The sequence below is a fragment of the Mobula birostris genome, chromosome 2, assembly GCF_030028105.1.
Source record: "Mobula birostris isolate sMobBir1 chromosome 2, sMobBir1.hap1, whole genome shotgun sequence".
Lineage (NCBI taxonomy): Eukaryota > Metazoa > Chordata > Chondrichthyes > Myliobatiformes > Myliobatidae > Mobula > Mobula birostris.
The window spans coordinates 78403616-78646592 of record NC_092371.1 but is presented as its reverse complement, the minus strand read 5'-3'; the positions used below and the strand labels follow the sequence as shown (position 1 = coordinate 78646592).

The 242977-nt window shown below is 45.4% G+C and overlaps 2 protein-coding genes across 3 annotated transcripts; both read left to right on the top strand.

Moving 5' to 3' along the window:
- Positions 1–15642: 15642 nt before the first annotated feature.
- Positions 15643–143469, top strand: LOC140187890 (E3 ubiquitin-protein ligase Itchy-like). Its single transcript, XM_072243720.1, has 25 exons — positions 15643–15792; positions 62700–62776; positions 64265–64351; positions 65748–65889; positions 68537–68661; positions 73193–73327; positions 75861–75921; positions 78444–78616; positions 81937–82132; positions 86355–86450; positions 88347–88521; positions 91383–91443; positions 91579–91663; positions 94765–94893; positions 98668–98740; positions 98975–99046; positions 100833–100921; positions 108998–109157; positions 113491–113624; positions 114466–114606; positions 115443–115563; positions 121148–121252; positions 121794–121890; positions 135222–135294; positions 136774–143469. The coding sequence occupies exons 3-25, from the start codon at positions 64285–64287 to the stop codon at positions 136871–136873; spliced, it is 2610 nt and encodes an 869-aa protein (XP_072099821.1). The 5' UTR covers positions 15643–15792; positions 62700–62776; positions 64265–64284; the 3' UTR covers positions 136874–143469.
- On the top strand, positions 104106–240486 carry LOC140187897 (dynein light chain roadblock-type 2-like). Of its 2 annotated transcripts, none has more exons than XM_072243742.1 (4): positions 104106–104110; positions 232101–232176; positions 234739–234906; positions 239733–240486. In XM_072243742.1, exons 1-4 carry the CDS (start codon positions 104108–104110, stop codon positions 239774–239776), a joined length of 291 nt encoding a protein of 96 aa, XP_072099843.1. In that variant the 5' UTR covers positions 104106–104107; the 3' UTR covers positions 239777–240486. The 2 variants fall into 2 exon arrangements, with proteins under 2 accessions (XP_072099843.1, XP_072099834.1); XM_072243733.1 differs by lacking the exon at positions 104106–104110 and adding an exon at positions 147991–148075.
- Positions 240487–242977: the final 2491 nt, after the last annotated feature.

Sequence of the window (242977 nt, the reverse complement as noted above, 5' to 3'; positions counted from 1 at the left end):
CATACCCCTACCATCTACTTACCTGTGCAAACCTCTCTTAAATGTTGAAAACGAGCTGGTATGCACCACTTGCACTGGCAGCTCGTTCCACACTCTCATGACCCTCTGAATAAAGAAGTTTCCCTTCATGTTCCCCTTAAAATGTTTACCTTTCACCCTTAACCTATGACTCCAGTTTTAGTCCCACTGAACCTCAGTGGAAAAAGCCTGTTTACGTTTACCTTACTTATGCCCCATACACGCGTGCACACTTTTTTAAACACACGCAGAGGCATGCGCACTCACACCAACACAGAATACGATCAAAGTGTGATGCAAGGGTATTCACCCACTTCCACATTCCTTCAGAGTGAATGTATTTCTGAGATGATGTGACTAAGTTTCGGAGAGCATTTTAATCTCACCTCAGAGCTAATGATGGCAGCCTGACCTTGCCTCAGAGTTGGCCTACAGCGGTGTTCTGGATTTGCAGCATTGCCTGTGAAAAGCTGGAAAAGGAAAGCTATTCAACGACTTTCAGCCTTGCAGAGGAGATCAGTGTTGCATCAGATGATCTGAGTGAAAGGACTCCTATCTGTGACCGTGCATTGTCCACACTGCTGAAAGCTGTCCAGTGGGCCACCGAACACTTTGCAATGCCTTCAACAACAATTCAGTGGTTTCCAGATAGCATCCAATAAATTGTAGGTATCTATTTCCTATGGAACCAAACTTCTGAATCACAATCAGTTTTTTATCACTGATATACTACATGTTGTTAAATTTTGTGGCAATATGTAAGAAGATATACATATTTAACAATTAAATAAGTAGTGCAGAAAGAGTGAAGTAGCGTTCATGGGTTTATTCAGGAATCTGATGGTGGAGGGTAAGAAACAATTCCTGAAACTGAATGCGTGTCTTCAACCTCCTGTGCCTCCTACCTGCTGGAAGCAATGAGAAGAGAGCATGCCCTGGGCAGTGAGGTTCCTTAATGATGGATGCTGCCTTTTTGAGGCATTGTCTCCTGAAGATGTCCTCGATGGTAGGGAGGCTTGAGCCCATGATGGAGCTGGCTGAGTTTACAATCTTCTGCATCTTTTTCCGATCTGTTCTTTGGCACCTCCATACCAGAGGGTGATGCACCCAGCTGGAAATCTCTCCACGGTACATCTGCAGAAATTTGAATGTCTTTGATGATGTACCAAATCTCCTTAAACTCTTAGTGAAATATGACTATTAGCATGCCCTCTTTGTAATTGCATCAATATATTGGGCCCAGACTAGATCCTATGAGATGTTCACAGCCAGAAACTCAAAACTGCTCACCCTTTCCAAACTCATGGAAGGATTTAATGTCTGCTGCAGAGTAGAAGATTGGTCTGTGTGGCACCAAAGGTGGTTGAAATATCATCTACTTAAGAGTTATAAATTTAAGTTGTCCTACTGAAGGTAGTACTGCACTGTCAGGGCCGCTGCCTTCTAGGTGTAGCCTTCAGCTCAAACATTGCTTTTTTGTAGAAATTCATGTTCCCATTAATTAGATGGAGCTTGAACGGCAGCCAATCAGAGGTGAAAAGTAAAGATGTCATCACCCAGTTCCAGGAAAGAGCTTTAAAAATCAGTGCTTCATAGCCGGGTTTTTTTCAGAGCTTGAACAGCAGCCAGTTGGTGTTTGAGATTTATTGGTAAAGTAAAATAATAATAAGATGGGAGCAAGCAGAATGGCCATCGTTGAAGCAGGACAGTTTTAGAGTGGGGAAACTTTTGGCTTTGTCTCTATAGGCGTAGGTATATTAAGTTTCTGGTAAGCATTTTGTCACTCTTTCTTCATCTGTCAGTGTATAGTTAGAGCAGTAAGAATGGCTCCAAGGGCTGTGTTTTGTTCTTTGTGTGAGATGTGAGAATTCTGGAAGACCTACTGCCTCCCTGATAACAATATCTGCACTAGGTGCTTCGAGCTGCAGCTCCTCAGAAAGTGTTAAGGAGCTGGAGCTGCCACTCGATGACCTTCAGATAAGGGAAAATGAGGAGATGATGGATAAGAGCTGCAGAGAGATAGTCACCCCTATGTTGCAGAAGGCAGGTGAATCGGTGATTGTCAGGAGAGGGAAGGGAAATAGGTAGCCAGTACAGAGTACCCCTGTGCCAGTTTCCCTCAATAACAAGTACACAGTTTTGGGTACCATACTGTTGAGGGTAAAGACCTACTGGGGATGGGGGGGGCAGGGGGGGAGGTGGTGCCATAGCAACAAAGCTCTGTCGCTATGGCTCAGAAGGCAAGGGGGCAGAGGAGGAATGCAGTGATGATAGGAGATTCCATGGTTCGAAAAGTAGACAGGTGAGTCTGTGGATGTGATAGAGAGACCCAGCTGGTATGTTGCCCCCCAGGGATGTCTTAGATCATATCCACATTATTTTAAAGGTTGGGGGTGTGGGGATGAACAGCCAGATGTCATGGTACATATTGGTACCAATGACATGGGAAGGAAAAGAGCGGAGGTCCTAAAGAAAGAATTTAGAGAGCCAGGTAGAAAGCTGAAAAGCACAACCATCAGGCTAACAATCTCTGGATTGCTGCCAATAAGGGTAACAATAAGATGACTTAGTAGATGAATGTGTAGCTGAGGAACTAGTGCAGGGAGCAGGGTTTTGGATTTATGGATCATTGGGATCTCTTCTGGGGAAGGTATGACCTGTACAAAAGAACCAAGCTACACTTGAATCCAAGGGGACCAATATCCTTGTGGGCAGGATTGCTGGAGTTGTTGGGGAGGGTTTAAACTAATTTGGCAGGGGAATAGGAACCAGAGTGATAGGGCTGAAGTTAAGGATATTGGTTTACTAGCAGAGTACAAGGTACGAAGTAAAATTTATCATCAGAGTATCTATATGTCACCACATTCAACCCGGAGATTCTTTTTCCTGCGGGCATACTTAGCAAACCTATAGAACAATAACTGTAACCAGGATCAATGAACAACAAACTGTGCAAATACAAATATAAACAAATAGCAATTAATAACCAGTATGAAACAACATGGAATGAAAGAGCATGAAATAACAAAATAAAGAGTATTTAAAGTGAATACCAGAAAAAGAATGTGTAGTTATCCCCTTTTGTTCAAGAGCCTGATGGTTGAGGGGTAGTAACTATTCTTGAACCTGGTGGTGTGAGTCCTAAGGCACCTCTACCTTCTACCTGATGGCAGCAGTGAGAAAAGAGCATGCCTGGGAGGTGAGGATCTCTGATGATGGATGCTGCTTTTTGGCAGCAATGTTTCACGTAGGTGTGCTGAATGGTTGAGAGGTAATGTGTAGTGAGACTGTCAGGAAGGACAGGTGGGTGCCAGGACAAGATTGTAGAAAGTGGGATAGATTGCAGTGTAACAAGTGGACAAAATTGAAAAGGGCAACAAGTATAGGACTGAAAGGATTATATTTGAATGCACACAGTACACAAAATAAAGTTGATGAAATTGTAAAGCAATTAGAGATTGGCAGGTATGATATTGTGGGTATCATGGAGCCATGGTTGAAAGACAGTTGTAGCTGGGAGCTTAATATCCAAGGATACATAATTTATTGAAATAATAGGCAGGTAGGCAGAGGAGGAGGAGTGGTTCTGTTGATTAACAAAAAATGAAATCAAATCCTTAGAAAGAGATGATGTAGGATTGCAAGATGTAGAATCCTTGTGGGTAGAGTTAAGAAACTTCAAGGGTAAGAAGACCCTGATGGGAGTTACATACAGGCCTCAGAAAAATAGCCAGGATATTGTCTACAAATTACAGTGGGAGATAGAAAACACATGTTAAAAAGGCAATGTTACATTTGACATGGGGAATTTCAATATGCAGATTGACTGGGAAAATCAAGTTGATGCTGGATTCCAAAGAGAAAATTTGTGGAATGCCTCTGAGATGGCTTTTTGGAGCTGCTTGTGCTTGAGCTCACTAGGGGATCAGCAATTCTGGATAGGCTATTGTGTAGATCTGATTAGGGAGCTTAAGATAGGGAACCCTCAGGTAACGATGGTCAGGATATGATAGAATTCACCCTGCAATTTGAGAGGGAGAATCTAAAGTCAGATGTATCAGTATTACAGTGGAGTAAAGGAAATTACAGAGGCACGAGAGAGGAGCTGGCCAATGGTGATAGGAAGTGGAGACTAGCTGGGCTGAGAGCAGAACAGCAACGGCTGGAGTTTCTGGGAGCAATTTGGAAGGCGCAGGATAGATGCATCCCAAAGAAGAGGAAGTATTCTAAAGGCAGGATAATGCAACTGGCTGTGAAGCCAATGTAAAAGCAAAAGAGAGGACATATGATAGAGCAAATAATATTAGAAACGATACCAAAAGTTTTTGTTCCAGATATAGAAGAGTAAAAGGGAGGCGAGAGTAGATATTGGACAAGGAAATGGGAGATGAACATCTTGCATCAGTCTTCACTATGGAAAAGACTGGTGGTATTCCAAAAGTTCAAGAGTTTCAAGGGGTAGAAGTGAGAGCAGTTGCTATCACTAGGGAGATAGTGCTTGGCAAACTGAAAGGTCTGAAGGTAGATGAGTCACCTGGAACTGATGGACTACACCCCAAGGTTTCAAAAGAGGTAGTTGAAGAGATTCTGGAAGCATTAATAATGATCTTTCAATAATCAAGAGTCTGGCATGGTTCCAGAGGACTGGATAATTGCAAATGTCATTCTACTCTTCAAAAAGGGAGGGAGGCAGAAGAAAGGAAGTTATAGGCCAGTTAACTTGAGCTCAGTGGTTGGGAGTTTATAGTTAAGAATGTGGTTTTGGGGTATTTAGAGGTACATGACAAAATGGGGCAAAGTCAGCATGGTTTCCTTGAGGGAAATTCTTGCCTGACAAATCTGTTGGAATTTTCAAAAGAAATAACAGGCAGGATCAACAAAGGAGAATCAGTGGATGTTATGTACTTGGATTTTCAGAAGGCCTTTGACAAGGTGCTGCTCATGAAGCTGCTAAACAAGATAAGAGTCCATGGTATTACAACAAAGATACTAATACAGATAGAGCATTGGCTGATTGGCAGGAGGCAAAGAGTGGGAATAAAGGGAGCCTTTCCTGATTGGCTGCCAGTGACTAGTGGTGTTCCACAGGGTTTGATGTCAGTTTTTACCTTGTATGTCAACGATTTGAATGATGGAGTTGATGTCTTTGTGGATAGGTTTGCAGATGATACAAAGGGAGGTGGAGGGGCAGGTAGTGTTGAGGAAGCAGAAAAGTTACGGAAGGATTTACACAGATTAGGAGAATGGGCAAAAGGTGTCACTTTGGCAGAAGGAATAAAAGCATAGACTGTTTTCTAATTGAAGAGAAAATTCAAAAAACTGAGGTGCAAAGGGACTTGGGGGTCCACATGGAGGATTCCCTAAAGGTTAATTTCCAGGTTGAATTGCCAGGAAGGCAAATGCAATGTTACATTCATTTCAAGAGGATTAGAATACAAAAGCAAGGATATAATGTTGAGGCTGTATAAGGTGGTCATGAGGCCTCACTCGGAGTATTGTGAGCAGCTTTGGGCCCCTTATTTGAAAAAGGATGTGCTGACGTTGAAGAGGGTTCATAGAAGGTTGAGAAGAATGATTCTGGGAATAAAAGTGTTGTCACATGAGCTGCGATTGAAGGCTCTGGGCCTGTATTCATTGGGTTTTTTGCAGAATGAGGGTGTATCTCATTGAAACCTGATGAATGTTGAAAGGCCTGGTTAGAGTGAAAATGGAGAGGATGTCCCCTATAGTGAGTGAGTCTAGGACCAGAGGACACAGCCTCAGAATAGAGGGGCATCCATTTAGAATTGAGATGAGGAAGGATTTCTTTAACCAGAGGGTGGTAAATTTGTGGAATTTGTTGCCACAGGCAGCTTTGGAAACTAGGTCACTGGGTGCATTGAAGGTGGAGGTTTGATAGATTCTTGATTGGTCAGGGCATGAAATGTTATGGGGAGAAGGCAGAACAATGGGGTTGAGAGGGAAATTCAGCCATAATGAAGTGGCAGAGCAAACTCAATGGGCTTAATTCTGCTCCGCATGTGGCCAAGTGGTTAAGGCATTGGACTAGCGACCTGAAGATTGTGAGTTCGAGCCCCAGCCAAGGCAACGTGTTGTGTCCTTGAGCAAGGCATTTAATTACACATTGCTTTGCAATGACACTGGTGCCAAGCTGTATGGGTCCTAATGCCCTTCCCTTGGACAACATTGGTGTCGTGGAGAGGAGAGACTTGCAGTATGGGCAACTGCTGGTCTTCCATACAACCTTGCCCAGGCCTGCGCCCTGGAGAGTGAAGACTTTCCAGGCGCAAATCCATGGTCTTGCAAGACTAATGGATGCCTTAATAATAATAATAATAATGTTTTATTGGTCTTGTGGTCCAATTTTGCCCTATCGTCAGCCTATCCTTGCTAGTACTCTCGCTATACAATGCCTGTTTAAATCAAGAGCCCTATTCTCAGCTCTATCACTCTGGTTCCTGTGCACTTGCCAAATTAGTTTAAACCTTCCCAAACAGCTCCAGCAAACCTGTCCACAAATATACTGGTCCCCCTCAGGTTCAAGTATAACCCGTCCCTTTTGTACAGGTACCAAAGACCCCATCATGGCAGTTCCCTCTAGTAGGTCATCCCCCTCAACAGCATCCAAAACTGTATTTTTACTATTGGGAAGAACGGCCACAGGGGTACTCTGCACTAGCTGCCTAATTCCCTTCCTTCTCCTGGTAGTCACCCAGTTGCCTGCCTCCTGCAACCTAGGAGTGATGACCTCCCTGAAGCTCCTCTCACTTCCTCAGTCTCCTGTATGAGCCAAATGTCATCGAGCTGCAGCTCCAGTTCCTTAACACATTCTCTGAGGAGCTGCAGCTCGGTGTAACTGGTGCAGATGTGGTTATCTGGCAAACAGTAGGTCTCCTGGAATTCCTACATCTTACACAAAGAACATAACACTGCCCCTGGAGCCATTCTCTAACTATGCCCTAACAAATGGGGAATGAAGACTACATTAAAATCTAATTATCAAATGGTACGATGTATAAATGAGTCCTGATGAAGCAGCCTGGCTGAATCGTTGACTCTTTATTGCCTTCCATGGATGCAACCTCACCTGCTGAGTTCCTCCAGCTTTTTGTGTGCATTACTCTGGAGTTCCAACATCTGCAGAATCTTGTGTTAGAAAATGGTATTTTGTATTTAATTATTTAATAGCCACTACACTTCATACAGAGAACTTGTGAAGTTGCCTTCGATATGTCTGAAACGTATGAGGTTAGAAAACCTCCATCAGTTGTACAGCAGTTGTGTTCTCCCCATGGAGTAATTTTGGGTTAATATTGTGATTGTCATAGTCATAGTAGTCATAGTCATACTTTATTGATCCCAGGGGAAATTGGTTTTCATTACAGTTGCACCATAAATTATAAATAATAATAGAACCATAAATAGTAAAATTATGCCAGTAAATTATGAAATAAGTCCAGGACCAGCCTATTGGCTCAGGGTGTCTGACCCTCCAAGGGAGGAGTTGTAAAGTTTGATGGCCACAGGCAGGAATGACTTCCTGTGACGCTCTGTGCTGCATCTCGGTGGAATGAGTCTCTGGCTGAATGTACTCCTGTGCCCACCCAGTACATTATGTAGTGGATGGGAGCCATTGACCAAGATGGCATGCAACTTGGACAGCATCCTCTTTTCAGACACCACCGTGAGAGAGTCCAGTTCTATCCCCACAACATCACTGGCCTTACGAATGAGTTTGTTGATTCTGTTGGTGTCTGCCACCCTCAGCCTGCTGCCCCAGCACACAACAGCAAACATGATAGCACTGGCCACCACAGACTCGGAGAACATCCTCAGCATCGTCCGGCAGATGTTAAAGGACCTCAGTCTCCTCAGGAAATAGAGACAGCTCTGACCTTTCCTGTAGACAGTCTCAGTGTTCTTTGACCAGTCCAGTTTATTGTCAATTCGTATCCCCAGGTATTTGGCGGTCATTCGTGAATGAAATGTGAAAGAGAACTTTTATTTCTTCGATAAAAGTATACCTCCATTTAGTTCTGGTGAAGAATTTCTGTTTTAAAGTAATTTGGTTTACTATATCCTGCATTTCAATTGAAGCTACACCTTATAAAGTATTTAACTAGCTGGAAAACACTTTTGGATGTTTGGGGATAGCGGAATAAAGTCAATTCTTGTTCCTACATAGTGCACATGAGGTAAGTTCTGTCTACTCCTGATAAGTAGAGCTATGTATTCACTGTGTATTTTTGTAATAAGATTAGAAATAATTGAATTTGCCATTGGGATGTTCTGCCTGCAGTGGATGCAAGAAATGAATTCAAATGGCACTCTTCCTTTTATGTCCCTATCCATGATCCTGTAGGGTTGAGCTCTTGCCTCTCCTTCAAAATAAATTTGTTAGATGACTAGAAGACACTGGAACAGAATTAAGCCATTCAACCCATCAAGTCTGCTCTGCCTTTCCAACATGGTTGATTTATTATCCCTCTCATCCCAATTCTGCTACTTTCTTCTCATAAACTTTGACACCCTTACTAAACATGAACCTATCAACCTCTGCTTTAAGTATACCCAATGACTTGGTCTCCACAGTCATCTGTGCCAATGATTCCACAGATTCACCACCCTTTGTCTACAGAAATGCTTCCTCATCTCTGTTCTAAATTATGAGATTGTGCCCTCTGGACCTGGACTCCTCCACTATAGGAAACATCCTCTCCATGTCCACTTTATCAAGGCCTTTCAATATTCAGTGGGTTTCATTGAAATCCAGCCCCCCCCCCCCAATTCTTCTGGACTCCAAAAAGTACAGACCTGGAGCCATTGAAAGTTACTTATACATTAACCCTTTTATTTCTGGGATCATTCTCATGAATCTCCTCTGGACCCTCTCCAATACCAGCACATCCTTTCTTAGATAGGAAGCCCAAAACTGTTCACAATACCCCAAGTGTGGTCCAACCAATCCCTTATAAAGCCTCAGCATGAAGATGACATCTTAAAGTCTGCTCTCTCTCTGTCTCAGCACAGTGTGATAAAGCCCCAACTCAGCATCCCACTCAAGATTACACTAGAAATCTATGCAACGGTGGGAAAAGGATATGCAGGGAGGCTCAACCATTTCAAACTGACTCAATCAAAAGTGTTATACATTATATATTATTTTTTTTAAATTGTCCAATGCTTAACTAAATTTCATTTATTACATTCTTTTCTGTTGGGCTTGTGCTTTGCAAAGTTGCAGGTGATTTGTAACGAGAATGAAGTCAGTTTAAATATTATTGTTACTTGTTCCTGATCCAATTCATTATGCATTTCTTTCCTTCAATTCTGGTGACGCAACTTCAGACTTTGAAAGTACAGGAGACTGCAGATGCTGCAATCCGGAACAAACAAAACGCTGAAAGAACTCAGCAGGTCAGACATCTGTGGTGGGAAATGGATTGGTAACATTACAGGTTCATACCCTTAATCTGGATGTTCGTGAGACCGGATAAGGGGTTTCAACCTGAAACACTGACTATTTCATAGACGCTCCCTTGACTTGCTGAGTTCCTGCAGCAATTGTAGATGCAAGAAATCTGAAATAAAACAAGATGCTGAAAATGACTGTGTTCCTCAAGAGAGGAAGTAACAGCTAAACACAAGATTCTACGGATGCTGGAAATCTTCCAATTTTTTAGTAATTTCTCTATCATTGACAGACTGACCTGTAATTATCTGGCTACGATATTTACTCTCTTCCAATCATCTGGCACCTTGTTTGTGGCTAGTGCAGATTTCAAGATCTCTTTCAGGGCCCCAGTAATCTCTTACTTTGTCCCCCAGAGCAGCTTCTTATGTATTTCCCGGGGTTATTTCCAGGGCCCCAGGGACCTGTCCACCTTTAGGCCTACTAAGAGTGATCACTCGAGTCGAGTATGATGTTCCCCTAAGGTAGGGCTCCCAACTTTTTTTTATGCCATGGACCAATACCATTAAGCAAGGGGTCCATGGACTCCAGGTTGGGAATTCCTGTCCTTCATGAATGCCTGTGCAAGACATTCTTTAACATGGGGAGGCTGATGTATGGGCGCCAGCCACATAGTTCTTGACAGATCGGAGATGGCGTCCATTGGCATGGAATGCAAGATGATTGGGGACCCTTTGCTGCTGCAGTTTTCCTCCACCTTCACTGTCATTGTGATGTGTCATCATCTTCTGCCAGCTCCACCGTTGAGGTCTTGGTTGGATCGGTCTTTGTCTGGAACCTCCCCTTGATTTTATTGCCATTGGTGACCATACTAAGAGCTAAGCTTAAGGCAGCATCGCTATTGGGATCTCAGGAGCCTTTCCACCATTACAAGGTGACAGTCTTCTGAGGAGACATCTAATGCTATTCTCTTCCACACATACATTCGAGTTCCACTGTCCCAACTGGAATCTTCAGCAACAAATCCTTCTCATTCTTCCCAATGCTTAACTAACCAGCATTTGGAAGACCAGTGAGATGGATTTGCCAGTTGCTGAAGGAGCCTAGGCATTTTCTCTCAGTTTAAAGTTGCATTTCCCATGTGTGAAGTGTTTGGGTCATTCTCTTACCCAGTCAGCACTGGAGTCACTGAATGTGTTCAAGGCTGATACAGATTTCTGGAGAGCTATAAGCAAAATGACACAGGGAACAGACACTTGAAAGCAAAATCAGATCAAGCACAATTTTGTTGAGAAGAGCAGACTCGAGGGCTGCATAGCCAGCTACACATTTCATATGAGGAATCACATTGTTTACAGGACTGTTGTGACTGATTAAGACACATGGAGACAGAAGCTGGTAGATATAAAAGGTCTTCTTTCATCATGACAAGCAGGTACTCTCTTGGAGATAATTTCAGTTGAATCTTCCTGAACTCCATGTGCAATGAGTTCTTAAGTAATCTACACAAAGTGAGTGTGTGGAATGAGCTGCCAGCAGAGTTGGTGGATGCTGGGTTGATTTCAACATTCAAGATAAATTTGTATAGGTATGTGGGTGGGATGGGTATGGAGGGCTATGGTCCATGTGTAGGTTGATGGGACTAGGCAGCGTAATAGTTCAGCACTGACTAGGTGGGCCAAAGGGCCTGATTATGTGATTTTTTTCTATGATATTGTGACTCTAAGTGTTGGAGGAACTCAGCAGGTCTGGAGCAGCTAGGGAGAGGAATAAACATTTGACATTTCTGGCTGAGCCCCTTTATCAGGACTCATTGCCACCAAAGGTCTCAGAGTGTGTCACCAAAGACTTGCAAATTTCCATAGATGTACAGTGGAGCCTTTCTGACTGGTTGCATCAATGCCTGGTATGGAGGCTCCAATGCACAGGATTGCAAGAGACTGGAGAGAGATTCAACCAGCTCCATCACGGGCTCAAGCCTCCCCATCATCAAGGACAATGCAGTGGCTTGAGAAGGTGACAGCGATCATTAAGGACTCTCTTCATCGAGGACATGTCTGCTTTCTCAAGTCAAGTCACTTTTTATTGTCATTTCGACCATAACTGCTGGTACAGTACACAGTAAAAACGAGACAACGTTTTTCAGGACCATGGTGCTACATGAACAATACAAAAACTACAGTGAACTACGTAAAACAACACAAGAACTACACCAGACTACAGACCTGCCCAGGACTGCATAAAGTACACAGAACAGTGCAGGCATTACAATAAATAATAAACAAGACAATAGGCACAGCGGAGGGCAGTAGGTCGGTAGTCCAATGGCTTGAGGGGAAAACTGTTACATAAATAAACCGCTGTACTCCTGCCGAGAATTTCGTTGGGGTTGGATGTAGTCCAATTTAATGTCCATTGGAGAGCAGAATAGATGGGAGAGCCGGCCGGCTAGGGCTTGCTTTTTTTCCTGGCATGGACTCCTGCCCACTTGCCTCGTTTCCTCGCACACCATTTCCTCCGCTTCCTCATTACTACCATTGGGGAGGAGGTACAGGAGCCTGAAGACCCTGACTCAAAAAGATTTAGAAGCAGCTCCTTCCTCTCCACCATTAAATTACTGAATGGTCCGTGAGCCCATGGACCCTGCTGTGCCTCCTTTTACACTATTTATGTATTGTAACGTATCATAATTTTATCTGTTGTGCTGCTGCACCACAACATATTCAGTGTTAATAAATCTGTAGCTATTGAGATTGTATTTAATCAGAATCAATGACCTCATTTACTGCAATACTTTGGATCTGACAAATACTTAATCACAATGGGAAGGGAGCACGATGTAACTGATAAGACACCTCCAGAAGATTCAAACATCTTTACTGAGACAAAGTAATTCACATGGATGGACTAAAAGCTTCTAAGGATAGAGAACCCAAAATCTGTGGTGTTAAGAACTAACAAAGAACAAAGGGTTCTTGGAATACAGGTCCGTAATTCATTGTAAAATTAGTCAGCTCCATCATGGACACTAGCCTCCATTATATTCAGGACATCTTCAAGGAACCTCTGAAAGGTAGTGTTCATCATTAAGGACCACCGCCACCCAGGCCATGCTCTCTTCTCCTTGCTATCATCAAGAAAGAGGTACAGGAACCAGAAGGCACACACCCAACAATTCAGGAACAGCTTCTTTGCCTCTACCGTCCAATTTCTGAATGGCTATTGAACCCATGAACACTACCTCATTACTTTTTTATTTCCTATTTTTTACACTAGTTAATTTAACTAATATATATATTTATTGTAATTCAGTTTTTTTTGTATTATCATGTATTGCATTGTACAGCTGCCACTAAGTTATCAAATTTCATGACCTTTGCCAGTGATATTAAACCTGATTTTGATTCTGAAAGTGGTGTCACGGGTAGATAGGGTCATAAAGAAAGCTTTTGGTACCTTATCTTTCATAAATCAAAGTAATGAGTATAGGAGGTGGGATGTTGGGCTGAAGTTGTATAAGATTTTGGTGAGGTCTAATTTGGAGTATTGTGTGCAATTTTGGTCACCTACTGGAAAGATGTAAAAAAGGTTGAAAGAGTACAGAGAAAAATTCTAACTCTTTGGATATGCAAGTAACCCAGTTATTGACTACAGAGCAAATAAACCTATGACCATGTTTGATGTGATAAGTAACAAAGTAAGTCTGGTATGGAACCTTCCTTGATCTCTATCACAATTATCCTAAATAACTTTATATTTAATTATCCTAAATAGAGCTGAATGCTCAATGTCTGATGCCTGGTTTGACCTAGACCAATTAACCGAACCCCATTGTCTTGTGTTTGTCTATTGCATACAAGAACATCTCATGGTCTTGCTAGTTAGTATACAAAGCAGGTCTATTGAGCAGCCTATTTCTGTTGATATTCTGCATGTTCACAAAGTAATCCTTTTAATTTCAAGCAACAAACAAATTATTTGTTAATTGAGTGGAATAGGCCCTCACAGCCCTTCAAGCCGTGCTGCCCAGCAACCCCTGATTTAACCCTGGCCTAATCACAGGGCAATTTGCAATGACCAATTAACCTACCAGCTTGTATGTCTTTGGACTGTGGGAGGAAACCGGAGCACCTTGAGGAAACCCACACAATCACGGAGTACGTATAAACTCCTTACAGACAGCAACTGGTATTGAGCCGGGGTCATTGGTACTGTAAAGCATTGTGTTAACCACCACACTACCATGGCGTACTATGTGCTAGAGGAACTCAGCAGGTCAGGCAGCATCTATGGAAGAGAATAAATAGTCAATGTTTTGGGCTGAGATCGTTGATGCAGTATTTTGACCTGTAACATCAATAATTCCTTTTCTCCCACAGATACTCTCTAACCCATTGAGTTTCTCCAGCAGATTGTAATTCCTAAAAGAGTCATTACTGGCACGTGGCCAAGTGGTTGAGACGTCGGTCCAGTGATCTGAAGGTCGCTAGTTCGAGCCTCAGCTGAGGCAGCGTGTTGTTTCCTTGAGCAAGACACTTAACCACATATTGATCTGCAATGACACCAGTGCCAAGCTGTATGGGTCCTAGTGCCCTTCCCTTGGACAACATCGGTGGCATGGAGAGGGGAGACTTGCAGCATGGGTAACTGCCGGTCTTCCACACAACCTTGCCCAGGCCTCATTCAACATTGAAAATCGATGGATAGCCGAAGATTTCAGACAATAGATGAAAGTCGGTCACAAGGAGGGATCTGGAATAAACCGAGGAAATGTCCACATTGATCTTCACCCATTTTTGTATCATCATGGCAACTGCCCAAGACCACAAGAGTCTACAGGAAGTTGTGGACACCACTTATCACATCACTAAAACCAATCTCCCCTCCAGGGACTCTGTCTGCACTTATTGCTACCTTGTAAAAGCAGAGGATGAGAGGTGACCTGATAGAGGTATGTAAGACAATGAGAGGTATTGATCGAGTGGATAGCCAAAGGCTTTTTCCCCAAGGGCTGAAATGGCTAACATGAGGGGGCATAGATTTAAAGTGCTTGGAAGTAAGTACAAGGGGGATGTCAGAGGTAAATTTTTCACACAGAGAGTGGTGGGTGCGTGGAATGCACTGCCAGCGAAGGTGATAGAGGTGGGTGCAATAGAGTCTTTTGAGAGACTCTTAGATAGGTACATGGAGCTTAGAAAAATAGAGGGCTATGCGCTAGGGAAAATCTAGTCGGCTTCTAGAGTAGGTTACATGGTTGGCACAACATTGTAGGCCAAAGGACCTGTAATGTGCTGTAGATTTTTATGTTTCCCCTCCTTCCCATCTTGCAGAAGATGCTAAAGTCTGAAAGCATATACCAACAGGTTCAAGAACAGTTCCTATTCCACAGTAAAATGGACCTCTTCTATACGATAGACTCTTCTCTGTAATTGCATTTTATTCTTGTTTTTCCTTTATACTACCTCAATGTATTGATTGATGTGATGAACTGATCTGTAGGGGTGGCACTTAAAACAATCTTTTCCTTTACATTGGTACATGTGACGATAATCAATTTACCAAATCCTGAAAGTATTCAAGTCGGGCAGTATCTGTAGAGGGAAGTACATGTCAACGCTGTGGATCAAAGTCCTTTGATCAGAACTGGAAAGGTTAGAAATAAAACAAATTTTTTTAGGGTAAAGAGGTAAAGGATGACAAGAGCAAAAGGCAAGATATGGGGCTAAGAGACCACGAGTGTTTGAATGAAAATATTGGTAATGGAGATAGCTAATATAGTGTGAGTGAAAAATACTAATTATCTCAAGGGTTGTTATGAACCCTCCCCAAATAAACAGACGAGAAGAAAGAAAGGCGATGCTGTAGATATTGGATAAAAGGCAGGATGGCCAATTTGCCGAAATAGTGAATTCCTAAAGCTTTGTAGATGGTGGGAAACTTATAGGCTGCGCCTGGTCTGGATACTTCCCACTCTAATACAGTATTAACAAACATCCCGCTGCATTCAAAGCCATGATTATTCTTGTACATCCTTATTATTATTAAAGAGGGAATCAAACTGACTTGACCCCATACCGAAGAGCAGGTGGCAACAGTCTTTGAGTGACGGGGGCGGGGGGCCAATGAGTGCAGCTGGAAGTTCGGGTCGGTTTCCGTGACGTACAGTGACCAATGGGGCGGAGGTGGGACCGGGTGAGGCGCCCGCCCATGCGGTCACGTGAGCAGGCGCTGCAAGATGGCGACGGTGGAGGGGTAAAGTTGGTGTCCGTGAGCGGTTTGTGTGACTGGGCGAGCGGCGGGAGGCGAGGAGCTATCTCCCGGGAAACCTCGCAAGGCCGATTGAAGTCTCGCAGTTGGCTCGGGTAACTACAGCTTTGTGTTTGTGACTCGGTGTACAGGGGAGGGGTACCTGTTGGTGGGTTCCTTCGTGTAATGGCGGGGTGGGCCAACCCCCCGCACTCCGTGTTCCCGGCATCGGCCAGCCCTCTTCACCCTTCGGTTTCCTCCACTCCTGCCCCCTCTAGAAAACGTCCAGAAGGCCCGGACAACTTGCCGTGACGTCTGTCGCTGGGCTGGGCATTTCCCTGTCTGTTTGTTTATTACCCACAGAGCGATGTGGGTAAGTTTCGGATCAACTTTTGGCATCCGTTTCCCAACCTTTAAACCTCGTCTGTGGGTCAGTTTTCAAGGGAAGAATCTCCTAAGTCTCTCTCTTAATCTCTCCACCTACCCCTGTTTCCCTGGAGACATTTCTTGACAGTTTTGAGTCCAAAGCTCATTGATGAAAGCAGTGTTAAATGTCTTTTTGAAATTTCATGAACTTAACAGAATCGTTAGGGCACAGTGGAGCAAGTTTAGCCTGTCATGTTTGTGTCTCCTGTAGAATTGCAAATGATTTCTCTAATTCTCCCTGACCTTTCTTTGAGAGCTCTCTCTCATCCAGCATCTACAAACAGTGAGTTCAAGCAACACGGGCAAAATGCTGGAGAAATTCAGTAAGTCAGACAGGATGTATGGAAAGAATGGAGGTTTTGGACAGAAGACCCTTCAGTGTTTATTCCCCCGGCAGCCTTGAGCTCCTCCAGCATTTTGTGTGTGTTGCTCTCAATTTCCAGAATCAGCAGAATCTCTTGGGTTTATGAGTTCCATATCTTAACCATTCTGTTTTTAAAGAGAAGGTTTCCTATAAAAGTTCCAATGTGTCCTTTGAGGACATATGCTGGTCTTTGAGGAGCAACCCCCCCCCCCCCCCAACGTTCAGCCAACCTGTCATGATCTTATGTACTTCCACCAAATCTTGATCTACTATTCTTGAGGAATCTCAGGGTTGTGCACTGCATAATAAATGTACTTTGAATCTTGAATCTTCAAGGAGAACACTTCTGAGTTCTTCAGTCTAATCTTGTAATTAAAACCCTTGTTTTCTTGATTGAGGAAATGCTCTAATTTTGGAGAAATTTTCTGGAGTTGTGTCTAATAAGAATTTTTGTGATGTAAGTTGAGGATTCTACCACATACTCCATTAATGCCAATTTTTATCTGATTATGCTCCTCTGATAGTGTTGGAAAATTATGCTATTGTATCCATAATGCCACTGCACATTGATTATGTATGGTGGATTTATCTTTTAATGTTTCACTAATAAAAGAACTGGCATGGGAACGTGCTGGTTTTGCATAAAATGTTCTGGGTTGTATGAAGTTATCTAATTTGGGGATAACATAGATATATTTTTTCACAGTATTATTGTTAGGGTTTATTTTTGTTTTTATGGTGCTTGGAAATGCTTTTTATCCTTTTGATTAGTGGCCAAAGGCAAGAATGATTTTACAAGAATCCACAATAGCAAATAAGGCATTTTAAGAGAAAACCAAAAATATTTGGTGACCCCAATGCTTTAGAATAGTGCATTGGTCTTTATATCTGACTGGAAATATAAACAGAGCTACTAATTAGTACTTTATCTGCAAGACAATGCTTCATTGTATAAGTAACACACATCAAAGTTGCTGGTGAACGCAGCAGGCCAGGCAGCATCTCTAGGAAGAGGTTGCAGTCTGCACCTCTTCCTAGAGATGCTGCCTGGCCTGCTGCGTTCACCAGCAACTTCGATGTGTGTTGCTTGAATTTCCAGCATCTGCAGAATTCCTGTTTGCTTCATTGTGTAGTCCAGTTTCTCCAAAGTGCTGCATAAATTAAATTTGATTTTTTTCATGTTCTGACTTACTTTTTAATGATGGTTGTTACTGACTAAGGAGCAACTCTGTTTTTAAATTCATTTTTTTCATTTGTTAGGCTTTTCAATTTTTATTTCCAGGTAAGAACTGTAATCCACAGTTTAAATTGCCATGAAACACGTGATTCCATTTGAGCCAAATGTCTTGAATTTTAAAAATACTCTATGAAGCATCAACTGTCCACAGTTCATAAACACAAGATTCTGCAAATGCTGGAAATCCAGAGTAACATATACAAAATGCTAGAAGAACTCATCAGGTCAGGCAGCATCTATAGAGAGGAATAAACAGTAAACGTTTCAGGCTGAGACTCCTCATTTGTAAACGTTACTTTGCTGGTTCAAATAACGACAGCGCAGAAAGATTGTTACTTTTCACCCGTTTATTTCTTCGAGCTCAGCCGACGAGTGAACTTGGACCTGACATCAGGGAGAGACCCTTTCTCATCTCCCTGGCAGTTCTACAAGTTCACCACCCGATGTCAGAATTGTCAGAAGTCATAAGGCCACTGATACAAAAGAACAATCAGTTTGATAACCATTCCGGTCAAGTCATTGGATTATTGATACAGAGAACAATCAGTTTGGTAACTATTCCGGTCAAGTCAATGGACTATTGATACAAAAGTACAATCAATTTGTGAGACACTCCAGCCACCTTAATTAAAGAAAAGAAAGTCCTACCTGGTTTGCTGGAGCCACAACTAAATTACAAAGATAAGAACAAATGTCAAATTTGTGCTTTAATTAAGAAAGGAATGTTCTGTCTAATTTCCATCAGGTACTGCTTTTTGTCAAAATCAAAAGGTGTGAAAAGCCCAGAGACATCTTATGTGGATCTGGGCAAACTTTAACCCTTATCTTGCTCCAAAGAAAGCAGCTGTGAGACATTACTCAAACACACTGCAGTCACAGACATAGTCAGTACTGAATCCATTGTTTACAGGAATCTGAGAATCCCCCATTCCCTTCAATTTTATCACATTGGGACTGGAAACGAAGGGGGAATAAGCCACAATAAAAAGATGGGGTGAGGGGAATGAGGACGAGCTGGAAGGTGATGGGTGAAGCCAGCCATATGGTAAAGGTAAAGGGCTGGAGAAGAAGGAATCTGATAGGAGAAGAGGGTGGACCATGGGAGAAAAGAAGAAGGAGGGGCACCAGAGGTAGGTAAGGAAAAGAGGTATGGGGCCAGAGTGAGGAATAGAAGAAGGGGGAGGGGGTAAAATTACCAGAAGGAGAAATCAATGTTCTTGCCATCAGGTTGGAGACTACCCAGATGGAATATAGGGTGTTGCTCCTCCACTCTGAGTGGCATCATCATGGCAAAAGAGGAATCCATGGACCAAATGTTGGAACCGAAATAAAATGGAGGATTGGAATTAAAATGCCTGGCTGCAGGAAAATTCTGCTTTTGGTGGCTGGAGTGGTGGTGCTCAACAAATTGGATCCCCAACTTGATGTATAGGAGGTTGGATTAACATATTTCAGTTGCAACAATTACCTTTAGTATTAATGTTCAGTTGATAGGTTAGTTTAAATTTGAAACTCTTTTACTGATTTGTGTTTATGTTTGGCTTAAACATTTGTCTGCCAACAATGTTATCTGTGTACATCTGAAAATTTTTTTAAAATGTGCAGATGCTGGTCAGAAACAAAACCAGAAAATGCTGGAAGGACTCAGCAGGTCTGACAACACTTGTGGATAGAGAAATGCCTAACATTGCAGGTTAAAGACATTATCAGAACTGGGAAAGAGAGAGATGTTGGTTTAAAGTTGCAGAAATGGTGTTGGGGATAGAACAAAGGATGTGTCTGTTATGGATTGAGGCCAAGCTGTTGTGAGGATGAGTTATTAATGAAGTCGATTAAAGAGTAATAAATAAGTGTGTGCTGCAAGTAGTAGGTCAGGGTGTGTTAATGAGAGAGGAAGAAACTGAGCCAATATATATGGACAAAGAAAGTTACTTATTGGAAGATCCAGTCGAAAAGAATGCAATGTGCGCAGATCCAAAGTGCTTTTATTATCAAATTACATATGCAGTACACAACCCTAAGATTTGTCTTCCCACAGACAGCCACAAAACAAAAAATAGCATAGAACTTGTCAAAGGTAAACATCAAACACCCAATGTGTGGAAAAAAGAGCAAATCAGCCAAACCACACAAAAAAATAAACATCGAACCGTAGGGTCCTAGAAACATTTTAGGAATGCTCTATTTAATTCAATTCAGTTGAGTCCAATTCATTGAACTGTGTTGTTGACTGCAGGCCATAGAGCCAATCCCTATCGAAGTGCTTTGATCAAAATCGCGCAAAATAAGAGTGAGGTACTATTTCTCCAGTCTGTATTAGGTCTCCCTATTTGTATTTTGTTTGGAACTCAATTTGAAAATTGAATAATTACCAAAGTTTGCATAACTAACATCTACATTTCTGATAAGTCCCAAGTAATACAGTAAATATCAGTGTTAGTCTCCTGATATTTCTTGTGCTCGGGAAAGGGACTTGACAATAACTGGGGTGTTGCCTGACTTGCAACCAGCAGATTGTTACTATCCTTCGTTAATGTTTATATTTTTATTACGTTAACATGCTTGTTTTCCCCTGAATTTTATTTGTCAGTAGTTGCCGGGAATACAGATGATTCTGATCTATCTTTTCGTCCGGAGTTTGTAGTCCCACCCTGCACTGCATTTCCTCGGCTAGACAAACCATTCCACCAATATGGAGTGCTCCGCCTGCCAAAGCAAGCAGGATCTCCCGGTGGCTACCCATTTTAATTCCACTTCCCATTCCAATATGTCCATCCATGGCCTCCACTGTCAGGATAAGGCCACACTTAGGTTGGAGGAACAACACCTTGTATTCCATTTGGGTAGCCTCCAACCTGATGGCATGAACATCGATTTCTCAAACTTCCAGTAGTGCCTCCCACTGCGGCCCCTTCACCATTTCCCATCCCTTTGTCCCTCTGTCATGTTATCTGCTTGCTTACCCATCGCCTCCCTCTGATGCTCCAACCCCCCCCCCCCCTTTTTTCTTTCTTCCATGGCCTTCTGTCTCTTTCACCAATCAACTTACTAGCTCTTTGCTTCATCCCTCCCCTTCCCGGTTTCACCTATCACCTGGTGGTTCTCTCTCCCCTCCCCCCACCTTTCAAATCTACTCCTCAGCCTTTTTTTTCTCCAGACCTGCCAAAGTGTTTCAGCTCGAATCGTCGACTGTACTTTTTTCCATAGATGCTGCCTGGCCTGCTAGTTCCTCCAGCATTTGTGTGTGTTGCTTAGATTTCCAGCATCTGCAGGTTTTTTTTGTTTGTGATTTAAACCATTCCATCATGTCACTGTGTCAGAGAAAAGAAATTAGAGATTTTGCTCAGATAAGCGTGTCTTGTACTTCAAAATACAGTACTGTGCAAAAGTCTTAACAGATATATAACTAGGGTGCATAAGAATTTGGCACAATACTGTATTTGTCAAAGTGGAGCTGAGAGCAGGTTTGTAAGTCTTTCAGAAGCAAAGGATGTTAGGAATGGTGAGAGTGGAGCGCTGTGGGAAGGTTGGGGGACAGATGGCAGAGGAGTGCCAGGGGTGAGGGTGGTGCAGATGCAGACACACCCAGCCTGGAGAAACCAGGCAAGGTCATTTGATTCCAAACAATTTGTTTATTGATCTTTACAAAAAGCCTTTCTGGTGCTTCCTGCTCCCTTCCCCTTTACTCCAACCATGATTCCCCTCTCCCTGCCCCCTTCCCACTCTCAGTCCACAATAGAGACCTATTATCAGAATTAGGTGTATCATCACTCACATGTCATGAAATTTGATTTTTTTTTGCAGCTGCAGTGCAGAGCATAAAATTACTCCAGTACTGTGCAAAAGTCTTAGGCGCCCTAGTTTTATATATGTCTGGTCATATTGGAGGTATGTTTTTTTTTACACAGTTGTAGGTGCATGGAATGCTTTGCCGGGGTGGTGGTGGAGGCAGATACATTAGGGACATTTTAGAAACTCTTAGGTAGATACATGGATGATAGAAAAATGGAGGGCGAAGTAGGAGGAAAGGGTTAGATTGATCTTAGAATAGGCTAAATGTTTGGTGCAACATGGTGGAACAAAGGACCTGTACTGTGCTGTTCTATATTCTGAGGTACAAAGCTCCAAAATGTGAATTTTGAGAGATGTGACTACTGTGTAAAGCCTTATTTATACGTGCGTACGGGCTACGCTGTAGGCCTGATTTATACTTCCACGTAGCCCTACGCCATAGCGAGCATGCATTGTTGTGTCTGCGTCGCTCTGCAATTCACCGCCAAAATGCTAGTTGGCGGTGGGGTTTCTATGCCACTGTTGAGTTCTTCGTGAGAGACATGGACAAGGAAATGTATTTCAAATATTTTCGGATGTCAGCAGGTAGATTTGACAATTTGGTTCGTCGTCTCCCACCATTTATTTCGCATCAGTGTACGGACATGGAGACAAGCAACTGGAAATGCATAGGAGGAAATGCGATGCTACCAAACGGAACAATCACACTTGTTGCGGTCTGCGTCGCGGCAACGCATCAGTTACTTTTTTGGGGAGGTGCATGTCGCCCTGTGGCGTAGGGTATGCTGTACCTACGGCGTACATTTGACGCAGAAGTATAAATCAGGCTTAAGGGATATGCTGGGGCAGTAGGTGATTAACATGCGTTTAATGTGGATAAATGTGAGGTTATCCACTTTGGTGGCAAGAACAGGAAAACAGATTATTACCTAAATGGTGGCTGATTAGGAAAAGGGAAGGTGCAATGAGACCTGGGTGTCATTGTACATCAGTCATTGAAAGTGGGCATGCAGGTGCAGCAGGCGGTGAAAAAGGCGAATGGTATGCTGGCATTCATAGCACGAGGATTCGAGTACAGGAGCAGGGAGGTTCTACTGCAGTTGTACAAGGCCTTGGTGAGACCACACCTGGAGTATTGTGTGCAGTTTTGGTCCCCTAATCTGAGGAAAGACAATCTTGCCATAGAGGGAGTACAAAGAAGGTTCACCAGATTGATTCCTGGGATGGCAAGACTTTCATATGATGAAAGACTGGATCGACTAGGCTTATACTCTCTGGAATTTAGAAGATTGAGGGGGGGATCTGATTGAAACGTATAAAATTCTAAAGGGATTGGACAGGCTAGATGCAGGAAGATTGTTCCCGATGTTGGGGAAGTCCAGAACGAGGGGTCACAGTTTAAGGATAAAGGGGAAGCCTTTTAGGACTGAGATGAGGAAAAACTTCTTCACACAGAGAGTGGTGAATCTATGGAATTCTCTGCTACAGGAAACAGTTGAGGCCAGTTCATTGGCTATATTTAAGAGGGAGTTTGATATGGCCCTTGTGGCTAAAGGGATCGGGGGTATGGAGAGAAGGCAGGTACAGGGTTCTGAGTTGGATGATCAGCCATGATCATACTGAATGGCGGTGCAGGCTCATAGGGCCAAATGGCCTATTCCTGCACCTATCTTCTATGTTTCTAACAGGTCTGCAGTATTGAGTTCAAATCCAACTCTTAACAGCTGATCAATTTAAAGGAATTAAATGAATCCTGAATTGAAATAATAGTTTCAGTAATGGTAAGATAGTAAAACTAACAAAAGAACATCAAGTTGAACATCTTGTAAGGAATAAAATTATTTGCCACCCTTACCTGATCTGGCATGTATGTGACTCCCAATCTGTCTCGCATCCTGTGAACTGAAGGAAAAATAGCAAAACCTGTGAAATCAGAATCTTTAGAGGTTGGAGTTATACAGCATAGGCCTTTCTGTCAACCATCAGGTCCATCACACTTGCAATTGCAATTACAAAGAGCGTGGCAGTGTTTCTACGTCCTTGGAGTTTGAGAAGATTTGGCAGGACATCTAAAACTTTGACAAACTTCTATGGATGTGTGGTGAAGAGAGTATTAACTGGCTGCACTACAGCTTTGTATGGAAACACCAGTACCTTTGAATGGAAAATCCTACTATTGATCGTAGGTAAAGCCCTCCCAACCATTGAGTTCATCTATATGACACACTGTCACAGGAAAGCAGCAACCATCATCCGAAATCCTCACCACCCAGGCCACGCTTTTTTCTCGCTGCTGCCATCAGGTGTAAGGTACAAGAGCCTCAGGACTTGCACCACCAGTTTCAAGAACAGTTTGCTACACCTCAGCCATCAGGCTCTTGATCAAGAGGGGATAACTGCACTCATTTGCCCATCCATTGAGATGATCTCTCTTTATGGACTCTTTATCTTGTTATCTCATGTTATTGATATTTATTAATATTTATATTTGCACTTGTTGTCTTCTGCACTCTGGTTGATCTTTCATTGATCCTGTTATAGTTACCATTCTATTGACTCACTGAGTATGCCCGCAGGAACATGAATCTCAGGGTTGTACATGGTGACATTTATGTTCTTTGATCATAAAAATTTTCTTTGAACCATGCACTAATTCCATATTCCACTATTTCTTGCACATTCAAGTACTCATCCGGCTATCTTTTTAAGTTTTACTGTTTCTGCCTCCACCACTTGCTCTGGCAGCTCACTGCAGATACCAACTACCATCTGTTGTTCCTCTCCATGCCTTGTGGCGTATCAGGCAGCAACCTTCTGTTTCTTTAGCATTTGTCTGTTTTTTACAAGGCTAAGTTGTTAGCTTGATGCACAACCCAGCACAGGTGGACAGGGTGCAAGGAGCTGGATGGATTCGAACCCGGGACCACTCACCTCCAAGTCTGGTGCAGATACCACTACACCGGCAGGATAAAACTAACCTCGGTGAAAAATTTACCACTCAGATTTCCTTTCCTTCCCTCCACCCCATTCTTGAATAGATATTCTTTGGCTTTAGACACCCAACCATTGGAAATCTATCTACCTCATCTATGCCTTTCATATGCATCTGTCTTGTCTTCTCAGCTGGCTTCTTTTTCTCCAGGGGAAACATACCCAGCCTATGCAATCCTTCCTCATAAATTTATTAATTTTTTGTGGTTCCAAAAAGACTACATCCTTGGGATGTGCTTCAAGTATCTTGTTCTTTGTATTATATTGGTGTTTTGAGGGTAACTGGGTGGACAAAGAGAAGTCAGGTTCCTGATGAAGGGTCTCAGCCCAAAGCATCGACTGTTTACTTCCCTTCCTAGATTCTGCTCGACTTGCTGAGTCCCTTCAGCATTTTGTGTGTTGCTCAAGGTTTCCAGCATGTGCAGAATCTGTTGTGAATATGTAAGTGATCTGGGTTTGCATCAGGCAGTGATACTATAATGCAGTATACAGTGTTTAATGTATTATCATGGTATAAGAGTCTACTTGGGTTGTCAGCTCCTTCTAGAGCAGTTCCATTCCCCCACTCTATTTCCTGAGGAGACTGAGGTCCTTTGCCATCTGCCGGATGATGCTGAGGATGTTCTACGAGTCTGTGGTGGCCAGTACGATCATGTTTGCTGTTGCGTGCTGGGGCAGCAGGCTGAGGGTAGCAGACACTAACAGAATCAACAAACCCATTCGTAAGGCCAGTGATGTTATGGGGATGGAACTGGACTCTCTGACGGTGGTGTCAGAAAAGAGGATGCTGTCCCAGTTGCATGCCATCTTGGACAATGTCTCCCATCCACTACATAATGTACTAGCTGGGCACAGGAGTACATTCAGCCAGAGACTCATTCCACCGAGATGCAACACAGAGTGTCATAGGAGGTCATTCCTGCCTGTGACCATCAAACTTTACAACTCCTCCCTTGGAGAGTCAGGCACCCTGAGCCAATAGGCTGGTCCTGGACTTATTTCATGGCATAATTTACATATTACTATTTAACTATTTATGGTTTTATTACTATTTAATTATTTATGGTGCAACTGTAACAAAAACCAATTTCCCCCGGATCAATGAAGTATGACTATGACTATACTCTTAGTTTTTTTTTTCTCCATTTTCTTTTCTTTTTTTGTTTCTGAAAGCCTTGTTTGGCTCTTTCGACTATTTTGAAAAGCAGTGAGGTCCAGATTATAATCAATCTGTGGATAATCTGTTTCATGTTTTTCCTCTTGGTTCCATGCAAATCATGTTGAAAACAGATTAAATTGAGTGGCTCTGCTGTTCAAAATTCAAAATAAATTTATTATCAAAGTACATGTATGTCACCATATACGACCCTGAGATTAATTTTCTTGTAGGTATTCATCGTAAATCCAATAACCATTACTGAATCATTTAAAGACCACACTAATTGGGTGTACAAAAGACAAACTGTGCAAATATAAAACGAAAGAAGAAATAATAAATAAGCAATAAATATTGAGAATATGAGATGAAGAGTCCTTGAAAGTGGGTCCATGGGAACATTTCGGTGATGGGGCAATTGAAGTTATCCCCTTTGGTTCAAGAGCCTGATGGCTGAGGGGTAATAACTGTTCTTGAACCTGGTGATGAGGGACTTGAGGCTCCTGTACCACCTTTGTGATGGCAGCAGCGAGAAGGGAGCATGGCCTGGGTGGTGGGAGTCCCTGCTGCTTTCCTGCGGCAATGCTCAGTGTAGATGTGCTCAATGATGGACTGGGCTACATCAAGTGCTTTTTGTAGGATTTTCCATTCAAGGGCATTGGTGTTTCCAAAGAGGTCACAGTAGGTGCAGGACATAAACATTGAAAGTTTACAAAGCAGAAACAAGCCACTAGGATTCACTGTGTTCATACTGATTGGGGGAGATTGGTTGCCCTTGTATTTGACATCCCTTCGAGTACACAACAGTCATGTGTTAATTGTGCTGATAGTTTCAAGCAGAGAGTTCTAGATTTCTATGAGAAGAAATATTCTCATGTCTTTATCTGATCGTTCTGTTAATAACTTTCTCTGCTTCAAAGTGTGGAGGGATTGGGAAGAGGGGTACCTTATCCAATCTCACAGCTGCAATTTTCCACTTTTGTCAATCTCCTTTGCTCCCTTTCTAGTATAATCACATCTCTCCTGGTGACTAGATGTATACGAAATACTTAAGTTGTCTTCCAACAAAACATGTTCAATTTTGGGGCGAAAACTTCCAGCTCTTTTTACTGAGATACAGCACAGAATAGAATAGGCCCTTCAGGCCCTGCCACCCAGCAACCTCCTGATTTCATCCTAATCTAACAAAGAGACTGCCCCCCCTCCCCCTCCCCCCTTGAAAACAGAAAAAAAGAGACATTATAGGTAGAAATTACCCTGTTTCTGCAGATAAGCTTGAAAAAGCTGCTCTCTAGTGCCCCAAATTCTTTAAATTCCACAACCACTTTTCTACCCAACTGACGAAGCTGTCTAGTTCCTCAGAAGTCAAAATCTTTCCTAATACCAGGCAACCATGGTAATATTTGTATCATCAGCAAATATCTTTATGACTCGCCTTCTATACATATGTGATATATATAACAAAAGCCAGATATCAGTTACTGAGCTTTATGGAGCCCCAGTGGTATAACTGAGCCATATTAGACCCTGCAACATTTTTCACCCAAATTAGTGTCTTATCGACTTCTGAAAATGCTGAACCTCTTAATGCTTTCTCCTTTACCTTGTTTATTTCATCCAATATTTTGCGCACTTCCTCCCTAACTATGGTGTTGGCTTCATCCCTCTGTGTTGTAAATCCAGTTACAGTGTATTCACTAGGGACAACAACTACCTTCATAGTGTAGATGACCTTTCAGGTGCCAAGTATACTCTATTGTTTGTTATTCTCCAATCCTTTTATATTCTTGAAACAACTGGGTTTTTTATTTTGTGAAAATTATATGGTTAATTTTACCAAGTTGGCCCTCATGGACCTCAGCTCTAATCCTTGTATCTATTTCCAAGAAAGACAAGTCAACAATAATTCCCCCCTTCCCCCTCCACCCCCACCATGTCTTTGCTTGTTAATAGGCATTCAGTACTCGTTATCAAGTTCGAGTTTGTTGTCATACAACCGCATTCATGTATATAGCCAAATGAAACAGTGTTCCTCTCAGCAGTCCTCACAATTGTTTGTAGGGTCTTGTGGTCAGATGCCTTACAATTCCCATACCTGATGGTAATACAGCTGGTCAGAACTCTCAATGGTGCTCCTATTAAAAATTGGTTTGAATGCAGGGGTTGTGTCTTGCTCACCTCAATCTTCTCAGGAAGTGGAGATGCTGCTGTGCTTAACTAAAGAGTTAGTGTTGAGAGACGAGATGGGCTCGTCTGCTATGTGTACTCCCAGAAATTTGGTGCTCCTAGCTCTGTCCATGAAGAAACCATTTACGTATAGTGAGGAGTGGTCAACCTCCATCTTTATAAAGTCCATAGTCATCACTTTGGTTTTGTCTACGATGAGACTCAAGTTATTGTGCTTGCGCCATTCTGCTAACTGCTCTACCTCCTCTATGTATACTGTCAGCCTCTCAGTGAATAACTAATACAGTATCTAACAACACGCTGGAGGAACTCAGCAGGTCGGGCAGCATCCGTGGAAATGATCAGTCGACGTTTCGGGCCAGAACCCTTCGTCAGGACTGTAGGGGGAAGGGGCAGAGGCCCTATAAAGAAGGTGGGGGGAGGGTGGGAAGGAGAAGGCTGGTAGGTTCCAGGAGAAAAACCAGTAAGGGGAAAGATAAAGGGGTGGGGGTAGGGAGGAAGGAAAGGGGAAGAAAGAATAGGGGAAAACACAATGGGTAGTAGAAGGAGGTGGAACCAAGAGGGAGGTGATAGGTAGCTGGGGGAGGGGGCAGAGTGACATAGGGATAGGGGAAGGGAGGGGGAGGGAATTACCGGAAGTTGGAGAATTCTATGTTCATACCAAGGGGCTGGAGACTACCTAGACGGTATATGAGGTGTTGTTCCGCCTCCTTCTACTACCCATTGTGTTTTCCCCTATTCTTTCTTCACCTTTCCTGCCTATCACCTCCCTTCCCCCACCCCTTTATCTTTCCCCTTACTGGTTTTTCTCCTGGAACCTACCAGCCTTATCCTTCCCACCCTCCCCCCGCCTTCTTTATAGGGCCTCTGCCCCTTCCCCCTACAGTCCTGACGAAGGGTTCCGGCCCAAAACGTCGACTGATCTTTTCCACTGATGCTGCCCGACCTGCTGAGTTCCTCCAGCGTGTTGTGAGTGTTGCTTTGACCCCAGCATCTGCAGATTATTTTGTCTTTACAGTATCCAATATGTACTTCGTACAAAGGTTTTTGGGTGCCCAATTTCAAATGAGTTAGTAATTATAATCCATAGTCACTTAACCAAAATCATATGAATTCATGAATACTGCATAGAAGTAACTGGTATTTACCCACCTACCACCCCACCAACCTCCGTGTCCAACATATAATTCTCCGTAACTTCCGCCATCTCCAATGGGATCCCACCACCAAGCACATCTTTCCCTCCCCCCCCCCCCCCCCCCCGGCTGTCTGCAGGGAATGCTCCTACGCGACTCCCTTGTCCATTCATCCCCGCCCCCATCCCTTCCCACTGATCTCCCTCCCGGCACTTATCCTTGTAAGCGGAATAAGTACTACACCTACCCTTATACTTCCACCCTCACCACCATTCAGGGCCCCAGACTGTCCTTCCAGGTGAGGCAACACTTCACCTGTGAGTCTGCTGGTGTGATATACTGTGTCCAGTGCTCCCGGTGCGACCTTCTATATATTGGTGAGACCCGACGCAGATTAGGAGACCACTTGGCTGAACACCTACACTCTGTCCGCCAGAGGAAGCAGGATCTCCCAGTGGTCACACATTTTAATTCCACCTCCCATTCCCATTCCGATATGTCAATCCATAGCCTCCTCTACTGTCGAGACGAAGCCACTCTCAGGTTGGAAGAACAACACCTTATATTCCGTCTGGGTAGCCTCCAACCTGATGGCATGATAATTGATTTCTCTAACTTCTGTTAATGCCCCTCCTCCCCTTACCCCACCCCTAATTTTATTTATTTATTTGTTTATTCTCTCCTTCCCTCTCACAATAACTGCTTGCCTGTTCTCCATCTTCCTCTAGTATTCCCCTCCCCCTTTCATTCTTCCAAGGCCTTCTGTCCCGTGATACTCACCCTTCTCCAGCCTTGTATCCCTTTTGCCAATCAGCTTCCCAGCTCTTGGCTTCATCCCTCCCCCTCCTGTCTTCTCCTATCATCTCGGGTCTCCCCCTCCCCCTCCCACTTCCAAATCTCTTACTGTCTCTTTTTTCAGTTAGTCCCGACTAAGGGCCTTGACCTGAAACATCGACTGTACTTCTTCCTATAGATGCTGCCTGGCCTACTGCGTTCCACCAGCATTTTGTGTGTGTTGCTTGAATTTCCAGCATTTGGAGATCATCTTGTGTTTGCGTTTACCCATGATGGACTGGGCCGTATCCATTACTTTTTGTCAAATTTTTCCATTCAAGGGCTTTGGGGTTTTCATATCAGGCTGTGATGTAACCAGTCTCTGCCTCACATCTGTAGAAGTTTGTCAAAGTTTTAAATGTGTCATGCTGAATCTTCACAAGTTTCTAAAAAGTAGAAACATTGTTGTGCTTTCTTCGTAATGGCTCTTGGGTGCTGGACACAGGACAGATCTTTTGAAGTGATAATACTGAGGAATTTAAAGTTGCTGACCCTCTCCACCTCTGATCCCTCAATGAGGATTGGCTCATGGACTTCTAGTTTCCCTCTCCTGAAGTCAATAATCAGCTCCTTGGTCTTGCTGACATTGGGTGAGAGATTGTTGTTGTTTTCAATTCCCACTACTGTCTATAAGGAACTTGTACATGCAGCCATTGATCGCGTGCATTTCCTCCTGGTGCTCTGGTTTCCTGCATGTTCCATACATGTATGGAATAGTAAGTTGTGAGTATGCTACGTTGGTGACAGAAACACGGTGACGCTTTCAGGCTGCCGGCAGCACATCTCAGACTGTGTTGGTCATTGATGCAAACAATGCATTTAACTGTGTGTTTCAATGCACATGAGACAAAAAAAGCTAATCTTTGTTATTTCAGATTCGGGTTTAATGCCACCGGCGTATGTTGTGGAATTTGTTGTCTTTGCAGTAGCAGTACAATGCAATACATAACAATGGGCAAAAACTGAGTTACAGTAAATCTGTAGATATTAAATAAATAAGTGGTGCAAAAATAAATAAGTAGTGAGGTAGTGCCTATGGGTACAGTATCCATTCAGGGATCGGATGCCAAAGAGGCTGTTTCTGATCATTGGGTGTGTGCCTTCAGGCTTCTGTACCTCCTACCTGATGGTGGCAATGAGAATAGGGCATTTCCAGCGTGATGCCATCTTTACTAATAACTTCATCTTTATTCAGAACTGGTGGTGATCTGCAGCTCTCTATTTGAAAGGGAGGCTGAATGAGAAATCCTCCAACATGTTCTTGAAAAAACTTGTGAAAAGTTGTGACTTGCAGGGCTAAGGACCAAGAACTCGGAAATGGCATTAACCTGAGGTAAAATTCCAGTCACAAGCTAATCGCTGTCTTTGCTGACATAAAATATTACTAAAATCCGAGGCCTGAGACTGATCTTTAAGAATTTCTACTAGTTGCATCTTATCATTCTGAAAAAATCCATTTATTCATGCTCTCTGTTCTACTATTTAAGAGTCCTACATCATACTAGGATACAGTTCTAATTCCCTTGAGCCCTCATCTTATGAGATGTATTGGACAACTGAATCTCTTGCAGTGCACTATTTTTATATTTTTTTACTTCTGGACAGTCAAAGATATCAAACAAGTTAGGAAAATATAAAATTCTACATAAGTTGATGGAATATTTTAATGAAGTATAGAAAAGGTTTGACCATAAATGGTTTAGACAGAGTAAATAGTCTATTTGCAAATATGTCAAGGATGGAGGGTGCAAATATTGGGCAGAAGATAGTTGCGGATGGGGAGGATCCATGGGTGGCTTGTCTGACTTTAATAGAAACTGCTCAGTGGCGCCCCCTTCAAGTGGTGCCCAGGGCACATGCCATACCTTAGATATGCCACTGGTGTTACGTATGGTCAGTACTGAGGTATGGATCAGAGTGTATTCTGTGTCTTGTGCTCTACAGGTTCCACGACGCTTGCAGAGACTGCCTTCTTGACCGTTGGACCTTCCATTGGTCTCGTCCGCTCAATCCGCCGGAGTCTGTCTTCGCATTCTGGGATAGACAACTCCCTATCTCACCGAGGGTTTGAGACCCATTGGCTACCCTCACCTGGTTTAGCCGGCTTGTCGAAGCTGTTGCCTGGGGTGTGGCCGCTGTCACATGCAAGCAGCTACGAGGAGCCACTGGTGAGAGTTGAGTGCCAGGTGGGGACCAAAGGTGGACTAACAGCCTTGAAAAGGACGCGACGTGTTCCCCCACCAGAGATGCTACCCCTCCCTGACACCCCATACACCCCTGTCCGTTCATCTGCACTGAAGATACTAGGGCTCTCAACCCGCAAGCAGCATGACTGGTTTGATGAAAATGATGAGGAGATATTGGCTCTACTTGTTGAAAAGCACCGCCTTCATCGTGCCCATCAGAACAACCCATCATCAGCTGCCAAGAAAAAGGCCTTTACCAGTGCTCGCAGGATAGTCCAGAATAAACTGCGTAAAATGCAAGATGCCTGGCTGAGCACCAAGGCAGATGAAATACAGGGATACGCTGACAGAAACGACTTGAAACGATTCTATGAAGCCCTCAACACTCTCTGTGGACCTCAGTCTCTCAGGAGTTTCCCCCCTCCTGAGTATAGATGGTACAACTCTCAATACAGAGAAGGCGCAGATCCTGCAGAGATGGGCTGAACACTTTGAAGCAGTCCTGAACAGATCGTCATCTATTAACGATGAGGCGATAGACAGGATTCCCCATGTCAACATCAGCGCAATGGATGACCCACCGGTAGTAGCCAAAGTCACGGAAGCTGTCAGCCAGCTATCCAGTGGCAAAGCCCCAGGGCAGGCGCCATACCTGCAGAGATCTACAAAGCTGGTGGTCCTGTACTTATAGAGAAGCCCACCAAGTTGTTCCAGTCTTTCTGGAAGCAAGGATCCATTCCTCAGGAACTTAAAGATGCATCCATCGTATACCTCTACAAGAGGAAGGACAATCGACAAGTATGCAAGAACCACCAAGGAATCTCCCTGCTCTCCATCGCAGGAAAGACCCTTGCAAGAGTCCTGCTAAATCATCTGGTCACTCCTGTGGAGCTGAGCCTACTGCCAGAGTCACAATGTGGTTTTCGCAAAGGTCGTGGGACTATTGACATGATTTTTGCCGCACACCAACTCCAGGAGAAGTGTCAGACCAGAATCGCGAACTCTACACAACTTTTGTTGACCTCATGAAAGCCTTTGACACTGTCTGCCGACAAGGCCTGAGGAGGATCATGTCAAAGTTCGGCTGCCCTGCCAAATTCATTCAGATGGTATGCCATTTCCGTGATGGCACGATAGCCAGAGTGCTGGGTGGCGGAGAATCCTCTGAGGCATTCCCAGTCACCAATGGCGTCAAACACGGCTGTGTGCTCGCACCCACACTGTTCAGCATGATGTTTTCTGCCATGCTGAATGTTGTCTTCTAGGACAGTGATGCTGGAATCAGCCTCAAGTACAGAGTGGATGGGAAGCTCTTCAACCTGAGGAGACTTCAAGCTATTACCAAAGTGAAGGAGACTGTTCTGAGAGACTTCCTCTTTGCCGATGACTGCGCCCTGTGTGCTGGCTCGGAGCCAGAGATGCAAGTCAATATGGACAAATTCTCCACGGCTTGTGACAACTTTAGACCCATCATCAACACCAAAACAACCGAAGTCATGCACCAGCCTGCCCCTCATGCACTGTACACAGAACCGGAAATCACAATCAAAGGACAGAAACTACAGGCAGTTGACCTTGGCAGCACCCTCTCCCGAGCAGTGACTATCTTTACAGAAGTTAACTGGAGAATAGCAAAGGCAAGTTCTGCTTTCGGTAGACTGCTCCCCACTGTATGGGAACACCGAGGAATCAGCCCAGCAACAAAACTGAAGGTCTACAGAGCCGTGGTACTCAGTACCTTCCTATATGCCTGTGAAACGTGGACTGTGTATCGAAGGCATGCAAGACAGCTCAACCATTTCCACATGACTTGTCTTCGCAGAATATTAGGCATCAGATGGCAAGACGAGGTACCAGGCACTGAAGTTCTGTCTAGAGCAAGACTACTATCAGTCCACACACTCCTGATGAGAGCACAGACCCAGTGGGCAGGTCATGTCATCCGCATGCCGGACGAGGGTCTACCCAAGCAGCTCCTTTTTGGGGAACTCTGCTGGAAGACATTTGCATGGAGGGCAGAAGAAACATTACAAAGACACATTAAAGGCCTCCCTGAAGTCGCTTGACATAGACACGACCACCTGGGAAACACTGGCACAAAACCACCCTACCTGGCGCGGCCTTAGCCACAAAGGCTGTCAAGCTTACGAGGCAAGGCGCATTGCTGAAGCACAACATAAGCGCGAGTTGCCCAAGTCCAGAGCCACCAGTGCAACAACTGCAGTGCCTACACATGTCTGTCCAACATGTGTCAGGACATTTTGTGCCCGAATTGGCCTGACCAGTCATCTTTGGACACACCACATCCAGTCTCAAAGTGACTAATAGTGTCGAGGTCTTCATCGACAACGACGATGGACGAACAACGAGAAGGATCAGAAACATGGACCCTGAAGAAGGATGACATGAAATGAATTAATGCTTTTGAAATGTGGTGCTATCGACAAATGTTGAAGATCAGCTGGGTAGAGAAAGTTTCAAATGAGAGGGTTTTGTCCGAAGTTGATAGACCACGGATACTGCTGGAGAAGATCATAAAATTAAAGGTTGCTTACTGTGGACATGTTACGCGGAGACATAACATCTTGTCGGACTTGCTATTTGGAAAAGTGGAAGGAAAGAAAGGAAGAGGAAGGTAAAGAACAATGTGGCTGGATAACATCAAGGATTGGACCAAGCTGGACAAGACTAGGGATGTTGTGGACAAGTGTCAGGACAGAGCGACATGGAGGGAAATCGTCCACCAATTGGAAATTGATTATGAAGCCATTTTACCAGAGAACATGCTTGTTGGACTTGCAGCATGTTGGGAGTGTTAACTTAAGTAAAAGGGCTGATATAAATAAACTGTAAAATTGTTTTTATTAATGATTTATTGTCACCTTAGGTTTAAGGAGCTCCAAGAGGACCACAGCCTTGTTATTGGGTTTGGAGGCTTGTGTGCCTCAATGACTTTGAGAGCAATGCTGGCTGGAGTCACGGCTTTATGCTTTGGCTCTTGGTAGGATCACCCATGCCAAAGAAATCAAAGAGTAGATGCTAGACTAAGAGTGGTCCACCGGTCCCCCAGGTTCAGGGGTTCAGCTGAGGGCTAACAGCCCTGACTGGTCAAAAAGAAGTCGTTACAGAAACAGCAATGAAGAATCCTTCTATATCTGTGTGCGATGTTATATGGCCTAGGACAGACAAAGGTGGAGGACCTTCATTGCTGCCCGAAACACCAGTAGTGTAACGGGCAGTAACTAACTTGGTTTTAAGGAGCCATTTGCATGCACCTGTAGTTTGGAATACGTAATTTGTGGATAACTACTTTTTTGGTTAACTTTTAATTCAGTTCATCGTTGACAATGTTAGCTGCAGATTCAGAGTTGGAGCACCACCACTTGTTCCCTGTATTGAGAGCTGGTTCAGAACCCATTGACCTGATACGAATGTTGTATCTCTCTCTCTCCAGATTCCATTTTCAGGAATGGAATGATAGGGTAGATAGTCAGAATCTTCATTCCTCAGTCCAATTCAAAGTGAAGTGCATGTATGTCACTATATACAACCCGGAGATTCATTTTCTTGTGGGCATTCATAGTAAATAGAAGGAATTGTAATAGAATCAATGAAAAACTGCACCTAATAGACAAACAACTATAAATCTAAAAAAAATCTAATCTAAACAACTAATTTGCAAAAGACAAATTGTGCAAAAACAAAAAGAAAGAAAATTAATAATGAATAAATAAACAATAATAATCAAGAACAGGAGTTGTAGAATCCTTGAAAGTGAGTTCCTAATGTTGGGGTAAGTGAAGTTATCCCCTCTGGTTCAGGAGCCTGATGGTTGAGGATTAATAAATATTCCTGAACCTGGTGGAGTAGGACTTGAGGCTCCTAAATCTCCTTCCTGATGGTTGAGGGGTAAAAACTGTTCCTGAACCTAGTGGTATAAGACTTGAAGCTCCTGTACCTCCTTCCACCTCCTTTTTCAAGAGGCCACAGCTTTAAGATGAGCAGAAGGAGATTTTTATAACAGAGCAGTTGACATCTGCAGCTTGCTGCCTTAGGAGTTAGTGGAGTCAGATGCATTTGCTCTGTTCAAGAGATGTTAGACAAGTACTTAGATGTGCAAGGAATAGAAAAATAGAGACTGAACGTGGGCCATTTGGATCAGTGCAGGTGGGCTGAAGGGTCTGTTTCTGTACTGTACCACTGAATCTGACTATAACTCGAACCATTGGTTTGGTGCAATGATTTTCTGCACAGTTCTACCTTTCTTCTCCACACCCACATCAGTGCTCTCTTTCACACTTGTCTGACTTTCAAATAGATCATACTAAGATTAATAATTTGGTATATTCAGATCGCTCTTTTTTTCCTCTAGCTTGCACCTTTTGCCCTTTCTGAAGGAAATGAAATTAGTGATGGCAAACTAAGAGCCAACTGTTATACCAAATCTGCAACTACTTTTAGTGCTGCATTTAACTTCCTCTCTCCTATCATTTAATATATAGAGACTGGAAATAAATACGTAGTTCAGGGACACATCATTGAGCGGTAGGATGTAACAAAGACTGCAGTGGAATGACATGACCTGAGTGCAAAGCAAATTTATTATCACAGTACATATGTCACCGTATGGAACCCTGAGATTCGTATTCCTGTGGGCATACTCAGCAAATCAATAGAATCATAACTATAACAGGGTTAATCAAAAGATCAACTGGAGTGCAGAAGACAACAAACTGCAAATACAAATGTAAATAAATAGCAATAAATAACTAGAATATGAGATAGAGAGTCTTTAAAGTGGGACCATTGCTTGTGAGAATATTTCAAAGATGAGGCAAGTGAGTGTAATTACCCCTTTTCAAGAGCCGGATAGTTGAGGGGTAGTAAATCATTTTTAAGTTCATCTAAATTATTTAGGAAGTCTAGAGAATATAAAATTTTGAATTGCTCCAGAACATATCTAAATTTATTTTATTTTTGACTGTAACTATTTTTTTAATTGGGCTGCTGGGCTTCTGAGCTCTTATTTTCCCCTTCAGAATATCAGTGCATCATGTGTGTCTGTGTTTTTGTTTAATGTCAAGGCTGTTCATTTCCCTAGCTTTATTAAATATTGATGCATTTTTCCATGTAAATTATTTCTGCTGAGTAGTCTACATGATCTTGCTCTTTGTTCCTTTGAGAGAATACAGTAGCTTGCTCTAGCCGGGGTCCACACACCCCTTGCTTAATGGCAGAAAAAAGATTGAGAAGCCCTGCTGTAGGGAGTACTCAAACAGTTAAGTACAATTTCTGCCTGTTTTGTAGTCAGTGTGTAGCAAAGTACAGCAGCTCCTCAGAACCTCACTGCTGAAACTTTGTATAGGCACTGAAACTTACATACAAAGGCGAAGTCTCTAGTTCGAGCTGAGCAGCATTCAGATGTGCGCAATCCAAATAGAATGCTATCTTAAGATCAGGTGGTGAATTTGGCAAGATCATCCCTTGCCCTTTGATTTCAAAGATACCATTGGGGTGAATAATTAAAGTAAACACCTTAAGAATGTAATTATGTTCAGTTGACAAGGAAGTGTTTATGGAACACAATAAGTAAGACAATAAGAGATAGGAGCAGCATTAGGCCATTTGGTCCCTCGAGTCTGCTCCACAGGTTGATTTATTATCCCCCTCAACCCAATTCTCCTGCCTTCTCCACAAAACTTTTGGTGCCCTTACTAATCAACCTCTGCTTTTAAATATATCCAATGACTTGGCCTCCACAGCCATCTATGGCAAGGAATTCCACAGATTTGGCACCCCCTGGCTAAAGAAATTCCTCCTCACCTTTGTTTTAAGAGAATAAACATTCGGGGTAAATTTGATTAAAACTGCATGGCCAGAAATCCCTGAATACTTTTGGAAGTATTGCATGCAGCAAAAACTTGTAGTTAAAAAGAACAACAAACAATCAAAGTAGGTAGATACTGAGTAATACACATGCAATGCTGGAGGAACTTAGCAAATCAGGCAGCATCTATGGAGGAGAATAAGTAGTTAATGTTTTGGGCCAAAATACTTTGTCAGGACTGAAAAAGAAAGGGGAGGAAGCCAGAATAAGAAGGTGGGGAGAGGAGAAGGAGTATAAGGTAACAGGTGAAGGAGAAGGTGGGTAGATGGGGAGGTGGGGGGATGAGTGAGAGGTGATAGGTGGAAGAGGTAAAGGGATGAAGGAGGAAGAATCTGATAGGAGAGTGGACCATGGAAGGCACAGGGAATCAGAGGGGTTGATGTGTAAGGGGAGAAGAGGAAGTGTGAAGGGGAGCCAGAATGGGGAATGGAAAAAGAGAGAAGGGGAGGGATGAGAAAGTACTGGAAGTTAGAGAATTTGATTGTCCTGCCATCAGACTGGTGGCTATGCAGATGGAATATGAGGTATCGCTATTCCAACCTGAGTGTGGCCTCATCGTGACAATAGAGGAGGCCATGGACAGACGTGTTGGAATGGGATAGAGAAGTAGAACTGAACTATGTGGCCGCTGGGAAATCCCACCTTTTGTGGTGGATAAAGTGAAGATGCTCGACGAAGCAGTCCCTCAGTCTATGTTGGGTCTCACCAATGTAGAGGAGATAAAGACGGTGCATGACCAAGTGGTTTTCAGTTGGATATTAGGTGTTTTCGTTGGATGTTACATACCAATCAAGTCTGTTTTACCATTACATTGGAAAGGTAAATATTTGGAGCCAAAAAATAAATTACCAGAATAATTCAGCAGGTCATGCAGCATCTGTGGACTCAAAGGGATGGTCACCGTTTTGGTTTGAGGTTCTGCATCAGGATTGAGAGTGTAGATGAAAAATAGCCAATATAGAAGTGGTGGACAGGCTGCTAGATGATAAGAGAACCAGATAAGAGAGGGATGATGGGGAAGGGCAAGTGCAACCAGGAAGGAAAACGTGATCAACGGGACTGGTGGGAGTCGGAAAGAAACATGAGAAGTGAGTAATCTGGTACTCACAAGTAATTAGTCAAATGCCTTGACTGTATCTCATTCAACATCGGATCTCATTGAAACCTTTTGAATGTTGAAAGACCTAGAACGGAGTAGATGTGGAAAGGATGTTTCCAATGGTGGGAGAGCCTAGGACAAGAGGGCACAGCCTCAGGAAACAAGGGCGTCCATTCAAAACAGACATGCAGAGAAATTTCTTTAACCAAAGGGTAGTGAATTTGTGGAATTTGTTGCAATATGCAGCTGTGGAGGCCAGGTTGTTGGGTGTAGTTAAGGCAGAGATTGATAGGTTTTTGATTGGATATGGCATCAAAGGTTATGGGGAGAAGGCCTGGAAATGGGGTTGAGGAGGAGGGTTAAAAAAGGATCAGCCATGATTGACTGGTGGAGAAGACTTGATAGGCCAAATGGCCTAATTCTGCTCCTATGTCTTATGGCCTGTGGACTTATCAGTAAGGAGATAATAAGAACTAGAGATTCTGCAGATGCTGGAAATCCGGAGGAACTCAGCAGATCAGTTTGCATCTATGAAGGGGATAAAAACAGCCAACGTACTTTTTGTGCTGAGACCTTTCATTAAGGCCAGAAAGGAAAGAAACAAAAGCCAGAATAAGAAGGTGGGGGCACCTATCTTCTCCCTGAGTTGCTGTTACCAATCGCCTACCAGTTTTACTCCTCTCCTCCCCCACCTTCTTCTTCCAGCATTTGCCCATTTCCAGTCCTGATGAAAGGTCTCAGCCTGAAACACCCATTGTTTATTTTTCCCCACTGACCTGCTGAGTTCTTCCAGTATTGTGTGTCGATGAGTAATGCATTGAATGAGTGTTACCATATTTATGCCTAAAAGGTATTTTTGCATTCAAATTTACATTGGATATTTTGGAATTGATCATGGTTGCAGAAATGATTGTTACATATTTGATAAGTTTATGCTGTTGTATTTAAAGAATTGGAAAATTTCAGAACTGAATGAATAGATTTTGTTCTGGAACTTCTTACTTTATTTTGCATTCGTGTACCATGAAAATTAATGTCAGCATATTACGAGGGAGAGGGATGACTGTGAACAGAAGACACATGGGAATGGTACAATAATGGGGGGAATGGTAATTTTAGGACAAAGTAGAACTAGTTCTGGAGAAATTACAAGAGTGAAAATATAATTGCTGGAAGTTGTTCCTCTAGACCAGGGGTTCGCAACCTGGGGTCCACGGACCCCTTGCTTAATGATATTGGTCCATGGCATAAAAAGGCTTAGAAACCCTGCTTCAACTTCAAACCTTTTTTTAATGCCGTGGACCTTGGGACCTTGGACTCCTGTTCTAGAACTAGGAAGAGAATGTGTCTCTTGAATCATGAGTGTGAGATTGTGGAGAGGGTTTCATATCATGCCCTTAAAATTGAAAGGCTGGAAAATGAAACAAGAAGGAAGTCAGTTCATTGTGAGATAAAATGTCTGTACCAGTTTTCTGGTTTAACTGTCATTTGCAAGGTAAGCAAGTTGGTTTGAGAATTTTTAAGTTTTTGTTTGGTCAGTGGAATCGGCAAAATCTGGTTCAACTGATCAGAAACTCATTGACCTGCAGATGCTATTCTAAAGCAAGGAGGATTGGCCTGTGGTGCAAAAAATACATTTTGTAAATCTATGTCTTAATATGAAACAATCAGAATAGGAGGCAAAGACTATGTTGGCACTGGAATGTGTTGCAAAACTTGCAGGCTGCCCCCAGAAGCTCCACTCAGGTGTGTTGGTTGTTAACACAGTTGATTCATTTCACTGTATGTTTCAATGTAAATGTAATGAATAAATTTGAATCTAGAATTGACACGGATTTAAAATTTGTTGCAAATGCCAACTCTGAAGAGGAACTGACAACCCATCAGTGCTACATTGACCGTCAGCCACCAATTTACATTAAATCCATTTATATTCCCAGCAACTCTTACTAGACACCCAGATTCTACTAATTGCCTACACACGAGAGACATTATACAGTCAGTGACCACTTTATTATATACACCTGTGTACTTTGTTAATGTAAATATCTAATCAGCTAATCATATAGCAGCCACTCAGTACGTAAAAACATGCAGATATGGTCAGAGTTCAGTTGTTGTTCAGATCAAACATCAAATTGGGGAAGAAATGTGACCTAAAAGTGACTTTGATCGTGGAATGATTGTTGGTGCCAGGCATGGTGGTTTGAGCATCTCAGAAATTGTTGATCTCCTGGGATTTTCACACAGAACATTCTCTAGAGTTTACAGAGAAAAACAAAAAAACATCATCTTCAGTTGACAGTTCTGTGGGCGAAAACTCATTGTTACGTGGAAGGTCAGAGGGGAATGGCTAGACTGGTTCAAACTGACAGTAACTTAAGTAATCACATGTAACAACAGAGGTGTGCAGAAGAGTATTTCTGAATGCACATAATGTCATACCTTGAAGTAAATGAGATACAGCAGCAGAAGACCATGAAAGTACACTATGGCCATTTTAATTTGGTACAGAAGGTATCTAATAATGTGACCATAGGGTATAATAGCTAATTAACCTATCAACTCGTATTATAATAATAACCCTATGGAACACTTTTCATACAGATGATGTAGTTCAGTGTTTTACAATGGGATAAAGTACAAATATGAAAATAAAATAAAAGCATGAAAATAAAGATAAAAAGATGTTAATTAAAAGCAAGATTAAACAAATTTTGAGCTGGCGTTTAAAAGTGTAAACTGATCCTGCATTCCATACAGTCGGACCTCCTTATCCGCGAGGGATTGGTTCCGGGACCCCTCGCTGATACCAAAAAAATGCGGATGCTCAAGTCCCTTATTCAACCTGTCTAAATGCGGTTGACCTTAGGACCCAGTGGAACCCTGGACCTTATTTAACCTGTCTCAGTGCGGTGGACTTTAGGACCTGGCAGCGGAGCTCTGAATCCGCAGTGTTTCTGTTCACAAAAATAATCACGATCACAATTGAAAATAAAGTGGAAATAATAAAGCGATGGGAAAGAGGTGAAATGCCATCGGTCATTGGAAAAGCGTTAGGCTTCAGTCGGTCAATGATTGGAACAGTTTTAAAGGATAATTTGAGAAAGACCCTGCCCTGCTGAAAGCTACAATTATTGCTAAGCAACGCAGTGGTTTAATTATTGTGTTTTGGTGTTTTGGGTTTTTGATCCACCATATCAACCCAGCACGGATGGAGAGCGCACTCGGGAGCGGTACGTCACTGGATCGAGCCTGGTGCTGAAACATACATTTCTTAAGTGTTTTATATGCATAGAAAGGTAAAATATATGCTATATACTGAGACAAACGTTTGACTAACTGACGCTAAATAATACCGGATGTACCTGTTCCGACTTACTTAGTCAGAGATCTTCCGTTTTTTTTCCGATCCCGATCCACAATAACCTATGCACATCCTCCTGTATACTTTAAATCATCTCTAGATTACTTATAATATCTAATACAATGTAAATTATATGTAAAATGGTTGGTATACTGCATTGTTTAGGGAATATTGACAAGAAAAAAATGTCTGTACATGCTCGAATAAGAAGTGCTGGAAGAGCACTTCCGGGTTTTCTCGATTCGTGGTTGGTTGAATTCGCGCATGCGGAACTCGCGGATAAGGAGGGCCGGCTGTTTAGTTTTTGTTACTGAGTTCCACAGTTCAGGAGTATAGTTCAAAACAGCTGACCTGCCAATTATCTTTTGAGGGACACTGTTTAAATGTAAGAGACCATCTGAAGAAGCCTGGGAGCTCGAGCAGGATGATAAAACAAAATAATGTACTCCAGTCCCAGACCATTAAGAGCTTTAGAATCAATTCTAAAAGATACAGGAAGCCTATGCAGAGTAGCTAGTATGGGAGTGATATGTTCCCCCATCCTGCTTTTGGTTAAAGGTCAAGCATTGGCGTTTGTGAGTGAGTTGAAGTTTTTCAATAGATCGCTTTAGAAGGCCAGTTAAAAAGTTCATTGCCATATTCTAGTCTTTTCGATATAAAGGCGTGAATTAGTTTTCAGCATCATTACATGACAGAAATGAACATACCTTTGCAATATTTCTTAAGTGTAGAAATGCTGCTCCGGTCACTTTCTTTCTATGGGATTTAAAATTCGAATCTAGGATATCAAGGATATGAGCGCCAGGATCTCAAGTTTGTCAAGTTTATCTCTTTTGGCTTCAGAGTCAACCAAAGGTATCTTCATATAGTTTTTGGAAATTATTGCTCTTCCATTAGTTTTTTTGCAGCCATAATAGAAGGTAGAGAAGATAATGGTATCATCATCAGGCTCAACCAAAATATGCAATTGTGTGTCATCTGCATAACTGGAAATCAAGTTTATGCTCTGTAATGATCTCTCATAAGAGGAGCATGTATAAAGAAGAGTAGCGTCTCTGAGCAAGACAAAACGTTTTCTCTCTAAAATATTTGAATGAAACCAATAAAAGGCACTACCAAAGAGGCCAACCCAGTTCTAAAGGCGATCTAGGACAGAGATTCCCAACCTTCTTTATGGCATAGACTAATACCATTAAGCAAGGGGTCTGTGGACCCCAGTTTGGAAACCACTGATCTAGAAGAATGCTGTGGTCAATTGTGTCAAAGGCAGTACTTAGAGGAATTAGAACTAACACTTTGGCATCAGTGCTGATCCTAAGTCAGCGTTTTCATCACGTTTCTGAGATGTGGCAGGACACTAGAGCACTTGGAGAAAGCACAGAGAAAAGATAACTCCTATGGCGTTGACATTCGTAACAGTGAAATACAACAACCAACAAGCCATATTGAGCTTGTAACCGACAAGGTTGCAGGGACAGCTGTGACAAGAATACACATAGATTACGATGTAGCTGTCCTGTGCTGGCACCAGTGGAATCAGCAGTTGGTCTGCCATCTGTCTTCAGGAGAGAGAGAGATAAGGAAAACAATGGAGCAGCATTTGGAGATGTTAATGAAGGAAGGAGAGCTGTCAAGATCGGCTCCCTCTTTGAACCCTGAACTGTTTGAAGTGATGGACAGGCGATACCCCAGCAGGGGGATAAAAAGGGACAGGTTCGCTAAGGCAGGACACACACACGACACCCGAGGTAACAAGACCCTGGAAGCGGTGTGTCTCTCACAAGTCGGTGGGAAGTACCGGGCCATAGACGCACAGGGTGGAAAGGCACGATCGGCGGGAACCTGGTGTGTGTCCACCCTTGCCTGGGTGCCAGGTTCACCGCAGGGAAACGATCGTATCTGGAAACGGAGGGGTCACGGTCGGTGACCTCAGATGACATCACAAAGGACTCGCCCGAAAGCTGACTGCGAAGGTCTGTGTGGAAGCCTTGAATATTCATTCGTTTTGCTCTCTCTCTCCTTCCCCCCACTATCCATCGCCACGGCAGCGATTACTGTGAACTGAACTGAACTAAATTGAACTGAACTTTGCGTCACTTTGAAACTGGTCATTTACCCCTAGACAACCATAGAGCTTGATTGATCCTGTTATCTTAATTCTGTGCACATGTATGTTTATCATTGCTGAACTGTTGCATTCATTATCCTTTTGATTAGAGTACTGTGTTGTTTGTTTCTTTAATAAAACTATCTTAGTTCTAGTAATACAGACTCCAACTGAGTGATCCATTTCTGCTGGTTTGGCAACCCAGTTACGGGGTACGTAACACAGCATGCAAATTTTACCTCATGATTGAATTGTTAAAGGTAAACAGTTGTAGGATGAGTGACTAAGCAGTGAGACAGCAAGTTCGTGCAGGCTATGCAGAATAATGCTAGAGTAGGAAATAATTGTGAAAATGTTAGAACAAAAAGGAAAAAATGAGTGAAGGCCATGAAGGGGAGAGTTAACGAGAGGACAGCTTGCTGTTATTACAGTCATAAGAGGAGTCGTAGCTGATTTTGACAAGGGTAGTCTTGGTATTACTTGATTTGAAGAGACCTGTAGATAAGTGAGTGCAGAGTCCTTTCATATATGTGCAATATTTTGTAAGACAGAATGACAGTGTCACAGAATAAGAATGCAAGTGAGTTTTTGTGATGAAAGTTTTGACAGCTGTGTGATGTATGAGGTTCAGAATAATTTCTAGCTGTCATGGGACTAAGGAAGTGATGAATAATGATAGAGATTTGTGAAATTGATGAAAGATTTTGGTAAAGTTGTGGGGAATGAGTGATTAGGGAGGAAAATAAAGTAGTGGTAGATTGGAACAAGTCTGTCAGAATTAATGTCTGTAATGATAGCGAGACTTCAGAAGAGAAAGCCTGAGGCTGATGACTCTGTAAATAGATTTTTGGTGTCAGAATAGCAGTCCAAAATGGATGATCTGCAGAAGTGATGCCTTCGGAATTGGCAAGTTCCCAATGTCATTTGTTAAGAGTTATCTGAGGAAAAAATGGGATGTTGTAGCTAGCGGTCAATTTATATCAACAACTAATCTCAGGTATAATGCAAGTCTTACCTAATTTTAACTGCATCTCCTAAAAACCATTTCTGCTTAAGAGAAATAATGCAGTGGCAGCCAAGGGTCTTGGGTTACAGGATTGACATTAATGTTATCGAGACAAGGTTTGTGAAAGTGCTTAAGTGACTATGGTGACTCATTTTAATGGCTATGTGACAGTTTGTCAATGCAGATTTGTCATTGCATTGTGGTTTGAAAACTCATTTTTTTTAAATACGTGGCTGCTAACAATCACCTGTGTGTAATTTGACCTTTTTGTTGTGACAGACTTTTCCCCTTCTCCAGGAATGATGCATTAGACAGTAGGATCCTTATTATTACCCTTCAGTTCATTCAAGTGTACCATTCACAAACTGACAGGATGCCATCACTTCATTGGCAGTATGTTGATTTTTGCATGAGAACAAGACAGCATAGCTTCCTGAATTGTTCCTGATCTTAATTCTTCCTTGAGAACTGAGAACTTGGTGAATGGTGGAAGCAGAGTTTTGTTCTGCTCCCTGTCACAGCAGTTTGGAGGAAGATGAATACTGCTATTTTAATCAGGATTGGGGATTTCATTCACTCTGATGTGCAGTAGTTCTTCCAAGTAATTAAAAATGCTCATTTTAGTGTAATTTCTCTGGATTTATATGATTGTAACCTAATAGTTTAGCATCAATGCAATTGATCTTGTTCGCCGTATTTTGATCAGACATTTTGGTTAATCATTTCTGCTCGAGTCACCTTATGGATATACATACACTGTAGCGTAGTGGCTAGCACAATGCTGCACAATACCAATGACCTGGGTTCAACTCCCACCACTGTCTGTAATGAGTTTGTACACTCTTCCCATGACTGTGTGGGTCTTCTCCCTGAGTTCCATTTTCCTCTCGCATTCCAAAGATGTACCTGTTGGTAGATTAATTTGTCATTGTAAATTATCCTGTGATTTGATTAGGATTAAATTTGGGGTTGCTGAGCGGCACGGCTCGAAGGGCTGGAAGGGCCTATTCTGTGCTCTATCTTCACAAATAAATAATCCATCAATGTATATAAGCTAGTTTGTATATTTATATTGTGTTTTTATTATTGTGTTCTTTATCTTACTGTTTTTTTGCTGCATTGAATCTAAAGTAACAATTATTTTGATCTCCTTTACACTTGGGTACTGGAAATGATATTAAACAATCTTGAATCTTGGTTAACCAGATTTCCTGAGAAATGTCATTTGGAAAACCTGTCTTGCTCAGATGAAGAGGCAAACCATAAACAAAAAGATTCTGCAGATTTTGGAAATCCAGGGTTACACATACAAAATTCTGGTGAAACTCAGCAGGTCAGGTAGCATCAATGGAGAGGGATTAAAGAAGTGAATCAGGTGAAGAGGCTCTGGTTTTAGTAGGATAAATAAAAACTGTTTTCATTAGCTAATTGTTACAGGGGTTGGGGGAACTGTTGTGGCGTGGATTATTTAAACCAGAGGTTCCAAACGTTTTTATGCCATGAGCCCCTACCTTTAACCAATGTGTCTGTGGGCCCCAGGCTGGGAATGCTTGATTTAAAGTGGTGGTGAAAAGGAGTGTAATATGGTGAGGTGTGAAGATTTTTTTAAATCTTTGTAATGGCCTGGAACTTGATGCTTGTAAAGGTAGGGTGGAAGTAGGGTTAATTGCGTCTACAAAGGACATATTTGAGGGGAAGTTATAACAGGTTGCAGGGAAAGATGGATATATGGGACCAAGTGGATTCTTCCACAGAGAGCTGGCATGGATTCAGTGGGTGAAATGTGCCTCAATTCTGACCTTCTACACAGCCTACCTACAGTCAGATTCTTCACATCTAACAGGAGCTGTTTAGGCTTGATATTGTCAATTGCAGTAATTACAGTCCAGCTCCTTCCTCAGAATGATCAATGATGTATGACTGCAGTCATGAACAAGCCACTTCAAAGGCTCATGATTTTACCAGTTGTCAAAGCACCAGCAAGAATCTTTTGTGGAAAAGCTTCCTTATTTTCTTAGTGATCTTAAATAAAAATCATCTGTGACTAGGTATGATGAGAATTGCTGTATTGCACATGTAGCATAAGACTCATATTCTAATTTTGACTGAAATTATGTTGGATATAAAGGGTCCTTGTATTTTGTCTATATTTAGATTGCTACTAATTTGAAAAATGAAAGGTTCATCTTGAAAAAGAATTTGAAAATGCATAGGGACAATCATTTTGCAGAGGTTCACACATTGAAATTCTTAGCAATGCAGTTGTTATTTTTGTGATCAAATAAAGGCATTAAGTGAGTGCACAGAAAGTTCCTTTAGGTGTTAACCCTGATGATCAGATTTTATTTTCCTTGTAGTATTGGTGTTATTAATGTTGATTAATGTCGCCATTTAATTGTATACAAAGTCCGTAGATAAAAATTATGTGATGGCAAATTTAGACCATTTGACGTAGGAGCATTGAGTTTGGCCCATCAAGTCTGCTCTGCCATTTCATCATGGCTGACTTATTATCCCTCTCAACCCCATTTTCTTGCCTTCTCCCTGTAACCTTTGGCACTCTTTCTGATCAAGAAGCTATTGATTTCAGCTTTAAATATAACCAAAGACTTGGCCTTCACAGTGGTCTGTGGCAACGAATTCCATATATTCACCACTCTCTGCTAAAGAAATTCCTCCTCTTCTCTGTTCTAAAAGGATGCCATTGTTGGTATTTAGTTGCTATGGGCAAAATGATTTGATAAATTTCAGACATTGGATGACTGTATTCCACTTTGGGTTTTAATTCAGAGTTACCAGTGCCTGTGGAACTGTGTAATCTTGGGGAGAGGAGAGGGATGGAATAGTGAGGCCATTATTGACCTTTCATTGCACATTCCACGGCGTAGGATTTTCAAGCAGCCAAGTTTTTGTTTTGAAATCAGGTAATCTTTGAAAGTTTGCTGCACTGGACTATTTTCTCATGTATGAAGTCAACAATGAAGTTTGACAACTATGGTGTGAATTGTAAACCCATCTCAATGCTTTGTCAGGGTGCAGTTTACAAATCTAATGGGTTAAATGAAGAAATATGGCACTTTTCTACTGATGTATCTTCCCAATATGTTGCTATTTCCCAGAAATTTGAAAACACAATTTAGTTTAGCATGAGATGCCATCTTTCATTTGAAATATTCAAGTGAGCCTTTGTGATGTTCTGATCAACATTTGTCCCTTAACCAAATTAGATGAAGAGCTGATTTCAAACTCCAGCATTTACTTGTTGGAGTTTAGAAGGATGGGGAAGGGGGAGCTCATTGAAACATACCAAATATTGAAAGGCCTAGATAAGAGTGGTTGTGAAGAGGATGTTTCCAGTAGTGGTGGAGTCTAGGACCAGAGAATTAAATTAAAAAGAACAGAGAAGAGGAATTTCTTTAGCCAGAATCTATGGTGAATCTTTGGAATTAATTGCCAGAGATGGCTGTAGAGGCCAAGTCATTGGGTATATCAAAAGTGGGAGTTGATTGGTTCTGAAATAATATCAAAGATTTTGGGGAGAAGGAAAGAGAATGGGGTGTAGGGGGGGAAAAAATAAATCAGCCATGATGGACTGACAGAACAGACTCAATGGGCTGAGTGACCTAATTCTGCTCCAAAGTCTTACGGTCTTATTTTGGAAGCCATGTGGCTGCAGAGGATTAATGCAGCCACAGGCATCCTACAAGAGATGAAAGCAAGGTACCATCAGGAAAAAGGTGTGGGAACCTTGGGACTCTCACCAAAAGTTTCTGGAACAGTTGTCTTGAACCAGTGGGGATAACTACACTCAACCTCATTTGCCCCGTCACTGAACTGTTCTAACTTTTGCACATTGGTTAGCTGTCCGTCCTGTTGGGAGCGGTCTTTCATTGTTTCCATTATGGCTCTTGGACTTGCTGAGCATGGCCACAAAGTTACGACTCATAGGGTTGTACGTAGCGACATAAATGTACCTTAATAATAAGTTACTTAGATCCTTGAACTTTGAATGCAGTCCAACCTTTTATTTCATGAGATCTGCAGAATTACTGGCAGCTGCAGAGGCGTGCGTGATAGATTTTTTTTAAGTCTAAGGATATACCCATGTTGTTTCTACCAGGCTGAATTGAATAGCTAGCCTAGAGAGTGGACTCTGAGGAAGTTTTATTCAATCTAGACCTTTTAGAAACATAGAAAACCTACAGCGCAATACAGGCCCTTCGGCCCACAAAGCTGTGCCGAACATATCCTTACCTTAGAAATTACCTAGGGTTACCCATAGCACTGTTTTTCTAAGGTCAGCATTGTTTCCTCAAGGGAAAATCTTGCCTGACAAATCTGTTGGCATTCTTTAAAGAAGGATAGACAAAGGAGAATTGGTTTCCTCAAGTGAAACTCCTGCTGAAAAAGCAACCTGAATGATAGAAAAAGATGTTGTGTACAGTCGGCCCTCCTTATCTGCGAGATTCACATGCGCAAATTCAACCAACCGCGAATCTAGAAAACCCAGAAGTGCTCTTCCAGCACTTGTTGTTCAAGCATGTACAGAATTTTTTTTTCTTGTCATTATTCCCTAAACAATGCAGTATAACAACTATTTTACATAGTATTTAAATTGTATTGTGTATTATAAGTAATCTAGAGATGATTTAAAGTATATGGGAGGATGTGCGTAGGTTATCCTGGATTGGGATTGGAAAAAAAACGGAAGTTCTCGAAGTAAGTCAGAACAGGTACATCTGGTATTATTTAGCGTCAGTTAGTCAAACATTTGTCTTAGTATATATTTTACCTTTCTATGCATATAAAACACTTAAGAAACGTATGTTTCAGCGCCGGGCTCAGGAACAGAAGTTCCCAAGTTCGATCCAGTGACAGACTGCTCCCAAGCACGCTCTCCATCCGTGCCGGGTTGATGTGGAGGGTCAAAAACACAAAACCCAATAATTAAACCACTGTGTTGCTTAGTAATAATTGTAGCTTTCATCAGGGCAGGGCCTTTCTCACTTTATCCTTTAAAATTGTTCCAATCGTTGACCGACTGCAGCCTAACGCTTTTCCAATGACCGATGGCGTTTCACCTTTTTCCGATCGCTTTATTATTTCCACTTTATTTTCAATCGTGATTGTGACTATTTTTGTGAACAGAAACACTGCAGATTCAGAGCTCCGCCATCGGGTCCTAATGTCCATCGCATTTAGGCAGGTTGAATAAGGGACTTGAGCATCCACATTTTTTGGTAAACATACATTGAACCTTCTCCAGTTTCAGCACAATTGTTCTGGAACCAATCCCTCGCGGATAAGGAGGGCCGACTGTACTTGGATTTTCAGAAGGCCTTTGACAAGGTGCAACATACTAGGCTGCTTAATAAGCCCATGGTATTACAGGGGAGACTCTAGCATGGATTAAACAGTGGCTGAATGGTAGGAGGCAAAGAGTGAGAATAAAGGGAGCCATCTCTGATTGGTGGCCAGTTACTAGTGGTGTTCCTCAGGGGCCTGTGTTCGGACTGGTGATTCTTATGTTATATTCCAATATTTTGGATGATGGAATTGATGGCTTTGTTACAAAGTTTGCAGATGATATGAAGACATGAGGAGGGGCAGGTAGTTTTAAGTAGAGAGGGTACAGAAGGACTGAGATAGATTTAGAGAATGGGAAATAAAAAACAGCAGATGGAATACAGTGCTGGGAAGTGTATGTTCATGCATTTTGGTAGAAGAAATGAAAGTGTTAACTTCTAAATGGACAGAAAATACCAAACAACTGAGGTGCAAAAGGACATGGGAACTCCCATGTTCAGGATTCCTTAAAGGTTAATTTGCAGGTTGAATCTGTGGTGAGGAAGGCAAATGCAATGTTAGCATTCATTTCAAGAGGTCTACAATATATAAGCAAGGATGTAATTTGGAGAGTTTATAAACACTGGTGAGGCCTCACTTGAAGTACAGGTTTGGGCCCCTTATCTTAGAAAAATTGTGCTGAAACTGGAGAAGGTTTGGGTTGTCATATGAAAAGTGTTTAATGGACCTGGGCCTGTATCACCAGAGGAATTAGGGCTGATCTCATTGAAACATCAAATTTTGAAAGGGCTTGATAGATTAGATGCTTCCTGTGGTGGAAGAGCCTATGACCAGTGAACAGGGCATCAGAATAGAGGGGTATCATTTTAGAATGGAAATGAAGAGGTCTTGTATGCAACACACATCAAAGTTGCTGGTGAACGCAGCAGGCCAGGCAGCATCTCTAGGAAGAGGTGCAATCGACGTTTCAGGCCGAGACCCTTCGTCAGGACTTGCAGAATCTGCAGAATTCCTGTCGTTTGAGGTCTTGTATGCCTTCCTTGTGTGCCTAGTTCAGTGGGTTCAGGGAACAAGCAAGCATAATTGCATCCTTGTGTTTTGTAGTGACTGGAAAAAAAACTAATTATTTTCTTTTATGTTGGAGAAATCTATATGTAGAAAAGGTAAATAAAATTAAATGAGAGGAAGAGGAAACATAGGTGCAGGCTTGTCATTTTAAGACTAATTTCTAAAATCACATTGCAAGCAAAGTATTGAGGGACTACAAGAATGTAACTGGTGGAGCACCCCAAGGCTTTCAGATATGTGCCATCTATATCAATGATCTGGAGGCGAAGACAAAGTGTAAATTATTAAGGTTTTGCTAATGATGTAGAAGTAGCCAAGCATGCATGTTGTAATGAGGATATTTAGATTCAGCAACAGGATATAGATAGACTGAGTGGCAAGATGTGGCAAATGGACTTTACTGTAGGAAAGTATGAAGTCATCTACTTCATTAGGAGTGGTCTAAAGCCAGACCATCAGTTAAGTGGAGAAAGACTGCAGGTGAGTGATCCAGGTGTTCCTGTATGCAAACTATGTATAGTGCAGCAAGTGGTTAGGTAGACAAAACGCATATTGGCATTCATTGCAAAAATATATGTTAATACCCAATCTGTATACATTGTTTAGAAATAAGGGAATATTGTTACAATTGTACTGCCAAGACCACTCTTATAAATTACTGCACAGTTTTATACAAGAGAGTTAGGAAGTAGTCCAAAATAATTTCACTAGGATTTCTGCATGGTAGTGTAGCAGTTAGCACAGTCACTTTAAAACGCCTGCAATTACTGATCAGGGTTTTACTTCCTCTGCGTTGTACATTTTCCCTGTGACTGCAAGGTTTCCTTCAAGTGCTTCTGTTTCCTCCCACTTCTGAAAGATGTACGGGTTTGGATTAGGGTTAGTGAGTTGTGGACATGCTTTGTTGGTGCCAGAAGTGTGGTGACACTTGCGGGTTACCCCCAGCACGAATCGAACTATAACATATTGTTTGAGGGGGCATGACAGGGCAAAGCAGGACCTCGAGGGTGGTAATCTCAGGATTGCTACCTATGCTACATGCCAGTGAGGGTAGGAATAGGATGCTCTGGAGGATGAACAAGTGGCTGAGGAACTGGTGTAGGGAGCAGAGTTTCAGATTTCAGGATAATTGGGACCTTTTCTGGGGCAGGTGGGACCTGTACAAGAGAGACGGGTTACACTTGAACTACAGGGGGACCAATATCCTTTCAGGGAGGTTTGTTAATGCTATTGGGGGGGCTTTAAACTAGATTTGCAGGAGGATGGGAACCACAGTACCAGAGCTGACAGTGTGGCTGGGGTGAAAATAAATGATGTTAAAAGTTCAAGCAAATCCACTAACAGAAAGGTGGTGAGTGGTGGTAAAAATCTTCTGAGGTGTATATATTTCAATGCTAGGAGTATTGCAGGGAAGGCGGATGAGTTGAGGGCGTAGATTGACACGTGGAATTATGATGTTGTAGCAATTAGTGAAACTTGGCTACAGGAGGGGCAGGACTGGCAGCTTAATATTCCAGGGTTCCGATGTTTCAGATGTGATCGAGGCAGAGGAATGAAAGGTGGGGGAGTGGCATTGCTTGTTAGGAAAAATATTACAGCAGTGCTCAGGCAGGACAGATTAGAGGGCTTGTCTACTGAGTCCTTGTGGGTGGAGCTGAGAAACAGGAAAGGTATGGCCACATTAGTGGGATTGTATTACAGACCACCCAATCGTCAGAGAATTGGAAGTGCAAATCTGCAGAGAGATAGCAGGCAACTGCAGGAAACATAAGTTGTGGTAGTAGGGGATTTTAATTTTCCATATATTGATTGGGTCTCCCATACTGTTAGGGGTCTAGATGGTTTAGAGTTTGTAAAATGTGTTCAGGAAAGTTTTCTAAATCAATATATAGAGGGACCAGCTAGAGGGGATGCAGTATTGGATCTCCTGTTAGGAAACGAGTTAGGACAAGTGACAGAAGTCTGTGTAGGGGAGCACTTTGGTTCCAGTGATCATAACACCATTAGTTTCAACTTGATCATGGACAAGGATAGATCTGGTCCTAGGGTTGAGGTTCTTAACTGGAAGAAGGCCAGATTTGAAGAAATGAGAAAGGATCTAAAAAGCGTGGATTGGGACAAGTTGTTCTCTGGCATGGATGTCATCAGTTGGTGGGAAGCCTTCAAAGCAGAAATTTTGAGAGTGCAGAATTTGTATGTTCCTGTCAGGATTAAAGGCAAGGTGAATAGGAATAAGGAACCTTGGTTCTCAAGGGATATTGCAACTCTGATAAAGAAGAAGAGGGAGTTGTATGACGTGTATAGGAAGCAGGGAGTAAATGAGGTGCTTGAGGAGTATAAGAAGTGCAAAAAGATACTTAAGAAAGAAATCAGGAGGGCTAAAAGAAGACATGAGGTTGCCTTGGCAGTCAAAGTGAAGGATAATCCAAAGAGCTTTTACAGGTATATTAAGAGCAAAAAGATTGTAAGGGATAAAATTGGTCCTCTTGAAGATCAGAGTGGTCGGCTATGTGCGGAACCAAAGGAAATGGGGGAGATCTTAAATAGGTTTTCTGCGTCTGTGTTTACTAAGGAAACTGGCATGAAGTCTATGGAATTAAGGGAAACAAGTAGTGAGATCATGGAAACTGTACAGATCGAAAAGGAGGAGGTCCTTGCTGTCTTGAGGAAAATTAAAGTGGATAAATCCCCGGGACCTGACAGGGTGTTCCCTCGGACCTTGAAGGAGACTAGTGTTGAAATTGCAGGGGCCCTGGCAGAAATATTTAAAATGTCGCTGTCTACAGGTGAGGTGCCGGAGGATTGGAGAGTGGCTCATGTTGTTCCATTGTTTAAAAAAGGATCGAAAAGTAATCCAGGAAATTATAGGCCAGTAAGTTTAACGTCGGTAGTGGGTAAGTTATTGGAGGGAGTACTAAGAGACAGAATATACAAGCATTTGGATAGACTGGGACTTATTAGGGAGACTCAACGTGGCTTTGTGCGTGGTAGGTCATGTTTGACCAATCTATTGGAGTTTTTCGAGGAGGTTACCAGGAAAGTGGATGAAGGGAAGGCAGTGGATATTGTCTACATGGACTTCAGTAAGGCCTTTGACAAGGTCCCGCATAGGAGGTTAGTTAGGAAAATTCAGTCGTAGGTATACATGGAGAGGTGGTAAATTGGATTAGACATTGGCTCAATGGAAGAAGCCAGAGAGTGGTGGTAGAGAATTGCTTCTCTGAGTGGAGGCCTGTGACTAGTGGTGTGCCACAGGGATCAGTGCTGGGTCCATTGTTATTTGTCATCTATATCAATGATCTGGATGATAATGTGGTAAATTGGATCAGCAAGTTTGCTGATGATACAAAGATTGGAGGTGTAGTAGACAGTGAGGAAGGTCTTCAGAGCCTGCAGAGGGACTTGGACCAGCTGGAAAAATGGGCTAAAAAATGGCAAATGGAGTTTAATACTGACAAGTGTGAGGTATTGCACGTTGGAAGGACAAACCAACGTAGAACATACAGGGTTAATGGTAAGGCACTGAGAGTGCAGTGGAACAGAGGGATCTGGGAATAGAGATACAGAATTCCCCAAAAGTGGCGTCACAGGTGGATAGGGTTGTAAAGAGAGCTTTTGGTACATTGGCCTTTATTAAAGTATTGAGTATAAGAGCTGGAATGTTATGATGAGGTTGTATAAGACATTGGTGAGGCCAAATCTGGAGTATTGTGTTCAGTTTTGGTCACCAAATTACAGGAAGGATATAAATAAGGTTGAAAGAGTGCAGAGAAGGTTTGAAAGATGTTGCCGGGACTTGAGAAACTCAGTTACAGAGAAAGGTTGAATAGGTTGGGACTTTATTCCCTGGAGCGTAGAAGAATGAAGGGAGATTTGATAGAGGTATATAAAATTATGATGGGTATAGATAGAGTGAATGCAAGCAGGCTTTTTCCACTGAGGCAAGGGGAGAAAAAAACCAGAGGACATGGGTTTAGGGTGAGGGGGGAAAAGTTTAAAGGGAACATTGGGGGGGGCTTCTTCACACAGAGAGTGGTGGGAGTATGGAATGAGCTGCCAGACGAGGTGGTAAATGCGGGTTCTTTTTTAACATTTAAGAATAAATTGGACAGATACATGGATGGGAGGTGTATGGAGGGATATGGTCCGTGTGTAGGTCAGTGGGACTAGGCAGAAAATGGTTCGCACAGCCAAGAAGGGCCAAAAGGCCTGCTTCTGTGCTGTGGTTTCTATGGTTTCTATGTGATCTCCAATGAGGGGGCATATAGCAAACTTTTTATTCCAGCTCATGATTTTAGTACCAGGTATTGGATGTCATATGAATGCACCATAGAATGATAAACTTTACAGGCAGCCTTAAGTTTAAAGGAAATACAGAAAATAAGATCTCAGAAGGAGCATGGGAAACTGAGCCAAGTCACTTCAAGGAAACATATCCAATAGAACTGGATACAGAAAGAGGGGCCCCTGGTATGTGGATAGGGAACAAAGTGATGAGGTCCAGCATGTGGACAAACCTACCTGAGGAATCATAGGCTGAAAGCAAGTACAATCAGGCTCAAGGAAAACTTCTATCCTACTGTTATCAAACTTTTGAACAGACCTCTTGTACAGTAATGTGGATTCTTGGCCTCACAGTTTGCTTTGTTGTGATCTTGCACTTAATTGTTTGCACTTTCTCTGTAGCTTTTACACTCTATTCTGCATTGTTGTTTTACCTTACTCTACCTCAATGCACTGTGGAATGATTTATTCTGCATGAACAGCATGCAAGACAAGCCTTTCACTGTATCTTGGTACATGTGACAATAATAAACCAATGCCAATAGGTATAATCCATGTGCCTTTTAAAAAGTGCAAGTTTGCATGTGTCCATCTGCCTTATCCTTCACCAGAGCTATATGGTGACCATCAAGGTTTTAGATGGTCAGCTAGATGCAAAATAATAGGCATTTTCAGATTGTTCGGTAATGGACTATCGGAGCTAGGGAGCATTCTTTTAAAGCTGAGGTCTGTCTGAACTTCGAGGCAAGACCTCTGGGGTAATTTGACAAAGTTTTAAATGATTAGGGAATTGAGGGCTGTGGGAGCTAGCACACAGAAGAGGATGGGGCATATTGGCCATGTACCAAGGCACGTACCTGTTTTGTAATGTGTGTTTTTATTTATTGATTGATTGGGATACAGCATGGATAGGCCCTACTGGCCCCTCGAGCCATGGTTTAATCCTAGCCTAATCACAGGATAATTTACAATGACCAATTAACCTATCAACTGGTATGTCTTTGGAATGTGGGAGGAAACCAGAGCACCCAGAGGAAACCCATGTAGTCATGGGGAGAATGTACAAACCCCTTACAGGCAGCGGAGGTGTTGTAAACTTCTTTCGATCCACCGGATGCAAAGACACCATGTATTACGGTGAATGTAACTTTAACTCTTTATTAGCAAGTTACCAGAGAGAACCCTCCATAAGCAATCTCTTAGACTGCTCTGGAGGTCTCCCGCTTCTGAAGCAAATACAGCTCTTTTTATACATATGCAGTCACGTACAGAGATACGTGTGGGTTCACTCCCTTAGTTTCTGTACAGATGAGTATTGTTAACTTTATCGGCCATAAATTGTTCGTGTCACAGTTTCAATTGCCACTGTGCCTGGATACAGACAGGCACAGGCTTATTCAAAGACTCCTATCCTTGAAACAGCCATTCCCTTTCATGCTTATCTTGCAGGTGCTATAGTGAGTATAAAGTAGAGTATGTCTCTTACAGCAATTAATTAAGCAATGATACAAGTTACTCTAAGCAAGAACTGAAATTAAGTACACGTCACATACCAAGGATGATGTCACCTGCTCAGCTTATCTTATGAAAAAACATCTGTGCTTCTATCAACACACATCAAAGTTGCTGGTGAATGCAGCAGGCCAGGCAGCATATGTAGGAAGAGGTGCAGTCGACGTTTCAGGCCGAGACCCTTCGTCAGGACTAACTGAAGGAAGAGTGAGTAAGGGATTTGAAAGATTTCAGCGTCTGCAGAATTCCTGTTGTTCTGTGCTTCTATGCTTTTTTTTCCAGAGTCTTAGCTGCTGTGACCCTTACAAAATAGCCAGGGTCGCAAGAGGCCTACGAGATGCTAACTTCTTAACATTACAGAGGGAACTGAACCTGGGTCACTGGTACTGTAAAATATTGTGCTGACCACTATGCTATCCTGCCACCTTTTGATAAACGCAAGAACCTGGAAGCAATTTATTAGATGTAGATAATTGTGATAATTTTATGAATAGTTTTAATAATACAGATTTGCTACGCTACGTTGAATTGTGGAGGATTTAAAGGATGCTAATTACTTTGCATTCAAAAGCCTTTGGAAAAATTAATGTATGTTTAGTAATAAAGGGCCTAACCTATACACAATGTTGTGCAATACACCTACATATTACATAATAGTATTTTCCAGTAAATTCAAATAAAATTTTGTTCTTATTCTAAGCCCTGAAGGGAAAACACCAAGTTGATACTTAAGCTGTAAGAAAATGATTGCTTTGAGCTGTCTAGATCATTAATTTTACTAAATAGACTCCATTCTGTTAGTTGTATCTAATGCAAGACACATTCTGCTGTAGTGAACCTTCAGTGCAAGATAAAGAGCTTATATCCAGTTGGAACTTTAGACTTTGGAAAATTGTCTTACTTTCCAAATTCAACAGATTACTCATTTTGATCAAGGTGATGATATTTGGTAAAATACCAGTGGTGATATGATGTGATTTTGAAGGAGCACCCACAAATGCTAGAGGAACTCAGCAGGTCAGGCAGCATTTATGGAAAAGAATAAACAGTTGACCATTTGGGCTGAGACACTTCTTCAGGACTGGGAAGGAAGGGAGAAGATGCCAGAACAAAAAGGTGGGGTTGGGTGGTGGGGGAAGCGGGGGGGCTGGAGAATGAGGCTATCTGGAAGGTGAAAGGCGAAGCCAGGTTAGTGGGATAGGTCAAGGGCTGGAGGAGAAGGAATTTGATAGGAGAGGAGAGTGGATCGTAGGAGAAAGGGAAGGAGGAGGGGTCCCAGGGGGAAGAAATAGGCAGGTGAAGGAGTAAAAGATCAGAGTGTGTGGTATGGGGGGGGGGGGGGCAGGATTTGTTTACTGGAAGGAGAAATTAATATTCATGCCATCAGTTTGGAGGGTACCTACCAGAGTGTAGTCTCATCTTGGCACAACACCATGGACCAACATCTTGGAACAGAAATCAGAGTTAAAACGTTTGGCCACTGGGAAGTCACACTTGTGGCAGATGGTGCGGAGGTGCTTGATGAAGCGAGTCCCCCAATTTATGACGAGGCTTATCAGTGTGATTTTGAAAGGTGGAATGGGTCAATGATTGAATCAAAAACAATCAGTGAATATGCCTTTGCTCTCAAGAGAAAAAATGTGGATTTTTATGGGTACAGTAACTCCTAACTGATTACAGGTGCAGCATTTTTCAATGATCTCTTCAAAATTCAAGACTGTTTAATGTCATTTCCAGTACACAGGAGTAAAGGAGAACAAAATCCAATGTATCACAAAAAAAGCAATAAGATAAAGAACACAATATATATAAATACATAGCATAGCTTGTATGCATTGATTGTTAGTGCACTTAAAGTGACACTAGGTACAGGAATGGCTGTACTTAAGGTGACTGACAGAAAATGATTTCATAGTGGTGATGCGGTGGGTACAGAAGCCACTGAAGATTTTTGTTGCACAGGTATTGTAAATCATCATGATAAATCCAAATTTCCACATTCCTGCATTTTTAATTCATCACTGTAGATACGTCAGTGCTTTAAAGCATAACGAAACATTCATGAATTATCATTTGGAGCTGTATTTAAGCATTAGATTCGGTATCTAAAACGGAGGAGGTATTATGATGTAAAATTAGTTTATAAAAGCACTTCAGAGGTCTGAATCTTGATCTTTCATATTTGATGCACATCTCCCAATAGCTGGGATTTGGGTTAAAATTGCAAACTATCTTCTGTATTTCATCTTCAGATATGCAATGTAGCTTATGCAGAATTCACACATAGACATGCCACTGACAACTTGAGAAAGGTATATAAACTTAGCTTTATTCAGACACATAATTGTAAAGACAAAGTATAAGCTCAAAGAGATTACACAATATACCACTCTGTGAAGACACAAGGTGATCAACCTCAGACTTGTATCCAGCTTTCTCTCAATCTGGCACTCAGACTCCTTTCTACAGTTGCTCCTAAGGTCTTTCGCTAGATGTGAAGCTGTTACATTGGGTATTGTTCCTTCTCTTGCTATGGTTCCAGTCTTTTCACAGAATCTTATTTGCCATTGATGGCTTTTCTAAACAATTTCTGGTTCAGAATAATCGGTGCTGGAGTTTCAAGACTTTGATTTAAGTTGTTACCAATCTCCTTGCTTGTATTTTCTCTACATCTCAACAGAAATCTTCACAGACCATAAACCATCCTTCTCTCTATTGATCTCCAAATGTTAGTTAAGCCTATATACTCTGTCCCTTCATCTAATTTCAATGGCTATTTAAACTCAACTTTCAGAGTGTCATTTATGTCAGAAGGTTTCGGATTGAAATGAAAGCAGATTTTGACATTGAGTAGAGAAATGTACTCAGTTCAAACCAATCAGTCGTGAATAATACACTTACTCACTTGATATCTCTTAACTTTTCAACCTTTCCCTGCCAGGTGTGCTTCATTTACATTTTAATTGGGCATCAGTCCTTGATTGGAGTCATAATGGCATAGAAAAATACAGCACAGAAATTGGCCCCTTTTCCCATCTAGTCCACTGTAACAAGACCATAATTAGACCATAAGACATAGAAGCAGAATTAAGCTATTTGGCCCATTGAGTCTGCTCGGCCATTCCATCATAACTGATTTATTATCCCTTTCAACCCCAGTCTCCTGCCTTCTCCCCATAACCTTTGACACCCTTATTAATCAGGAACCTATCATCCTCTGCTTTAAATATACCCAATGACTTGGCCTCCACAACCATCTGTGGCAAAGAATTCCACAGATTTCGCCATCCTCTGGCTGAATAATTTCCTCCTCATCTATTTTTTTGAAAACAAGGATCTGTGACTCCTCCACTATAGTTAACATCCTCTCACACTATCTAGGCCTTTCAGTATTCAATAGTTTCAATAAGAGTCCCTCCTTATTCTGTGAGAAGTAGAGTGAATGTGGGTGGAAATGGAAGAATGGACCGGGGAGAGCTGTTCCACCCCCGCCCCCCCCCCCCCAAATATAAAAGAGGAGAGAATGATGTGTGTGGTGATGATATTGTGTTAAAGAGATTCAGGTAGACATTATGGAGGATGACATGAATACAGGGATGGAAGGCAAGAGTAAGGAGATCTCTAGCCTTGTCTGGGGTGATAGAAAAGGGACTTAGGGCAAACATGCAGGAACTGAAATGGATGCGGCTGAGAACTTTGCTTACTTTGGGATTATGGAGCATTCTGATCAAAGTGGGCTACGGTCTGAAATTTGCTACCCTGGCCTGTCAGTCAGTTACATGCAGGCAGAAGCTACCACAGTATAAGATCAAAGACTGGGGCTACGTCCACACTATGCCGGATAATTTTGAAAACAAAGCTTTTTCTCTTCGTTTTGACCCTCCATCCACATTGAAATAACATTTTCATCCCCCAAAAACGGAGCTTTTCTAAAACACTCTCCAGAGTGTGTAAGTTTGAAAACGATTGTTGCACGTTGTAGTGTGGATGAGGTAAACAGAGATATTTAGAAACACTGTCATGACAACACCACAACAATGCTTTTTCTGCTTCTGCTTGGTACTGTGCAAGCACTGCCGGACGGCTGTTATAACACACAGTCAGTGTGAACGGCGTGAGAGTTAAATTGTAAAGTGAGCTTTTTTGACTAGATCCCCTAAATTGATTTCATTGAGTCTATCTTTAAAAATATTAATGTCAGAAATACTGCGCAGGTCTGGCGGCAGAGGATTCCACTCTCTTGTTGATCTTGGGCAGAGGACGGCTTCATGCGTGTGTTGTTTACTTTATTGTCTACGTTAATAGCTTGTTTGGAGTCAAACCTCTCCATGTTCTCCACTGCTTTGCTGACTTTGTAGTCGTTTGTAACTTGCAGAAACAGCTCGACTTCATTGTCTGTCTAAACGAAGAAGTCCAGTCTGCTTTTTCCAGTGGAGGTTTTCTTTATTCCTCGAAGACATTGTTGAAAACTTTCTTTCGCTGTTGTTGTTGGTACTCTAGTTTTTGGCCAATGGAAGTAGCACAACACCGCCGCAGAAACATAAATATTACATCGTTTCCTCTTCGCTTGTTTTCTGTAGATGTGTCTGCTCATGCCCAGTAGGAGTAGATTCGCCCAAATATCCGTTTTAATGAGGACAGAGATATTTTGAAAAACGCCTAGTGTGGACGTAGCCTCCGGCAGGGTAACAGCTTCTTCCCCCAGGCTGTGAGTCTTCTGAACACCTTGATACCACCCAATACACATTATTTTTGACAGTGCCAGTAGTGGTAATACAGTGTATACTTAACTATATATCATCTATACAGTTTGTCAACTTGTACATCCACATAATTTTTAATCTGTTAATGTTATTTATGTTAATATTTTATGTTCTGTATGTCATGTATGTACTGTGTTTTGCACCTTGGTCCTCGAGGAACATTGGTTAAGCGATATCCATTATCTATGTACGATTGATTGACTGACGAGCATAAAGAAGCTTTGATTTAGTTTCTTCATTTTATTTTTCCCTAGTTGAACCTTTTCATTAGAATATAACTTTGTTACCTTTGCTGATAACTCATGTCTTTATAGGGTGAATAAAGAAGACAGTGCTATTTCCTCTCAAGATCAGTTCTAAGAGAGAATGTCCTGGAGAGACTAAAGCATTGGTGAGTATAATGTAACTATTTGGATTCAATGTTTAAGAAGATTATTTCTGAAGACTAAAGATGACATATCTTTATTAGGATCGCACAGTAGCTTAGCAGTTAGCATAACACTATTACAGTGCCAGTAAAGAATTTATACATTCTCTCCACAATCACCTCGGTTTCCTCTGGGTGTTCCAGTTTCCTCCCACATAAGACATAGAAGCAGAATTAGACCACTGAACCAATCGAACCTGCTCCACCGTTCTATAATGGATTTATTACCCTCTCAGCCCTATTTCCCTGCCTTCCCCCAGTAACCTTCTATGCCCTGACTAACCAAAAACCTATCAACCTCTGCTTTTAATATACTCAATGAATTGGCCTTCACAGTTGTCCGCCTCCACATTCTAAAGACGTGGGTTAGTAGCTTAATTAGTGTAATTGGGTGGCATAGGCTTGTTAGGCTGGAAGGCCTGTTACCATGTTGTGTTTCTAAATAAAATATCCTGTTTTCTGTGGTAGCATAGTTCTAGTTTTTTTTTGTAATCTGGTATTGGCAGAAATGCAGGAAATTAGCTTATTAAACTTATGTCCTGAGATGTATTATTGAATTGTTTCACACTGCTGTTATATGTGGATGGCCAAATTAGCCCCACAGGAGATAGCAAAGGGTACCATAGCATTAGGCTAAGGGCTTCTTCCCCCAGGTCATGAGACTACTTAACTTCCTGCCACCACCTAGGTCTCATTACATATGAAGCGCCAGTGGCGTTATACTGTTTACTTTTTAACTTGTGTCATAAATGCACCTTATTATTTGTTCATGGTAATATTACTTTGTGTAGTGTGAGAGTTGTATGTACTGTTTTTCACTTTGGTCCAGAGGAACTCTGTTTCATTGGGCAGTATACTTGAATACAGTTAAATGACTGTAATCCTGAACTTGTAGATCTACTTGATCTAGCTGATGAGATTATGTTCAGTTTAAAGGAAATGTAAATTGGACTTGTGCATCGCTGCGTGTGAATTGCAGTGCTGGATGGACTCTTCATAGTAGATGAATAAAGAGCAGTGACTGCACGTGTTGAACTGGACTAGAAATGGAAAGCAGGAAAGCTGATTAATGATCATATCTGGCTACGTTTTAATTTAAAATTGCTGACCTGATTTCTGTCCTTACGAACTATATAGTTTACCACTTCCTGGGTTGCGATCAGTGATGCTGGCCAATGTAAATCTGCTGATAGTTTTAAATTCTAAGTTCTGTGATAGTCTAGTTGATTATTTTGTCCCTGCGTTCCTGCACCCTGTAGCTGAAGATAGCAATTTGCATCATTGCCCAGATACTTAGTTTGTTTTATGTTCTTGCGTCGCTCTGTGCAGTTCCCAAAGTGCCTTCAGCGCATAGTGATGTTAATTATATTAAATGGGCTTAATCTATGCTAATGAAATAATTGTACACTTTATTGAAATGGTGCTTTTAATTTAACTGATTTTCTTGTATAGGTTCACACATAGTCTGAACCATGGCCACAAATGGTACAAGTTCTTCAGCAAGCAACCACACAACAAAATCGCAACTTGGGATAAAAGGTGGGTCCGGAGGAGGAATAATTTATTCACTGTTATGGATCTGCCGGTTTTCATATTTGATTTATTTTTTCCTCCTTTTTCACAAGTTTGCATCAGCTGTGACCAGGTAACCTGTATCATTGTCACTGTAGTCCAGCTAGTAGTGATCTGTATGGGTCTGATTTTTCTCTCCTCTACCAATCCTGGTTGAAGTTTCTGAAAATTTTCAGTAGGTGCCTTTGCCATATGTTAGGTTGCATGTTTATACAGTGGACACAGTATCCCTTTTTTCACAGTTGTGTTACAACTTTCGAGCAATCTTAAAATATTGCATTGTTATTTATACTCAGTGACTATTTTATTAGGTACACATACTTGTTAATGTAAATGTGTAACTAGTCAATCATGTGGCAGCAACATGGTCAAGAGGTTCAGTTGTTTTTCAGAGCAAACACCTGAATGGGGGAAAAATTCTAAGTGACTTTGACAATGGAATCAATGTTGGTTCCAGGCGGGGTGTTTGAGTATCTTAGAAACTGATCTCCTGGGATCTTTGTGCACAACAGTCTCTAAGAGTTTATAGACAGTGGTGTGTAAAACAGGAAAAGAATCTAGTGACCGGCAGTTCGGTGGCCAAAAACACTTTGTTATTGAGGTGGTCAGAGGAAAATGGCCAGACCAGTTCAAGCTAACAGGAAGGTGATAGTAACTCAAATAACAACACATTGCAACAGTGGTGCGGAGAAGATGACCTCTGAATGTACAACACGTCAAACCTTGAAGTGGATGGGCTATAGCAGCAGAATACCAGAAGCATACACTCAGCAAGCAGATTGTTGCTCCAGATTCCAGCATCTGCAGTCTCTGAACACCATGCACAATTTATTCCTCTAGATAAATTATCTGAGAATTCTTCAATTGTTACTAACAGCTTTTTCAACAGGATTGTGACTTTGGAGAGACCCATGCATAACCATCTGATCATTCTGTTCGCTTCGGCAAAAACATCTACATCAAAAATTGGAGGGGAGAGAAAAGATAACAGAGCATGGTATAGGATACTTCTGTCATTAAAAGTGACATCTTCACCCTCAATGTGAATTCTGGTTGTCTGTGGTGTCCCCATCTTGACACCATCACCACCTTGTAATCACTTCCATATGCTTATTGTCTTAACGTGGTTTTCTTTTTGTTAGTGCTGACTATCATGAAAAATCTGGGCTGGGCCACTTCGTCTGCATTGTTCGGGTCATTGAATATTTGCTATGTGAAAGATTCTATGTGTGTTGGCAATACTGTGATCCACGATTTCATAAATTGCATCAAAACATGCAATTGTCACATTTGTGCTGGCTTTGCTTTATGGTTGAGTCATTCCACTTCTTGTTTAGGACAATTTCTCCATTTGTTGTTGTAGTCATTTGCGCAAAGCTCAAAGAAAATAAGAAGAACTGGTTTGGGCCCAGTCCCTACGTAGAAGTGGCTGTTGACGGCCAGTCAAAGAAAACTGAGAAGCTTACCAACACACACAACCCAAAATGGAAACAGCATGTCACAGTGTATGTTGGATTTTTTTATGCCGTTACTTTTAATGTTAGATGGTATTGTGATTAATGTAATGTTTTATCCCTGTGTTGAACAGAAGGGCAATATATTGAAGTATTTGTTCATTTATTTAGAACATGGACCTCTTAATGGTATTGGTCTGTGACATAAAAAAGGTTGCTGAGTGCCGTTGAGTCATCGTCAACTAATGGTGACCCGATGGATAGTGCAATTGTCCACGGGGTTTTCGTGGCAAGATACGGAAGTATTTTACCAGGTCTTTCTTCTGCTGTTGCCCAGGTTGGGACCTGGCCAGATTCAAACTCTGGACCATCTGCCTCAAAGTCCAGTTCTGATGCCACTATACCACCAGCCAACCCAGGTTGGGAACCCTCAATTTAGAGGTATAGCACAGTAACAGGCCCTTCTGGCCCAAGAGCCCACGTCACCCAAGTATACTCATGTGACCAATGAACCTACTAAGCTATATGTCTTTGGAAAATGGGAGGAAGCCTACATGTTCACTCAGAGAATGTATTAACTCCTTGCGGCAGCATTGGAATTGAGCCTGGGTCACAGGCACTGCATTAACGTTATGCCAACTGCTACACTGCTGTGCCATCCCAAAAAGTTTTACATGCTAGGATATAAAGCATACATTCTGAGTTTGGATAAGCTGTTTGACCATGCCTCCTTCCTCCTTCCATTACCAACCCAGCCTTACCCCATTGGCATGACGTGATTCATTTGTTAAGGTTGCTAAAACTTTTTGATATTGTATTCTAGAATTGGAAGAGAGTTGGTATTTATGGCCAGAATCCAGTTCTATAGAAACAGAAAAATTTACAGCACATTACACCCTTCAGCCCCCAGTATTGTACTGACCGTGTAACCTACTCTAGAAGCTGCCTATAATTTCCCTACTGCATAGCCCTCTATTCTTTAAGTTCCATGTCCCTATCTAAGAGTCTTATAAAAGACCCTATTGTATCCGCATCTACCACCATCACCAGCAGTGCATTCCACATACCCACCACTCTCTGTGGAAAAATCTGCCTCTGACATCCCCTTTGTACCTACTTCCAAGCACCTTAAAACTGTACCCTCTTGTGTTAGCCATTTCAGCCATGAGAAAAAGCCTCTGACTATCCACACAATCAATGCCCCACATCATCTTATATACCTCTATCAGGTCACCTCTCATCCTCCACTGCTCCAAGGAGAAAAGGCAGAGTTCACTCAACCTATTCTCTTAAGGCATGCTCCTCAATCCAGGCAACATCCTCGTAAATCTCCTCTGCACTCTCCCTATAGTATCCACATCTTTTCTGTAATGAGGTGACCAGAACTGAACATAGTATTCCAAGTGGGGTCCAACTAAGGTCTTACATCCCTAACAAAACAAAATCCTTCTAAATTGAAGAAACATCAATTTTCCGCATGATGTAAATTTGTGTTCCAAGTAACCCAGACAAGCAGTTATCTTCTTTGAAGGTTGCTAGAAAATGAACTCAGTTTCTAATACGGTGTATTCCAGTTAATTGGGCACATTGAGACCTGTACATTTTGGCCCAATTAAGCAGCTGCCCAATTAGTTGAAGTTTTATGCAAATAGTTAAAAAGGTATAAAAAGACAAACTACCTTTTAATTGGTAACAAATCATATATTTAAATGAAATGCAGAACAAATTAGAGCACTATCAATACTACTACAGTGCTGTAAAACTGTATTAGTTCCAAATAGTTATCGATGGAGAAATTCGTCGTAGCTGCTAACTTGAAGTAATGAAATTGTTTTATTTTCACTCCTGGCAGTTTCTGGCATCTTCACACCTGAATGTTTAAAACTGCAGTGAGTAAAGCATTTCAGAATTGGCTTTCTGCTTGTTTCTCACCATCTATCAGTGATAAAAGTCACTTCTTTTTGAACACAAATGCACGTGTCTGACCCTAGTTAGAAACTGAGCGGTAATGGTCTGCTTTCCCAATTAAGCATCACAGTGTCACAAATAAACAAAAGGGATCCCAGCTATTTTCTTACTTAGTTTTTGTTCCTTAAGAGTTGTCCCAAATAAGAGGCTGTTCTGATTAATTGATAGCCCAATTAAATGGAATCCACTGTCCAGCCCTTTTTCATTTCTGGTGCTAATTTGTCTGCAAATGGTCAACTAATGGAAACGTCATGCTGAGATATTGGGTCATTATTGCCGCATCGCCAATCCTTCCGCCTTTGGAAGAGTTTGACATTCCCATATTGACCTCGATCCCACAAAACTGACGTGGAGGCAGGTCATCTTTGATGCTGAGAGAGTACTAATCCAATGCAATGGCTATTGCATAGTTGAATTCAGGAATAAGGGTGTTCTAGCTGCTTCATATCATATACCTCCTGGATTTGCTCTCAAATGAGCTTTGTCACCATATGCTGAGATCAGCAGAGGGTGTACTTCAAATCAAGCATCTTTCCCATCAATATGGTTTGATACTCTGTCAAGTGCAAGTGAAGGCTACGTTATTTTTTTAAAGTGGGATTTCTTCTTACCGCCAATTGTTTTTGCTTTCGCCAGTTCCCATATCCTCTGGAATATTAGTTTCCTGCTGGAGTTCATTTCATGCGAGGGTTTTATTTTTAAACTTGTTCATTATTTTTCATTTACACAGGATTGTAACACCATTCAGCATGATCCATTTTCGAGTATGGAGCCATCAGACGCTGAAATCGGATGTCTTGCTGGGATGCGCCACTCTGGATGTCTGTGAGACATTAAAATCTAATAATATGAAATGTGAGTTTGTCCTGTTACTTGGCAGACCTGCCATCACCATCTGTCAAGAGTAACTCTTTGTTTCTCGTTGTCATTTCATGAGATAAGTGATAAACATGGCACAGGCGGCTGCTCCTTGTCCAGCCAAAAGCAATGCAAAAGCATACTGAAGGGTCAGTCCAGCTGTGATATGACGATGGGACACTGGATAAGGAAAGAAATGAAGGAATCAGTCCTTACTGTGGTACACATTTCACTATTTTATTCTCTGCAGTCAACTCCACAATGGAATCTAGGTGAATTTTAGTTCATCAGTTGAAACATTCATTTGTCAAAAGGAAAAACGGTGAGCTGAAAAGTTGGCATTTCTTGCATTGAAATCTATATTACCAGCAAATTATATTTGTATAACATCTTGGATGTAATCCAAGATGCTCAAAAGCTAGTAAAAAAGGATTATCATGAGCCTTTTGAGTGGATAATTATCTTTTTTGGATCTAGCCTTTTTTTGGAACTGGACACTTCATGCAACTAGTGTATCTTTCAAAGCTTGTCTTGTAAGAGCAAAGTTTTTCTTGTTCGTTCCAAAATGTATCTAATTATGATGCACAGTTTGTTCTTGCCCCACCTTTAGCTATTTTCGTGCTTTCTTTTACATGGTTCACTTTCATCCAACAGTTCCTGCGATTTTTGTACTTGGTAGTAAACCAACTCAAATTCTAAAGAAGGTTTAAATTTTTAAAGGTGTAAGACTGCTTGCATGACCGTAATCTACTCAAGTTCGGTTGTTAAACTTGAGTTTCTTTCTTGCTTCCTTCCTGGAGGCACAGGTAATAGCAAACTGATATGTATTTCCAGTATTTCTAGTAACTCTCTGAAGCTACCAGCCTGCCCATAGAAACAATGTAGCCAAACCAATCCCATATAGCTGCAGAACAGGATTTGTGTGAAGAGCATTAGTTGTCTTCCCCCACCCAGGGACTCTGAGCCCAGCTTTAGCATTTCCATCCAGTGCTGACAATTCAGCTGCCTAGGGCCCAAACTTTGGAATTCCTTCCCTAAACCGCTGCCTCTCTCCTTGTAGTCTCAAGCAAACTTTCAGTTACATGACCTAATTTTGCCTCATATAGCCTTATTAAATTTTGTGCAATAATTCTCATTTAAAGCTTTTTTAATGTGTATTTTTATGGTTCTTTCACATCCCTTTCAGGGTATCTCCAAGTACTTCTCAGCCTGTGAAATTATTTTGAAGTTGTCTTGAGGGAAACATGACAGCCATCACATAAACTTCTTCAAATAACAATCATGCCCAAATAATCTGTTTTTGTAATAGAACTTCAGAAGTAAATGTTTGTCAGTCCATCAAGGATAACCCTTCAATACAGTTTGGTTTCACTGTTTTAAAGATACTATAGAAATCCACCTTATTTTATCTGTGTTTTATCTGTTTGACTCAGTGTTGATCTTATCACAACTCAATGAGTAAATTTTAGGCTGCTTTTGAGTCTGGCTCAGTGCCAAACCACGCACCATTTATTTTGGATTTAATGGCCCTTCACCACTATCCTTTGAACCCTGAGATTAAAAGTGTTTATAGCTTTGAAATATTTCTGTATTTCTCTATAACTTTATTTTGTGTACATTTTTCTTTTAATTTTTGCTTGTTTTATTTTGACAGCAGCTGCAGATTTGCTGAATGTATTGTGGGACATTTAATCTGAGAATTAATGTTAATGGATCATATTAAAGAAGGACATTTTGTTCTAAGTACTCCATTTTAAAAAGAGAAATGAACTTTCAAATTATTACTGATTCAGTTTAAAAGTCAAACTGTATGTCAAATGTGACTCACACAGCCACACCACGGTATTGGTGATTGGGATTCTTCCGATATTTTTCAGCATCTATCCTTAATCTGTTTACTGAGCGAGGGATCTTTGCCTTGGGGAGGACTCCTTTCATGCTGTTGCTCTATCCATGACCATGATTGTTCTTGGCAAATTTTTTGACAGAAGTGTCTTACAATTGCCTTCTTCTGGGTAGTGTCTTTACAAGACAGCCATTATTAATACTGTTCAGAGATTATCTACCTGGGGTCAGTGGTGGCATAACCAGGACTTGTGATGTACAGCAGCTGCTCATAAGACCATCTGCCAGCTGCTCCCAACTACCTGGGGGAAGGGGTGCTAAGCAGTGCTACACCTTGCCCAAGGGTGACCTGCAGACTAATGGAGGGAAGGAGCACCTTGCACCTCCTTTGGTAGAGACATATCTTCACCCCAACACCCGAATATTAATGGTCTTAAACTATAGATCATTTTTATTGAAATCCAGACCATGCTGTTAGATTGGGAATATTCATTGTTGACCATGCAGCTGGCAAGTTGAGTTTGCCCATGATAACAAAAACAGGCGGAATCCCATTCACCTGTAATGTGGTATGGCTTTATGGGTCAAATCTGACATATGACTTTCAAGATAAATGAGTAATTGTTTGAAAGTTAATTTGAAGGAAATGGTATTGATTACATGTAGGATTTCTAACAGTATTTTCTTCTTTTTCAATAATTGTATTGTAGTGACTGCCTTAAAAAGAGACCATATTTTTGATAGAAATTTACTCATTTTTGTAGCTGCTGGTGAAGTACAGGGAGGGTATCTTTTTAGATTCTGTGTAAACACAGATGACCTGACTTGGTCCAACCAAGCAGAGTTCACTGCCAAGAAGGCCCACCAGCACCTTTACTTCCTGAGAAAACTAAAGAAATTTGGCCTGTCCCCTAAAACCCTCACTAATTTTTATAGATGCACCGTAGAAAGCATTCTTCTCGGGTGCATCACAACCTGGTATGGAAGTTGTCCTGTCCAAGACCGGAAGAAGCTGCAGAAGATCGTGAACACGGCGCAGCACATCACACAAACCAATCTTCCGTCCGTGGACTCACTTTACACCGCACACTGTTGGAGCAGTGCTGCCAGGATAATCAAGGACACGACCCACCCAGCCAACACACTTTTCGCCCTTCTTCCCTCCAGGAGAAGGTTCAGGAGCTTGAAGACTCGTACGGCCAGATTTGGGAACAGCTTCTTTCCAACTGTGATAAGACTGCTAAACAGATCCTGACCCGGATCTGGGCCGTACCCTCCAAATATCCGGACCTGCCTCTCGTGTTTTTTTTTGCACTACCTTACTTCCCACTTTTCTGTTTTCTATTTATGATTTATAATTTAAATTTTTAATATTTACTAATCTTAACTATTTTTAATATTTAATATTTGTAATTCAGGGAGTGTGAAGCGTAGAATCAAATATCACTGTGATGGTTGTACGTTCTAGTACCAATTGTTTGGCGACAGTAAAGTATAAAGTATGAAAGTGTAAAGTATAAACTTTTGATTGGGTTCAGAGTCAGAGAAAATTCACAGTACACTTGAAGGGTTTTACTAAGGCCAAAGAGTTGAGAGGGAGGGCGATTTCCTATTAGATATGAAGCTTTGAGGAGATTCTATAGTTGAAACAATGTGAGGATGTTATAGAGAAGTAGGAGAATTGTTTTCTCCAGCTGTCTTGGCGGGCATCCCAAATCCTCATGTGGTTTGAGGGCATGTGCTTGGCCCAATGAATGCTTCAGATTCTCAACATTTGTTTGGAAGCCAAGGCTTTCTTCCAAGTAGGGAATCTCATGGCAAGATTCACTGTGAAACTAAGGTTTGGGTCCAGAAATATTCTAGATTTGTTGTTTTAAAAACCACCGATGTGTCGTATCTCAATAAATGTATAAGCTATATTGAAACCTGAGTTTGTTTTATTATCTATTTATTATATAACTTGTTCATTTTGACATTCAATGATCTTGTACAGGTGATGTTTATTTAATTCATACTAGATGTGATAAATAACCCAATCAATGAATACTCTGGTAACATTATGGCTTAAGATCATAAGACACAGGAACTAAATAAGGCCATTCAGCCCATTGAGCCTGCTCTGCCATTCAATCATGGCTGATTTATTGTCCCTTTCGAACTCTTTTTTTCCTGCCTTCTCCCATAACATAGAAACATACAGTAACCTTTGCTCTTATTAATCAAGAACCGATCAATCTCTTCTTTAAATGTATCCAGTGACTTAGCCTTCACAGCTATCTGTGGCATTAAATTCCATAGATTCATCACCCTCTGGCTAAACTTATTTACTTAAGTTTGCATGGTAGATGGAGGGCTATGCAGTAGGAAAATTCTAGGCAGCTTCTAGAGTAAGTTACTTTGTCGACACAACATTGTGGGCTAAAGGGCCTGACCTGTTTGAGGCAAAGGTCCTACCTTTCTCAGAGATGAGGTCTGTTCACATTTTTGTAGCTCTAGGCTTAGGACTGACCGTGGCAGAGTTCCTTTGGCTAAAGAAATTCCAAAAATTTTAATTACTCAAGCTATTTTTTTAGCTTTTGTTTTCCAATACAACAGACCCTTGTGACATTTTGATTAATGTCAATAAAAATGCCCTTCAGTGTAGTATTGTTCTCTTGATATTTGTTTCTAACTTTTTTCGTAGTTGATAATGTGGTTATAAAGTTACCACTCAACAATGATCGTGATATCATGGACGGGGGTGAGCTGATTGTATCTCTGGATGGGTTAACTGTTGATCCAGAAGTCTTGACCAATGGACATTCAGCAAGTACAGCAAGTGAGTGAGCAAATTTAAACCCATTTTACCAACATAATGTGAAATAGATGCATTCCACTGAAATAATTCTTAATCCAGGGTTCAATCCTCCAAACTCGCTTGTCCAGAATATGCGAGACATTTAAGTTGATTCATAAATGCTTCCAGTTGTCTGTTTGCTGTAGGAGACATTTTGCAAATAGTCTATATAAAAAAAATCTGGCTATAAATTATTACTAGGGATTGACCAGACTCTTACTTTCATTAATTTCTATGAAGAATGCTAGTAAATATGTGGCACACTGATGAAACAAATCCTGAATTTTCAAGTATTGTAATAACACATTTAGCCACAAAAATAAAATTAGCACAAGTCCCTGAGTGCCATGTTTCTGTGCTTCAGAATATTGCACTAAACTCAGACCCCGCATAGTGCTGATTCGTTGCAATGTGGTCATTCAGTTCTTTATTGAATTTTTTTTAAATGACAAAAATTCATTCCAGACAACACTTAAAATTTCTGAAGATTGGCCACCATTACAGTAAACGGTCAGTCAGCCAATGAGAGCACTTTACATATGTTCTGAACCACTCATGGCCAATCATGCATTAGTTCACACTCTGCCTCCTCCGCATGCATAAGCATTCTTGCTCCCTCGCCAATTTATTCCATTTTTTTCACCATAATTTCTGGAAAATGGCCTGCAACTTCCAGTGAGGGTAGTACATCTAAGGTGTCTAAGAAAGGCATTAGCATGGATGTGAAACTGCAAGTGATACAGCGTGATGATGTTAATGATGGTGATGTTGAAGAGTTCCTGCATTTCCATGGTGACAGCCTTTATAACGAAGAGCTTTGAGAACTGGCAGAGCAACGCATCCTGGGTGAATCTGAGGATGTGAATGGAGAAGAAGAAATGCCGGCAAGAAACCTCACCACAAAATTCCTCAGCACTAGCATCACCACAATCGCACAAATCATCGGTCAGTTCATTGCTTTGTTCCCAGTCAGGTTCATTATCAATAAGACAAAAAGAGGTGTTTTCGACATGATTTCCTGGCATGTCTGTTGTAGCGTGGATGAAATTACCGGAGAGACGGAGTCACTGGTAGATACAAAGCAGCAGCTTTATTCGACACAACAAGGTACAGCAGGCATCTTAACAGACAAAGACGCTTTCTGCAGAAAGGTCTGCTAGCTAAAATGTGGGCTCGATATTTATATGCTAAACACAAAGGCAATCGCTACTTAAAAAGTTACTGACAATGCTTCCTTTTGAAGTTACATACAAACATCACACCTTTGGATTTCATCCTTTCCTTCTGACGCCAACATGTCTGTGTTGGTATCCACAGCCTTTAGTTCAATCCACAATACATTTATTTGGCATTTTACGTGCTAACATAGAAGATAATTAATATTTATAATGTATAGATAAGATTGTCTTCGAAGCTACAGCATCAGGCACCAGAAGCATCTGGTATTTACACCTTTTAGGAAGCCCATTGTGGTGGACTCAATCCACAGTCCTTTGTCAAACAGTTAAATAGAAGTCTGGTGGCCAAAGTCATTTAAGTGTTAACAAGTCATCTACCCAAAAAGAAATCCACTCTAACAATGTCGAAAACACATTTAAAAGGCAGTCAAATCTCAACACCTAATTGAAGAAGAAGCCATGGTAAAAGGAGGACCCACAGCCTGGTCTCTCCCCTAATATGTAACCACCACCCGCTTCCCTCCGCTGCTGCTGCGATGTGTTGTGGCTCCGCTGATGTACAGGTTAGGTCTATTTGCGTGATTCTTACTCCAAGACTTACTGTGTATACATAAAATAATATACACCTCAGGTTTGATTATTTTAAAATCAGGCATACATATCCATTTACGTAATGTTATAATGACCACACATAGTGCTAATGTATCCTCAGCATTAAGAGGGGTCTGAGTGTATACTGCTGCTACAAAGAGAAAACAATTTTATGATATGTGAGTGATGATACGTACCTGATTCTGATATTGGTCTCTATTGTGGACTGAGAGTGGGAATGGGACAGGGAGCAGAGAATCATGATTGGGGAAAGGAGCAGGAAGCACCAGAAAGACGTTCCGTAATGATCAATAAACTAATTGTTTGGAATCAAATGACCTTGTCTGTTGTCTTAGAGCTGGGTGTGTTTGCACCCATGCCACCACCGCCCTTGACACTCCTCCTCTGCCACCTGTCTAACACCTTTCCCCTGGTGTTCCATCCTCACCATTCCCAACATCCTTTGCTCCCACCAGCATTACAAACTGTCTGTCCACCCCACATTGATAAATGGAGTACTATGCAAAAGGCTTAGGAACTCTAGCTATATATATTTGCCTAAGACTTCTGCTCAGTACTATATATAGTCAATGTATTGTTTGATATATTACTGTATGTTGGTGGATTCAAGTGGCTTTGTGATAGTTGGCATGGGTAGTGGAAACAAACCTATATCCATCCCTGTATCCCACATCTATGAACAAGCTAATTCTAATAACTATAATGCATTGTTTGATATTTTGCAGGCAACTCAATGAGTGAAGGCTCCCGATGTGGTAGTGAGGCATATATACTAAATCCCTCAAGGTAAGATGTAGTTAAGAGTTGGGATTTTCTAGTTATCATCTTCAAGATAGATAGCTACTTTATTGATCCCAAAGGAAATTACATATCCCAATGATAATACAGCTACTGGAAAAACAAACTGGAGGATTCCCAGAAACACAAATGTCTGCAGATGATGTAATCTGGACCAATAAACAAATTACTGGAGGGACTCAGCAGGTAAGACAGCATCTTTGTAGGTTGACATTTCTGGTTGAGATTCTGCAAGAACACTTCCAGTTTTACGGATCATCATGATTATCCACAGTAGAGCAGTAATTCAAAATGGCAGAAAATAGAGATCTTCATTATAGCTGGCAAAGCTTTGGCATCAACCCCAACAAGGCAGTATTATTTCTCCTTGTTGCATTGTACCCAGTTTTACTGCAGTTGTATTGTGCACATCCAAGGCAAATTTAGCTTTATTTGCTATGCATAAATAGTGCTTTTTCCCAAGTCCACTTCAAATTACTCTTTGATATGTTTCCAAGAGTCAGCTCTGCATTATCCAAAACTAAGAAAAATAGGAGGATGACCACTGGTACCTTATGCTTGATTCTCCTGACCCTTTCAGAATGTATGATACTACACGTCCAAGCCACCAAATGATTAACCCATTGTTTTCAGTACGCTTCCAATCTTGCCCTGGACAGGAGAACTTTGTTTCGTTGTGTAAATTCACACTTAGAAGAAAGAAGAAGCCTTTCATCCACCTTGGCAATTTGATATTTTATGAAGTGTTTATCAGTGCCAGACATGTTCCATTTTATGATTCCTTTACCTTCTATGACTCCTTGATGTTCCTCGCAGCGCCGTATGTAGCTTAGTTTCAGATCTTACTTGATTATGCACCTAAAAGGTACCTTGGGACTTCTGAGTACATCAAGGCACTGTGCAGCACCAGCTTTATTGTTGATTGCTCATGGCTGTTTGCACTATTGTCTTGTAAATTGTTGGTTGCTATTGTGTTGTCTTAATATGATATTGTCCTGTGATTTATGCTTGGCACCGAACCACAATCAATTCTGGTACGTTTTCACATACCGGCAATAAAGTGATTGTGACTCTGATTTCCCCTTTTGCTCTACTAAAAAGAGTTTCACAGGTTAACTGATATTTAAGTTTTCACTAAAAATGCAAAAAGTTAATGGGAACAAATGCTGATTAGAGTTGGTTATAAATTTGGACTTCAAAGCCAATACAATTTTCCCAAACATTTCTCTAAATTTCTAAAAATTATCACTCGTTATACAAATTACAAATAACTTGTTCTCAGTTATTATGGAAGATAAATTAGTGCAGCTGCCAACAATATAGGGAAGGCTTATAAACATAGGTTGCTTTCAAGGTGTTAGAGAGCTAAAGAAGGTGATTACTTTAGATTTTAGCAAAAGAAGATGTGATAGAATTCAGATGAAAGATCTCAACCTGAAATGTCAACTCTCCATAGCCCTCCATAAATGCTGCCTGACCTGCTGAGCTGTTCCACTGTTTGCTTATGATTATTTTAATGTAATTCTATTTAATCAAATGCTGCAGCAGTCAATATAAGCTTACATTCAGGTTTAATTGTCATTCAACCATACACATAAATATAGCCAAATAAAGCAGCGTTCCTTTGGGCCAAGTTGAAAACACAAAACCAATGTTAGCAGAAAAACATACATTTGCAACAAGTCCCTATCATGGCCTGCAGATTGATGGTACATTTTTGGTGCCCTGGAGCCATGTTCTCTGCAAGAACAGCCCACAGCAGTTACTCATTGCATACAGCACAGCTACTGATGAGGACAATCCAGTTTGTCTTCCTGGGCATGAACACTGGAAAGCAGCAATGATGGGTAGCCAGTGCGGGTTCCAGCAATCCACAGCCATCTCTGGTGTCTCTTTCCTCGGCGGCCGCAACAGGCAACCTACCCCAAGGCATGAATGAGGGTCTGGTCCGTGCCACAACCAAGGTCATGCAGCTCTACCACCATCGGCCTCGCCAATGAACGAGCAAATCAGATTCGCAGTATTCTATGTTACCAATGTCCATCGTGGTCTTGCTATCTCAAGAAAAACATCCTATCCCTTCCATTGGATTGTGCACCATCATTGACGCCTTCTTCCCTGGGTGGCTGAAGCAGGACACAACACAGTGCGCGACAAGTCCAGCTCCAGGGCTATCCTGCAGCAAACTAGTGGGGTAGACCTGCAGTCCTTGATATTCTTAATATCCAGCACTCTCTTGTGATCATGAAACTGATGTAAAGCACAGACAATTACACCTTTGGTTGGACCTAGAGAGGCATCACCATCTTATCAGAAAATGGATGTGCATTCACATGTGTATAATGTGCATTCTCATTCTCTGCTTTTTTGTGTGTGTGAAGATCTCTCATATCTTACAATGCAGACATTTTAAATGTTTTATTGTTGATGGTTTGGCATTGGGGATGTCATTTGGATTCCATTTCCCTCCACTTGCGCCAAGAATTTCAAGTATCTATGATCTCTTCCAGTGCAAATGGTGATGCAATGTCACAAGAAGGCTCAATGGACACTGGGTCTGCCGATGAACGCAACATGAATGGCAGAAATACTCCATCACCATCTCCAAAATCAAAGCCAGTAAGGCCTCCGAGACCCTTGAGACCTCCGCCTCCGGTTCCATCCAGACCTGTGAGCATAGCAGGTAAAACTGCAGAACAGTATTGACTACTTTGGGACTGAGGGTTATTGCTAGAATGGGACAATCTACTTTGTCATTCCTGTCATGAGGTAAAGATTTTCCAATATATATTAAATACCTATTTGCCTATTTTAAGTGCCTGCTACAACTGTGAGAAGTCTCTAAGTACTTTGAGTACATTTAAGTTGAAATCACTCGGATCTCTTTTCTGCTGCTGTCTTCTGTTCTGAAGTTGCTTTAAAAACTAGCCTCTTGGAACGAGCCGTAGGGCACTTGATCTAATACTTCACTTGATTGCTGTCTCTTCTACCATTGTTCTTATAAACACAAGAGATTCTGCAGATGCTGGAAAACCAGAGTAACACACACAACATTCTGGAGGGACTCAAAGATTGAATAGTTGACGTATCGGGCCAAGATCCTTCATCAGGACTCTTGTTCTTGAGAAGGATTTGGGGAAATTTGATTACTGCAGTCAAGTTACGGTTTGCTGACTGTGCCCTGATGTACATTAAGGTGCATTTTCATTCACAACACATCTTTGATCATTATTCGGATTCTGGTTTGCTCATGGATCTTCCTCTGGGACAGACCACAATGGTCTTGGGCAAAAGCAACTGGGAGTCCAATGTTTAATATAAAGATTCTTTTTTTGTCATTCTGGCTGACAACTTGCACAGTGATTTATTTTTAGCCTATGGTTAGCTATCTTCTGCTATCATGTGAGTGGAGGAAGAGCTGAAAAGCATTCTAAGCCTGGACTTCTTAATGCTGCCTCCTTTACTGTAAATTCTGCTTATTTAAAAATAATAACTTATCAGAGTGTGAACACTGTTAATGGGAGCAAATTAAAAAATTTCTGTTCCAATATTGCTTTGGCAAGCAAGGAGGTGTTTCAGTGTGAAAAATATAACAGAAAATTACTTTGTCGATCTTGAAAATCTAAGCAGGTGATTCTCTGAATTGCTTTGGCAATGTAGAAAGTAACTTCATTCTTAGCGATTAAGTAAACCTACATTTAAACCAGTGTAATTTTAATCTGTTGCCTTGTTTTCAACAAGCATTATAATCTGACTTTCTGTGGATCAGTCTTTCCATTTTATGTTCCTGCCATTGTTCCTGATGCATTAGCATACAATTTTGGTTGAGCCAGGATGAACTGCTCTCAAATTATGTCAGTCTGCACAAGAGACTATGTAACTTGGGGTATTTCAGCTGATCAGTTGGTCCATTTTCCTGTCAGTTAAAGGAATATAATATTGTGAAAAAGAAAGGAAAGCTCTTTGTTGACTACCTTGTTTGACAAATAAGCAGTTTTTTCCTAACTAAATCTTAAGAAATGTTTGTCGTTAATTCATTATATAATCAGCTATCGATTTGTTCAGTCTTGTTGCAAATAACATTTTAAAGTCAACATACTAATTGTTTAATACTGTACTTTTTAATGGTTAGCGAAGTTAACACATAATTGTGAAGTTCAAACTTATCATTATCACAGTTCTAATACTAACATGTTTAAAGCAATGTATTCTATCGTGTACTGATTGTTAGTTATTGTGCTGCTTGGAATATATGTGGGTATACAGTGCTCTTAACTAAAAGCTCAACCCAACACATTTTACTAGAGGTGGTAAACATTAGCTATGTCCAAAGGGCTACTGGTTTGCAGTCCTACATAGAAAAGACCTTGAGTAGAAAGGTTGCAATTCAGAGAGCTATAAAATTTATATTGCTGAGGACTATTGACATGTAAGTTTAATAAAACCAGCCTTTTACAATGTAGTTTATCAGATTATCCAATTGGGGCCTTCTTGCCAGCAACTCCTGTTTCTGAGTGCTGAATTATGGCAGCCGAAAGCTTGCTTTCCTCTGTTCCAGTCACTCTTAATTCTTCAACCTGCTCTTGCGTTATCCAAAAGCACAAGTTTTTACCTTGTCTGAATCATGCTAAGCCAAATGATGCACATTAATTTGTGTACTGCAACAGTCCCTTCAATAATCTGTTAACTTGCTACATCGGAGACATCTATTCTTAGCTCTATTCCAGCATTTGTAGATTTTATCTCTTCTTTGGTCTTTATTAGACTAGAATTCAATCTATTTTTGAAAATTTATTTTTTGAAATTCAGACAGCTTGGATTGCAGAGAAGAGATAGATATGAAGCTATTCAGGAGAGTTGGATGTAGAATTTGAGGAGACTGTTGGGAAGGCTGCTGTAATGGGTTAACCACAAAGGAAAGCTGTGCTAGCTTTGAAACTGAGCAAAGTTGTCCAAGGGATTGTGTCGGTTATGGAGTTGCAGGAGGTTGGAAGAGAGTATGCCCTTTAGAATGATGGCCATGAAAAGTTGGTCATAGGGCATATCCAGAGTTTAAATGTGATAGGTTAGCTTTTTACAGCAGCAAATTATAATGCAACTCTGCCATGGATGGGCCAAAACCCAGCTGCAAAAGGAGGTGGGTTGGGCGTGGAGCTAGCAACCCCATCCTGTAAAATCCCAGTAGTATAGGAATGGCAACAGAAGCTCCAAAGACCTCATCCCTGGAAGAGGAAGGATACACCAAAAGGATAGAGTACACCTGTGAAAACTGCCTATGCCTCTGTAGGGGTGACGGGCTTAAGAAGAAGACAGTATAATAGAATCACAACAACCCTAAATTACATAAACTTAAGTTAACATGAATTGTATATACCTTGGACAACAAAATAAAAATAGGCATAATTCCATTAGTGTAAGGTAGACCGTAAGACATAGAAGCAGAATTAGGCCATTCAACCTATTGTGTCTGCTCAGCCATTTGATCATGGCTGATTTATTTTCCTTCTCAACTCCATTGTCCTGCCTTCTTCCCATAACCTTTGATGCCCTCACTAACCAAGAACCTATCAACCTCTGCTTTAAATACACCAAAGCTGCCTGTGGCAATGAATTCCACAGATTCACCACCTTCTGGCTAAAGTTGAGGGATATATATAGTCGAAGGTTGACATGAGGTTTTTTCCAGGTTAGTTCAAAAACCTGATGGTAGTGGGGAAGATGTTGTTATTGAACCTTGAGGTATGGGTCTTCAGGCTCCTGTACCACCTGCTGGATGGCAGCATTGAGAAGAGGGCTCAGCCCTGATGGTGGATGTCCTTAATGATGGATTCTGCGTTTCTAAGACATTGCCTCTTGTAGGTGTCCTTGATGATGGGGAGAGCTGTACCCCTTATGGAATTGTTCAGAACAAAAAAATTTGCCTACATAATAAAGCATTAATATTGAGTTATGCATGCTATTTGTTATTTGTATAATTCTTTCTGATTCTCTGTTTTTCAACAGTCTGTGAAAATGGGTACTCGGGTCCAGTGGAGAATGGACCTTCTACTGCTGCTGTTTCAACTGCAGCAAATACCATGCCTTCAGCTGCAATGACAAATTTACCAGAGCCATCAGCCAGTGTGGTTTCACCAGCTGCAACTGTTTCTCCTGGTGACCGCGCACTAAACACAGTGAACAAGGGCCCACTTCCACCTGGGTGAGATTCCTTTTTGTAAGATGTATTTCCTGTTAAATTTTTGTAAGGTTTTGTTAGACTTGAAGAGATTTTTCCTTATTTTTATTGTGGAAGACAATTATAGTTTGAAAGATTTTCCTTTTTGATTGGGGTAGTGACTTCCCTGATGTAATTCAAACATTAGAGCTCCCATAAATGTTAAGGGTAATGAACGAACCAAAGATTCCTTGGAACATTGCACACAGGAAATGTGACAAACCAAGATGGTTTGATCTTTTGATCCATATCTTTATGGAGATTCATGTGGCGCGTGGCCAAGTGGTTAAGGCATTGGACTAGCGATCTGAAGGTCGTGAGTTCGAGCCCAGACGAGGCAGCGTGTGCGTCCTTGAGCAAGGCACTTAACCACACAATGCTCCAGTCCACCCAGCTGAAAATGGGTACTGGCAAAATGCTGGGGGTTAACCTCGCGATAGACTGTCGTCTTATCTGGGGTGGGGGGGGGGTGGGGGAGTCTTGTACTCTCAGTCACTTCACGCCACGGAAACCGGCATTAGCACCGGCCTGATGAGCCTATAAGGCTCGGGACAGACTTTAACTTAACTTTTTATGGAGATTATACAATAAATATGTGTTAGAAAGAAACAATTTACAGTGCATTGTGATGTGGAATGTGCTACCTTAATAGAAGATGGAAACAGTAACATTTAAAGCGTGTGAGGTGTTGGGAAGAGGGGTGTTAGAATTCCCATAATAGAAGATGGAAACAGTAACATTTAAAGCGTGTGAGGTGTTGGGAAGAGGGGTGCTAGAATTCCCATACTGAGGGAGAGGCACAGAGGAGTGGAATTTGGTTAAGTACCTTTGCTACGGAGCTGATGCAGGCAAGATTGGCTGTACGGCCTCCTTGTATGCTATGGTCTATATAACATTTGCCACATGAAAATAATTTGTAGATGGCAGTATTTTATGTTGAGATAAGTGTCGTGATTTCTCATTACTGTAAATATTCAGAAATAGATGTCAGCATTAGCTTTGGAAGTTAATGTAGAACAGTTCAGTCCAGGAACAGGCCCTTCAGCCTAGCAAAGCTGAGGTGCCCAAGTTGCCAGTGAATCTTATCCCGTGTGTCTGAAAGTGATCCATATCCCTCTATTCTCTGCCTGTTTATGTGTCTGTCTAAATGGCTCTTAAACATCACTGGTGCATCTGCTTTTAGTACATCACGTAGCAGTGTGTTCCACTCTGTTTAAAGAATCTTGCCTTTATACTTTTCCCCTTTCACCTTAAACCCGTGGCCTCTTGTATCTGACATTTCTACCCTTGGGATGAGGCGCTGATTGTCTATCCTTTCTGTGCCTCTCATAATTATAGACTTCTATCAGATTGTCTGTCAGCCTCTAAGCTCCAAGGAAAACAACCCAAGTTTGTCCAAACTTTCTTTTAAGGCTAATACACTCTAATCCAAACAGCTCTTTTCCATCCTCCCCAAATCTTCCACATCCTCCCTATACAGTGGCGATCAGAACTGTGCACAATACTCCAAATGTAGCCTAACCAAAGTGTTATACAGCTGCAATGTAACTTGGTAATCTTGTACTAAGTACCCAAGGCAAGCAATACTGTGTGTCTTTATTATGACCCTATCTACTTGTGTTGCCACTAGCAGGGAGCTTTACACTTGCTTCCCAAGATCCCTCTGTACACCAATGCTCCTAAAAGTCCTGACATATACTGCATGCTTTCCTTGTGGTTTAGATCTTCCAAAATGCATCTCCTCACACTTCAGCTTATCCACATTTCCTCCAATTCTCATGTCACCTGCAGTCACATTCAGTCAGAGAAACACTCCTCCACCACTACCTTCTGTCTTTTATGACCAGGCTGGTTTTTTTTTAATCCAACTTGCCAACTCAACCTGAATTCCATATGACTTCATCACCTGGACCAGCCAACCACGAGAAGCTTGTCAAATGCTTTACCAAAGTCCATGTAGACAACATATGCTGCCCCACCCCAATCAATCATCATTCATCACTGCTCAGAAAAACTACTTTGTGAGACACGACCTCCCTGACAAAGCCATGCTGACTATCAGAAATAACTCCAGGTTTAAGTTAATCCTGTCCCTAAGAATCTTCTCCATTAGTTTCCCTACCGCTGATGTAAAGGTCACTGGGCTATGATTTTTTTTTTCCTCTGGATCATTGTGATTCTTTCCTAAATTCTTCTATATCTAAAGTGAAGGTTACTGGGAAAAGGCGGGAGAATGGGTTTGAGAGGGAAAATAAATCAGTCATCACTGAATGGCAGAGTAGACCCAGTGCTCCTATGTTTTATGGTCAATTGATGATTTATGTTGGGTGCATTCAACAAATACATATGAAGAAACTCAAAGTATTTTCCTTCTGAGCGTATTAGTCAGAGGCTATTACATTACATTTAAAGTTTTTTAAAAAAAAAGTCGGGCCTGTATTTATACAGGTTTAATTGGGCTGCACCTGTTTTTGCAGGCACACACTAATTATCTCTGGACAGTTATCTTAATTTGTTCTTTAAGAAACCTAACCCACTGCTCTGTGTTTTGCCAACGTTTTTCCAGGGTGGTATGGGGTTCCTTTTGATCATAGTATACACAAATTTAATATGCAAACCATCTTAAATCTGAAATTTACTTTCTGTTAATGTGCAACTTGAATGGAAGTATTGATGGCTGAGGTTTCATTCATGTCGCAAAGCTGCATGCGTGCTGTTGACTTTAAAGTAGCATGCTCTGTAAAAGAAGAGGTTCTTGTACTTTATATACAAATCTCATGAGAAAGGATTGGCAGTCAGAAAGCAACATTGCAGAATATCATGGGTGGTCTGGCTAGAGTCATTCGCTGAACACATTTAAGAACTTTAGGACTGCTTCAGTTTTCTGATTGTATTTGAACAAGTTATTAAATGCCAGATAATGATGGAGTTACAAAATCATAAAGTTTATGTGACCATTTGTCAAGTTTGTGGATTGTGTTTAATATTTTTGTTATTGAGTTAAGCTTATTAAAATTCTAGCCTACCAATCTCTTTGCCTTAGTGTGATGTCTACTGTCAACAGTTTCAGAGGAAAGACTTCATGTCATCAAATTATATTAGATAACATTCTGAAAGTTGAATATTTCAGCTTTTAAATACACTGACTGTTTAGATTGGGATTGTGAAATATTACAGCACAGAGCTTCCACCCCTCCCCCTGCAAGTAGTATCCAGCTCCACTTTGAGTTATTATGGAAATAAATACAAAAAAAAAAATCCTGGAAACAGTCAGCAAGTGTGGAGTGAGAAACAGATTTAGCATTTTGTGTCCAGGATCCTTTATCAGAACTGGGAAGGAGTAAAATTCTACGTTTAACATCTTATGTACATGCAGTCAGTCTGTATGTAACAGTTGCTTGTACATTGTCTTTAATAGGATTGTTTTTATATTTATTATATTTTGAATTTATTCTTTGTTTATTGTGTTCTTTAATACTACATTGGATCCGGAGTAACAATCATTTTGTTCCCCTTTACATTTTTGTACTGAAGAATGACAATAAACGATTTTGAATCTTTTTAAGGCAGCGCCTCAAAGGAAACTCAATAGCCTGTTTGTATGTTAAATATTTTCATCCCACCTATAGTTTGTTTGCTGATCACTGAAAATCTTTATCCCATTTTCCTTTTCTGACTGGAAAGCTTGTCTCTTTAATGCATCAAGATTGGTAAACACTTGCAAATGTACTGTACAGCCTCAAGCACCTCCTTTAAACTTGTGTCATTTCATTCATATTGTCTTCCTTCATCCAGTCTACCAAACTGGATCACTTTGCACCTCTCTGAATACCTTTGTGAAAGATTTAGCACACAAAGCGAGAATTTAGGTTACGTGAAGTTGCACAACTGGTGTGATGGTTAGTTCATTTAGGAGCTAAAAAAGTGCAGCAATGTTGATGCTGGTCAGTAATTAATCTAAACAAAACTGAGTAGTTAGGTGGTTGTAAAATCTTAAGTGTATTTTATTAAAGGGTGACAATTGTCTTCTGAAAAAGCTTGCCAGTTATAAATCCGATCAGGAATAGCTAGTAATTTGCTGTATTGCTGCGTTATACCACTTTGTTAATAACCAGAAAATGGGTGTGAAGGGAAGTGAGATTTAACATATATTTATATGTAGCTTTGCTCTGTTAGTATAACAGAAGGTTTTATTTTCTTTCTGTAGCTGGGAGCAGAGGGTGGATCAACATGGTAGATTGTATTTTGTAGATCACATTGAGAAGCGAACAACGTGGGAAAGACCACAGCCATTACCTCCAGGGTAAGTGCATGCTCATTAGTGAATGGATGTTCTGGCATAACCTATTCTTAGACCCATTTATTATCTTAACTGCTTAATGAACCAAATTATGGTAGCATTAATTAAAATCATAATGTACTTAGGACATCTGCAATACTGATGCTACAAAGGCAGTTTCATTGGGCAGTGCTTTCTGAGCAGTGCCTTCCACAGAAAACCCTTTTAAAGTTCAAAAGATAAATTTTATTTTTTGCACTTCTGGCCCGTAGCGTAAAGCACATGGTTGCAGCTGTAGCCAAGAGTTATGTTTAAGTGGTTGTAAAAGCACCCTCTGTCTGATGGTGAGATCAGTCACTGACCAACTATTCTGTAAAGGAGGTTGGTTACTTTTAGTAATCAGGCATGTATATCCTGGCAGGTTCAACTTGACCCTATTGTTAAAATCTGGCCTTGACATTTCCCCAGCTGATGGGATTTAGGACTTTTAACCTGAAGCATAGAAATACAAGCAGGAGTAGGCCATTTACTGTGGATTATATGTTACTTTCCTACACTGATCACTATAATGCTTAATTCCCTTAACATCTTAAAATCTATGTTTAGAAATAATGGCTTCTGAGATATTAGACCAGCTGAATTTATCATTTTTTTGGTGATGTTGGGTGGCACAGCCCACTTTAAAGTACCAGTGGCTTGGGTTCAATTCCCACCGCTGCCTGTAAGGAGTCTGTAGATTCTCCCTGTGACCGTGTGAGTTTCCTCCGGGTGCTCCAGTTCCCTCCCACAGTCCAAAGACATACAGATTGGTAGGTTAATTAGTCATTGTAAATTGTCCTGTGATTAGGCTAGAATTAAATCAGGGGATTGCTGGGTGGCGTGGTTCGAAGAGTCGGAAGGGCCTATTCCAAGCTGTATCTCAATAAAATAATTTTTTTTAAATAAAATGTTTAATTCTTAATTAATTATATTTGCTTTGTAACCGGTCTCAGTTACACTAACGAGTCGCTTTTCATAATTGCTGCCCAGAAGCTCAGTCATACCATTATATAATTTGATTAGTTTTACAAAATTGCACAACGTAGGTTCAAAAGAATGGGATTTATACTCCTGATATCTGTGCACTAGTACCTTCCCGAGCCACATCATTCCTATGATGTGCTTAGAATGTGTTTGAAAGTGATGCTGTTAAACCGCTGGACAACCGCTGCCATCAGTTCTCAGTCATTTCATCCAAACTTTCAAAATCACTCTGCTTGAACGCAACATCAAAGTAATAAAGACATGTTAAGCATGATTCCTTATTGCTTTGAGGTTTCTCTAGTTTTCATTAAACTTCAGGTGAAACCCATCTTTCCATACCTACGCTTCAGTTCGGTGACTGCAGCCCTGAACTAGGAAACTGATCATTTATAATTAACAACAGTTCAGCTATTCTCTTTGCTAGTTGTTTGAAATCGGGGCATGTATTACTACTCTGCTAACAACTATCTCATCTGATTTGCCACTACCACTGACCCCATTGACTCTTAAGCAACATGCAAAAAGTGGAGGAACTCAGCACCTAAGGAGGGGAATAAACAGGTGATGTTTGAAGCCAAGACCCTTTATCATCATGAGTCCTGGTGAAGGACCTCAACCTGAAACATCAACTGTTTAGTCCCCTCCATAAATACTGTCTCAACGCTAAGTTCCTGCAGGATTTTGTGCATGTTGCTCAAGATTTCCAGCACCTGCAGAATTTCTTGTGTTTATGATTTGCTGGGCCAGTTTAAGCTAATTTTACTTTGCCCATGAGCTCTGTGCTATCACAAGAACCTTCGAAATTGGGATCATAGAATTTGCTAATCAAAGCTTAACTCTGCAGTTGGAATGCATTAATGTCTTTAACTGTGTCTTCCCCCAATTCTTGCCTGATAGCTGGGAGCGAAGGGTTGACGAGAGGCACAGAATATATTACGTTGACCACATTACCAGGACCACCACGTGGCAGCGGCCTACAGTGGAATCTGTCAGGAACTTTGAGCAATGGCAGTCGCAGAGAAATCAGCTTCAGGGAGCCATGCAACAGTTCAACCAGAGATTTATTTATTCGGTAACCAGCTACTTTACTGAAACTTTCAGAAGAGCTGAATGATTGCTTGATCTGTAGAAAATCACCACTTTGATTTTAGCATCCATGAAAAAAAAATTATATTCACTATGATCTAATGTCCTCCTCAGCCATTTTGAATATTTTTCATCTTCATTTAATTTGAGTATATAAGTGTGTGCCAGAGAGATGGACTAGACTGCTCAGACAGTTCACCATTCTGTTAATAGAAATGTTTGTGTCAGCATGTTTTAGACTTCCAAGTCTGTGCACTCAAGTATGTCTGGCTTTCCACGTTCTGCTTGTCCTCACCATTCAGTAGTAGCCGTGTGGAGGCCCAGTTTGGTTTTATGACTCCAATATTTGATACATTTAGTCCCATTCATCAGTCTCCCTTGCAAAACCAGTATTTTTATTTGGTTTAATTAATGTTTTAGTTAATTTGCATTTGTTAATTGTGTTCCTGGTTTGTTAAGTCTTGTTTTAGCTGACGCCAGGCAGACAATCGTGGAAGAATATTAATAATGGCTGGGGTCACCTGTTTTGTAAAGACATTGCCCAGAAGAAGGCAATGGCAAACCACTTCTGTAGAAAAATGTGCCAAGAACAATCATGGTCATGCAATGGAGGACCATGATCGCCTATGTTATACAACACAACACATGATGATGATGAGTTGTGTTTACAAGGATGCATTATTTTCTTAATTTTTATGTTTTTTAACTGTTTCTAAGTATGTTGATCATTCATTTGGAAATAGTGAACAGTCCTTCTGAGTTCTGATGGAGGGTCTCAGCCTGAAATATCAACTGTTTAATCCTGTCCATAGATGCTGCCTGATATGCTAAAGTTCCTCCAGCATTTTGTATGTGTTATTCTGGATCTACAGCATCTGCAAAATCCCTTGTGTTTCTGAAAGTTAGTGTTGTCAAAACAACTTCAGAGCAAACCACTTGCCAAATTCCCATTCATGACCTGTTACTGCTGTACCAAACAGCTTCCTGTGTATGTGACTACACAATGTTGCTATGGCTGCAGTCCTTGGGTGGTGGTGACCATCAAGTACAGGCCAAATCTGGCACAATCCAGTGTCAGATTTATCTGTTGAACTGAGGCTATCCTGTGTTTTTTTTTATTATTTTAACTACAAATAAGTGTTAATTCTGTTAAGATTTGCTATTTTTGCAAGCTGTCTTATGACCCATTAAAATTCTTAATATATCTAATTTTAAGTGACTAGTTTGTCACTACAGATACATTAAATATAAGTACAACAGATATATTAAGTATTTTGATGACAAAGGAATTTTACTTAATGACAGTACTTACTGCCCATTGTGGCGCTGGTGTTTAGGGCAGCAATGAAGGTTTTCCATCTCTGTCTGTCCTTGTAGGATTCTTCATTGTTGTTTCTGTTTTACCAGTCAGGGTTTTTGCGCTGAGCTGATTTTCCAAACTTGGAGACCTGGTGAACCACTTGTAGTCTGGCCTCTACCCTTTGACCTGTTTGGTATGGGTGACCCTACCAAGAGCCAAAGCATGAAGCCCTGTCTCCAGCCAACATAGCTCTTCGGGTCATTGAAGCACACTAGCCTCCAAATCGTAACATGGGTATTCCTCTTGGAGAACGCCGCCCAGCAACCCCTGATTTAATCATAACCTAATTATGAGAAAATTTATTCATGACAGTAGTCACAGTCTTTTCTTTGACTTTGGAAGCTGACCCTCTGAGTGACTGTCATGCAGTCTCTTCTGCCGTGTCCTGTCAATGACGGAATCTCTCCCTCCCTGTGCTTGATCTCTCTGTTACGCCATTCTTTTATTTGTGTTTTTTTTAAGCGGTGAGTTGAACTTTATTTATTTATTGAGATACAGCACGGAATAAGCCTTTTCTGGCCCTTCGAGCAGCATCACCCAGCAATGCACCAATTTATTTCTAGCCTAATAATAGAACAGTTTACAATGACCAATTAACCTACCAGCTGGTGCTCTTTAGACTGTGGGAGGAAACCAGAGCAAACCCATGCGGTCATGGGGAAGTGTACCAATTCCTTACAGGCAGTGGCGGGAATTGAACCCGAATCGTTGGTACTGTAAAGCTTGTGCTAACTTCCCAGAGCTATCTTACCTCATGTCATTTCAAAAGTACATTTACTATTTTATTACTAGCCCTTTTATTTTTATAGTTTGAGCTATTCTTTATCTTGATTGAATTTGTAGAGATGAGCCCGATCAGCGATCCCTATACACATATTAACCTGTACCTTGTTGCAGTTTTTGTTTTTGACATAGTGCTCTGAATATTTCAACCTTTCCATCCCCTCCTCTACTCCATCTTTCACTGATTTGCTGTCTTTGTCCTGAAGTTCCTTGCTTAAAGTTCAGGTCCTCCCTGGCTTATGAACCCCTGACTTGCATGCAGCTGATACATAAAGCTGGTGGTGTGGTTTGCCAGCTACTGCCATATGGGAATTTAGTTTCCAGCCACATTTCCAACTTGAAAACTGTTTGGGATACGAACACTTCACTGGAATGGGACCCTGCTGTAACCTGTGCTCTCGTTCATTGTCATCTCTCTGGTAGATTCAATGTACTTGTTCAGCCCCTGGTTATCCATCTGCTTCAAGCTCAGCCCCATGGCTTAAATTCGTGCCTTGACTAAGTTTTTATTAAACAGCACAAATTTTATGTTGAATATGTGGTTCTGTAGCTGCTGGAAATCTTGAACATTCACAAATTGCTGGAGGGACTCAGCAAGTCAGGTAGAATCTATGGAGTGGGATAGGCAGTCGACATTTCAGGCTGAGACCCTTCATCAGGACATTTCATCATGTTTCATCAAAACAGTTTCTATTTGCTTTTAGTATCCTGAGCCGGTGGTGCCTGCTGAATTTGACCCTCTTGGCCCATTGCCAACTGGATGGGGTAAGTAGAACTTAAACATGAAAGAAAAATATGCACTTTAAGAATAATTTGAGACCGTGCACGTGATTTAGTTATATTTAAATCTTGCTGAAGATTATCACCGGTTACTAATTAAACTCTATGTCATTCATGTAGAAAAGAGAACAGACACCAATGGCAGGGTATACTTTGTAAATCATATAACGCGTACCACTCAGTGGGAGGATCCAAGGACAGAGGGGTAAGTAAACCTTTGAGTGCTACTAAGATAAATGCTGATGTTACCATGTAATGAAGTAAGCTAGGGTCATAGGTGTCAAAACTTTAAATGAAGATCATCTAATCATCGTGTTCACTATTTGCATGGGTGGATTTCTGTTGATTTTCAGTCATCTGCTTTCCATTTGGCCTGCTATGAAGGTTCCAATGCACAGGATCAGAAAAAGCTGTGGAAGTTTGTAGACTCAACCTGCTCAGTCATGGGTACTAATCTTCCCATTGTTGAGGATATCTTCTAAAGTTGGTGCCTCAAGAAAGTGGCACCTGTCATTCTAGACCTTCACCTCCTGACCCAACATATTGATGCAGCTATAAAGAATGCAAGTCAGCAGCTATATTTAATTAGGAATTGAGGAGATTTGGTATGTCACCAAAAACACTTGCAAGTTTCTACAAATGTACCATCAAGAGTATTCTAACTGACTGCATGTGGGGGGCTGCTGCAGAGTGTGTAAAATTAGCCAACTCCATGATGGGCTATAGCCTCCATAGTATTCCGGTCATCTTCAAGGAGCAGTGCCTCAGTAAGGCGGCGTCCATCAGTAAGGACCTCCACCACCCAGGATGTGCCCCCTTCTCATTGTTGCTATCAGGAAAGAGGTAGAGTAGCCTGAAGGCATACGTGCAGTGATTTCAGGAACAGCTTCTTCCCCTCTGTACTGCTGCCTCAAAACAAATACCACTTCATACATCATTGATAATAAACCTGATTCTGAAGTTAGTTTAAGATCTTTTGTCTTAACTCTTCAGATAAACAGTGGAAATTTGCCCTCGTTGCTTGGGCATAACCAGTTGCAATACACTGCAAAGGAAATTAGGTTCCATTAATGATATTTTTAAAAATTTATTCTCAATGTAGATTTTCAATGCAACCTGCAGCTGTTTTACATTCATTTGGTGCATGTATGTCGTGTCATAACTGGGCAACACTGGCAGATCTGCTTCCTAATTTGAAACAGAAAGAAAAAGGTTTTATGGCAATTCTGCATTACTGGTACTAGTTTTTAATTCCACCATATTAATTAATTGAATTAACATTTTCTGGCCGTCATGGTGGGGGTTTTATTATGTTACATCATTATGCTGTTTGTGAAATGCCACAGATAAAATGGTCTCATTACTAAGCTCATTAGTTAATTTATCAAGTGTTTCTTTTCTGGAAGTGTCCTAATGATCTACTGTCCATATAGTTACAACAATTACAACAACTTATCATTTTAAATGAATCTCTGATCTTATCTATGCACTGGTTGTGGACTTCAGAAAGGGTAAGATGAGGAAACACTGACCAGTTCTCACAGAGGAATCAGAAGTGGAAGGGGTGAGCAATTTCAAGTTCCTGGGTGTCAATATCTCTGAGGATCTAGCCTGGACCCAACATATTGATGCAGCTACAAAGAAGGCACAATAACAGCTATATTTCATTAGGAGGTTAACAACAGTTGGTATGTCACCAAACATCCTCTAATTTCTACAGATTTACCGTGGAGATCATTCTAACTGGCTGCATCACTGTCTGGTATGCGGGGGAGGGGGTGCTACTGCACAGGATTGAAGTAAGCTGCAGAGAGTTGTGCTCCATCATAAGCCCTAGCCTCCATAGTATCCAGGACATCTTTTAAGGAGCAATACCTCAAAAAGTCGGAGTCCATTGTTAAGGGCCCTTCATCACAGAAGTCATGCCTTGCTCTCATTGCTTCTATCAGGAAATAGGTACAGAAGCCTGAAGGTACACACTTAATGATTCAGAAACAGCATCTTCTCCTCTCTTCCAATTTTTGAATGGGCATTGAACCCATGAACATTACTTCACTATTTCTTTGTTTCTATTTTTTTGCACGGCATATTTCATCTAACTATATATATGTCAACAAGTTTCACTTCATATGCTGCTATTAAATCTGATTCTGCATTTACATGGTAGAAAAAATTTGAGAGAGCCCTTGTGCTAATAAGGTACATAAAGAAAAATAAATTTTGATCATTTTTGTAGACTTGAAAGCTTTGAGGTATCACAAGCTTGAGATGAGGACTTGGAACTCGTGAATATGCATTCCACTAAAAACAAGCCACCATTAGCAAAAACTGAAGATGCACTTGGGCTTCTGTGTGTACCTTCAAACTGTTTAGCTGAATCATTATCCTAGTAACCAAAGATACAAATATTAACAAAGTTTTGCATATGAACCATTTACGACGGGTGATTGATAAGTTTGTGGCCTAGGGTAGACGGAGTCAATTTTAGAAAACTTAGCTCATTTATTTTTCAACATTGTCTCCTCCTACATTCACACACTTAGTCCAGCGGCCGTGGAGCTTACGGATCTTGGACCTCCAGAAAGTGTCCGCAGCAGGGGTGATTGATAAGTTCATGGCCTAAGGTAAAAGGAGATAGGTTATTTACTTCAGACTTGCTGCATTATCACTCAAAGAATTGAACTGCACGTGCATGTAACGAGAGCGTCTGGGACCTCCAGGTGTTTCACAGCAGGGGCGATTGATAAGTTTGTCGCCTTAGGTAGAAGGAGATGAGTTATACAGCTCTTGTTACATACACGTGCAGTTCAACCCTTTGAGTGATAATGCAGAAAGTGTGAAGTCAATAACTCATCTCCTACCTTAGGCCACGAACTTATGAATCACTCCTGCTGTGGACCACTTTCTGGAGGTCCAAGACGCCGACTTCTACAAAGAAGGGATCCGTATGCTCCACGACCGCTGGACTAAGTGTGTAAATGTAGTGCTAGGTTTTCTAAAATTGACTCCTCCTACTTTAGGCCACAAACTTATCAATCACCCCTCGTATATACAGTTGTCATCAATAATTGAATAAAACTAAAAGCAGAGATTAATGATTGCAATTGAAAGTGCTTTGATCAGCCTTCGTTTGCTGAGGTATCAACTGTTGTTTTGTGTGGTTTGCGTTATTATGAGCATTATAAAGCAGCTGTTGGTGCAGTATCACAGGAGAGCAAAAGGCCACATCGTACCAGTCTGTTTTCCCTTCTGATGCTGTTCATAGTGCAGACCCGTTAAATTCACATATGTTGTTTATTCCTCCAGCATTCTCAATGAGAAGCCCCTGCCAGATGGATGGGAAATGCGCTTTACAGTTGATGGTGTTCCATATTTTGTGGATCATAACAGAAGAACAACAACGTACATTGATCCACGCACGGGGAAATCAGCACTGTGAGTTGTGAATTGACCTTTCATGCAGAACAAAAATGTTCAACACTCATTGATGATAAACAGGATAGGGCAACAGAATCAAATCCAGTACTTGTGGTTACTGGTTGAACATCAGCTCCAGATACCGATTAACAGAGATGAAGAGGAATTTCTTTCGCCAGAGGGTGGTGAATCTGTGTAATCCATCACCATAGACGGTTGTGGAGGCCAAGTCATTGGGTATATTTAAAGCAGAGGTAGATAGGTTGTTGATTAGTAAGGGTGTCAAAGGTTACCCGGAGAAAGCAGGAGAATCAGGTTGAGAGAGATAATAAGTCAGTCATAATGGAAATGACAGAACAGAGTCAGTGGACTGAATGGCCTGATTCTGCTCCTTTGTGTGATGGCCGAAATGTGATCTTAACCCAAGGTTTTACCTGGCCATTCAATTGAATGCTTTAAGTGCTCCATACCAGTACTTGAAAAGAAGTATCACAAATTCTAGTGCTGTGGGTAATATTTGATGAGCCTTCTTGAGGGACATTTCTTGTGTAGAGTTCTGCATACCATAAAAGCATGGTTATCTAACACTCATTGCAGAGAAAATGCAGTCTTTAATGAGATATCACCAGTGTTGATAAACAAGCCTATCATCTATTGCACATCAAAGGAATTAGTTTATTCAATATGATAAATATGTAAACAAAATATTAGAAATATTGAAACATAGAAAACCTACAGCATAATACAGGTCCTTTGTCCCACAATGCTGTGCCGAACATGTACGTACTTTAGAAATTACCTAGGGTTACCCGTAGCCCTCTATTTTTCTAAGCTCCATGTACCTATCCAGGAGTCACTTAAAAGACCCTATCGTATCCGCCGCCGCCGACAGCCCATTCCATGCACTCACCACTCTCTGCATAAAAGAACTTACCCCTGACATCCACTCTGTATCACGCCCAAAGCTGTAATAACGTCACACTAACTGCTACATTACCATGCCTCCTGCCCTGGTTGTCATTGGCAGACAGGTACTGCTCATGATTTGGAAATTAAAGTGGTGGGGATTCTGTTTTGGACATTTTTTTTTTCAGAGCACTCCCTTCATATCTGCCTTTCACAAGATATTTTAATCCTTTGTTATACAGTCATATAGGATGGAAACGGGTCCATCGGGCCAACTTGTCCATGTCAATAAGATTCTAAGTTCAAAGTACATTTATCATCAATGTACATATATCATATACAACCTTGAAATCTGTTTCCTATCAGGCAGCCACAGAACAAAGAAACCCAAAAGAACACATTTTTTTAAAAAAGACCATCAAGCACCCAATATCCAGAGAGAAAAACAAATCTTGCAAACAATAAACACAAGCAAATAGCATTCTCAACAGGTCCACAGAGAGAGTCCATCCCTCACCATGGGCCCCAGTGCCTAAACCATCATCACGTCATCAGGTTCAGGTGCTTGGATACACTCTGGGGCCTAGACCCCATTGCCTCATCTCAACCTGTACTTGACCTTTCCATTTCAGCACAGTGATTAAATTTGAGACTCACTAGTGCCATCTTAAACCAGAAAACGTAGATTCCCATCCAAGCAAGTTCCTTTTGCCCATTTTTGGCCCATATCACTTGCTGAATTGGGCTGTAGAATTATTTTTCTTGTAATGTAATTTTTGTATGTTTGTATTTTTTGTAATCCCCTTTATACATGTAATTGTTCAGTGAGTTTTTCAGTGGTTACAGTTGCCTCTATTTTTCTGGAAACTTGGTTTCAGTGGCGGGTGTCACATTACTTGAACCCACCTATCTAAATGATGAGGCTCAACTTAAATTGGAGGACGCTTTGTCAAACATCTCCTCCCCATCCTCCAAAAGTGGAATTTCCCAGTGGCCAACCATTTTAATTCCTATCCCTGTTCTCATTCCAAAATGTCATTCTGTGGCCTCCTCTATTACCACAGTAAGACCGCTCTCAGAGTGGAGGAACAGCACCTCATTCTGTCTGGATAGCCTCCAACCTGATGGCATGAACATTGATTTTCCCTTCTGGTAATTTTTTTCCCTCCCCTTCCCTCTTCTGTTCCCCACTCAGGCCGCTTATCTTCTTTCCTCCTCGCCTGCCTACCGCCTCTCCCACTTCCCTTTCTCCCATGGTCCACTCTCCTCTCCTATCAGATTCCTTCTCTCCAGCCCGTTATTTTTCCCACCCACCTTGCTTCACCGATCGCCTTCTAGCTGGTCCTTCTTTCCCTCTCCACCACCTTTTTATTCTGGCGTCTTCCCCTTCCTTCTCAGTCCTGAAGAAGGGTCTCAGCCCGAAAAATCGATATTATTCATTTCCATGGATGCTGCCTCACCTGCTGAGTTCATCCAGCATTTTGTGTGTGTGAATTGGTTAACTGTTATCTGTGGAATTTCAATGGAATTTACTGTTCTCAGTAGTCTGATATAAGAAGACCATACCACCTTTATTCTTCCTGTTTTCTCTCTCTTGTAACAGTTAATAAATTGATCATAACCAAAAAGTTATATGCTTTTAACTTCAGAAGAACCTTTGGATCACAAAAGCATCAGAATCCAACACCCTCTAAAACTTTCCTCGCCATGTACCTGTCCAAGCATCTTTTAAATGTTGTTAATGTATTTGTCTTAACTTCTTCTGACAGCTCATTCCATTTACTGGCATCCTCATCAGCTGATGATAAAGTTAAATGTAGTAAACGCCACTCTTGCCTTTCTGGGTTGGTTGCTGTGATTACATGTTCTGGACTTACAACTAGTACTTGTAGCTCTAGCCATTTCTGGTGATTAGAGTGGCATAAATTTGGGAAGAAATTCAGTTTTCAGATCTAACTTGCACTAATTACCTTTAAAGGTCCATCTAAATTCTAAATTGAAGTCTTTGAGTTGATTAGGGTCAATGATTGCGACTACCCATGTAAAACAAAATTGGTGTGCCTTTGTTCAATAATTGTATTTAGCCACCCTCTTTTTACTTATCTAACTGTATTCCTCAAGTATGAGCTTCTTGGACAAATGTGTTACTCTACATTGCAAAAGATGAGCTGTACTGAATAATATTGTTTTAGAGCAGGGTTCCCAACCTGAGGTCCATGGACCCCTTGCTTAATGTTATTGGTCCGTGGCATAAAAAAGGTTGGGAACCCCCTGCCTTAGAGACTGGAGCATACACTCAGTGGCCACTTTATTAGCTACACATTAGCTGCTTGTTGATACAAATATTTAATCAGACAATCGTGGAGCAGCAACTCAAGGCATAAAAGCATACAGACGTGTTCAAAAAGTTCAGTTTTTCAAACAAAACATCAGAATGGGGGAAAGAAATGTGATTTAAATGACCTTGACTGCAGAATGTTTGTTGGTGCCAGACGGGGTGGTTTGAGTATTTCAGAAACTGCTGATCTCCTGGGATTTTCACGCACAACCATCTCTGGAGTTTACAGAGAATGATGCAAGAAACAAAAAACCTAGTGTGTGGCAATTCTGTAGGTGAAAACACTTTGTTAATGAGAGAGGTCAGAGGAGAATGGTCAGACTGGTTCTAGCTGACAGGAAGGCTACAGTAACTCAAATAAGCATAGGTTACAACAGTGGCTACAGCAGCAGAAAACCACACCAAGTACCACTCTTTTGCCAAATGAAGTGGCCACTGGATGTAGAATGATACTTACGCAAGTGCGTTTGGTGGCCTGTTCATCTTTTAGAAAATAGGGACTTGGATTAAATGTGAATTTCAAAGTACTTCCTTCTTTGTCTTTCCAGATCAAATGGTCCAAACATCGCGTATGTCCGTGATTTCAGATCCAAAGTTTCCTATTTCAGGTTCTGGTGTCAGGTAAAAGCAGCTTTTCATTCTATTCAACACTACGTCAGAAGTCTCAAGAAATGGCTCCCAGTATGTAGCAGCATTATCTTCGTAGGGATAATGGAAAATTAGGAAAAGCAGTTCAAGTAGCTATTTGCTTCATCTGGTTCTGCTGATTTGTCAACCTTTGGAAGTTTTGGGAGGGTATGTTGAAACGAAGAATGTGTTGACTGATTTATAAAATGAGGTTGTTTTCTGTTCCAGCAATTGGCTGCACCTCAGCACATCAAAATAACTGTGACCAGGAAAACATTATTTGAGGATTCCTTTCAGCAGGTAATTCCCAGAATTAGGTTTGGGGGAAGAGTTGGGTGTGGAGAACAAACTTGATCTCAGTGAGTGTATCAGATCTGAGGTCTTTGTCAGCACCTCGTTACCAAGGCCATCCTTGGTATGTCAGGCAGCCATATTTACTTTTCTACCTTTCCAGAAGAGCTGAGGGTGCATGGAGTAAGGTTTGACACACATTCGCGTGGATCACTTTTTTTTAGCGGGGAATAGTCAAACTTGAATTTATTGTCTTATGCACAAGTGCATGTATGAGGGAATACACATGCTTATTGTGATATGCGCAAATGCATGTATGCGCAGGTGTAATGAAAAACAAACTTGCAGCAACATCACAGGCATGTAGCATCAGATATTCAATATTCACAAGAAAAAGATAATACACAAATTATACAAGACTAAGCATAATTAGAACAAAAACAAAACTAAACTCTTTTTAGTACTAAGTGATCATAGTGTTGCTAGACTGTAGTGATTAGGGTTTACTTAAATGTGAAACCTTTATGGAAGTGAGTGCTAATTGAAGCAATGACAGTGGAGATGCAAAATACCTGAAGATTTTCAAATGCTTTTGTAAAATTTAAGTTCAGTAATTAAAAGAAAACAAACTGCTGGAAATGCTCAGACAGATGGGCAGCATCTGTGAGACGGAGTTGTTTACCTGGTATCTCATGTGGGTGACCTGCTAAGTGTTTCCTGCACTTTAAGTATTATCTCCAATTTCCATCATCTACACTATTCAGAATTTGAATTTACTTCAGAAATTTTTACTTTGTTATATTTCATCATGATGTAGATAGGGCCACCCAGCCCATCAAATCCATACAGGTTCTTGGAGCATTTCCATCAGCCCCATTATCTCAAATTCAAGTTCATTGTCATTCAACCATACACGTATATAAAACTAAATGAAATCTGGGGCCAAGGTACATATGGTCACAAACAGCACATGTGAAACCCATATGGCGACGAGGAGAATATGCCACTTCGTTTCAACTGTAATGGGGATCGAGCCTAAGTTGTTGAACTGTATCGTATCAGCAGCACTAAATATACACCTTTGCCAAAAATCACTGAGCACCATTATTGTCATATCTAGTTATGTAAATATTGTTGGAAGAAAGGATTCTGTCCAGTTCTTGCTAAGGTCAAAATTCTAGAACTCCTGCCTTATAACACTGTGGAGTACTGTTGGATTGGGCAATCGAATTGTTATTTTCCTTGTAGTGTAACTTATGCTTGTTTGTATTTTTATATGATCTATATACATGTAGTTGTTCAGTGAGTTTGCCAGTGGTTACAGTTGCCTCTATTTTTCTGGAAATTTAGTTTCAGTGGCAGTTATCACATTACCTAAATCTGGTTATATAATTGGTTAACTAATATCTCTTGGAATTTCAATGGAATCCATGGTCTGTTATAAGAAGACCAGACCACCTTTGTTCACTCTCTCTCCTCTTCCATCTCTCACCAAGCTTCTCCCCTCATTTCCTTTGTTCTTGTATCACTTAATAAAATGATCATAATCAACAAGTTTTATGCCACATTCTTATCTTCCAAAGAACCTTTTAGATCGCAAAATCATCAGGATCTAAGTACTGACAGCAAAGGGACTGTTGCAGTTCACCACAACTTTCTTGAGGGCTATTAGCGATTAAGGAACCCTTAGATCTTGAAAGGAATATGTTTTAAAGTTGATGGTTTTATAGATAATGCACTTAAACACTCTTTTTGGAATGTGATTCCCTTACAAACTATTTCTGCCTTGTTTCAGATTATGAGCTTTAGTCCTCAAGACCTGCGACGGAGGTTGTGGATCATTTTCCCAGGAGAGGAAGGCTTAGATTATGGAGGTGTGGCAAGGCAAGTATTTTCAATGTAGGATCAAAGTAACAGGAAGCATTTGCCTGCTGTAAAACTGATGAATTGTGCGGTGTAGGAAGAGGTTAGTCAGTCTATTTCACTTTTATTAGGTCTATAATAGAGCAACGCAGTTATTCATAAGCTCCTTTTTATTCCGTGCATACCTGCAGGTATTTCCCCTTCAACTGTTTATTTAGTTTGTTCCATAAATACACTGTTTCTCCTGACTCTTGTCAAATGCGTTCATAATTTTGAGTGCCTTTATCAGATCTCCAGTTCTCCTTCCCTGTTAGGAGGGCAACTGAATTCTCCTGTCTCCAGACTGAACTGAGGCCTCTTATTCTTTCTACCATCTCCAGCCAGAACCAACACACGCATCTCCCCCCCCCCCGCCACAAAGTAAACATGAAAATATATAATATTCCCACATTTGTAGGAATCAGGTTTCATATCACCGGCATATATCGTGAAATTTATTGTCTTTGTAGCAAATATATATTTAAATTAAATAAGTAGTGCAGAAATAGAAATAAAAAGTACTGAGGTAGTGTTCTCGGATTTAATGTCCATTCAGAAATCAGATTACATAATAAAATTAATAATTGGACCATACAGACCAGAAAGCTAGCAATTTCAGTCTCTACTGTACTTTGTTTTAGCTGCTCCTTCTCTTGGTTTAGAAGTGAAAACTGGCCAGTGTTCCTACATGTGGTACTCAACAAACCATGTTAGCTACATTGCATAGAGCTCTACAGCACAGTACAGGCCCTTTGGCCCATAATACTGTGCTGACCTTTTAACCTACTCTGAGCAATCTAACCTGGCTGTGGAGGAGGTGAAGCATAGGTTCACTAGGTTAATTCCTGGGATGTCCGGACTGTCTTACGCAGAGAGGTTAGGGAGACTGGGCTTGTACATGCTGGAATTAAGGAGATTGAGGGGGGATCTGATTGAGACATATAAGATTATTAAGGGATTGGACAAGGTAGAGGCAGGAAATATGTTCCAGATGCTGGGAGAGTCCAGTACCAGAGGGCATGGTTTAAGAATAAGGGGTAAGTCATTTAGGACAGAGTTGAGGAACTACTTCTCCCAGAGAGTTGTGGAGGTGTGGAACGCGCTGCCTCAGAAGGCAGTGGAGGCCAATTCTCTGGATGCTTTCAAGAAGGAGCTAGATGAGGGGGCGTCACGTGATGACGTGGGATTGAGACGTGTAAATCCAGCTCTCCCGCAACAAATCAGCAAAGTACCGTTTAAAGAAAGCAAAGTTAATAATTATTTTCTGAAAACTATTTATAAACTTTGCAAGACTACTTTATGATATGCCTCCTAAACCGCAACAAAAGAAGTCTGCTGTTGCGAAGCAGCCGCGAGAGGGGAAGAAAAAAGGGCCTTCTGCAACGATGGAGCCTCGGACTCAGGTTGGATCTCCTTCGGTAGAACAGGGAGCAATGGCGGTGGTAGCGGTTTCTCCGAAGAAGATGCCGGAAATGCGCATGCGCAAATCGACACAACTCAAACTACAAGAACCGACAGCCACTGCAATTGAAAATGACTCGGAGTCAGAATTGGACTCTGCAGAGAACACAGATGAAGAAGAGGAGGAAGAATTGGAAGCGACTGGAAGTAACGGAGATGATAGAGACATAAGAGAGGCTATATTGCAATTAACGGCTGAACTAAGAAAAGAAAGAGAAGAGCTTAGAGATACGAAGATGTGCTATAATAAAGTTATGGAAAGACAGGACAAAATGGATAAGAAACTTCAGAAGATGAAAAGAGCAATGGGGCATATGAATGATAGAGTGGAAAAAACAGAAAATGATCTGCTTGTCTGGAACTCGGAAAGAAATCGACTCTTGGAGAAAGTGGACATGTTGGAAATTTTCAGTAGACGTAATAATATTAAAATTGATGGTCTTAAAGAAGGTACAGAGGGAGAAAAACCAATAGAATTTTTTCAAAGATGGATCCCGGAAGTTTTGCAAATGGAAGAGGAGGTTCGAACAATTGAAGTTGAGCGGGCACATAGAGCTCTAAGACCAAAACCAAAAGATGACCAATATCCACGATCGATTATAATAAAATTCTTAAGATTTCAAGACAAGGAAAGGATTCTACAGGCAGCTGCTCGAGCTGCCAAGGATAGAAAAGGGCCATTGATGATTCAAGGGAACAAAGTTTTTTTTCTACCCTGATATAAGTTATGAACTTTTGAAGAGAAGGAAGAAATTTAATCCAGTGGAAAAAACCCTATGGGATCACGGTTATCAATTTATATTGCTTAATCCTGCAACCTTGAAGATTTTTTTGCCTGGTGGAAAAAAAAGATTTTTTGATGACTACCAGAAAGCGGAGCAGTTTGTGCGAGATTCTCTGAATATGCACCAGATACAAGAACAAATCCAGGGGAGCGAGATAGATTGAAGATGAAGATTGGGTCAAAGAATGGATTTGTTGGATTTTTGAAGGTGGATGAATGTATAAATATATTATTAATTATACGAGGGGGGTAAGAAAGGTTAAAATTGGAGGAATGTTAGTTGGGAATAGTAACACTAATTTTGTCTATATATATATATATATACATATATAATCTTTTTTGTTGCGGGGGAGCTGGAAGAAGCACTGACCAATTGCTACGCTAATCGTGTGTGCAAGTGTGGCTTTTGCCATGACCTGTAAAATGGAGGGGGGTAGTGTTGTGTATCTTTTCATTCACAACATTAGTGGGGGGGTATTTTGTTTTTTCTTTTTTTGTATTCTTTCTATCTTTTTTTTCTTTTTGCCTGGAAGGTTGGGAGGGAAACACATAGCAACATGGTGAAGTTTAAAGAGATTCCCCAAGGAACTATGAGAGTTGAGAAGATAAGTAATGTTTTAGATTGGAGTAACTTTGTTAAGAATAATGACTAATTTATTGAATTTTTTGAGTTTTAATGTTAATGGGCTTAATGGACCAGTGAAAAGAAAAAGAATCTTAACACATATTTAAAAAATGAAGATAGATTTAGCTTTTTTACAGGAAACGCACCTAACAGAAACAGAACATCAGAAACTAAAGAGAGATTGGGTGGGTAGTGTTGTTGCGGCTTCAGTTAATTCAAAAGCGAGGGGAGTTGCAATTTTGATCAATAAAACGTTACCAATTAGAATACAAAATGTAATAACTGATTCTGCGGGGAGATGTGATTGTACATTGTCAACTTTTTTCTGAACTATGGATTTTTATGAATATTTATGCACCAAACGAAAATGATGCAAAATTCATACAAGAAGCTTTTTTGAATTTGGCGGATGCACATGAAAAAATATTAATTGGAGGAGACTTTAATTTTTGCTTAGACCCAGTCTTAGATAGATCAACCAAAGCTGTTATAAAATCGAAGGTAATAAATTTAACTTTATCATTGATGAAAGAATTAAATTTGATTGATATATGGAGAAGAATCAATCCTAAAGAAAGAGACTATTCGTTCTATTCCCGTAGACATAAAACTTACTCAAGGATAGATTTTTTTCTATTATCAATGCATATTCAACACAGAGTGAAAAATATGGAATATAAAGCAAGAATATTATCAGATCATTCTCCTTTATTAATGACAATAATAATGGCTGATAAGGAAGAAGTGGCCTATAGATGGAGATTTAATTCAACATTATTAAAACGTCAAGAACAATAAATGCAATTAGGACAAGGGCAAATATAGTATCTTATAAACCTCTTGAAATAAATGAAACCTTTAAAAATTTCTATTCTGAATTATATCAATCAGAATCCCAAAATGATGTTAATGAGATAGAAAGGTTTTTATCACAAGTTTCTCTTCCAAAATTGAATTTGGAAGAACAGAAGGGATTAGATATGCCCTTTACATTAAGAAGTTGAAGAAGCTTTAGGATCACTCCAAAGTAATAAATCTCCAGGAGAAGATGGTTTTCCACCTGAATTTTATAAAAAATTTAAAGATTTAAAGATTAAAAGAGATAAAGATCCTCTCTTTATGGAACTAATACCTCAAGCAGAAAAAATACATAAACTTCCAGAATCTTTTTCAACAGCGATTGTAATAGTATTGCCAAAAAAAGACAGAGATCCTATGAAACCAACACCATACAGGCCTATTTCTTTATTGAATACAGATTATAAAATAATAGCAAAAATTTTATCGAATAGATATCTAAATATTTACCAAAATTAATACATATGGATCAAACAGGATTTATTAAAAATAGACAATTGGCAGATAATGTAACCCGGCTACTCAGTATAATTCATTTGGCACAAAAAAGGGACGAGAAGAGTATAGTAGTAGCCTTGGATGCAGAAAAAGCATTTGATAGATTAGAATGGGATTTTTTATTTAAAGTATTAGAAAAATATGGGTTAGGAACATCTTTTATAAACTGGATTAAAACTTTAAATTCTAACCCTAATGCTAAAGTAGTGACAAACTCTCAAATTTCAACACCATTCCAGTTAAAAAGGTCAACTAGACAAGGTTGTCCATTATCACCTGCTTTATTTGTACTGGCGATAGAACCATTAGCAGAACTAATCAGAATTGATCCAGATATTATGGGTTTTAGAGTTAATCAGGAGGAATATAAAACTAATCTTTTTGCCGATGATGTTTTGATCTACTTAACAAACCCACAACATTCGTTGCATAAATTATCTTCTAGATTGGATGAATATGGGAAGGTATCAGGTTACAAAATAAATTGGGATAAAAGTGAAATTTTACCTCTTACTAAAGGAGACTATAGTCAATGTCGATTAGTAACCCAATTTAGATGGCCGGTAAATGGTATAAAGTATTTAGGTATAAGACTTGATAATGATGTAAAGAATTTATATAAATTTAATTATTTACCACTATTGAAAAAAATTCAAGATTTTGACAAATGGATGATACTACCAATAACATTAGTAGGTAGAGTCAATGTTGTAAAAATGAATATATTTCCTAGATTACAGTATTTGTTTCAAACATTACCAATATAAGTGCCACAGAAATTTTTTCAAGAGTTAAATAAATGTGTGAGAAAATTTCTTTGGAAAGGTAAAATATCAAGAATATCATTGGAAAAATTGACATGTAAATTTGGGTTAGGAGGGTTACAACTTCCAAACTTTAAAAACTATTATAAAGCAAATCAACTTAGATTTATTGTATCTTTCTTCGATGATCGAAAACCAGCATGGATTAAAATAGAATTAGACTAGATAGGAGAAAATAGACCTGAAGATTTTATATATAAATGGGAATCTAAATGGATACAGGAAAAGAAAGAATCTCCTATATTAACACATTTGATTGATCTATGGAATAAGATAAATGTTGATAATGAAACACAGAAATCTCTATTAGCAAGGAGACCTTTGTTCCAAAACAGACTTATTCCTTTTACAATGGACAATCAACTTTTATATAATTGGTACCAAAAAGGGATTAAATTTATAGGAGATTGTTTTGAACGAGGTATATTGATGTCATTTGAACAATTAAAGGATAAATATAAAATATCAAATAATACTTTCTTTTGTTACTTTCAATTAAGGGCTTAAACAATGTTTTGCCAAAACCTAATGAAATTGAGATTTTAACTCAAAAAGGGAAAATTAAAAAATTTATTTCTTGTATGTATAATTTGATTCAAGAACAGACAATTAAACAAGGAACCCATAAGTCAAAGCAAAAATGGGAAACAGATCTGAATATTAATATTGATGAAGCAAATTGGTCAAGACTCTGTCTTGACAGTATGACAAATACAATAAATGTTCGACTTAGATTAGTACAATATAATTTTTTACACCAATTACATATTACACCACAAAAAATAAATAGATTAAATTCAAATCTATCCGATAAATGCTTTCAGTGTAATCAAGAAATTGGTACTTTTTTACATTCTACTTGGTCTTGTTTTAAAATTCAACCCTTTTGGATAAATTTAAGAGTCTTATTGGAACAAATTACTGGAACTCAACTTCCACATAACCCTGTATTATTTCTATTAGGTGATATTGAAGGAATAAAGCCGAAACTTAAATTGAATAAATATCAGAAAGAATTTATAAAAATTGCATTGGCAGTAGCTAGGAAGACTATAGCAGATACTTGGAAATCTGATTTGTATTTAAGTATGGATCGTTGGAATAATGAAATGGCTAGTTCTATTCTACTCGAAAAAATTACTTATAATTTAAGAGATAAATATATAACATTTTTGAATATTTGGCGCCCTTATTTACAAAAGATAGGATGGCATATTTAAGTGCTCCGATAAAGATCTTGGTCCCTTGGGGAAAGTAACGAATAATTATACCAATTTATTTTGAATCCCATGGAGCATGTGGAAACCTTCTAATACCCAGGCGGCTCTTTTTTTTTCTTTTTTTTCTCTTTTCTTTCTTTTTAGGTAGGACTATATATGGGGGGGGAGGGTTAAGGGGAGGGGGGGAGGGTAGATTTTATCTTTTCATGTATTCTTTTTGAAAACTCAATAAAAATTATATTACAAAAAAAGGAGGAGCTAGATAGGTATCTTATGGATAGGGAATCAAGGGTTATGGGGACAAGGCAGGAACCAGGTATTGATAGTAGATGATCAGCCATGATCTCAGAATGGCGGTGCAGGCTCGAAGGGCCGAATGGTCTACTTCTGCAGCTATTGTCTATAACCGTTCTCTCCCACGAAGCCCTCCATCTTTCAATCATCTATGTGCCTGTCTGAAAATGTCTTAAATATCCCTAAATTATGCTCCTTGTATTGGCCATTTCTGCTGTGTGGAAAAGTCTTATAGCTATCCATTCGATCTATTCCTCTTATCATCTTGTACACCTCTATCGAGTCATCTCTCATCCTCCTTTGCTCTAAGGAGAAAAGCCCTAGCTCACTCAACCAATCCTCATAAAACATTCTCTCTAATTCAGGCAGCATCCTGGTAAATCTTTGCACCCTCTCTAAAGCTTCTACGTCCTTTCTATAATGAGGACAGACACTGGTATTGATGTGGGCTTCACTGTCCACTTTCATGCAGTTATAATAGGTAGTTTTGCAAAATATTCTAACTTAGAGCTATACCTCAGAATGGAGTCAACAATTTTAAGAAGGGAGTAAGATTAGTGAGACATGCAAAGAACTTTATACCAAAACTGGGAAGCATTGTTTGTAAAGTTCTCTGTGTTATTACCTGACCCTAATTAAAGACAAAACATTCAACTAGCTTAGGAGAACAAAATATGTAACTTCCATTATACTTGGGGACATTGCTGTTAATGATTCTTTAGATATCATTGGAATTTAATGAATCTGCCACCAAGCCAATGTCTAATCCTGAATGCCAAGCGACTGAACCTTCTTGGTCAACCTCAAATGTGGGACCTTGTCAAATGCATTTTCTTACTCTATCAAATGCATTCATGATTATGAGTGCCTCTATCAGATCTCCTATTCTCCTTCCCTGCAAGGAGAGCAACCTAACTTCTTTCTACCATCTCCAGCCAGAACCACCCTCCCCAAATATGCATGAAAATAAATATTTGCACATTCACTAATATTATGTAATTAATAATTGGACCATACAAACAAAATGGTTGCAATTTCCCACACATATTGCTCAGCAAGCTGTGTTGGATACATTGCATAGGATAGACACTGGTATTGAGCTGCCACTCACTGCCCACTTTAATTCGGTTTAAATTGGCAGTTTGTCACTTGAAGCTGCATCTCAGAGTGGAGTCAATGAGGAAGATTAGTGAGATATGCAAAGAGCCCTCATCCAGAGATGGAAAACATTGTTTAGCAAATGCTCTGACCCCAATTCCAGGCAACGCATTCTTCTACACCTTTAGCTTAAAAGAGCAAAATAATTTCCAATGTGTTGGTGTTACTGAATTTGTAAGTGCCCCTGGAATTTAATGAATATCAAGAACAACCTACCTTGGTCAAACACCAGTTGTACTGGCCCACCAGATCATGTGCAATAATTGTAAGAATTAATTGGAGAATTACTGAAGTCGTACTTTCAGTGTATCTAATGTTTGTATTTTTTTTTAATAGGGAATGGTTCTTTCTGCTTTCTCATGAAGTTTTGAATCCCATGTATTGCCTGTTCGAGTATGCTGGGAAGGAAAGTTACTGCTTACAAATAAACCCAGCATCTTACATCAACCCAGATCATCTGAAGTACTTCCGGTTCATAGGGCGTTTCATTGCCATGGTATGTTTTAGGAGTTACTCAAACCTTAATGCTACTGTTTTTTTTGAAGTTCTTTTTTGGCCAAAGGATGGTTGTAGTTGGTGAATGTCCAAGGTGGAGAGATAGGAAGGTAGGCAGATGGGGTGGTGTGGCTCTGCTGGTAAAGAATGGCATCAAACCATAAAGATGTGAGATGGAATCGGAAGATGTTGAATCCTTGTGGGTTGAGTTAAGAAACTGAAAGAGTACAAGGACCCTGATGGCAGTTATATACAGACCTCCCAACAGTACCTGGGATGTGGACTACACATTACAATGGGAAATAAAAATGGCTTGGCAAAAGGGCAATATTATGATAGTCATGGGAAATATCAACATGCAGATTGATTGGGAAAATCAGGTTGGTAGTGGATCTCAAGAGAGTGAATTTGTTGAATGCCTATGAGATGGCTTTTTAGATGAGTGTATCGTTGAACCTACCTAGGGGATCAGCTATACTGGATTGGGAGTAATGTAATAAACTGGGGAGCTTAAGGTAAAAGAACCCTTAGGAGGCAATGATCACAATATGATTGAGTTAAACTTGAAATTTGATAGGGAGAAAGTAAAGTCTGACATTTCAGTGTTTGGGGAGATGTTGGAATCGATTGTTAAAGATGAGGTTATGGAGTTCTTGCTGATACAGGATAAGATGGGACAAAGTCAGCATGGTTTCCTTAAGGGAAAATCTTGCCTGACGAAACTGTTGGAATTATTTGAGAAGATTACAAGTAGGGTAGATAAAGGGGATGCAGTGGATGTTGTATATTTGGATTTTCAGAAGGCCGTTGACAAAGTTCCACACATGCTTGCCATGTTAAGAGCCCATGGTATTACAGGAAAGTTACTGGCATTATTAGAGCATTGGCTGATCGGTAGGAGGCAGTGAGTGGGAATAAAAAGATTCTTTTCATGTTTGGCTGCCAGTAACTAGTGGTGTTCCACAGGGGTTGGTGTTGGGACCACTTCTTTTTATGCTGTTTATCAATGATTTAGATGATGGAATAGATGGCTTTGTTGCCAGGTTTGCATTTGATATGAAGATTGGTGGAGGGGCGGATAGTGTAAACACTAAATCAGATTAGGAGTATGGGCAAGAAAGTGGCAAATGATATATAATGTTGGAAATGCATGGTTGTGCACTTTGGTAGAAGAAATAAATGTGTAAACTTTTTTCTAAACGGGGAGAAAATCCAAAAATCTGAGATGCAAAGGGACTTGGGAGACCTTGTGTTGAACACCCTAATGATTAACTTGCAGGTTGAGTCGGTGGTGAGGAGGGCAAATGCAATATTAGCGTGATTTTAGGAGGTCTAGAATACAAGAGCAGGGATGTGATGCTGAGGCTTTATAAGGCACTAGTGAGGCCTCACCTTGAGCATTGTGAGCAGTTTCGGCCTCCTCATCTGGCATTGAAGAGGATTCAGAGGAGGTTCACAAGGAAGATCCTGGGAACGAAAGGGTTACCATGAGAAACGTTTGATAGCTCTGGGCCTATACTCCCTGGAATTTAGAAAGATGAGGGGGGGATCTCATTGAAACCTTTTCAAATGTTGAAAGGCCTAGACAGAGTAGATATAGAATGAATGTTTCCCATGGTAGAGTCGTCGAGGACAAGAGGGCACAGACTCAGGATAGAGGGGCATCCATTTAAAACAGAGAAGCAAAGAAATTTATTTCACGGAGGTTGGTGAATTTGTGGAATTTGTTACCACAGGCAGCTGTGGAGGCTAGGTCGTTGGGTGTATTTAAGGCAGAGTTTGGTAGGGTCTTGATTGGCCATAGCATCAAAGATTACAGGGAGAAGGCTGGGGAGTAGGGCTGAGAGGGGGGTGTGCAGGGAGAAAAGGATCAGCCATGATTGAATGGTGGAACAGACTTGATGGGCCAAATGGCCAAATTCTGCTCTTAGGTCTTAGGGTCTTTTATACAAGACCAAAAAGTAAACCATATGTTTAGCCATAGACAATTTTTGGTTATTTTTGTGTTGTAATGTGACGCATGAAAAGTAACTGATTTTATTTTGTAAGAGTGCTGGAAATTATCTGTGGATGATTCTGGGAATAAAGGGCTTATATTGTGTGACTATTGAATAAGATGGGTTAATCACCTTGGAGTGATGGAGAGCTTATTTTTTCAGTCAAGTGGTTAAAATGTGAAATGCACTGTCAGTGAAGGTCAATTTCACGGCAGTGTTTCAAAGGGAACTGGATAGTTATCTCGAAGGAAAGGATTTGCACAGCTAAAGGGAGAAGGCAGGATTGCTGTTAGTTGGCAGAATGGTCTCCTGTGCTGTAACATTTATAACAAAATGGCAGATTATTAAATAAAATGCAATTTCTGTTAACTTGCAGTTCCAGATATATTGTAGGTACAGTATACCGTCCCCCCCTTGTGACAGATGTTTTAAATTCATAATCATGCAATGCAGAAAAAACTTTGATCTGCTGTGTCTACGTCAACCAACACGTCCACATCAATATTAATCCCATTTATCAGTACTCAGTCCATAAGTTTCCATGCATTGGTGAATCAAGTGTTCATCCATGTACTTGTATGATGTGAAAGTACCTGCTTTCTTCACCAACTCAACCACCTGTGTGGAACCTTAGACCAAATGAATACTTCATAAAGTTTAGTGCACCATATTATAAACAATGGCAAGTATCAGAGCTGACGGTTATACTCAAAAGAGAAAAATGCTAAATAAGCTGGGGATCTTTTCTCGTGTAGGGAAGGCTGAGGTAGCTTTTATTTCCCTTGAAAGTTCTGGTAGTGGCTGTCTCTTTATTTGCAGTGAAGAGTAAAACCGGAGGCCATCAATTGTAGGAAGGATCATAGAAAGCGACTAATATAGGGAGTAAAGGAGATCATATTAATATAGGGAAGTCAGAAGAAAACTATTCAAAGACTTTTGAGAATATTGAGTTAGTTGCTGTGAATAACTGAGAGAAATAGTGCTGGTTCATTTGGATAAATCTGTAAGGAAGGGGAAGATGTGGGGGGAAATCCAGTGATAGATGAGCAGTGTTAAGATAGAGCTTCCATAGCACTAACATTGGCATGGGTTAGTGAAGGGTCTCAGCCTGATATGTCGATTGTTTACTCTTTTCCATAGATGCTGCCTGGCCTGCTGAGTTCCTCCAGCATTTTGTGTATGTTGCTTTGTTATGCTGTGACCTGTTTAGACTTGTGTATTCTATGTCAGAATGCAAGAATGTGCTGACATTGGAGAAGTTTCAAAGGAGGTTAATGAAAATGATTCTGAAGTTGAAAGGCTTATATGAGGAGCATTTGATGGCTCTGGACCTGTACTCACTGGAATTCAGAACATTGAGGGGGTCTCACTGAAACCTGTCAAATGTTGAAAGGCCTTGATAGAGCAGATTTGGAGAGAATGTTTCCTATGGTGGGGAGTCTAAGAAGACACAGCCTCAGAATAGAGAGATGTCCATTTAGAACGGAGGTGAGAAGCAATTACTTCAGCCAGACTGGTGAATTTGTGGAATTCATTGCCACAGGTGACTGTGGAGGCTAAGTCATTGGGCAGAGGTGGATGGATCTTAGATTAGTCAGGGCATGAAAGAATATGGGGAGAAGGCAGGAGACTGGAGCTGAGAAGAAAATGGATCAGCTATGATGAAATGGCAGAGCAGACTCGATGGGACAAATAGCCTAATTCTGCTCCTATATCTATTGGTCTTATGGTAATTTAATATAGATGCACTTTGCATATTCCTCATTTTGTTTTGGCACATTAACTTTTGCTGGTGATAAAGACTATTAGTTTGAATTGTAATGACACCTGTAAATGCATGGCATTAAGTTGAACTTCCATTATTATTTCTACTTTCCTTGAATGTTTCTGGCAGTCAAATGTGATTTACTTTAAGTCTGTAAAAAGAAGCTTCAGAAGTTAAAATGTGTGGAATATTGTGGACCTTTCTTATTTTTATGAAAAGTAAATACTGAATAATTTGGCACAACTGTAGTCAGACAGTTGAACATCGTAACCTTTCCTGGTGATTTTGGTGTCAAATGCACTGCATGTCTGGGCCAGTAAGGATGAGCGCACTGTTAGTTCTTATTGGAATGAAAAGTTCTTCCCTTGTGTCTCAGTCTTACTGTCCTCTTTAATGCCGACAAGTAGATAAAAGTTGCCAGCCTCAACATGTAATGTAGACCCCCCCAAGGGCTTACGAGAGTTGCTCAATGTATTTGTATAGTTTTCTGATGCCAAGGTGCATGCTTCATGTCTTAATTATTTCAAGGAATTGATTTTAAGTTTTATTCTTGTTTTTCCTTTAAATGTTAGGCATTGTTTCATGGGAAATTCATAGACACTGGATTCTCTTTGCCATTTTACAAACGGATGCTAAGCAAACCAATAGTAACCAAAGACCTGGAATCTATAGATCCAGAATTTTACAACTCCCTCATTTGGATAAGGTTTGTACTTTATATTTTGGTGGTGCTAATTGTTTGCTTTAGTCATTACTATCTAGCCAACAGAACATAGCAGAACAGTATACACTTCAGACAGAGGAGGCCATGACAATTGGCATAATTAGTTTGCACGGTACATTATTCCATTCATAACTTATTTAGATACCATCACAAGTTTTGCAAAGTTCTATCTTTTCAGATGTGAGGAAATTATTGTTTTCTTATTTTTCTTAAAACACCTACCCAAAAGTTTTCATCCAAGAAATACTATTGACTGTTGGTACTGTGCTCTGCACCTTGGCCCCGGAGTAATGCTGTGTTCATAGCTATTCATGTATGATATAAGTGACAATTGAACCTGAACTCAGAACTATGTACCACTAATTTGTTTCATAAAATGCATGGCATATCAAACATGAACATTTCATTGAGGTTAGACCAATAGTGCTGCACACTTTCTTAGTCTTGATCTGGGTGAAATCAACTAGACTTGAGCTCCGCTTTCCTAATGCACACACATACTTATTGTAATTTATAGTTTTTATTATTATTGTTATGTACTGCTGCTGCATAACACATTTCACAACATATGCCAGTGATAATAAACCTGATTCTGATTTTAACCCAGATACTTTCTTCACCCTTCATCTAACGGAAATATTTTCCTCCTCTGAACCAAAACCAGAAATTTTACACAGCTGCTGTTGGCCCCTCTACAGGGAACGTTATTTTCCCATTAACTTGCTCAGTTTGACTAGTTAACTTTGTGCTATTCACGTTAATGTCGCACCCGGCTGGCATTTGGTTTTGTAATTAATTACAGAAAATAATATCTTGTTTCTAGGGAGAACAGCCTAGAGGAATGTGGTCTGGAAATGTATTTCTCAGTTGACAAAGAAATTTTAGGTGAAATACAGACGCATGAACTGAAACCAGGTGGCAATGATATACTGGTGACTGAGGAGAATAAAGAGGAATACATTAGGTAAGGTGATATTGTAAAACACATTTTCATCTACCAGCTATGAATATAATATTTAAAGTGATTTTATAATGTTATGACTTTGTTTCATGGAAGATGTTGAAGTTCAAAGTAAATTTCATTATCAAAATACATATATGTCACTATATCCAACCCTGAGGTTCATTTTCTTGTGGGCATACTCAATTAATCTATAGAATAATAACCATAACAGAATCAATGAAAGACTGCACAACTAGGGCGTTCAACCAGAATTCAGAAGACGACAAACTGCAAATACTAAAAGAAAAAATAATAATAACAAATAAATAAGCAATAAATATGAAGAACATGAGAAGAAGAGTCCTTGAAAATGAGTCCATTGGCTAGAGGAACATTTCAATGATGGAGCAAGTGAACCTGAATGACGTTATCCCCTTTGGTTCAAGAGCCTGATAGTTGAAGTGTAGTGACTGTCCCTGAACCTGGTGGTGTGGGTCCTGAGTCCAGGGTACCTTCTTCCTGATGGCAGCAATGAGAAGAGAGTGTCCTGGGTGGTGGGGGTCCTTAATGATGGATGCTGCTTTCCTGTGACAGTGTTTTATGTAGATGTGCTCAGTCGTTGGGAAGGTTTTGCCCATGATGGACTGGGCCGTATCCACTTCTTTGTGTGGGATTTTCTGTTCAAGGGCATTGGTTTTTCCATACCAGGCTGTGATGCAGCCAGTCATACTCTTCACTACACATCTATAGAAGTATGTCAAAGTTTAATGCTATTGGTTAAGAATATAGTAACTTTTCTAGTTCTCACTATTGTGTATTTGCTATAATCATTCAATCAAACTATTTCAACTACGTAGGCTTGTAGCTGAATGGAGGTTATCACGTGGCGTTCAGGAGCAGACACAAGCATTCTTGGAGGGCTTTAATGAAGTGCTCCCTTTACACTATCTTCAGTCATTCGATGCCAAAGAATTAGAGGTATTGTAATATGTTGAGTGTTTTTAGTTCTTTTTGCATGTCTCCCTGAATGAAGCATGTTGGTATAGCACCTTTATTTCACTCTAACTCAAGTTCAAATTTATTGACATTCAACTGTACACATGTATATCGCCAAATGGAACAATGTTCCTCCGGACCAAGATGCACAACACAGTACATTTAACTTGCACACACAACACACAAATTAATACTACCACCAGTAAGTTAACAAATAACAAGGTGCATTTGCGACACAAGTTGAAAAGCATACAGTGTATCTGTTCTGGAGCTTCCTGCGTGTTGAGACCCTGGGTGGTGGTAGGCAGTTCAGTAGTCCCATGCGTCGGGAAGAGATTGGTCAGAGTAGACACCCTTTTGACACATCCATGGTAATGTTGTGGATAATGAAACCTAAAGCGCATCAGAACGCATTTAAAGATTAGCTTTATTTGTCACACGTACAAAGAAATGCATCATTTACATCAAATCAAATCTGTGAGGATTGTGCTGGGTGTCCTGCAAGTGTTGCCACGCCTCTGGCACCAGCACAACGTGTCCAGCCTAACAGTTCTAGTGCTAATGCTGCAGTACTTCCTGCCTGATCTGGGGGGTGGGGGAGAGGAGGTTCAAAGAGGTTATTGTACAGATGGGAGGGATCTTTGACAGTGCTAGGGGTCCTGTGTATGCAGCACTTCTCATAAATATCTCTAATAGAAGGAAGAGAGACCCTGATGATCCTCTCAGCCGTCCTCACAATCCTCAGCATGCACCTTCCTAAAGTTTCACAATCATCTCTTTAAGCTTTGGCCATGTTAAGACTCAAGTTGTGTGCTCACACCATTCTGCTAACTGCTGTACCTCCTCTCTGTATGCTGTATTGTATTTGCTGTTGATGAGGTTGTTGAATCTGGTTAAGAAAACTCTTTGTTAAAACTTGAAATAAATGAAGGTCTTTGAGGAGTGATTAAGGGATGTAGTCAGCATCCACCAGATATACTCTGTTTCACTGATCCCTTGGTGTATTACTTTTAGTATTTTCACTCCAGTTGATGAGTGACATAATCCTCGAATATGTAGTGGTTTTTGTAAATGAGCCAAGTCATCAGTATTGCTTTTCAGTATTTTAACATGGTGAACGTCTCTTTCAGTCAACATTAGCATCAAATCTATAACCGGAAATTCATTCCTCTTGTTTGAAATAGTATTCTGATCCAGATAGATCTGGTCTTTGTTTCAGAATTTTTTTAGTTTGATACCAGTGTAGTCATAGTTTTGTTTGCAGTGATGGAAAGTTCATGTTGACATTAAAATTTGTCTTTGAGTCACCTCTAAGTTATTTCTGCCAATACTTTAATGAACTTCCAGGAGAAGTGATAGGGAGTGGTTTATATTTGCATGTTTGGTAAGGATGTCTTGGGAAACATTGGTCAGAATAGACACCCTTTTGACACATCCAAGGTGATGATGTGGATAAAGAAACCTAAAGCACTTGAGAACAAAATTAAAGATTTAAAAGTTAGCTTTAATACGGTGAAATGCATCACTGATGTCAAATCAAATCTGTGAGGATCGTGCTGGGCGGCTTGCAAGTGTTGGCAGACTCCCAGCACTAACACAGCATGCCCACAACTGGCTAACCTTAAACTTACACCTGATGAATGTGGGATCACACAGAGGAAGCACACACGGTCATGGGGAGAACGTACAAGCTCCTTAACAGACTGAACCCTGATCTTGCAGCTGGTAATGTTACAGTGTTATGATAACCACTGTGCTACACTGCTGCTCCAGAAAGCTGTTTAACCCATTCCAATTGTGCCACTTCTCCGGGGGGGGGGGGAGAAGCCATTCACGTAGTTTAACTTCAATGCCTTTTTTACATATCCTTTTCAAATAATTTTGTCAGAGTGGAAAACAGCATCAGATTGCTGAGTTCCTGGATGTCAGCTTCAAAGCCAGAGGCAATTTGGCCCAGTGAGTCTGTCTTAGTTCAATGTAAGAGCAGTCAGATAGAGCCACTCCCTGTGGCTTGCAAATTTATTCCTTTTCTTTATTTGCTTACTTTTTGAACACCACAATTGAGTTGCTCGCATTGTTCCTTCTGGCTGTGGTTTCCAGTATCTAACCATATGCATTCCAAAAAAATGTTTTCCCAGAATAAAGTGATGCTAGTATTGGTTTATTATTGTTACATGTGCTGAGATACAGTGGAAAGCTTGCCTTGCATACTGCTTACACAATGCATTGAGCTACAATAAGGTAAAATAATAATGCAGAATAAAGTACAAAAGCTGCAGACAAAGTGTAGTACAGGTGAGCTATAAAGTGCAAGGTCATAATGAAGTAGATTTTGAGGCCAAGAGTCTGTCTTATCAACAAGGAAATCCATTCCAGAGTCTAATAACAGTGGGATAGAAACAGGTCTTGAGCCCGGTGGTGCTGCTTTTCAAACCTTTCTATCTTCTGCCCACTGGGAGAGGGGAGAAGAGAGAATGTCGGAGGTGGGTGGGATCTTTGATTATGCAGGTTGGTTTACTGAGGCAGTGAGAAGTACAGACAGTCCCAAGAGGTGAGGCTGGTTTCTGATATGGACGACCACTGGGATGAGCTATAGGGCAATAGAGACATGGTGCAGTTAAAACAGAAAGCAATAAATACTGGACTGAAGGTGTTGTACTTGAATACACACACCTTAAGAAATAAGTGGACGATCTTGAAATTCAGCTACAGGTTGGCAGGTATGACGTTGTGGCCATCTCTGAAACTTGGCTAAAGGATGGCTGCCATTGGGAGCTGAATGTCCAAGGATATATGGTGTATCGGAAAGATAGGCTAGTAGGCAGAGGGGGTGGTGTGACTCTGTGTATAGGAAATAATATTAAATCATTTGAAAGGGATGACATAGGATCGGAAGGTGTAGAGGTGCTATGGGTTGAGTTAAGTAATGGCAAGGGTAAAAGAACCCTAATAGCAGTTGTATACAGGCCTCCAAACAGCAGTCGGGATGTGGATTACAAATTACAGCAGAAGATAGAAAAGACGTGTCAGAAGGGCAATGTCATGATAATCGTTGGGGATTTTAACATGAAAGTGGATTAGGAAAACTAGGTCGGTACTGGACCTTGAGAGGGAATTTGTAGAATGTCTAAGGGGATGCTTTTTAGAACAACAACTTGTTGAGCCCAGCAGGGGATCGGCTGTACTGGATTAGGTGTTGTGCAATGATCCGGAGGTGATCAGGGAGCTTAAGGTTAAGGAACCCTTAGGAAGCAGTGATCACAATATGATGGAGTTCACTTTGAAGTTTGAGAGGGAGAAACTAAATTCCAATGTGTCGGTATTTCAGTGGAATAAAGGAAATTACAATGGCATGAGAGGGGAACTGATCAAGGTTGACTGGAAAGGGACACTAGCAGGACGGACAGCAGAGCAGCAATGGCTGGAGTTTGTGAAAAATGAGGAAAGTGCAAGACAGATATATTCCAGATAGGAAGAAATTTTCGAATGGAAGAAGGACACTACCATGGCTGATAAGTGACGTCAGAGCCAAAGTAAAAGCAGAAGAGAGCTAGTATGAAGATAGAGGACTGGGAAGCTTTTATAAACTTGCAGAAGGAAACTAAGAAGGTCAGGAGGAAGGAAAAGGTGAATTATGAAAGGAAGCTGGTGACTAATATCAAAGAAGATACTAAAAGCTTTTTCAAGTATATAAAGGGTAAAAGAGAGCTGAGAGTAGATATAGAACCAATAGAAAATGACGCTGGGCATATTGTAATGAGAAACGCAGAGATGGCAGAGGAACTGAATGTGTATTTTGAATCAGTCTTCACAGTGGAAGACATCTGCAGTATACCAAGCATTCAAGAGTGTCAAGGAAGTGAAGTTTGTGCAGTGAAAATTACAACTGAGAAGGTGCTCAGAAAGCTTAATGGTCTGAGGGCGGATATATCGCCTGGACCTGATGGAATGCACCCTCGGGTTCTGAACGAAGTAGCTGGGGAGATTGCAGAGATATTAACAATGATCTTTCAAGAATTGATAGGTGCTGGCATTGTACCAGCTGACTGGAAAATTTTAAATGTTACTCTGCTATTTAAGAAGGGTGAGAGGCAGCAGAAAGGAAACTATAGACCTGTTAGCCTAACATCAGTGGTTGAGAAGTTGTTGGAATCGATTGTTAGGGATGAGATGACGGAGTACTTGGAGGCTCATGACAAGATAGGCCAAAGCCAGAATGATTTCCTGAAAGGAAGATCCTGCCTGACTAACCTACTGCAATTTTTTGAGGAAATTACAAGCAGGGTGGACAATGGAAATGAAGTAGATGTGGTGCACTTGGATTTTCAGAAGGCCTTTAACAAGGTGCCACACATGAGGCTGCTTAGCAAGATAAGAGCCCATAGAATTACAGGATAGTTACTAGCATGGGTTGAGTATTGGCTGATTGGCAAAAAATAGAGTGGGAGTAAAGGGATTCTATTCTGGCTGGCTGCCGGTTGCCAGTGGAGTTCCACAGGGGTCGGTCCGCTGCTTTTTAAGATGTATGTCAATGATTTGGACTATGGGATTAACGAATTTGTGGCTAAATTTGCTGATGGTAGAAAGATAGGTGGAGGAGCGGGTAGTAGTGGGGAAACAGAGAGACTCAGATAGTTTAGAGGAATGGGCAAAGAAGTGGCAAATGAAATACAATGTTGGAAAGTGTATGATCATGCACTTTGGTGGAAGAAATAAATGGGCAGACTATTATTTAGATGGGAAGAGAATTCAAAATGCAGAGATGCAAAGGGACCTAGGAGTCCTTGTGCAGGATACCCTACAGGTTAACCTCCAGGTTGAGTCGGTGGTGAAGAAGGCGAATGTAATGCTGGCATTCATTTCTATAGGATATAACAGCAGGGATGTGATGTTGAGGCTCTATGAGGCACTAGTGAGGCCACACTTGCACATTGTGTGCAGCTTTGAGCTCCATATTTTAGAAAGGATATACTGACGTTGGAGAGGGTTCAAAGAAGATTCACGAGAATGATTTCAGGAATGAAAGGGTTACAGTATGACGATCATCTGTTTAGGACAATGAGGGGGGATCTTATAGAAGCATTCTGAATGTTAAAAGGCCTGAACAGATTAGATATGGCGAAGTTATTTCCCATGGTAGGGGAGTCTAAGACAAGAGGGCACGATTTCAGGATTGAAGGATGTCCATTTAGAACAGAGATGCGGAGAAAGTACTTTAGCCAGAGGGTGGTAAATCTGTGGAATTTGATGCCATGAGAGGCTGTGGAGGCCAAGTCATTAGGTGCATTTAAGGCAGAGATAGATAGATTCTTGATTAACCAGGGCATCAAAGGGTATGGGGAAAGGGCAGGGAAGAATTGGATCAGCCTATGATTGAATGGCAGAGCAGATTCGATGGGCCAATTGGCCTACTTCTGCTTCTATGTCTTATGGACATACTGAATTGCTTTAGCCTCTGAAGGGCGTTGGTGAGCTTCAATGTCATTGGACTAGTTGTAGACTAGTTGTTTGACTACAGTTCTCCTTTGAGATAAGATGTTTTAAAATTCTCTAATTTTTTTTGCAGGTGCTGCTTTGTGGAATGCAAGAGATAGATTTGAATGACTGGCAGAGAAATGCAATTTATCGGAACTACACCAGAAACAGCAAACAGATAGTATGGTTTTGGCAGGTATGGAAGAACTCTGCATTCTTTGCAGGTTCTCATAACTGTTAGTTCCTTGTTATTTCAAAGACTTTTAAAAATGATTCACTTAAGACATCTAGATTAGAGTTATACAGCATAGAAACAGGCCTTTGGCCCAACCAGTACTAACCTCTGCCATTTATGTGACTAAGGTATTGACATATTTTAAACTGATGTGGTTCTATTTCGTGAATAAGTCTGTTAAATTGTATCAAATGGCTTTTGGAAATCTGGACAGCGTCATAAAGTGCTTCTGTGCAGTTTCACTCTTAATACAACATCCACGGCCTGGCTTTTATCAACTCCCTCTATCAGGTCATCAGATATATGGTGGGTAGTATTAATTTGCCTTTAGCAAGTTTACTGCCATACAGTTTGGCATTGATGTGAGTATAATTGTGGTCAAAGTGAAATTCTAATAGGCAAGAGCAAAGAACAGACTGGGACGATTGGCTGACTTTAAAGAGGCCTGCATGCACTACTTAAGTAAATAATCTGTCTCAACTCAATAACCCTGTTTTCTTAGGTTGTGAAGGAAATGGACAATGAGAAACGAATGCGCCTGCTGCAGTTTGTCACTGGGACATGCCGCTTACCAGTTGGTGGTTTTGCTGATCTCATGGGTAAGCAGTGTTAAGAAAGGAATGGGTGATTGTAAACAGGAACTTAAACATTTTGGTTGCTTATTTAGTCTGTGGACCCATTTTAAGAATGTTTATAACATCTGGTTTTAAAATGTTGCATAATTGGAATGAGAGTTCTGTTACATTATGCAGTGATTTTCTTGGATTTGGTGAATTTAATTGACTTGTTGGAGTACAAACTGAATTTTAACATCACTTCAATCCTACGCCATCCAAACTTGGAAATAAATTGCCATCTCTTCACTTGTTGCTGGTGTCTAACTCCTGGAACTGCTACTTTAGTAGTATTGTTAGAAATCTTCAGTAGGCTGCAGAGCTTCCAAGGTTTTGGCTTGCCTGCAGTTCAAGAGATGTAAATGGGCACTAAGTTTGCCTTTGCTAGTGACACTCACTCTGCAAAAAAAAAAAAAAATATTCTTTTAAGTCCTTCAAGTTAATTGCCATGAGCATTCAAACATGGGGGTTAAACGCCAGCAGCACATACATGACAAATTACGTAAAAGGTTGAAAATCAAGTTTCCTGCTTCAGATTGCTTTACATTGACCCTTGCTGAGAAGTGTCTGAATGTTTATTAAGCAAGGATGAAAGCTGGCTAGACTCTTATCCCCTCTACGATAGGAAGTATAACCACAATGCAGTGACTGTTGCAGTGAATTCACTTGGTTCATTGATCTGGTTTAAAGGAGAAAACCTGGTCACCACAATCTGGCTGCTTGCCCACTACTTTGCTCATCAAATCTGAGGCATTTGGCAATATGGTGTAATGAGACAGGAGGAAGTCGACGCTGGCCCACGTTTGGCAATATGGTGTAATGAGACAAGATGTATTCAACACTGGCTCCCGTTTGGCAATATGTTGTAATGAGACAGGAGGAAGTCAATGCTGGCTCACGTTTGGCAATTTGTTGTAATGAGACGGGAGGAAGTCAACACTGGCTCCCATTTGGTAGTGTGTTGTACTGAGACAGGAGGAAGTCAACGGTGGTTTCCATTTGGCAATATAGTGTAATGAGACAGGAGGAAGTCAACGGTGGCTCCCATTTGGCAATTTGTTGTACTGAGACAGGAGGAAGTCAACGGTGGCTCCCATTTGGCAATTTGTTGTAATGAGACAGGAGGAAGTCAACGGTGGCTCCCATTTGGGAATGTGTTGTAATGAGACTAGAGGAAGTTCAGTGCCAGCTTCCAGAGAACATGAGAAAGGAGTAGGCCATCTGGCCCGTCAAACCTGCTCTGCCATTCAATAAGATCATGGCTGGTCTGGCCATGCACTCACCTCTTCCTACCTGCCTTTTCTCCATAACCCATAATTGGAGCAGCAAACCATTGATGCATTTCCCTTCTTACTTCCTTGTATCCCTGAACTACTGCTTCTCTTATATCAAAGACTCCTTTGATTATATTTTTTTTTACCATTTGTCTACACCACAGGTAATTTAGTGACCAAATAATCAAAAGACGTGGGAGCAGAATTAGACCATTCATCCCATCGAGTCTGCTCCTCCATTCCATTGTGGCTGATTTATTAACCCTCTCAACCCCATTCTTCTGCCTTCTCCACATAACCTTTGACACCCTGACTAATCAGGAACCTATCAATCTCCTCTGAAGAATCATGAGACAGTTTATTTTGACCATTTGTTAAAGCACTATAAAGTAATTGTTAAAGTCAGAGAGAATAGAACTGGGCCCCAGTCTGTCTATAATGATTTTTTTTGCCCATTTGCCCAAATTAGATCTATCTGCTTCTATGTTTTGCCTACTTAAATGCCTGTCTAAATGTCTCTTAAACATAGTGATTGTATCTTACTCCACTATATACTTTAGCAGAGAGATCCAAATGTCAACCACTCTGTTTGTTCGTTATTTGCCATGTGGTGTGGTGGAGATGCATCTCTACCAAAGAAGATGTAAGGCACTTCTTCCCTCCACTAACATGCAGGTCCCTTGGACAGGTGTAGCGGGTGGCGGATGGTCGTATGAGCAGCTGGTGCATATCACAAGTCCTGGTTATGCGACCACTGACAACAGGCAGACAATCTCTGATGAGTATTGATAATGGCTGGGGTCACCTAAAAGATACTGCCCAGAAGAAGGCAATGGCAAGCCACTAATGTAGAAAAATTTTCCAGGAATAATCATGATGAAAAGATCATGGTCACCCACATCACGCTCTATGTATCGTGGCAAAAAGATTCTATCTGTGCTGTCTATACCTCTTATAATTTCACTGATGCGTTGAGAAGAGGTGTCACTTCTTCACTTAAAATGGACTACCATTTTGTTAGTGAAATAGAAAAACACATAGTTTCCTGATTGGTCAGAGCATCATCGGATATGGAGAGAAGGCAGGTGTATGGCGTTGGGTGAGATTTGGGATTAGCCATGATGGAATGGCGGAGCAGACTCTATGGGCTGAATAGCCTAATTTCTGCTCCTATATCTTGTCTTATGGTCCGACACAGCATGGAAACAGGCTTTTTGGCCCAACTTGTATATGCCAACCACAGTGCCTATTTGCCCGCGTTTGGCCTATATCTCTCTAAACCAGGTGTTCTCAACCTTTTTTTACGTAATTGACCCCTACCATTAACCCAGGGGTCCATGGACCCCATGTTGGGAATCCCTGCTCTAAACCTTTCATATCCATGCACTCATTTTTTCTTTTGAATATTGCTGTTATACTCCCTGTTCCTTGGCCTTGTTATTGCTGGTGCCTCACATTAGATCTTGGTTTTGGTTCTGATATTTCTAGCTTTTTACCTTTGGCTTCTTTGATAATCTATCTGGATGTTGTGGGGTTAGCCAGGGCATTGTGGGAGGGAAGTCTGTACGGTCACAGGGAGAATGTACAAACTCCATACTGAGAGCACCGAAATTCAGGATCAAGATTGAGTTCATAGTGCTGTGAGATCTTATCACTTAACCACAGTGACACACGTATCAACTTTAGGTCTAAGACTGAACAGGCAGCTGAGACACTGATCTTTTTGTCAGCTCAGGGAGTAGCCTCACTTTTGAGATGGAAGGTTTTGAGTTCCCTGTCCTATTCCTGAACAGTAAAACCTAGACTGCCTTTCAGGGTAACTCTGCAGGAAATGCTGCAAAGTTAGAGGTGCTCTCCTGTGTTTATGCTGTTATGAATGAGACCCTTTTTGCCCTCTCATGGAAGATTATGAAACCATATTAAAGAGAAGCAGGCAAATTATACTTATAACCTGGCTAATGTTTATACCTCAAACAGCATCATTCAAGATGCTGGATATCTGGTTAACTAACTTTATGGATAGGGTCAATGCAAGCAGGGTTTTTCTTCTGAGGTTGGGTTAAGGGTGAAACATTTAAGGGGAATGTGGTGGGAACTTCTTCACTCAGAGGGTGGCGAGCATGTGGAATGAGCTGCCAGGAGTTACGAGAAGTTTAGCTAAGTACATGTAAAATTTGACTCAGTAACATGCACTTCGTGGGTGCCTGCTGTACATAGCTGCCATACTGTTTGCATTACAACTGTAACTTCAAAGTATTTAATTTGCTATGATAAACACAAGAGACCAGAAATCTTGAGCAGCACACACCAAATGCTGGAAGAATTCAGCAGGTCAGGCAGAATCTATGGAGGGGAATAAACAGTTGATGTTTCAGGCCGAGACCCTTTATCACAACTGGAAAGGAGGTGGGCAGGGCCAGAATACAAAGGTGGAGGAGGGGAAAAAGAGCAAGCTGGCAGGTGATTGGTGAGGCCAAATGAAAGGGAAGGTGGGGTGGGTACGATGGGATGAGTTAAGAAGATGGGTGGTGATAGGTGGAAATGATGAGTGCTGAAGAAGGAGGAATTTTAAAGAGGAGGACAGTGGTTGATAGAAGTAAGGAAAGGAGGAGAGTACCAAAAGAGGTGATGGGAAAGAGAAGAGGTGAACCAGAATGGAAGAATGGGGAGATCTGCTGTGAAATTTATGGGGTGAGCTGAGGTTGTGAAGAGCATTGTTTAAATGTAATATTCTTTTGATTAACTATGCTATGACTCATTTATTACAATATGGACTTGGCTTTGGCACTAAGTAAGTATCAATTTAGAAAAGCAAAATGAAGGTCTCCCTAGTAAAGTCACTAAGCTCTGCATTAGGGTATTTTGATTCTTCTCTGTCTTGAGTGTGTTATTTAAGGTACGGTGCAGAGCCGTGAGAGTCAGTCTGGGATCAAGTGAAAGTTGTACATCACTGCATGGTGAGGCCTGAAATTCAATGTGTGTATTGAACCATCTCCCACTTAGTTAGCAACCTTTGGCCAGTTCATCCTCCTGGTCACATGATATGTATATGTAAGGGTATGTGATGCGGGCAAAGTCGCTAGGACTGCCAGACTGGGTGATAGCTTCTTCTCTCAGGCTGCGAGACTAATGAATACTCTGTCACCACCAAGGTCTCATTACTGTGTCAGTGAGCTGTTTACTGTATGTTTACCTGTGTTCAATAAATAATTTTCTCCAAATAATTAACGGCAGATTGGCTGAAGGTTCCAAAGGAATCCGGTCCATCCCTCCTCAAGATGAGGACTGAGGTCTTGTCACTAGAACAGTTTACTACTGTTTACCTGTGCTGCGCACTGCTTGCACTTCGAATTATATTTTATTAACTTATTTGTAGTAATATTTTGTTTTCCGTGCAGTGTGTAATTTATGTTTTGTGGGTGTACTGTGGTCCGAAGGAACATTGTTTTGTTTGGTTGTACATGTGTACAGTCAGATGACTATAAATGTGAACTTGATATCTTTTACATAAGGTTACCATTTTTCCCTTGGTGTAATACAGACTGTAAATTGTGAAAAGTAGGGAGGCAGACCCCAACCCCTACCGCTCCGTTCTGTGCCTGCAGTTAGTGAAGTTGTTGATATAAAAACAAACCTTTCATCAGTATCACTAAAATAAAAGTCCTGCCAATTATCGCAAGATTAACAATCTGTAAAATAGGATTAATAATTACAATTAAACAGCTTTGTTTTGTAGGAGGGCTTGTATCTTCTCATCATTGTCCTGTCTGCAAAGCAGTGCTTCCTATAACTTGTCCTTTCCTTTTGAAGCAGTCTTTTGTTAGGTCCTTGTGTCTCTCAGTAAATAATTGCAGAAGTGCACGCAAAGGCAAAATTTACTCACACAAGTGAAATAGACTTCCTTATGGAAGCAGTGAAAAGTGACGTTTCAGGTACCAACTTCAGTTCATTATTGTAAGCTCTCATTCAAGGGGAGCTGTGCTGTCACATAGACACAATATTTGTTCAGTTTTCTTTACCAGATCTGAGTAGTCCACCACATTTCTGTCCATCATTGTGCCACTTCAGAAACTGCTGCTTTCTGTGCATTCTAATCCTGTATTAGTTGGAAGGTTCATTTTGTATTTGCTCATTTGTCAGAAAGACAATCCTTGTCTGTTAGACTTAGGTTGGCCAATATCGTTTGATAAATACAGTATATCTTTCCACTCTGGCAAGTTCTTCAATAAGACCCGCTCAGGCTGTTCTGTGCACTGCACTTCAAGGCTGTTTTCCACAGGATCAGGGCATCACTCCACCCCTGGCATCACTCCTAGCTGCACACATTGCTCCATTCCCATTGTGCTCCATCTGCACATCTGGATCTGCTACAAAGCCTGTTTTGTCCACATACTTGGCCCTGCTTCAACTTCACATCTGACCCTTGCCCCATCTTATTTTTGGTGTAAGAAGCGTAACAGGGAGAGAGCAGGTGAGTATTGAACTGTATTCCAGTAGCATTACTTAGTGTGGTACCCATAGCATTCTGTCCCAAACTGATAACAGTCACTGTGAGTATGAAAAGATTTTTACATAAATTTCAGAACACCTGCTTAACCATGTATGCCACAAGTTTTGTTTTAAGAACAGTCATTTTGAAAAATTAAGATATCCTTTGTGAAATGCAATATATTTTAGTCCTGAAGAAGGGTGTCAGCCCAATAACTCGACTGTTTTTTTCATTACCATAGATGCTGCCTGACTTGCTGAGTTCCTCCAGCATTTTGTGTGTGTCACTCTAGATGTTAGGAGTCAGGACAATTTGAACATAGAATATAGAACACTACAACTCAGTACAGCCTTTTCAGCCTATGATGTTGTGCTGACCCTTTAACCTATTTCAAGTTTAGTCATTAGTCAAACCCTTCCCTCCCACATCACATCTATTTTTGCATCAGTATTCTTATCTAAAAGTCTCTTAAATGTCCCTAATTTATTTGCCTCTACCACTGCTCCTGGCAGCGTGTCCCATCACTCTGTGTTTCTTTTTTTAAAAAAACCTCTTTGATACCTCCCCCCCACACCCCCATACTTCACTCCAAGCATATTAACTTTATGTTCCCATGTATTAACCATTTCCATCCTGGGAAGGGGCACTCTATTTATGCTTTCTATCATCTTATACACTTCTATGAAGTCACATCTCACCCTCCTTTGCTCCAAAGAGAAAAGCCCCAGCTTGCTTAACCTGTCCTTATAAGGCATGCTATCCAATCAAGTTTGTCCAGCCTGTCCTTATAGCTCGTATCCTTTAATCCAAGCAACATCCTGGTGAACCTCTTCTACACCCTCTCCAAAGCACCTGCACATATAGGAGAAATTAGGGAACGTGCATTATGGCTTAAGTACAGATCTGCCCTGTTAAAATCATGATTGTATGGTCTCTCTACTTTGACAGTGCTGTGAACTTTCTGTCACTTCCGCTTTGGTCTTTGGTTAACAGGACAAAATATCTGGGGAGCCATAGTTCTCAGTAAGAAAGTTTAGCAATCTCTGGATGAAAGAAAAATGGAGGGCTTTGTGGGAGGGAAGGGTTAGATTGATTTTTGAGTAGGTTAAAGGGTCGACACAGCACTGAGGGCCGAAGGGTCTGCACCATGCTGTGGTGTTCTATGTTCTATAAGGTGTGGAGTGAAGGTAAAGCCCTATTGAGGGAGTGGTAGTTACTACCAGAATTGCAATCATGATGCCTTTTGGAAATGACTGATAGCCAGGTGGCACCACCTGGTGGAACTTAATGTGAAGAGCAGGGACAATGAAGCACCACTAGGTTGCACTGGCTTCACATCAACAGCAGATTAACATCCTAAAAATTGTAAATTTAGAACGCTGATTTCAGCTCCAGCGCCAGTACTCTTAAAACAGCCTTGCAAAGGGGCAACAATGGAAGTGAATTTTTTCATTATCTGTTAATATCTTTTATGTGCTCTATGTGAAATATGCTCTGTGTGGCTCCTTCGTCCCAGAGGAACACTGTTTCGTTTAGCTATGTATATGGTAGAATGACAATGAACTTGAAAGACGAGAGAAAAATACATGGAAATGTGCGAGAGAGAGAGAAATTTGATAAATTGGTTTATTACGTATGAGAATATACCTCAGTTGAGATATTACAAAATATAGAGGCAATACATGGCAAAACAATAACAGAATGCAGATTATAATACAGGTACACATTCCTTTATCCGAAATTCTGAAATCCAAAAAGCTCTGAAAACCGAAGCTTTTTACGCCAACAGCTGACGTCACTCAAGTGTGATGTGGCAGCACTAGCTGAGGCTGCTAGATGTCAGTTGTGGCTCAGCACTCATACTGGTTACACATGCATTTACTGTTCCCTGATATTTTGTGTTCACTGTTGACTGTGTTTAATTTCACTGTGAAAATGTCAAAGAGAGCTGCAGATACCCCTAAGGGTAACAATGAGAAAAAGAGAAGGAAGCATCTATCATTATCAATAACGCAGAAAGTGGAGTTATTGCAGAAACGTGATTGTGGTTGTCTGTTGGCGACATGATGGAAGATCATCTCTCCCATCGATCTGCAAGTCAAGAGTATGAGGGAACACTTTCCACTTCCATGGATGGAGTTTGTCTGTGCATAGCACTTCCACCATATGTCCCATCAAACTACAAGACAGGAGGGGTGAGGAGTCTCTCTCCATTCCCTGCATGAAATTAGCCCATGCGGCCAGAAGTGGTAGTGGTCCTGGATGCTGGGTGTTCTTAATCAGCGGTCCCCAACCACTGGGCCGTGGACCAGTACCGGACTGCAAAGCATTTGCTACTGGGCCGCGAGGAAACGATATATTTGGCGATATGAGTCAGCTGCACCTTTCCTCATTCCCTGTCACGCCCACTGTAGAGCTTGAACAAACGCGAGGTCATTACCCGCGCGTCATCCGTGTCAGCGCAGGAAGGAGATCAACTCCTCGAGCTTGCAAATGACGGCGGGCTGAAAAGTATGTTTGACATAACATCTCTGTCGGCATTTTGGATCAAAGTCAAGGCTATATCCTGAGATAGCCACAAAAGCACTGAAAATGTTGCTTCCATTTCCAACATTTTTCTGCGAAGCGGAGTTTTCTGCAATGAATGCAATGAAAACTAAATTGCAGAATAGACTGGACATAAGGAACCCCCTTCGAGTATCGCTGTCTCCCATCACCCCTCAATAGGACCGTCTTGTTGCAGGGAAACAAGCCCAGGGCTCCCACTGATTCAGTGATATTGGTGTGTTGCAATGTTTTATATGTTCATACGTGGAAAATATGTGCTGTGTGTTTAATATCCAAACGTTACTTAAAATGCTATGATGCTATGACTTACTTATATAACCATATAACAATTACAGCACAGAAGCAGGCCATCTCGGCCCTTCTAGTCTGTGCCGAACTCTTACTCTCACCTAGTCCCACTGACCTGCACTCAGCCCATAACCCTCCATTCCTTTCCTGTCCATATAGCTATCCAATTTTACTTTAAATGATGATATCGAACCTGCTTCTGCCACTTCTACTGGAAGTTCGTTCAACACTTGCTTCAAGCTCCCTTGATAATTAACTTGTCACTATATTCATGCGAGGAAAGTATGTGCTGTGTTTAATATTAAATTCGTTAGATAAACCCTTTTAGAAATGAAATTGAGTGTATTAGCCACTTATCACCTATATTAACCCCCCCCCCCCCCCCAACCCGGTACAGCATCACCAAAAAGAATTTGCGGGGGGGGGGGGGATGGAATCGGCAGGTCACAACGCGCATGCGCACTGGTGACCGCGCAAGGCTTCATGGTCATTGTAGTCTTTTTCTGGGTAAACACAGCATATTTGACTGCCGGTCCGCAAGAATATTGTCAATATTAAACCGGTCCGCAGTGTGAAAAAGGTTGGGGATCCCTGTTCTTAATGATGGATGCCGCCTCCTTGAGGCATTACTTTTGAAGATGTCAGATGTCCTGGATGCTGGGGGGGCTAGTGCCCATGATGGAGTTGGCTGAGTTTACAACCCTCTGCAGCTTTTTCCATTCTTGTGCAAAGACTCCTCAACACCAGATATGAAGGTATACAAAATACCGTTTTATGGAACAAGAGTCATGGGTGCTCAACTGTGGTTAATCTCCCAGAAGTGTGAGGTCATATGACACGTTTACCTTTTGATTCAATTAAAAGCATGGTGTAATGAAGTGTAAAGTTTCGCACAGTCCTGTGGCTGTGCTAGACATCTGTGAACAGTGTTATCTTTACACTTAAAGGTTATCTTTGCTAAGTCACAGGGGTTGAGTTGAGAGGTTTTGTAAATATTTTACACACTACACTGCTATAAATGCAAGAAGAGTTTGGGGAATCTGTTGATCGATTTTGTTGCTAATCTTGAGAACAGATTCTGAGTTGTTGAAAAAATGCAGTCAATGTGGATTTTAATGGAAGCATATTAATTTGTTCCCCCTGGCTCTATTAAACCACTGACTCATTCAAATTAACATTAATAAGACAACAGATTAGGAATTTCAGCCTCAAAAGTTAAGTTTTTCCAGCTCTAGAGTTTGGGTGTCATGATGAGACATCTCTTTAGTGATTTATAATGTGAATATCCTTAACATCAGTTATGACCATTTCACAAACAATGGCATGTCGTTTTTAATGGAATAATTTACCTTAAATTAATTAATTTTAAGATTGACTTGCATCCAAAAGAAATACCTGATATCAAAGTGAACTTGCTGGGAGCAGTACACAAGACCATAAGACATTAGGAGGATAATTAGGTTATTCAGTCCATTGACTCATCTCCACCATTCAATCACGCCTCATTTCCCTCCTAACTTCACTCTCCTACCTTCTCCCATAACCTTTGACAGCCTTATTAATCAAGAATCTGTCAACCTCCGCTTTAAATATACCCAGTGCCTTGGCCTCCACAGCCATCTGTGCAATGAATTTCACAGATTCACAATGAATTCCTCCTCATCTTTGTTCCAAAGGGATGTCCTTGTATTGCATGTATAAAATTTGTCTGTAAGCAGTCATTTTGGGATCTATAAGACCATAAGATACAGGAGCAGAATTAAGCCATTCGGCCCCATCAAGTCTGCTCCACCATTTCATCATGGCTGATCCATTTTCCCTCTCAGCCCCAATCTCCTGCCTTCTCCCTGTATCCCTTCATGCCCTGACTAATCAAGAATTTATCAACTTCTGCCTTAAATATACCAAGTGACTTGGCCTCCACAACCACCTGTGGCAATGATTTCCACAAATCCACCGCTCTCTGGCTGAAGAACTTGCTCCTCATCTCTGTTCTAAAAGGACTCCTCTCTATTCTGAGGCTGTGTCCTCTGGTTTTAGACTCTCCACCATAGAAACAATCTATCCAAATCCACTCTTTTGAGGCCTTTCAGCATTTGATAGGTTTCAATGAGGTCACCTCTCATTCTTCTGAATTCCAGTGAGTACATCAAATGCTCCTCATATGATGTGCCTTTCAATCCCAATAAGTTGATTAACATGAACTGAGCATGTGTCTTCAATTCTTTCTAGACATCGTCAGTTCTGTCAAACTGGACAAGATACTATTAGCACTATTATCTATGTTAAGGAATCAAGGGCAACTTAATCCTTATGAGCTTTGAAATACAGTATTCACCATTCACTGTTTGAACAGATTTCCATTACCTAAGAGCCTTTTTCTCAATGAGTGATCGTCAGTGTTGCATCCCCCACTCATGAGAAGAAAGTATTAACCTTGTCACATGAGACGAGCAATCAAGTGCTTAGCAATAATATATACACTCAGTGTGCGAGCTCTTAAATAGCACAAATTATTCTTAAATTGTGCCAAACAGACGCAAACATTAAACTTTTGGCTTCATGCCCTTTCTCATTTGCATGTCTGTGTGTTCATTACTTTGTAACTGCCTCTGGATTAATTTTCACAAGCTTGTCTGTCACTTCCTTTCACAAGGCGAAAGTGGAGGAAGGGAAACCTCGGCAGCTTTGGTTTCTGCTGAATGAAAGTTGAATAGAATGTAGATCTGCGTAAAGTGGGAAACACAGATTTCCATGCTTTTCCATCGGACTGTATCAGCTCTCTCATGTCCTCTCTCTCTAAAGGCGTTTTATAAGACAAGATTGTCAGAGTATCAGCATCAGGTTTATTATCACTGGCATGTGTGGTGAAATCTGTTAACTTGGCAGCAGCAGTTCCATGCAGTACATGATAAAGAAAGAAAAATAAATAAATAGGTCAGTTACAGTAAGTATATATGTAGATTAAGTAGGTTAAAAATAGTGCAAAACAGATTGTTCAGTATCTTTTCCAATATACAAGAGTAAAGGAGAACAAAATAATTGTTTTCCTGAATCTGATGCATCACAAAAAATACAGTAATATAAAGAACACAATTTTTTTTGAAAAAAAACTATAAATATAAATACATTGGAATCAGAATCAGGTTTAATATCACCGGCAAACGTTGCGAAATTTGTTGACTTTGTGGCAGCAGTACAATGCAATACATCATAATGGAGAAAAGAAATGAATTACAGTAAGCCTATGTATTACATTTCAATTAAGTAAGTAATGCAAAAATGGAAATAAAAGAAGTAGTGAGGTAGTATTCATGGGTTCAATGGCCATTTAGAAATCAGATGGCAGAGAAGCTATACGTCCAATAAATGATGCTAAGCACAGCAGTATCTATCTAAGGTGACTCTGGCAGGAAATGATAAAGTAGTGTTGGTTGGGTGTGTGGATAAGTGAATTAGTGGGTGGAGGAGTTGATCAGCCTTTCTGCTTTGGGAGAGTATAACTGTTTTGAGTCTAGTGGTCCTGGTGTGGATGCTATGTAGTCTTATCCCTGATGGGAGTGGGGCAAACAGTCCATGAGCAGGATAGGTGGGATCCTTCGTGACGTTACTGGCTCTTTTCTGGCATCTTTCTGTATATCGATGGTGCATAGGCTGGTGCCAGTGATGTAGAGTTGTGTCACAGTGGCACAACTTGTAGAGCTGCTGCTTTATAACTCTCTTTAATGCTGACCTCTAGTGCTGTCTTTTTGGTGTTTGAAAATTCTGCCCATGATCACATGGGTTTCTTCTGGGTGCTCTGGTATCCTGCCTCTTCTTAAAGATGCTCAGAGTGGTTAACTGGTCACTGTGAGTTGCCCATATTCTGTAGGCCTGGCAGAATCTGGAGGAGTTCTTGGAAATGCAGAAGAATAAAATGAAATTGTTATTTATTTAATTTTGAGATATAGTGCAGAACAAGCCCTTTCAGCCCAAGAACTGCAATGTCCAGCAACCCTCCTACTTAACTCTAGCCTAATCACAGGACAATTTACAATGACCAATTAACCTACTAACAGAGACACATCTTTTGACTGTAGGAGGAAATTGGAGCACCCAGAGGAAACCCACACGGTATACAGGGAGAACATACAAACTCCTACAGAGAGCTCTGAACTCCGGAGCACCCCAGCCTGTATTAGTGAAGCACTAACCACTTTGCTACCGTGGCACGAGATTCTGCAGGTGCTGGAAATCCAGGATACACACAAAATGCTGGAGGAACTCAGCAGGTCGGGTATCATCTGTGAAGACGAATAAAGAGCCAACATTCCAGGTCTGATGAATGGCCTGAAAACATTAGCTCAATGTTCCTCTCTATCAATGCTGCCTGAGCTGCTGAGTTCTTTCAGCATTTTATGTGTGTTGCTCTGGAATTGATGGGGCTTAGTGTAAAGCAGGGGTTCCCAACTTAAGGTCCATGGACCCCTTGGTTAATGGTACGGGTCTATGCATAAAAAAAGGCTGGGAACCCCTGGTGTAAAGGATACTTGATGATTGGCACACACTCAGTAAGCCAAAGGATTTGTTTTCATGCCGTATGCCTATAAAGTGTGCTGCATCATTCCCTCGGCCTAATGGAACATCAACTTTAAAATTTCTGTACTATTAGTAATTGCTGAAATACCATTTCGCAATTCCTTTGTGTTTGATTATAGGGAGCAATGGTCCTCAAAAATTCTGTGTGGAAAAAGTGGGGAAGGAAAACTGGTTACCAAGAAGCCACACCTGGTGAGTTGGGATTTTTCTGGTAAGATTGGGAGGGAGAACATTGGCTGGTGATTAGTATTCAATTTCATTTGTAACTCTAGTTTATTTGAGGCAACCTTGGCCAGCACAAGAACAATATTTCAGGCATGTGCTGACAAGTGGCAAGTATATTCACGCCACTTAATTGTAATTGCTATTTCTAAAAAGACCCTAAGTTGTAAGATTCAATGGTATAGCTATAGCTGGATCACCCACCATCTACACTGACAGGGTCATTGTTATAAAGTCTAACTACTGCACCTATAAATGTGGGGTTAGAAGAGCTGGTCAAAAGCAAGGATTTCTTAAGTAAGTGTGATGGAATGCACTGCACATGCCTCAAGAAAGTCCTTGCCATCCTGAACAAAGCAATCTGCTTGATTGACACCCCATCACCACCCTGAGCATGCACCAGAGCACTGCGTCATCTATGAAAGGCCCTGTATCAAATCACCAAGGCACTTCCTAAGCCCATGTCCTCCTCAACGTAAGCGAAAGAGACCAGGTCAGAGTATGGTATGATGAGACTTGTCACTTGCAACTTTCCCCCTGCCTCCCTCACCTAAGTCAAACAATCCCAATGCAGCACCATAACCCTGTTTGGGAATGGAATTATTTAATATTGCCACTCAAGGCAATTGAAGTGGTAAGTGTGGAATTACCTTCAGAAGAGGTTTATTGTTTCAAACTGACAGCTTGCCTTTCTCAAGCATGCTTAAATGTGGGCATTATACATTAAATGCTAATCTTGCTAGAAATCCTCTCATCCATGAGGGATTTTTTTTAAATCCAAGTGTCTCTAATTTGTACCTCATGTTTTTTTCTTTTCCTGTACTAGTTTTTAAATGTTTGAGGTCAGAGGTGGTAAATTAAATATTTCTATCTTGCTTTCTAAGTTTAGGATTCATGAATCCATTATTAACTTTAGAACACAGAACAGTACATTTAAAAAGATTAAATGAGGCAGATACATTAGGGACTTTTGAGAGGAGTTTAGATAGGCACATGAATGTGAGGGAAATGAAGTATATGGACATTGTGTAGGCTGAAGAGGTTAGTTTATTTGGCTATTCGATGACTAATTTAATTGGTTTGGCACTACATTGAGGGCTGAAAAAGGAATCTGATAAGAGAGGAGAGTGGACCATGGGAGAAAGGGAAGGAGGAAGGGCACCTGCAGAATGTGATGGGCAGATGAGAAGAGATAAGAGGGGAGCCAGAATAGGGAAAGAAAAAAGAGAGAAGAGGAAGGGGAATTGGTACAGAGCAAGCTGAGGGTAAGGCATTCAGGTAGTGAGAGGTTTGAATAGGAGAGAGGAGTGATAAAGTCAATCTTCTGTATCAAAAAACAAAACCAACAGCTTCAATGAGAATCACTGACAGGTGTGCAACTTAATAGATGATTAGCTTGCATCTTTGTGCCTCTGATTTTTATTTTCTGTGATGCGTCTTTCCCTGTAGTTTCAATCGTTTGGATCTGCCGCCGTACAAGAGCTTTGAGCAACTGAAAGAAAAACTGTTGTTTGCCATCGAAGAAACCGAAGGGTTTGGACAAGAGTAACAACCGTGTGTTGTCTGTTATTGTGAGGAGCTTTGTAAGGAGGAATGCATTTCCATTTTTTGTGCTTTCTTTCCAGTAGACATCTGTTTGCCAGACTTCTCAGGACAGACTATTTGTGTCAGAAACCCTGTGGGGAAGTAGCTGTACAGCTTTGTCTAGATACATTTGCAAGCTGAAAATGCCTGATATAATGAGGAAATTGTACATGTTCAAATAGAATTAATGTGCTGTGATAAACAGCTTCGACTGCAGTTTGTTCATTTATATGTGAGGAAACAACTGGGCTGCATGAACAGAAATACAGTTGGCTGCTTGTCAGCTGGTTGGTGAGGCTCTCCTACATCTGACAGCATCATGCAGTTGAGGCTAAAGCAGGGCTGGAAAACTACCCAGACTGAACCATGTCAGAGTACTTCAACTCTCTCCCTTTCTTCACTTCCTGAGTGCAATGTACTTATTATGGTCCATCACTACTACTTTGCCATCCCCACTCACACATCCTGTATTTATCTGTCCAATAACTCATCTTTATCCCATTTCTTTATATTTAAATTTAATAAGTTTTAAACAATGTTCTGAATTCTAATTCAAGTGCTGCAAGTTTGAGATTATCCTTTCCAATTAAGAAAGTCCTATTAAAGTATGTTCCCCTATTTTGCTGATAATCCAGTGAACAGATGTCTACTGCGTAGTTTTGTACCTTTTTATTAATTTTCTTTTAAAGTCATTATCTGTAAAGAAACAGTACTCATGATGTTATCCTGAATCAAACCCACCTCCTTCATACAAAGGGTAATTAGAAAGCAAAGGTCTCCATTCTATATTTTTAAGTAAATGCAAAAAGTTGCTGAGATAGCTCTAGTTTTATAGAGCATGACCGGGAAATGTTTGTGCTATTTGCGTACTGATGTACCTGATTTGGGAACATCTGTCAAATATAAAGATTGGCTTCAGCTGGAGCTTGAGATTCCCCCCACTCCCCTCCCTCCCATTGGTCTTTTAGGCTTTTTCTTCCTTGTACATAAAGCTCTGTGGATGATTTAGCACAAGTGACTCCTCTGAAGATGTTTTCTAATGAGCAGTCTCTCTCACACGACCCTCAAGGTAGCATTGAATCAAGCAGCCTCCCTACTGTTTTCCCCCATCTTGTGTTAGAAGGCTTGTCCAGCACTTTGTAAGAGGGATCTGTTTTGAGGCTTCTGAACTGTGGGACGTGGAAAGAAAATATTCTCCAAAGCAGCAGCAATCAAAGGCAACTTTTCAGAGACTATGTCCTCATGAGGTCACTTTTATGACCAAAACTAACTGCACAGATTTTTTACTACCTGGAATTGTTTGATCTCTGTGAACTTAATGCTTCCTGGAATCACTGCATCTTCTTGTCTGCTCTACCTCATTCCTTGGAAAATGAACTTTAAAATGGTCCTAGCAGATTATTTAGGATATTCATATAGACTGAATTATCAGTTCTAACCCTGCCTCTATCTTTCTCCAGCACCACTTCATTTCCGCTTTTGTATTCTAACTCCAGACATTTTCTGTTCACCCCAGCTACAGTCGGCAGGTGTACCCAAGCAAAGAGGTTCAAGTGATTTCATCTGAAAGCTATTAGAGTATGAAAGTGAATCTTAGCAGGGATAAGATGTACCTACCCTAAAATTATATCTAGGGATTGTATAATTTTGTATTCTAAACTGTGTTGAATAACTTTGAACCCAATAATGGCATGAAATCTCCACAGCAAGTTCACCATTTCTGGTTGCTATCCAGAAAGGATGTTAATGTGTGAGGACAAATTCCTGCCTAGCCTTGATGTCCTCCTGCATTAAATTTCCTGTGAAGGATCACTGGTGGGGCTTACACATCCTTCACCACCAAGAAGCTGCAGGCGACATTGTATGAATGGTTTAGGGAAAGGTGGGAGAAATCTGAATTACACATGACAGCAGTAGGAAGGAACATGCCATGTGTGATCTGTGCTGCACTGTTGAATAGGTCTGTGGTTATTACAAGGGCTTTGGTGCGCATTGGAGTAATTGCATCTCCCAGCGATGCTTTAAGATTTTCCACTTGCTTAATTTCAAAAGATGCAATTTTTCTAGCTTATGGAAAAAACATAAAGAAATGTCCAAGGCATAGATCTTGTGAGATGATACATGGTGTCTGAGGGAGGTTTACTGTCCAGTTATTTATCTCGCTGGCCTGAGATTTAAGTAATTCAATTTGTAAATGATCCGGAAAACAGAAAACTTTGTCATTTCTGCAATTCAGCAGAATTGACACTCTCTTCTCACAAGTCTCGTGCAATATTCTCCTTAAGAAAGACCAATATATCATTGTAAATTGGCATTTGGTGCTGTCCATGCATTGTTGGGTGCGATGATTCTGAGAGGGGAAAGTGGTCAAGGTCACTGCCAACTGGCTGAGTTGCATTGGGAGTATAAAAAGGAAATTAATCTGTGCCTGCATGCACATCTTTTGAACACGTGGCTGAACTCGGCTTTGCATTTTGTACTTAAAGTGGTCTGTCTGCACTTGCTGGGCAAACTCAAGCAGAAAGTAGTAGCTAAGGCCGAGACTGCTGGTGTGATGAAACATCTTCAACAAAAGATTAACATGTCGGGTTATGGAAATTCATTTGTCTTATTTTCAATAACCAACTCTTAAACCATTTTGTAATATATTGTTAATTATAAGCTATATGTAAAGGATACCAGAGAGCTTTTTTTTGTGAAAACTTGAATACTTTGATGATATTTTGAAATCTGTTTGCATTTGTTGTTGTGGCTGCAGCCTTAACCTTGAAACCAGCAAAAATAGACCAGTTGGTGGGTGCAAGTTCAGAGATTGTGAGGTCCTACATTGTGACTGACTCATGTTGTGGAAGGAAGATCTGGTTTTGTGTGCTAGCTAATGCCCAGTAAAAACCTTTGCTGGGTCGATCCAAGTGTGGACCGTGTATTGAGGGCAAGGCCAAGACCAGCCTCTCCCATTTTCTGATGCCTCTGCTTAGATACCTGAAGCCCCAGTGAAGCATTCCCCTGCAAGAGTTGGGGTTACCATTCTCATTTTGAAAGCTATGTAGACTCTGAAGCCTGCTCCAACTGTCTTAACATTTAAACAGGATGCTAGTCGGTAGCTGTGCAATATTGGCAGGCTGGTTTTCAGCCAGGGTCCTTTACCCCTGGGTCTTGTTATCCTGCACTTCAGTTAGCTTGACCTACGTGGTCTCATTATGGGGGCCTGCCTGCTCCTACATCCAATGGCAATCACATTGTATCAATCTCTCAGGCATGGTTGATCAACACCCAAGTCAACAAAGAAACCACTCTCGGGTGCCCGTGTTTCTTGTGCTATTTTTGCACTCCATTCAAGGTGTATGGAGATACCAGTTGGCTGGGTTAAAGACCAGTCAGATATATTTACTGTTGTTAACAGGTGAGATTATGGGAGCAACTAAACATAGTTCCTCCCTTGCAGGCCAGTTTTGTTTCTCCTTGACCTTGATTAATACTTAACAACCTTTGTAATCTTGTGTGATATACATTACTGAGAATGCAATAAGTGAATATTAAATATGAAGCTCCCATTAAATGTGAATAAATAATTATTGGAACCTTTTGGAATGCATGTGCTGTGCTAGGCAGCACTTTACACAGTTGTATTTCAGCCTCTAACCCTTGCCACCTGGTTGCCACAAATGGACACCCAACAAGAATCTATGGTACATTTCTTCCTTCTTGGCCAGCAAGCAACAACACATTTTCAGGAAAAAATGAGGTGTGGAACAGTTCTTTATTGCTGTTTGTCTCTATCTCTCCTTACCACTCCTCCTCCTCCTCCTTTTCGTCTTTGTAAAACAAATGCCACACCTGTGTTAGTCTGACCTTTTGTTGTCTGATGCACACTGATTGCTAAATCCCAGTGGTGTCCTATTTGTACAGATGCAATGACTTCAGCTAGGGGCTTATTCTTGTTAACTAGACTGATCTAATTCACAATATGACATGTCATGTCCCCTCCTTTTGTCAAAACAGGGACACTGAGCAAACTGCCATTCACCTGAAGGGTAATTTATAGATGCACCAATCCAATCACAAACCAGTTCATTAGACAATGGTACTGCATGGTTTTAGAGTTGTGAAACAGAGTAAACTTAGCAAATTTTATTCAGAATCAGAATCACTTTATTGTCAATATGTGAAACATACTAGAATTGATAGTTCGGTGTCAAGCAAAAAGCATGGGACAGTACCATAACAGGCAACACAATAGCAACCAACCACTTACAAGTCATAAGCAAAGGAAATTCTGCAGATGCTGGAAATCCAAACCAACATACAAGTCAGTAGTGCAAACAGTCATGAGCAATCAACAATTGGCACAATAGACAGGCTTAAATTTTATTTGTTAGTGGGAGGCAATGCTTGAAGTTATTAACACTGTTTTGACACTTCTAACCATCCAAATTAAACTCGACACTGGACTAATTCAGGAAACCAATTCTTCCCCTCTCATGATGGTAATGAGCGAGTTCTGCAGGTATCCATGACAAATTGCTTTTCTGTAATACTGCTGATCATTGTTACTAAGGATGTTTGGGGCAAATAGTTTCTGACAGAGTAGACTTTAGTCGAATGCAGCAAAAAAAACTCCCTACACAATTCATCCCAAGCTTAGACAATTCTCACTCTAATGACTTGGACAAAAGAATTATTTTCACACCATCACCTTACCCCCTTTTCTTCCTGTTAGTACATGAGTTTGCAAATGTGCATGTTGCAGCTTTAATTTCCCCATTCATCCCCAACAGGAGTTTGTAAAGAGATGCTAGCATAATTGTCAGTGGCTCCTGACACATAACTCAGTTGTACAGCTGCTGGTTTGATTCCTGACTTGTTCTGCTTTTACTTTTCTTAGCGGGTGGGGTCTGGGGAGAAGTAAAAGTGCCCCAATGTGCCATGAAGTAAGCCCTGCTGAAAGTACACTTGTGTTAAAGTTTAGGTGTTTTAGGACGACTCACTCGATGAGATTGTATCCTGGCAGGACTCAGCATCTTCAAGGGTAGGAAAGGTGAAAATGTGTCAGCAACGTGTTTGATCAAGTACCTGACAGCCTTGAAACACAAAGAAAGCAAGAAGGGAAATTCCATTGTGTCTGAAAGTCTGCCATTTTGTTCAGGAAAAACTGGAATCTGAAGCCAACCGTGCTATGCCTTGATTTTAGTTACATATTCTAAAGTTATCCACTGTGATATCAATTTTTTTTAAAACTGACACTTCATTCAATCGGTGTAATCCATTGTCATTTGATGATGATTTGAAGTACTTTGGAGGCTTGATAAGGCGAGGCTCAGCTACTTATCCAATGGTTATGGCCTGGAGATCTTAAATCTTTTTTTCTAAGACTTTAGGGTGGTGAATAGAAAAAGACAACTAGTCTGTTCCAGCTGTCTTCACCTGCTCCATTTTTACAATCACAATCATGCTAAAAGCAAACATGCTAAAAGAAACTTGAAAGTAAGTTCCCCACCCCTCTCCCCGAATGCATTTATACTCATTTGTCCGCTCATTCTAACCAGCAGTCATTAGAAGTTTCTGATGAACTGGTTAATTTCATCTGCACGACTACCATTTTTTTCCATTTGTTGGTGTTAAATGAATTTTGACATTTTTCATGTTATGAGTGATGAGACTTAAATTTAAAGGTAGTGATTTAAAAAAAACACAAAAATAATTGGCAACTCATCTCCTGACCTTTGAATACCATGCAAGCTGTCCACAGCAAATCATAAACAAGGTATTCTGCTGGAAATCCAGAGTAACACACACACAAGATGCCAGAGGAACTCATCAAGTCAGGCGGGGTCAATGGCGAGGAATGAAAAGGCAACATTTCAGACTGAGACTCTTCATCAGGACTCTCAAACAAAGGTCCTGATGAAGGGTCTCAGCCTGAAACATCCAACTCATTATTCCTTTCCACAGATGCTGCCTGACCTGCTGAGCCCCTCCAGCATTTTGTGTGTGTGTGTGTGTGTCCACAGCAAATATTTGAAATCTTCCTTTGGGCCCATCTGTAAGGAACCAAATTCCTTTCAGACTTTTGCCAACTTAGTCTTTTGTAATGTTGCACCAACCACGCAGATACCCGCTGGATAATTGCTGTGTCATGGTCTTTTCCTCGTATCCTCCTGTGTAATTACTACTCATAATTGTATAAATAGCACTGAATAATAATTTGATTTAAAATTAAAAAGACTTTGTTCTTTTAAGTAACTAGCTGAGAAGTATTTACAAGTAAATTCTATAGGAAATTTAATAAATGTTATTTCTGAATCTGCAACGTAATTTAAAGAAATCCGGGAATTGTCATTCAGATCTTTGAGCTTTCTACATCATGTTAATTTCCACTGTATGATATCTAAGGATGTAAATCATGTTAATATTTCTGTGTTTAATCATTTTGTAATGTTCCAGAAATAAGTTAAGGCTAATAAGGTAATTCTGACCTCTGGCACAAGCTTCTTATCCTGTTTACCTATGTAAAAATAGTTAACATTGTATATAAAAAAAATTAAAAGCTTCTCAACTGTACAGATAACATGAGTGTGTGTTCCTTTTGTGTTTGGATAGAGTACTAGACCTATAGTGGTTAACTAACCTGTTAGCCATGGTCATTAATTTAAAATCAGGTTTAATATCACCAGCATACATCATGAAATTTGTTGTCTTTAGGGCAACACTACTATGCAATGCATAATAATAGAAAAAAACATGAATTACAGTAAATATATGTTAAATAAGTAGTGCAAAATAGAAATTTTAAAAATTAAGAGGTAGTGTTTGTGGGTTCAAAGTCCATTCAGAAATTGATGGCAGTAGGGAAGAAGTTGTTCCTGAAACTCTGAATGTGTGTCTTCGGGTTTCTGTACACTCCTCCCTGATGGTAGCAATGAGAACAAGGCATTACCTGGGTGATGAGTGGTCAGTTACTAGATATGTAATTGAAATCCAGCGACATAGCTGGGAAATATTAATTCTAATTCTAGTAGTCAAATTGGTACATAGCATGTTACAACACAGTTCAGTCCCTTCAGCTCTCAATGTTGTGCTGACCCATCAATCTAACCCCTCCCTCCCTCATAGCCCCTCATTTTTCTTTTATCCATGTGCCTAAGAGTTTCTTAAATGTCCCTAATGTATCTGCCTCTACTAGAACCCCTGCCAGTGTGTTCCACACACTCTACACTCGCTGTGTAAAATAAATATTCCCCCCACACTTAAAATTATGCCGCCGGTTTTAGCCATTTCTGCCCTGGGGGGAAAATGTCTGTTTGTCCACTCTATCTATGCCTCATCATCTTATAAAACTTTATGAAGTCACCTCTTATCCTCCACTCCAAAACAAAAAGCTTTTGGAAAAACTAGTATCACTAATAATGAAACTACTGGTTGTAATTAAACCCCATCTGCCTCCTTTCAGAGAAGGAAATCAGTCCGTCTGACTCCTTGAATTACCAGTACAGTTGAGCTAAGATCCCGTATGAAATGGCCCAACAAGCTTCTTTCTTCTCTTTTTCAATCTTTTTATTAGTTTCATAATAATAAACATAGCATACTATTGATATAAAGTTATTGGGAAATCATACAGGATACAGATGAACAATATAAAACAAAAAAAAAACTTGAAAAAGGAAAAAAAATAACCCCCCAAAAACAAACAAACCTAAAGTGTTAATCAACTAAACTAAAAAAAAGACATGGGCTGTTATGTAACATCATTTTTTTAAAAAAGGACCATTAGTGTTGACGACTCTGTTCCTCTCAAGAAATGTTACAAAGAAATAGAATAAGTTTGGAAAAGGTCAAATTACATCATATGAAAATGTTGAATAAATGGCCTCCGTCTTTTTGAATTTAATAGAGGGATCATAAATAACACTTCTAATTTTTTCCAAATTTAAACACAGCATAGTTTGTGAAAACCAATGAAATGTGGTGGGAGGATTAATCTCTTTCCAATTCAGCAAAATGGATCTTCTAACCATTAATGTAAGAAGTGCAATCATCCGACGAGCTGAAGAAGTTAAATGACTTGATTCTATCATTGGTAACCCAAAAATGGCAGTAATTGGGTGAGGTTGTAAATCAATTTTCAAAACAGTTGAGATATCAAAAATATCTTTCCAGTATTTTTTCAACAAAGGACGTGACCAAAACATACGAGTTAAAGCAGCTATCTCGGAGTGACATATATCACATATAGGATTTATATAAAAATAATAAGATAATTTATCTTTAGACATGAGCCCTATGCACTACTTTAAACTGTATCAACGCATGTTTAGCACATACAGAGGATGAATTAACTAATTGAAGAATTTTTCCCAAAATACCCATTGAATATAAGTTAGGAGAAACAGTATTTTAAAAATTTCTAACGTAAATATCTAAAAAAGTGAGATCTAGGCAGATAATATTAGATAATTGTTCAAAGGACATAATTATCTGAAAATAAATCACAAAATCGAACCATACCTTTAATTTTCCAATCCAAATATGCTTGATCCATAGTAGAGGGTTGAAAGAAGAAATTAGATGTAACAGGACTTGTTAAAATAAATTGATTTAACCCAAAAAATTTTCAAAATTGAAACCATATACGTAAAGTATGTTTAACTATTGGGTTATCCATTTGTTTATACAATTTAGAAAGAGTAAAGGGAAGCCAAGTCCCTAAAATAGAACCCAATGAAAACCCTTGTAAAGAATTACATTCAAGATTTACCCAATGTGGACTTGAAATTACGTCCAAGTCCCATAACCAAAATTTTAAATATCGAATGTTAATTGCCCAATAGTAAAATCTAAAATTTGGCAGAGCTAAACCCCCCTCCTTTTTAGATTTCTATAAATGTCTTTTACCTAACCTAGGATTTTTATTCTGCCATATATATGAGGAAATTTTGGAATCAACGTTAATCAAAAAAGGATTTTGGAATAAAAATTGGCACCGTTTGAAATACATATAAAAATTTAGGCAAAATAATCATCTTGATAGCATCAATCCGACCGATCAATGACAGAGATATTGGTGACCATTTAGAAAACAAAAGTTTAATCTGATCAATTAAAAGTAAAACACTAGCTTTGAATAAATCTTTATGCTTTTTTGTGATTTTAACCCCTAAATATGTAAAAGAATCAGTAACCAATTCAAATGGTGAACATCCATAAATAGGAACCTGTATATTTAGGGGAAATATTTCACTCTTATTAAGGTTCAATTTATAACCAGAGAAGTTACTAAATTGAGCCAGCAAAGATAAAATAATGGGAATCGATTTCCCAGGATTAGAGATATATAATAACAAATCATCTGCATATAATGATAATTTATGTATTTCATTTCCACGGGTAATACCAAAAATGTTGGGTGAGTCTCGGACAGCAATTGCTAAAGGTTCAAGGACAACAGGGCTTCTCCACTTGGATGATGAATTCTGCTCTTGCACGTAACATCCACATCGCCTGAAAAAAGGCATTTCAAAGAATTCCTTCTCTGGTTTGAAGTGGATAAAGATGGTTGTGTGGTTATTGGGCAAAATACAAAAGTGAAACCAGATTGCATGAATTTAAATTCATGGAATCAAATTTGGGGGCAAATACTGATGCCTAAGAAAGTGATATGAAACTGTAATATTGTAAAAACACACCTAACATGTTTATTGTATTTCCAGAGATACAGCACAGTAACAGGCTCTTCTGCCCCACAGCCAGTGCTGCCCAATTACAAGCATGTGACCAATTAACCTACTGACCTGTATGTAGGAGGAAACCAGAGGAAGTGCAAGGTAAAACAATAACAGAACAAAGTGTAACAGCTAAAGGGAAAGTGCAGTGCAGAGAGCCAATAAGGTCAAGGTCATAATGAGGTAGATTGAGAGATTTTAAAGTTCATCAGATTGCCCTAGGGAAGTATTACTTCAAGACTTTAATGTCATTTCCAGTACATGAGTGTAAAGGTGAACAAAATAATTGTTACTTCGGATCAGATGCAGCACAAAAAAATACAATAAGAAAAAAGAATGCAATAGTAAAAGCAAACAATGGATATAAATACATAAGATAACAGTGGGGTAGAAGCTGTCCTTGAGCCTGCTGGTCTGTGCTTTGTACAGGGGAAAAGAAAGAAATCTAGGGAGGCTGGGGTCTTAGATTTTTTTTCTGGCTATTTTATTGAGAAAGGCGGATGTTTAGACAGAGAAATGCTGCAAGCACTCAGCTGGACAGACAACGCACATGGAGAGAGAACCCAGAGTCATACCGCACAGAAACGGGCCTCCTTGCAAAATCAGATATCTATTGCACTAATCTCATTTTATTCAATTAATGTCACTCAGATTTTACCCCTCATGTACAAACTAGGGGTAATTTACAGTGGCAAGTTAATTTACTAACCGAAACATCTTGGGGTGAGGGTAGGGAAACATGCAAACACAAGAGGTCGGGACAGAATGCACTATGCCAAAGAGATTTCATTGAGTCTTCAAGAAGGTTCAGTTCAGGCTTGCTGCAGTTGGTAAGATTCCAACGTCCTCCTTCCTTACTACCAACTCATCCTGTATGAGGGCTACCAAGTCCCTTTGCAGCTCCAATTTCTTGAATTTCTACCCGTTTAGAAAATAGTCCACGCCTTCATTCCTTCTACCAAAGTGCATGACCATACACGTCCCTACACTGTATTCCATCTGCACGGAAACAGGCCCTGAACTATTACTGACCATCAGGCACCCACAACAGGAGCACTCTGTGCTGGTACAATTCTACGCTGCCGTTACAGATAGCACCCTCGTGTTGGCCATTTGTGTCCGGTGAGAAAACTTTTTTTAAATGCCAGAGAAGTGGGAGAGGAATGGGCAGAATAAACGGAACGTCTGTGCTGGCTAAGGTTCATACTTTTTTCTTACGCTGAATGGCAGTAGTTCTGTTCCTCCTGGAGATCCGCCACCTTAGACCAGCGATGCGCGTCACATACCGGAGCGGCTGCTGCCCATTCATGAAAAGAACGGCGCTGCGCGGTGACGTCGTGGCGTTTCCACCGAGCTGGCAATCAGCCGGGTCAGCTGAGGGGCGGCGCGCAGGCGCGCAGGCGCGGTGGACGGGTGCCCGGCTCGGGTGAGAAGCGACCGGGGAGATGGTGAGTTTGTGCGTCAAGTGCACCGGTGGAGGGGCGAATCCGGGACTGGGTAAGGGGGCAACAGGCACCGTGCAGAGAGGCGAGGTGACTGTATTGCATCAGTAGACAAGCCTGCTTTATTTCCTTCCATTGCAATCGGGGCCATGACTTGGGCGGTGGTGTGTGTACTTCAACTGTCAATAGGCGAAAACTGGACAGATACACGAATATGCTTAATAATTCCATCCACATGGCTGTGATGCTTATTGTTGAATGTTTTTTTCAGGGTAAAGCCTGCTATGAGCTCCAGAATAGTTGAAACTCCTGGATTTAGAACATAGAACATAACAGCACAGTACAGGCCCTTCGACCTAAGATGTTGTATCAACCTTTTAACCTAATCTATGATCAATCCCTCCCTCATAGCCCTCAATTTTTCTATCATCTACGTGTCTATCTAGGAGCTTCTTGGATGCCGAGAAATTAAAATCCTACACAGCGTGTTGCAGAATGCGGCTTCAAAGGGCTATTCCTTCACAAGCATAATACGGAGCACTGTTGGTGATGAGGCGGGGTTTATATTGCGATTAACCTCAGTTTATAATTGAAAGTTTATTTTATACGCGTTATCGCTTCTCCACCGAAAGGAACGGCCTTCCCCGCCCCTCATCCCCCCCCCCCGCCCCGCCACAATATGCACTCCTGTCCATTTGATGGCCTTCTGTCAAATCAGAAAGTAAGGCGTAGAGCAGAATTAAGCCACTTGGCCGATCTAAATCCCTTCTAAAGGAAACAGTTCCAAATCTAGACAACTCTTGAAATATATCTTGCTCTATATCTCATGGCGAACTCATTGAAATCTGTGGAATATTGAAAGGCATTAATAGAGTGGATGTGGAGAGAATATTTCCTGTCATCATCGGGTGCCATGCCCAGTTTGAGCTTTGACTGCCATGGCCCACCCACTCCTGTTTCGGGTCAAGTGGATCAATTCATTGGTATTTGTTTCCAGTTCTCAGGCTGCTGTCTGCATCATCATTTGTCTTTGTCTTCCTCTTGCTTTCTTCCCTTCAATTTTTCCCATAATTACTGTGCATTCTAACTCCTCTTTCCTAATCACATGTCCAAAGAAATGATGTTGCCTTTTCATGATCTCATACATTATTTCTGTTTTTGCGTTTGCTCTGTTCATGACATCCTTGTTAGATATTTGTTTCGTCCATGATATTCTTTGCATCCTCCTCAAAAACCACATCTCTGCTGCTACAATTCGTTTCCTCATGTTACTGGATATTGTCCAACATTCTGAGCCATATAATATAACTGGATAAACGTAACATTTCATTTCCTGTAGTGGGAGAGTCTAAAACCAAAGGAGACAGTCCCAGAATAGAGGGGTGTCCTTTTAGAATGGAGAGGAATTTCTTTAGCCAGAGAGTGGTGAATCTGTGGAATTCGGTACCACAGGCAGCTGTGGAGGCCAAGTCTTTATGTATATCTAATGCAGAGATTGACAGATTCTTGACTGGTCAGGGCATGAAGGGATATGGGGAGAAGGCGTAAGTCTGGGGCTGAAAGGGAAATAGATCAGCCATGATGAAATAGCGGAGCAGACTCGATGGGCCAAATGGCCTCATTCTGCCCCTATGTCTTATGGTCTGAGTATCTCACCACTGGGAGGCAGAGACACGGCTACAGGGTTGCTTTGAATCCATGTACTGTGCTGTGTTCAAGGACTCTTCAGAGGATCTGAATAGATACACCACAGACGTCAGAGACTTTTTTAAAACATTTAAAGACAAGTGTGTCTCCACAAAATCATTCAGAGTCTTACCCAGCCAGAAGCCCTGGGTGAACCATGCGTCTTTTTTTACTGTGCCCCTGGTCTGCTCTTATCAAATTACGGTGTTGCTTTGCACTGTTGTAAGTATATGTTATAATTATGTGGTTTTTGTCAGTTTTAGTCTTGGTCTGTCCTGTGTTTCTTTGATATCATACTGGAGGAACATTGTATCATTTTTTAATGCATACATTACTAAATGACAATAAACGAGGACTGAGTGTCCTCATAATCTAATCTGCAGCCTACTGTGAGCCAGATTAGTGACATTCAGGTCTGGCGACCAAGAAAGTTACAAGAGGTCCAGGTGCGATCTCCAGAAAGCCACCTCACAGGCAAAGTGGCAGTTCTGGACCAAACCTGAATGATGCTCGACAGCTGTGGCAGGGATTGAATGCTGTCACCACTTATCAAGTGACATAGGCAACAACTGGGCTTCACCTCCAGATGAGCTCAATGCCTTCTGTGCTGGCTTCAACCGGAAAACAGTGACGGAACTTTCACAAACTCCCACAGCCTCTGATGACCCTGTGATTTCAGTCTCTGAAGCCGATGTGAGAGCATCCTTCAGGAGGGGGAATCCAGCTCAGATGGGGTACCTGGCCGAGTACTAAAGACCTGTGCTGATCAACTGGGTGGGGTGTTCACTGAGATCTCTAACCTCTCGACTCTGCAGCCTGACATACCCACCTCATGAAGAACATGGTAACCTGCCCCAATGATTATCATCCAGTAGTATTTGCATCCACTGTGATGAAGTGCTTTGAGAGGTTTGTAATGAAACTTATAAACTCCTGCCTGAGAAGCAACTTGGATCTGCTCCAGTTCGCCTACCGGCACTACACGCCCACTGCAGATGCCATCCCATTGGCTCTGCAGTCAACCCTGAAACGGCAGGACAGCAAGGTGCTCTTTATCAACTACAGCTCAGCATTCAATACCTTCATCCCCTCCAAATTAGTCAATAAGCTTCAAGACTTTGGCCTCAAAACTCCCTTGTGCAATTGGATCCTGGATTTCCTCACTTGCAGACCCCAGTCAATTTAGATTGGCAACAGCATCTCCTCCACAGTCTCCATCAGCACAGGAGCACCACACGGCCATGTGCTTAACTACCTGCTCTATTTGCTTTATACGTATGACCATGAGGCTAAGCACAACTCCAATGCCACATTTAAGTTTGCTGACAACACCACTGTCATTGGCCGAATCCAAGATGGTGATGGAGGGAGATTGAAAATCTGGCTGAGATTTAAGTGGCAACCTTAAATTCCTGGGTGTTATCATTTTAGAGGATCTGTCCTAGGCCCAGCACATAAGTGTAATTACGAGAAAAGCACGGCAGCACCTCTACTTCCTTAGGAGTTCGTGAGGATTCAGCACGACATTTATATCTTTGACAAACTTCTGTAGATGTGTGGTGGAGAGTACATTGCCTGTATAGAAACACCAATGCTCTTGAATAGAAAATCCTAGTGGATTACGGCCAAGTCCATCATGGGTAAACCACTGAGCGCATCTTCACAGAGTGCTGTCACAGGAAAGCAGCATCCATCAATAAGGACCTCCACCACCCAGGTTCATGTTCTCTTCTTGCTACTGCCACCAGGAAGAAGGTATCGAAGCCTCAGGACTCTCACCACCAGGTTCAAGAAGTGTTATTACCCCTCAACCATCAGGCTCTTGAACCAGAGGGGATAACTTCCCTTAACTTCACTTGCCCCATCACTGAACTGTTCTCACAACCAGTGGACTCACTTTCAAGGACTCTTCATCTCACGTTCTCCATATTTATTGCTTATTTATTTGTTGTTGTTATTTTCTTTTTGTTTATATTTGCTCAGTTTGTTCTCATTTACATATTAGTTGTTGTCTGTCCCGTTGGGTGTGGTCGTTCATTGATTCGATTCAGGTTCTTGTATTTACTGTGAATGCCCCTAAGAAAATGGATCTCGGAGTTGTATATGGTGACATACGAGGGATGATTGATAAGTTTGTGGCCTAAGGTAGAAGGAGTCAATTTTAGAAAACCTAGCACATTTATTTTTCAACATAGTCCCCTCCTACATTCACACACTTAGTCCAGCGGTCCTGGAGCATACGGATCCCTTCTTTGTAGAAGTGGTCCACAGCAGGGGTGATTGATAAGTTCGCAGCCTAAGGTAGAAGGAGATGAGTAATTAACTTCAAACTTTCTGCATTATCACTCAAAGAGTTGAACTGCACTTGCATGTGACAAGAGCATCTTGGACCTCCAGGTGGTCCTTAGCAGGGGCGATTGATAGGTTTGTGGTCTTAGGTAGAAGGAGATGAGTTATACCACTCTCGTTACATGCACGTGCAGTTCAACTGTTTGAGTGAAAATTCAGAAAGTTTGAAGTTAATAACTCATCTCCTTCTACCTTAGGCCACAAACTTATCAATCTCCCCTGCTGTGGACCAGTTTCTGGAGGTCCAAGACGCCAACTTCGACAAAGAAGGGATTCGTATGCTCCGCGACCACTGGTCTAAGTGTGTAAATGTGGGAAAAATAAATGTGCTACGTTTTTAAAAATTGACTCCTTCTACCTTGGGCCACGAACTTATCAATCACCCCTCGTATGACTACTTCAATAATAAATTTAATTTGAACTTTGAATTTCCTGTAATGTGCTCACCAGAACTGAAAACAATACTCCTGTTGAGGCTAGTTTTATAAAGTTTCAGCATTTATACCTGACCTTTTGTGCAGCTGTCATCTCCATTCAAGATTGTCTAATGTCATTTCCAGTACAGAAGTGTAAAGGAGAACAAAATAATTGTTACTCCAGATCTGATAAAGCCCAAAAAAACACAAAATCTAAAGAACACAATTTTTAAAATCACAATAAATGTAAATACATGAAAAGCTCATACAGTATACATACTTTGTTTGTTTGCCAGCAGTGGTGCTAGACAAAGCAGCGTCTGTACAGAAGGTGACTCTGATAGGAATTGATAAAGTTGTGCTGGATGGGTGGGTTAGTGGGTGGAGGTGTTGATCAGCCTTATGCTTGATGGAGGGTAACTTTTTAACTCTGGTGGTCCTTGCATGGATGCTATGTAGCCTCCTCCCTGATGGGAGTGGGACAAACAGACCATGAGCAGGGTGGGTGGGATCTGTCATGATGTTATTGGCCTTTTCCTGGCACCCTTTTGTATCGATGTCCTTGATAGCGGGTAGGCTGGTGCCGGTGATGTGTTGAGCAGTTTTGACTACCTGTTGTAGAGCCTTCCTGTCTGCTGCTGTTCAAATTCTGCACCGTGCAGTGATGCAGCATGTCAGGATGCTCTCTACTGCGCGTCCGTAGAAAAAGACATGAGAATAGACGATGGCCCTTTTTGCAGTACGGATGGGATGATCGGTATAGGATTGCTTTAGGTTACAGAAGGTGTGGGTGCCAATTCTTTGCGGAGATTTCAATACCAGTTCCCCTGCCCCAGTGGAGTGTTTCCTGTTGGAGAGCCCATAACGAAGGGCCACCTCCTCCTCTTCCCCCACTCAAGATTCCTCCTCCCCATCACAAAGATTGCCCACTCATCCTGTCCATCGCGCCCTCTGCCCTTGCCCAGCTTCCATCATTGGATCAGTTGTTCTAGAGCAGGGGTTCCCAACTTGGGATCCATGGTTAACAGTAGGGGCCCATGGCATAGAAATGTTTGGGAGCCCCTGGTTAGAATATCACACACAAAATGCTGGAGGAACTCAGCAGGCCAGGCAGCATCAATGGAGAGCAATAAACAGTCAATATTTTGGGCCGAGACCCTTCATTGTTCTTGAGTTATTCTGCCTAACATCTCATTCAAGTCCTGAAGAAGGGTCTCAGTCCAAAACATTGACTGTTTATTAATTTCCATAGATGCTGCCTGACTTGCTTATTCAATCAGCCTCCCTAGTATTGTGTCCGACCAAAACTGAGTCAGTTGGGAGGTGTAACTGGGAAATGTAAAATTTCTTATTTACACAGTGTACCTTCAGGAGAGAGAGACCAGGAGAATCTCACTCTCCTGACAGGGTGTTTCATACTTCTCCAACACAGTGGTGACAATAAACAATTAACCACAGCTTCAGTTGCCGGCTGGTGGTGTGATGGGATCTGCACCATATTTCGAGACGAGTGGTCCTGGGGCCGGCTCCTTGCGAGCTTTGCATCTGTGCCGAGTTGAGGCGTCGAGCTAGCAGCTCAGCCTCGTGAAAAACTGAGAAAAGAAACAGCAGGGTTGCCACCCGATGTGCCACAAGGTGCAGAGAGGAACAACATCAGTCACCGTCATCGCCTACTTTACATTTTAAATATAATGAGGTAAAATTTACAGAATTACATATTTACAATGGCAGCACATCCCAATTAGCAGAACCCTTTTGAAAATTCATCACTGCAGTCCGTTGCAAAAGCCTCTGAGTACAAACTCCAGGCACCCAAAATGTACACATTTGTTACAATGATGAGGGAGGGCTCCATAATATACATCTACCCAGAAGGTTCAGGGACAAAACAGATCATAGTCATAGTCATACTTTATTGATCCCGGGGGAATTTGGTTTTCGTTACAGTTGCACCATAAATAATAAATAGTAATAAAACCATAAATAGTTAAATAGTAATATGTAAATAAATTATGCCAGGAAATAAGTCCAGGACCAGCCTATTGGCTCAGGGTGTCTGACCTCCCAAGGGAGGAGTTGTAAAGATTGATGGCCACAGACAGGAATGACTTCCTATGACGCTCTGCCCTGCACAATGCAATAAATGGCAGGCGTACACCTTTAGCATTGTGTTAAGAGCAGGAATATTGCTACCAGCAAACACATCTTTACCTCACCCCCCCCCCCCACAGGGATCAGTCCCTCCATGATTCACTTGTCCATTCATCTGTCCCCACTAATCTCCCTCCAGGCTCCAGACAAGTGGCCAAAGTGCTACACCTGCCCATTCACCTCCATTCTGAACTCAAATAGACCTTCCCGGTGAGGCAACGTGAGACCTCTGGTGCTCCCGATGCAGTCTCCTCTACGTTGGTGAGACCCGGCGTAATCTGGGGAAATTGCTTTGTCAAGCACCTCCACTCCATCTGCCAAAAGCAGCACTTCCCGGTGGCCAACCAGTTAAATTCTTGTCCCCATTCCCATTCCGACATGTCTGTTTGAGGCCACTGCCATCGATGCAGGAACAACACTTCATGTTCTGTCTAGGTTGCCTCCAACCTGATGGTATGATATCGATTTCCCTTTCCGGTCAAAAAATGTTTCCCTCCCCCCCCCCGCCTTCTATTCCCCACTCTGGCGTTTTGTCACCTTCCCCCTGGGTGGGCCCTCCTCCTTCCCTTTCCCCTATGGTCCATTCTCCTTTCCTATCAGATGACTTCTTCTTCAGCCCTTTACCTTTCTCAGCCATCTATCACTTCCTAGCTATCCTCCTTCCCTTCCCCCCCACCACATATTTATTCTGGCTTCTTCACCCTTCCTTTCCAGTCCTGATGAAGGGTCTTGGGGCCCGAAACGTCAACAATAGACAATAGGTTCAGGAGTAGGCCATTCAGCCCTTCAAGCCAGCACCACCAATCACTGTGATCATGGCTGATCATCCACAATCATACCCTTTTCCTGCCTTCTCCCCGTATCCCTTCACTCCACTATCTTTAAGAGCTCCATGTAACTCTTTCTTGAAAGAATCCAGAGAATTGGCTTCCACTGCCTTCTGAGGCAGAGCATTCCACAGAACCACAACCCTCTCTGTGAAAAAGTTTTTCCTCAACTCTGTTCTAAATTGTCTACCCATTATTCGTAAACTGTGGCCTCTGGTTCTGGACTCCCCCACCATCGGGAACATGTTTCCTGCCTCTAGCGTGTCCAATCCCTTAATAATCTTATATGTTTCAATCAGATCCCCTCTCATCTTTCTAAATTCCAGTGTATACAAACCCAGTCGCTCCAATCTTTCAACATATGACAATCCCGCCATCCCAGGAATTAACCTCGTGAGCCTATGCTGCACTCTCTCAATAGCTAGAATGTCCTTCTTCAAATTTGGAGACCAAAACTGTACACAATACTCCAGGTGTGGTCTCACCAGGGCCCTGTACAACTGCAGAAGGACCTCTTTGCTCCTATACTCAACTCCCCTTGTTATGAAGGCCAGCATGCCATTAGCTTTCTTCACTGCCTGCTGTACCTGCATGCTTCTTTCAGGGACTGATGAACAAGGACACCTAGATCACATTGTACTTCCCCTTTTCCTAACTTGTCACCATTCAGATAGTAATCTGCCTTCCTGTTCTTGCCACCAAAGTGGATAACCTCACTTTTATCCACATTAAACTGCATCTGCCCGCTCACCCAACCTGTCCAAGTCACCCTGCATTCTCATAACATCCTCCTCACATTCCACACTGCCACTCAGCTTTGTGTTATCTGCAAATTTGCTAATGTTACTTTTAATCCCTTCACCTAAATCATTAATGTATATTGTAAATAGCTGCGGTCCCAGCACCGAGCCTTGTGGTACCCCACTAGTCACTGCCTGCCATTCTGAAAAGGACCCGTTAATCCCTACTCTTTGTTTCCTGTCTGCCAACCAATTTTCCATCCATGCCAGTACCTTACCCCTAATACCATGTGCTCTAATTTTGCACACTAACCTCCTATGTGGGACTTTATCAAAGGCTTTCTGAAAGTCCAGGTACACTACATCCACTGGCTTTCCCATGTCCACTTTCATAGTTACATTCTCAAAAAATTCCAGAAGACTAGTCAAGCATGATTTCCCCTTCGTAAATCCATGCTGACTTGGACCTATCCTGCCACTGCTATCCAAATATGCCACTATTACATCTTTTATAATTGATTCCAGCATCTTCCCCACCAGTGATGTCAGACTAACTGGTCTATAATTGCCTGTTTTCTCTCTCCCTCCTTTCTTAAAAAGTAAGACAACATTAGCTACCCTCCAATCCGTAGGAAATGATCCTGAATCTATAGAACATTGGAAAATGATTACCAATGCGTCCATGATTTCTAGAGCCACCTCTTTAAGTAACCTGGGGTGCAGACCATCAGGCCCTGGGGATTTATCAGCCTTCAGTCCCATCAGTCTATCCAACACCATTTTCTGCCTGATGCGAATTTCCTTCAGTTCCTCTGTTACCCTAGGTCCTCTGGCCACTATTACATCTGGGAGATTATTTGTGTCTTCCCTAGTGAAGACAGATCCAAAGTATCTGTTCAACTCGTCTGCCATTTCCTTGTTCCCCATAATAATTTCACCCATTTCTGTCTTCAAGGCCCCAACTTTGGTCTTAACTAATTTTTTCCTCTTCACATACCTAAAGAAGCTTTTACTATCCTCCTTTATATTCTTGGCTAGCTTGTCTTCGTATCTCATGTTTTCCTCCCGTATTGCCTTTTTAGTTATCCTCTGTTGCTCTTTAAATGTTTCGCAATCCTCTGGCTTCCGGCTCATCTTTGCTATGTTATACTTCTCTTTTATTTTTATATTGTCCTTGACTTCCCTTGTCAGCCGCAGTTGCCCCTTACTCCCCTTAGAATCTTTCTTCCTCTTTGGAATGAACTGATCCTGCACCTTCTGTATTACTCCCAGAAATACCTGCCATTGTTGTCCCACTGTCATCCCTGCTAGGGTATCTTTCCAGTCACCTTTGGCCAGCTCCTCCCTCATGGGTCCATAATACAACTCTGTTAAGTATACAACTCTGAAACTTCTTCTCCCATTGCCATGAAACCAAGAAAGAAAAGAACGGCAGCACGAACATCAATTCCAAAATCACCCCTCCCTGCACAAAAAAACAAACAAAAATGGAACAGGAACATTCAGCCCCAAACCCCCATCCCCTGCACACAAAAGACGAGAAGATCGGACAAAAAACACAAAATATAAAGACTATAACACTGAAAAGAGCCCATAGTCCAAAACGCAGAAAACCTGGATAACATTCTCCAGGCAGAGTGACAGCTTCCCTCTCCAGTAGCAGAGCGATCCCACCAGCGATCAAAAGGCAGTCTCCCAACTCTGGCAGCAGAGCGATCGCACAGTGATCAAAAGGCAGTTTCTCCCCGCCGGCAGCAGAGTGATCTCACCAGTGATCAAAAGGCAGTCTGCCCTCTCCTGCAACAGAGCGATCCCACCAGTGATCAAAAGACAGTCTCCCCTCTCCTGCAGCAGAGTGATCGCACCAGTGATCAAAAGGCAGTCTCCCCTCTCCTGCAACAGAGCGATCCCACCAGTGATCAAAAGACAGTCTCCCCTCTCCTGCAGCAGAGTGATCCCACCAGTGACCAAAAGGCAGTCTCCCTGTCCTGCAGCAGAGCGATCCCACCAGTGACCAAAAGGCAGTCTCCCCTCTCCTGCAGCAGAGCGATCCCACCAGTGATCAAAAGACAGTCTCCCCTCTCCTGCAGCAGAGCGATCCCACCAGTGATCAAAAGGCAGTCTCCCTGTCCTGCAGCAGAGCGATCCCACCAGTGACCAAAAGGCAGTCTCCCCTCTCCTGCAGCAGAGCGATCCCACCAGTGATCAAAAGGCAGTCTCCCCTCTCCTGCAGCAGAGTGATCTCACCAGTGATCAAAAGGCAGTCTCCCCTCTCCTGCAACAGAGCGATCCCACCAGTGATCAAAAGACAGTCTCCACTCTCCTGCAGCAGAGCGATCCCACCAGTGACCAAAAGGCAATCTCCCCTCTCCAGTAGCAGAGCGATCCCACCAGCGATCAAAAGGCAATCTCCCATCTCCGGCAGCAGAGTGATCTCACCAGCGATCGAAAGGCAGTCTCCCTTCTCCTGCAACAGAGCGATCCCACACTGATCAAAAGGCAGTTTCTCCCCTCTGGCAGCAGAGAGATCTCACCAGTGATCAAAAGGCAGTCTCCCCTCTCCTGCAGCAGAGCGATCCCACCAGTGATCAAAAGGCAATCTCCCCTCTCTAGTAGCAGAGCGATCCCACCAGTGATCAAAAGACAGTCTCCCCTCTCCTGCAGAAGAGCAATCCCACTAGTGATCAAAAGGCAGTCTCCCCGCTCCTGCAGCAGAGCGATCCCACCAGTGATCAAAAGGCAATCTCCCCTCTCTCAGAGCAGAGTGATCCCACCAGTGATGAAAAAGCAATCTCCCCTCTGCAGTAGCAGAGCGATCCCATCAATGATCAAAAGGCAGTCTCCCCTCTCCAGTAGCAGAGCGATCCCACCAGCGATCAAAAGGCAGTCTCCCTACTCTGGCAGCAGAGCGAGCCCACAGTGATCAAAAGGCAGTTTCTCCCCTCCGGCAGCAGAGTGACCTCACCAGTGATCAAAACGCAATCTCCCCTCTCTGGGAGCAGAGCAATCCCACCAGTGACCAAAAGGCAGTCTCCCTGTCCTGCAGCAGAGCAATCCCACCAGTGACCAAAAGGCAGTCTCCCCTCTCCTGCAGCAGAGCGATCCCACCAGTGATCAAAAGACAGTCTCCCCTCTCCTGCAGCAGAGCGATCCCACCAGTGATCAAAAGGCAGTCTCCCTGTCCTGCAGCAGAGCGATCCCACCAGTGACCAAAAGGCAGTCTCCCCTCTCCTGCAGCAGAGCGATCCCACCAGTGATCAAAAGGCAGTCTCCCCTCTCCTGCAGCAGAGTGATCTCACCAGTGGTCAAAAGGCAGTCTCCCCTCTCCTGCAACAGAGCGATCCCACCAGTGATCAAAAGACATTCTCCACTCTCCTGCAGCAGAGCGATCCCACCAGTGACCAAAAGGCAATCTCCCCTCTCCAGTAGCAGAGCGATCCCACCAGCGATCAAAAGGCAATCTCCCATCTCCGGCAGCAGAGTGATCTCACCAGCGATCAAAAGGCAGTCTCCCTTCTCCTGCAACAGAGCGATCCCACACTGATCAAAAGGCAGTTTCTCCCCTCTGGCAGCAGAGTGATCTCACCAGTGATCAAAAGGCAGTCTCCCCACTCTAGTAGCAGAGCGATCCCACCAGTGATCAAAAGACAGTCTCCCTTCTCCTGCAGAAGAGCAATCCCACTAGTGATCAAAAGGCAGTCTCCCCGCTCCTGCAGCAGAGCGATCCCACCAGTGATCAAAAGGCAATCTCCCCTCTCTCAGAGCAGAGTGATCCCACCGGTGATGAAAAAGCAATCTCCCCTCTGCAGTGGCAGAGCGATCCCATCAATGATCAAAAGGCAGTCTCCCCTCTCCAGTAGCAGAGCGATCCCACCAGCGATCAAAAGGCAGTCTCCCTACTCTGGCAGCAGAGCGAGCCCACAATGATCAAAAGGCAGTTTCTCCCCTCCGGCAGCAGAGTGACCTCACCAGTGATCAAAACGCAATCTCCCCTCTCTGGGAGCAGAGCAATCCCACCAGTGATCAAAAGGCAATCTCCTCTCTCCAGTAACAGAGCGATCCCACCAGCGATCAAAAGGCAGTCTCCCCTCTCCTGCAGCAGAGCGATCCCACCAGTGATCAAAAGGCAATCTCCCCTCTCTGGGAGCAGAGTGATCCCACCAGTGATGAAAAGGCAATCTCCCCTCTGCAATGGCACAGCGATCCCACCAATGATCAAAAGGCAGTCTCCCCTCTCCTGCAGCAGAGCGATCCCACCAGTGATCAAAGGCGGTCTCTCCTCTTCGGTAGCAGAGCGATCCCACAGTGATGAAAAGGCAGTTTCTCCCATCTGGCAGCAGAGTGATCTCACCAGTGATCAAAAGGCAGTCTCCCTCTCCTGCAACAGAGCGATCCCACCAGTGATCAAAAGACAGTCTCCCCTCTCCTGCAGCAGAGCGATCCCACCAGTGATCAAAAGGCAGTCTCCCTCTCCTGCAGCAGAGCGATCCCACCAGTGATCAAAAGGCAGTCTCCCTCTCCTGCAGCAGAGCGATTCCACCAGTGACCAAAACGCAGTCTCCCCTCTCCTGCAGCAGAGCGATCCCGCCAGTGACCAAATTATAGTCTCCCCTGTCCTGCAGCAGAGCGATCCCACCAGTGATCAAAACACAGTCTCCCCTCTCCTGCAGCAGAGCGATCCCACCAGTGATCAAAAGGCAATCTCCTCTCTCCAGTAGCAGAGCGATCCCACCAGCGATCAAAAGGCAGTCTCCCTACTCTGGCAGCAGAGTGATCCCACAGTGATCAAAAGGCAGTTTCTCCCCTCCGGCAGCAGAGTGATCATAAGGCAGTCTCCCCTATCTTGCAACAGAGCGATCCCACCAGTGATCAAAAGACAGTCTCCCCTCTCCTGCAGCAGAGTGATCCCACCAGTGATCAAAAGACAGTCTCCCCTCTCCTGCAGCAGAGCGATCCCACCAGTGATCAAAAGACAGTCTCCCCTCTCTTGCAACAGAGCGATCCCACCAGTGATCAAAAGACAATCTCCCCTCTCCTGCAGCAGAGTGATCCCACCAGTGATCAAAAGACAGTCTCCCCTCTCCTGCAGCAGAGCAATCCCACCAGTGATCAAAAGGCAATCTCCTCTCTCCAGTAGCAGAGCGATCCCACCAGCGATCAAAAGGCAGTCTCCCTACTCTGGCAGCAGAGTGATCCCACAGTGATCAAAAGGCAGTTTCTCCCCTCCGGCAGCAGAGTGATCATAAGGCAGTCTCCCCTATCTTGCAACAGAGCGATCCCACCAGTGATCAAAAGACAGTCTCCCCTCTCCTGCAGCAGAGTGATCCCACCAGTGATCAAAAGACAGTCTCCCCTCTCCTGCAGCAGAGCGATCCCACCAGTGATCAAAAGACAGTCTCCCCTCTCTTGCAACAGAGCGATCCCACCAGTGATCAAAAGACAATCTCCCCTCTCCTGCAGCAGAGTGATCCCACCAGTGATCAAAAGACAGTCTCCCCTCTCCTGCAGCAGAGCAATCCCACTAGTGATCAAAAGGCAGTCTCCCCTCTCCTGCAGCAGAGCGATCCCACCAGTGATCAAAAGGCAATCTCACCTCTCTGAGAGCAGAGTGATCCCACCAGTGATGAAAAGGCAGTTTCTCCCCTCCGGCAGCAGAGTGACCTCACCAGTGATCAAAAGGCAGTCTCCCCTCGCCTGCAACCGAGCGATCCCACAAGTGATCAAAAGGCAGTCTCCCCTCTCCTGCAGCAGAGCGATCCCAATAGTGATCAAATGGCAATCTCCCATCTCCGGCAGCAGAGTGATCTCACCAGCGATCAAAAGGCAGTCTCCCTTCTCCTGCAACAGAGCGATCCCACACTGATCAAAAGGCAGTTTCTCCCCTCTGGCAGCAGAGTGATCTCACCAGTGATCAAAAGGCAGTCTCCCCTCTCCTGCAGCAGAGCGATCCCACCAGTGATCAAAAGACAGTCTCCCCTCTCCTGCAGCAGAGCGATCCCACCAGTGATCAAAAGGCAGTCTCCCTCTCCTGCAGCAGAGCGATCCCACCAGTGATCAAAAGGCAGTCTCCCTCTCCTGCAGCAGAGCGATTCCACCAGTGACCAAAACGCAGTCTCCCCTCTCCTGCAGCAGAGCGATCCCGCCAGTGACCAAATTATAGTCTCCCCTGTCCTGCAGCAGAGCGATCCCACCAGTGATCAAAACACAGTCTCCCCTCTCCTGCAGCAGAGCGATCCCACCAGTGATCAAAAGGCAATCTCCTCTCTCCAGTAGCAGAGCGATCCCACCAGCGATCAAAAGGCAGTCTCCCTACTCTGGCAGCAGAGTGATCCCACAGTGATCAAAAGGCAGTTTCTCCCCTCCGGCAGCAGAGTGATCATAAGGCAGTCTCCCCTATCTTGCAACAGAGCGATCCCACCAGTGATCAAAAGACAGTCTCCCCTCTCCTGCAGCAGAGTGATCCCACCAGTGATCAAAAGACAGTCTCCCCTCTCCTGCAGCAGAGCGATCCCACCAGTGATCAAAAGACAGTCTCCCCTCTCTTGCAACAGAGCGATCCCACCAGTGATCAAAAGACAATCTCCCCTCTCCTGCAGCAGAGTGATCCCACCAGTGATCAAAAGACAGTCTCCCCTCTCCTGCAGCAGAGCAATCCCACTAGTGATCAAAAGGCAGTCTCCCCTCTCCTGCAGCAGAGCGATCCCACCAGTGATCAAAAGGCAATCTCCCCTCTCTCAGAGCAGAGTGATCCCACCGGTGATGAAAAAGCAATCTCCCCTCTGCAGTGGCAGAGCGATCCCATCAATGATCAAAAGGCAGTCTCCCCTCTCCAGTAGCAGAGCGATCCCACCAGCGATCAAAAGGCAGTCTCCCTACTCTGGCAGCAGAGCGAGCCCACAGTGATCAAAAGGCAGTTTCTCCCCTCCGGCAGCAGAGTGACCTCACCAGTGATCAAAACGCAATCTCCCCTCTCTGGGAGCAGAGCAATCCCACCAGTGATCAAAAGGCAATCTCCTCTCTCCAGTAACAGAGCGATCCCACCAGCGATCAAAAGGCAGTCTCCCCTCTCCTGCAGCAGAGCGATCCCACCAGTGATCAAAAGGCAATCTCCCCTCTCTGGGAGCAGAGTGATCCCACCAGTGATGAAAAGGCAATCTCCCCTCTGCAATGGCACAGCGATCCCACCAATGATCAAAAGGCAGTCTCCCCTCTCCTGCAGCAGAGCGATCCCACCAGTGATCAAAGGCGGTCTCTCCTCTTCGGTAGCAGAGCGATCCCACAGTGATGAAAAGGCAGTTTCTCCCATCTGGCAGCAGAGTGATCTCACCAGTGATCAAAAGGCAGTCTCCCTCTCCTGCAACAGAGCGATCCCACCAGTGATCAAAAGACAGTCTGCTCTCTCCTGCAGCAGAGCGATCCCACCAGTGATCAAAAGGCAATCTCCTCTCTCCAGTAGCAGAGCGATCCCACCAGCGATCAAAAGGCAGTCTCCCTACTCTGGCAGCAGAGTGATCCCACAGTGATCAAAAGGCAGTTTCTCCCCTCCGGCAGCAGAGTGATCATAAGGCAGTCTCCCCTATCTTGCAACAGAGCGATCCCACCAGTGATCAAAAGACAGTCTCCCCTCTCCTGCAGCAGAGTGATCCCACCAGTGATCAAAAGACAGTCTCCCCTCTCCTGCAGCAGAGCGATCCCACCAGTGATCAAAAGACAGTCTCCCCTCTCTTGCAACAGAGCGATCCCACCAGTGATCAAAAGACAATCTCCCCTCTCCTGCAGCAGAGTGATCCCACCAGTGATCAAAAGACAGTCTCCCCTCTCCTGCAGCAGAGCAATCCCACTAGTGATCAAAAGGCAGTCTCCCCTCTCCTGCAGCAGAGCGATCCCACCAGTGATCAAAAGGCAATCTCCCCTCTCTCAGAGCAGAGTGATCCCACCGGTGATGAAAAAGCAATCTCCCCTCTGCAGTGGCAGAGCGATCCCATCAATGATCAAAAGGCAGTCTCCCCTCTCCAGTAGCAGAGCGATCCCACCAGCGATCAAAAGGCAGTCTCCCTACTCTGGCAGCAGAGCGAGCCCACAGTGATCAAAAGGCAGTTTCTCCCCTCCGGCAGCAGAGTGACCTCACCAGTGATCAAAACGCAATCTCCCCTCTCTGGGAGCAGAGCAATCCCACCAGTGATCAAAAGGCAATCTCCTCTCTCCAGTAACAGAGCGATCCCACCAGCGATCAAAAGGCAGTCTCCCCTCTCCTGCAGCAGAGCGATCCCACCAGTGATCAAAAGGCAATCTCCCCTCTCTGGGAGCAGAGTGATCCCACCAGTGATGAAAAGGCAATCTCCCCTCTGCAATGGCACAGCGATCCCACCAATGATCAAAAGGCAGTCTCCCCTCTCCTGCAGCAGAGCGATCCCACCAGTGATCAAAGGCGGTCTCTCCTCTTCGGTAGCAGAGCGATCCCACAGTGATGAAAAGGCAGTTTCTCCCATCTGGCAGCAGAGTGATCTCACCAGTGATCAAAAGGCAGTCTCCCTCTCCTGCAACAGAGCGATCCCACCAGTGATCAAAAGACAGTCTCCCCTCTCCTGCAGCAGAGCGATCCCACCAGTGATCAAAAGGCAGTCTCCCTCTCCTGCAGCAGAGCGATCCCACCAGTGATCAAAAGGCAGTCTCCCTCTCCTGCAGCAGAGCGATTCCACCAGTGACCAAAACGCAGTCTCCCCTCTCCTGCAGCAGAGCGATCCCGCCAGTGACCAAATTATAGTCTCCCCTGTCCTGCAGCAGAGCGATCCCACAAGTGATCAAAACACAGTCTCCCCTCTCCTGCAGCAGAGCGATCCCACCAGTGATCAAAAGGCAATCTCCTCTCTCCAGTAGCAGAGCGATCCCACCAGCGATCAAAAGGCAGTCTCCCTACTCTGGCAGCAGAGTGATCCCACAGTGATCAAAAGGCAGTTTCTCCCCTCCGGCAGCAGAGTGATCATAAGGCAGTCTCCCCTATCTTGCAACAGAGCGATCCCACCAGTGATCAAAAGACAGTCTCCCCTCTCCTGCAGCAGAGTGATCCCACCAGTGATCAAAAGACAGTCTCCCCTCTCCTGCAGCAGAGCGATCCCACCAGTGATCAAAAGACAGTCTCCCCTCTCTTGCAACAGAGCGATCCCACCAGTGATCAAAAGACAATCTCCCCTCTCCTGCAGCAGAGTGATCCCACCAGTGATCAAAAGACAGTCTCCCCTCTCCTGCAGCAGAGCAATCCCACTAGTGATCAAAAGGCAGTCTCCCCTCTCCTGCAGCAGAGCGATCCCACCAGTGATCAAAAGGCAATCTCACCTCTCTGAGAGCAGAGTGATCCCACCAGTGATGAAAAGGCAGTTTCTCCCCTCCGGCAGCAGAGTGACCTCACCAGTGATCAAAAGGCAGTCTCCCCTCGCCTGCAACCGAGCGATCCCACAAGTGATCAAAAGGCAGTCTCCCCTCTCCTGCAGCAGAGCGATCCCAATAGTGATCAAATGGCAATCTCCCATCTCCGGCAGCAGAGTGATCTCACCAGCGATCAAAAGGCAGTCTCCCTTCTCCTGCAACAGAGCGATCCCACACTGATCAAAAGGCAGTTTCTCCCCTCTGGCAGCAGAGTGATCTCACCAGTGATCAAAAGGCAGTCTCCCCTCTCCTGCAGCAGAGCGATCCCACCAGTGATCAAAAGGCAATCTCCCCTCTCTAGTAGCAGAGCAATCCCACCAGTGATCAAAAGACAGTCTCCCCTCTCCTGCAGAAGAGCAATCCCACTAGTGATCAAAAGGCAGTCTCCCCGCTCCTGCAGCAGAGCGATCCCACCAGTGATCAAAAGGCAATCTCCCCTCTCTCAGAGCAGAGTGATCCCACCAGTGATGAAAAAGCAATCTCCCCTCTGCAGTAGCAGAGCGATCCCATCAATGATCAAAAGGCAGTCTCCCCTCTCCAGTAGCAGAGCGATCCCACCAGCGATCAAAAGGCAGTCTCCCTACTCTGGCAGCAGAGCGAGCCCACAGTGATCAAAAGGCAGTTTCTCCCCTCCGGCAGCAGAGTGACCTCACCAGTGATCAAAACGCAATCTCCCCTCTCTGGGAGCAGAGCAATCCCACCAGTGACCAAAAGGCAGTCTCCCTGTCCTGCAGCAGAGCAATCCCACCAGTGACCAAAAGGCAGTCTCCCCTCTCCTGCAGCAGAGCGATCCCACCAGTGATCAGAAGACAGTCTCCCCTCTCCTGCAGCAGAGCGATCCCACCAGTGATCAAAAGGCAGTCTCCCTGTCCTGCAGCAGAGCGATCCCACCAGTGACCAAAAGGCAGTCTCCCCTCTCCTGCAGCAGAGCGATCCCACCAGTGATCAAAAGGCAGTCTCCCCTCTCCTGCAGCAGAGTGATCTCACCAGTGATCAAAAGGCAGTCTCCCCTCTCCTGCAACAGAGCGATCCCACCAGTGATCAAAAGGCAGTCTCCCCTCTCCTGCAGCAGAGCGATCCCACCAGTGATCAAAAGGCAATCTCCCCTCTCTGGGAGCAGAGTGATCCCACCAGTGATGAAAAGGCAATCTCCCCTCTGCAATGGCACAGCGATCCCACCAATGATCAAAAGGCAGTCTCCCCTCTCCTGCAGCAGAGCGATCCCACCAGTGATCAAAGGCGGTCTCTCCTCTTCGGTAGCAGAGCGATCCCACAGTGATGTAAAGGCAGTTTCTCCCATCTGGCAGCAGAGTGATCTCAGCAGTGATCAAAAGGCAGTCTCCCTCTCCTGCAACAGAGCGATCCCACCAGTGATCAAAAGACAGTCTCCCCTCTCCTGCAGCAGAGCGATCCCACCAGTGATCAAAAGGCAGTCTCCCTCTCCTGCAGCAGAGCGATCCCACCAGTGATCAAAAGGCAGTCTCCCTCTCCTGCAGCAGAGCGATTCCACCAGTGACCAAAACGCAGTCTCCCCTCTCCTGCAGCAGAGCGATCCCGCCAGTGACCAAATTATAGTCTCCCCTGTCCTGCAGCAGAGCGATCCCACCAGTGATCAAAACACAGTCTCCACTCTCCTGCAGCAGAGCGATCCCACCAGTGACCAAAAGGCAATCTCCCCTCTCCAGTAGCAGAGCGATCCCACCAGCGATCAAAAGGCAATCTCCCATCTCCGGCAGCAGAGTGATCTCACCAGCGATCAAAAGGCAGTCTCCCTTCTCCTGCAACAGAGCGATCCCACACTGATCAAAAGGCAGTTTCTCCCCTCTGGCAGCAGAGTGATCTCACCAGTGATCAAAAGGCAGTCTCCCCTCTCCTGCAGCAGAGCGATCCCACCAGTGATCAAAAGGCAATCTCCCCTCTCTAGTAGCAGAGCGATCCCACCAGTGATCAAAAGACAGTCTCCCCTCTCCTGCAGAAGAGCAATCCCACTAGTGATCAAAAGGCAGTCTCCAAGCTCCTGCAGCAGAGCGATCCCACCAGTGATCAAAAGGCAATCTCCCCTCTCTCAGAGCAGAGTGATCCCACCGGTGATGAAAAAGCAATCTCCCCTCTGCAGTGGCAGAGCGATCCCATCAATGATCAAAAGGCAGTCTCCCCTCTCCAGTAGCAGAGCGATCCCACCAGCGATCAAAAGGCAGTCTCCCTACTCTGGCAGCAGAGCGAGCCCACAGTGATCAAAAGGCAGTTTCTCCCCTCCGGCAGCAGAGTGACCTCACCAGTGATCAAAACGCAATCTCCCCTCTCTGGGAGCAGAGCAATCCCACCAGTGATCAAAAGGCAATCTCCTCTCTCCAGTAACAGAGCGATCCCACCAGCGATCAAAAGGCAGTCTCCCCTCTCCTGCAGCAGAGCGATCCCACCAGTGATCAAAAGGCAATCTCCCCTCTCTGGGAGCAGAGTGATCCCACCAGTGATGAAAAGGCAATCTCCCCTCTGCAATGGCACAGCGATCCCACCAATGATCAAAAGGCAGTCTCCCCTCTCCTGCAGCAGAGCGATCCCACCAGTGATCAAAGGCGGTCTCTCCTCTTCGGTAGCAGAGCGATCCCACAGTGATGAAAAGGCAGTTTCTCCCATATGGCAGCAGAGTGATCTCACCAGTGATCAAAAGGCAGTCTCCCTCTCCTGCAACAGAGCGATCCCACCAGTGATCAAAAGACAGTCTCCCCTCTCCTGCAGCAGAGCGATCCCACCAGTGATCAAAAGGCAGTCTCCCTCTCCTGCAGCAGAGCGATCCCACCAGTGATCAAAAGGCAGTCTCCCTCTCCTGCAGCAGAGCGATTCCACCAGTGACCAAAACGCAGTCTCCCCTCTCCTGCAGCAGAGCGATCCCGCTAGTGACCAAATTATAGTCTCCCCTGTCCTGCAGCAGAGCGATCCCACCAGTGATCAAAACACAGTCTCCACTCTCCTGCAGCAGAGCGATCCCACCAGTGACCAAAAGGCAATCTCCCCTCTCCAGTAGCAGAGCGATCCCACCAGCGATCAAAAGGCAATCTCCCATCTCCGGCAGCAGAGTGATCTCACCAGCGATCAAAAGGCAGTCTCCCTTCTCCTGCAACAGAGCGATCCCACACTGATCAAAAGGCAGTTTCTCCCCTCTGGCAGCAGAGTGATCTCACCAGTGATCAAAAGGCAGTCTCCCCTCTCCTGCAGCAGAGCGATCCCACCAGTGATCAAAAGGCAATCTCCCCTCTCTAGTAGCAGAGCGATCCCACCAGTGATCAAAAGACAGTCTCCCCTCTCCTGCAGAAGAGCAATCCCACTAGTGATCAAAAGGCAGTCTCCCCGCTCCTGCAGCAGAGCGATCCCACCAGTGATCAAAAGGCAATCTCCCCTCTCTCAGAGCAGAGTGATCCCACCGGTGATGAAAAAGCAATCTCCCCTCTGCAGTGGCAGAGCGATCCCATCAATGATCAAAAGGCAGTCTCCCCTCTCCAGTAGCAGAGCGATCCCACCAGCGATCAAAAGGCAGTCTCCCTACTCTGGCAGCAGAGCGAGCCCACAGTGATCAAAAGGCAGTTTCTCCCCTCCGGCAGCAGAGTGACCTCACCAGTGATCAAAACGCAATCTCCCCTCTCTGGGAGCAGAGCAATCCCACCAGTGATCAAAAGGCAATCTCCTCTCTCCAGTAACAGAGCGATCCCACCAGCGATCAAAAGGCAGTCTCCCCTCTCCTGCAGCAGAGCGATCCCACCAGTGATCAAAAGGCAATCTCCCCTCTCTGGGAGCAGAGTGATCCCACCAGTGATGAAAAGGCAATCTCCCCTCTGCAATGGCACAGCGATCCCACCAATGATCAAAAGGCAGTCTCCCCTCTCCTGCAGCAGAGCGATCCCACCAGTGATCAAAGGCGGTCTCTCCTCTCCTGCAGCAGAGCGATCCCACCAGTGATCAAAAGGCAGTCTCCCTCTCCTGCAGCAGAGCGATTCCACCAGTGACCAAAACGCAGTCTCCCCTCTCCTGCAGCAGAGCGATCCCGCCAGTGACCAAATTATAGTCTCCCCTGTCCTGCAGCAGAGCGATCCCACCAGTGATCAAAACACAGTCTCCCCTCTCCTGCAGCAGAGCGATCCCACCAGTGATCAAAAGGCAATCTCCTCTCTCCAGTAGCAGAGCGATCCCACCAGCGATCAAAAGGCAGTCTCCCTACTCTGGCAGCAGAGTGATCCCACAGTGATCAAAAGGCAGTTTCTCCCCTCCGGCAGCAGAGTGATCATAAGGCAGTCTCCCCTATCTTGCAACAGAGCGATCCCACCAGTGATCAAAAGACAGTCTCCCCTCTCCTGCAGCAGAGTGATCCCACCAGTGATCAAAAGACAGTCTCCCCTCTCCTGCAGCAGAGCGATCCCACCAGTGATCAAAAGACAGTCTCCCCTCTCTTGCAACAGAGCGATCCCACCAGTGATCAAAAGACAATCTCCCCTCTCCTGCAGCAGAGTGATCCCACCAGTGATCAAAAGACAGTCTCCCCTCTCCTGCAGCAGAGCAATCCCACCAGTGATCAAAAGGCAATCTCCTCTCTCCAGTAGCAGAGCGATCCCACCAGCGATCAAAAGGCAGTCTCCCTACTCTGGCAGCAGAGTGATCCCACAGTGATCAAAAGGCAGTTTCTCCCCTCCGGCAGCAGAGTGATCATAAGGCAGTCTCCCCTATCTTGCAACAGAGCGATCCCACCAGTGATCAAAAGACAGTCTCCCCTCTCCTGCAGCAGAGTGATCCCACCAGTGATCAAAAGACAGTCTCCCCTCTCCTGCAGCAGAGCGATCCCACCAGTGATCAAAAGACAGTCTCCCCTCTCTTGCAACAGAGCGATCCCACCAGTGATCAAAAGACAATCTCCCCTCTCCTGCAGCAGAGTGATCCCACCAGTGATCAAAAGACAGTCTCCCCTCTCCTGCAGCAGAGCAATCCCACTAGTGATCAAAAGGCAGTCTCCCCTCTCCTGCAGCAGAGCGATCCCACCAGTGATCAAAAGGCAATCTCACCTCTCTGAGAGCAGAGTGATCCCACCAGTGATGAAAAGGCAGTTTCTCCCCTCCGGCAGCAGAGTGACCTCACCAGTGATCAAAAGGCAGTCTCCCCTCGCCTGCAACCGAGCGATCCCACAAGTGATCAAAAGGCAGTCTCCCCTCTCCTGCAGCAGAGCGATCCCAATAGTGATCAAATGGCAATCTCCCATCTCCGGCAGCAGAGTGATCTCACCAGCGATCAAAAGGCAGTCTCCCTTCTCCTGCAACAGAGCGATCCCACACTGATCAAAAGGCAGTTTCTCCCCTCTGGCAGCAGAGTGATCTCACCAGTGATCAAAAGGCAGTCTCCCCTCTCCTGCAGCAGAGCGATCCCACCAGTGATCAAAAGACAGTCTCCCCTCTCCTGCAGCAGAGCGATCCCACCAGTGATCAAAAGGCAGTCTCCCTCTCCTGCAGCAGAGCGATCCCACCAGTGATCAAAAGGCAGTCTCCCTCTCCTGCAGCAGAGCGATTCCACCAGTGACCAAAACGCAGTCTCCCCTCTCCTGCAGCAGAGCGATCCCGCCAGTGACCAAATTATAGTCTCCCCTGTCCTGCAGCAGAGCGATCCCACCAGTGATCAAAACACAGTCTCCCCTCTCCTGCAGCAGAGCGATCCCACCAGTGATCAAAAGGCAATCTCCTCTCTCCAGTAGCAGAGCGATCCCACCAGCGATCAAAAGGCAGTCTCCCTACTCTGGCAGCAGAGTGATCCCACAGTGATCAAAAGGCAGTTTCTCCCCTCCGGCAGCAGAGTGATCATAAGGCAGTCTCCCCTATCTTGCAACAGAGCGATCCCACCAGTGATCAAAAGACAGTCTCCCCTCTCCTGCAGCAGAGTGATCCCACCAGTGATCAAAAGACAGTCTCCCCTCTCCTGCAGCAGAGCGATCCCACCAGTGATCAAAAGACAGTCTCCCCTCTCTTGCAACAGAGCGATCCCACCAGTGATCAAAAGACAATCTCCCCTCTCCTGCAGCAGAGTGATCCCACCAGTGATCAAAAGACAGTCTCCCCTCTCCTGCAGCAGAGCAATCCCACTAGTGATCAAAAGGCAGTCTCCCCTCTCCTGCAGCAGAGCGATCCCACCAGTGATCAAAAGGCAATCTCCCCTCTCTCAGAGCAGAGTGATCCCACCGGTGATGAAAAAGCAATCTCCCCTCTGCAGTGGCAGAGCGATCCCATCAATGATCAAAAGGCAGTCTCCCCTCTCCAGTAGCAGAGCGATCCCACCAGCGATCAAAAGGCAGTCTCCCTACTCTGGCAGCAGAGCGAGCCCACAGTGATCAAAAGGCAGTTTCTCCCCTCCGGCAGCAGAGTGACCTCACCAGTGATCAAAACGCAATCTCCCCTCTCTGGGAGCAGAGCAATCCCACCAGTGATCAAAAGGCAATCTCCTCTCTCCAGTAACAGAGCGATCCCACCAGCGATCAAAAGGCAGTCTCCCCTCTCCTGCAGCAGAGCGATCCCACCAGTGATCAAAAGGCAATCTCCCCTCTCTGGGAGCAGAGTGATCCCACCAGTGATGAAAAGGCAATCTCCCCTCTGCAATGGCACAGCGATCCCACCAATGATCAAAAGGCAGTCTCCCCTCTCCTGCAGCAGAGCGATCCCACCAGTGATCAAAGGCGGTCTCTCCTCTTCGGTAGCAGAGCGATCCCACAGTGATGAAAAGGCAGTTTCTCCCATCTGGCAGCAGAGTGATCTCACCAGTGATCAAAAGGCAGTCTCCCTCTCCTGCAACAGAGCGATCCCACCAGTGATCAAAAGACAGTCTGCTCTCTCCTGCAGCAGAGCGATCCCACCAGTGATCAAAAGGCAATCTCCTCTCTCCAGTAGCAGAGCGATCCCACCAGCGATCAAAAGGCAGTCTCCCTACTCTGGCAGCAGAGTGATCCCACAGTGATCAAAAGGCAGTTTCTCCCCTCCGGCAGCAGAGTGATCATAAGGCAGTCTCCCCTATCTTGCAACAGAGCGATCCCACCAGTGATCAAAAGACAGTCTCCCCTCTCCTGCAGCAGAGTGATCCCACCAGTGATCAAAAGACAGTCTCCCCTCTCCTGCAGCAGAGCGATCCCACCAGTGATCAAAAGACAGTCTCCCCTCTCTTGCAACAGAGCGATCCCACCAGTGATCAAAAGACAATCTCCCCTCTCCTGCAGCAGAGTGATCCCACCAGTGATCAAAAGACAGTCTCCCCTCTCCTGCAGCAGAGCAATCCCACTAGTGATCAAAAGGCAGTCTCCCCTCTCCTGCAGCAGAGCGATCCCACCAGTGATCAAAAGGCAATCTCCCCTCTCTCAGAGCAGAGTGATCCCACCGGTGATGAAAAAGCAATCTCCCCTCTGCAGTGGCAGAGCGATCCCATCAATGATCAAAAGGCAGTCTCCCCTCTCCAGTAGCAGAGCGATCCCACCAGCGATCAAAAGGCAGTCTCCCTACTCTGGCAGCAGAGCGAGCCCACAGTGATCAAAAGGCAGTTTCTCCCCTCCGGCAGCAGAGTGACCTCACCAGTGATCAAAACGCAATCTCCCCTCTCTGGGAGCAGAGCAATCCCACCAGTGATCAAAAGGCAATCTCCTCTCTCCAGTAACAGAGCGATCCCACCAGCGATCAAAAGGCAGTCTCCCCTCTCCTGCAGCAGAGCGATCCCACCAGTGATCAAAAGGCAATCTCCCCTCTCTGGGAGCAGAGTGATCCCACCAGTGATGAAAAGGCAATCTCCCCTCTGCAATGGCACAGCGATCCCACCAATGATCAAAAGGCAGTCTCCCCTCTCCTGCAGCAGAGCGATCCCACCAGTGATCAAAGGCGGTCTCTCCTCTTCGGTAGCAGAGCGATCCCACAGTGATGAAAAGGCAGTTTCTCCCATCTGGCAGCAGAGTGATCTCACCAGTGATCAAAAGGCAGTCTCCCTCTCCTGCAACAGAGCGATCCCACCAGTGATCAAAAGACAGTCTCCCCTCTCCTGCAGCAGAGCGATCCCACCAGTGATCAAAAGGCAGTCTCCCTCTCCTGCAGCAGAGCGATCCCACCAGTGATCAAAAGGCAGTCTCCCTCTCCTGCAGCAGAGCGATTCCACCAGTGACCAAAACGCAGTCTCCCCTCTCCTGCAGCAGAGCGATCCCGCCAGTGACCAAATTATAGTCTCCCCTGTCCTGCAGCAGAGCGATCCCACAAGTGATCAAAACACAGTCTCCCCTCTCCTGCAGCAGAGCGATCCCACCAGTGATCAAAAGGCAATCTCCTCTCTCCAGTAGCAGAGCGATCCCACCAGCGATCAAAAGGCAGTCTCCCTACTCTGGCAGCAGAGTGATCCCACAGTGATCAAAAGGCAGTTTCTCCCCTCCGGCAGCAGAGTGATCATAAGGCAGTCTCCCCTATCTTGCAACAGAGCGATCCCACCAGTGATCAAAAGACAGTCTCCCCTCTCCTGCAGCAGAGTGATCCCACCAGTGATCAAAAGACAGTCTCCCCTCTCCTGCAGCAGAGCGATCCCACCAGTGATCAAAAGACAGTCTCCCCTCTCTTGCAACAGAGCGATCCCACCAGTGATCAAAAGACAATCTCCCCTCTCCTGCAGCAGAGTGATCCCACCAGTGATCAAAAGACAGTCTCCCCTCTCCTGCAGCAGAGCAATCCCACTAGTGATCAAAAGGCAGTCTCCCCTCTCCTGCAGCAGAGCGATCCCACCAGTGATCAAAAGGCAATCTCACCTCTCTGAGAGCAGAGTGATCCCACCAGTGATGAAAAGGCAGTTTCTCCCCTCCGGCAGCAGAGTGACCTCACCAGTGATCAAAAGGCAGTCTCCCCTCGCCTGCAACCGAGCGATCCCACAAGTGATCAAAAGGCAGTCTCCCCTCTCCTGCAGCAGAGCGATCCCAATAGTGATCAAATGGCAATCTCCCATCTCCGGCAGCAGAGTGATCTCACCAGCGATCAAAAGGCAGTCTCCCTTCTCCTGCAACAGAGCGATCCCACACTGATCAAAAGGCAGTTTCTCCCCTCTGGCAGCAGAGTGATCTCACCAGTGATCAAAAGGCAGTCTCCCCTCTCCTGCAGCAGAGCGATCCCACCAGTGATCAAAAGGCAATCTCCCCTCTCTAGTAGCAGAGCAATCCCACCAGTGATCAAAAGACAGTCTCCCCTCTCCTGCAGAAGAGCAATCCCACTAGTGATCAAAAGGCAGTCTCCCCGCTCCTGCAGCAGAGCGATCCCACCAGTGATCAAAAGGCAATCTCCCCTCTCTCAGAGCAGAGTGATCCCACCAGTGATGAAAAAGCAATCTCCCCTCTGCAGTAGCAGAGCGATCCCATCAATGATCAAAAGGCAGTCTCCCCTCTCCAGTAGCAGAGCGATCCCACCAGCGATCAAAAGGCAGTCTCCCTACTCTGGCAGCAGAGCGAGCCCACAGTGATCAAAAGGCAGTTTCTCCCCTCCGGCAGCAGAGTGACCTCACCAGTGATCAAAACGCAATCTCCCCTCTCTGGGAGCAGAGCAATCCCACCAGTGACCAAAAGGCAGTCTCCCTGTCCTGCAGCAGAGCAATCCCACCAGTGACCAAAAGGCAGTCTCCCCTCTCCTGCAGCAGAGCGATCCCACCAGTGATCAGAAGACAGTCTCCCCTCTCCTGCAGCAGAGCGATCCCACCAGTGATCAAAAGGCAGTCTCCCTGTCCTGCAGCAGAGCGATCCCACCAGTGACCAAAAGGCAGTCTCCCCTCTCCTGCAGCAGAGCGATCCCACCAGTGATCAAAAGGCAGTCTCCCCTCTCCTGCAGCAGAGTGATCTCACCAGTGATCAAAAGGCAGTCTCCCCTCTCCTGCAACAGAGCGATCCCACCAGTGATCAAAAGGCAGTCTCCCCTCTCCTGCAGCAGAGCGATCCCACCAGTGATCAAAAGGCAATCTCCCCTCTCTGGGAGCAGAGTGATCCCACCAGTGATGAAAAGGCAATCTCCCCTCTGCAATGGCACAGCGATCCCACCAATGATCAAAAGGCAGTCTCCCCTCTCCTGCAGCAGAGCGATCCCACCAGTGATCAAAGGCGGTCTCTCCTCTTCGGTAGCAGAGCGATCCCACAGTGATGTAAAGGCAGTTTCTCCCATCTGGCAGCAGAGTGATCTCAGCAGTGATCAAAAGGCAGTCTCCCTCTCCTGCAACAGAGCGATCCCACCAGTGATCAAAAGACAGTCTCCCCTCTCCTGCAGCAGAGCGATCCCACCAGTGATCAAAAGGCAGTCTCCCTCTCCTGCAGCAGAGCGATCCCACCAGTGATCAAAAGGCAGTCTCCCTCTCCTGCAGCAGAGCGATTCCACCAGTGACCAAAACGCAGTCTCCCCTCTCCTGCAGCAGAGCGATCCCGCCAGTGACCAAATTATAGTCTCCCCTGTCCTGCAGCAGAGCGATCCCACCAGTGATCAAAACACAGTCTCCACTCTCCTGCAGCAGAGCGATCCCACCAGTGACCAAAAGGCAATCTCCCCTCTCCAGTAGCAGAGCGATCCCACCAGCGATCAAAAGGCAATCTCCCATCTCCGGCAGCAGAGTGATCTCACCAGCGATCAAAAGGCAGTCTCCCTTCTCCTGCAACAGAGCGATCCCACACTGATCAAAAGGCAGTTTCTCCCCTCTGGCAGCAGAGTGATCTCACCAGTGATCAAAAGGCAGTCTCCCCTCTCCTGCAGCAGAGCGATCCCACCAGTGATCAAAAGGCAATCTCCCCTCTCTAGTAGCAGAGCGATCCCACCAGTGATCAAAAGACAGTCTCCCCTCTCCTGCAGAAGAGCAATCCCACTAGTGATCAAAAGGCAGTCTCCAAGCTCCTGCAGCAGAGCGATCCCACCAGTGATCAAAAGGCAATCTCCCCTCTCTCAGAGCAGAGTGATCCCACCGGTGATGAAAAAGCAATCTCCCCTCTGCAGTGGCAGAGCGATCCCATCAATGATCAAAAGGCAGTCTCCCCTCTCCAGTAGCAGAGCGATCCCACCAGCGATCAAAAGGCAGTCTCCCTACTCTGGCAGCAGAGCGAGCCCACAGTGATCAAAAGGCAGTTTCTCCCCTCCGGCAGCAGAGTGACCTCACCAGTGATCAAAACGCAATCTCCCCTCTCTGGGAGCAGAGCAATCCCACCAGTGATCAAAAGGCAATCTCCTCTCTCCAGTAACAGAGCGATCCCACCAGCGATCAAAAGGCAGTCTCCCCTCTCCTGCAGCAGAGCGATCCCACCAGTGATCAAAAGGCAATCTCCCCTCTCTGGGAGCAGAGTGATCCCACCAGTGATGAAAAGGCAATCTCCCCTCTGCAATGGCACAGCGATCCCACCAATGATCAAAAGGCAGTCTCCCCTCTCCTGCAGCAGAGCGATCCCACCAGTGATCAAAGGCGGTCTCTCCTCTTCGGTAGCAGAGCGATCCCACAGTGATGAAAAGGCAGTTTCTCCCATATGGCAGCAGAGTGATCTCACCAGTGATCAAAAGGCAGTCTCCCTCTCCTGCAACAGAGCGATCCCACCAGTGATCAAAAGACAGTCTCCCCTCTCCTGCAGCAGAGCGATCCCACCAGTGATCAAAAGGCAGTCTCCCTCTCCTGCAGCAGAGCGATCCCACCAGTGATCAAAAGGCAGTCTCCCTCTCCTGCAGCAGAGCGATTCCACCAGTGACCAAAACGCAGTCTCCCCTCTCCTGCAGCAGAGCGATCCCGCTAGTGACCAAATTATAGTCTCCCCTGTCCTGCAGCAGAGCGATCCCACCAGTGATCAAAACACAGTCTCCACTCTCCTGCAGCAGAGCGATCCCACCAGTGACCAAAAGGCAATCTCCCCTCTCCAGTAGCAGAGCGATCCCACCAGCGATCAAAAGGCAATCTCCCATCTCCGGCAGCAGAGTGATCTCACCAGCGATCAAAAGGCAGTCTCCCTTCTCCTGCAACAGAGCGATCCCACACTGATCAAAAGGCAGTTTCTCCCCTCTGGCAGCAGAGTGATCTCACCAGTGATCAAAAGGCAGTCTCCCCTCTCCTGCAGCAGAGCGATCCCACCAGTGATCAAAAGGCAATCTCCCCTCTCTAGTAGCAGAGCGATCCCACCAGTGATCAAAAGACAGTCTCCCCTCTCCTGCAGAAGAGCAATCCCACTAGTGATCAAAAGGCAGTCTCCCCGCTCCTGCAGCAGAGCGATCCCACCAGTGATCAAAAGGCAATCTCCCCTCTCTCAGAGCAGAGTGATCCCACCGGTGATGAAAAAGCAATCTCCCCTCTGCAGTGGCAGAGCGATCCCATCAATGATCAAAAGGCAGTCTCCCCTCTCCAGTAGCAGAGCGATCCCACCAGCGATCAAAAGGCAGTCTCCCTACTCTGGCAGCAGAGCGAGCCCACAGTGATCAAAAGGCAGTTTCTCCCCTCCGGCAGCAGAGTGACCTCACCAGTGATCAAAACGCAATCTCCCCTCTCTGGGAGCAGAGCAATCCCACCAGTGATCAAAAGGCAATCTCCTCTCTCCAGTAACAGAGCGATCCCACCAGCGATCAAAAGGCAGTCTCCCCTCTCCTGCAGCAGAGCGATCCCACCAGTGATCAAAAGGCAATCTCCCCTCTCTGGGAGCAGAGTGATCCCACCAGTGATGAAAAGGCAATCTCCCCTCTGCAATGGCACAGCGATCCCACCAATGATCAAAAGGCAGTCTCCCCTCTCCTGCAGCAGAGCGATCCCACCAGTGATCAAAGGCGGTCTCTCCTCTTCGGTAGCAGAGCGATCCCACAGTGATGAAAAGGCAGTTTCTCCCATCTGGCAGCAGAGTGATCTCACCAGTGATCAAAAGGCAGTCTCCCTCTCCTGCAACAGAGCGATCCCACCAGTGATCAAAAGACAGTCTCCCCTCTCCTGCAGCAGAGCGATCCCACCAGTGATCAAAAGGCAGTCTCCCTCTCCTGCAGCAGAGCGATCCCACCAGTGATCAAAAGGCAGTCTCCCTCTCCTGCAGCAGAGCGATTCCACCAGTGACCAAAACGCAGTCTCCCCTCTCCTGCAGCAGAGCGATCCCGCCAGTGACCAAATTATAGTCTCCCCTGTCCTGCAGCAGAGCGATCCCACCAGTGATCAAAACACAGTCTCCCCTCTCCTGCAGCAGAGCGATCCCACCAGTGATCAAAAGGCAATCTCCTCTCTCCAGTAGCAGAGCGATCCCACCAGCGATCAAAAGGCAGTCTCCCTACTCTGGCAGCAGAGTGATCCCACAGTGATCAAAAGGCAGTTTCTCCCCTCCGGCAGCAGAGTGATCATAAGGCAGTCTCCCCTATCTTGCAACAGAGCGATCCCACCAGTGATCAAAAGACAGTCTCCCCTCTCCTGCAGCAGAGTGATCCCACCAGTGATCAAAAGACAGTCTCCCCTCTCCTGCAGCAGAGCGATCCCACCAGTGATCAAAAGACAGTCTCCCCTCTCTTGCAACAGAGCGATCCCACCAGTGATCAAAAGACAATCTCCCCTCTCCTGCAGCAGAGCGATCCCACCAGCGATCAAAAGGCAGTCTCCCTACTCTGGCAGCAGAGCGAGCCCACAGTGATCAAAAGGCAGTTTCTCCCCTCCGGCAGCAGAGTGACCTCACCAGTGATCAAAACGCAATCTCCCCTCTCTGGGAGCAGAGCAATCCCACCAGTGATCAAAAGGCAATCTCCTCTCTCCAGTAACAGAGCGATCCCACCAGCGATCAAAAGGCAGTCTCCCCTCTCCTGCAGCAGAGCGATCCCACCAGTGATCAAAAGGCAATCTCCCCTCTCTGGGAGCAGAGTGATCCCACCAGTGATGAAAAGGCAATCTCCCCTCTGCAATGGCACAGCGATCCCACCAATGATCAAAAGGCAGTCTCCCCTCTCCTGCAGCAGAGCGATCCCACCAGTGATCAAAGGCGGTCTCTCCTCTGCGGTAGCAGAGCGATCCCACAGTGATGAAAAGGCAGTTTCTCCCATCTGGCAGCAGAGTGATCTCACCAGTGATCAAAAGGCAGTCTCCCTCTCCTGCAACAGAGCGATCCCACCAGTGATCAAAAGACAGTCTCCCCTCTCCTGCAGCAGAGCGATCCCACCAGTGATCAAAAGGCAGTCTCCCTCTCCTGCAGCAGAGCGATCCCACCAGTGATCAAAAGGCAGTCTCCCTCTCCTGCAGCAGAGCGATTCCACCAGTGACCAAAACGCAGTCTCCCCTCTCCTGCAGCAGAGCGATCCCGCCAGTGACCAAATTATAGTCTCCCCTGTCCTGCAGCAGAGCGATCCCACCAGTGATCAAAACACAGTCTCCCCTCTCCTGCAGCAGAGCGATCCCACCAGTGATCAAAAGGCAATCTCCTCTCTCCAGTAGCAGAGCGATCCCACCAGCGATCAAAAGGCAGTCTCCCTACTCTGGCAGCAGAGTGATCCCACAGTGATCAAAAGGCAGTTTCTCCCCTCCGGCAGCAGAGTGATCATAAGGCAGTCTCCCCTATCTTGCAACAGAGCGATCCCACCAGTGATCAAAAGACAGTCTCCCCTCTCCTGCAGCAGAGTGATCCCACCAGTGATCAAAAGACAGTCTCCCCTCTCCTGCAGCAGAGCGATCCCACCAGTGATCAAAAGACAGTCTCCCCTCTCTTGCAACAGAGCGATCCCACCAGTGATCAAAAGACAATCTCCCCTCTCCTGCAGCAGAGTGATCCCACCAGTGATCAAAAGACAGTCTCCCCTCTCCTGCAGCAGAGCAATCCCACTAGTGATCAAAAGGCAGTCTCCCCTCTCCTGCAGCAGAGCGATCCCACCAGTGATCAAAAGGCAATCTCCCCTCTCTCAGAGCAGAGTGATCCCACCGGTGATGAAAAAGCAATCTCCCCTCTGCAGTGGCAGAGCGATCCCATCAATGATCAAAAGGCAGTCTCCCCTCTCCAGTAGCAGAGCGATCCCACCAGCGATCAAAAGGCAGTCTCCCTACTCTGGCAGCAGAGCGAGCCCACAGTGATCAAAAGGCAGTTTCTCCCCTCCGGCAGCAGAGTGACCTCACCAGTGATCAAAACGCAATCTCCCCTCTCTGGGAGCAGAGCAATCCCACCAGTGATCAAAAGGCAATCTCCTCTCTCCAGTAACAGAGCGATCCCACCAGCGATCAAAAGGCAGTCTCCCCTCTCCTGCAGCAGAGCGATCCCACCAGTGATCAAAAGGCAATCTCCCCTCTCTGGGAGCAGAGTGATCCCACCAGTGATGAAAAGGCAATCTCCCCTCTGCAATGGCACAGCGATCCCACCAATGATCAAAAGGCAGTCTCCCCTCTCCTGCAGCAGAGCGATCCCACCAGTGATCAAAGGCGGTCTCTCCTCTGCGGTAGCAGAGCGATCCCACAGTGATGAAAAGGCAGTTTCTCCCATCTGGCAGCAGAGTGATCTCACCAGTGATCAAAAGGCAGTCTCCCTCTCCTGCAACAGAGCGATCCCACCAGTGATCAAAAGACAGTCTCCCCTCTCCTGCAGCAGAGCGATCCCACCAGTGATCAAAAGGCAGTCTCCCTCTCCTGCAGCAGAGCGATCCCACCAGTGATCAAAAGGCAGTCTCCCTCTCCTGCAGCAGAGCGATTCCACCAGTGACCAAAACGCAGTCTCCCCTCTCCTGCAGCAGAGCGATCCCGCCAGTGACCAAATTATAGTCTCCCCTGTCCTGCAGCAGAGCGATCCCACCAGTGATCAAAACACAGTCTCCCCTCTCCTGCAGCAGAGCGATCCCACCAGTGATCAAAAGGCAATCTCCTCTCTCCAGTAGCAGAGCGATCCCACCAGCGATCAAAAGGCAGTCTCCCTACTCTGGCAGCAGAGTGATCCCACAGTGATCAAAAGGCAGTTTCTCCCCTCCGGCAGCAGAGTGATCATAAGGCAGTCTCCCCTATCTTGCAACAGAGCGATCCCACCAGTGATCAAAAGACAGTCTCCCCTCTCCTGCAGCAGAGTGATCCCACCAGTGATCAAAAGACAGTCTCCCCCCTCCTGCAGCAGAGCGATCCCGCCAGTGATCAAAACACAGTCTCCCCTCTCCTGCAGCAGAGCGATCCCACCAGTGATCAAAAGGCAGTCTCCCCTCTCTTGCAACAGAGCGATCCCACCAGTGATCAAAAGACAATCTCCCCTCTCCTGCAGCAGAGTGATCCCACCAGTGATCAAAAGACAGTCTCCCCTCTCCTGCAGCAGAGCAATCCCACTAGTGATCAAAAGGCAGTCTCCCCTCTCCTGCAGCAGAGCGATCCCACCAGTGATCAAAAGGCAATCTCACCTCTCTGAGAGCAGAGTGATCCCACCAGTGATGAAAAGGCAGTTTCTCCCCTCCGGCAGCAGAGTGACCTCACCAGTGATCAAAAGGCAGTCTCCCCTCGCCTGCAACCGAGCGATCCCACAAGTGATCAAAAGGCAGTCTCCCCTCTCCTGCAGCAGAGCGATCCCAATAGTGATCAAAAGGCAGTCTCCCTCTCCTGCAGCAGAGCGATCCCACCAGTGATCAGTAGGCAGTCTCCCCTCTCCAATGGCAGAGCAATCCTACCAGTGATCAAAAGGCAGTTTCTCCCCTCCGGCAGCAGAGTGATCTCACCAGTGATCAAAAGGCAGTCTCCCCTCTCCTGCAGCAGAGCGATCCCACCAGTGATGAAAAGGCATTCTCCCCTTTCCAGTGGCAGAGCGATCCCACCAGTGATCAAAGGCGGTCTCTCCTCTTCGGTAGCAGAGCGATCCCACCGTGATCAAAAGGCAGTTTCTCCCCTCCGGCAGCAGAGTGATCTCACCAGTGATCAAAAGGCAGACTCCCCTCTCCTGCAGCAGAGTGAACCCACCAGTGATCAAAAGGCAATCTCCCCTCTCTGGGAGCAGAGCGATCCCACCAGTGATCAGTAGGCAGTCTCCACTCTCCTGCAGCAGAGCGATCCCACCAGTGATCAAAAGACAGTCTCCTTGTCCTGCAACAGAGCGATCCCACCAGTGATCAAAAGGCAATCTCCCCTCTCTGGGAGCAGAGCAATCCCACCAGTGATCAAAACACAGTCTCCCCTCTCCTGTAACAGAGCGATCCCACCAGCGATCAAAAGGCAGTCTCCCTACTCTGGCAGCAGAGCGATCCCACAGTGATCAAACGGCAGTTTCTCCCCTCCGGCAGCAGAGTGATCTCACCAGTGATCAAAAGGCAGTCTCCCCTCTCCAGTGGCAGAGCGATCCCACCAGTGGTTAAAGGCGGTCTCCCCTCTCCTGCAGCAGAGCAGTCCCACTAGTGATCAAAAAGCAGTCTCCCCTCTTCTGCAGCAGAGCGATTCCACCAGTGATCAAAAGGCAAACTCCCCTCTCTGGGAGCAGAGTGATCCCACCAGTTATGAAAAGGCAATCTCCCCTCTGCAGTGGCAGAGTGATCCCACCAATGATTAAAAGGCTGTCTCCCCTCTCCTGCAGCAGAGCGATCCCACCAGTGATCAAAATGCATTCTCCCCTCTCCAGTGGCAGAGCGATCCCACCAGTGATCAAAGGCGGTCTCTCCTCTTCGGTAGCAGAGCGATCCCACCAGTGAGCAAAAGGCAGCCTCCCTACTCTCCAGTGGCAGAGCGATCCCACCAGTGATCAAAACACAGTCTCCCCTCTCCTGCAGCAGAGCAATCCCACTAGTGATCAAAAAGCAGTCTCCCCTCTCCTGCAGCAGAGCGATCCCACCAGTGATCAAAAGGCAATCTCCCCTCTCTGGGAGCAGAGCGATCCCACCAGTGATCAAAAGGCATTCTCCCCTCTCCAGTGGCAGAGCGATCCCACCAGTGATCAAAAGACAGTCTCCCCTCTCCTGCAGCAGACCGATCCTACCAGTGATCAAAAGGCAGTCTCCTTCTCCTGCAACAGAGCTATGCCACCAATGATCAAAAGGTAGTCTGCCCTCTCCTGCAGCAGAGTGATCCCACCAGTGATCAAAAGGCAATCTCCCCTCTCTGGGAGCAGAGCAATCCCACCAGCGATCAAAAGGCAGTCTCTCTACTCTGGCAGCAGAGCGATCCCACAGTGATGAAAAGGCAGTTTCTTCCCTCCGGCAGCAGAGTGATCTCACCAGTGATCAAAAGGCAGTCTCCCCTCTCCTGCAACAGAGCGATCCCACCAGAGATCGAAAGACAGTCTCCCCTCTCCTGCAGCAGAGCGATCCCACCAGTGATCAAAAGGCAGTCTCCCCTCTCCTGCAACAGAGCGATCCCACCAGTGATCAAAAGGCAGTCTCCCCTCTCTGGGAGCAGAGCAATCCCACCAGCGATCAAAAGGCAGTCTCTCTACTCTGGCAGCAGAGCGAGCCCACAGTGATGAAAAGGCAGTTTCTTCCCTCCGGCAGCAGAGTGATCTCACCAGTGATCGAAAGACAGTCTCCCCTCTCCTGCAGCAGAGCGATCCCACCAGTGATCAAAAGGCAGTCTCCCCTCTCCTGCAGCAGAGCGATCCCACCAGTGATCAAAACACAGTCTCCCCTCTCCTGCAGCAGAGCGATCCCACCAGTGATCAAAAGGCAATCTCCCCTCTCCAGTAGCAGAGCGATCCCACCAGTGATGAAAAGGCAGTCTCCCCACTCTGGCAGCAGAGCGAGCCCACAGTGATAAAAAGGCAGTTTCTTCCCTCCGGCAGCAGAGTGATCTCACCAGTGATCAAAAGGCAGTCTCCCCTCTCCTGCAGCAGAGCGATCCCACCAGTGATCAAAAGGCATTCTCCCCTCTCCAGTAGCAGAGCGATCCCACCAGTGATCAAAAGGCAGTTTCTCCTCTTCGGTAGCAGAGCGATCCCACCAGTGATCAAAAGGCAGTTTCTCCTCTTCGGTAGCAGAGCGATCCCACCAGTGAGCAAAAGGCAGCCTCCCTACTCTCCAGTGGCAGAGCGATCCCACCAGTGATCAAAAGGCAATCTCCCCTCTCTGGGAGCAGAGTGATCCCACCTGTTATAAAAAGGCAATCTCCCCTCTCCAGTGGCAGAGCGATCCCACAAATGATTAAAAGGCTGTCTGCCCTCTCCTGCAGCAGAGCGATCCCACCAGTGATCAAAGGCGGTCTCTCCTCTTCGGTAGCAGAGCGATCCCACAGTGATCAAAAGGCAGTTTCTCCCCTCCGGCAGCAGAGTGATCTCACCAGTGATCAAAAGGCAGTCTCCCCTCTCCTGCAGCAGAGCGATCCCACCAGTGATCAAAAGACAGTCTCCCCTCTCCTGCAGCAGAGTGATCCCACCAGTGATCAAAAGACAGTCTCCCCTCTCCTGCAGCAGAGCGATCCCACCAGTGATCAAAAGACAGTCTCCCCTCTCTTGCAACAGAGCGATCCCACCAGTGATCAAAAGACAATCTCCCCTCTCCTGCAGCAGAGTGATCCCACCAGTGATCAAAAGACAGTCTCCCCTCTCCTGCAGCAGAGCAATCCCACTAGTGATCAAAAGGCAGTCTCCCCTCTCCTGCAGCAGAGCGAACCCACCAGTGATCAAAAGGCAATCTCACCTCTCTGAGAGCAGAGTGATCCCACCAGTGATGAAAAGGCAGTTTCTCCCCTCCGGCAGCAGAGTGACCTCACCAGTGATCAAAAGGCAGTCTCCCCTCGCCTGCAACCGAGCGATCCCACAAGTGATCAAAAGGCAGTCTCCCCTCTCCTGCAGCAGAGCGATCCCAATAGTGATCAAAAGGCAGTCTCCCTCTCCTGCAGCAGAGCGATCCCACCAGTGATCAAAAGACAGTCTCCCCTGTCCTGCAACAGAGCGATTCCACCAGCGATCAGTAGGCAGTCTCCCCTCTCCAATGGCAGAGCAATCCCACCAGTGATCAAAAGGCAGTTTCTCCCCTCCGGCAGCAGAGTGATCTCACCAGTGATCAAAAGGCAGTCTCCCCTCTCCTGCAGCAGAGCGATCCCACCAGTGATGAAAAGGCATTCTCCCCTTTCCAGTGGCAGAGCGATCCCACCAGTGATCAAAGGCGGTCTCTCCTCTTCGGTAGCAGAGCGATCCCACCATGATCAAAAGGCAGTTTCTCCCCTCCGGCAGCAGAGTGATCTCACCAGTGATCAAAAGGCAGTCTCCCCTCTCCTGCAGCAGAGTGAACCCACCAGTGATCAAAAGGCAATCTCCCCTCTCTGGGAGCAGAGCGATCCCACCAGTGATCAGTAGGCAGTCTCCCCTCTCCAGTGGCAGAGCGATCCCACCAGTGATCAAAAGGCAAACTCCTCTCTCCAGTAACAGAGTGATCCCACCAGCGATCAAAAGGCAGTCTCCCTACTCTGGCAGCAGAGCGAGCCCACAGTGATGAAAAGGCAGTTTCTTCCCTCCGGCAGCAGAGTGATCAAAAGGCAGTCTCCCCTCTCCTGCAACAGAGCGATCCCACCAGTGATCAAAAGACAGTCTCCACTCTCCTGCAGCAGAGCGATCCCACCAGTGATCAAAAGACAGTCTCCCTGTCCTGCAACAGAGCGATCCCACCAGTGATCAAAAGGCAATCTCCCCGCTCTGGGAGCAGAGCAATCCCACCAGTGATCAAAACACAGTCTCCCCTCTCCTGTAACAGAGCGATTCCACCAGCGATCAAAAGGCAGTCTCCCTACTCTGGCAGCAGAGCGATCCCACAGTGATCAAAAGGCAGTTTCTCCCCTCCGGCAGCAGAGTGATCTCACCAGTGATCAAAAGGCAGTCTCCCCTCTCCAGTGGCAGAGCGATCCCACCAGTGGTTAAAGGCGGTCTCCCCTCTCCTGCAGCAGAGCAGTCCCACCAGTGATCAAAAGGCAATCTCCCTGCTCTGGGAGCAGAGCAATCCCACCAGTGATCAAAACACAGTCTCCCCTCTCCTGCAGCAGAGCGATCCCACCAGTGATCAAAAGGCAAACTCCCCTCTCTGGGAGCAGAGTGATCCCACCAGTTATGAAAAGGCAATCTCCCCTCTGCAGTGGCAGAGCGATCCCACCAATGATTAAAAGGCTGTCTCCCCTCTCCTGCAGCAGAGCGATCCCACCAGTGATCAAAATGCATTCTCCCCTCTCCAGTGGCAGAGCGATCCCACCAGTGATCAAAGGCGGTCTCTCCTCTTCGGTAGCAGAGCGATCCCACCAGTGATCAGAAGACAGTCTCCCCTATCCTGCAGCAGAGCGATCCCACCAGTGATCAAAAGGCAATCTCCCCTCTCCAGTAGCAGAGCGATCCCACCAGTGATGAAAAGGCAGTCTCCCCACTCTGGCAGCAGAGCGAGCCCACAGTGATAAAAAGGCAGTTTCTTCCCTCCGGCAGCAGAGTGATCTCACCAGTGATCAAAAGGCAGTCTCCCCTCTCCTGCAGCAGAGCGATCCCACCAGTGATCAAAAGGCAGTCTCCCTCTCCTGCAGCAGAGCGATCCCACCAGTGATCAAAAGGCATTCTCCCCTCTCCAGTGGCAGAGCGATCCCACCAGTGATCAAAAGGCAGTTTCTCCTCTTCGGTAGCAGAGCGATCCCACCAGTGAGCAAAAGGCAGTCTCCCCTCTCCTGCAGCAGAGCAATCCCACTAGTGATCAAAAAGCAGTCTCCCCTCTCCTGCAGCAGAGCGATCCCACCAGTGATCAAAAGGCATTCTCCCCTCTCCTGCAGCAGACCGATCCTACCAGTGATCAAAAGGCACTCTCCTTCTCCTGCAACAGAGCTATCCCACCAATGATCAAAAGGTAGTCTGCCCTCTCCTGCAGCAGAGTGATCCCACCAGTGATCAAAAGGCAATCTCCCCTCTCTGGGAGCAGAGCAATCCCACCAGCGATCAAAAGGCAGTCTCTCTACTCTGGCAGCAGAGCGAGCCCACAGTGATGAAAAGGCAGTTTCTTCCCTCCGGCAGCAGAGTGATCTCACCAGTGATCAAAAGGCAGTCTCCCCTCTCCTGCAACAGAGCGATCCCACCAGTGATCAAAAGACAGTCTCCCCTCTCCTGCAGCAGAGCGATCCCACCAGTGATCAAAAGGCAGTCTCCCCTCTCCTGCAACAGAGCGATCCCACCAGTGATCAAAAGGCAGTCTCCCCTCTCTGGGAGCAGAGCAAACCCACCAGCGATCAGAAGGCAGTCTCTCTACTCTGGCAGCAGAGCGAGCCCACAGTGATGAAAAGGCAGTTTCTTCCCTCCGGCAGCAGAGTGATCTCACCAGTGATCGAAAGACAGTCTCCCCTCTCCTGCAGCAGAGCGATCCCACCAGTGATCAAAAGGCAGTCTCCCCTCTCCTGCAGCAGAGCGATCCCACCAGTGATCAAAACACAGTCTCCCCTCTCCTGCAGCAGAGCGATCCCACCAGTGATCAAAAGGCAATCTCCCCTCTCCAGTAGCAGAGCGATCCCACCAGTGATGAAAAGGCAGTCTCCCCACTCTGGCAGCAGAGCGAGCCCACAGTGATAAAAAGGCAGTTTCTTCCCTCCAGCAGCAGAGTGATCTCACCAGTGATCAAAAGGCAGTCTCCCCTCTCCTGCAGCAGAGCGATCCCACCAGTGATCAAAAGGCATTCACCCCTCTCCAGTAGCAGAGCGATCCCACCAGTGATCAAAAGGCAGTTTCTCCTCTTTGGTAGCAGAGCGATCCCACCAGTGAGCAAAAGGCAGCCTCCCTACTCTCCAGTGGCAGAGCGATCCCACCAGTGATCAAAAGGCAATCTCCCCTCTCTGGGAGCAGAGTGATCCCACCTGTTATGAAAAGACAATCTCCCCTCTCCAGTGGCAGAGCGATCCCACCAATGATTAAAAGGCTGTCTCCCCTCTCCTGCAGCAGAGCGATCCCACCAGTGATCAAAAGGCATTCTCCCCTCTCCAGTGGCAGAGCGATCCCACCAGTGATCAAAGGCGGTCTCTCCTCTTCGGTAACAGAGCGATCCCACCAGTGATCAAAAGACAGCCTCCCCTCTCCTGCAGCAGAGCGATCCCACCAGTGATCAAAAGGCATTCTCCCCTCTCCAGTGGCAGAGCGATCCCACCAGTGATCAAAGGCGGTCTCTCCTCTTCGGTAGCAGAGCGATCCCACCAGTGATCAAAAGACAGCCTCCCCTCTCCTGCAGCAGAGCGATCCCACCAGTGATCAAAAGGCAGTCTCCCCTCTCCTGCAACAGAGCGATCCCACCAGTGACCAAAAGGCATTCTCCCCTCTCCAGTGGCAGAGCGATCCCACCAGTGATCAAAAGGCAGTTTCTCCTCTTCGGTAGCAGAGCGATCCCACCAGTGAGCAAAAGGCAGCCTCCCTACTCTCCAGTGGCAGAGCGAGCCCACCAGTGATCAAAAGGCATTCTCCCCTCTCCTGCAGCAGACCGATCCTACCAGTGATCAAAAGGCAGTCTCCTTCTCCTGCAACAGAGCTATCCCACCAATGATCAAAAGGTAGTCTGCCGTCTCCTGCAGCAGAGTGATCCCACCAGTGATCAAAAGGCAATCTCCCCTCTCTGGGAGCAGAGCAATCCCACCAGCGATCAAAAGGCAGTCTCTCTACTCTGGCAGCAGAGCGAGCCCACAGTGATGAAAAGGCAGTTTCTTCCCTCCGGCAGCAGAGTGATCTCACCAGTGATCAAAAGGCAGTCTCCCCTCTCCTGCAACAGAGCGATCCCACCAGTGATCAAAAGACAGTCTCCCCTCTCCTGCAGCAGAGCGATCCCACCAGTGATCAAAAGGCAGTCTCCCCTCTCCTGCAACAGAGCGATCCCACCAGTGATCAAAAGGCAGTCTCCCCTCTCTGGGAGCAGAGCAAACCCACCAGCGATCAGAAGGCAGTCTCTCTACTCTGGCAGCAGAGCGAGCCCACAGTGATGAAAAGGCAGTTTCTTCCCTCCGGCAGCAGAGTGATCTCACCAGTGATCGAAAGACAGTCTCCCCTCTCCTGCAGCAGAGCGATCCCACCAGTGATCAAAAGGCAGTCTCCCCTCTCCTGCAGCAGAGCGATCCCACCAGTGATCAAAACACAGTCTCCCCTCTCCTGCAGCAGAGCGATCCCACCAGTGATCAAAAGGCAATCTCCCCTCTCCAGTAGCAGAGCGATCCCACCAGTGATGAAAAGGCAGTCTCCCCACTCTGGCAGCAGAGCGAGCCCACAGTGATAAAAAGGCAGTTTCTTCCCTCCAGCAGCAGAGTGATCTCACCAGTGATCAAAAGCCAGTCTCCCCTCTCCTGCAGCAGAGCGATCCCACCAGTGATCAAAAGGCATTCTCCCCTCTCCAGTAGCAGAGCGATCCCACCAGTGATCAAAAGGCAGTTTCTCCTCTTCGGTAGCAGAGCGATCCCACCAGTGAGCAAAAGGCAGCCTCCCTACTCTCCAGTGGCAGAGCGATCCCACCAGTGATCAAAAGGCAATCTCCCCTCTCTGGGAGCAGAGTGATCCCACCTGTTATGAAAAGGCAATCTCCCCTCTCCAGTGGCAGAGCGATCCCACCAATGATTAAAAGGCTGTCTCCCCTCTCCTGCAGCAGAGCGATCCCACCAGTGATCAAAAGGCATTCTCCCCTCTCCAGTGGCAGAGCGATCCCACCAGTGATCAAAGGCGGTCTCTCCTCTTCGGTAACAGAGCGATCCCACCAGTGATCAAAAGACAGCCTCCCCTCTCCTGCAGCAGAGCGATCCCACCAGTGATCAAAAGGCATTCTCCCCTCTCCAGTGGCAGAGCGATCCCACCAGTGATCAAAGGCGGTCTCTCCTCTTCGGTAACAGAGCGATCCCACCAGTGATCAAAAGACAGCCTCCCCTCTCCTGCAGCAGAGCGATCCCACCAGTGATCAAAAGGCAGTCTCCCCTCTCCTGCAACAGAGCGATCCCACCAGTGAGCAAAAGGCAGCCTCCCTACTCTCCAGTGGCAGAGCGATCCCACCAGTGATCAAAAGGCAATCTCCCCTCTCCAGTGGCAGAGCGATCCCACCAGTGATCAAAAGACAGTCTCCCCTCTCCTGCAGCAGAGCAATCCCACTAGTGATCAAAAAGCAGTCTCCCCTCTCCTGCAGCAGAGCGATCCCACCAGTGATCAAAAGGCAGTCTCCTTCTCCTGCAACAGAGCTATCCCACCAATGATCAAAAGGTAGTCTGTCCTCTCCTGCAGCAGAGCGATCCCACCAGTGATCAAAACACAGTCTCCCCTCTCCTGCAGCAGAACGATCCCACCAGTGATCAAAAGGCAATCTCCCCTCTCCAGTAGCAGAGCGATCTCACCAGTGATCAAAAGGCAGTCTCCCCTCTCCTGCAACAGAGCGATCCGACCAGTGATCAAAAGGCAGTCTCCCTCTCCTGCAGCAGAGCGATCCCACCAGTGATCAAAAGGCATTCTCCCCTCTCTGGGAGCAGAGCAATCCCACCAGCGATCAAAAGGCAGTCTCTCTACTCTGGCAGCAGAGCGAGCCCACACTGATGAAAAGGCAGTTTCTTCCCTCCGGCAGCAGAGTGATCTCACCAGTGATCAAAAGACAGTCTCCCCTCTCCTGCAGCAGAGCGATCCCACCAGTGATCAAAAGGCATTCTCCCCTCTCCAGTAGCAGAGCGACCCCACCAGTCATCAAAAGGCAGTCTCCCCTCTCCTGCAACAGAGCGATCCCACCAGTGATCAAAAGGCAGTCTCCCCTCTCTGGGAGCAGAGCAAACCCACCAGCGATCAGAAGGCAGTCTCTCTACTCTGGCAGCAGAGCGAGCCCACAGTGATGAAAAGGCAGTTTCTTCCCTCCGGCAGCAGAGTGATCTCACCAGTGATCGAAAGACAGTCTCCCCTCTCCTGCAGCAGAGCGATCCCACCAGTGATCAAAAGGCAGTCTCCCCTCTCCTGCAGCAGAGCGATCCCACCAGTGATCAAAACACAGTCTCCCCTCTCCTGCAGCAGAGCGATCCCACCAGTGATCAAAAGGCAATCTCCCCTCTCCAGTAGCAGAGCGATCCCACCAGTGATGAAAAGGCAGTCTCCCCACTCTGGCAGCAGAGCGAGCCCACAGTGATAAAAAGGCAGTTTCTTCCCTCCAGCAGCAGAGTGATCTCACCAGTGATCAAAAGGCAGTCTCCCCTCTCCTGCAGCAGAGCGATCCCACCAGTGATCAAAAGCCATTCTCCCCTCTCCAGTAGCAGAGCGATCCCACCAGTGATCAAAAGGCAGTTTCTCCTCTTCGGTAGCAGAGCGATCCCACCAGTGAGCAAAAGGCAGCCTCCCTACTCTCCAGTGGCAGAGCGATCCCACCAGTGATCAAAAGGCAATCTCCCCTCTCTGGGAGCAGAGTGATCCCACCTGTTATGAAAAGGCAATCTCCCCTCTCCAGTGGCAGAGCGATCCCACCAATGATTAAAAGGCTGTCTCCCCTCTCCTGCAGCAGAGCAATCCCACCAGTGATCAAAAGGCAGTTTCTCCCCTCCGGCAGCAGAGTGATCTCACCAGTGATCAAAAGGCAGTCTCCCCTCTCCAGTGGCAGAGCGATCCCACCAGTGGTTAAAGGCGGTCTCCCCTCTCCTGCAGCAGAGCAGTCCCACCAGTGATCAAAAGGCAATCTCCCTGCTCTGGGAGCAGAGCAATCCCACCAGTGATCAAAACACAGTCTCCCCTCTCCTGCAGCAGAGCGATCCCACCAGTGATCAAAAGGCAAACTCCCCTCTCTGGGAGCAGAGTGATCCCACCAGTTATGAAAAGGCAATCTCCCCTCTGCAGTGGCAGAGCGATCCCACCAATGATTAAAAGGCTGTCTCCCCTCTCCTGCAGCAGAGCGATCCCACCAGTGATCAAAATGCATTCTCCCCTCTCCAGTGGCAGAGCGATCCCACCAGTGATCAAAGGCGGTCTCTCCTCTTCGGTAGCAGAGCGATCCCACCAGTGATCAGAAGACAGTCTCCCCTATCCTGCAGCAGAGCGATCCCACCAGTGATCAAAAGGCAATCTCCCCTCTCCAGTAGCAGAGCGATCCCACCAGTGATGAAAAGGCAGTCTCCCCACTCTGGCAGCAGAGCGAGCCCACAGTGATAAAAAGGCAGTTTCTTCCCTCCGGCAGCAGAGTGATCTCACCAGTGATCAAAAGGCAGTCTCCCCTCTCCTGCAGCAGAGCGATCCCACCAGTGATCAAAAGGCAGTCTCCCTCTCCTGCAGCAGAGCGATCCCACCAGTGATCAAAAGGCATTCTCCCCTCTCCAGTGGCAGAGCGATCCCACCAGTGATCAAAAGGCAGTTTCTCCTCTTCGGTAGCAGAGCGATCCCACCAGTGAGCAAAAGGCAGTCTCCCTACTCTCCAGTGGCAGAGCGATCCCACCAGTGATCAAAACACAGTCTCCCCTCTCCTGCAGCAGAGCAATCCCACTAGTGATCAAAAAGCAGTCTCCCCTCTCCTGCAGCAGAGCGATCCCACCAGTGATCAAAAGGCATTCTCCCCTCTCCTGCAGCAGACCGATCCTACCAGTGATCAAAAGGCAGTCTCCTTCTCCTGCAACAGAGCTATCCCACCAATGATCAAAAGGTAGTCTGCCCTCTCCTGCAGCAGAGTGATCCCACCAGTGATCAAAAGGCAATCTCCCCTCTCTGGGAGCAGAGCAATCCCACCAGCGATCAAAAGGCAGTCTCTCTACTCTGGCAGCAGAGCGAGCCCACAGTGATGAAAAGGCAGTTTCTTCCCTCCGGCAGCAGAGTGATCTCACCAGTGATCAAAAGGCAGTCTCCCCTCTCCTGCAACAGAGCGATCCCACCAGTGATCAAAAGACAGTCTCCCCTCTCCTGCAGCAGAGCGATCCCACCAGTGATCAAAAGGCAGTCTCCCCTCTCCTGCAACAGAGCGATCCCACCAGTGATCAAAAGGCAGTCTCCCCTCTCTGGGAGCAGAGCAAACCCACCAGCGATCAGAAGGCAGTCTCTCTACTCTGGCAGCAGAGCGAGCCCACAGTGATGAAAAGGCAGTTTCTTCCCTCCGGCAGCAGAGTGATCTCACCAGTGATCGAAAGACAGTCTCCCCTCTCCTGCAGCAGAGCGATCCCACCAGTGATCAAAAGGCAGTCTCCCCTCTCCTGCAGCAGAGCGATCCCACCAGTGATCAAAACACAGTCTCCCCTCTCCTGCAGCAGAGCGATCCCACCAGTGATCAAAAGGCAATCTCCCCTCTCCAGTAGCAGAGCGATCCCACCAGTGATGAAAAGGCAGTCTCCCCACTCTGGCAGCAGAGCGAGCCCACAGTGATAAAAAGGCAGTTTCTTCCCTCCAGCAGCAGAGTGATCTCACCAGTGATCAAAAGGCAGTCTCCCCTCTCCTGCAGCAGAGCGATCCCACCAGTGATCAAAAGGCATTCACCCCTCTCCAGTAGCAGAGCGATCCCACCAGTGATCAAAAGGCAGTTTCTCCTCTTTGGTAGCAGAGCGATCCCACCAGTGAGCAAAAGGCAGCCTCCCTACTCTCCAGTGGCAGAGCGATCCCACCAGTGATCAAAAGGCAATCTCCCCTCTCTGGGAGCAGAGTGATCCCACCTGTTATGAAAAGACAATCTCCCCTCTCCAGTGGCAGAGCGATCCCACCAATGATTAAAAGGCTGTCTCCCCTCTCCTGCAGCAGAGCGATCCCACCAGTGATCAAAAGGCATTCTCCCCTCTCCAGTGGCAGAGCGATCCCACCAGTGATCAAAGGCGGTCTCTCCTCTTCGGTAACAGAGCGATCCCACCAGTGATCAAAAGACAGCCTCCCCTCTCCTGCAGCAGAGCGATCCCACCAGTGATCAAAAGGCATTCTCCCCTCTCCAGTGGCAGAGCGATCCCACCAGTGATCAAAGGCGGTCTCTCCTCTTCGGTAGCAGAGCGATCCCACCAGTGATCAAAAGACAGCCTCCCCTCTCCTGCAGCAGAGCGATCCCACCAGTGATCAAAAGGCAGTCTCCCCTCTCCTGCAACAGAGCGATCCCACCAGTGACCAAAAGGCATTCTCCCCTCTCCAGTGGCAGAGCGATCCCACCAGTGATCAAAAGGCAGTTTCTCCTCTTCGGTAGCAGAGCGATCCCACCAGTGAGCAAAAGGCAGCCTCCCTACTCTCCAGTGGCAGAGCGATCCCACCAGTGATCAAAAGGCATTCTCCCCTCTCCTGCAGCAGACCGATCCTACCAGTGATCAAAAGGCAGTCTCCTTCTCCTGCAACAGAGCTATCCCACCAATGATCAAAAGGTAGTCTGCCGTCTCCTGCAGCAGAGTGATCCCACCAGTGATCAAAAGGCAATCTCCCCTCTCTGGGAGCAGAGCAATCCCACCAGCGATCAAAAGGCAGTCTCTCTACTCTGGCAGCAGAGCGAGCCCACAGTGATGAAAAGGCAGTTTCTTCCCTCCGGCAGCAGAGTGATCTCACCAGTGATCAAAAGGCAGTCTCCCCTCTCCTGCAACAGAGCGATCCCACCAGTGATCAAAAGACAGTCTCCCCTCTCCTGCAGCAGAGCGATCCCACCAGTGATCAAAAGGCAGTCTCCCCTCTCCTGCAACAGAGCGATCCCACCAGTGATCAAAAGGCAGTCTCCCCTCTCTGGGAGCAGAGCAAACCCACCAGCGATCAGAAGGCAGTCTCTCTACTCTGGCAGCAGAGCGAGCCCACAGTGATGAAAAGGCAGTTTCTTCCCTCCGGCAGCAGAGTGATCTCACCAGTGATCGAAAGACAGTCTCCCCTCTCCTGCAGCAGAGCGATCCCACCAGTGATCAAAAGGCAGTCTCCCCTCTCCTGCAGCAGAGCGATCCCACCAGTGATCAAAACACAGTCTCCCCTCTCCTGCAGCAGAGCGATCCCACCAGTGATCAAAAGGCAATCTCCCCTCTCCAGTAGCAGAGCGATCCCACCAGTGATGAAAAGGCAGTCTCCCCACTCTGGCAGCAGAGCGAGCCCACAGTGATAAAAAGGCAGTTTCTTCCCTCCAGCAGCAGAGTGATCTCACCAGTGATCAAAAGCCAGTCTCCCCTCTCCTGCAGCAGAGCGATCCCACCAGTGATCAAAAGGCATTCTCCCCTCTCCAGTAGCAGAGCGATCCCACCAGTGATCAAAAGGCAGTTTCTCCTCTTCGGTAGCAGAGCGATCCCACCAGTGAGCAAGAGGCAGCCTCCCTACTCTCCAGTGGCAGAGCGATCCCACCAGTGATCAAAAGGCAATCTCCCCTCTCTGGGAGCAGAGTGATCCCACCTGTTATGAAAAGGCAATCTCCCCTCTCCAGTGGCAGAGCGATCCCACCAATGATTAAAAGGCTGTCTCCCCTCTCCTGCAGCAGAGCGATCCCACCAGTGATCAAAAGGCATTCTCCCCTCTCCAGTGGCAGAGCGATCCCACCAGTGATCAAAGGCGGTCTCTCCTCTTCGGTAACAGAGCGATCCCACCAGTGATCAAAAGACAGCCTCCCCTCTCCTGCAGCAGAGCGATCCCACCAGTGATCAAAAGGCATTCTCCCCTCTCCAGTGGCAGAGCGATCCCACCAGTGATCAAAGGCGGTCTCTCCTCTTCGGTAACAGAGCGATCCCACCAGTGATCAAAAGACAGCCTCCCCTCTCCTGCAGCAGAGCGATCCCACCAGTGATCAAAAGGCAGTCTCCCCTCTCCTGCAACAGAGCGATCCCACCAGTGAGCAAAAGGCAGCCTCCCTACTCTCCAGTGGCAGAGCGATCCCACCAGTGATCAAAAGGCAATCTCCCCTCTCCAGTGGCAGAGCGATCCCACCAGTGATCAAAAGACAGTCTCCCCTCTCCTGCAGCAGAGCAATCCCACTAGTGATCAAAAAGCAGTCTCCCCTCTCCTGCAGCAGAGCGATCCCACCAGTGATCAAAAGGCAGTCTCCTTCTCCTGCAACAGAGCTATCCCACCAATGATCAAAAGGTAGTCTGTCCTCTCCTGCAGCAGAGCGATCCCACCAGTGATCAAAACACAGTCTCCCCTCTCCTGCAGCAGAACGATCCCACCAGTGATCAAAAGGCAATCTCCCCTCTCCAGTAGCAGAGCGATCTCACCAGTGATCAAAAGGCAGTCTCCCCTCTCCTGCAACAGAGCGATCCGACCAGTGATCAAAAGGCAGTCTCCCTCTCCTGCAGCAGAGCGATCCCACCAGTGATCAAAAGGCATTCTCCCCTCTCTGGGAGCAGAGCAATCCCACCAGCGATCAAAAGGCAGTCTCTCTACTCTGGCAGCAGAGCGAGCCCACACTGATGAAAAGGCAGTTTCTTCCCTCCGGCAGCAGAGTGATCTCACCAGTGATCAAAAGACAGTCTCCCCTCTCCTGCAGCAGAGCGATCCCACCAGTGATCAAAAGGCATTCTCCCCTCTCCAGTAGCAGAGCGACCCCACCAGTCATCAAAAGGCAGTCTCCCCTCTCCTGCAACAGAGCGATCCCACCAGTGATCAAAAGGCAGTCTCCCCTCTCTGGGAGCAGAGCAAACCCACCAGCGATCAGAAGGCAGTCTCTCTACTCTGGCAGCAGAGCGAGCCCACAGTGATGAAAAGGCAGTTTCTTCCCTCCGGCAGCAGAGTGATCTCACCAGTGATCGAAAGACAGTCTCCCCTCTCCTGCAGCAGAGCGATCCCACCAGTGATCAAAAGGCAGTCTCCCCTCTCCTGCAGCAGAGCGATCCCACCAGTGATCAAAACACAGTCTCCCCTCTCCTGCAGCAGAGCGATCCCACCAGTGATCAAAAGGCAATCTCCCCTCTCCAGTAGCAGAGCGATCCCACCAGTGATGAAAAGGCAGTCTCCCCACTCTGGCAGCAGAGCGAGCCCACAGTGATAAAAAGGCAGTTTCTTCCCTCCAGCAGCAGAGTGATCTCACCAGTGATCAAAAGGCAGTCTCCCCTCTCCTGCAGCAGAGCGATCCCACCAGTGATCAAAAGGCATTCTCCCCTCTCCAGTAGCAGAGCGATCCCACCAGTGATCAAAAGGCAGTTTCTCCTCTTCGGTAGCAGAGCGATCCCACCAGTGAGCAAAAGGCAGCCTCCCTACTCTCCAGTGGCAGAGCGATCCCACCAGTGATCAAAAGGCAATCTCCCCTCTCTGGGAGCAGAGTGATCCCACCTGTTATGAAAAGGCAATCTCCCCTCTCCAGTGGCAGAGCGATCCCACCAATGATTAAAAGGCTGTCTCCCCTCTCCTGCAGCAGAGCAATCCCACCAGTGATCAAAAGGCATTCTCCCCTCTCCAGTGGCAGAACGATCCCACCAGTGATCAAAGGCGGTCTCTCCTCTTCGGTAACAGAGCGATCCCACCAGTGATCAAAAGACAGCCTCCCCTCTCCTGCAGCAGAGCGATCCCACCAGTGATCAAAAGGCATTCTCCCCTCTCCAGTGGCAGAGCGATCCCACCAGTGATCAAAGGCGGTCTCTCCTCTTCGGTAACAGAGCGATCCCACCAGTGATCAAAAGACAGCCTCCCCTCTCCTGCAGCAGAGCGATCCCACCAGTGATCAAAAGGCAGTCTCCCCTCTCCTGCAACAGAGCGATCCCACCAGTGAGCAAAAGGCAGCCTCCCTACTCTCCAGTGGCAGAGCGATCCCACCAGTGATCAAAAGGCAATCTCCCCTCTCCAGTGGCAGAGCGATCCCACCAGTGATCAAAAGACAGTCTCCCCTCTCCTGCAGCAGAGCAATCCCACTAGTGATCAAAAAGCAGTCTCCCCTCTCCTGCAGCAGAGCGATCCCACCAGTGATCAAAAGGCAGTCTCCTTCTCCTGCAACAGAGCTATCCCACCAATGATCAAAAGGTAGTCTGTCCTCTCCTGCAGCAGAGCGATCCCACTAGTGATCAAAAAGCAGTCTCCCCTCTCCTGCAGCAGAGCAATCCCACCAGCGATCAAAAGGCAGTCTCTCTACTCTGGCAGGAGAGCGAGCCCACAGTGATGAAAAGGCAGTTTCTTCCCTCCGGCAGCAGAGTGATCTCACCAGTGATCCAAAGGCAGTCTCACCTCTCCTGCAACAGAGCGATCCCACCAGTGATCGAAAGACAGTCTCCCCTCTCCTGCAGCAGAGCAATCCCACTACTGAACAAAAAGCAGTCTCCCCTCTCCTGCAGCAGAGCGATCCCACCAGTGATCAAAAGGCAATCTCCCCTCTCTGGGAGCAGAGTGATCCCACCAGCTATGAAAAGGCAATCTCCCCTCTGCAGTGGCAGAGCGATCCCACCAATGATTAAAAGGCTGTCTCCCCTCTCCTGCAGCAGAGCGATCCCACCAGTGATCAAAAGGCATTCTCCCCTCTCCAGTGGCAGAGCGATCCCACCAGTGATCAAAGGCGGTCTCTCCTCTTCAGTAGCAGAGCGATCCCACCAGTGATCAAAAGGCAGTCTCCCCTCTCTGGGAGCAGAGCAAACCCACCAGCGATCAGAAGGCAGTCTCTCTACTCTGGCAGCAGAGCGAGCCCACAGTGATGAAAAGGCAGTTTCTTCCCTCCGGCAGCAGAGTGATCTCACCAGTGATCGAAAGACAGTCTCCCCTCTCCTGCAGCAGAGCGATCCCACCAGTGATCAAAAGGCAGTCTCCCCTCTCCTGCAGCAGAGCGATCCCACCAGTGATCAAAACACAGTCTCCCCTCTCCTGCAGCAGAGCGATCCCACCAGTGATCAAAAGGCAATCTCCCCTCTCCAGTAGCAGAGCGATCCCACCAGTGATGAAAAGGCAGTCTCCCCACTCTGGCAGCAGAGCGAGCCCACAGTGATAAAAAGGCAGTTTCTTCCCTCCAGCAGCAGAGTGATCTCACCAGTGATCAAAAGGCAGTCTCCCCTCTCCTGCAGCAGAGCGATCCCACCAGTGATCAAAAGGCATTCTCCCCTCTCCAGTAGCAGAGCGATCCCACCAGTGATCAAAAGGCAGTTTCTCCTCTTCGGTAGCAGAGCGATCCCACCAGTGAGCAAAAGGCAGCCTCCCTACTCTCCAGTGGCAGAGCGATCCCACCAGTGATCAAAAGGCAATCTCCCCTCTCTGGGAGCAGAGTGATCCCACCTGTTATGAAAAGGCAATCTCCCCTCTCCAGTGGCAGAGCGATCCCACCAATGATTAAAAGGCTGTCTCCCCTCTCCTGCAGCAGAGCGATCCCACCAGTGATCAAAAGGCATTCTCCCCTCTCCAGTGGCAGAGCGATCCCACCAGTGATCAAAGGCGGTCTCTCCTCTTCGGTAACAGAGCGATCCCACCAGTGATCAAAAGACAGCCTCCCCTCTCCTGCAGCAGAGCGATCCCACCAGTGATCAAAAGGCATTCTCCCCTCTCCAGTGGCAGAGCGATCCCACCAGTGATCAAAGGCGGTCTCTCCTCTTCGGTAACAGAGCGATCCCACCAGTGATCAAAAGACAGCCTCCCCTCTCCTGCAGCAGAGCGATCCCACCAGTGATCAAAAGGCAGTCTCCCCTCTCCTGCAACAGAGCGATCCCACCAGTGAGCAAAAGGCAGCCTCCCTACTCTCCAGTGGCAGAGCGATCCCACCAGTGATCAAAAGGCAATCTCCCCTCTCCAGTGGCAGAGCGATCCCACCAGTGACCAAAAGACAGTCTCCCCTCTCCTGCAGCAGAGCAATCCCACTAGTGATCAAAAAGCAGTCTCCCCTCTCCTGCAGCAGAGCGATCCCACCAGTGATCAAAAGGCAGTCTCCTTCTCCTGCAACAGAGCTATCCCACCAATGATCAAAAGGTAGTCTGTCCTCTCCTGCAGCAGAGCGATCCCACCAGTGATCAAAAGGCAATCTCCCCTCTCCAGTAGCAGAGCGATCTCACCAGTGATCAAAAGGCAGTCTCCCCTCTCCTGCAACAGAGCGATCCGACCAGTGATCAAAAGGCAGTCTCCCTCTCCTGCAGCAGAGCGATCCCACCAGTGATCAAAAGGCATTCTCCCCTCTCTGGGAGCAGAGCAATCCCACCAGCGATCAAAAGGCAGTCTCTCTAATCTGGCAGCAGAGCGAGCCCACACTGATGAAAAGGCAGTTTCTTCCCTCCGGCAGCAGAGTGATCTCACCAGTGATCAAAAGACAGTCTCCCCTCTCCTGCAGCAGAGCGATCCCACCAGTGATCAAAAGGCATTCTCCCCTCTCCAGTAGCAGAGCGACCCCACCAGTCATCAAAAGGCAGTCTCCCCTCTCCTGCAACAGAGCGATCCCACCAGTGATCAAAAGGCAGTCTCCCCTCTCTGGGAGCAGAGCAAACCCACCAGCGATCAGAAGGCAGTCTCTCTACTCTGGCAGCAGAGCGAGCCCACAGTGATGAAAAGGCAGTTTCTTCCCTCCGGCAGCAGAGTGATCTCACCAGTGATCGAAAGACAGTCTCCCCTCTCCTGCAGCAGAGCGATCCCACCAGTGATCAAAAGGCAGTCTCCCCTCTCCTGCAGCAGAGCGATCCCACCAGTGATCAAAACACAGTCTCCCCTCTCCTGCAGCAGAGCGATCCCACCAGTGATCAAAAGGCAATCTCCCCTCTCCAGTAGCAGAGCGATCCCACCAGTGATGAAAAGGCAGTCTCCCCACTCTGGCAGCAGAGCGAGCCCACAGTGATAAAAAGGCAGTTTCTTCCCTCCAGCAGCAGAGTGATCTCACCAGTGATCAAAAGGCAGTCTCCCCTCTCCTGCAGCAGAGCGATCCCACCAGTGATCAAAAGGCATTCTCCCCTCTCCAGTAGCAGAGCGATCCCACCAGTGATCAAAAGGCAGTTTCTCCTCTTCGGTAGCAGAGCGATCCCACCAGTGAGCAAAAGGCAGCCTCCCTACTCTCCAGTGGCAGAGCGATCCCACCAGTGATCAAAAGGCAATCTCCCCTCTCTGGGAGCAGAGTGATCCCACCTGTTATGAAAAGGCAATCTCCCCTCTCCAGTGGCAGAGCGATCCCACCAATGATTAAAAGGCTGTCTCCCCTCTCCTGCAGCAGAGCAATCCCACCAGTGATCAAAAGGCATTCTCTCCTCTCCAGTGGCAGAGCGATCCCACCAGTGATCAAAGGCGGTCTCTCCTCTTCGGTAACAGAGCGATCCCACCAGTGATCAAAAGACAGCCTCCCCTCTCCTGCAGCAGAGCGATCCCACCAGTGATCAAAAGGCATTCTCCCCTCTCCAGTGGCAGAGCGATCCCACCAGTGATCAAAGGCGGTCTCTCCTCTTCGGTAACAGAGCGATCCCACCAGTGATCAAAAGACAGCCTCCCCTCTCCTGCAGCAGAGCGATCCCACCAGTGATCAAAAGGCAGTCTCCCCTCTCCTGCAACAGAGCGATCCCACCAGTGAGCAAAAGGCAGCCTCCCTACTCTCCAGTGGCAGAGCGATCCCACCAGTGATCAAAAGGCAATCTCCCCTCTCCAGTGGCAGAGCGATCCCACCAGTGATCAAAAGACAGTCTCCCCTCTCCTGCAGCAGAGCAATCCCACTAGTGATCAAAAAGCAGTCTCCCCTCTCCTGCAGCAGAGCGATCCCACCAGTGATCAAAAGGCAGTCTCCTTCTCCTGCAACAGAGCTATCCCACCAATGATCAAAAGGTAGTCTGTCCTCTCCTGCAGCAGAGCGATCCCACCAGTGATCAAAACACAGTCTCCCCTCTCCTGCAGCAGAACGATCCCACCAGTGATCAAAAGGCAATCTCCCCTCTCCAGTAGCAGAGCGATCTCACCAGTGATCAAAAGGCAGTCTCCCCTCTCCTGCAACAGAGCGATCCGACCAGTGATCAAAAGGCAGTCTCCCTCTCCTGCAGCAGAGCGATCCCACCAGTGATCAAAAGGCATTCTCCCCTCTCTGGGAGCAGAGCAATCCCACCAGCGATCAAAAGGCAGTCTCTCTACTCTGGCAGCAGAGCGAGCCCACAGTGATGAAAAGGCAGTTTCTTCCCTCCGGCAGCAGAGTGATCTCACCAGTGATGAAAAGACAGTCTCCCCTCTCCTGCAGCAGAGCGATCCCACCAGTGATCAAAAGGCATTCTCCCCTCTCCAGTAGCAGAGCGACCCCACCAGTCATCAAAAGGCAGTTTCTCCTCTTCGGTAGCAGAGCGATCCCACCAGTGATCAAAAGGCAATCTCCCCTCTCTGGGAGCAGAGTGATCCCACCTGTTATGAAAAGGCAATCTCCCCTCTCCAGTGGCAGAGCGATCCCACCAATGATTAAAAGGCTGTCTCCCCTCCTCTGCAGCAGAGCGATCCCACCAGTGATCAAAAGGCATTCTCCCCTCTCCAGTGGCAGAGCGATCCCACCAGTGATCAAAGGCGGTCTCTCCTCTTCGGTAACAGAGCGATCCCACCAGTGATCAAAAGACAGCCTCCCCTCTCCTGCAGCAGAGCGATCCCACCACTGATCAAAAGGCAGTCTCCCCTCTCCTGCAACAGAGCGATCCCACCAGTGACCAAAAGACATTCTCCCCTCTCCAGTGGCAGAGCGATCCCACCAGTGATCAAAAGGCAGTTTCTCCTCTTCGGTAGCAGAGCGATCCCACCAGTGAGCAAAAGGCAGCCTCCCTACTCTCCAGTGGCAGAGCGATCCCACCAGTGATCAAAAGGCAATCTCCCCTCTCCAGTGGCAGAGCGATCCCACCAGTGATCAAAAGACAGTCTCCCCTCTCCTGCAGCAGAGCAATCCCACTAGTGATCAAAAAGCAGTCTCCCCTCTCCTGCAGCAGAGCGATCCCACCAGTGATCAAAAGGCAGTCTCCTTCTCCTGCAACAGAGCTATCCCACCAATGATCAAAAGGTAGTCTGTCCTCTCCTGCAGCAGAGCGATCCCACTAGTGATCAAAAAGCAGTCTCCCCTCTCCTGCAGCAGAGCAATCCCACCAGCGATCAAAAGGCAGTCTCTCTACTCTGGCAGGAGAGCGAGCCCACAGTGATGAAAAGGCAGTTTCTTCCCTCCGGCAGCAGAGTGATCTCACCAGTGATCCAAAGGCAGTCTCACCTCTCCTGCAACAGAGCGATCCCACCAGTGATCGAAAGACAGTCTCCCCTCTCCTGCAGCAGAGCAATCCCACTAGTGAACAAAAAGCAGTCTCCCCTCTCCTGCAACAGAGCGATCCCACCAGTGATCAAAAGGCAATCTCCCCTCTCTGGGAGCAGAGTGATCCCACCAGCTATGAAAAGGCAATCTCCCCTCTGCAGTGGCAGAGCGATCCCACCAATGATTAAAAGGCTGTCTCCCCTCTCCTGCAGCAGAGCGATCCCACCAGTGATCAAAAGGCATTCTCCCCTCTCCAGTGGCAGAGCGATCCCACCAGTGATCAAAGGCGGTCTCTCCTCTTCAGTAGCAGAGCGATCCCACCAGTGATCAAAAGACAGTCTCCCCTCTCCTGCAGCAGAGCGATCCCACCAGCGATCAAAAGGCAGTCTCTCTACTCTGGCAGCAGAGCGAGCCCACAGTGATGAAAAGGCAGTTTCTTCCCTCCGGCAGCAGAGTGATCTCACCAGTGATCAAAAGGCAGTCTCACCTCTCCTGCAACAGAGCGATCCCACCAGTGATCGAAAGACAGTGTCCCCTCTCCTGCAGCAGAGCGATCCCACCAGTGATCAAAAGGCAGTCTCCCCTCTCCTGCAGCAGAGCGATCCCACCAGTGATCAAAAGGCATTCTCCCCTCTCCAGTGGCAGAGCGATCCCACCAGTGATCAAAGGCGGTCTCTCCTCTTCGGTAACAGAGCGATCCCACCAGTGATCAAAAGACAGCCTCCCCTCTCCTGCAGCAGAGCGATCCCACCAGTGATCAAAAGGCATTCTCCCCTCTCCAGTGGCAGAGCGATCCCACCAGTGATCAAAGGCGGTCTCTCCTCTTCGGTAGCAGAGCGATCCCACCAGTGATCAAAAGACAGCCTCCCCTCTCCTGCAGCAGAGCGATCCCACCAGTGATCAAAAGGCAGTCTCCCCTCTCCTGCAACAGAGCGATCCCACCAGTGACCAAAAGGCATTCTCCCCTCTCCAGTGGCAGAGCGATCCCACCAGTGATCAAAAGGCAGTTTCTCCTCTTCGGTAGCAGAGCGATCCCACCAGTGAGCAAAAGGCAGCCTCCCTACTCTCCAGTGGCAGAGCGATCCCACCAGTGATCAAAAGGCATTCTCCCCTCTCCAGTGGCAGAGCGATCCCACCAGTGATCAAAAGACAGTCTCTCCTCTCCTGCAGCAGACCGATCCTACCAGTGATCAAAAGGCAGTCTCCTTCTCCTGCAACAGAGCTATCCCACCAATGATCAAAAGGTAGTCTGCCCTCTCCTGCAGCAGAGTGATCCCACCAGTGATCAAAAGGCAATCTCCCCTCTCTGGGAGCAGAGCAATCCCACCAGCGATCAAAAGGCAGTCTCTCTACTCTGGCAGCAGAGCGAGCCCACAGTGATGAAAAGGCAGTTTCTTCCCTCCGGCAGCAGAGTGATCTCACCAGTGATCAAAAGGCAGTCTCCCCTCTCCTGCAACAGAGCGATCCCACCAGTGATCAAAGGACAGTCTCCCCTCTCCTGCAGCAGAGCGATCCCACCAGTGATCAAAAGGCAGTCTCCCCTCTCCTGCAACAGAGCGATCCCACCAGTGATCAAAAGGCAGTCTCCCCTCTCTGGGAGCAGAGCAAACCCACCAGCGATCAGAAGGCAGTCTCTCTACTCTGGCAGCAGAGCGAGCCCACAGTGATGAAAAGGCAGTTTCTTCCCTCCGGCAGCAGAGTGATCTCACCAGTGATCGAAAGACAGTCTCCCCTCTCCTGCAGCAGAGCGATCCCACCAGTGATCAAAAGGCAGTCTCCCCTCTCCTGCAGCAGAGCGATCCCACCAGTGATCAAAACACAGTCTCCCCTCTCCTGCAGCAGAGCGATCCCACCAGTGATCAAAAGGCAATCTCCCCTCTCCAGTAGCAGAGCGATCCCACCAGTGATGAAAAGGCAGTCTCCCCACTCTGGCAGCAGAGCGAGCCCACAGTGATAAAAAGGCAGTTTCTTCCCTCCAGCAGCAGAGTGATCTCACCAGTGATCAAAAGGCAGTCTCCCCTCTCCTGCAGCAGAGCGATCCCACCAGTGATCAAAAGGCATTCTCCCCTCTCCAGTAGCAGAGCGATCCCACCAGTGATCAAAAGGCAGTTTCTCCTCTTCGGTAGCAGAGCGATCCCACCAGTGAGCAAAAGGCAGCCTCCCTACTCTCCAGTGGCAGAGCGATCCCACCAGTGATCAAAAGGCAATCTCCCCTCTCTGGGAGCAGAGTGATCCCACCTGTTATGAAAAGGCAATCTCCCCTCTCCAGTGGCAGAGCGATCCCACCAATGATTAAAAGGCTGTCTCCCCTCTCCTGCAGCAGAGCGATCCCACCAGTGATCAAAAGGCATTCTCCCCTCTCCAGTGGCAGAGCGATCCCACCAGTGATCAAAGGCGGTCTCTCCTCTTCGGTAACAGAGCGATCCCACCAGTGATCAAAAGACAGCCTCCCCTCTCCTGCAGCAGAGCGATCCCACCAGTGATCAAAAGGCATTCTCCCCTCTCCAGTGGCAGAGCGATCCCACCAGTGATCAAAGGCGGTCTCTCCTCTTCGGTAGCAGAGCGATCCCACCAGTGATCAAAAGACAGCCTCCCCTCTCCTGCAGCAGAGCGATCCCACCAGTGATCAAAAGGCAGTCTCCCCTCTCCTGCAACAGAGTGATCCCACCAGTGAGCAAAAGGCAGCCTCCCTACTCTCCAGTGGCAGAGCGATCCCACCAGTGATCAAAAGGCAATCTCCCCTCTCCAGTGGCAGAGCGATCCCACCAGTGATCAAAAGACAGTCTCCCCTCTCCTGCAGCAGAGCAATCCCACTAGTGATCAAAAAGCAGTCTCCCCTCTCCTGCAGCAGAGCGATCCCACCAGTGATCAAAAGGCAGTCTCCTTCTCCTGCAGCAGAGCTATCCCACCAATGATCAAAAGGTAGTCTGTCCTCTCCTGCAGCAGAGCGATCCCACCAGTGATCAAAACACAGTCTCCCCTCTCCTGCAGCAGAACGATCCCACCAGTGATCAAAAGGCAATCTCCCCTCTCCAGTAGCAGAGCGATCTCACCAGTGATCAAAAGGCAGTCTCCCCTCTCCTGCAACAGAGCGATCCGACCAGTGATCAAAAGGCAGTCTCCCTCTCCTGCAGCAGAGCGATCCCACCAGTGATCAAAAGGCAGTCTCTCTACTCTGGCAGCAGAGCGAGCCCACAGTGATGAAAAGGCAGTTTCTTCCCTCCGGCAGCAGAGTGATCTCACCAGTGATCAAAAGACAGTCTCCCCTCTCCTGCAGCAGAGCGATCCCACCAGTGATCAAAAGGCATTCTCCCCTCTCCAGCAGCAGAGCGACCCCACCAGTCATCAAAAGGCAGTTTCTCCTCTTCAGTAGCAGAGCGATCCCACCAGTGAGCAAAAGGCAGCCTCCCTACTCTCCAGTGGCAGAGCGATCCCACCAGTGATCAAAAGGCAATCTCCCCTCTCCAGTGGCAGAGCGATCCCACCAATGATTAAACGGCTGTCTCCCCTCTCCTGCAGCAGAGCGATCCCACCAGTGATCAAAAGGCATTCTCCCCTCTCCAGTGGCAGAGCGATCCCACCAGTGATCAAAGGCGGTCTCTCCTCTTCGGTAACAGAGCGATCCCACCAGTGATCAAAAGACAGCCTCCCCTCTCCTGCAACAGAGCGATCCCACCAGTGACCAAAAGGCATTCTCCCCTCTCCTGCAGCAGAGCGATCCCACCACTGATCAAAAGGCAGTCTCCCCTCTCCTGCAACAGAGCGATCCCACCAGTGACCAAAAGGCATTCTCCCCTCTCCAGTGGCAGAGCGATCCCACCAGTGATCAAAAGGCAGTTTCTCCTCTTCGGTAGCAGAGCGATCCCACCAGTGAGCAAAAGGCAGCCTCCCTACTCTCCAGTGGCAGAGCGATCCCACCAGTGATCAAAAGGCAATCTCCCCTCTCCAGTGGCAGAGCGATCCCACCAGTGATCAAAAGACAGTCTCCCCTCTCCTGCAGCAGAGCAATCCCACTAGTGATCAAAAAGCAGTCTCCCCTCTCCTGCAGCAGAGCGATCCCACCAGTGATCAAAAGGCAGTCTCCTTCTCCTGCAACAGAGCTATCCCACCAATGATCAAAAGGTAGTCTGTCCTCTCCTGCAGCAGAGCGATCCCACTAGTGATCAAAAAGCAGTCTCCCCTCTCCTGCAGCAGAGCAATCCCACCAGCGATCAAAAGGCAGTCTCTCTACTCTGGCAGGAGAGCGAGCCCACAGTGATGAAAAGGCAGTTTCTTCCCTCCGGCAGCAGAGTGATCTCACCAGTGATCCAAAGGCAGTCTCACCTCTCCTGCAACAGAGCGATCCCACCAGTGATCGAAAGACAGTCTCCCCTCTCCTGCAGCAGAGCGATCCCACCAGTGATCAAAGGCGGTCTCTCCTCTTCAGTAGCAGAGCGATCCCACCAGTGATCAAAAGACAGTCTCCCCTCTCCTGCAGAAGAGCGATCCCACCAGTGATCAAAAGGCAGTCTCCTTCTCCTGCAACAGAGCTATCCCACCAATGATCAAAAGGTAGTCTGCCCTCTCCTGCAGCAGAGCGATCCCGCCAGTGATCAAAAGGCAATCTCCCCTCTCTGGGAGCAGAGCAATCCCACCAGCGATCAAAAGGCAGTCTCTCTACTCTGGCAGCAGAGCGAGCCCACAGTGATGAAAAGGCAGTTTCTTCCCTCCGGCAGCAGAGTGATCTCACCAGTGATCAAAAGGCAGTCTCACCTCTCCTGCAACAGAGCGATCCCACCAGTGATCGAAAGACAGTGTCCCCTCTCCTGCAGCAGAGCGATCCCACCAGTGATCAAAAGGCAGTCTCCCCTCTCCTGCAGCAGAGCGATCCCACCAGTGATCAAAAGGCATTCTCCCCTCTCCAGTGGCAGAGCGATCCCACCAGTGATCAAAGGCGGTCTCTCCTCTTCGGTAGCAGAGCGATCCCACCAGTGATCAAAAGACAGTCTCCCCTCTCCTGCAGCAGAGCGATCCCACCAGTGATCAAAAGGCAGTCTCCTTCTCCTGCAACAGAGCTATCCCACCAATGATCAAAAGGTAGTCTGCCCTCTCCTGCAGCAGAGCGATCCCACCAGTGATCAAAAGGCAATCTCCCCTCTCTGGGGGCAGAGCAATCCCACCAGCGATCAAAAGGCAGTCTCTCTACTCTGGCAGCAGAGCGAACCCACAGTGATGAAGAGGCAGTTTCTTCCCTCCGGCAACAGAGCGATCCCACCAGTGATCGAAAGACAGTCTCCCCTCTCCTGCAGCAGAGCGATCCCACCAGTGATCAAAAGGCAGTCTCCCCTCTCCTGCAGCAGAGCGATCCCACCAGTGATCAAAACACAGTCTCCCCTCTCCTGCAGCAGAGCGATCCCACCAGTGATCAAAAGGCAATCTCCCCTCTCCAGTAGCAGAGTGATCTCACCAGTGATCAAAAGGCAGTCTCCCCTCTCCTGCAACAGAGCGATCCCACCAGTGATCAAAAGGCAGTCTCCCTCTCCTGCAGCAGAGCGATCCCACCAGTGACCAAAAGGCAGTTTCTCTTCTTCGGTAGCAGAGCGATCCCACCAGTGAGCAAAAGGCGGCCTCCCTACTCTCCAGTGGCAGAGCGATCCAACCAGTGATCAAAACACAGTCTCCCCTCTCTGGGAGCAGAGCGATCCCACCAGTGATCAAAAGGCAATCTCCCCTTTCCAGTGGCAGAGCGATCCCACCAGTGATCAAAAGACAGTCTCCCCTCTCCTGCAGCAGAGCAATCCCACTAGTGATCAAAAAGCAGTCTCCCCTCTCCTGCAGCAGAGCGATCCCACCAGTGATCAAAAGGCAATCTCCCCTCTGCAGTGGCAGAGCGATCCCACCAATGATTAAAAGGCTGTCTCCCCTCTCCTGCAGCAGAGCGATCCCACCAGTGATCAAAAGGCATTCTCCCCTCTCCAGTGGCAGAGCGATCCCACCAGTGATCAAAGGCGGTCTCTCCTCTTCGGTAGCAGAGCGATCCCACCAGTGACCAAAAGACAGTCTCCCCTCTCCTGCAGCAGAGCGATCCCACCAGTGATCAAAAGGCAGTCTCCTTCTCCTGCAACAGAGCTATCCCACCAATGATCAAGAGGTAGTCTGCCCTCTCCTGCAGCAGAGCGATCCCACCAGTGATCAAAAGGCAGTCTCCCCTCTCCTGCAACAGAGCGATCCCACCAGTGATCGAAACACAGTCTCCCCTCTCCTGCAGCAGAGCGATCCCACCAGTGATCAAAAGGCAATCTCCCCTCTCCTGCAGCAGAGCGATCCCACCAGTGATCAAAAGGCAGTTTCTCCTCTTCGGTAGCAGAGCGATCCCACCAGTGAGCAAAAGGCAGCCTCCCTACTCTCCAGTGGCAGAGCGATCCCACCAGTGATCAAAACACAGTCTCCCCTCTCTGGGAGCAGAGCGATCCCACCAGTGATCAAAAGGCAATCTCCCCTCTCCAGTGGCAGAGCGATCCCACCAGTGATCAAAAGACAGTCTCCCCTCTCCTGCAGCAGAGCAATCCCACTAGTGATCAAAAAGCAGTCTCCCCTCTCCTGCAGCAGGGCGATCCCACCAGTGATCAAAAGGCAATCTCCTCTCTCTGGGAGCAGAGTGATCCCACCAGTTATGAAAAGGCAATCTCCCCTCTGCAGTGGCAGAGCGATCCCACCAATGATTATAAGGCTGTCTCCCCTCTCCTGCAGCAGAGCGATCCCACCAGTGATCAAATGGCATTCTCCCCTCTCCAGTGGCAGAGCGATCCCACCAGTGATCAAAGGCGGTCTCTCCTCTTCGGTAGCAGAGCGATCCCACCAGTGATCAAAAGACAGTATCCCCTCTCCTGCAGGAGAGCTATCCCACCAGTGATCAAAAGGCAGTCTCCTTCTCCTGCAACAGAGCTATCCCACCAATGATCAAAAGGTAGTCTACCCTCTCCTGCAGCAGAGCGATCCCACCAGTGATCAAAAGGCAATCTCCCCTCTCTGGGAGCAGAGCAATCCCACCAGCGATCAAAAGGCAGTCTCTCTACTCTGGCAGCAGAGCGAGCCCACAGTGATGAAAAGGCAGTTTCTTCCCTCCGGCAGCAGAGTGATCTCACCAGTGATCAAAAGGCAGTCTCCCCTCTCCTGCAACAGAGCGATCCCACCAGTGATCGAAAGACAGTCTCCCCTCTCCTGCAACAGAGCGATCCCACCAGTGATCGAAAGACAGTCTCCCCTCTCCTGCAGCAGAGCGATCCCACCAGTGATCAAAAGGCAATCTGCCCTCTCTGGGAGCAGAGTGATCCCACCAGTTATGAAAAGGCAATCTCCCCTCTGCAGTGGCAGAGCGATCCCACCAATGATTAAAAGGCTGTCTCCCCTCTCCAGTGGCAGAACGATCCCACCAGTGATCAAAGGCGGTCTCTCCTCTTCGGTAGCAGAGCGATCCCACCAGTGATCAAAAGACAGTCTCCCCTCTCCTGCAGCAGAGCGATCCCACCAGTGATCAAAAGGCAGTCTCCTTCTCCTGCAAGAGAGCTATCCCACCAATGATCAAAAGGTAGTCTGCCCTCTCCTGCAGCAGAGCGATCCCACCAGTGATCAAAAGGCAATCTCCCCTCTCTGGGAACAGAGCAATCCCTCCAGCGATCAAAAGGCAGTCTCTCTACTCTGGTAGCAGAGCGAGCCCACAGTGATGAAAAGGCTTTTTATTCCCTCCGGCAGCAGAGTGATCTCACCAGTGATCAAAAGGCAGTCTCCCCTCTCCTGCATCAGAGCGATCCCACCAGTGATCAAAAGGCAATCTCCCCTCTCTGGGAGCAGAGTGATCCCACCAGTTATGAAAAGGCAATCTCCCCTCTGCAGTGGCAGAGCGATCCCACCAATGATTAAAAGGCTGTCTGCCCTCTCCTGCAGCAGAGCGATCCCACCAGTGATCAAAAGGCATTCTCCCCTCTCCAGTGGCAGAGCGATCCCACCAGTGATCAAAAGGCATTCTCCCCTCTCCAGTGGCAGAGCGATCCCACCAGTGATCAAAGGCAGTTTCTCCTCTTCGGTAGCAGAGCGATCCCACCAGTGAGCAAAAGGCAGCCTCCTTACTCTCCAGTGGCAGAGCGATCCAACCAGTGATCAAAACACAGTCTCCCCTCTCTGGGAGCAGAGCGATCCCACCAGTGATCAAAAGGCAATCTCCCCTTTCCAGTGGCAGAGCGATCCCACCAGTGATCAAAAGACAGTCTCCCCTCTCCTGCAGCAGAGCGATCCCACCAGTGATCAAAAGGCAATCTCCCCTCTCTGGGAGCAGAGTGATCCCACCAGTTATGAACAGGCAATCTCGCCTCTGCAGTGGCAGAGCGATCCCACCAATGATTAAAAGGCTGTCTCCCCTCTCCTGCAGCAGAGCGATCCCACCAGTGATCAAAAGACAGTCTCCCCTCTCCTGCAGCAGAGCGATCCCACCAGTGATCAAAAGGCAGTCTCCTTCTCCTGCAACAGAGCTATCCCACCAATGATCAAAAGGTAGTCTGCCCTCTCCTGCAGCAGAGCGATCCCACCAGTGATCAAAAGGCAATCTCCCCTCTCTGGGAACAGAGCAATCCCACCAGCGATCAAAAGGCAGTCTCTCTACTCTGGCAGCAGAGCGAGCCCACAGTGATGAAAAGGCAGTTTCTTCCCTCCGGCAGCAGAGTGATCTCACCAGTGATCAAAAGGCAGTCTCCCCTCTCCTGCAACAGAGCGATCCCACCAGTGATCGAAAAACAGTCTCCCCTCTCCTGCAGCAGAGCGATCCCACCAGTGATCAAAAGGTAATCTCCCCTCTCTGGGAGCAGAGTGATCCCACCAGTTATGAAAAGGCAATCTCCCCTCTGCAGTGGCAGAGCGATCCCACCAATGATTAAAAGGCTGTCTCCCCTCTCCTGCAGCAGAGCGATCCCACCAGTAATCAAAAGGCATTCTCCCCTCTCCAGTGGCAGAGCGATCCCACCAGTGATCAAAGGCGGTCTCTCCTCTTCGGTAGCAGAGCGATCCCACCAGTGTCAAAAGACAGTCTCCCCTCTCCTGCAGCAGAGCGATCCCACCAGTGATCAAAAGGCAGTCTCCTTCTCCTGCAACAGAGCTATCCCACCAATGATCAAAAGGTAGTCTGCCCTCTCCTGCAGCAGAGTGATCCCACCAGTGATCAAAAGGCAATCTCCCCTCTCTGGGAACAGAGCAATCCCACCAGCGACCAAAAGGCAGTCTCTCTACTCTGGCAGCAGAGCGATCCTACACTGATGAAAAGGCAGTTTCTTCCCTCCGGCAACAGAGCGATCCCACCAGTGATCGAAAGACAGTCTCCCCTCTCCTGCAGCAGAGCGATCCCACCAGTGATCAAAAGGCAGTCTCCCCTCTCCTGCAGCAGAGCGATCCCACCAGTGATCAAAACACAGTCTCCCCTCTCCTGCAGCAGAGCGATCCCACCAGTGATCAAAAGGCAGTCTCCCCTCTCCTGCAGCAGAGCGATCTCACCAGTGATCAAAAGGCCGTCTCCCCTCTCCTGCAACAGAGCGATCCCACCAGTGATCAAAAGGCAGTCTCCCTCTCCTGCAGCAGAGCGATCCCACCAGTGATCAAAAGGCATTCTCCCCTCTCCAGTGGCAGAGCGATCCCACCAGTGATCAAAAGGCAGTTTCTCCTCTTCGGTAGCAGAGCGATCCCACCAGTGAGCAAAAGGCAGCCTCCCTACTCTCCAGTGGCAGAGCGATCCCACCAGTGATCAAAACACAGTCTCCCCTCTCTGGGAGCAGAGCGATCCCACCAGTGATCAAAAGGCAATCTCCCCTTTCCAGTGGCAGAGCGATCCCACCAGTGATCAAAAGACAGTCTCCCCTCTCCTGCAGCAGAGCGATCCCACCGGTGATCAAAAGGCAATCTCCCCTCTCTAGTGGCAGAGCGATCCCACCAGTGATCAAAGGCGGTCTCTCCTCTTCGGTAGCAGAGCGATCCCACCAGTGATCAAAAGGCAGTTTCTCCTCTTCGGTAGCAGAGCGATCCCACCAGTGAGCAAAAGGCAGCCTCCCTACTCTCCAGTGGCAGAGCGATCCCACCAGTGATCAAAAGGCATTCTCCCCTCTCCAGTGGCAGAGCGATCCCACCAGTGATCAAAGGCGGTCTCTCCTCTTCGGTAGCAGAGCGATCCCACCAGTGATCAAAAGACAGCCTCCCCTCTCCTGCAGCAGAACGATCCCACCAGTGATCAAAAGGCAGTCTCCCTTCTCCTGCAGCAGAGCGATCCCACCAGTGATCAAAACACAGTCTCCCCTCTCCTGCAGCAGAGCGATCCCACCAGTGATCAAAAGGCATTCTCCCCTCTCCAGTGGCCGAGCGATCCCACCAGTGATCAAAGGCGGTCTCTCCTCTTCGGTAGCAGAGCGATCCCACAGTGATCAAAAGGCAGTTTCTCCCCTCCGGCAGCAGAGTGATCTCACCAGTGATCAAAAGGCAGTCTCCCCTCTCCTGCAGCAGAGCAATCCCACCAGTGATCAAAAGGCATTCTCCCCTCTCCAGTGGCAGAGCGATCCCACCAGTGATCAAAAGGCATTCTCCCCTCTCCAGTGGCAGAGCGATCCCACCAGTGATCAAAGGCAGTTTCTCCTCTTCGGTAGCAGAGCGATCCCACCAGTGAGCAAAAGGCAGCCTCCTTACTCTCCAGTGGCAGAGCGATCCAACCAGTGATCAAAACACAGTCTCCCCTCTCTGGGAGCAGAGCGATCCCACCAGTGATCAAAAGGCAATCTCCCCTTTCCAGTGGCAGAGCGATCCCACCAGTGATCAAAAGACAGTCTCCCCTCTCCTGCAGCAGAGCGATCCCACCAGTGATCAAAAGGCAATCTCCCCTCTCTGGGAGCAGAGTGATCCCACCAGTTATGAACAGGCAATCTCGCCTCTGCAGTGGCAGAGCGATCCCACCAATGATTAAAAGGCTGTCTCCCCTCTCCTGCAGCAGAGCGATCCCACCAGTGATCAAAAGACAGTCTCCCCTCTCCTGCAGCAGAGCGATCCCACCAGTGATCAAAAGGCAGTCTCCTTCTCCTGCAACAGAGCTATCCCACCAATGATCAAAAGGTAGTCTGCCCTCTCCTGCAGCAGAGCGATCCCACCAGTGATCAAAAGGCAATCTCCCCTCTCTGGGAACAGAGCAATCCCACCAGCGATCAAAAGGCAGTCTCTCTACTCTGGCAGCAGAGCGAGCCCACAGTGATGAAAAGGCAGTTTCTTCCCTCCGGCAGCAGAGTGATCTCACCAGTGATCAAAAGGCAGTCTCCCCTCTCCTGCAACAGAGCGATCCCACCAGTGATCGAAAAACAGTCTCCCCTCTCCTGCAGCAGAGCGATCCCACCAGTGATCAAAAGGTAATCTCCCCTCTCTGGGAGCAGAGTGATCCCACCAGTTATGAAAAGGCAATCTCCCCTCTGCAGTGGCAGAGCGATCCCACCAATGATTAAAAGGCTGTCTCCCCTCTCCTGCAGCAGAGCGATCCCACCAGTAATCAAAAGGCATTCTCCCCTCTCCAGTGGCAGAGCGATCCCACCAGTGATCAAAGGCGGTCTCTCCTCTTCGGTAGCAGAGCGATCCCACCAGTGTCAAAAGACAGTCTCCCCTCTCCTGCAGCAGAGCGATCCCACCAGTGATCAAAAGGCAGTCTCCTTCTCCTGCAACAGAGCTATCCCACCAATGATCAAAAGGTAGTCTGCCCTCTCCTGCAGCAGAGTGATCCCACCAGTGATCAAAAGGCAATCTCCCCTCTCTGGGAACAGAGCAATCCCACCAGCGACCAAAAGGCAGTCTCTCTACTCTGGCAGCAGAGCGATCCTACACTGATGAAAAGGCAGTTTCTTCCCTCCGGCAACAGAGCGATCCCACCAGTGATCGAAAGACAGTCTCCCCTCTCCTGCAGCAGAGCGATCCCACCAGTGATCAAAAGGCAGTCTCCCCTCTCCTGCAGCAGAGCGATCCCACCAGTGATCAAAACACAGTCTCCCCTCTCCTGCAGCAGAGCGATCCCACCAGTGATCAAAAGGCAGTCTCCCCTCTCCTGCAGCAGAGCGATCTCACCAGTGATCAAAAGGCCGTCTCCCCTCTCCTGCAACAGAGCGATCCCACCAGTGATCAAAAGGCAGTCTCCCTCTCCTGCAGCAGAGCGATCCCACCAGTGATCAAAAGGCATTCTCCCCTCTCCAGTGGCAGAGCGATCCCACCAGTGATCAAAAGGCAGTTTCTCCTCTTCGGTAGCAGAGCGATCCCACCAGTGAGCAAAAGGCAGCCTCCCTACTCTCCAGTGGCAGAGCGATCCCACCAGTGATCAAAACACAGTCTCCCCTCTCTGGGAGCAGAGCGATCCCACCAGTGATCAAAAGGCAATCTCCCCTTTCCAGTGGCAGAGCGATCCCACCAGTGATCAAAAGACAGTCTCCCCTCTCCTGCAGCAGAGCGATCCCACCGGTGATCAAAAGGCAATCTCCCCTCTCTAGTGGCAGAGCGATCCCACCAGTGATCAAAGGCGGTCTCTCCTCTTCGGTAGCAGAGCGATCCCACCAGTGATCAAAAGGCAGTTTCTCCTCTTCGGTAGCAGAGCGATCCCACCAGTGAGCAAAAGGCAGCCTCCCTACTCTCCAGTGGCAGAGCGATCCCACCAGTGATCAAAAGGCATTCTCCCCTCTCCAGTGGCAGAGCGATCCCACCAGTGATCAAAGGCGGTCTCTCCTCTTCGGTAGCAGAGCGATCCCACCAGTGATCAAAAGACAGCCTCCCCTCTCCTGCAGCAGAACGATCCCACCAGTGATCAAAAGGCAGTCTCCCTTCTCCTGCAGCAGAGCGATCCCACCAGTGATCAAAACACAGTCTCCCCTCTCCTGCAGCAGAGCGATCCCACCAGTGATCAAAAGGCATTCTCCCCTCTCCAGTGGCCGAGCGATCCCACCAGTGATCAAAGGCGGTCTCTCCTCTTCGGTAGCAGAGCGATCCCACAGTGATCAAAAGGCAGTTTCTCCCCTCCGGCAGCAGAGTGATCTCACCAGTGATCAAAAGGCAGTCTCCCCTCTCCTGCAGCAGAGCAATCCCACCAGTGATCAAAAGGCATTCTCCCCTCTCCAGTGGCAGAGCGATCCCACCAGTGATCAAAAGGCATTCTCCCCTCTCCAGTGGCAGAGCGATCCCACCAGTGATCAAAGGCAGTTTCTCCTCTTCGGTAGCAGAGCGATCCCACCAGTGAGCAAAAGGCAGCCTCCTTACTCTCCAGTGGCAGAGCGATCCAACCAGTGATCAAAACACAGTCTCCCCTCTCTGGGAGCAGAGCGATCCCACCAGTGATCAAAAGGCAATCTCCCCTTTCCAGTGGCAGAGCGATCCCACCAGTGATCAAAAGACAGTCTCCCCTCTCCTGCAGCAGAGCGATCCCACCAGTGATCAAAAGGCAATCTCCCCTCTCTGGGAGCAGAGTGATCCCACCAGTTATGAACAGGCAATCTCGCCTCTGCAGTGGCAGAGCGATCCCACCAATGATTAAAAGGCTGTCTCCCCTCTCCTGCAGCAGAGCGATCCCACCAGTGATCAAAAGACAGTCTCCCCTCTCCTGCAGCAGAGCGATCCCACCAGTGATCAAAAGGCAGTCTCCTTCTCCTGCAACAGAGCTATCCCACCAATGATCAAAAGGTAGTCTGCCCTCTCCTGCAGCAGAGCGATCCCACCAGTGATCAAAAGGCAATCTCCCCTCTCTGGGAACAGAGCAATCCCACCAGCGATCAAAAGGCAGTCTCTCTACTCTGGCAGCAGAGCGAGCCCACAGTGATGAAAAGGCAGTTTCTTCCCTCCGGCAGCAGAGTGATCTCACCAGTGATCAAAAGGCAGTCTCCCCTCTCCTGCAACAGAGCGATCCCACCAGTGATCGAAAAACAGTCTCCCCTCTCCTGCAGCAGAGCGATCCCACCAGTGATCAAAAGGTAATCTCCCCTCTCTGGGAGCAGAGTGATCCCACCAGTTATGAAAAGGCAATCTCCCCTCTGCAGTGGCAGAGCGATCCCACCAATGATTAAAAGGCTGTCTCCCCTCTCCTGCAGCAGAGCGATCCCACCAGTAATCAAAAGGCATTCTCCCCTCTCCAGTGGCAGAGCGATCCCACCAGTGATCAAAGGCGGTCTCTCCTCTTCGGTAGCAGAGCGATCCCACCAGTGTCAAAAGACAGTCTCCCCTCTCCTGCAGCAGAGCGATCCCACCAGTGATCAAAAGGCAGTCTCCTTCTCCTGCAACAGAGCTATCCCACCAATGATCAAAAGGTAGTCTGCCCTCTCCTGCAGCAGAGTGATCCCACCAGTGATCAAAAGGCAATCTCCCCTCTCTGGGAACAGAGCAATCCCACCAGCGACCAAAAGGCAGTCTCTCTACTCTGGCAGCAGAGCGATCCTACACTGATGAAAAGGCAGTTTCTTCCCTCCGGCAACAGAGCGATCCCACCAGTGATCGAAAGACAGTCTCCCCTCTCCTGCAGCAGAGCGATCCCACCAGTGATCAAAAGGCAGTCTCCCCTCTCCTGCAGCAGAGCGATCCCACCAGTGATCAAAACACAGTCTCCCCTCTCCTGCAGCAGAGCGATCCCACCAGTGATCAAAAGGCAGTCTCCCCTCTCCTGCAGCAGAGCGATCTCACCAGTGATCAAAAGGCCGTCTCCCCTCTCCTGCAACAGAGCGATCCCACCAGTGATCAAAAGGCAGTCTCCCTCTCCTGCAGCAGAGCGATCCCACCAGTGATCAAAAGGCATTCTCCCCTCTCCAGTGGCAGAGCGATCCCACCAGTGATCAAAAGGCAGTTTCTCCTCTTCGGTAGCAGAGCGATCCCACCAGTGAGCAAAAGGCAGCCTCCCTACTCTCCAGTGGCAGAGCGATCCCACCAGTGATCAAAACACAGTCTCCCCTCTCTGGGAGCAGAGCGATCCCACCAGTGATCAAAAGGCAATCTCCCCTTTCCAGTGGCAGAGCGATCCCACCAGTGATCAAAAGACAGTCTCCCCTCTCCTGCAGCAGAGCGATCCCACCGGTGATCAAAAGGCAATCTCCCCTCTCTAGTGGCAGAGCGATCCCACCAGTGATCAAAGGCGGTCTCTCCTCTTCGGTAGCAGAGCGATCCCACCAGTGATCAAAAGGCAGTTTCTCCTCTTCGGTAGCAGAGCGATCCCACCAGTGAGCAAAAGGCAGCCTCCCTACTCTCCAGTGGCAGAGCGATCCCACCAGTGATCAAAAGGCATTCTCCCCTCTCCAGTGGCAGAGCGATCCCACCAGTGATCAAAGGCGGTCTCTCCTCTTCGGTAGCAGAGCGATCCCACCAGTGATCAAAAGACAGCCTCCCCTCTCCTGCAGCAGAACGATCCCACCAGTGATCAAAAGGCAGTCTCCCTTCTCCTGCAGCAGAGCGATCCCACCAGTGATCAAAACACAGTCTCCCCTCTCCTGCAGCAGAGCGATCCCACCAGTGATCAAAAGGCATTCTCCCCTCTCCAGTGGCCGAGCGATCCCACCAGTGATCAAAGGCGGTCTCTCCTCTTCGGTAGCAGAGCGATCCCACAGTGATCAAAAGGCAGTTTCTCCCCTCCGGCAGCAGAGTGATCTCACCAGTGATCAAAAGGCAGTCTCCCCTCTCCTGCAGCAGAGCAATCCCACTAGTGAACAAAAAGCAGTCTCCCCTCTCCTGCAGCAGAGCGATCCCACCAGTGATCAAAAGGCAATCTCCCCTCTCTGGGAGCAGAGTGATCCCACCAGTTAAGAAAAGGCAATCTCCCCTCTGCAGTGGCAGAGCGATCCCACCAATGATTAAAAGGCTGTCTCCCCTCTCCTGCAACAGAGCGATCCCACCAGTGATCAAAAGGCATTCTCCCATCTCCAGTGGCAGAGCGATCCCACCAGTGATCAAAGGCGGTCTCTCCTCTTCGGTAGCAGAGCGATCCCACCAGTGATCAAAAGACAGTCTCCCCTCTCCTGCAGCAGAGCGATCCCACCAGTGATCAAAAGGCAGTCTCCTTCTCCTGCAACAGAGCGATCCCACCAGTGATCAAAAGGTAGTCTGCCCTCTCCTGCAGCAGAGCGATCCCACCAGTGATCAAAAGGCAATCTCCCCTCTCTGGGAGCAGAGCAATCCCACCAGCGATCAAAAGGCAGTCTCTCTACTCTGGCAGCAGAGCGAGCCCACAGTGATGAAAAGGCAGTTTCTTCCCTCCGGCAGCAGAGTGATCTCACCAGTGATCAAAAGGCAGTCTCCCCTCTCCTGCAACGGATCGATCCCACCAGTGATCGAAAGACAGTCTCCCCTCTCCTGCAGCAGAGCGATCCCACCAGTGATCAAAACACAGTCTCCCCTCTCCAGTAGCAGAGCGATCTCACCAGTGATCAAAAGGCAGTCTCCCCTCTCCTGCAACAGAGCGATCCCACCAGTGATCAAAAGGCAGTCTCCCTCTCCTGCAGCAGAGCGATCCCACCAGTGATCAAAAGGCATTCTCCCCTCTCCTGTGGCAGAGCGATCCCACCAGTGATCAAAAGGCAGTTTCTCCTCTTCGGTAGCAGACCGATCCCTCCAGTGAGCAAAAGGCAGCCTCCCTACTCTCCAGTGGCAGAGCGATCCCACCAGTGATCAAAACACAGTCTCCCCTCTCTGGGAGCAGAGCGATCCCACCAGTGATCAAAAGGCAATCTCCCCTCTCCAGTGGCAGAGCGATCCCACCAGTGATGAAAAGACAGTCTCCCCTCTCCTGCAGCAGAGCGATCCCACCAGTGATCAAAAGGCAGTCTCCCCTCTCCTGCAGCAGAGCAATCCCACCAGTGATCAAAAAGCAGTCTTCCCTCTCCTGCAGCAGAGCGATCCCACCAGTGATCAAAAGGCAATCTCCCCTCTCTGGGAGCAGAGTGGTCCCACCAGTTATGAAAAGGCAATCTCCCCTCTCCAGTGGCAGAGCAATCCCACCAATGATTAAAAGGCTGTCTCCCCTCTCCTGCAGCAGAGCAATCCCACTAGTGAACAAAAAGCAGTCTCCCCTCTCCTGCAGCAGAGCGATCCCACCAGTGATCAAAAGGCAGTTTCTCCTCTTCGGTAGCAGAGCGATCCCACCAGTGAGCAAAAGGCAGCCTCCCTACTCTCCAGTGGCAGAGCGATCCCACCAGTGATCAAAACACAGTCTCTCCTCTTCGGTAGCAGAGCGATCCCACCAGTGATCAAAAGGCAGTCTCCCCTCTCCTGCAGCAGAGCGATCCCACCAGTGATCAAAAGGCAGTCTCCCTCTCCTGCAGCAGAGCGATCCCACCAGTGATCAAAAGGCATTCTCCCCTCTCCAGTGGCAGAGCGATCCCACCAGTGATCAAAAGGCAGTTTCTCCTCTTCGGTAGCAGAGCGATCCCACCAGTGATCAAAAGACAGTCTCCCCTCTCCTGCAGCAGAGCGATCCCACCAGTGATCAAAAGGCAGTCTCCTTCTCCTGCAACAGAGCTATCCCACCAATGATCAAAAGGTAGTCTGCCCTCTCCTGCAGCAGAGCGATCCCACCAGTGATCAAAAGGCAATCTCCCCTCTCTGGGAGCAGAGTGATTCCACCAGTTATGAAAAGGCAATCTCCCCTCTGCAGTGGCAGAGCGATCCCACCAATGATTAAAAGGCTGTCTCCCCTCTCCAGTGGCAGAGCGATCCCACCAGTGATCAAAAGGCATTCTCCCCTCTCCAGTGGCAGAGCGATCCCACCAGTGATCAAAGGCGGTCTCTCCTCTTCGGTAGCAGAGCGATCCCACCAGTGATCAAAAGGCAGTCTCCCCTCTCCTGCAGCAGAGCGATCCCACCAGTGATCAAAAGGCAATCTCCCCTCTCCAGTGGCAGAGCGATCCCACCAGTGATGAAAAGGCAGTCTCCCCACTCTGGCAGCAGAGCGAGCCCACAGTGATAAAAAGGCAGTTTCTTCCCTCCGGCAGCAGAGTGATCTCACCAGTGATCAAAAGGCAGTCTCCCCTCTCTTGCAGCAGAGCGATCCCACCAGTGAGCAAAAGGCGGCCTCCCTACTCTCCAGTGGCAGAGCGATCCAACCAGTGATCAAAACACAGTCTCCCCTCTCTGGGAGCAGAGCGATCCCACCAGTGATCAAAAGGCAATCTCCCCTTTCCAGTGGCAGAGCGATCCCACCAGTGATCAAAAGACAGTCTCCCCTCTCCTGCAGCAGAGCAATCCCACTAGTGATCAAAAAGCAGTCTCCCCTCTCCTGCAGCAGAGCGATCCCACCAGTGATCAAAAGGCAATCTCCCCTCTGCAGTGGCAGAGCGATCCCACCAATGATTAAAAGGCTGTCTCCCCTCTCCTGCAGCAGAGCGATCCCACCAGTGATCAAAAGGCATTCTCCCCTCTCCAGTGGCAGAGCGATCCCACCAGTGATCAAAGGCGGTCTCTCCTCTTCGGTAGCAGAGCGATCCCACCAGTGACCAAAAGACAGTCTCCCCTCTCCTGCAGCAGAGCGATCCCACCAGTGATCAAAAGGCAGTCTCCTTCTCCTGCAACAGAGCTATCCCACCAATGATCAAGAGGTAGTCTGCCCTCTCCTGCAGCAGAGCGATCCCACCAGTGATCAAAAGGCAGTCTCCCCTCTCCTGCAACAGAGCGATCCCACCAGTGATCGAAACACAGTCTCCCCTCTCCTGCAGCAGAGCGATCCCACCAGTGATCAAAAGGCAATCTCCCCTCTCCTGCAGCAGAGCGATCCCACCAGTGATCAAAAGGCAGTTTCTCCTCTTCGGTAGCAGAGCGATCCCACCAGTGAGCAAAAGGCAGCCTCCCTACTCTCCAGTGGCAGAGCGATCCCACCAGTGATCAAAACACAGTCTCCCCTCTCTGGGAGCAGAGCGATCCCACCAGTGATCAAAAGGCAATCTCCCCTCTCCAGTGGCAGAGCGATCCCACCAGTGATCAAAAGACAGTCTCCCCTCTCCTGCAGCAGAGCAATCCCACTAGTGATCAAAAAGCAGTCTCCCCTCTCCTGCAGCAGGGCGATCCCACCAGTGATCAAAAGGCAATCTCCTCTCTCTGGGAGCAATGTGATCCCACCAGTTATGAAAAGGCAATCTCCCCTCTGCAGTGGCAGAGCGATCCCACCAATGATTATAAGGCTGTCTCCCCTCTCCTGCAGCAGAGCGATCCCACCAGTGATCAAATGGCATTCTCCCCTCTCCAGTGGCAGAGCGATCCCACCAGTGATCAAAGGCGGTCTCTCCTCTTCGGTAGCAGAGCGATCCCACCAGTGATCAAAAGACAGTATCCCCTCTCCTGCAGGAGAGCTATCCCACCAGTGATCAAAAGGCAGTCTCCTTCTCCTGCAACAGAGCTATCCCACCAATGATCAAAAGGTAGTCTACCCTCTCCTGCAGCAGAGCGATCCCACCAGTGATCAAAAGGCAATCTCCCCTCTCTGGGAGCAGAGCAATCCCACCAGCGATCAAAAGGCAGTCTCTCTACTCTGGCAGCAGAGCGAGCCCACAGTGATGAAAAGGCAGTTTCTTCCCTCCGGCAGCAGAGTGATCTCACCAGTGATCAAAAGGCAGTCTCCCCTCTCCTGCAACAGAGCGATCCCACCAGTGATCGAAAGACAGTCTCCCCTCTCCTGCAACAGAGCGATCCCACCAGTGATCGAAAGACAGTCTCCCCTCTCCTGCAGCAGAGCGATCCCACCAGTGATCAAAAGGCAATCTGCCCTCTCTGGGAGCAGAGTGATCCCACCAGTTATGAAAAGGCAATCTCCCCTCTGCAGTGGCAGAGCGATCCCACCAATGATTAAAAGGCTGTCTCCCCTCTCCAGTGGCAGAACGATCCCACCAGTGATCAAAGGCGGTCTCTCCTCTTCGGTAGCAGAGCGATCCCACCAGTGATCAAAAGACAGTCTCCCCTCTCCTGCAGCAGAGCGATCCCACCAGTGATCAAAAGGCAGTCTCCTTCTCCTGCAAGAGAGCTATCCCACCAATGATCAAAAGGTAGTCTGCCCTCTCCTGCAGCAGAGCGATCCCACCAGTGATCAAAAGGCAATCTCCCCTCTCTGGGAACAGAGCAATCCCACCAGCGATCAAAAGGCAGTCTCTCTACTCTGGTAGCAGAGCGAGCCCACAGTGATGAAAAGGCTTTTTATTCCCTCCGGCAGCAGAGTGATCTCACCAGTGATCAAAAGGCAGTCTCCCCTCTCCTGCATCAGAGCGATCCCACCAGTGATCAAAAGGCAATCTCCCCTCTCTGGGAGCAGAGTGATCCCACCAGTTATGAAAAGGCAATCTCCCCTCTGCAGTGGCAGAGCGATCCCACCAATGATTAAAAGGCTGTCTGCCCTCTCCTGCAGCAGAGCGATCCCACCAGTGATCAAAAGGCATTCTCCCCTCTCCAGTGGCAGAGCGATCCCACCAGTGATCAAAAGGCATTCTCCCCTCTCCAGTGGCAGAGCGATCCCACCAGTGATCAAAGGCAGTTTCTCCTCTTCGGTAGCAGAGCGATCCCACCAGTGAGCAAAAGGCAGCCTCCTTACTCTCCAGTGGCAGAGCGATCCAACCAGTGATCAAAACACAGTCTCCCCTCTCTGGGAGCAGAGCGATCCCACCAGTGATCAAAAGGCAATCTCCCCTTTCCAGTGGCAGAGCGATCCCACCAGTGATCAAAAGACAGTCTCCCCTCTCCTGCAGCAGAGCGATCCCACCAGTGATCAAAAGGCAATCTCCCCTCTCTGGGAGCAGAGTGATCCCACCAGTTATGAACAGGCAATCTCGCCTCTGCAGTGGCAGAGCGATCCCACCAATGATTAAAAGGCTGTCTCCCCTCTCCTGCAGCAGAGCGATCCCACCAGTGATCAAAAGACAGTCTCCCCTCTCCTGCAGCAGAGCGATCCCACCAGTGATCAAAAGGCAGTCTCCTTCTCCTGCAACAGAGCTATCCCACCAATGATCAAAAGGTAGTCTGCCCTCTCCTGCAGCAGAGCGATCCCACCAGTGATCAAAAGGCAATCTCCCCTCTCTGGGAACAGAGCAATCCCACCAGCGATCAAAAGGCAGTCTCTCTACTCTGGCAGCAGAGCGAGCCCACAGTGATGAAAAGGCAGTTTCTTCCCTCCGGCAGCAGAGTGATCTCACCAGTGATCAAAAGGCAGTCTCCCCTCTCCTGCAACAGAGCGATCCCACCAGTGATCGAAAAACAGTCTCCCCTCTCCTGCAGCAGAGCGATCCCACCAGTGATCAAAAGGTAATCTCCCCTCTCTGGGAGCAGAGTGATCCCACCAGTTATGAAAAGGCAATCTCCCCTCTGCAGTGGCAGAGCGATCCCACCAATGATTAAAAGGCTGTCTCCCCTCTCCTGCAGCAGAGCGATCCCACCAGTAATCAAAAGGCATTCTCCCCTCTCCAGTGGCAGAGCGATCCCACCAGTGATCAAAGGCGGTCTCTCCTCTTCGGTAGCAGAGCGATCCCACCAGTGTCAAAAGACAGTCTCCCCTCTCCTGCAGCAGAGCGATCCCACCAGTGATCAAAAGGCAGTCTCCTTCTCCTGCAACAGAGCTATCCCACCAATGATCAAAAGGTAGTCTGCCCTCTCCTGCAGCAGAGTGATCCCACCAGTGATCAAAAGGCAATCTCCCCTCTCTGGGAACAGAGCAATCCCACCAGCGACCAAAAGGCAGTCTCTCTACTCTGGCAGCAGAGCGATCCTACACTGATGAAAAGGCAGTTTCTTCCCTCCGGCAACAGAGCGATCCCACCAGTGATCGAAAGACAGTCTCCCCTCTCCTGCAGCAGAGCGATCCCACCAGTGATCAAAAGGCAGTCTCCCCTCTCCTGCAGCAGAGCGATCCCACCAGTGATCAAAACACAGTCTCCCCTCTCCTGCAGCAGAGCGATCCCACCAGTGATCAAAAGGCAGTCTCCCCTCTCCTGCAGCAGAGCGATCTCACCAGTGATCAAAAGGCCGTCTCCCCTCTCCTGCAACAGAGCGATCCCACCAGTGATCAAAAGGCAGTCTCCCTCTCCTGCAGCAGAGCGATCCCACCAGTGATCAAAAGGCATTCTCCCCTCTCCAGTGGCAGAGCGATCCCACCAGTGATCAAAAGGCAGTTTCTCCTCTTCGGTAGCAGAGCGATCCCACCAGTGAGCAAAAGGCAGCCTCCCTACTCTCCAGTGGCAGAGCGATCCCACCAGTGATCAAAACACAGTCTCCCCTCTCTGGGAGCAGAGCGATCCCACCAGTGATCAAAAGGCAATCTCCCCTTTCCAGTGGCAGAGCGATCCCACCAGTGATCAAAAGACAGTCTCCCCTCTCCTGCAGCAGAGCGATCCCACCGGTGATCAAAAGGCAATCTCCCCTCTCTAGTGGCAGAGCGATCCCACCAGTGATCAAAGGCGGTCTCTCCTCTTCGGTAGCAGAGCGATCCCACCAGTGATCAAAAGGCAGTTTCTCCTCTTCGGTAGCAGAGCGATCCCACCAGTGAGCAAAAGGCAGCCTCCCTACTCTCCAGTGGCAGAGCGATCCCACCAGTGATCAAAAGGCATTCTCCCCTCTCCAGTGGCAGAGCGATCCCACCAGTGATCAAAGGCGGTCTCTCCTCTTCGGTAGCAGAGCGATCCCACCAGTGATCAAAAGACAGCCTCCCCTCTCCTGCAGCAGAACGATCCCACCAGTGATCAAAAGGCAGTCTCCCTTCTCCTGCAGCAGAGCGATCCCACCAGTGATCAAAACACAGTCTCCCCTCTCCTGCAGCAGAGCGATCCCACCAGTGATCAAAAGGCATTCTCCCCTCTCCAGTGGCCGAGCGATCCCACCAGTGATCAAAGGCGGTCTCTCCTCTTCGGTAGCAGAGCGATCCCACAGTGATCAAAAGGCAGTTTCTCCCCTCCGGCAGCAGAGTGATCTCACCAGTGATCAAAAGGCAGTCTCCCCTCTCCTGCAGCAGAGCAATCCCACTAGTGAACAAAAAGCAGTCTCCCCTCTCCTGCAGCAGAGCGATCCCACCAGTGATCAAAAGGCAATCTCCCCTCTCTGGGAGCAGAGTGATCCCACCAGTTAAGAAAAGGCAATCTCCCCTCTGCAGTGGCAGAGCGATCCCACCAATGATTAAAAGGCTGTCTCCCCTCTCCTGCAACAGAGCGATCCCACCAGTGATCAAAAGGCATTCTCCCATCTCCAGTGGCAGAGCGATCCCACCAGTGATCAAAGGCGGTCTCTCCTCTTCGGTAGCAGAGCGATCCCACCAGTGATCAAAAGACAGTCTCCCCTCTCCTGCAGCAGAGCGATCCCACCAGTGATCAAAAGGCAGTCTCCTTCTCCTGCAACAGAGCGATCCCACCAGTGATCAAAAGGTAGTCTGCCCTCTCCTGCAGCAGAGCGATCCCACCAGTGATCAAAAGGCAATCTCCCCTCTCTGGGAGCAGAGCAATCCCACCAGCGATCAAAAGGCAGTCTCTCTACTCTGGCAGCAGAGCGAGCCCACAGTGATGAAAAGGCAGTTTCTTCCCTCCGGCAGCAGAGTGATCTCACCAGTGATCAAAAGGCAGTCTCCCCTCTCCTGCAGCAGAGCGATCCCACCAGTGATCAAAACACAGTCTCCCCTCTCCAGTAGCAGAGCGATCTCACCAGTGATCAAAAGGCAGTCTCCCCTCTCCTGCAACAGAGCGATCCCACCAGTGATCAAAAGGCAGTCTCCCTCTCCTGCAGCAGAGCGATCCCACCAGTGATCAAAAGGCATTCTCCCCTCTCCTGTGGCAGAGCGATCCCACCAGTGATCAAAAGGCAGTTTCTCCTCTTCGGTAGCAGACCGATCCCTCCAGTGAGCAAAAGGCAGCCTCCCTACTCTCCAGTGGCAGAGCGATCCCACCAGTGATCAAAACACAGTCTCCCCTCTCTGGGAGCAGAGCGATCCCACCAGTGATCAAAAGGCAATCTCCCCTCTCCAGTGGCAGAGCGATCCCACCAGTGATGAAAAGACAGTCTCCCCTCTCCTGCAGCAGAGCGATCCCACCAGTGATCAAAAGGCAGTCTCCCCTCTCCTGCAGCAGAGCAATCCCACCAGTGATCAAAAAGCAGTCTTCCCTCTCCTGCAGCAGAGCGATCCCACCAGTGATCAAAAGGCAATCTCCCCTCTCTGGGAGCAGAGTGGTCCCACCAGTTATGAAAAGGCAATCTCCCCTCTCCAGTGGCAGAGCAATCCCACCAATGATTAAAAGGCTGTCTCCCCTCTCCTGCAGCAGAGCAATCCCACTAGTGAACAAAAAGCAGTCTCCCCTCTCCTGCAGCAGAGCGATCCCACCAGTGATCAAAAGGCAGTTTCTCCTCTTCGGTAGCAGAGCGATCCCACCAGTGAGCAAAAGGCAGCCTCCCTACTCTCCAGTGGCAGAGCGATCCCACCAGTGATCAAAACACAGTCTCTCCTCTTCGGTAGCAGAGCGATCCCACCAGTGATCAAAAGGCAGTCTCCCCTCTCCTGCAGCAGAGCGATCCCACCAGTGATCAAAAGGCAGTCTCCCTCTCCTGCAGCAGAGCGATCCCACCAGTGATCAAAAGGCATTCTCCCCTCTCCAGTGGCAGAGCGATCCCACCAGTGATCAAAAGGCAGTTTCTCCTCTTCGGTAGCAGAGCGATCCCACCAGTGATCAAAAGACAGTCTCCCCTCTCCTGCAGCAGAGCGATCCCACCAGTGATCAAAAGGCAGTCTCCTTCTCCTGCAACAGAGCTATCCCACCAATGATCAAAAGGTAGTCTGCCCTCTCCTGCAGCAGAGCGATCCCACCAGTGATCAAAAGGCAATCTCCCCTCTCTGGGAGCAGAGTGATTCCACCAGTTATGAAAAGGCAATCTCCCCTCTGCAGTGGCAGAGCGATCCCACCAATGATTAAAAGGCTGTCTCCCCTCTCCAGTGGCAGAGCGATCCCACCAGTGATCAAAAGGCATTCTCCCCTCTCCAGTGGCAGAGCGATCCCACCAGTGATCAAAGGCGGTCTCTCCTCTTCGGTAGCAGAGCGATCCCACCAGTGATCAAAAGGCAGTCTCCCCTCTCCTGCAGCAGAGCGATCCCACCAGTGATCAAAAGGCAATCTCCCCTCTCCAGTGGCAGAGCGATCCCACCAGTGATGAAAAGGCAGTCTCCCCACTCTGGCAGCAGAGCGAGCCCACAGTGATAAAAAGGCAGTTTCTTCCCTCCGGCAGCAGAGTGATCTCACCAGTGATCAAAAGGCAGTCTCCCCTCTCTTGCAGCAGAGCGATCCCACCAGTGATCAAAAGGCAATCTCCCCTCTCCAGTGGCAGAGCGATCCCACCAGTGATCAAAAGGCAGTTTCTCCTCTTCGGTAGCAGAGCGATCCCACCAGTGAGCAAAAGGCAATCTCCCCTCTCTGGGAGCAGAGCAATCCCACCAGTGATCAAAAGACAGTCTCCCCTCTCTTGCAGCAGAGCGATCCCACCAGTGATCAAAAGGCAATCTCCCCTCTCCAGTGGCAGAGCGATCCCACCAGTGATCAAAAGGCAGTTTCTTCCCTCCGGCAGCAGAGTGATCTCACCAGTGATCAAAAGGCAGTCTCCCCTCTCCTGCAACAGAGCGATCCCACCAGTGATCGAAAGACAGTCTCCCCTCTCCTGCAGCGGAGCGATCCCACCAGTGATCAAAAGGCAATCTCCCCTCTCTGGGAGCAGAGCAATCCCACCAGCGATCAAAAGGCAGTCTCTCTACTCTGGCAGCAGAGCGAGCCCACAGTGATGAAAAGGCAGTTTCTTCCCTCCGGCAGCAGAGTGATCTCACCAGTGATCAAAAGGCAGTCTCCCCTCTCCTGCAACAGAGCGATCCCACCAGTGATCGAAAGACAGTCTCCCCTCTCCTGCAGCAGAGCGATCCCACCAGTGATCAATAGGCAATCTCCCCTCTCCAGTAGCAGAGCGATCCCACCAGTGATGAAAAGGCAGTCTCCCCACTCTGGCAGCAGAGCGAGCCCACAGTGATAAAAAGGCAGTTTCTTCCCTCCGGCAGCAGAGTGATCTCACCAGTGATCAAAAGGCAGTCTCCCCTCTCCTGCAACAGAGCGATCCCACCAGTGATCAAAAGGCAGTCTCCCTCTCCTGCAGCAGAGCGATCCCACCAGTGATCAAAAGGCATTCTCCCCTCTCCAGTGGCAGAGCGATCCCACCAGTGATCAAAAGGCAGTTTCTCCTCTTCGGTAGCAGAGCGATCCCACCAGTGAGCAAAAGGCAGCCTCCCTACTCTCCAGTGGCAGAGCGATCCCACCAGTGATCAAAAGGCATTCTCCCCTCTCCAGTGGCAGAGCGATCCCACCAGTGATCAAAAGGCAATCTCCCCTCTCTGGGAGCAGAGCAATCCCACCAGCGATCAAAAGGCAGTCTCTCTACTCTGGCAGCAGAGCGAGCCCACAGTGATGAAAAGGCAGTTTCTTCCCTCCGGCAGCAGAGTGATCTCACCAGTGATCAAAAGGCAGTCTCCCCTCTCCTGCAACAGAGCGATCCCACCAGTGATCGAAAGACAGTCTCCCCTCTCCTGCAGCAGAGCGATCCCACCAGTGATCAAAAGGCAGTCTCCCCTCTCCTGCAGCAGAGCGATCCCACCAGTGATCAAAACACAGTCTCCCCTCTCCTGCAGCAGAGCGATCCCACCAGTGATCAAAAGGCAATCTCCCCTCTCCAGTAGCAGAGCGATCCCACCAGTGATGAAAAGGCAGTCTCCCCACTCTGGCAGCAGAGCGAGCCCACAGTGATAAAAAGGCAGTTTCTTCCCTCCGGCAGCAGAGTGATCTCACCAGTGATCAAACGGCAGTCTCCCTCTCCTGCAGCAGAGCGATCCCACCAGTGATCAAAAGGCATTCTCCCCTCTCCAGTGGCAGAGCGATCCCACCAGTGATCAAAAGGCAGTTTCTCCTCTTCGGTAGCAGAGCGATCCCACCAGTGAGCAAAAGGCAGCCTCCCTACTCTCCAGTGGCAGAGCGATCCCACCAGTGATCAAAACACAGTCTCCCCTCTCTGGGAGCAGAGCGATCCCACCAGTGATCAAAAGGCAATCTCCCCTCTCCAGTGGCAGAGCGATCCCACCAGTGATCAACAGGCAGTCTCCCCTGTCCTGCAGCAGAGCGATCCCGCCAGTGATCAAAAGGCAATCTCCCCTCTCCAGTGGCAGAGCGATCCCACCAGTGATCAAAAGGCAGTCTCTCCTCTTCGGTAGCAGAGTGATCCCACTGTGATCAAAAGGCAGTCTCCCCTCTTCGGTAGCAGAGCGATCCCACCAATGATCAAAAGACAGTCTCCCTCTCCTGCAGCAGAGCGATCCCACCAGTGATCAAAAGGCAATCTCCCTACTCTCCAGTGGCAGAGCAATCCCACCAGTGATCAAAAGGCAGTCTCCCTACTCTGGCAGCAGAGCGATCCCACAGTGATCAAAAGGCAGTTTCTCCCCTCCGGCAGCAGAGTGATCTCAACAGTGATCAAAAGACAGTCTCCCCTCTCCTGCAGCAGAGCGATCCCACAGTGATCAAAAGGCAGTCTCTCCTCTTCGGTAGCAGAGCAATCCCACCAGTGATCAAAAGGCAATCTCCCCTCTCTGGGAGTAAAGCGATCCCACCAGTGATCAAAAGTCAGTCTCCCTACTCTGGCAGCAGAGCAATCCCACCAGTGATCAAAAGACAACCACCTCTCTCTGGTAGCAGAGCGATCCCACAGTGATCAAAAGGAAGTCTCCCCTCTCCTGCAACTGAGTGATCCCACCAGTGATCAACAGACAGTCTTCCCTCTCCTGCAGCAGAGCAATCCCACCTGTGATCAAAAGAGAATCTCCCGTCTCCTGCAGCAGAGCGACCCCCAACCTCCGGCAATTAAATATCAGACAGCCAGCATTGACTCTCCACATTCACCTCGATGTTTCAATCTGTCTCGTCGCTTTAATCGGTGAACAATGGAAACTTTAATTGGCAAAATGGAGTGAAACATTGGCTGATGTCTCGTTCCAGTTGCCTGCCACGAGGTTCACACACGCTGCCTCTGCCTCCATGGATCCTCTCAGAGACTGCAGAGCTCTTAAACAACCAAACGATCTCCAAACTGCAAATCACAAGCTCCAGCAGTTCCAGGCTCACATTCAGGGTGAAAATCAAACGTGAAAGACATAAAAGTAGTGAAATATATGATTTCCTGGTCTATCCAGAAGGTGTTGACCGTGGGAGTGTTGTATACAGGCACCATTTAGACTGGAATCTTAAATTCTCTTCCTCCGGTCTCTTAAGTTCAAACAATCACCCTCAAAAAATAAATGACAGATCATCTTTTATAATTTTATTTAAACTGTGGAACTCAATACCAAAAACTGTAAGGGATGCAGACTCATTTGACACTTTTAACCGCCAACTCAGAACCTGTTTAACCTTGCTCTTACCTGACATCACTTTGTCTTTTATTTTCGTGTTTGCACTTTAGCACTTTGAACTAAATTGTGTGTATGAAAAGCCCTCAACAGATAGGCCATTATTATTGTTGTTGATCTATATTATCTCTCTTTTCAGGCAGAGGTTGAAGAAACACTCAAGAGAATCCAGAACCAGAAGGGTGTTCTAGGAATTATTATTGTCAATGTAGAAGGTATTCAGAACAGTTTCTTTTTCCTGGAGCTCAATTTCAGTTAGATTTTTTCTGGTTCATCATTGAAAGGGTTTATAGATGAGGAGCATTTGATGACTCTGGGCCTGAACTCGCTCAAGTTTGGAGGAAAGGGGGATATCTCATTGAAACCTATGAAATATTGAAAGGGTTAAGCAGAGTGGATGTGGAGAGAACCAATCCTCAGACAGATCAGAAGTGGAGAGAGTGAGCAATTTCAGGTTCCTGGGTGTCAAGATGTCTTGAGAATCTAACTTGGTCCCAACATATCAATGTAGCAAAAAGAAGGCAAGACAGTGCCCATATTTCATTTGGAGTTTGAAGAAATTTGGTTTGTCACCTAAAGCACTCGAAAATTCCTATAGATGTTCTGTGGAAAGCACTCTGACAGGCTGCATCACTGTCTGGTATGGGGATGGGGGAGCTACTGCACAGGATCGAAATAAACTTCAGAGAGTTGTAAACTTAATTAGCTCCATAATGAGCACAAGCCACCATAATATTCAGGACATCTTCAAGGAGTGGAGCTTTAAAAAGCTGACATCCATCATTAAGAACCCCCATCAACCACTTCCCTGGGAAATAGAAAGATCACGATGTTGAATTGTATTTTAAAAGCATTTTGTTAACAATGTGTTTAGAGCAAAGAATTGCTGTTGGAAAAAATATCGACATAACTTTCATTTCTCTGACTTAACATTTTTCTGAGATCTTCTGGAGGTTTTGGTGGTTTAGATTGAGTAGTAGTAGTAGATTGAGGAGCCAAATGGCTGCCTTCTGATACTGTATCTTGTGTTCTTAAAATGGCACCTCTGTATGTTGAAAGTGAAAGTCAAGTTGATTGTCATTTGCACAAGACATGTTTGCACAGGCACAATGAAAAATTAGCATGATACAGACTCTCAGCATCGCAAAATTTCAATGTCCATTTATTATCAAAGTTTGTATACAGAATACAATCTGAGATTCGTACTCCCACAGGCAGTCACGAAACAAAGAAACACCATGGAACCCGTTCAAGAAAACATCAAACACCCATTGCGCGAAGAAGAACAAACTACGCAAACAGCAAAATGCAAGCAAATGACACATAGGATGTCAAACGTCAAACTGGGAGTCCAGCAGTATTCAGTTTAGCTCAGCTGGGCATCACGCTGCTGGCCCGCTGCAGGCTGCACACACAGCCATTCTTCACTGAAGCGCCCCAGTCCATATCGATCGCCTGACCAAGTTCAAGTTTAGTTTATTGACTTTCAATCATACACAGTACACCGCCAAACGAAACAATGTTCCTCCAGACCAAAGTGCACAACACAGTAAATATAACTCACACACAACACAAAAATTGATATTACCACAAATAAAATAACAAATAATAAAATATACTCTGGAAGACTGACATTTAATGTAAGGTGCATTAATGACACGAGTTAAGAAGTAAAGAGTAATACACTACTGGTGCTTCGTGCATGATGAGACGTGGGTGGTGGCAGGAAGTTCAGTAGTCTCACGGCCTGGGGGAAGAACTCGTTTCCCTTCCTAGGACAAGTCTTGTCCTAATGCCATGGCACCTCCTACCTGATGGTAGGATTGTGGGATGGATGAGAGGATCCTTGACAATGCTAAGGGCCCAACATATGAAGCGATCCTGATAAATATCTTGGATGGGAGGAAAGGACACCCCAATGTGTCTCTCAGCAGCCCTCGCAGTCCTTTGTAGGGTCTTACAGTCATACCCAACCATCCTCATGTAGCCCCCGGGTAAGCCTCAGGCTCGCTCGGCTCACTTTCATCCAGGGGGAGCAGCCTTCGGCCCCGCCAAACTGAGTAATCAAGTTTGTGTGGATGCTGTGTGATGTATCCCACCCCGCCAAATAACAGACAGTACATCATATGCAATTAAATAATTACACTTTATAAGTATTTCTTGGTGATGGGTTAGTAGAAACAAACACAATGAAGGCACCAAGTCAGTAACTCTATCAGTTCTGTGCACAAATAATTCATTGGAGCTCTTACAGAACCGAGTCTTCCTTTCCTCCAGTCGCTGTCCTCCAAGCTCCGGGGACCACCCTCGGTAATCGACCAAATGCTCCACATGAGTCTCTCCTCATCTCCTCTCCTCGCCGAAGACCCTGGGCCTTGGACTCCCGCTCAGGATCCGTTCCATTGCCCAGCTTACAGCATCGCATCTCCTCGCTCTGTCCCCACCGCGACTTCTGCCCAAAACCCGCGAAAACAATAGCTTACAGACACACAAGAAATAATAACATCTATCTCAATTGGTTAGCAATGAATACAATTCTCGTTATCAGTAATTATAACCCAAACATGCTGCTATAGAGAACCACTGTCTCAGCAGTTAACAGTACAGAGAAGCCATTTTATTATAACATAACGAAGCCATTTTATTAGCTTTAGCAGTAACATAAAAGAAGAAACCCCTTACACTCAGATTTAGCCTCCCTACATCAGCCTTTCTTCCCAACAGCTGCCACTTTAATGGTGACAAGTCTAACTTTGTGTGTGTGTCCCTGCATCCAGGTATCCCAATCCGGTCGACCATGGACAACGCAACCACGGCTCAGTACGCAGGGCTTATCCATCAGCTGTCCATGAAAGCCAGGAGCACCATCCGGGACATCGATGCCCAGAATGACCTCACCTTCCTCAGGATCCGGAGCAAGAAACACGAGATTATGGTTGCACCCGGTAAATGTGCTCTTATTTCACTCTGTCCGCCTGCTTATTTTGAGCATCCTTCGCCCACTGGCCCCACCACCCAGAGCTCTCTCTGTCTCTGCAGGTGCCCAATGCCTCAGAGACCAGTCAGCTACTGAGCAACCTCAGATATCTGGTAGGAGCTCCCAGCCATGGTGACAACTTCCATAACCACTGTTCCCACACACTTCACATTTATTACTCCACAGCTGGAATTTACTTTTATATAATGTTAATATAATTTTGAAATTATGTTAATATAATTTTGAAATCTACAGTCTACTGCCCTCACTGAATTATTGTAACACAACCAGTCAGCCAAACTCCATTCAAAAATGACCTGAAGATCGGAATGTAGAATCCTAGCTCCTTGGTTTTATTGCAGGCTCAATGGCGTGACGTAGTGAATAAGCTGATTGAAATTATGTTTATTTTATTGTCATTTAACTATGTACATGTATATAACCGTATAATGTATATAGAAATGAGACAACATTTCTCTGAACCAGAGTGTAAAGCACAGTGATACACATAACACATGATAACTTATGCAGGTACAGATAAAATCTATAGATGAATCACACAAATAACAAACTAAAGTGCATTAATTTTAAATATTGAAAGGTACGGAACAGATTAACCAGTGAGACATCGAATACAATGCGGCAGGGAGTTCAGAAACCCAATGGCCTGGGGGAACAAATTGTTTCTCATTCTGACCATTCTTATTTTTATGCATCTATAGTCTCCTGCCTGATGGTAGAAAGTCAAAGAGGATGCTGGATGGATGGGTGGGATCCTTAATAATACTAAGGGCCCTCCTGATAAATGTCGCCGATGGATGGTAGGGAGACCCCTTTGATCCTGTCAGCTGTTCTCACAGTCCTTTGTAGGGACTTCTGGTCCGATGTTCGACTGCTCCCATACCAGATAGAGCTGCAACTTGTCAGGACACTCTCAATGGTGCTCCTGTAAAACACGGTTAAGATGGGGGTGGGGGGTGAGCCTAGCTTGCCTCATTCTCCTTAGGAAGTGGAGAGGCTGCTGTGCCTTCTTGTTCAGATGAGACATCCATGATGTGAACTCCCAAGAACTTGGTGCAGTTAACTCTCTGCGCGGAGGACGCAGGTATGTGCAGGGGGGATGGTTTGTCTGCACCTTCTTGAACTCCACAATGCTTTCCTTTGTCTTCTCCTTGTAAAGGATCAGAATCCGGTTTATTATCATCGGCACGTGTTGTGGAATTTGTTAACTTAGCAGCAGCAGTTCAATGCAATACATAATATAGAAAAAGAACAACATAAAATAACAATAATAAATAAATAAGTAAATTATAGTGTATATATATATATATATATATAGAATGGATTAAAAATTATGCAGAAAACAAAAATAAAGTATATTTCTGTTAGTTTGTTCTTCTCACGCCAATCCACCAGCCACTCCACTCCCTCTCTGTACTCCCATCTCATCATCATTCTTGATAAGACCAACCACTGTTGTGTTATCTGCAAACATGATGACGCGGTCTCAGCTAGATCCTCAACACAGTCCATAAGGCCATAAGACATGGGAGCAGAATTAGGCCATTCAGCCCATCGAGTCTGCTCTACCATTCCATCATGGCTGGTCCCAGATCCCACTCAACCCCATTCACCTGCCTTTTCGCCATATCCTTTGATGCCCTGATTGATCAGAAAACGATTAACTTCCACCTTAAATATACCCACGGACTAGGCCTCCACTGCAGTCTGTGGCAGAGTGTTCCACGGATTCACTACTCCCTAGCTAAAAAAATTCCTCCTTACCTCTGTTCTAAAATGTCGCGCCTCAATTTTGAGGCTGTGCCCTGTAGTTCTGGATACCCACAACATAGGAAACATCCTCTGTACATCCTCCCTATCTAGTCCTTTCACATTCAATAGGTTTCAATGAGATCCCCATACACTCTTCTAAATTCCAGTGAGTACAGGCCCAAAGCTGCCAAACACTCCTCATATGTTAACCCCTTCATTCCTGGAATCATCCTCGTGAACCTCCTCTGGACTCTCTCCAATGACAACACATCCTTTCTAAAATATGGGGCCCAAAACTGTTGACGATACTCCAAGTGCGGCTTTACTAGTGTCTTATAAAGGCTCAGCATTATCTCCTTGCTTTTATACTCTACTCCCCTTGAAATAAATGGCAACATTGCGTTTGCCTTCTTTACCACAGACTCAACCTGTAAATTAACCTTGTGGGAGTCTTGCCCGAGGACTCCAAGGTCCCTCTGCACCTCTGATGTTTGAACCTTCTCCCCATTTAGATAATAGTCTGCACTATTGTTCCTTTGTCATGTATCAGCAGTGGGCTGAGCACAAAGCCTTGTGGGTCACCAGTGCTCAGTTTAATGACACTAGAGACATTGCTGCCCACATGAACTGACTGTGGCCTTACTGTTAAGAAACCAGTATCCAATTGCAGAGGGAGGTGTTGAGACCCAGCGAGGACAGTTTCCCCACCAGTTTCTGGGGTATGATGGTGTTCAATGCTGATCTGAAATCTATGAACAGCAGTGTGGCATGAGAGACCCCATTTTCCAGGTAGGACAGGACAGAGTGGAGGTCAGAGGCTATTGCATCATCAGTGGATCGGTTTGAGTGATAAGTGATTTAGAAAGGGTTCAGTGTAGCTTTAATGTGCTCCATCACCAGCCACTTCATAACGGTTGATGTTAATGCCACCATACGACAGTCATTTAGGCAGGTTACCGCTTCCTTCTTTGGCACTGGAATGATGGTTGCCACCGTGGAAACCAAGAACGTGTTGTCATTGGAGAGAGTCCAGAGGAGGTGCATGAGGATGACTCCAGGAATGAAGGGGTTAGCATATGAGAAGCGTTTGGCAGCTTTGGGACTGCGCTCACTGGAATTTAGAAGGATGCAGGGGGGATCCTATTGAAACCTACCGAATGTTGAAAAGACTGGATAAGGTGGATGTGGAGAGGACGTTTCCTGTGGTGTGGGTATCCAGACCAGAGGGCACAGCATAAGAACTGAACAGCAACCCTTCAGAACAGAGGTAAGGTTTAGCCAGAGAGTACTGAATCTGTGGAATACTCTGCCACAGACTGTGGTGGAGGCCAAGTCCGTGCGCATATTTAAGGCGGAAGTTGATAGTTTCCTGATCGGTGGGGGCATCAAAGGATATGGCGAGAAGACAGGTGTATGGGGTTGAGTGGGATCCGGAACCAGCCATGATGGAATGGTGGAGCAGACTCGATGGGCTGAATGGCCTAATTCTGCTCCTATGTCTCATGGTCTTATATTAAATATGTCCGTCAGCTGGGCTGCGCAGTCTTTCAAAACCCAACCTGGTGTTTTATCAGGCCCCACAGCTTTGCATGGGTTGACTCTGGCCAGGGTCTTCCCCACCTCAGCCGCAGCCAGGAGGTGTGTCTGCTCCCCTGGGGGGAGGTTACTGATCTGAAACTGTTGATTTTAAAATAAAAGCTGAATGTGCTTAATCACATAGGAAAAAAAAGAAAAATCAATTGCCTGAAGGATGGAACATGCATTCAGTGAAATACTGTGCAATTAATTATATGTTAATCAATATAATTCATAAATTTTCTAACTAATAAACATACCATAACTTTGACTTTGAAATACTTAGATCTTCAACGTAATTACATCGTCAGTGTTTCAAGTTACAACGCTGTTATAAGTTGTAACAATAACACAGAATGGAAGTTGGTAGTTCATTGTTAATAAATACTATATTAAAAATTTTACGTGCCATACAGTTTTCAGGCTGGGTAAAAATTGCCTGCTCAGAACAATGGGTGGTCTGTGCAGCTGTAAAAAAAATAATTAGAGGGAACATTTCTTTCTCTCCCCCACCCCCGGCAATCTTAGCATTTATGAGCATCAGGGGAAGGAAGTACTGAGAATGAATTTAAGTCTGGGATTAAGGATTGAATAATGGTGCTCCCATGCAAAGGGAAACATGGACAACACAATACCTCATTCTCACCTGAGCACCCTGTGTTAAAAGACATTTGGATGGGTACATGGTTAGAGGGATATGGGCTCCTTCTGCAATCAACCCCTCCTTACATGGATCCACCTGTCTCTCGCCCTTCTCCTTTCCCTCACCTTTTTGTACTGGCTACCCCCCATCTTCATCATATTGATGACAGACAGCAGCATCCATCATCAAGGACCCCACCATCCAGGCCAAGCTCTCTTCTCACTGCCGCCATCAGGAAGGAGGTATAGAAGCCTTAGGTCCCACACCACCAGGTTCAGGAACAGTTATCCATCAACCATCAGGATCTTGAACCAGCGTGGGTGAATAACTCACTCGCTCCAATGCTGAACTGACTCCACAACCTACAGACTCACTTTCAAGGACTCTACAACTCAGTGTTATTTATTTATGAATGCAAGACATTCTGCAGATGCTGGAAATCCAGAGCAACACACACACAATGCTGAAGGAACTCAGCAGGTCAGGCAGCAATCTTGGAAAGGAATAAAGAGTCGATGTTTCATCAGGATTGGAAGGGGGAAGGATAAATATTAGTTATTTATTATTATTTGCATGATTTGTCCTCTTTTGCACATTGGAAATTTGTCAGTATTTTTAAGTGTAGTTTTCCATAAATTCTATTGTACTTTATTTTCCTGTGAATGCCTGCAAAAAATGAATCTCTAGGTAGTACATGGTGACAGTTACAAACTTTGATAATAAATTTACTTTGAACTTTGATGTGCATTAAATTACCAGAGAATATCGGCCTGTCATCAACCTGTTCTTCATTTCCCTTTCAGACAAGGAGTATTTATTAATTGTCATCCAGAATCCCAGTGAGTGACCTCCCCATCATCGCCTCCTGTACAGTGTTGCACCGATGGAAATCACATGTTTACCTGGCAGTGTTGAACAGCTCCTGTGCCTCTTTGAGATCTCTCTCGAGCATCCGTACCTTTCCCAAGCGGCTGAATGGATCCAGTCTTTGGTGACCAGCAGGCTGCTGCTAATAACTTTGACTTATTTACATTTGGTATCCATTAACCAGTCGAGTCTTCGGTAAAAGCTGTCTCATTGCCATGTTACCATTGGTAGATACTATAAATAACTAGTTAAACTGCATGCTCTTCAGAGAAACAGGAAGCAATCTCTGGCTTAAACTGCAGTACTTAATGAGTAACAGTCTTAATAAAGTAATAGCACTTTGCACCATTTTCATGTTTGTGTGGGGCTGAGTTAAGATTGTAACCAACGTATTGGGAAGGAAGGTTGGAGAAGCACGATTCATCTTGTAAATTGGACGGGGATATTTTTGGATAGGAAAGAGTTGGTAATTAAGATGAGTAATCTTTGGGGTCCTAGAGATTTAATCTTTAACTGTTTGGCTCTTCATTCTTTCTGAACTATCATTAAGAAATGGTCAGTACATATTAGTTATTTAGACCATCTGTAACACGCTGGTTGGGTGGGTGAAAGAGAAACCGATGTAAAAGACCATTGTGCTTTTTTTAAAAAAAATAAAGACCTTGCTCCCTTAGAGCACTTTGTTCTCAGTTTTTCTGCTTGAGATTGGATTTGACTTGTCGAATTCCTCCAGCATTTTGTGTGTGTGTGTGTGTGTGTGTGTGTGTGTGTGTGTTTGTGTGTGTGTGTGTGTGTGTGTGTGTGTGTGCGCGCGCATGCATTGCTCAGGGTTTGAAAGCTAAAATATTTAGAATATACTGCAAAAGCAAGAATGTAATGCTGAGGCTTTATAAGGCATTGTTCAGACTGCGCTTGGAATATTGTGAGCAGCTTTGGGCCCTTTATCTAAGAAAAGATGTGCTGCCTTTGGAGAGAGTCCAGAGGAGATTCCAGGAATGGACTAGGCAGCTTAAATAGTTTGTCATGGATTAGACGGAATAACATATGACGAGCGTTTGGACACGTACATGCTGGGGTTTAGAAGAGTGGGGAGGGGCCATTGAAAGGCCTTGATAGACTTGGATATGGAAAGGATATTTCCTATAGTGGAGGAGTCTAGGACATGAGGGCACAGCCTCAGAATAGAGGGAGAACCCTTCAGAATGGAGATGAGGAGGAAGTTCTGTAGCTAAAGGGTAGTGAATCTGTCCAGCTACAAATTCTCAATTGGATTGAGGTCTGGACTCTGACTTGGCCATTCCAGCGCATTAACTTTGTTGTTTTTAAGCCATTCCTGTGTAGCCTTGGCTTTATGCTTGTGGTCATTGCCTTGCTGAAAACAAATCTTCTCCCAAGTTAACAACAGGAATTCTGCAGATGCTGGAAATTCAAGCAACACACATCAAAGTTGCTGGTGAACGCAGCAGGCCAGGCAGCATCTCTAGGAAGAGGTACAGTCAATGCTTCAGGCCGAGACCCTTCGTCAGGACTAACTGAAGGAAGAGTTAGTAAGAGATTTGAAAGTGGGAGGGGGAGGGGGAGATCCAAAATGATAGGAGAAGACAGGAGAGGGAGGTGAATACTTTTTATAGGCACTGTATATTTGTTATTTCAGTTCATGATTCATTTCAGAATAACTAATGCCAAGATTAAGAAAAGCATTTTTATTGGTCCACAAATCAAACAGGTCATCAACAGCAGGCAATTCAAAGAACTTCTAGTGGGACTGGAGAAAATCGCATGGAAGGGATTCAAGGAAGTTGCTGAAAATTTTCTTGGCAACTACAGAGCACCAAACTACATGCAGCTGCTTGACAACAAACTTCAAAACCATGAAGAGCAACAGGTTATTAAAGATTCATTTTCTGCATTTCCATTTAGACTTCTTCCCTGCAAATATTGGTGTTGTGAGTGATGAGCACGGTGAAAGGTTTCACCAGGACATTGCGATCATGGAGAAGCAGTATCTGGGCAAATGGAATCCATCAATGCTGGTTGACTATTCTGAGGCAAGAAGCTGCAGAATCAGAATAAGGTTTAATATCATCAGGATATGCCGTGAAATTTGTTAACCTTGCATCAGTGCAAATGGAAATCATCTAAACACTTTTAACTTAGTTAAACTATTGCAAAGTGTCAGCACCGTTATGCAATTAAGTGCATTATATTCAATAAAAGTTAATTTCTTGTTTTTCCAAATATCTTACATGATAAAAGTGGTTCAACTTCAAGTACTCTATCATAAACAAAAAGAAATTGTGAGGAAGAACTACTTGCAAAAAAAAGCTGTTTAGTGTAATGTGTTCCAGTGTGCTGATCAAGACGTTTAAAAAGTAAAATCACTCATATTCATCAGTTGAACAGCGGCACATCTCTTTAACTGGATGGCTTCTGCAATTATCGCTGTTCCAGCAGGGGGCGCCCATGTCCATCTGTGCAGTGCAGGGCGCAGACACAGCAGTCCTCGCCATCGAAGGAAGACCTATTTAACTGAGCCTCTTATCAGCGGCTGAGTGACTGAGTGACAGGGCTTGACCCTTGCCGTAGCGTTGTTGCCACCAGTTCCCTGGGGACAGTTCCCTGGCGCAGGCTGCATCTTACAGACCTTGCAGAGTAATTGGAGAGCAGGCTGCGTCACTAACGAGGTGAAGGCAGTCTGACAGCTTGTCAGATCCGGCCACTGCGAGAGGTCAGCGATTCAGAACCCTTCTGCCTGTTTGTTAGACACCTCCTCATCACTCGGTGGACATCTCTGTCCTTGAACTTTTCCTCTTTGTGCGATGAGGCAATTAACGTGGCAGTCAAGGTCTCAGCCTCATTTCAGCACGCTAGAGTCACAGAGACGGGCGCTTCGCCCCAACTTGTAATGGTGACCAAGGTGCCTCCCTGTGGTCCCATTTGAGTGCGTTTGGCCCATATCCCTCCAAACCTTTCCTATCTACGTACCTGTCCAATGTCTTTCAATGTTGTTGTTATACCTGCCTTAACCACTTCCTCTGGCAGCTGATTCCATACACCCACCACCCTCTGCCCCTCAGGTCCCCATTAAATCCTACCTCTTTCCCTTTATACGCCCTCTAGTTTAGACCGCGCTTCACTGAGGAGAAAACTATGAGCAGTCACCTTTTCTACACTACTTAGT

Bases quoted from the DNA above. Each gene is read 5' to 3' on its own strand.
- LOC140187890 (XM_072243720.1), top strand. From the start codon at position 64,285: ATGGCCACAAATGGTACAAGTTCTTCAGCAAGCAACCACACAACAAAA. The intron at 78,617-81,936 runs GTAAAACTGCAG...GTTTTTCAACAG, and splicing joins CAGACCTGTGAGCATAGCAG to TCTGTGAAAATGGGTACTCG. The intron at 114,607-115,442 runs GTAAGGTGATAT...TCAACTACGTAG, and splicing joins AATAAAGAGGAATACATTAG to GCTTGTAGCTGAATGGAGGT.
- LOC140187897 (XM_072243742.1), top strand. The intron at 232,177-234,738 runs GTATTCAGAACA...CCCTGCATCCAG, and splicing joins TATTATTGTCAATGTAGAAG to GTATCCCAATCCGGTCGACC. The intron at 234,907-239,732 runs GTAAATGTGCTC...TTTCCCTTTCAG, and splicing joins CGAGATTATGGTTGCACCCG to ACAAGGAGTATTTATTAATT.